The 288,358-nt window shown below is 34.8% G+C and overlaps 2 protein-coding genes and 1 long non-coding RNA gene across 3 annotated transcripts in view; all 3 read right to left on the reverse strand.

Annotated features, from left to right (window-relative positions):
• Window positions 1-12,786: 12,786 nt before the first annotated feature.
• LOC123542904 (uncharacterized) lies at window positions 12,787-208,363 on the reverse strand. Its single transcript, XM_053531345.1, has 44 exons — window positions 208,313-208,363; window positions 207,516-207,790; window positions 181,401-181,619; window positions 169,130-169,215; window positions 167,489-167,589; window positions 163,019-163,198; window positions 156,619-156,663; window positions 153,870-153,936; window positions 152,614-152,720; window positions 123,733-123,903; window positions 119,355-119,408; window positions 118,799-118,828; window positions 90,356-90,451; window positions 83,614-83,727; window positions 83,271-83,384; window positions 82,487-82,540; window positions 81,481-81,597; window positions 79,566-79,685; window positions 78,878-78,986; window positions 77,798-77,892; window positions 68,802-68,879; window positions 65,268-65,882; window positions 63,272-64,159; window positions 61,935-62,726; window positions 58,846-59,235; window positions 56,589-56,829; window positions 54,811-54,904; window positions 52,621-52,727; window positions 50,336-50,443; window positions 47,190-47,239; window positions 45,092-45,288; window positions 36,580-36,751; window positions 35,564-35,668; window positions 33,372-33,474; window positions 32,587-32,663; window positions 31,266-31,408; window positions 30,313-30,443; window positions 28,962-28,964; window positions 22,763-23,526; window positions 19,128-19,250; window positions 17,315-17,424; window positions 16,224-16,354; window positions 15,071-15,247; window positions 12,787-12,927 (listed from the first exon to the last, which is right to left on the reverse strand). The coding sequence occupies exons 1-44, from the start codon at window positions 208,361-208,363 to the stop codon at window positions 12,827-12,829; spliced, it is 7,905 nt and encodes a 2,634-aa protein (XP_053387320.1). The 3' UTR covers window positions 12,787-12,826.
• On the reverse strand, window positions 197,564-235,371 carry LOC123542498 (NAB transcription cofactor mab-10-like). The gene is made up of 8 exons (XM_045328394.2): window positions 235,332-235,371; window positions 231,724-231,837; window positions 225,382-225,537; window positions 214,928-215,050; window positions 211,217-211,353; window positions 209,629-209,731; window positions 208,396-208,483; window positions 197,564-207,273 (listed from the first exon to the last, which is right to left on the reverse strand). The coding sequence occupies exons 1-7, from the start codon at window positions 235,359-235,361 to the stop codon at window positions 208,436-208,438; spliced, it is 711 nt and encodes a 236-aa protein (XP_045184329.2). The 5' UTR covers window positions 235,362-235,371; the 3' UTR covers window positions 197,564-207,273; window positions 208,396-208,435.
• A 43,324-nt stretch (window positions 235,372-278,695) lies between these two features.
• The window catches only part of LOC128551082 (uncharacterized), a 17,748-nt gene continuing 8,085 nt past the window's right edge, over window positions 278,696-288,358 (reverse strand). The window contains exon 3 of the long non-coding RNA XR_008368606.1: window positions 278,696-278,789. This is a non-coding gene — a long non-coding RNA (uncharacterized LOC128551082). The remainder of the gene's footprint in view (window positions 278,790-288,358) is intronic.

Consider the following 288,358-nt stretch of genomic DNA (forward strand, 5'->3'; position numbering starts at 1 on the left):
GCGTAGGGTTTCTTTTTTTTTGTACTGTGCACTTTAATCGACCCGGCGCGTCTCGCGACGATCTACTGCATTATTGTGCAGGATATGTAGTATATTTGGCAACCTGATTTCTTATTCAGTGGCCTTTTAAGTTACATTTTGACCAGTGTAGCATTGAATTTTAGTAGTTGATTACCAAATGATCGCGGATTTAAACAATTATATTGTTCTACTAATCCCCAATGATAACGTGGTTTCCGCCGAAACAAGAGGACGAGTCCATTTTATGAAAACTGCTAAAAAACATTCATAATGAATGCACAATACAGTAAATTCTTGACAATTAAATGATAGTAATTGTTTCATAAGTATATTGCAACATTGCTCAGTCGGGTAAAATGCCGATTGCGGTTGGATATAAGCAAATTGTTTCATGAGTTCGAATCTTTTTTCATTTTCGTTTCTTTCTTTGATGTTTTGTTTTTGTATTCATTTTCTTATATAACATTATATATCGTACATTATTCGCATGTATTTAGAGCGTTGGTCTACGTATCGCGGGGTCGTGAGTTCGATCCTCGGGCGGGACGTATGTCCTCCGTGACTATTTGATAAACGACATTGTGTCTGAAATCATTAGTCTTCCACTTCTAATTCAAGTGGGGAAGTTCACAGTTACTTGCGGAGAACAGGTTTGTATTGGTACAGAATCCAGGAACACTAGTTAGGTTAAATGCCCGCCGTTACATGACTGAAATACTGTTGAAAAACGGCGTTAAACCCAAAACAAATTTAATTAATATCATGTTTGATATGATGCTAAACCTTTCTCATCTGCCATATCGGCTTTGGACATTTCTCCTGTCAGGTAGTAACAGAGCACATGAAGGAATCTATGAAAAATAAATAAAAATTAGATGTCGATGCTGCGTTTGAAACCAAAACGGCAACAGATCGATTTAACATGCACAGTATGCTTTACCTCTGAGCTATTTTGCAGTTGGTTCTTAAACAAGAAATATTTAGATTTTAACATGTCAGAAAAAAATCCATATGTTCCATTTTAATCTATTTATAGACATGTTTGTAAACGCAGTTATCGTTGGGGCATTGTACCTATTTAACTCAGTTTTAGCTCACCTGAGCCAAAGGCTCAGTGTAAGCTATTCTGATCGCTATTGTGTCCGGCGTCCGTCCGTCTACACATTCCTTTAAACAACATATCCTCATTAACCACAAGGCCAATTTTGATGAAACATCACAGGGATGTCTCTTGGATGGTTTCCTTTAAAAAATGTTCAAAGAATTAAATTCAGTACAGAACTCTGGTTGCCAAGGCAACCGAAATGAAAAACTTTAAAAAAAGTTTGTCCAAAAGAACAGGGCGTAGGACGTTGATATTTGGTATGTAGAATCATCTAGTGGTCTTCTACAAAGTTTCTTCAAATTATTCTTCTAGGGTAAAATATGGCCTACCCGGGGGTCACATGGTTTACAGACTTACATAAAGGAAATTTCTTGAAACTTCTTTTGTCCAAAATCATACTGCCTAGGGCTTTGATATTTGGTATGTAGCATCACGTGGTTTATTGACTTATAAAGGAAAACTAAGCTTTGATATTCAATATGTTGTGGACGTGTCCTTAACAATGAATTATGCATGGGTGACCTTGTTTTTAAGGAATCGAATGGAAGACCATGAAAGTAATACTCCTGTGAAGTTTGGTTGAAATCTGCTCAGTGGTTTAGTAGGAACTGGACTTTAAAGAAATATTGGACAGGCAGAAAACGAACGTCTTTATGATCCTAGAAGCTCAGAATGAGCCGAGCTATAAAGTGGCCATCAACTGATCACAGGTGACTATCATTTCAAATATGACAAGTGGGTGCCAAATATGTTCTCGGGGTATTGAAACTAAATTGTCTACAGGAAGAGAGATGGGATAGACCAGCTGACTGACAGCCATGCACAAACAATATACCTCTTCTTCTTCTAATGTATCGGGGTTACCAAAGTAGCTCAGACCCAATAGGCTTAAAGAACCGGGACTGTCAACTACCTACGACTTGTCCGAAACAACCAAAGTTAAAAGCTTAGCCCAAGCTGTAATAGAGCTTAATGAATTTCTTTAAGGAGACATTAAGAATTGTTTCCCATGTGGCATATAATGTTTTTGTTTCCTTTGTGGAGTGTAAACTCTCTGGTGGCATATAATGCTTAATGAATTTGTTTCCCTTGAATTCCCATCTATTTCTTAAAGAATATGTTTTTCTTGTATTCCTCTAGTTCGAAATTAAATACCTTATGAATTTATTCCCCTTAAATTTCCTTTAATTTCGCATATACTGGTGATTTGTTATGAATTTGCTTCCCGTTAATTCCCGTAAGTTCGCATATAATCGTAATGAACTTATTTCCCTTGTATTCTTTTAGTTCGGAATAAAATGCTTTATGAACTTATTTTCCTTAAATTCCTTTAATTTCGCATATGATAAGTTATGAATTTGTTTCCCCGGATTTCCTGTATGTTGGCATGTTTCCCCTGAATTCTCTCCAGTTGGCATATAATGTATTATGAACTTACTTCCCCTAAATTCCCTCAAGTTGACCTATAATGCTTTACAAATTTGATTCCTTGAATGCCCTAAGTTGGCATATAATGCTTTATGAACTTGTTTTCCTCAAGTTGGCATATAATGCTTTATGAACTTGTTTCCCTCAAGTTGAAATATAATGCTTCATTAACTTGTTTTCCTCAAGTTGGAATATAATGCTTTATGAACTTGTTTCCCTCAAGTTGGAATATAATGCTTTATGAACTTGTTTTCCTCAAGTTGGAATATAATGCTTTATGAACTTGTTTCCCTCAAGTTGGAATATAATGCTTTATGAACTTGTTTTCCTCAAGTTGGCATATAATGCTTTATGTACTTGTTTTCCTCAAGCTGGAATATAATGCTTTATGAACTTGTTTTTCTCAAGCTGGAATATAATGCTTTATGAACTTGTTTTCCTCAAGCTGGCATATAATGCTTTAACAATTTGTTTTCCTGAAGTTGGAATATAATGCTTTAAGTACTTGTTTTTCTCAAGTTGGAATATAATGCTTTATGAACTTGTTTTCCTCAAGTTGGAATATGCTTGAAGAACTTGTTTTTCTCAAGTTGGAATATAATGTTTTATGTACTTGTTTTCCTCAAGTTGGAATATAATGCTTTATGTACTTGTTTTTCTCAAGTTGGAATATAATGCTTTAAGAACTTATTTTTCTCAAGTTGGAATATAATGCTTTAAGGACTTGTTTTTCTCAAGTTGGAATATAATGCTTTATGTACTTGTTTTTCTCAAGTTGGAATATAATGCTTTAAGGACTTGTTTTTCTCAAGTTGGAATATAATGCTTTAAGAACCTGTTTTTCTCAAGTTGGAATATAATGCTTTATGAACTTGTTTTCCTCAAGCTGGAATATAATGCTTTAAGAACTTGTTTTCCTCAAGCTGGAATATAATGCTTTAAGAACCTGTTTTCCTCAAGTTGGAATATAAAGCTTTATGAACTTGTTTTCCTCAAGTTGGAATATAATGCTTTATGTACTTGTTTTTCTCAAGCTGGAATATAATGCTTTAAGAACCTGTTTTTCTCAAGTTGGAATATAAAGCTTTATGAACTTGTTTTCCTCAAGTTGGAATATAATGCTTTATGTACTTGTTTTTCTCAAGCTGGAATATAATGCTTTAAGAACCTGTTTTTCTCAAGTTGGAATATAATGCTTTATGAACTTGTTTTCTCAAGTTGGAATATAATGCTTTATGTACTTGTTTTTCTGAAGCTGGAATATAATGCTTTAAGAACTTGTTTTTCTCAAGTTTGAATATAATGCTTTAAGAACTTGTTTTTCTCAAGCTGGAATATAATGCTTTAAGAACTTGTTTTTCTCAAGCTGGAATATAATGCTTTAAGAACTTGTTTTTCTCAAGCTGGAATATAATGCTTTAAGAACTTGTTTTTCTCAAGCTGGAATATAATGCTTTAAGAACTTGTTTTCCTCAAGTTGAAATTTCTCAAGTTGGAATATAATGCTTTATGTACTTCTTTTTCTCAAGCTGGAATATAATGCTTTAAGAACTTGTTTTCCTCAAGTTGAAATTTCTCAAGTTGGAATATAATGCTTTATGTACTTGTTTTTCTCAAGCTGGAATATAATGCTTTATATAAAGCACTTGTTTTTCTCAAGTTGAAATATAATGCTTTATGTACTTGTTTTTCTCAAGCTGGAATATAATGCTTTAAGAACTTGTTTTTCTCAAGCTGGAATATAATGCTTTAAGAACTTGTTTTTCTCAAGCTGGAATATAATGCTTTAAGAACTTGTTTTCCTCAAGTTGAAATTTCTCAAGTTGGAATATAATGCTTTATGTACTTCTTTTTCTCAAGCTGGAATATAATGCTTTAAGAACTTGTTTTTCTCAAGTTGAAATATAATGCTTTAAGAACTTGTTTTTCTCAAGCTGGAATATAATGCTTTAAGAACTTGTTTTTCTCAAGCTGGAATATAATGCTTTAAGAACTTGTTTTCCTCAAGTTGAAATTTCTCAAGTTGGAATATAATGCTTTATGTACTTCTTTTTCTCAAGCTGGAATATAATGCTTAAAGAACTTGTTTTTCTCAAGCTGGAATATAATGCTTTAAGAACTTGTTTTCCTCAAGTTGAAATTTCTCAAGTTGGAATATAATGCTTTATGTACTTGTTTTCCTCAAGTTGGAATATAATGCTTTAAGAACTTGTTTTTCTCAAGCTGGAATATAATGTTTTATGTACATGTTTTTCTCAAGTTGAAATATAATGCTTTATGTACTTGTTTTTCTCAAGTTGGAATATAATGCTTTATGAACTTGTTTTTCTCAAGTTGAAATATAATGCTTTATGAACTTGTTTTCCTCAAGTTGGAATATAATGCTTTATGAACTTGTTTTTCTCAAGTTGAAATATAATGCTTTATGTACTTGTTTTTCTCAAGTTGAAATATAATGCTTTATGTACTTGTTTTTCTCAAGTTGGAATATAATGCTTTAAGAACTTGTTTTTCTCAAGCTGGAATATAATGCTTTAAGAACTTGTTTTTCTCAATTCAATTCAATTCAATTTATTACTCTCATTTCATGATACACATGATAATATGGGGCAAAATATAATATTGACATATAATATCAGCGAGGCTAAATATTATACATTTAACATGGTTATACAAAGGGAGATGTTCCTTTCAACAGAATATATATAACCAAAAACATTTCATTTGTAGTAATGACAATAATGCCTGACAAAAAGTATACATATATCACCACTAGCATAAATCACTGTATTCAAAACATCACTCAAATATTTTAATAATTTCCTTAATAAACATGCATAGCTTTCTATATTCAACATGATTGTGTAAATTGGTTGTCATTAATTTTTCAAATGATATGATATTAGGGTTCCTTATGTATTGTGGTTTAATAAAATTTTTTCTTGCAATATTTAATGCTGAACATTCTAAGAGATAATGAAACTCATCGCCAATATTTTGATTACATAATGTACATTTTCTTAATTCTAAAGGGATTCTATTCCAACAACCGGTTTCTATAGGCAGTCTGTGATTTCTCGTTCTGAATTTAACAATATACTTAAGATATTTTGTTTGTGTACTGATCAGATATTCTTCAAAACCAAATTTTGTTTTAAATATCCTATAATTTTTACAGCTACTTGAATTTTCAATATTTGAATACCATTCATTTAGAAATAATTCACGTAATTTTTGCTTTATAGTCATATAAAGCCATTTACCATTTGGGAATGTTTGTGTTTCCCATACATTTATCATTCCACTGCTTATCAATATATCTTTAACATTTCTAATCCATAAATAATGTCTTACGTTATTTACATTTGTTTCCTGGAAATGACTTAAAAGTATGGCATACATATCCCCTGTTAATTTACTTTCATTTGAGCTAACAAGTTTTGACCAGAATGATACAATCCTCGATTTGATGTCAATTGATATTGGTGTAACACCTGTTTCACCGTAAACAATATTATTTGCCGTACAATTTTTCACATTCAAAATATACTTTAAAAATTTCAACTGTACCCTTTCAATTACATCTAAGTTTCCATATCCCCATACCTCACAACCATATAAAAGTATAGGTTTTACAGTTTTTGAAAACAGTTCAATCTGCATGTCAAGCGGTAGACATAACGCTTTAGATTTTTTAATCAGACAGTACATTGCTTTCGTTGCCTGCTTGGCTATCTCTTTTTTAGCATTGTAAAATGAACCACTTCGGCTAAATAAAATACCTAAATACTTGAATTCTGAAACAGTTTCAATACTTTCACCTTTATACTTAAAATCATATGCTCTTTGTCTACCTCTTGAAAAAACAAGAACTTTTGTCTTTGACGTATTCAAAGTTAATTTGTTATCATCACAATATGATTCATAAACATTCAGTGCTGATTGCAAATCTGCTGCTGAGTCAGATATTATAACCGTATCATCAGCGTATAAAATAACAAACAGTTTAATATAATTGTTAATATCATTTTCTATACCATGTTTATGACATTTTACACCATTTACTAAATTACTGTTTTTAATGTAATTATGCAAATCATTTAGATACAAGGAGAAAAGCAAGGGCGATAAATTTTCCCCTTGTCTGACTCCGATATTACAAGGGAAATAATCAGAGTTAAAGCCATTTGAAAAAATACACGATTTTGCTTTGTCATACATATTTTTAATAACTCGTAAAAAATTTCCATTTATATTATCAACAATAAGTTTAGCCCAAAGTCCATTTCTCCATATGGTATCAAAAGCACTTTTTAAATCGACAAAAGCGCAAAATACATTCTTTTTACTGTGTTTTAACAATTCAACTAAAGTACTAAGAACAAACATGTTATCAACTGTGGAGTAACCCTTTCTAAATCCAGCTTGAAATTTGTTTATGATATCATTATCAGATGTAAACTTTTCCAGTCTTGAATTTAATATCGCTGTGAAAAGTTTTCCTAAACAGCTTAGTAAGGATATTGGTCTGTAATTTGCAGGATCTGTGATTTCTCCTTTGTTTTTATAAATTGGAACAATTTTCCCTACAGTCCAAGAATTCGGCACAACTCCAGTTTTAAAAATGATATTGAAAAGTTTAACCAGTACATGTTTAAGTTTCGGAACAGTGGCCTTAATGTATTCATTAGAGATATTGTCAACACCGCTTGATTTGTTATTCTTTAAGTTTTTTACTGTTTTCTCTAATTCCTCCATAGAAATGGATTGATTTAGATCCTGATTAATGTTATCATCAGTGACATCTATATCAACATTATTTTCATCAACATTTGCATAATTACACTGCCTGAAGTATTCATACAAGTCATTTAATGTCGCACCTGATCTATTTGTTTTTCTGCCATTCACTATCTTCCAATACTGTTTAGGTTTTGAAAATTTCATTTTCTTCAGGTTTTCGGCATTTGTCCTCTTATAACTAGCAAATGCATTTTTTAACGATGACTTGTATGATTTACTTTTACATTGCAGGTTTCTTTTGTTTTCATCATTTTTACGCAATTTGTACAAGTATTTGGCCCGATGGAAGTTCTTTCGTGCCACTTTACATTCCTTATTAAACCATTTTTTATCCTTATCATATTGTATGTCATTTACATGTAGCTTATGTTTACACTGACCAAATGTTTTACTAGCACTACCTATAAATAAATTCGAGAGATGGTTCTACAACATCATCGATTTGCTTTTCAGTAACACTATTACAGTTTTCAATGCGGCAAAGATTTGTGTATATATTTTGTACAATAGAGTCATCAATGTTATCACAATATAAGTTTGACTTAAGAGGGTCCCAGTTTTTTACCTTATTTACATATAATTCTGTATTACTTTGTTCTTCTACTTTAAAGTTTAGTGAAAGCTCTAAAGGATTGTGCACATCTGACAACAAATGACAAAAATCAGCTACCTTTAACTCACAAACATGTGAAAATAAACTAGACGTGCATAGAAAATAGTCAACTGTACTGACCCCTTTACACGTAGTTATCCCCTCTATGTCCCCATTTGTTCTACCATTAAGTAAGTACAGATTGTTATACTGCAAAAAGTCTATAAACCTGTAGCCATAATTGTTACATGAATTGTCACAATTTTTTCGTTCAAGTCTAACACTGCCTTTATCGAAATTATCTAATTCCATTTGAAAATTATAATACACCTCATCTAGGTCGATTTCGTGAAAAATGTCAAAATCAGCATTTATATAATCTTGTAAATTTTTTGTTCTAGCATTCCAATCCCCAAATAAACACACTGAAGAAAATTTATCAGAAAATGAGTTAAATTCATTTTGAATTTCAGTGAATGGATCATCGATGGAAAATTCGGAATTTTCTGGTGGCAAATAAACTACACCATACAAAATATCATTATGATTTATCAATGTCTTTGAAATAACAAACCATAATACCAGTTTACTTTCACTTTCAATCACAGTGATGTATTTGTCAATATTTTGTTTGACAGCTAAAGCTAAACCACCGGACTTTCTTTTAGAGATGACTTTTCTGTGCTTGTAATAAATGTTAAAATTTGGTAAATTGACCGTATCTAAAGAGTCCATTTTGGTTTCTTGAAAACCAACAATATCATACCTCTCAATAAATGTATTAAATTCAGAGGCAATTTGTTTGGATTTGAGGCCACATACATTTAAAGAAAGCAATTTCAGATTATAATCCGGTGTCTTATTTATACAGCGTTTGACACATTGATCAGAACTCTGACTATTCGCTAATAATACATTGTCATATAACGGTAACTCTCCCCGCCTGTCCTAGTAACCGTCATTATTAATACACGAAACCGTTGAATCAAAATGAGGCTCGTCCTCATTCTCATTAAACAAAGTTTTACTCATCGTTTCATCCCGAGGTCTCTTGAAATTGTCGTCCTCCAGTGGAGATCCAGCTTTCTGTTTATTATTGTGCACTGAAGATGGTGGCTGCTCCCCTGCGTTCAGGGCATCATATCTATTGGGCGTCCTGAAGTCGATATGTGGTGACTGACTTCTAGATGCTGGTATACGTGCATTAAAATGTTTTCTTGAACGGCTGGCGTTCGAATTTTCAGGCCGGAAATTTATGTCCATTTGACGATCGGGTGCGAGAGGCGGTTTTGCATTAATTGGTTTTTCGAAAATTTCTTTGTCTAAATTATATACCCAGCCATTTACAGTCAATTTATCTTTTACTAACGAGCATTTGTTTGATTTAACCTGTTTATATTTTCTCAAAATCGGGAACAGTTTGCGGCGATTTTCTTCTATTTCTTGTGGGTATTGTTCATTTATATAATATGTTCCCTTTTTGATGTTCAATCTAACACCCGCATCTCTAATTATTTCTTTTTGTTTAGGAAATGTAAATTTTGCAATAATTGGCCTTGGTTTTGTAGATTTTCTGTCGGGGCCTCCTTCTCAAGCTGGAATATAATGCTTTATGTACTTGTTTTCCTCAAGTTGGAATATAATGCTTTATGAACTTGTTTTTCTCAAGTTGAAATATAATGCTTTATGTACTTGTTTTTCTCAAGTTGGAATATAATGCTTTATGTACTTGTTTTTCTCAAGTCGGAATATAATGCTTTATGTACTTGTTTTTCTCAAGTCGGAATATAATGCTTTATGTACTTGTTTTCCTCAAGTTGGAATATAATGCTTTATGTACTTGTTTTTCTCAAGTTGGAATATAATGCTTTATGAACTTGTTTTCCTCAAGCTGGAATATAATGCTTTATGAACTTGTTTTCCTCAAGCTGGAATATAATGCTTTAAGAACCTGTTTTTCTCAAGTTGGAATATAATGCTTTAAGAACTTGTTTTTCTCAAGTTGGAATATAATGCTTTATGTACTTGTTTTTCTCAAGCTGGAAATAATGCTTTAAGAACTTGTTTTTCTCAAGTTGGAATAGAATGCTTTAAGAACATGTTTTTCTCAAGCTGGAATATAATGCTTTAAGAACTTGTTTTTCTCAAGTTGGAATAGAATGCTTTAAGAACTTGTTTTCCTCAAGTTGGAATATAATGCTTTATGAACTTGTTTTTCTCAAATTGGAATATAATGCTTTATGAACTTGTTTTTCTCAAGTTGGAATATAATGCTTTATGTACTTGTTTTTCTCAAGTTGGAATATAATGCTTTAAGAATTTGTTTTTCTCAAGTTGGAATATAATGCTTTAAGAACCTGTTTTTCTCAAGTTGGAATATAATGCTTTATGAACTTGGTTTCCTCAAGCTGGAATATAATGCTTTAAGAACTTGTTTTCCTCAAGTTGGAATATAATGCTTTATGAACTTGTTTTCCTCAAGTTGGAATATAATGCTTTATGTACTTGTTTTCCTCAAGTTGGCATATAATGCTTTATGAACTTGTTTTCCTCAAGTTGGCATATAATGCTTTATGAACTTGTTTTCCTCAAGTTGGCATATAATGCTTTATGAACTTGTTTTCCTCAAGTTGGCATATAATGCTTTATGAACTTGTTTTCTCAAGCTGGAATATAATTCTTTAAGAACTTGTTTTCCTAAAGTTGGAATATAATGCTTTAAGAACTGGTTTTCCTCAAGTTGGCATATAATGCTTTATGAACATGTTTTCCTCAAGTTGAAATATAATGCTTTATGTACTCGTTTCCCTTGAATGTCCCCAAGTAGAAACAAGAGACTCAGTCAAAACAAAAAAGAGAAGTTTACATGGAATGGACATGTTTACAAAACTGATATATGAAATCTAACACCTCCTTTACTTTCATTTATTTCAATTTAAAACACAAACATATTAATAAACAAGTAAATTTCCTCAAGTTGGCATATGATACTTTATGGCCTTGATTCCCTCAAGTTTGCATGTAATGCTTTATGAATTTGTTTCCCTTGGTTTCCCTCAAGTTGGCATATAGTGCTTTATAAACTTGTTTCCTTTGAATGACCTCAAGTTGAAACAAGAGACTCATCTAAATAGAGAGAAGTTTAGATTGGACATGTTTACAAAACTGATATATCAACTCTTAACACTTCTTTCACTTTCATTTATTTCAATTTAAAACACAAACATTTTACAAAACAAGTGGCAATATTAGTATAACACTAAATGTACATATATAGTTATTACATGAATTTACTGGAAAATGTTAAATTAAGTATATAATCTGTACTCATTATTTCTCTGTAAAATTTTTAGAAAATACAGATTGGCACAATTTCTTTGCCTGACAATGCTAAACGTATCATGAATATTGTTAATTGTCACTGTATTTCATACAAATATTTTATTTGCTCAACTGATATTATTGTTTCGGAAATGGTACCAAAAATGTTTCACTGTACAATACCGCAATATAGTGTATGGTCATATGGTGCAATTGCAAATCATTGATTGGGCTAGAAAGGTAAGTGTAGAAGAACATACAATTATAGATTGACTTGTCAGCTGCAATCAAATTTATTGCTCATAGTCAAGGTATGAAGGACTGATGTAAAACAGTGTTCGTAGGACCAAGGTAAAATAGTTTTCGCTACTGACTGGCAAACAATTCAATAAGTGTTTTCATTACATAATAGTAACAAGTCAAACATTCAACAAATTCTCTGCACAGAGTCAGAGTATTATCACAACCTGCTTTAACATACTACAGAGCTACAATGTATCGGTAACAATTAAAAAGTCTACTAGCCTAAACTTCATATCTTCCACAGACATATACACCAACAATAAAAAAAAAATCCCTCTAATCTATCATTTGTAATGTTTCTATAGCACTATTCATCATTCAAAGAGCCAGACCTTTTTCTAATCATTTTGGGAATGCCACCAACACCTGGTCAAGTTGAATTGGGAAAATGCTCTCAGAAATTGACTTAATTGGGAAAATGCTCTCAGAAATTGACTTAATTGGGAAAATTTGCACATTACCAAAGTCTATGTAACAACTGTATAACTGTTGTTTTAATATTCAAAATATACATACAAATTAACAAAACTATTTTAAAACAGCAAAAACCCTTAAAGGTAAGACTCATTTGGGAATTTCACTTATTAATAAAATGATATTTTGTACATCATTTCTCAGGTTATAACATGAAAATGTCTAAGGAGATAGCTGTAATTTTGTGATAAGTAATTTCACGTGTTTCAACTGTTTTAAGATTTTATTTAAACTCAACGGTTGGAAATATATCTTTATGTTTCTTACATATCTATATACTGGTACTTCTTTATCTTTACTGACGCATATTTGGAAAAAATACAACTACCAGTATCTATAATTTATATTCTTTCATATTAAAACAATCCCATTTTCAGTTTTCATAAAAAATTAGTACATGCATAATCATATATAGATATACAAGTTAATTTGCATTTTCTCAAAAAAGACCAAAAAAAAAAAACTGGTGAAATCCATGAGGCATGTAGACAATCCTTACAATTCCTGCAAAATTAATTAGTTCACGTGTATTAATTAAAAATAACATTTAGCCTGCTGTCGGCAAGTGATTTGCCTTTGCAACCAGTGCAGACCAAGATCAGCCTGCACATCCGTCCAGTCTAATCATAGTCTGCACTGTTCGCTATTCACTCAGTAAATTTCTAGTTAAATTATCTATCTAAATTAAATCTAAATTATTGACCTGAACTTTAATATTATTAGCACTGTCACTGTATATATATATACATGGAGAATTATTACAATGGGAGGTAATTGCTTCATTTAACAGGGGAAGTAACTTCTGTATCATCCATTCCTAGTGGAGAATGTCGTAGACTGGAACCCGGAGGGCTCTCTGGTAGATCATTTCCAACTGGTACTGAAAACAAAAGAGAAAACATCATGATATCTCGATTACCACTGCTAAAAACAAGCAAGACTACAAGGTGTTTTTGTCACAAAAACATGGCTCCCTCCTATGTATACTACTAGCTCTGGTGGCCATTTTCAGCAGCGAAGCAGAACATGTCGGCAATATGCACAACTAGTCTTGATCACTCCTGTGAAGTTTCATCAAGATCTTTCGAGCAGTTTATCCTTTGAAAGGCAGACAAGATTTTTCTATTCTTAGCTTTGATGGCCAGTGAAGCTAAATGTGCCAGCAATATGCACAACTAAGGTTGGTAACGATCCTGTGAAGTTTCATCAAAATCAAGCCAACAGTTTCACCTTAAAAAGCTGGACAAGATTTCCTATTTTTCGCTCTAGTAGCTATTCTGTGCAGTGAAGTGAAACATTCCAGAGATATGCACAACAAGGCTTGGTACTGATCATTCCACCCAGTGATGTTTCGTCAAAATCCAGACAGCAGTTTAAACTGTGAAAGCTGGACAAGACTTTTCTATTTTTAGCTCGTGCAGCCAAGCGAAACTGAACATGCCTGTGAGTTGCACAACCAGGCTAAATACTGATCACTTTTGTGAATTTTAGTTTTAGAAGTTTAAATCCAGCCAGCAGTTTTACCTGTGAAAGCTGGACAAGATATTTTGTGCTGTGAAGTTTCATCAAAATCCAGCCAGCAGTTTGACATGTAAAAGCCGAATAAAATAATGTAGAATTGTACGGACGGACAAGGGGGAGACAAAAATACATCAGGTTATATAAGTGCTGTTTGTTCTCTAATATTTGAAATATTACGAAGAGAGGTAACCTGCTGATTTAACAGGGGAGGTAACTATGTAACCCATGGTGAGAAAACTGCTGAATAGAATTTAAAACTTTACATGTGTTGAAACAAATGAAGATCAGAGGACCTTAATATGCCTGCTTGTGTAAGACAGAATTTAACCAAAGCCGGGTGGCAGCTTGGAAATGGAAACTTTGTTTGTTTTGGGTTTAACGCCGTTTTTCAACAGTATTTCAGTCATGTAACGGCGGGCAGTTAACCTAACCAGTGTCCCTGGATTCTGTACCAGTACAAACCTGTTCTCCGCAAGTAACTGCCAACTTCCCCACATGAATCAGAGGTGGAGGACTAATGATTTCAGACACAATGTCGTTTATCAAACAGTCACGGGAAACTGAGTGCTAGCAAGGTTGTTAACATTTCAACCATGTGTTATTAAATACCAATTATACCATGTCCAAGATATGACTGCAAATGGACAAAAAATGGACTTTTTATGTTCTACCTGTATATATAAACGTACAAAGGGTCATTAATCTTGTATTCCAACCCGCACTGGACTATCAAGCCATACTAAAACGTGATATGATACCCCACCGAATTACATTTTTTGTTTGTTCAGTTTAACGTCGCACCAAAACAAGGACAACCCCAGGTTCTCCTACATGCATCAATTTATCATGAGCTGGCACCTTGGCAAAACCGTAGGCCAGCTGGATAGCTTCCTCGCATGTCCCGTGAGTGAGACTCGAACCTACATTGGTGAGGGGTAAGCGATTCTAAGTCAGAGATCTTAACTACTTGGCCACAGAGGTCCCCTTCAGGTTATAAAGATAATGGGCTAACCAGTTCTAGAACTACCTTCCTCTTGGTAAGTCCTACATAAGGAAGCTACTAATACCATGTCTCAGGTACGATGCCAGGAAGCAAACTTACACTAGGATACTGAGGTAATGTTTGGAATTAAAATAATACTTCTACAAAAATGATTTCATCTTAAAATAGTGTCATTACTTTTTGTTCAAATGAGTATCATTATACTGCTTTAAGCAATGTCTCCCATGGTGTAATTATTTTCCATCTCTAAAGAGCAAATTTTGAGGATCAAATTATGCTCAAAGCAATGCAACTATCTAGTTTGAGAGTCATAGGGTCGATTACCGGAAATAAACATCCTTTTAGGCCTAATCTTCAAATCAAGCCCTGAGGAACATCGGTCCTTCTTAAGTTAATTAGCAAAAACAAAACTGCTAACAGACAGACAAACAACCAGCGTCTGTTTAGGTAAAAATAAAACCAATGTTTGGGATATATTATTTCTTCAATAAAAAATTACTTCTAGGAGGCGATTGTCTGCTGCTGCTACTTGGCCTATCCTGTCCACCGATTGGAGGTAACGGCTGACTCTGCGACATTACAGTAGGAATTTCTACATCTGATAGTCGTACACGTTTAGCTGTAGATGCACTGTGGTTTGTGGGTGAAGAAGAAGGACGTGTTGTTTGTCTTGAACCTATTTCGATAAAAAGTTTTATTCAAAATATATTTTAGCATTTAACATGGTATATCAAAATTACTTCTATGAAATTTCAATTTGATACAGTGCTCAAAGTCATGTTTAATTCTGAAATTATTAAAAAAATTGATTTCATGAAGTCTGGGAGATTTTTCATATATTTTGAATGTAAATGAAATGCATTTTCTCAACATAAGATGTCTCTAAAAATGAAGTGACTTGACAATAATTTTAATCTCGGCATGAGTATAACCCATTAATTGATGTCTTGATCACTCAGAAAGGTCAACCCCAGCTTTTCATACCTTTGATTTGGTATAAGTGTGTTAGCGTGTATCAACTTGTGTTTTCCCTAATTACGTTGTCAACATGGTCATGGTACTTTCTGTTAAATTCTACTGAGGAGATAAAATTTCTAACCATGTAAAGTCATGCGAACTTGAGATTATAAAATCATGTTATTTCCAAATTATGAAATCATATCAACATTAGATTATGTAATTTTTTTAGCTAATGTGATCATGCCAAAGTTAAACTATGCAATTACAAATATATATTAACACCAGATTGAGAAATCATGTCAATTCAAGATTAAGAAATCATGTTAACTCCAGATTAAGAAATTGTGTAAACTCCAGATTAAGAAATCACGTCAACTCCAGAATAAGTAATCATGTCTATTCAAGATTAAGAAATCATTTTTTAACTTCAGATTAGGAAATCATGTCAACTCCCGATTAAGAAATCATGTCAATTCAGGATTAAGAAATCATGCCCAACTCCAGATTAAGGAATCATGTCAATTCAAGATTAAGAAATCATGTCAATTCCAGATAAAGAAATCATGTCAACTCCAGATTACGAAATCATATCAACTCCAGATTAAGAAATCATGTCAATTCCAGATTAAGAAATCGTATCAATTTCAGATTATGAAATCATGTCCATTTCAGATGAAATTTTTTTTATTTACCTGAATGAGGTCTGTCAGCTCTGCCTGCAGAGTTCGGTCCTGGGCGATTGACCGTCATGTATGCCCGCAGGTTGTTATTTGCTGCATTGACCAGTCTGTCATTGCTCCAACCCTGGGAACCAATCTGGGCACTGTAAGATAATATAAAATTTCTTGATAAAGTAATTGTTGAAGACTAATTTTTTTTCAGTAGTAATAAATGAAATGGGAATACTTTTTGATCTGCATAAAATACAGAAAAATAGAATATAACAGAATTTAACCCTTATCATGCTGGACATGACTGAATCTGCCTTTTCAACCAGTACAGATCATAATCAGCCTGCACATCTGTGCAGTCTGATCTTGATCTGCACTGTTTGCCATCCAGTCAGTATCTTTTTAGTAAGCACCCCTTTTAACATTTAATGGTACTGGCCAAATTGAAAGATGGACAAGTTCATTGTAGAAATTTAGCAGGGTAATGGTTAATCTAATAGCAGCCTCCAAAGTAGTGTATGTTTTGAGTTGCAATTTAACAACTTGAAATTGAGATAAAACGGCACAATAATTATAAACCTTTGTTTTTTATGCAAGTATAAAGTTTAGAACCATCTACATTCCCTAACCAAAGAAAACACTTAACTTTGAGTTAGAACAAAGCTGATGCTCTCAGCCACAGTAGTGACTGTGATTCTTAACAGGTTAATTAAACTTACTCATGGTCACGGAAGTGACTAGTGATTCTCAGATGGGAAATTCAACCTCACAGCTCATGTAATCTGTGTTTGTTTATTTGTATAGCCCACATTAGTGACCACTTCAGTAAACTGTTTGCAATTTTAGTAGTGGGTGTGGGGATATAGTTCAAGATAGTCTGCTCTTTGCAGGTTCATCACATTTCATCTTGAATAGGCTTAGTGTTAACCAATAAAATTTTAACTTATTGTATTCTGACCAATTGTAAATCTTTTATATGAAATTCCAAGATACCCAGATGTCAATTTTAACCAATGAAATCTTACCTTATTGTATTCTGACCATACATAATTCTGTTTATATGAAGTTAAAAGATATCCAGAAGTAAAAAATTATAACAAATGAAATCTTACCTTATTGTATTCTGACCAATCATCATTCGGTTTATATCAAGTTCAAGGATTCTTGGAGTATTAACATTGCCCAGATGTGGATTATTTATTCCAAGCTGTGAATCTGCCATCTAGGTATAAAAGAATAACAAAAAATATATTTAATCTAGGTATTATGATACAGATAGGCTAGTACTGCTGAGTGATACCACAAATTTTTATCATCTAACAATTAAGAGCTGTCTGTAAGACAGCCAAATATTAAAATATTTAAAGAGTTTCAAACCAGCACCTGCATTTCTAACTGTAACCAGAAGTTTTAAGTTCAAAAGGGGACATAATTTGACCAAAATGCATGCCAAGAGTTATGGGATTTCATGCGATTAACTAGTTTTTATAACCCCGAAGGCACATGTGAAGTTTCAACTACATATCTGCAATTGTTCTGCAGGCAGTAACTTGCACGCAAACTTAAATCAGAATTTTCTAAGTCCAAAAGGGGGCATAATATGCCAAAAATACATGTCAGAGTTATGGGATTTAATCCAGTGAGGTTGGTAATTGATCAAGAAAAGAAAAAAATAAGTTTTAATCTATATGCCTTTAAGTTATAGCTGTATGTACTCGCATGCAAAACTTTAACCAAGATTTACTACGTCCAAAAGGGGGCATAATTTGGCCACAATGAAGGTCATACTTATGGGACTTGGTGCTATCAACTACTTAGTTTATAGTTTATACGTAATTTATTTCAGGTAAATTGTGAAGGAAGTTCTACAACTTATATTAATCACTCTCGACAACTCATTCCTGATGGAATCCATCGCCACGAGGGTATGAGAGAAGAGGCCAGTTTCTTTTTTTAAATGCTGAGTGCCAAGCAAGGGAGCTACTGGTACCATTTTTCATGTGTTTGGTATGAAGTGGCTGCCCCGGGATCAAATCCGCGCCATCTTGCACTCGAAGCAGATGGTCTACCACTAGGCTATCAAGGCGGCAAACTTAAGTTTTATAACCCCTAGTACACATGTCATGTGAAGTTTCAATTCAATATCTGCATTAATTTTGGAGATATTAACTTGCATGTAAAACTTTAACCAGGATTTTAAAAGGGGGCTTAATTTGCCAAAAACGCATGTCAGAGTTATGGGTACCCGAAGGATTCTGGAGATGTTATAACACGAAATTAACAAGCGCTAATGCTATTCTAGCATAAATCACGTAAAAACTGATAAATGAATACAATGTCACTCAACGTCATTAAATTTCCATGAATGCGCGGGAATGTCCGAGTTGTTTTTTCACATTGACGTAATTTCGTTTTGAATTATCCATTTTGGGGCCAAATGATGTTTAAGCTTTGCCACAGAATGTGCATATATAAAAAGGTAAGCGTTATAACAGCACGCAAGTGCAAGAATCTCTCTGTTAACACACGTTTTCTCTAATATTAAAACACCCCCGAAAAACAGTTTAATGCTAGATTGTCCAATCAAAAAAGGTGCAAAAGGAACAATTAGAGAAAAAACTTAAAATAACATGATGGTTATAAGATACATAACATTTTAAATTAAAGGTACTGTGAAATAATTAATATTCGTGGAGGACTAATTTTTTTGGTTGAGTCAATTCACGAAAGTTAATGCCAATGAACAAGTAAAATCCCATTCACTTTATGTTCAAAAGTTGAAATCAACAAATATGTATCCCGACGGAATTGCCGTTTTGACCAAAACCATGAAATTTCATGTCATATCCACGAAATTAAATGATTTTACAGTAAGCAGATTAAACTTGAACACATGAGAAAACAATTAGGGAAAGTAGGACTTACTTTCCAAGTTGATCCAGCTTGAGCTCCTATGTAGCCAACAGATGACCCCATCAAGCCGGTGCTGTCACCTTCCAGCGGGCCCTTAGCTTCATACTGAGCTTGACTAACATTCTGACTTGAGTACTGAAAAATGTGTTGTAAAGTTAGTTATGCTGTTGCAAAGCATGTAAAACAGATGTTTTCTTACATATAATTATAGGTTATTAGATATGTATTGAGAAATATGCACAAGTTCTGCAGCAGGAATACTGCGAGACTTTAGGGAAGCAATATCATTCCACGAAAGAACATGTGCATATTTCTCGGTTCAAATCTAATAATCTTTTTATTAAATACACATACTTCACTTATAATTATTATACAAATTATATAATTTGTTCTTTAGCCTGAGTAAAATTGAAAATATTGTTGTTTCAGAACTTTTCAACGCGACCACATGCCTGAAATGGACATCGCAAATGACGTCATGCACCCATATGAAATTTGAAGGTCAATATGAAAAAATATTGACATGCTAGGTTCCACTTTACCTTCAATGGATTTTATAAATGAGTATGTTATAAACCACTGACATGTTCCTATGTATCTCGGAATCTGACAAACTGTGGACCTTATTTTAATTTCAACACAGTTTAAAAATAACAAGACTGTCTCATGGCAATACACTTGACTATTCGAAGGCTTGTCAGAAAAATATACTTTGAAATTCTAAAAGAATAGGTATATTTTACAAACTCATGTAAGAGTTATGTGACTTGATGCTGTGATCTTGTTCTATTGCATCCAACATCTGTTTGAAACTTTAACCAAGCAGTTGTATGAGTTTCGGAAATTGTAATTTCTATGCAAAACCTTAACTTGCATTTTCCAAGTCCAAACAGTGGCAAAACTTGCCTTATAGTTCAACCATTGTTTTTATCCAATGACAAGTGAGGGATTTTCAAAAAAGTAACCAACTTATTTTCATATTGTTTCATAACTGAAGAATCTGATCCACTTAATCATGAAGTAGTTTAAAATTAATGAGTATTCATTGTTCCGCCTATTATGGATTTCCCACATTCTAGGAGGCGGAGCAATTACCAAAGCAGGGACTGCATACAAGTAATGTGTCTATGTAATAAACGGACCAAATAGATAAATGAGCTGTGCCATGTGAAAACCAACATAGTGGGTTTGCGACCAGCATGGATGCAGACCTGCCTGCGCATCCACACAGTCTGGTCAAGATCCATGCTGTTCGCTAACAGTTTCTCTAATTACAATAGGCTTTGAAAGCGAACAGCATGGATCCTGACCAGAGGTCTGGCGCAGCTCAAATATTTTAATGCAAGCTGTACTTTCATAGTTCAAGTTTGACCTTTCTGCACCTTTCACTACCTCTACTGGTCTAAAAATAAACCAGGGTGCACTTAAATTCTACTTTTTCTTGCTTTATTTATACATGTAGTTGCTTGAATTGTACTGTTAGATCATTACGAGTTAAACCTGCATATTATATTTCCATTGAATAAGAATATAAAATTGTGTTCCACAAACTACTCGATAAGACTGATGTATTTATGATATAAACTAAATTAAAATCCAGCACTGGATCAACCGCTGTTTTGCTAAAGGTTGGCACTAAAAAGTTGTAGTAAACATGTACTTCTCCACCATGAGTGAAGATAAGACTAGCCAATGAATTAACAGATGGCGTGGTTAGTTTACTTCAGAGAACTTTTTGCGGTTTTGACCTGTCAGTTAAATGAAATGGGGCGTTAAACTATAAGCCGGTTATAGATACACCTATTGAACTTCTAAATGCATTAAGTTTTGCCTTCACTACGCTACGCTCCGTTTCGGCAAACTTAATTGCATTAGAAGTTCAATAAATGATCTATAACCTATACATAATACCCAACAGTTATGGGACATGCACATTCCACAAAATTTTATCTATCTCAACAACTTGTATAAAGTTTCAATTCAATATCTGCACTCTGTACAGAGAAATTTGTATGCAAAATATCCCAGTCAAAGAAAGGGGGATACTTTTGTTAAAATCCATGTAAGAGTTACACGACTTGATGCCGTAAACCTTGTGTCATAAGCTGAAAGATGACAGTGAAGTTTTGATGTTCTGCAATGATTACAAAAAATATAGTATTGTACTCTTTGGAAAACTTCAGTTAGAAAGGGGCATAATTCTGGAAATATTGTAGGCAGAGTTTTGTATCTTGTCACACTAATGTATACATACAGTCACTTTGAGCAAGAACAACAAGTTTCAGCTGATTATCTTAAGTAAAGAAGACAATACTGGACTTAATAAAAAAAACTTCATCCATTGCCAATGTGGACCTAGACTCCTCAGAAAGTTCAAAACACTCTTTGTTTTTCTAACAGTCAAGCTAGAAATCCCAACTTTTACACACATGGTTGCAACTTCCTGCACTTCGCTGCAGTAAATCAATGGTAAATATGCTGCAAAATTAGAGAAGCTGGCCAACAAAAAAAACTAGGGATGGGAACGAATACTGAAATCAATATTCGAATATATTCGGTTTGTTTTAATGGAAACTTTAAATTCTTATTAAGTGATTGGCATATACACAACGTATTAATTTGTTTAAAGCATGGATCATCGTACGTAATAAGGCCAAAATATGTTTGTTTCGGGTAACCCGATCCTACCTAGCAAAACCCGCAGATCCTAGCATTTTATTTCATGATTTTGTCAGTATAATCATGAACATATTTAACTAATTCAGTGTTTTAGCTTCAAAATAATACAAAAAAAAAAAAAAATCAAAACGATTATAATTTGACCGTTGCTATTTTATCTAAAAATAGCAGGTCATCCCATTTAAACACGTGACGCGCTGTTGTATTACCGCCGCCATTTTGAAAATTTTCAATCGGCGCGTAAAAATCGTTGTGTAAAAAGCAAGTAAGGCAGACTTAAACCTCCTTCTACATGAACTTATGCATCAATCATATGTTATTTCTTGATTTTATTATAAAGTACTTCAAAATTTAATTCAAATACGGCCGATTGCGGATGAAAACCGATTCTGCTGATGGTCTGAAACGTCGTAAAATATTGTGAAAAGATCGACAATATCTACAAGTTTGGTATTGTTTTCGAAAAAAACATAATTCTACAACTTATTACATAAAACAGGTGCCAATAACGTAAATGAACAAAAGATAAAAAGATATCACTTTACGCCTAATACAAACTGTTAATCCGTAGCGATGACTCCAGGTAATTATGCATTGCAATTTTCTTGTTAATTGGACATCTTTTGACATGCATCTGACACATTTACACCTGTTGCAAACTGTTAATCCGTAACGATGGTCCCTGCCAATTATGCATTGCTATTTCCTTGTTAATTGGACATCTTTTGATACGCGATAAACAAACATGACATGGTTTTATTCTGTAGAATTAGCATGCTCATATTGCCAAAGATCAAGGATACTTATTTTTTAAAAAAGTATAGAATAATTTACGAATATTCGAATTTGATTTTCATATTTGAATATTCGACCGATTTTCGAATATTCGTTCCCATCCCTAAAAAAAACTGCAAGAAAAAAAAAGTTAAATTAGAATAAGAATTTACCAATAACAATATCTCTATTACCTGTACTGTTCCTGACTTAGGCCTTCTTAATGATGGACTACTCTTTGGTTTAGAAACATTTTTTCCTGACCTACTGGTGGGAACACTAGTTTTAGGTCTATTTCTTGAATACAGGTAACTTTTACATCTTTCAATACCAGTCTTTGGCCTAATTTTCTCATTATACTTTATTTCTCTGGTGAAAATATCACTTAGCATTGATTCAGGCCTTGCACAGGAACTCAGCCTTGAATTAGGCCTATGGTTTTCATTTGATGGCCTTTCTACACTTTCACTGAGCTTCGTTTCTAACCAAATGCTTTCATTTACTGACATGCAGTTTGGTATGTTACTTGGCTTATTTTCTGCCTCATTAGTTCCTATTTTATTATTTTCAGTAAGATTTGAACCAGTTGAATCTTTTTCATTTTGTCTGAAACCAGTCAAGTTATCACCAAGAACACCGAGACCAGTAACAGTGTGTTCAGAAATTCCTGAACCAGTCAAATCATTGTTACTTTGTCTGAAACCAGTCAAATTATCCTCACCAACACTTAAACCAGTCAAAGTGTTTTCAGAAATCCTAGAAGCAGTCAATTCATTGTCACTTGTCCTAGATTCAGACCTTAATTTTTCACTTAGCCTTGACTGAGGTCTTTGTTTATCACTTAGTCCAGATTTAGGCCGAGTTTTATAGCTTTGCGTAGATTTTGGCCTCTCAGCAAGTTCCAGCTCAAAAGCCAAAACGGTGTCCAAACCCATTACAATCATTTTGAATTGTTTTTCTCACACTTTCTTCAATATAGTAGCAAGAAATTTGATTAAAACTGCTTGTATTACTTTAAAAAGGGCTCTATTATGCTGACTTTTACTGAAATCAATTAAACCGAAACACTTAGTCTACATCTTTTTCTTATTTTGCTAAAATCTCTGAATTTCTCTATAATTCTATTTTTAATCCTGGTAGAAATCTTCTCTTTTTCTCTGTATCCATTAAGTTTTTTTCAAATCTTATCTAACTTAAATCCATACAATTTATCTATACTTCACTAAAATTCACATTTTTTTATATCTTTAAACAAACTTAGTTAATATTGCATAAATTATACTGTGTTAAAATATACCAGTAAGATACTACTAATAAAATAAATGTAAATTCTTTTAATATAATCCAACAGTAATAACACTCATAATTATGCAAAGCTGAAGCACTTTTTTTCCTCACTAAATTAATCAACACTTAATTAATAAATCCATCCTTTAATTGATCAAAATTAATCAACTTTTTGCATCATTTTTAAAATCAAACTTTCTTTCTTTCTTAGTAAAATTATCATTATTTTATTTTCCAGTCTTTTTTGTGTGTCATATCTGCTGAAAAAATACTGGAACAGATTTCCAAATTATATTTTTCCTTTTATAAATTTTTTCCATTAACAATTTTACTTTTAACCAATACTTTTCTTCAAAAGATTTCTTATGGATTAAGAATAGGTACCTAAATACTGAACCGCTTTCAGATTAAATGTATTCAAAAAATGGTGCTATTTAATTTCAATTATATCAGTATTTCTCTTTCACATTAATATTAAATATTGAATCGTCTCCATTTATAATCTGTCTCCTGCCAAATAATTTCAACAATTTGATATACACTTAAAAACGGCCATAGCTTTAACACAAAGGTTTAAACCTAACACTTGTATTCAGATTATAGAATTCCAATTAGAAACCTTTTAATCTTCTTCTAGGATGAAAACCAGTATAGAAATTGGACTGAATAAGAGATAATTCCTTTCAAGTCTATATCAATAATGTACAATGCATTATAAGCATTTTATTGAATTAGTGGTGTAATACACACTACACTACTTCTATACAGTGAATGAGGGAATTCAATTAACAATAAATTGATTATTAGCAGATATCTTAACAGTATGTATTTTTTTTTCAAAAGTTATTGATCACAGAATTAAAACATTATTGATAATTCATCTTCAATTTAAAACTTTTATGTCTGATTTATTATTTTGACCATATTATGATTCAGTGATAGATTATAGAACAGAAAATTTTACTATCTTTCAAGGGTGAACACCAGACAAGTATAGCAGTGGCAGTACAGAAGTCCCCTACTGGTGATAAAAAACAATTTTACTCGCCCTTCAATAGTGACTTTGACCGACCAACCATGGGTCACGTGCATGTCACGTTGTCTAATCATAGGGAACCTTTCTGTTTAGTACTTAAAAAAAATCCTTCAATGCAAAATTAAAAGTAACAGAGCGGAAACAAATTTACTTGACCTTGAACTTTAACTATCAAGCAAACATCATAGGCGACACACCGTCTCATGGTGGTGAACAATTGTGCCAAGTTATTTTAAAATCCCACAATCAATGACAAAGCTTTTGTCTGGACAAGGTCAATTATAGCCATATTTGACCTTTAAACTCCAAGTGTGACCTTGACCTTTAAGATATTGATGCCGTTATTGCACGCGACACACCATCTCATGGTGGTAAACAATTCTGCCTGGTTATTTTATAATTTCACATTCAATGACAAAGTTATTGTCCAGACAAGGTCAATTATCGCCATATTTGACCTTTAAACTCCAAGTGTGACCTTGACCTTAAGATATTGACATGGGTGTTGCGCGCTACACAAAGTCTCATGGTGGTGAACAACTGTGCCAAGTTATTTTAAAATCCCACAATCAATGACAAACTTATAGTCTGGACAAAGAAATCCGGCCGGACGCACTGATGCACATACACCAAACAGCCACTTAGACAACTACGTGTTCGCTCCCTTACGGGCTTGGCAAAAATAGCTGATAAAATATAGGAACATAATTATAATTTCTTAAAGTCTGAAAATAAAGCAAAATTTTAGGTTTGTTGGTGTAAGTTTTTGGGGTCCCTGTTATTAATTTATTTTTCAGTAAACCATAACTTCATACCAATATTTCAATAGTTTTGGACTGTAAGTTTTTTAGTTGGTTTCAAAGCTTAGTTTTATGTCAGACCAAAATGCAAGAGATCTGAAACTGGTTACAAAACTTAGTTTAATGTCAGACCAAGATGCTGGAGGTGTTAGACTGGTTTCAAAACTTAGTTTTATGTCAGACCCAGATGCTAAAGATTTTAGACTGGTCTCAATACCTAGTTTTATGTCAGACAAAGATGCTGGATAAGTTAGACTGGTCTCAAAACTTAGTTTTATGTCAGACCCAGATGCTGGATAAGTTAGACTGGTCTCTAACCTTAGTTTTAATATAAGTCAGAAGTCAGACTGAGATAGGTTACCAAAACTCTCTACACAAATTAAACCTTACCCAGCTAAATTTCTATAATGAACTTGTCCATCTTTAAATCTGAACAATAACATAAACTGTTAAAAGCAGTGTTCACAAAACAACTGAAAGGTGAATAGTGCAGATCATGATCAGACTGCATGGATGTGTAGGCTGATCATGATCTACAGTGGTTGCAAAGGCAGAATCAGTTGTGTTCAGCATGCTAAGGGCTAATGTTCAAATTATCTGATTAAATTCAGCTCAGAGATTTAATAAATATTATTGTTCCATCTCTTGAGATGGAACACTCAGAATGGGTAAGTCACACTTGACTGAGTAATGACCTTGAAAGCTGTTGTCATTACAAGCTGGCCAATCATACTCCGTGACCTTAGAAATAACCTCTGACGTTTAAATTATTCTTTCGTAATTGAGGCGACTCTCTGGCTGAACGCGATCTGCAGACTACACATTACTAAACCCGGGGATGGAAAAGTGGAGTTGTTGAAACAGGCCAAACATCTCATTTGTCACAAAGGTTAACATATGTCGTTACTTTCGAATGCTTGTTTAATAATGTGAAAACAAACCCCACTGCGACCCTCTCATTGTGTACAACAAATTCATGAATCGAATGCCCGGATGTTTAGGACAGAATGATACTACTAAATTACAGCCATGAATTACTTGATTAATGACCGCTAAATTTGTTGTGTGCGAGGTCAAAGACTGTTAGCGCATCAAATCACGGCAGCCCAAATCACTAGTAAATCTAAGGATCCCGTCACCAGCTATTGAAGGGATGAACATCTTTCAAAAAGTAACTGATTAAAACCAAACACTTGCGTATGATATCCATTTTACATGTTAGAAAAAAAACCACCAAGTTCCATAAAATATCCACTATTCACTTTTAATTGTCTGCTATATCATCTCTATAAACTTCTAAAAAAATCTACACGCGTGTACGATTTTCCAATAACACGTGGACATTACGAGTTTAAATCGGGTCAACATGTACAGCCAGTGTTTCTTAATTGCCGTATTTTTTCAACTAAAAGTGGTAATGGATTTACTTTGTTGTTGGATTTAACAACTTATTTTAGCATAATTACCATGGAAATAGCGGACTTGACATTTTTTTCAGGCAGTAGAAAACAACATGGATCTTTTTTCAAAATTTTAGTTTTTTTTTTGTATTTTGGTGCAGATATAAACGCCCCCTTAGTGCAAATGTAATGCCCTGGGGTGCTTAAACGGTGGTTATGGAATGCCAATAAGGTAGAATGGTCTTCTCATTGCATCCAATCCTAGTGTTCCACACACTGATGACCAATATTTAAAGAAGAAATTGCAACCAAAATTTACAAGATAATCAGTATATATTTATATAGATGTGCCCTAGAAGGAACTTTTGCTATGCTTTAATTTTTTTATTTATTTATAAACGGTTGATCATAAATAAAATCTTTGAAACCTGTCCTAGTGTTTTGACATGAAGTTCTGGAATTATTTGGTGTTTTAAGTAAGTTTGTTTTTAATTCAATAAAAAAAACATACCCTGTTACAGTCAAAGTATCCAATATAAGCCATTGAAACCAAATACAATCTATTCTTTTAACTAAAATATCAAAGACATAAATTTTCCAAAATATTACTGTCAAAATGCATTGCAATGCCAATTTTTGCAAATTAAGGTATGGGTTACCTCTGAGTCGAGGAACTGTATGACAATCTTATATAGAGGATAATACACGAGTGTCTTTTCTTATTGAATTTACAAAACAAGTTGAATAAAAATAATAAAAATACGAGGCTCTGCCGAGCATTTCATCAATTTCATTCAATGAGTTCAATAAATTCAATACGGAAAGTCACAAATGTTATATTTTTTTATCACATGTTAGCTTTTCCTGTCAAAACATCAAAACTTCTACTTTCTTTTACTATATAAACAAGTCAATTTGACCAATGTCTCCTATATTATACCGTAAACGACTCCAACGTCAAAGCTTTATTATCATTTTTTCGTTGGTTTTATTACACTCCAGCGACCTCAAACATGTGACAAATTATCTTACCGTTAGTCAATTAAATTTCTCTTGAAATAAACTTTTTAGAAGAAATTTTGCAGATAGTGTCAAGACGGTCAGGCTAAATGGATCTCCATATCCAAAGCAACCAGTTATTTACAAAAGTTCAAACGGATACACTAATTTGCAGAAACATTTTTTTTTCAATGTTTAATATCAGTAGTATACAACTACCTTAATAAAAGATGTATAATTCTGATAGAATTTATCAGATAATATTAAAAAAGGTACCATACTGATTAAAATAAATGAGCCAATTTGTTATGCACAACAAAAAAAGAAAAATAGCTGTCATGAATTACAGACAAACAGACAGAAAGACCTACAAACAAGGCTGACATTATAACTTCATATAATTTGTCCCAATCATGAGTATAAGAACTGCATAAATTATATGAAACAAAAACGGTGATTTTATTGGGGTAAGTATGCATATTTATCAACTTAAACAGTGATTTTATTGGAGTAAGTATGGTATATACTGTTCAACTTAAACAGTGATTTTATTGGAGTAAGTATGATATATTCATCAACTTAAACAGTGATTTTATTGGAGTTTAGAGTAAGTATGATATATACTGATCAATTTAAACTGTGATTCTATTGGGGTAAGTATGGTATACTGGTTAAAATAAAACAGTGATTTTATTTAGGTAAGTATGGTATATTGATCAATGTTCAATACCTTCTAATCTATTAGATGTATGAATGTGATTATAACTTTTTTTTATTTACATTCACAAATCATCAAAAATTTATAATTTGTTAAAGATGAATTGATTGCAAACTATTTTACATGTTAACATTTATCCCAAGTTGATCTTACTTGCTGAATGAATAATAAATTCAAGTACATTATTTGAACAACTGGTTAATCATTGTTTAAGAAAAAATTCAGCTAAGTGTTTCATCTACATTAGTTTATCATTACACAAAAAAACAAAGAGTGCCAGACTGTCACAAAATACGTCTGTCAACAGGTATAGCCCAAGTCAAAGGCCATAATCCAAGAGTGCCTGGGGCAATTGGGCTGGTAATCAAACTTGGCCGAGATATTATGCCCACAAACATAGTCACAAAGTTTGCTGAAGATCGGTGAAAACTGTTTGACGAAGAGCGCAAACATACTTTTGGACGCTGACCACCAGCCCGCCACAGATGTTCACATAATATGTTCCGCTCTTTCACAGACGGGCGTATCAAAATGAAGCAGTGTTATCCACTTCTGACCCTTTCTTTTCACGACTCTTTCTATTTTTCAATGTTTTTTTTATAGTTTTTGGCACACTGCTGATATAAACTAAGTCCATTTTTATGAATTCAATTCACTTAAGTACCTATGTGACTACAAGGTTTCCGTAATTGGTGTAACCTAAATATATATCCTCCATGTTTTGATTAAAAATGGAGAAAAAATTGGAATAAAAATTCTTTTACTTTCAATTGCTCATTTACATCCTTTCTGTGACCGTAACTTAATAAACGTACCAGAGTTTGATGGTCCTTTCATGCTTCCGTAGAATCAACATTTATTACATGAAATTCATTTTGAAAATATAAAATTTCTGAAATGTCTAGATCTGCAGCTCTCAAATAGGGAAATATCTTACATCTAAGGCATATCACTGACACTTTTAGACTTGAAAAATGAATCCTGAAATTGTTAGAAAGTGCTGAAAACTGACTCCCCATTAGCACACACACACACAAAAAAAGCATGCATAAGCATGCATTTAGACGTGACCCCTGACAACAGAACAATGGAAATGGGACTTTTATTTTTACATTTAGCCTGTTTACTTTCATTTTCTTTTCTTCTGGGAAGCCTAAACCCAATGCCTGGTGAGATTGCATAAAAATGTGCCGTCAGTCATAAGGATATGATTTTTTCTCAAAATTTCATGGTCCTTTATATAAAATGTTTACTAGAGACTTGTGGTAGGGGCGTCTATTCCAGCATACCAACCTAACATAAAGGGGCACTACTCTTATTTTTTGTCAAGGGATATAATTACACATATTGTTCTACCTGGTTACTCATCCTTGTAAGCCTTGTGGTTGGGGCATTTATATTAGCATACCAACCTAACATAAAGGGGCACTACTCTTATAAATATTTGTCAGGGGAGACAATTCTACAAATAATCATACCTGTTCGTCTCTCCTAGTAAAGTTTCAAGGCCGGACATTGGATGCAGGTGTTGGGGCTGGGGCGTGAGCACTGTTATTGTCCCGTAAGGGTGAGAGTGTTCTGTGTGGCCGGAATGGTCTTGTTATTTTCCCAGAGTATGGTTGTTCCTTTGGCTCTCTGAGAGAAAATAATAGACATGACATGCACGAATAACAAAGAAAAATAAAAGAATTTTTAGCACAAGGTTTTTAGCACTAGTTGTGCTCATTAATGTACATCTATAAAATCTAGCAAACATAATAATTTATTTATGAAATTTCAAATTATAAAACTAAATCTCTGTTCTTTAATGACTCCAGGTTAAAGCATATCCACTTCAAACCCTAAACTTAAACATCACCCCAAACTTTCCCTCTGTGTTGTTACCCAGCTAGCTCATTATCTGACACCAAGACACTGACACCACTCCTAAGTCACCCTCCCTAACAATAAGTTTCTCACCCCCTTCATACAATCTCTGTTTATTGATAACTAACACGTTAACTCAAACCCCACTGCCCACCATGATGTCACCCTCCCTCTATTAACTTTCCACCTCCCTCATATGATGTCAGTTAATAGCCACCTAGCTCATGGTCTCAACCCCGCCAGCCTTTCCCAACTCCCTCCCTTATACTCTGGGTCTCAATCTTGGGCAAGGTAACTCATGATCTTAACCCCTGCCCCTGTCCCTGCCCCCTCCCTACCACTAAATTCTTCATTCCCTAGTACTCAAACGATTGCTCTGAGGCAAGCTTACTCAGATCTTCACACAGCCAATACTTCTCTCATTCATTCTTTTTTTACCAAAATAAACACAACCTCCCTCCCTAATCTTCCGTTTTTTTGTCAGCTGAAATCCCTCCCCAAACACCTACTCTTGCCATGCTAGCTCACTTCATCCATATCATTTCACCTATATCTATCAATTCACTCCACCTCCTGCCTATAGATACGCACCTTCCTCTGTATGAATACATAGGTTTGATGAGGAAAAGCCCCGACTCTTGTTCAATACTGTCTAACGTCTCCATCAACATGTTAGCCAGTCTGTACCTCTCTATACCCATCTCATCCATCCTATCTGCCCATCGTTTGGCTCTCTGTGAAAGAAATTAAAATCAGTTTAAAAATTTATCTAGGAAAATAAGGTTGGTAGTTATATATTTGAAGACTAGGAAATGCATAGCCAACATCTGTACATAGTGATGGGAAACAACAGTACATAGCAGAGAAAATTATACCATTCTTGACTCTGACATCTCTGCCACTTACTGAAATAATTTTGACACCTACTGAAATGATTTTGACACCTCCAACTCTTATTAAAACAAGTATGCCCACGGGCAGAATGTTGAGCCCGCCAGCTGTCAAGTGTGACCTTGACCTTGGATCCAGGGACCTGGTTCTTACACACGACATTCTGTTTTATAATGCTGAACATTCATGCCAAGTAACATCAAAATCCCACCATGCATGAAGGAGAATATGCTCCAGACAAACTTCAAATTGACCTTTGACCCCCAACTGTGACCTTGACCTTTGAGATAGGAACATAGGGTTTGTGTATGCCACGCTTTCTCATTGGGGTAAACATTCAAGCCAAATATAAACAAGATTGGTCCATGCATGTCAAAGTTATGGTCAAGACAAAATTGGAAGGATGCACGGACGGACATACACACGCATATACACCAAACCACCGTATGTGGCGTCTATATCAAGCTCATCGCAAGCGGGCTAGACAATAAAGACTGAAATGCTAAATAACATTCCTTTTGATGCTCTTGATCCCTAAATTTTGTAAACATTTTATCTATCTGTTTTAAATCAATCAAGCAATACAAAGCATATGCTGTGAAACATGAGCATCAATATCTCAAGTGCTCAGTTTACCTCGAGCATTCAGTTTACCTCGAGCATTCAGTTTACCTCGAGCATCCAGTTTACCTCGAGCATTCAGTTTACCCCAAGCATTCGGTTTATCTCAATTATCCGGTTTATCTCATGCATCTGGTTTATCCTGAGCACCTGTTCTATCTCAGAGGACATTCTAACCACCAGATCACTTCTGTTTATACTGTCATTTTTTTTGGTTTTTTTGTTGGGTTTAAGGTCGCACCGACACAATTTTAGGTCATATGGCGACTTTCCAGCTTTAATGGTGGAGGAAGGTATACTGTCAATCTATATAATTTTGTGTAGTTGTTTAAAGCCTTCAATCTGTTGATTTCTACCATTTTACTTCTTCAGCATTTAAGGGGACAATATATACATGTACCTGGTTTTGTAAAGCTTCCATCTTATCAAACAACTCAAACACATTTTCGTTCAAACTTTGACTTTTCTGAACATTCTCTGAAAATAGAAAACACAGCATTTAGACCTGTTTACAGAAAATATCAAACATTTGATTAAAGTATCATAATGTACCATGTGTTCCTTTGTTTATAAATGAAAACTGATTTATAAATACTTAAAACATTTTTATCTAACCAGCAGAATTAACCTGCCTTAGGAGCCACCTGCATTCAGCAGACAGTCAAGTAGATCTACGAACTGGAATGTAGATCCCTTGGATCTGGAAAGTAGATCCCTTAGAATCACCAAGAACAAGGCAAACTGTGAATACTGCAGACTTGGTCTGATTGAGTCTGTTCATGAGCAGTAATGGAAAATGCAACAGTGCTCACGTCCCCATCCCCAGCTTAAGCAGTATTCCATCTTCAAATCTAAATGAGTTGAAATCGATGATCCGGAAGGACCAGAAAATACAACACTAATCTCATTTTCTAAATTCAAGTTTTAGTAAGTCCCTTTATCCTCAGTGATCCTAATCCTTTATTAGTTTGAGTCTCTGGCAAACTTTACACGTATTTGATGCAGACTTACAATAATCACTGCTACTCTGCTTTCTCAATAAAACTGTCACGTTACCTATATTCAGAGACCACCTACTGGTACCATCAAAGCCTGATTTGTTATTTTTCTAGTGTGGACTTTAAGACTGGTTTCACTGTACTTGTAATGTCACGACAGGAGTAACTGATAGAAGATTACGCTTACCTTCTATTTCTTTCATACGGCAATGGTGGACATATTTTCTGACCAGGTGGGCTAGCCGTTGTGCTGGTAAGTTAACATATTCATCCATTTGTACCATGGCTTCCTGGAAATGAATAAGATCTGTCAGTCAGATCAATATACCACTGGAGTAACATTTTCATTGGTGTGAGAATATCTTTGATATTGTCCAATATAAAACAGTGATTAAATATCCAAGTACTAGAACGATGACTTGTTGCATATCAAGAAATAAACCACAAGAAGTCATTGTATATTTTCATTTTAAGATGCTCATTTAACTACTTCATTTTATGCTCTTCAGTGAAAAACTGAAAATTATCAGTGAAATAAAATTGATATTTTTACTGGCTCAAACAGTGAAAATATCATTTTTATTTTTCACTGGTATGGAACTACACTTGAATGCAAAAGAATATGAATTATGAGTAATAGAAAATTCCTTGCAAAATATACTTCAGTAGAGATACAGATGTATAAAAATACAAGCAGGATGATAAATATATAAGTTCTGTCATAATAAAATGACTGAAAGAAATCAGGGAACGTAATAAAACTATTCACAATTGCGCGGACAAACAGGGTATAATCTGGTATAAACCATAAAAAGCACATAATAAATAGAAAATTTGTTTGCTTCAGTGTAAAATCAAAATATATTTCACTCGCAAATACCATAACTGACATTTTCACTTGTGACTGCGCCACTCAAAAATTTCACATTATAGTGTTCACTCGGTGAAATATATTTTGATCTTACAAATATCTTCTATTAAAACTTATGCTGAACTTCAATCATCCAAGAAGTAATGAACCAGGCTCCAATTTCACGAAAAAACTTAAGTAATTATTTAGTTAAGTCTGTTATTTCAAATGCCTGTTTTTGCCTTTGTTATGTCTTCAATGTTGATTTCTTTGTCTATATATCAGAAACTGAATATGACTATTTCATAGATTAAAACACAACTATTCTGAATTTTACAGAAAACGACACATAGAAATGAGTAATATACTTAAAGTTCCTTATATCATGCTTAAAAAGAAATTTCATAATAATATTGTGTGACTGAAATAAGTACCGTAGATACCCATGTATAATGTGCACCCGTGTATAATGCGCACCCCCGATTTTGGCCCAAAATCCTGGGAAAAAAACATTTTTGGTCAATTTTGAGGTGGATGGAAAACAAAAGTAGAGTTTACATCGACACTGGTAATAAATTTTATTTCCGCGGCAGAGAGCAGCATCGGTCTCGCGGTACTATCGATTTTTGTTTTCTCGAAAAAAAAAAACCCAGTAAAATATTGTTTTATTTGTTGTTTTACCTTTTTAATTAACTATTTTGAATAAATAAACAGCAGCTGATTCAATATTTCGAAATGGTATCTTTCAAAATGACATGAGCTTCTCAATTCAAACCAATAACAAAAGGTGTGATAGTCTTTTTGTCACGATCAAATAGCCAGTAATTACCGGCAATTAACGTGTCACCTCGTGTCAGTTATGTTGTTCACAGTTTGATCTCGGTTAAAGATAATTCTCGATCTTTAATTAGTATCATAATTTTTGTGATTTATTAACATTTCTTTTATCAAAATACTTTTAAATTTATATGAAATTAATTCTGTTTGAAAGAAAAATAAACCATTTGATCTTTTAAGGAAGTAACGGCAATCTTAGATTTTAGCGGTGACAGTAAGCGCGAGGAGTAGTTTCCCTTTACCAAAATGGCGAACATCGGTAACAAACTTGTTTTGAAGTTGGAAAATTGTCTATACCTGTGTATTATGCGCACCCACGATTCGGGGGTGGTCCTGGGGGTCAAAAAACTGCGCATTATACATGGGTATCTACAGTACTGCAGACAAATACTATTAATCATAGTATAATTTAGCAATAAATTAATACTTTGTTTTGGAAAAGTCGACATTGAATAAAATCAACATTGAATAATAATAACTTGAGCTATAGAATGATTTTAAAATAACACACTTAACTAAGTAATTACTAAAGTTTTTTCGTGAAGCCTGGAGTTACGCTGCTTTCTGTTATCGTAGATTATACAATGCCGCCTGACTTCCATCATCTTTTAACTTACAAATAGAAATGAGCCATGCTAGAATTTTCAAATTTATGAATGAGGTATAACATATTAAGAGATAAGTATACAAACTTTGTATCTATTGGGATCCAGTTTTCTCTCGTTAACAGCTTTCTTCATGATCTTTGCATTTCTCTCCGAGTCCAGACGTGTGAACATGATCGCTGAGTCAGCATTCTGAAAGCATAACAGGAGAAACATGTGAACATATCTGACGAGTCAGAATTCTGATTACATTTAAGGGAAAATAAAAGAATCAATAGATATTCATGAAAACTTCTTCAAACAACCATGGGCCTTTAGGAGAATGCAGATAATTTATAGAATAAATGCCCATTTGGGCTGAGACAACTGGACTGGATGGCTGCTTAAAAGAAGTGACTGTTAAATCAGGTTTTACTGTACTGCTTATCAGTTCCATGATAAGGGGTATGAGAGATGTTTTTAATTTCTTTCTTTTGTTTGTTTGTTTTGGGTTTAACACCCTTTTTTAACAGTATTTAAGTCATGTAACAGCGGGCAGTTTACCTAACCAGTGTTCCTGGAATTTGTACCAGCACAAAACTGTTCTCCACAAGTAACTCCCAACTTCCCCACATGAATCAGAGGTGGAGTACAAATGACTCAGACACAATGTCTTTTGTCAAATCATCACAGAGAACATATGCCCCACCAGGGGATCAAACTCGCGACCCTGGGATCCACAGACCAATGCTCTCCCTACTGAGCTAAGTGGGCGTTTTTTTGTGTTTTTTTCCATTTCATTACCTGTCAAAAACATACAAAATCAAACTTAATTTGCTGTTATTTTGCATAATTCTAAATGAGTGAACTCCCAAGTGTAACCAGCGAATGTAAAGAAACTTAGATAAACAAACTCTATGTATTAATTGTGCCCAAGCATTATACACTTTTTCAGACATTGGTTGTCCGGTCTGCTTTCTAAGTACAGATAATCACCAAACTTAGATACAAACTCTATAAATTACCTGTGCCCCAGCAGCAGACACACTTTCCGACATCAGTCGCCTGGTCTGCTTTCTAAGTATAGATAATCGCCAAACTTAGATACAAACTCTATAAATTACCTGTGCCCCAGCAGCAGACACACTTTCTGACATTGGTCGTCGGGTCTGCTTTCCAAGGGCAGATAATTCTCGTTGTAGCTGATTAATGGTGTCCTGCATTTCCATCATCACAACAACATTGTGTTTCTGTTGCTCCTCATACTTCTTACTATCCTCGGACATTTGGTTTTGTCTGTAAAAATGTTCACAAGAGGGTTTTAGCAAAATACTGCTGATTTTGTGCAATTTTGGGGCCCCGTCTTATAACCAACCAGGCTTATAGGCGGGTATATATGAAATTTTAAACTTTGTTTAGTTACATTGACACTTGTATATAAACTCAGTGATTTCTTTCAAGTGCAGTTTATCAAATTTTGAATCAAATTTATCTAAAGACATTCATCAAGCTTTTTTAAAGCCTAATGGTTGGAGTCAAATTTTATCACAGATCTAACTACACAGTAGAATTCATGTTCTGGCCTCCAGATCATCTAACAACAAAAAAAGATTTTTTTAGTTATCTGGAAATAAAAGTTCTATTTCTTAAGAATGCTTTTAAACTGAATACATTACAGAAACACATGAGAATTAGTTAAAAATTGAAAAGCGTTTGGTTTGTAACGATTTATAAAAAGTAAAATGCATTGGCTATATTCATCTATATTTAGCATACATGTGTTAACACTAAATCCTCCATAGCTCTATTGGTAACAAAAGCAGAAAACTTCTTTATTGCCTCCACGATCTTGGTTCGATTCCAGTTGGGGTCATCTTTTTTTCATAATTTTTTAAAATAGTTTAGAAACATAAACTCATATTCTAATATTCATAACACGACAAAACTTCAATTTGATAGAAAGGTTATCTTTGTCTGGACAAAGTTCATGGATACAAGGAACAACCATTTCATATTTGAATAAAAATTTCAAACGGCAAAAGATGTATACTTATAAATAAATACTTAAACCATATCCTTTTAAAAGACGTGCAAAAAAGAGTGAAAAATGCCATTAATCTTCCAAAAATAGGCAAAACAAAACATGCAAGTCTGTTAGTTAACATACTTTCATTTTTCATGTTTTCATGGATGACATCATCGGCTAATAGCTATTCATAGCTAATGTTATTATTGTTTACAACCCGACTATAAATAAAAATTTGTATCTTGTATCTTGTATCATCAGTTTATGTGTTCACGAGAATTGTCGTTTTGACTTTTTTTGTGGTTAATAAAAGTTTGTGTTTACTTCCGTATTTCTGATGGCAAGTGCACGCAAATGCCAAAGCTGAAGTGTGACGTCATAATTATGTGATGGGGAATCCACGAACTTACACTATCCAGAAACTTAGGCAAGACAACCACATATTTTAGCCAAAATCTGGAGGTCAGTGTCTTTAAAGTATTATCTCAAACATAGTTGAAGCAAATATAATAATCATATGTGTATAAACACCTTTCCATAACCAAAAAACCCCCACCTTACCATCACCAGAATTTATCTACAGAATGGTATAGCTTTTGAACATTAATGTTTTATTTCAAATAAATACACATAATGTAAGCTTTGCTAGTCGCCTTTGCTTGATTTTCTGACACTTAATCTTTTTTGCGTCTTAAGTTATTTGTACACAAAGTGTTTTAAACATCAATATTCAATGTAGATGCATATTAAAGAATAAGATATATGAACCGCACCATGAGAAAACCAACATAGTGGCTTTGCGACCAGCATGGATCCAGACCAGCCTGCACATCCGTGCAGTCTCGTCAGGATCTATGCTGTTCGCTTTCAAAGCCTATTGCAATTAGTGAAACTGTTAGTGAACAGCAACTGGATCCTGACCAGACTGCCCAGATGCGCAGGCTGGTCTGGATCCATGCTGGTCACAAAACCACTATGTTGGCTTTCTCGTAGCGCAGCTCCTATACTCTAATGTGTATTAAGTAGCCAGCAAAAAGCAACAGCGTCGAGTAAAACACCTGTTTGGGAAGTTAGAAAACTGGTTGCTCTAGGTAAGTGTCTGGTTAACACAGGTGGTTATTACAGCAGGTTCAATAGTAGCTGTTCAAAAGCCGTATCATTATTAGGCATATTTCTAACCAAAGTATAATTGAGCCGTTCGAAGACAAAACCTGTATTAGTGACATAAAAAAATCAAAACTGAGATAACAAAATATACTTAAAGAACATTCTCTGACCTTTCAAATTTGAACATTTAAAGAATTTTTTTGCACCATTTCAAGATATTCATTTTTTATGAAATAAGCCAATAATGGCATCTAGAGAATGTCATGAAAGCTGTGACAGAAGGATGATTTTTCCAGTATTTGTACTACTTATTATGCAATATTCATATCATGTGACTAATACAGGTTTGTCCCATACATAAATTCCTACTTTCTGTGGCCAATATAAAACATACAATATTCTTGTCAAAAGAATGAAATAAAACAAGTTCTAGCCTTTATATAATATCCACATCGCAGACATATGTATTTATTTACCCCAAAAACTGCCAATCCAACCTAGTGCAAAAAAGTTCAATTATGTTCTACTGTGAAATTATTAATATTTGTGGGGGACTTATTTTCGTGGATGTTGTGGTTGATACAATCCACGGAATTTAATCCTAATGAACATGTAAACTTCATATTAATTTAATGTTCAAAAGTTGAAATCCACAAATTCATATCCCCATGAAATTGCCTTTTTGACCAAAACTACGGAATTTCATGCCAAAGAAATTAAATAATTTTACAGTATGTTACAGAAAAAAAGTCCAGGTTTTATTATTAGTTTCTATGTTAGATGTGTAGGTGTCTTTTAGGTTGCTGACAGAATCACTTGTGGTCTGAAACCTAACAAGGGACATAATATTTTTTCATGTATAGAAGCAATCCAGCTGACTAAAAGAAAATAAGTACTTAATCTGTTAAAGTATATCTGAATTAATACCTGGACGGCCACCTGGGGTATTCCTATGCCATTTCAAGTAGAAAAGCTACCAAATTTTTGAGGTTAAAAGCCTTTTTCCTTCAGTATTTAAAACAAATTAACATTTTTAATATTCTAATGCACATTCCCCCTCCCCCTCCCCCAATATGTACCAGTGCCAGTTGTGCATGAACACTGTCTGTAATTTCAGGTAACCAACAAAAGTGTAATCTGTGCTTTCTCCAAAATTTGCATAATGTGTAATTTGTGCTTTCTCCAAAGTTTGCATGTGTGATTTGTGCTTTCTCCAAAGTTTGCATAATGTGCAATTTTTGCTTTCTCCAAAGTCTGCATAATGTGTAATTTGTGCTTTCTCCAAAGTTTGCATAATGTGTAATTTGTGCTTTCTCCGAAGTCTGCATAATGTGCAATCTTTGCTTTCTCCAAAGTCTGCATAATGTGCAATTTTTGCTTTCTCCAAAGTCTGCATAATGTGTAAATTGTGTTTTCTCCAAAGTTTGCATAATGTGTAATTTGTGCTTTCTCCAAAGTTTGCATAATGTGTGATTTGTGCTTTCTCCAAAGTTTGCATAATGTGTAAATTGTGTTTTCTCCAAAATTTGCATAATGTGTAATTTGTGCTTTCTCCAAAGTTTGCATAATGTGTGATTTGTGCTTTCTCCAAAGTTTGCATAATGTGTGATTTTTGCTTTCTCCAAAGTCTGCATAAAGTGTAATTTGTGCTTTCTCCAAAGTTTGCATAATGTGTAATTTGTGCTTTCTGCAAAGTTTGCATAATGTGTAATTTGTGCTTTCTGCAAAGTTTGCATAATGTGTAATTTGTGCTTTCTCCAAAGTCTGCATAATGTGTAATTTATCTACCTGTCAGCCTTTGGTGTAATTTTAACATGAAAGTTGCTGAAAACATAAAAAAATCTGAGTCCTTATATCAACCTTCACCCTGCTTAATTTCTACAATGGACTAGTCCATCATTCAATTTGGACAGTGCCACTGTTGTTATCTGAAGGGGTGTTCACTGAAAGTTTACTGACTGAATAGTGAACAGTGCACACCATGATCAGACTGCAGGGATAGAAAGGTAGACTCACTTGCCGCCCGCAGGCTAAAGTTTAAATTGATAAAATATTTGGCTAATCAAGTTTCTACAGGAAGAATAAATGAACATTCAACTAGAAAAAGTTACATTTAATTCAGAGTAGAATGGTTAGGTTACATAGTCAATAGATGTACAGAATATTGACTTGAACAAAGTTGTGTTTAATTTAACAAAGTTGTGTTTAATTTAAAGTAGATGGACTTGGTACCATCAATACATGATGTACATACATTAACTAGAACAAAGTTGTGTCTAATTTAGAGCAGAATTGTTAGGTACATATCAGTACATGATGTAGAGCGAAGAGCTTAATTAAGAGTAGAAAAATTTAAGGCACTTCCAAATACATGATGTACTGGCATTGATGAGAACAATGTCATGTTTACTGTTGAGTAAAATGATAAGGTACATGCCAATACATGATGTACGGTCACTGACAGAGTAACAAAATAGAAACAAGAGGACCATGATGGTCCTGAATCGCTCACCTCTTCCCACATGACCCAGTTTTGAGTATGACGTCATTTTTTCTATTATTTGACATAGTGACCTAGTTTTTCAGCTCATGTGACCCAGTTTTGAACTTGACCTAGATATTATCAAGATAAAAATTCTGACCAATTTTCATGAAGATCCATTGAAAAATATGGTTTCTAGAGAGGTCACAACGTTTTTCTATTATTTGACCTATTGACCTAGTTTTCGGAGGTACGTGACCCTGTTTTGACCTTTATCTAGATATCATCAAGGTGAACATTCTCACTAATTTTCATGAAGATCTCATGAAAAACATGGCCTCTAGAGAGGTCACAAGGTTTTTCTATTTTTATACCTACTGGCCTAGTTTTTGACCGCACGTGACCCAGTTTTGAAACTGACCTAGATATCATCAAGGTGAACATTCAGATCAATTTTCATGAAGATCCATTGAAAAATATGGCCTCTAGAGAGGTCAAAAGATTTTAATAATTTTAGACCTACTGACCTAGTTTTTGACCGCACGTGACCCAGTTTCGAACTTGACCTAGATATCATCAAGATGAATATTCAGACCAACTTTCATACAGATCCCATGAAAAGTATGGCCTCTAGAGAGGTCACAAGGTTTTTCTATTATTTGACCTACTGACCTAGTTTTTTAAGGCACGTGACCCAGTTTCAAACTTGATCTAGATATCATCAAGGTGAACATCTTGACCAATTTTTATGGAGATCCATTCACAAGTATGGCCTCTAGAGGGGTCACAAAGTTTTTCTATTTTTAGACCTACTGACCTAGTTTTTGACCGCACATGACCCTGTTTCGAACTTGACCTAGATATCATCAAGATGAACATTCAGACCAATTTTCATACAGATCCCATGAAAAATATGGCCTTTAGAGAGGTCACAAAGTTTTTCCATTATCTGACCTACTGACCTAGTTTTTGACGGCACATGACCCACTTTCGAACTTGACCTAGATATCATCAAGACGAACATTCAGACCAACTTTCATACAGATCCCATGAAAAATATGGCCTCTAGAGAGGTCACAAGGTTTTTCTATTATTTGACCTACTGACCTAGTTTTTGAAGGCACGTGACCCACTTTTGAACTTGACCTAGATATCATCAAGGTGAACATTCTGACCAACTTTCATGAAGATCTCATGAAATATATGGCCTCTAGAGAGGTCACAAAGTTTTTCTATTTTTAGACCTACTGACCTAGTTTTTGACCGGACGTGACCCAGTTTCAAACTTGACCTAGATATCATCAAGAGGAACATTCAGACCAACTTTCATACAGATCCCATAAAAAATATGGCCTCTAGAGAGGTCACAAGGTTTTTCTATTATTTGACCTACTGACCTAGTTTTTGATGGCACGTGACCCAGTTTCGAACTTGACCTAGATATCATCAAGGTGAATGTTCTGACCAATTTTCATGAAGATCCCATGAAAAATATGGCCTCTAGAGAGGTCACAAGGTTTTTCTATTTTTAGACCTACTGACCTAGTTTTTGACGGCACGTGACCCAGTTTCGAACTTGACCTAGATATCATCAAGTTGAATGTTCTGACCAATTTTCATGAAGATCTTGTGAAATATATGGCCTCTAGAGAGGTCACAAGGTTTTTCTATTTTTAGACCTACTGACCTAGTTTTTTATGGCACGTGACCCAGTTTCAAACTTGACCTAGATATCATCAAGGTGAACATTCTGACCAATTTTCATGAAGATCTTGTGAAATATATGGCCTCTAGAGAGGTCACAAGGTTTTTCTATTTTTAGACCTACTGACCTAGTTTTTGACGGCACGTGACCCAGTTTCGAACTTGACCTAGATATCATCAAGATGAACATTCTGACCAACTTTCTTAAAGATCCCATGAAAAATGTGACCTCTAGAGTGGTCACAAGCAAAAGTTTACGGACGGACGCACGGACGGACGACGGACACCGCGCGATCACAAAAGCTCACCTTGTCACTTTGTGACAGGTGAGCTAAAAAAACAACAGATTTAACAGTTTCATTTTAAAGAATTAAATAAAAATGCTTACAAGAAAAACAGAGATAAAACATATCCTGTTAGTGCCAACATTTTATGGAGCACAGGATTACACACATCTTCAACTTGCTCCTAGTTTAGGAAGAAAATTCTGAACATTTCTAGTTAACCAGGTGTTTGATTTAAAATGTACAAAAGACAAATAATTGTATTTTTTGTTAAAATCATTTAATTCTTTTCATGCACTAACTGGGTACCAATATTTTTCAAAAATTCAAATTTAAATAGTATCAAAGGTCATTTTCACATAATTTGACAGACATAAAAGAACAAAGTATGAACGAGGCACTTAAAACAATGGTTTTACCGTCAGCACTAAACAAGCTTACGTTCAGCTCTTAAAGAGCTTTAAGGAGAGGACAACCGTAAGCTGATATAGCTTTCTGTCCAATTCCTTAATTAATTGCTCTGTAAATGTTTCATGTATTACTGAAATAAAATATGTTTAAACTAAAGAGCTTTACATGACCATCTTAATTTTGGCTGTTTCCACTTTGAACAAGTATCAACATTTCAGCTCTGAACAAGCTCTGAACATCTGTTCAAAGTCAGCTCTAAAAGAGATTTGAGCAACTGTTTTAATGTCAGCTCTAAAACAGCTTTGAATAATTGTTTTAATTTGAGCTGTGAGAGAGCTTTGAACAAATATTTTAATTTCAGTTTAAAAACAGCTTAGAGCAATTGTTCTAATGTTGGCTATAAAAAAAGCTGCTTTGACTTATTGTGTTAATGTTGGCTCTATATGAAAGAGCTTTTAACAACTTGGGGAGATTTATATGACTGTTTAAGTACTTGTTCTAAAGAGGCTTAAAACAAATGTTATGATGTCAAGACAGATGGAGAAAAACTACGCAGTATTAAGGGAGTTTCTACTAGGTACAATCAGTTGGTTACTGTTAAGGGCACAAAACACAATGCTAGTAAATTAAAAAGGTTAACCAAAATATCCTTGACTTACTTCTGTTGCCTGAAAATTTGTTGTTAAAATATAAAAATTTAAATTTCAAATATTATAATAATTCTTTCTGTATTTTACTACGCCGTGGAAATGTAATTATTACATACTTATTTCTTTTCTCCGTTAAGTTATAATGGTACCAGAAACGTCAATGTCTTTCCATACACTGACGTCTGAATTTTGTATCGGGTGCATGACGTAATTCAATGTGTGCCGCTGTATTAATTCTTCATTTTGTTCAGTATTGTCAATCTTATTCAGGCTATTGAACAAATTCATAATAAATCATTCACTCATATTCAGTCAGCACTAATTCTTTAGCGAAAGAATAATGCGCTTCTAAAGTTGTGCAAGATTTCCGCTGCAGAACTTGTGCATATTTCCTGATACAAAGCTTATAACCTATATGTATCGTAGGGGACTATTTTTTGTAGATCTTGAGACCACATCAATGCATGAATATTAAATGTCATTATTAATGCAATGTATTATTAAGGTTTATTGTGTGAAACAAATTCTACAACCTGCAATAATCGTTCTAGCAATATCTCCTGGTGGTATCCATCACCAAGAGGATTATGTGAAGTCATTAATGTTCCTAGGGACTTCTTTTTGTCGAATTCTGTGGGGAACTACTTTTCATGGATTTTGTGTCACCCGCGATATTAAATCAATGAGTAAGTAAAATATCCATTCATTTTATGTTCAGAAATCAAAATCCACAACTTCATATCCTTAGGAAATAGCCATATTAATTTGGCCAAATGATATTCTATGCCAAAAGTACCAAAAGCACATCCAAGAACTGTATAAATTCTTTTCTTATACAATTATTTACTATCAACCTCCCAAAAATTCACTTAATATGAATTACAAATATTTCTACATTTTGAAAGAAAAGGACATAATCATAGACGCATGCACCAGTAACATCTCCGTTCAACAGATGTCATTAAAACTTACAATTTTTCGTACTGGGCCTGAAGTTCCTGGTATTGGGCGGCATCTGTCGATACACTACCGGCTTTCGTGGAAACGGTCCTCTGACTTCCTCTGGTCTCTGGCAGCATATCCCCTGTTGCCCCAGATTTCTCCCGCATGATCGTTCGTTGAGTCGCATCTCTAGACATTCCCATCATTAATGATGAAACCACAGGTCCCTGTGAAAAACATAAAACATTTCACATTTAATGATAAAACCACTGATCCTGTGGGAAGACCATAGAAGCATTTGATATTTAATGATAAAACCACTGATCCATGTGGGAAAACTACAAAACATTTGATATTAAATTATGAAACCTCTGGTCTCTTTGGGAATAAAATAAAATATTTGATATTATTGATGAATCCACAGGTCCCTGTGGGAAAACCCTAGATGCATTTGATATTCAATGTAAACAAGACAAGTTGTATGTACCCCAATCTGACTAAAGTACTTGATCTTCTAAACGAAGATCTGAGAATGACCCATTCACATTCTTCTTCTGTATATTTTGGATTTATATTGCTATTTTTATTTTCGCAAATCTATTTTTATTTGAACCAATCAAACAACTTGTTCAAATGTCAAAGAGTAAGAAAAATTTGCAGCCAGTCCAAGGTTCGAACCCGGGACCCCTCGCTTACAGAGCAAGAGCCCTACCGACTGAGCTAACCAGCTACGACATAAGAATTGTAGATATCAACAAGAGCTGTCGGAGGACAGCAACGCTCGACTATTCAACAGCCTTGTCAATTGAATGAATACGAGTCGGAAGTCGAAAAAGGGGCATAATTTAGTAAAAAGTAAAATAGGGTTATGGAACCTGCATAGTGCTTACCAGCTCATGACAGTGGACAAGTGTATGAAGTTTCAATCCATTCCCATTAGTGGGTACTGAGATACCAGGTTACATATAAGAATTTAACCCAAAACTCCTAAGTTGAAAAAGGGGCATAATTTTGTAAAAAAGCAAAATAAGTTATGGGACCTGCTTTGTGCATGTCAGATCATGACAGTGAACAAGTGTGTGAAGTTTCAATCCATTCCCATTAGTAAGTACTGAGATACCAGCTTACATACAAAACCTTAACCAAAAAATTCTAAGTCGAAAAAGGGGCATAATTTTGTAAAAAAGCAAAATAGAGTTATGGAACCTGTGCAGTGTAAGTCAGTTTATCACAGTAAATAAGAGTTTGAAGTTTCAATCCATTCCCACAAGTGGTTACTGAGATACCAGCTTACATACAAAACCTTAACAAAAAATTTCTAAGTAAAAAAAGGGGCATAATTTTGTAAAAAAGCAAAACAGAGTTATGAAACCTGTGCAATGTAAGTCAGTTTATCACAGTGAATAAGTGTGTGAAGTTTCAATCCATTCCCACAAGTGGTTACTGAGATACCAGCTTACATACAAAACCTTAACCAAAAATTTCTAAGTCAAAAAAGGGGCACAATTTTGTAAAAAAGCAAACAGAGTTATGAAACCTGTGCAATGTAAGTCAGTTTATCACAGTGAATAAGAGTGTGAAGTTTCACTCCATTCCCACAAGTGGTTGCTGAGATACCAGCTTACATACAAAAACTTAACCAAATCGGGACGCGGACGCCGACGCAGACGCCGACGCGGACGCCGACGCATGGGCGAGTCCAATAGCTCTACTATTCTATGAATAGTCGAGCTAAAAACCAAGGTCTTTTTAAGCTTGCAGAATGCTGTAAATTAGCTTTTGACTGGCTAGCGGAAGGGTCATCAGAACGAGGCTATCAATAGCTCGTGTTCAGATCCTAAGCGTAGTGTAATTGGATATGTACTTTAGTCAGATTGTATGTACCCTTGGCAAGGGAAGTTCTACATTGAGAAGTTACACATATTCTAAATATTAACTCGGCAAGGGAAGTTCTACATTGAGAAGTTACACATATTCTAAATATTAACTTGGCAAGGGAAGTTATACATTGAGAAGTTACACATATTCTAAATATTAACTCGGCAAGGGAAGTTCTACATTGAGAAGTTACACATATTCTAAATATTAACTCGGCAAGGGAAGTTATACATTGAGAAGTTATACATACCCTGTCATTTTGCAGGACACTGTTGACAACTTGTGATACCTCATTTAGAACTGAAAGAAAAAATAGGCAAAATATCAGAATATGTTAATTGAAATTGAAAGTGTGTGCTTCGTTCTGGCATCATTTTCAGTATTACTAATATGAAGTCATATAAACGATATATACCAAGCGGTTCACAAGAAAAAGTTGTTTAAAGGTATTTTTCAATTTTAGCTGGCTTCAAAAAGAGCTGAGCTCCCCAACCTAAAATAAAGAAATTACAGAAAAGACGTTATAACAATGCTACAGAACAAGTTTGATGAAGATCCTCAACTTGTGGTTCATGAGAAAAAATCGAGACAAGAGGGCCATGAAGGCCCTGTATCGCTCACCTGACCTATTTACCTAAAGATCATCAAGATAGTTTCATTAAGATATGGTCATAAATGTGGACTGTAAAGTGTTAACTAACTTTTTCTTTGATTTGACCCGGTGACCTAGTTTTTGACCCCACATGACCCAGATTCGAACTTGACCTAAAGATCATCAAGATTAACATTCTGACTAAGTTTCATGAAGATACAGTCATAAATGTGGCCTCTAGAGTGTTAACAAGCTTTTCTTTTGATTTGACCTGGTGACCTAGTTTTTGATTCCACCTGACCCAGATTTTAACTTGACCTATAGATCATCAAGATTAACATTCTGACCAAGTTTCATTAAGATATGGTCATAAATGTGACCCAGATTCGAACTTGACCTTAAAAGATCATCAAGATTAACATTCTGACTAAGTTTCATGAAGATACAGTCATAAATGTGGCCTCTAGAGTGTTAACAAGCTTTTCTTTTGATTTGACCTGGTGACCTAGTTTTTGATTCCACCTGTCCCAGATTTTAACTTGACCTATAGATCATCAAGATTAACATTCTGACCAAGTTTCATTAAGATATGGTCATAAATGTGGCCTCTAAAGTATTAACTAACTTTTTCTTTGATTTGATCCGGTGACCTAGTTTTTGAACTCACATGACCCAGATTCGAACTTGACCTAAAGATCATCAAAATTAACATTCTGACTAAGTTTCATGAAGATACAGTCATAAATGTGGCCTCTAGAGTGTTAACAAGCTTTTCTTTTTGATTTGACCTGGTGACCTAGTTTCTGACCCCAGATGACCAAATATTGAATTCGTCCAAGATTTTAATAAGGGTAACATTCTGACTAAGTTTCATTAAGATTGGGTCAAAACTGTGACCTCTAGAGTGTTAACAGTCAAATTGTTGATGCAGGACTGACGACGGACGACGACGGACACAGGGCGATCACAAAAGCTCACCCTGAGCACTTTGTGCTCAGGTGAGCTAAAAGAAAGGAAGCGAATAAATGATGACTGTGCTCTGATATGTAAAGCATCAATTTCTAAAAATTACCAGAAGCAATTTACGCTAATACGCATCTTATGTGGAGCCATGGAATAACCATCAAGTGGTTCAAGAGAAATTGTTCAAAGGTACTCTAACAGTCCCTTCAAGGGGCAGCATGTCCCCGTCTGAATAAATTTGGAACAAGACCTTAAAACCAATCTACAGACAGTAAGTATGACAAAGATCCAGATAGCAATTCATGAAAAGAAGGCATTTACCGGTAATGGTTTTTCTATTTTTAGCTCTATCAGGCCCTTAAAGGGGTCAGGTAGATTCATTTAAATAGATCTGAAAGAAAAATTTGCAAGAATGCTACAGACCAAGTAGGATGTTGGATCACCCACCTATGTTAATAGCTCACCCTGAACCTCCTGTTTAATTGAGACAATTGAACAAAAAAAACAACAACAAGAGCTGTCACTAATGATGACAAATGCCCCCACAGCGTCTTGACCTTTGACCTGGTGACCCCAAAGTCAATAGGGGTTGTGTACTCAATAAGTACTATTAGCATGTGAAGTTTGAAGGTCCTGTGTGCAGTGGTTCGCGAGTAAAGTGCCTTCATGCAAAAAGTTAACGTGACGAATGAACTAATGAATGATCGAATGGACAGTTGAAAACTAATATGCCTCCCTTTCAGGGCATAAAAAAAGCCTCCATAACCTCCTTTTTTTGTTTTTGCACAATTTAAGTCATATGGTGACTTTCCAGCTTTGATGGTGGAGGAAGACCCCAAGATGCCTCTCCGTGCATTATTTCATCACAGGCAGGCACCTGGTTCAAAATCAAGCGTACAGTAAACCTCACTTATAAGGAACTCGGATATAAGGAACAGTTTTCAATTCCCCGATCTATTTCCTTCTTTATTCAATGTATAAATCCTCGGTTATAAGGAACACTCGGTTATAAGGAACACCTTTTCCAGACCTAAATTACGAAATTCAAACTATAGGTGTAATTTACACTTTAAGCCGTATGTATTGTTTTGATTTTGCTATATCAATGACGGTTTCTCCTTTTGTAGATTTGAGTTCTATATGATATTCCCCTTGTACATGGACATGACAGTGTATTCAAATGAAAATTTGAACATTTATTTCATATCATATAATGTAGCGCTCTCTAAAGTGAAGATAGAAATAACCGACAAAAATAAACACAAATTAGTCATTCTCGACGTACATTTTGGCTAAGTTTAGATTAAATGCCGTGTGTCATTACTATTTCAGCCAAACACATGCAGGTTGTTTCTTTACCTTACCGTCCCTCCAGGAGAGGACAGGTACTAGACTCGCAACTTTCTCTCATAAATTTAAAGATTCATGGTCGACTAGGAGTGTCAACACATAGCTCTTTTCAAATGTCTTTAAAATAAAGTGTTCGCTATACAAATTGTGTTTATTATACAAATCTCGGTTACAAGGAACTAGTTCGCTATACGGATACAAGGAACCTCGGTTTTAAGGAACAATTTTTAAAGGTCCCAAGCTGTTCCTTATAAGCGAGGTTTACTGTACTGTGAAATACTGAATTTACCATACTAACTTGAGTTTTGACAAGAAAGATATCCCACCCACAAGTTTAAGATAATCCTGTTTGAATCTTGCACTGGTTTTGTTAGTAGAAACTCATTTTTGTTGAAAAAAAAACTTAGCCTAGGATGGAATTTTCTTATCCAAAACACATTGGCATGGTAGATTCACTTTGTCCATAAACCTAAAAACTGCTATTTACATACCATAATAGATATTTTCTGTCATATTTGAGATTTGTGGAACTACTTTGTTATCCTTGTTGAACTGTATAACATCTAAATCTGTCAAAATCTGGCTGGCTGACATCTGATCTATAAAATAAAACACATAGAGGATAATGAGTGTCTTTTCATATCAAATTATTAAATGAGAATTTTATCTATTTTATTCAACAAGTTTAATAAATTCAATGTGGAAAGTCATACATGTTATATTCTTTTTATCACGTTAGCTTTTCCTGCCGAAACATCAGAAATTTTACTTTCTTTAACTATTACAAACAAGTCAATTAGACCAACGTCTCCTATACTGTAAATGACGTCGACGGCAAAGCTTTATCACACTAGTGTATTATCATCATTTTTATGTAACGGCTTTATTTCATTCCCATGACGTCAAACATATGATAAAGTTTATTTCATATGGAAAACCCGCAGCTTTCCTTACAGGTTAAGATTATTCACAATTAGCAGATACAATAAGTGAAGAAATTGGTGAACATTTCAGCCAGTCTAAATTCCTAATTTCACCAAGACACATCATATTGTCAAGGAAAGATATACAAATTTGGTTTTGGCACTTCAGTACTTCAGTTTTTAGTGAAATCTGAATATTTCTGCATACGAAACATCTGGGATCGGCAGGTGGTGATTTTGACCTTCAAAAATATTCACTAAGTTAGAGACTTGTGAAGCAATGCAGGTCAGATTATCCCATTTCTTTTTTTAAAGTTTCATTCTTTTCTCCCAATTTGTTGCCGAGATACCAGCTTAAATGTAAGAATTTTAACTGAATCTTGAGCATGAATGAAGATGCAAATGCTGACAACAGTTGAGTGTTCTATTTTATACCTATTCTTTGGGTAGAATGTTAAAAATTTTTCGTCCCTATACATACATGTGATCTCCCGCGCGGGAGGGTCAAAATCCCGATTTTTTCACCTTGCCTCCCGTCTCCCGACCAAAACCCTATTCCTCCCGCTTTTCAAAAAAAAAAATCAAAAAAAAAAAATCGGTATTATGACTGGGTTGATAATTACCAAGGAGTGCACAATAAATCAAAGTGTCACCGACTGTTGTGTATTATACATGTTTGACACACATGTAGCTGGAGGAAAGAGTTGTTTTTCACAGGTGAATTATTAATTGTTTGTTTTGATAAGGGATTAGACAAGCAGGGCATTTCCCACCTGTCTCACGGGGCCGAATATCTGCCCATTCTCAATGCCAATTAAGCTCCATTTTTTACCAGTTTGAAGCAAAAAACTCCCAGTCATAAGAAAATAATTCCCAACTGAAATGAATTTTGATTATTCAAAGAAAAATTTTGCTCGGTAATAAAATCACATAAGTAATTGTTGGAAAAACCAACCCATTACTATTTTTAGAACAGGAGTGTTATTTCCCCTTATGGAGTTACGCCATTTTCTTCCAATGTTTACCAAATTAATTTTGCTACTAAATCGGACATATTTCATTGAAAACTGGATGACAACACACACTCATTTATTTGATAATATCAATCTACATTATTTTGGTAAGGGTAAATACATGTTGATGCATTTCTGTTTTCTATTTTTCATGTCAAAATCATCAGTATTTTTATATGAAAGTGGGTGGGGTAAAGAATTTACATAATTTATGAGTTGTGTTCAGACCAATTTAGAGCTTCGTTTTTTTTAAGTCCTCGAGTAGAATAATGTTAATGCATGTTCACTTCATTTCAGACCTAAATTGAGACTTTGTTTCTACAAATTTAATCTGTTAAGAAAGTTAGAACAAGAGGGAGCTTCTGTAAGATAGCATGCTCGACTTTTTTCAGTGATTGACTCTGAATTAAAGCTTTGCCAGTAAAAGGGGCAATTAAAGCTTTGCCAGTAAAAGGGGCATAATAGTCAATAGCTTTGAATGTAACAGAGATATTAGACTATATAAAACTTTAACAAAAAACAATGAAGTTAAAAAGTGGCATAACTCTGTCAAAATTCAAATCAAGAGTTATGAGGATTGTTTCTTCTGGTGTAGACTTATATACATTATTTTGTGGCCGAAAATGTTGGATTTTGCCTCTAAGTTATGTGTCCGCGCGCTTAATTTATGTCGATGAAAAACCTCCAGTTTTGAGACCCCAACTCCAGCTGAAAAATGGCAAACCTCCAGTTTTGGGATTCTAAACTTATCACATGTATGTCCCTATAACAACTACCCATATATTACAGTGAAGGGACACAACTCTGTAAAGTTTAACAGAGCTGAAGAGAGTAGCTTACCTTTATCGACAAGAACTCTGCTCATTGCCTCTTTGAAGTTGTGGATACCAGTGTAAGCTCGTAAATATTCATTAACAACTGGATGTTCAGCTAAATTGGTCGACTTCCTGAAAACAAAGAAAAAATTCTTAAAACCAAACTACACAAAGAAAAAACCCTTAAAACCAAAATAAAAACTGAAAAAATCTTTAAATCTTTCAAAAAAACTTTAATGAACACTAACCCTAATGCCACAAGGTAACAAGAGGGCCATGATGGCCCTATATCGCTCACCTGTTATCATTGCACTTGAGGACAAGAAAGTCCTCAGAAAAAATATCTAAGTCGAAAGGACAGGAACAACAAAGGGAAGAAATTTAACCAAAAAGAAAAAAAAATCTTACAAGGTACAGATATGTCAAAATACACCTAAAGATTGGAGGTACCATCCATGTTGTACCACAGAAAAGTGGTCTCGGTTTTTCCCTACGGCCAATAATAAAAAAGTTACTAAAAATAAGCTATTTATAGTAACGTAAAAGGGAAGTAATTAAAAAAAATAAAATATTGTAAGTGAACAAAAGAAGGATCTGCCAAATAAACCTGTTGACAAAAATGAAATTTCAGATCAGTATCTTCATTAGTTATGGAGATATACCCATTTTAATTTGAAATAAAGGGAGGTAATTTGACATAAAATCAGTCCATAGTTATCTACCCTGATTGTCTCAGTCCAACTAATAACAATAATGAAATTTCAAATAAGTCCTATAAGTACTTACTGATATAAATCCATTTTGATTACAATCAGGGGAGGTAATCAGATTTAAAATTACTCTGGAACCTACGATTGGATCTGATTTGTCATGGAATCCAAGATTTATTGTTGTTGAAGATATTTTGGAAGTTTGTATCAAATTAAAACCATAAATGAAGTCTCTATATGGCTGCAAAACCAAAATAGCCAATTTTGGACCTTTAAGGGGCCATAACTCTGGAACCCATGATGGAATCTCGCCAGTTCAAGAAAGGAAGCAAGATCTTGTGGTGATACAAGTTGTGTGCAAGTTGGCCGGTTCAAGAAAGAAACAGAGATCTTATGGTGACTCAAATTTTGTGCAGACAAGGTCAAAATAGCTAATTCTGACCGTATCAGGGGCCATAACTCTGGACCCCAATATGGAATCTCGCCAGTTCAAAAAAGGAACCAAGATCTTATGGTGATACAAGTTGTGTGCAAGTTTGGTTAAAATAAAATCATAAATGAAGTTGCTATAGTGCAGACAAGGTCAAAATAGCTAATTCCGGCAAGCCGTAACTCTGGAGCCCATAATGGAATCTGGCCAGTTCAAAAAAGGAACCAAGATCTTATAGTGATACAAGTTGTGTGCAAGTTTGGTTAAAATCAAATCATAAATAAAGCTGCTTTTGTGCAGACAAGGTCAAAATAGCTAATTTTGGCCCTTTCAGGGGCCATAACTCTGTAACCCATAATGGGATCTGGCCAGTTCAAGAAAGGAACCGAGATCTTATGGTGATACAAGTTGTATGCAAGTTTGGTTAAAATAAAATCATAAATGAAACCACTATCGCTCAGACAAGAAATTGTTGATGGATGCACGCAGGCACAGACGACGGACGACGGGTGATCACAAAAGCTCACCTTGTCACTATGAGACAGGTGAGCTAAAAATTCTCCTCTAAAACCTAAATAGTTACATAAAGCTATCAAGTAGATTCAAGTTTATCAAATATTTTGTTAAAATTTAATCCTTTTGTTTTAAAAGAAGCTTTTGCTGATAAAAAACAATCGGGCAGAAGGTGTCAAGTACACAAGAAATTAACTGTACCATAGGCATGTTGCCATAGTGATATTACAGTACCACAGTAACATTACCAAAGTTATATCACCATAGTTACATTACCATAGTTACATTTCCCAAATAATAATATCATAGTTACACCAGCATAGTTCCATTACTACAGTAATGTTACCACAGTTATGTGACTGCAATTATTTTACCTTAATAATGTTACCATTATAACATTACCATAATTACATTGCCATACTTAAATTAACATAACTTTGTTTATGTTATCGTAGTAATGTTTCCATATTAATATTACCATAGTTACATTATTGTAGTGCAGTTACCATTGTGATGTTACCATAGCAATTTTACTACTGGAATGTTGCCATAATTATGTTACCTAGAAGCCACACTTATTTTCCTGCTGATTTCCTGTTTGCTTGGAGGGGGAGAAGTGCCAGCATCTAAAGTATCTTCTCTGTATAAAACTTCCTCTAAAATATACAGATAGTAATTGTTTAATCATATAACAAACATTCATATCTTACTTTAAACCTTTCAGTAGAAACCTTTCTTTGATTTTTTCAATAAGAACTTAACTTTGAACCTTTAACTAGAGCTGTCACAGGAGTGACGAATTATACCCCCGCAATACGGCCTTGTCACAAAAGTAAGCAATTGTCAATGTCAAACTTCAAATATCAATGGGGATCATCTGTTGTCCATGATCAACCTCCCTATTAAGTTTCGTGACCCTAGACCCAAGCATTCTCAAGTTATTGTCTGGAAAGGGTTAAACTTTTCTGGGTCTCTGTGACCTTGACCTTTTACCTACTGACCTCAAAATCAATAGGTGTCATCTGCTGTTCATCACCAACCTTCCTATCAACCTAAAGCATTCTCAAGCTATCATCCAGAAATAGTTTAAATGTTCCGGGTCACTGCGACTTTGACTTTTGACCTACTGACCTCATAATCAATAAATAGGAACCTTACTTTGAACCTCTCAATGGCTCTATCTGCAGAAGTAGACAAGCATTTCAAATGATAAGGCAAAAAAGAACAACCTTGCCTTGCTAGATAATCTCAAGGAAAAGATCAAATCTCTCCTACAGGCAAAGTATTTCCTGGGTTAGTTAGACTGGTATACAAAAATGATACTTGTATAAGTTAATCTAGGTTTTATATTAAATTTGAGATGACAGAATTGTTTTGCCGTGGACACTTATAACATTGTTTTGCCATGGACACTGTTTAGTAATGGACACTTGTAACATTGTTTAGCCATGGACACTTACAACATTGTTTAGTCATGGACACTTATAACACTGTTTAGTAATGGACACTTACAACATTGTTTAGCCATGAACACTTACAACATTGTTTAGTCATGAACACTTATAACATTGTTTAGCCATGAACACTTACAACATTGTTTAGTCATGGACACTTATAACATTGTTTAGTAATGGACACTTACAACATTGTTTAGCCATGAACACTTACAACATTGTTTAGTCATGAACACTTATAACATTGTTTAGCCATGAACACTTACAACATTGTTTAGTCATGGACACTTATAACATTGTTTAGTAATGGACACTTACAACATTGTTTAGCCATGAACACTTACAACATTGTTTAGTAATGGACACTTGTAACATTGTTTAGCCATGGACACTTACAACATTGTTTAGTCATGGACACTTATAACATTGTTTAGTAATGGACACTTATAACATTGTTTAGCCATGGACACTTAAGACACTGTTTTACTGTACACATTTGAAACAGGTATATTTGATATTTTCACCAGGTCCTAACACTAAATTTAACAAAAGAAAATTTTCAGCACATGCATTATTACTACGTATAACATACTGTGTATGACCACATGTCCATGAACATGTCATATCAAAGTATTTTTGCTTACTCAACAAATTCTTCAACCTTTAGCGTGCTCCGGGCAAGTGTTTCTGCATTTGCAACCAGTGTAGACCAAGATCAGCATGCACATCTGTGTAGGCTGATCATGGTCTTCACTTCTGCTATTCAGTCAGTTAATTTTCAGTAAACACGTACCCCTTCAAATGATAAATGGTATTGCCCAAAGTGAATGATGGACCAGTCCATTTTAGAAATTTAGCAGGCTAAAGGTTTAGACAAAGTTTTCACCTTTAAGATCATCAGGAATAGGTAGATCATCATCATCTTCAATGATTAATTCATCATCGATTGACTTCTGAGCAAGCACTGCAATAACTGGAGACTTTGTACGTCTTTCCTCTACGGCTTGACGAGTTTCATCCAGGCGTGATTTAAACTGGCTGCGAAGTGAAGCGCGACTCTTAGCAGACGACTGCCTGACCTCGTCTTCAGTGTTACCAGAGACTGGCTCATGCTCAATCTGTGCCAGCTAAAAATAGAATGCGGGACTAAATAACAGCTTTTGATTGGTTAATATTTTTATAAACATAAACGTCAAATTACCATATTGTTAGTAAAAATTTGTAAAAAATATGTATATAAAATCTATGGTTATGTAAATTTCACCTAACAGCTTCATTTCAATGCTAAAACAGTAATAATGCTTGAATACAAGCATTTTTATGACAATTTTTCCACAATAATTATACATAACTTGATGAATCTCTACACTATCAAATATAACTTTAGTAAAAATGAATGGTATCTATAGATAAATTAGAGACTTCCTGTTTCATTATTTGAAAGAAAAAAATCATCACGTTAAAACTGTTTAACTGCTTCTTAATGTATATGCAGTTAATCACTTTTTACACAAACAAAATTTTATTCTTCAATGCAGTTGTTAATCAGTTACTGCGTTGAGAAAATTTGATTCAAAACTAAAACAAAAAATAATACAGGAATGCAAGGGAAGTTGAACAAAAAAGTGCATTTGATAACAAAACAGTCAGTGCTGGGGAACAGAACAGAACAGAACAAAAAAAACCCCAACCTCTACTGATACTGAAAACAAAAAGAACGGCTGACAGCAACATAGTAATCTAGCCTAACATTAATTTTGTAAACTTAATACTAACACATTAAACAGTCTTCTAATATTATTCTAGCATAAAAGATGTGTTCTTGTCACTTTTTTTTTGGGGGGGGGGGGGGGGGTTTTAAAAGGGAAGAAAACATGACTTTTTTTGTGTTAACAGAGAGATTCTCTCACTAACATGCTGTTAAAACATCTTTTTATACATGCGCGTATCCCTACATATACAAATTACTCTTTTTCCTTTTCTTTTTGTGATAGATATACGTTCTGTCTGACTGAGTATCCTCAGTATAGTTAAATCTGGTGAGGATCCATGCTGTATGCTTTCAAAGCCTATTGCGATTAGAGAAACCGTTAGCGAACAGCATGGATCCTAACCAGACTGCGCGGATGCGCAGACTGGTCTGGATCCATGCTGGTCGCAAAGCCACTATGTTGGTTTTCGCATGGCACGGCTCATACAGATAATATACCAGTAATATTCTAGACTGTTTAATGTCAATCAAGTTTCATATAAATAGCCTGTTACATGAGCTGTGTCAAGATAAAATGATACCCCAATGCAATGAGCCACACTATGAGAAAACCAACATAATGCATTTGCGACCAGCATGGATCCAGACTAGCCTGCAAATCTATACAGTCTGGTCAGGATCCATGTTGTGCTAAAGGTTTCTTTAATTGCAATAGGCTTTGAAAGCGAACAGCATGGATCCTGACCAGACTGCGTGGATGCCCAGGCGGGTCTGGATCCTTGTTGGTCACAAATTGCACAATGCTGGTTTATCCCTGGCGTGGCTCAATTATGATTATAGAACAGGAGAAATGCTAGTTTGTTTGAATACTGACTGTTTCTACCTACTTCATCAAGAAACATACAGAGACTGATTACGGACTGCACCGTTCACTATTCAGTCAGTAAATTTTCAGTGAACATCTCTTTGAACAATAAATGGTATTGCCCAAATTGAATGATGGACCAGTCCATTGTAGAAATTTGGCAGGGTAATGGCTATATCCTGACATGGCTTTTCTAACAGAAGAACAGAACAATTGAAGTTATATATATATACACAATATATGAGGAGGAATAAAAAGAACTGTTTTTTTGATGTAACAAAACCTTGAAATTTTCCACGTAATTTTAATCGAATAGAACTTCATCATAAGAAAATTTTTGTTCTTATTGCAATATGATATTCTATGCAGTTTGTTGTATACATAAAGAAATTTACATTGCTTTTATAAAAATCCACATTAAATATTTTATTTTTCTGTTAAACAATTAAAAACAGTTCTATTTAACATCAACTTAAAATACAACTAAACATAAAAGCATGAACATAACATAAAACAGCAGTATAAAACAAAGGAGGGGAGGAGCTCTGTTTGTCATCTGATAGTTACCCAATCATCTGTCTGTGTTTCTTTATGCAAATGAGGGGGCAGGGATCTATGCAAAGGTGGGGGTGGAGAATCACAAATTCTTGGTTGGACAGAAGATATTGACACAGGTCGCTGCACTTCTGACACCAAAGTGCCAGGTGTAGCAGTCGTCCTTGGAGATCTATTTATAGTAACAGGAGAAGTTCTATTTGTAGTATCTGGAGACATTCTGCCAAAAGTAGATGGAGATTTTGGCTGCAGTAGTTCAGAAGGGGCGGGGCTTTCAATGTGAGAGGCGGAGCTTTTAGATTTAGCAGACAGTCTGGATGCTTTCTGAGAAGATCGGGATGATCTGGAGTGGGGAGATTTAGCAGTTGTCTCCTCTTGGATGGATTCTGTATGTGTGTCGAGCTGAAATAACCAATTAACAAATTAATAAAGAAACACTTATCCAGTCTAATTTGTCAAAGACTACTTGTTACTGTAAAAGCAGAAAGAATCTTTGTAACATATTTGTCTTCACTTAAACAAAACAAAAGTCTATCCTGCAATAAAATAATAATAATTCATAGGCTTTTTATAATCTATTTTTAAACACTGTAAACAGAATTAAATTTGCAATGGCTTTATTTTTGCTTATATTATATGGCAGTTCAATAAAAAAACATCATACATATTTTTTTTGTATTTTATTCAAGATTGCTAACAAAGACAGGTACTTTTTGGATTTTGAAAAATGCTGAAATGTAAAATGTGTGAATGTGTCTCTTTAAAATTTAATACATAAACTTATTGTATTTTTGTTTTATTCCCTTGTGTTCTAGTCTTGTATTTAAATATATGGAGAACAATGGTGTATGAAAGGGAGGTAACAACATTAATTTCAGGGGAAAATAACTCACTACTTTTCATGAACCTTAACTTATTCATATACAACTTAGCTTTAATTGTGCTGAAAATAATAAAAGAAATATTAAATACATATTCTGTTAATCCTGACTAATTTTTGTAACTGACAACATCAAAGCTAAGAGCTATATATACAGCCTGACTCTTTTTTTTCACATTTGGCTAAACATGTTCATTGTTCAGGAACTGTTATCAAAACCCTTTACAGTCCTGCATTAAGCTTTATAAAGCACATTTGACAGATTTTAACAGGACTGGTATTAAAATATATATGCTGAGAATTAGAAATGAACCTGTCAAACAGTAAAAAGAGTCATGCTAAATATAATCAAGTTTGTTAGTATGCTAATTAAGGAATAATTTTTCCTAGCTGAGTATGTCAATTTGGAAATATTTCCCTAACCAAGTATGCCGATTTGGAGTATGCTAATTTGTGAATATTTCTCTAATTGAGTATGCTAATTTGGGAATATTTCCATGACTGAATAACAGTATGCAATTCAGGGAATATTTGACAATTTGCTGAAACAAACCATTAAGGGGAAATGGGACAGTTGTGTGGGTTTTTCATAAAGGCAAAGAAGGAAAAATTTTAACTAGCGGGGGGAATTTTCTTAAACTTTGCATGAAACATAGAGCATCATATTAGAAACAAAATTTATTGAAAAAAAATTGGGGTCCCGGTGCTACTTTTTGAGTTTTTCTGCCCCTAAATGCGAGTTTTTTGCTCTTTAGTCATTTTCAAGGGCAGATAACTCAAGGTAATGGTTAGTTACACTTTATTTGATTTTAGATTAGTGGGTTTGTTACTTTAATTTTATGCAACTGTACATAATTTGCAGGAATTCTATGAGACAGCCATATATTCAAAGTCCCCTTACACAAACAAATAGAAAATTTCTTCCCAAATTTTGCCCCTTTTTTCAAGAAAAAAAGCAGTATGTTTACTTGTTGAAACACAACAAAAATTCTGTTTGATAGAATGGTTAAAAATTGCATAAAGACTGGGAAAAGTAATTACAAAAATATTTTAAATGAAATAAGGTATCCGTACGCTAGATTTTGAGTTATCTGCCCTTGAAAATGACCTAAAATGAGCAAAAATCTCGCATTCAGGTGCAGATAACTCAAAAAGTAGCACCGGGACCCCCAGATTTTTTTGCATAAATTTGTTTCTAATAGGATGATCTATGATCATGCAAAGTTTAAGAAAATTCTCCCTGCTAGTTAAAATCTTCCTTCTTTTCCTATATAAAAAACCGACACAGCTGTGGCATTTCCCCTTAAGATGTAGAAATTTACTATTAAATTCAATTTACTTATAATTGGCAAGTTTTGAATAAAAAAACAACAATGGCATTCTATATAAACATAATACTGTCAGCTCCCAATTATGTCATTATCTACATACATAAATCAGTCTTCATATTCAATGGGTGAGATTACATATGGAGCCAGACTGGACCTTAAACCAAAGGCCTCAGAATACTATTTCAATGCTTAAAGTACAACTTCAATGCTCAAACACCATTTTCATGCTCAAATATCATTTCACTGGTATATCTACTGAGTTGCCGGGCCACTTTTTAACTCCCTTTCATATTTCATAATAAAGTTATATACCACAACATTATTATAATAAATGACTGTTTCAAATTCTTTATAAACTTCAATCTACATATTAAAAAAAATAAAGAATTGCAGTAACGTAGTGCTGCAATGTCTAAAATAAAGTTAAGCATAGTAAAAAAGCTACTGTTCACTTATAACCTTCATAAAAAATGTTGAATTTTACAAAAGTTGTTGTGTTAGTAATGTCTAACATGAATGAATATTAGTGCAGTCAAATCTGAACATAAAGACACAACTGGGTGAGCCAAAAAAAGAGCCATTACTTTCAGCTGGTCTTTATTCAAGGATTCAAACACACAATTCTTGAACAGAAAATGAAATGAGCAGAGTTTTAGGCCAGAATGGTGGTCTTTGTACCCAGGTGATCTTTTTGAACAGATCCGACTGCATATCAAACATATGGTATGGATTGGAAAATCTAAAATCAATTGTGCTTTCAACAATTGTGTAAAACCAAAATCAAGCATTTTCTAAAACACAACATGTGGTCTGTTTTCTGTAAAAATGAAAACAAAATGGTTTAACATCAGCAAAAGGGGCATGCTTTCTACCTGTAAAGTTTAAAATACCTCTTCAGATGTTATTTCCTTGACCTCTGAATTCTGAAGGTCACTTTGGCTGACTGGAGTTGCTATGGCAACAGTATCATTTCTAAATTTCCATTTTGGGGGGAATAGATTTTCTTTTGGTGACTTGACGTTACTATGGTACATTGTTTCTGTTTTATTCAAGATTGACTTGTCACCAAATTCTGAGTAACCAACATGATACTTATTTCTACTTGTAAGCAAAGATAACCTGTTGCTCAGTGACACTTTTCCCGGTAAACTTTCACCTAGTATATGTGAAGTTGACCTTGACCTGATTTTTGCAAATCCTCCAAATGACCTTGACCTAGAAGGCTTTTTTCTGCCTGAAGTTTTTTTAAACCCTTTAAATTCTTCTCCAATACTGAAACTATTTCCTGCTATTGAAAATTTATCCAAATTATAAAAATTATCCTCCTCTTTCATAAAACCAATGGGTTCAGCCTGTGCCTTAACACCTTTTGAGATGTTGGCCTTCTTAACACCTGACCTACTTTTATGCTCTGCTTCAATTTCAAAAGTCAGGACTTTTGATACACATTGAAACTTTGTAACTTTAGCTGTATCTGGTTCTGATGGCAGTTGAGCTAAATGGACCTTGAAGTTATTAACACTGTCAGAAGAACTATCTACAAATCCTTCCTGTAGATTCTGAACTGTCAAATCTGATTGGTTAGTTTGAATTTCTGATACAGAGCTAGCATTATTTTCTAAGGACATGAGAGAATTAGTTCTGCTTTCAATAACAGAATTCAGCTTGAGTGGTGATGATCGCTGTAAGAAAAAAATACAGATTAATTTATAAGGCTTAAAATATGGGTCACCTTCCTTAAAATGAAAACTATCAGAAGACTATTTCAGGTTTTCTGATCAACATCATAAAATAAAAGGCTTATTGTACGTGAAATATAGTTTAAAAAAAATATCAAAAAAAAAAAAAAAAAATTATTTTTGCCATTTTGTTTTATGTTCCTATGAAAACAAAGTGGCTGCCAATTTTATCAAATATTCCAATGCACATAACTTTTTATATTTTTCAACTAATTTTCAACTAATCTTCAAAATTCTTTCACTTCCTGAAACAAAACAATAGCTATCAGACGAAAATAATACAATAAACACTATGAAATACGGGGAAAATTCTCTCCGTAGATTAAACTGCAACAAACACATGTTAAATTGGGCAAGGAGTATTTTAAAAACAAACTAGCTCCATAGCTGGTTATAAATGTATCAGGTTTTCAACAAAATTTAGCGGTAATAACGTTAGACTTCAAACATGTGATAAGCATTCTTTGGTTGGGGAGCACAAATTCTACCTTCTGAGACAACTGCTGTTTTGCTTTAGTTGACCCTGGCCTTTTAGGTGACCTTGACCTTGGTAATGCATCCTTGTTTAGCTTTTTAATAGCAGCCTCTAGCTCTGCAGGAGCAACTTCAAGATTTTTCTTTTCACCGTAAAGCATCTGCTGCATTGTAACTGGACGGGACTTCTTTTTTGGTGATATTACTACACTGATTGCAGACATTTTTGTTTCTGCTCCGTGCAAGTCCTCTGGTGTCAAATCCTTTCTTAATTCTTTGGGTTGCTTTTGTTTCTTTTCTGCAGTTGGGGTGAAAGGATCATCGGGAGAGAACCTACGCCACTCAGATGAAGTCATAGTCCTTGGGAGGCTTGCAGAAAATGAGTCACCCCTTGAAGAAAGGAAATCTGCCATACCAGAACCACTAAAAGAATACTCTTTCACTGATTCTGCAAGTTCTTTTTCCTTCAGCTTTACTTCACTTTTTACCTCTTTGGACTTTTCAAGTTCTCTTTTCTTCAACTTTGCTTCACTTTTTACCTCTTTTGACTTTTCAAGTTCTCTTTCCTTCACCTTTACTTCATCTTTAACCTCTTTGGACTTTTCAAGTTCTCTTTCCTTAAACTCTGCTTCACTTTTTACCTCTTTGGACTTTCCAAGTTCTCTTTCCTTCTCCTTTGTCACACTTTTAACCTCATTGGACTTTTCAAGTTCTGTTTCCTTCAATTTTCTTTTAGTTTTTACCTGTTTGGATTGTTCGTCTTCACTTTCCTTCAACTTTCCTTCATTTTTCACTCCTTTGGATTGATCTTCATTTTCTTTGGAAGATATTTTTGAACCAGTCTTTGAAGATTCTGATTTTTGTGGCTTCACCAAATTGAATTCAATTTCTTCTTTGTCTGGCTGTTTACAAGAAAATATTTCAAACAAAATTTAATATATAAGGAGGAATAGATATATTCAGATTTTACTCATTCTAGAGATAATCTGACAATTAATCTCATATTCTGTGTGACTTTCAAAATCTCTAGTAAAAAATAAAGTCATTTTATAAGAAATCATCTAAAGTGCATGACTATCATGAAGTTTTCAAAAGTGACAACTATTTCAAACAACAATGGATCCATAATATCATCATCATTTCTTGTTTTCTTTATTCTAAATTTATTGATGTCTTAAGATAGAAGAACATTAAAAAAAAAGTTAAGTTAACAAATCTAAAACATTTTAGTACTTTAAAATGTATGAGAGAAGTGTTAAGAACAAAAAAGGCCAGTCAACCAAACAGATTGACATGTATACATTATAAGACTAACCAATCAGAAAGTGTACATTATTTGACTGACCAATCTGAATGTATACATTATTTGACTGACCAATCTGAATGTATACATTATTTGACTGACCAATCAGAATGTGTACATTATCTGACTGACCAATCAGATAAGACAAACCCCAAAATACATGATATTCTCTCTAAACTTTGAAAGTACTTAATTCTAAAATGACTGTTAACTTGGTCTTATTCAAATAACCAAGATCGAGATTTATGTTAAAAATAAGGTGCAGCATTTTTCTGTGAAAATAACAGATTTTGACATGTTAGTGGCTGAAAAACTGTTAAAGTATTTAAATAGGACAATTAATTTATTCAGATTTTTTCTCTCAAAATTTTGAGGATTTAGAAATAAGTAAAAAATGTCTTTTCAAACTGTCAGGATATTAAGCTGTTTCTAAATTATTCAATTCTGTTGAAGTATTCAAAAAAGGGCAAAAATATATTATAAACTATTTGCAACATAATTGTTATAAAAAGTACACTTCTGAAAGAATGTCCTTTAATATGTAGATCTGATAAGAAAACTTGTAAATTTGCTTCCTTGATTTAGATATTATTACTGATATTAATTTTCTTTCAGAAGTTCTTAAAGCTTCTAAAATTATCAGTTTATTCATAAGTGACATGGGAAATTGTTGTTCCAACAAAGTGTGGTAAGTCTTGTCAACACGCTGTGTGGAAATTATAAAGGTTACAGACCTTGACAACTGAGATTTCTTCTTCCACTTTCTCTGATTTGATATTTAATCTCGAAACTGCTGATCCTTTAACTGACCGTTGACCTGACACTGCTGATATGGCTCTGGAGCCAACTTTTGATAAGCTGTCAAAAACACTGTCAGGCAAAACTCCCAGTTCGACAGATTCTTGTGCTATCTGGCTCGCAAGAGAAAGAATTGTTACTGTTCGCTCCAGCTGAATGTCCCGGAGTGCTTGTTCTGCAGATAAGCTTCTAATGACTGATCTGAGTGACTCAAGGGTTTTCTGCTGTTCTAAATTCAAATTATCTTCTGCCATCATTGATTTTAAATTATTTAAAGCCTCTGACTGACACGGAGACAATTCTGTGGCAACACCTTCATCAGGGTCAGTATCAATGTTCATGGAGTCATTACTCTGAATGCTTCTGCTTCTAACTGATCTAGGTGTCCTAAATGCTTCTTTTGGAGGAGAAACAGGCTTCTCGTCATCCAGATTTATTCCAGACTGACTTACTGACTTTTTCTCCCTTGAAGTGACTGGTTTACTTTCAAAATCCTCTTCAAGAATTTCAAACTGCTGTTGCAACTGGATTTGAATTCATATAAATTCTTAATAAAATATGCACTTGATAAAGGAAATACATAATTACAACTTACATTAAAAGACTACTGTCAACATTTAAAAATATAATACACTTACCAAATAGACTTTCAGACATTTTTCATAAAAATACAATGTGTTATCTAAAGAAATGATAATTTTGAAACAAGATAGTAAACATCAAACACCTACACACTTGTTAGGTAAAAAAAGACCAAGAAAGCGTCTTCATAGATAAACAAGATCTCATTTGATTCCCATGAGATTCTTATGAAAGTTTAAAATCAGTACTATTTTGCCTAGGTCTTCAGTATGTCTAAACTCTAAAAACAGGGACATGTTTGATTACCCGGGAACATTGTGATTTTCCAGTTTTCATTTCAAAATGTAGCGCAGCCCCTATTACTTTCCTAAATTTAAGACTTTAATATGAATCAGATCACTGAGTAGGGATTTGACTGATTCGGTATCATGTTTCACTGCCATTAAAATAAACTGCTGGCACATGATTTGGAATTTGGATTTTTGTTTCAAATATATCCAACACACCCCAGTAACAATATTCCAATACTGCAATCAAAAGAACTAATTCCAATATTCTAATCAAACACATCCCAGTAATATTCCAACTTTATAAAATCATATATTTTTTTACTTCCTGAAAAAACAAAACAAATTTAAATACACATTGCAGCTACAAAACTTTAAACATTGGGTTCAATGAATGACAGATTGGTATATAGATAAACAATGATCAAAAACGATGAATGTTTTTCACAGTTACAGTCTTACAACAGGAAAATTATTTCATACAAAGTTAAAGGCTATTGTCTGCTATGCAGTACAGCTGTAAATATCTACCATGATAAATAATTTGGTTGCAAAATTATGTAGCTTTAAAGATATTTAAATAAGTAACTATTTTACAATGACAAACATACAGACTCCAATGTAACAATAAAAATTGTATGTAAGTTTTTTATACTGAAAATATATAATTATATACTATATAACCAAAATATATTGTTGCTCAACAATATAGATAATAAAGCAGGAAAAACAAAGGAAATGCCTTTTTGGTATTTCATAGTTTAATTGTGTAAAATTGCAACTTAAAAATCTCAACCGGCTTCACCATTAATATGGATCTTAAGAAGAATGTTAATAGCAATGTCGTTTAAACTATGTAATACAAAAAAGGCATTTTTCCCAATATATATATTTTATAGATTTTTTACAGCGAAAAAAAAAACATATATACCCGTTTTACAGTGAATGACTAACTGATACCCTTAAATAAGAGAAAAACATACCAATACCAATTTAACTGTGAAAATTACACAGTCATGTGCACTACTGATATCAGTTTTACAGTGAAAATTATACCAATAACCTTTTAGCACTGAAAAATGTACCACTACCCATTTAACAGTGAAAAATGTACCATTACACATTTAACAGTGAAAACTAGTTGTCACAGCAGTGACAAATTATACCCCCACAATATGGCCTTGTCACAGAACTAAGCCAATATCAAAGCCGTACTTGCTTGACCTTTGACCTACTGACCTCATAATCAATACAGGTCATCTGCTAGTAATGATCAACATCCCTATGAAGATAAATGATCCTTGGCCTAAGCTTTCTCAATTTATTGTCCGGAAAAGGTTTCAATGTTCAGAGTCACTCTGACCTTTGACCTTTGGAACTCCAAATCAATATGGGTCATCTGCTGTTCATAACCAACCTCCCTATTCAGTTTCGTTATCCTAGTCCAAAGTGTTTTGAAGTAATTGTCTGAAAACTGTTTTAAATGTTCCGGGTCACTGTGACCTTGACCAGTGACCTACTGACCTCAAAATCATAAAGGGCCATTTGCTGGTCATAACCAACCTCCCTATCAATTTTCATGATCCTATGCCAAAGCATTCTCAAGTTATTGTCCAGAAACCATTTAAGTGTTTTGTGTCATTGTGACCTTGACCTTAGACCTACTAACCTAAAAGTCAAACTTGACCTGTAATTTATCATGATACAACCTGTGTACAAAAAAATTATGATCCTAGACCCTAGCGTTCTCAAGTTATCATCCGGAAACCATCTAACTGTTCAGGGTCACTGTGACCGTGACCTTTGACCTACTGACCCCAAAGTCAAACTCGACCTGTATTTTCTGATGTTACACCTGTGTACTAAAAACAGGGTTTTCCCTTGGAAATTTTGATAGGGGGTCATAAGGACCCCTTCATGTTTGACTTTGATGGTCATTTTAAATTTCAAGGGGTCATTTTTTGTAACTTGTTAAAAAAACAAAACAAATAGATAATGAAATAAAAAACCCAGGAGAAACACTGTAATAGTGTTACATGACGCTGAGTTTTTAAGGCTACTCTTATTCAACTAGTCTTTATAATTTCAGCTTTTTTTCTTCACATTTTTCTTAAAATGGGACTCAAGATTCAACCATTTGGTTGCATCTGCATGACAGAACACAGTCTACCTTACTACTTCGTACCTATGCGTGAATCAGTACTTACAATATTGAGTATGAAAATTTATCATTTTGACCGATGATTAAGTTTCGCCATCAGTGATGCATTCAATATTATTTTAAGGGTCATTTTGAAAATCAGTGTGCTAAAACACACAAAACTGTGTGTCAAGGAAAACCCTGTAAAAAAAATTATTTAAATCGGTCAAGCCTTTATGAGTTATCATCCGGAAACCATGAAAACCAATAGACCAACCGACAGACCAACCAACAAGCTCACTCCTATATACCCCCTACTAAACTTCATTTTGTGGGGGTATGATTATACCAATAACCTGTTAACTGTGAAAAATGTACCAGTATTGATTTGTACCACTACCCATTTAACGGTGAAAAATGCACCACTACCGTACCTTTTGTGCCTGTGCATCATCTGGCTCAACAGCTGGAGGGGCTGAAATAGCACCTGTCTGTCGTGCATTCTTCTGTGCCTGCAAAGGGAGACAAATACCCTGATTAAAAGTCATTATAATAGTAAAGGAAATAGATTATTTCACCTGCTAAGGGAGATAAATCTTTTCATACATTAAGGTGAGGTCATTCATGCAAAATACTATTGCAGAGGGAGAAAAACCATTCTAGAAATAATTTAAAATAGTTCGGGAGAAAAATTTGTATCTCTAGACTGATAACAGAATTTTGAAATATAGTAAAATGCTGCTGGAAAGGGCACAAATGGCTCATGCACCAGCGCTGACAGCAAGTAACTTTAAATTCAAAATTTGAACAACACTTCAGTAATATAAATTTGTTTCCACAAATTTTAAAGTAATATTTTTCTGAATTTTAGTCTTTAAACATTGATGAATGCAAAACCTGAGGTCAAAGCAAACATGCTATAATTTTGGTCCTAAAGATACAAAATAAATACTGAAAAATATAAATTTGCAAATAATTCACAGTATTAAAGGGAGGTAATTCATAACAAAATAAAAAGTATACATTATTTTACTCAATATAACACATGGAGCTGAAAGAAATGCATTACGGATATGATAACAAAACTAGAATTGTATATTTTGGAAACATAATTAAATTGCCTGTACTTCTAATATCTATCTGTACAAGCCAAAGTTTCAAATTTCATTATACTCAAAGTCAACTTGACCCGCAAAAATATTTCAGGTAAAAATAGCAAAAGCATTTTTTTTTTCTTTACAAAAAACATAGCATAATCTGCAAGTTTTCATTTCATTTTTTTTTTCTGATCAATTTACCTGACAGTCCTACCCTGAAAGCTACATTATTAATAACAGATCTATTACATCATTATACCATAAATATTCACATAATCAATTTTTACAGAAGAGAAAACAATCTTATCAAATATATTGAATGTTCTAACATTAGAAATAGTCTCAACCATCTGTGTGAGAAAACACAAAAATATTATTTGTACAGTTTGATTCACCTTTTCCATAACAAGGTTTCTTTCTGGTTTCTCTTTAAATATAAGACATTATCATTGATATTGTTCACCACTCTGAAGAATTCCAAGGGAGGTAATAAGAACCTTTTAAATTTTCAAAATATCTTGAATAGTTTTTAATATATCATCAAAAATTTTAATTTTTGATATTTCAATTGTAGCTTTCAGCCAGTTTTGGCATTTTTTAAGAACAATTTTTACTTAATTTATGAGCAGATTATAATTAAACTTCAACATATCTTAGTAAGCAGTCCATTTTACAAATCTAGCAGGGTAAAGGTTAAGGCCATTTATGAAAAACCCTGTTACAGATAAGGCAGATCAAACACTAAGAGGAGTTTCATGTTAAAAGAAATCACCAGCCTGAGGCTGACATTTTTTTCAAATACATTTTTCTTCAGATATTATTGTAATTCATTAATCAAAATTCAATACTTTTTTTATAAAACTGCATAATTATCTATGTTTGCTTGATGGTACTAAAATGAAGAAAATGGACTCCCCCACACCAACAAAAACTAGTGTGGGATCAGTTCAAAATATCTAATTTCCAGTTTCATCCTGCCATATTGTCCCTTTTAACATGATCACATATCAATCTGAAAGGTTCACACTTATATGTTATACAATCAAACAAGAGGGATGTAGGGAGATGGGATTTTCGCAGAAAACTATCAGTGATACATAAAAAAGTACATACATTTTAAAAGACAGTAAAATGACGTGAGTTTCAAATCAAAACATCCAATGAATCACTCAAAGTGAGCTGAGTTATATACTAACTCCAGTGGTCATCATTCTTTAATCCACACTCCTGACTTTAGGCATAAAAACTGAATTTGGAGACCAGTCTGAAAATGCCACATTACCATTGGTCAATTTCAAAACAGTATTCAAAATCGACCAATCAGAGACTTGAATTGCTAGACTGGTCTTCAAACTCATAAAATTCAGCTGCAAAGTCTGTAGTGTGATTTTCAAATATTTAGTGTTTGGTGTAGGGGTACAGAGCAACTCCGCAGAAGACACAATGGTTAACACCGAAACTTGTAGATGAGTACACAATCAAACCTGTGCTAAAGACCATCTCCACATAATGACCACCTCCAAATACAAGCCACAATTATATGCCTGCTTATGAAGGCCACTATTCTCTTGTCCTTTTTAATAATAAATAGTAGAAATTTTTCTGTCTTAAGTGGCCACCTGTCAACAATAACTACTTTGTTTTCATTTCCAAAGGGTGGTCTTCACACACAGGTTCCACTGTATAATCATTCAAAAAAATTTCAATCCAATAATCCTTTATTGGTTATTAGGTGATTTATAATTCACGGTCTAGTGATCAGTTTTCGTGGACATTCAAAATGTGCATGGAGCAAATCGAAATCATGCTTTTGGTGAACTCCTCTTCCATTTTAGTTTTTAAGTGATGACATGCAATGGTGAATTTTAACTCATTTTGTGCTTTTGGGAGAAAATCTTTCAATATATTCCAAGACTAGTTCTTTCAGTGGTCAAGGTATGGTGAATAATCAATGACATCTTGTGCTTCAATCCATACTGTTGGGTGAACTATTATTACAATCAGTGACATCTATTCCAGTGAATTATAATTTTGTTAGATTCAGTGAAATTATTTCCTTTTGCTGAAATCCTATCTCGGTTAATTATCATTTTAGTCTTGTGCTCCAGTCTGAACTACTTGGTTAATCATTGTTTTGTTACATTCAGTGAAATTTAAATCCTTGAGGTGAATTCATGCCTTGGTTAATTATCATTCCATCCTGTGCTCAAATCCATGCTCTTTGGTGAGTCTGTAATCTTTTACATTCAGAGAAAACTCATTCCTTTTGGTGAAGTCATGCCTTGGTGAATTAGTATTCAACCATGTGCTCCATTTTCATTTTGTTGAATTAATCAAACATATTTTTCTGTTATATTCTGTGAAACAGAACTGATTTCTGTGACGTCATGTTGTACACCGCATCATGATAATAATACTGTGCTGAAAACCCACACTTTGGGTGAATTATCATTTAGTTAAAATAAGTAGAAGTGATTTAAATTAGAATAAATCAAATACAATCAGTGATATTATAATTAATAAGTGAGATTTCAATCTTGTGCCCGATTTCAAACTGTTAGGTGAATCATTTCATTCAGTGCATTTTTTTTCCATATGTGAAGTCATTCCTTGGTGAAGTATCATTCAGTTGTGGTCCAATCTATACTGTGGGGGATTACCATTCTGATACACTCAGTGAAATAAAAAAAACTGTGTTTTAATCATATTTCATTCCATATGTGAAGTCATGCCTTGGTGAATTATCATTCAGTTGTGGTCCAAACTATAGTGGGGGGGGGAGGTGGGGGGGGGGGGAATTATCAGTGGAATTACAGACCCTTTTTTTTCATTTCTGTTACAATCAGTGAAATAAACTCCTTATTTCATGCAGTGATGTCACATTTGTGAAGTATTACTGACAATTTTGTTTTTCCACTCAATTTGTACTGTCCAGTGAATTATTCTTTCACTCATTCCAGTGAAAAAGGGGTAAAACTTGTTTAAGATATCCAAACAATTGTATACCTGGGACTCAGTTGGTGTAACAAAAAGACTTTCTTCTCCAGGTGTATGCAAAACATCTACAGACGTTGTATACATTGGGGTCTCTATGTGAAAATATATTTATTGTCAACACGTTGAAAGATCAATTTATTTTTAAATTGATTATTTAACTTAAAAATACCTCCAATATTAACTACAAATATCTTAAATATTTGTATTTGAAAAGAAAAATAGATAAAAATACAGTTAAGCATCAAATTGGGTCTCGTTTTTTTCAGTTTAATGACATATTCGATATACCTGTTATTACTAATTATTACATTACCGGTACTTACATATCTTGAAAGTGCTCTCTGACTAATCTTCAAAACAAACATATTCTTTACAAGATAACACACATGTAGATTACTAATAACATGATATATTGTGTACTTGGCCAAACTGTCATGTAGATTACTAATGACATGATATATTGTGTACTCGGCCAAACTGTCATGTAGATTACTAAATGACATGATATATTGTGTACTCGGCCAAACTGTCATGTAGATTACTAATGACATGATATATTGTGTACTTGGCCAAACTGTCATGTAGATTACTAATGACATGATATATTGTGTACTTGGCCAAACTGTCATGAAAAACATAATCATCACCCAAAGAACCCAAACCTAACCTTCAGATTTGTTGTATAGTGTTAATGCTCTAAACAAAATGCATGAATGACTGAACATAACTGCAGTTTTTTTTGGTAAGAAACTGTTATATTTCCCTTATTTAAAAAATCAAGAATTTGAAACTGCTCCTGTCATATAGCATTACCTTTCACAGTGGACTTTCTAGAGTAATTAGCTTTCTCCTCATCAGTCAGGATACCTCTATTGGATTCTAACATCAGATCTCTAATATCCTGATGTTCTACTACTGGAGCTCTAAGCTCACTTTCAACTTCTATCCCCTCTTCTTTCTGATGCTGACCAGTAACTGGATAACCCTGACCCATATCTTTGTCACTTTCATGGTGACCTTTATTGCCAAGTCCTTCAACTCTATCCCTTTCATTGTGGTGTCTGATATCAAGAACATCAGATTCATTACCCTGCACTTCAAAGTCTAGAATGTTCCTTTGCTCTGAAGCAGAATCAATTAATTCACCCTCATTAACTTTAACCTCAGACCTCTCACCTTGGTCTTCAATATTATGTTCTTTTGATCCAAGCTTACTCTTCTGAACTTCAAGCAAACTGGCATGACCTGTTTCAAAAACCTCATCATCATTACCAGCATCATCATCTAGATCTAAATCTAGCTCCATTGCCAATGAAACAGACTTGAAAGACTGTCGAGTCATACGGCTTGTGTGTATACTTGGACTCTGCATGCTTTGCTGTACTGTCATTCTACTTATCAATTCTGGGACATTCTCAACTTCTTGATCCATCTGAATATCATCAAGAGGAATATCCCTCCCTGTTTCAAGGTCAATGTCATTATATTGTGTTTCCATCATTTCACCTTCGCTATCATCATCTGACATTACAGGAGATTCCATTTCATCAACATGTCCAAAGGAGGATTTTATTTTTCTCATTTTTTCCATTTCTATGTTCAACTTTTCCTGTAGTTCTTTAGGAACCTTTGCAGAAGATGTCCGCCTTGCTATCTCCACTTTTTTGACATCCTTTGGTTTTTCCTCTCGATTCCGGTTTCGATCCTCAGCCTTCTTCTTTTTGTAAGCTTCATACAGCTTTTTTTTGTCTGCATCATTATCTATTTCCTTCTTAGACTTGGCTCCAGTTTTCTTCTTTCTTTGTAGTTCTCGCTTTTCTTCATTAAATTTAGCTTGTTCAACAAAAGCATTTTCATTATCAGAAATTTTGTTATTAGGGTGGCCTCTAGTTTGGGCCTCATCATTCCCCTGAGACTTCTGATTTACTTTCATTTTTACCTTTTCTTTAGTTTTTACATCTTGTTCTCCAACATCATCATCTTCTTTTATGCTTGACTTCCTTCTTTCTGTCATCTCTGCCCTTTGGTTTCTCTGGGATGGAAGTTCCAATGACCTCTGTGATCTGACATCAAATGATCCTGGTCTTGAATCTTCCCTCCTGTCTATTTCAGACTCATTTCTCAACTCATTTAAGTCATCATGCCCTTCTTTCAAGGAAACTGAAGGTCTGTCTGTCTGTTTTGAATCAGGAGTCCTTGGCATCTCTTGACGTTGACCTTTAGACTTTCCAAGTTTATGAAACCATGGAGTAGCATTTTTTTCTTTTTCATTTGCCTGTGACCTCTGACTTCTCTGGGATACTGATGTCCTATCTATATCAACTGATTCCCTTTTTCCTTCTTCTGTTGCATGAGAAATTTCACTCTTCTGGAATGCTGATTCTCTATCTATTTCCCTTGATTCTATTTCTTTTCTTACCTCTCTTGACATCTCTTCGTCTTCTTCCAGCGACCTGGTCCCTTTACTCATCTCACTCGATCCTTCTTTCTGACTGTCAAGTGAGCTTAACTCGGATGACCTTGACCCTGAAGGAACCTGAATTTTAGGCTTTCCAAAATCTTTCAACCATGGTGCAATATCTTCGTCATCAGATTCTTCTTCTTCCTGTTCAGTCAAGTGTGACGATGACCTAATTTTCGGCTTTCTTGACCCTTTTGAAGATGTCCTTGACATTAATTTTTCTCTTTCACCTTTGACCCCACCAATTTGAAGTTGACCTTCACCTTTGACCTTTGGAAATTCCTGAATTGTTACTGAAGACATTTTTGTATCTGCACCATCTATGGGTAAAATCATTTGGATTTCAGCGTCCGCTACTGAAGTGAGTCTACTTGTAAGGTCGTCAATGCGTGACTCAGAATTCTGATTACTAGGCACTGGTTCTCTCCTTTTGGTCTCCCCTTTAGGGTTAGCAGGAGTCATCCATGGTGCCACAGGGGAACCAGCACCAACTGACTGACTTAAAGAGGATCCTGCCCGAGACTTCAAAAAAAACAAAATGAAAACAAAAAATTCATAAAAATACAAATACATTTAGATAAGACTATGAGAAAATAAAGTTCAATAGTTAGAAAGTAAAAGACTGAAGAGAAGGTTTCTCAGTCTATAAATAAACTTAAAACAGTTTGCAAATATCATAAACTGTGAAACCATTAATATTCATGGTGGAATCATTCTAGATGACTTGGGAGTTGTGTCAATCAACAATATTTATTCCCGATGATGCATTTAACTTCCCTTATAGTTTGTGAATAAATGTCAAAACCAGAAATTTATATACACTTGTATATAAATCAGCAACCCCATAACTGTGGGTGGATTCTTTTGTTTATAGTACCCTTAGTCTGCCCATATATATGGGTAGCATCTGCCCATATTTACGGTACTTATGGAATGAATCTATAGAGCAAACATATATCTGCCCACTTCTATGGTATAGTAAAAAATATTTATAAATGTATATAAATGTATATAAATATGATTTCACAGTTACTGTATTACATAAACAGGAATAAGCCATAGCTGCAGTTATATAAAAGCAAAGCCAAAACCTTGCATTTCAATATACTGTAAATCACTTTCTAATCATTCTGGCAGAAATTTTATTTCTTTACAATTTTTGTCTTTTTTTCAAATTGAAGTCTTTTGTGTATTTATTTCAAAAGATAAAAAGATCTGCTAAAAACTTGTAATAGCAGTAAACCTTGTTTGCCAATGAAACATTCATTCATTTAGAAATGTGTTGTACAGTATATAGGAAATAATAAAACATGCTATCAAGCTTATATTATGAATAAAGAAAGTATGAAATATTACAAAGTATAGACAGATTCTGCAGTGTTTCTGAGAAAATGCCAAGATAATAAGGCAACTTTATCAATAAAATTTAGTGATTTCCTAGCAATTTATGCTATATGTCAATTAATTGTTACCATTTTATTATACACTGACTGCACTATCGGTTCAGAAAATATCGTCCTCCCAATAAATTTGCCTATCACCCTTGTTGGAATGGTAACTTTGAATGTGAATATACCACATGTAACTCACATAATGTCACCCTTCAATAAATCTGCCTATTACCTGTTGGAATGGCAACTCTGAGTCTGACTATACCTCATGTAAGTCATATGATATCACCTTTCAATTAATTTGCCTATTACCCTTGTTGGAATGGTAACAATGAACCCACTATACCTAATGTAACTAATATAATATCACCCTTCAAAGAATTTGCCTATTACCCTTGTTGGAATGGTAACTCTGAATCTGACTATACCTCATGTAACTCATATAATATCATCCTTCAATAAATATGCCTATTACCCTTGTTAGGATCCGACTAAACTAAATTTTTAGCTGAAACTTTGTAAAAATTCCATTGCTGTGGTATATACTATATTCATGCAAAGTTTCATGAAATTTAACGAATGATTAACAAATCTGTAAGGTGACAATACAATAATTTTGTACTAAACACATTACAGTCGAACTTTGATTACTCAAACTAACAGTATGTGCACCACCCATGCTTGAAGTCATAATCAGGTCCTGGGAAAATTCCTAAATAAAGTGCAATCTTTGATTGTCCAACTACTGGTAAACCCTAACAACTTTTGCCGGTCCCATCAAGGGAACGAAGTTTGACTGTATTACAGTTACGTCATTGAACTTCTGTATTCAAAATACTTCTCCCATTCAATATGTATACCAACAAAAAGTCTGTATTCAAACTAAATGCACATTTCTGGTACAGCAGCAGTGATTTTGCATCTTTTTAAAAATCTTTAATATAGCGCGTTCAATTTCTTTGTAAAAAAATCTGTTCAACTTTAAGGCATAACATTTCGTGGCTACAGTTAAAACAGGTAGATTTCTCTACGTCTAAGGGACATGAACTTTCAGAATTTAACCCTTAGCCAGCTGGCAACAAGTGATTCTGCCACTGCGACCAGTGCTGACCAAAATCAGCTTGCACATCCTTGCAGTCTGATCTTGGTCTGCACTGTTTGCTATTCAGTCAGTAAATTTTCAGAAACCACCCCGTCAAATGACAAATGGTACTGTCCAAATTGAAAGATGGACAAGTCCATTATAGAAATTAAGCATGGTAAGGGTAAAATTTTAAATCTTTGTCAGGATCTAATTTCTTGGATCTGGCACAACCAAGATATCCATAAACATTTGTTAGCTATGAAGTAATAATAATGAATTTAGAAAATATAAGAAAATATAAGGACACTTATTCTTACAACAGTATGATTACACAATATATTCATACACCTTCTACTGGACTACTTATTGCAGTTATTAGGAGAAAAGGGAAGTAACTCACTTTGGCATCATCAGTCTGCTGCATCAAGTTCTTTAACTCTTGTTCTGAATTTTCCGTCTGCAGACGATCACCTTGACCTTGTTCCTCTGCTTTTACTAAATAAACAAGAGAAGAAATTCAAATGAAAATTAAGAATTAAAGTATATTTCCATTTAGGTTCTATTAGGAAAGGAAGTGTCTAGTTGTCTGGTTACGGCTTAAGGTATAATTCAGGAATGGAATGTCACTTGGGTAAAACTATCAACCTTCGACACACCAACCTGAATGCTTCTTCTCATGAAAGACTTCTTCACCTTAAGTGAGGTTTCTAAACCTACATCACCGAGTGGCTAATGATGCAACATCGGCATCCTTAACCACGCTGCCTTTGTGATTTAGTTGTTTTGATTTGGCCATGGAATACATTATGATGATTTAAATTGTGTGGAAAGTGGAATCAGGGATTTCCCAGAAGCAGGTTTTATGCGCCTCTGATGCTATTTTAGGGCCAGGGACCCATTCTTATAACGTACATAGCATCCTAGGGACCCGTTCTTATAACGTACATAGCATCCTAGGGACCCGTTCTTATAACGTACATAACATTCTAGGGACCCGTTCTTATAACGTACATAGCATCCTAGGGACCCGTTCTTATAATGTACATAGCATCCTAGGGACCCGCACAAACTGAAGCTCCATTGCGATGTTTACCGCACTTTCCAGGCTTTCAATTACTTGTTGCTAAATAAAACAGTGATTCAAAATCATTCAGGCACTTGCATGCACTCTTACAAAGGAATTAGTAGGTGTGTAAAGCATTTAAATTTCATGATTAGTCAGTATGGCCGACAGTGAAATATTCTCTCTGAAGAATATGCAAGTCAGATATGGAACAGCACACTATAACAGACATGTTTGGCTGGACATTGATGCAAGCCTCAACTGAAACACAGAAGAGTATTGTGCACAAGAGTCACTGTCAGATAACAAAAAGCAATAAAAATCTGCAAATTTCTGGCTAATTTTCTTAGATATGGTACGATATTTCTGCAAACGACATGTTTTGTTCCATGTAGCAAATACAACCGGGACCCTTACCGTCTTGAGTAGATTTTGGTTCAGCTGGAGCAGGTGTGGTACGTTTGACAGTGCCAGGTCGAGACATCGTCTTGATGATTTCCTGTCGTTTCTGTTCTTCCTCATCTTCCTATTAAAACAAATAATCAGAAATTGTCAAATCATTTCATTTCACAGACATAAAATTTCATAGTTATGATTAAAACAATTTTTTTTTGTGGGCATACCAATTAAATTTTGGTGACTTCAAACTTTAAAAGATAAAATAAATGGGAATGAATACTGGAGGCTCTCCAGAGTGTATATATCTGGACATCTAAGATATGGCTTATTTGCACCGATTCAAAAAACATTTTAAGTATTTTTCAGAATACTTTCTATGGTATAAACTAGTATAGACTATTGATAATGACCTTAGAATGTGTCTTTTTTTTTATTTGGATAATTTATTTTCACAAATAGAGAACAGTGCTACTTGCAAATTTATAACACCCACGATTAATAACAAATGCTGTGTCTAAGAGAATGCAACAGACTTCCAATAAAACAACACTAATAAGGTTAAAGAAAGAAGACAACTCAAGTTTGCAATATGTTTCACCAATAAAGCTATTAACCTACAAAATGGGGAAAAAATGAAAAAAATACTGGTAGCACAGCAATACTTGTACTTTTCAAAAGAATAACACAAACTTCTAGATTCATTTACTAGTTTTTCTTGTTCGTTGATGAATTCCTCAAGTTGTGTCATGGCTGCATCAGCTTCCTTCTCAGCGTCCGTCTGCAACTTCTGTGCCTGCTCTACCTGCTCAATCAGAATCTTTCTCTCCTAAAATGGAAAAAGTTTGTTTTGTAGGATCAAATGTCAAACACACTATTTTATATCATATGGAAATATGGCCAAAACCAAACACAGAATTTTATAGGAAAAGTCTTGACTATTCTGGTCCTAAAATATGGAATGAATTACCTGTTGAAGTTCGAAATGCAGAAACCTTATATTCTTTCAAACAAAAATATCTAGCATACTGGAAAGTGTCACAGGTGTAAACATTGTCTATACTTTTAGATTACATCTTCACTTTCTTCCTATATACTGTATATATAATGTCATTAATTTGTTAACAATGTAATGATCTTTGCAGTGTACCATGACTTTTTTCATATTTTTTTTTTTTTTTTTTTTTTTTTTTTTTTTTTTTTTTTTTTTTTTGTAAAAAATGTATATATTATGAAAAGGCTCGTTTGGAAGATCGGGTTTTACCTGAATTCGTTACCTCTTAAAATAAAGTCTTTATTATTATTATTATTATATATATATATCATGCATTTGAAGCTAAGGTAACACATTCTGCACCAAATATTTTAACTCATATTATCTTGAAGTGAAATCTTTCGTCATCTAGAATTCAATACAACAAGTTTCGACTGTGTCTTGTAACCAAAATGTAATATACTTTTATGAAAATCAATAACAAATTTCTGATATTTTATATGATGCATACATTATTCAAACTTACACAGTTTCTCTTTATTTTAAGTGTCCCAATCAATAGGACAGAGATGTATCAATTTTGTCCTGATTTTACTATCAACATGGATGATTAATTTCTCATATAAAACAAATGCAGAATCATTAAAAATATTGATCTTCCAGAGAGTAAAAGCTTTTTCTAATACAATGCAGCGATTATCTATTTTACGTTAGCATTTTATTGCATCAGTCCAACTATTTCTATAAACTTGTTTTAATGTAGTGGATAAAAAATATACTTATTTTGTGGCTTGGTTTCTATATCATGCAATAAGACAGTTTGAACTGATGATTTTAATTAGTTAAATCTAAATCTATTTCAAACATTGTTCCAGGAAATAACTTCTGAACATAAAAAAGTATTTTTTTTTTCACTCAATTTCAAAACAAATCTAATAGCCGATCCTGTATTTCTAATTTCACTGGAACTTTTTTGGGGTCTTCTCTACCTTTGTAAATTAAACATTATTTGTTAGTTCACTTTTTACCAAGAAATCAAACATACTGCTTTTCAAAATAATAATTTAAGCTTTAAACTTGTGTATGCTATTTAATTCTCTAGTAAAGGTTTTCAGTTGAATGCGACACATTTTTGAGATTAACTACTGGTCCTTTGAATTCTTCAGACTATCTCAGCAGCTTTATTTGGTTTCTGACTGACTTACTGGGGTATTGATAAGGGCATGTAATCTTGACTATAAATTGACTCATGCCTAGGTCTGGGTCAAGGTCACTGTTAAAAACATTCCCCTAAGGGGAGGCAATTACAATAAAAAAAATACCCTGTATTCACAGCCTTTCATTTACTCTTAAGTTAACAAAATTGAATTTTCAATGAGTTGACTTTTCTGTAGGTTTAAGTCAATGTAACTTTTGCCATGGTCAAGGTCATCCATATAATATTCCCCCAAGGGGAGGTAATCACGATAAATAATCTTAAATTTTATACTCACTGCCTCCCATTAACTCTGGTATTCAATGAACTGTCTTTTCAATGACTTGATCTTCCTGTAGGTCATGGTCAAGGTCACCTTTTAAAACATTCCCCTAATGTGAGGTTATTACAACAAATAATCATAAATATACTCACTGCCTCCCATTTACTCTTGTGTTCATTGAACTGACTTTTCAAGGAGTTGACCTTCCTGTGTGTTTTAGTTAAGGTCACTTGTAACTGTTCCTCCAGCTCTTTGATCTTTCCTCTTCCCTGAAACAAAGGCATAAAAGGTTAATTACAGACTGACCTTACTAAATTTCTATAATGAACTTGTCCATCTTCCAATCTGATAAGTACCATTAACTGTTAAAAGGGGTGAATATCAAACAGTGCAGATCATGATGCACGGATGTGCAGGCTGATCATGATCTACACTGGTCGCGAAGGCAAAACCAATTATTTCCAGCATGGTTAGGGTTAATTATAGACTGACCTTACTGGTTGTCAACTTAGAATTTGTTAAGTTTTCGAAATTTAGTTGAAACTTTTTTATCCCAAATTCCAAGGGATCGAGCGTTTTACTTGGGACGTAACAAAATTTAACTTAAAATGGTATTTTGTGAATGTATTTTTGGGATGGGATTTGAAAAGGTCTTAAAAATAGCCAGAATTTTGAGATAGGCAAGTTTGAGTTATGGAGTTGAAATTCTGCAGAGTTGTCGGTAGCAATAAAATGAAAATTCATGCAAGCTTAAAAGTCTCTGTGCTTCTATATTAATGACAGAGCAAAAACGAAATGTGAGCATTTTAAAGTCTACCTTGATGAACAGGTTCTGGGTCAGATATATATTTTATATCTTTATTTTGGGTAAATGAAAAAAAAAAAGAAGATTTTTCACTTAATCAGTAATGAAGCAGTTTTAACCTTTAGCCTGCTGACTTTCTAAAGTGGACTGGTCCACCTTTCAAATTGGATTGTGTCATTAACTGTTTAAAGCGGTGATTACCAAAAAGGTACTAACTGAATAGCGAACAGTGCAGACCATGATCAGACTGCACGGATGTGCAGGCTGATTTTAGTCTTCACTGGACAAAAAGGCAAAATTACTTGCGGCCAGCAGGCTAAAGGTTAGATGTGTTTTTCTCCTGTTATACTTACAAGTTGTCTATACTGTAGGAATCTACCTTGTACATGCTGAGGTGGAACACTTGCCTGTAAATACAAGGAAGATAATCACTGTACAAGTAAGGGAGATAATCATTAAACACAAAGGTCAGACAATTACTTTGAATGTAAAGAAGATAATCAGAGTGCACGAAAGGGAGATAATAATTAAACAAGTAAAAATTAAGAGATAATCACCGAGCATGACAGGGAGAAAATAAGGCAGAAAATCATTTTGCATGGAAGGGAGATAACTGATGTGACAGTAGTGGGAAAATAACTGTTCATAAAAGGAATATAAGAGGAAAGGGTTTTCAGAGTGGACACACACATAAAAGGCAGATAATTACTGTAGCAAGAAAGTGGTAAAAGGAGATAATATTAACCATATTGAAATACTCCAGATAATTACTTTTCTTAATTAAAAGGGAGATAAACAAACAATTATAGTTAATATCTGGAAATATTAGGAGATATCCTAGAAAATGTGCAAAATGTGAAAATCAAAGTGAATATTTGCAATATAATTATACTAAATTAAAATAGCTTAGCGCAAGACTATCATAACTGTATATAAATAAATAACAAGATACGATAGTCTTGCGCTAAGCCCTCGTAATAAATAAAATAAATGATTCACAGTTACATCCCAAAATATTATTTTGTTTCAACATTTTGCATCTCCGAACTAGCAATATGTCCAAAAGAAATAACTTTCTCTAAATCATAACGTTTATTTGAAGGGCAACAGCTTCATGCAATATATGTAACATATTACCCAGGACTCCTCATCATCAAGGTCGAAAGCGTTCGGAAAATTCCGTTCCAACAATCTAATGACGTCTCTAGATTTTTCGGACGTCTTGTTTGCCTGGCGACGTTCATTAGTTCTCTATTCTTAGATTTTTTCACTCTATATTCGAGCCTTGGCAAAATCGCTCCCTCCTACTTGTATAGACGCTCAGCAAATTCTACCAATATCAAACCAGTTTAATCAAACACATCGCAATGCAGCCCAGCCACTTTTAACACAGCCTTGCATTTTATTATTACATTCAACTCATATATTCTTTATGGAAAAAACATTAAACTGACATGTAATATACTACTGTATATCTTACTTTTTTTTCTAAGTTTACAAAGTTTTTTATAGGAAATATGAGTGCAACAGTCAAGTGTAACTTTAACACATAGAACATAATTATTGTAAACATACCTTTACTTCTTCCTGCCTTCTGAAAAAATAAAAAAGATATCTTATTGAGGGTTAATACTGTTACAGAATCACTGGACAATGGTTATATTTCACCTTTATTTAAATGAAACATTCCAAACATGGAAATGTAACATTCCAGACATGGAAATGGAACACTCCAGACATGAAAATGGAACATACCAGACATGGAAATGAAACATTCAAGACATGTAAATGGAACATCCCAACCATAGAAATGAAACACACCAGACATGGAAATGGAACACTCCAGACATGGAAATGAAACATTCCAGACATGGAAATGAAACACTCCAGACATGAAAATGGAACACTGAAGACATGGAAATGAAACATTCCAGACATGGAAATGAAACACTCCAGACATGGAAATGGAACACTGAAGACATGGAAATGAAACATTCCAGACATGGAAATGGAACACTCCAGACATGAAAATGAAACACTGAAGACATGGAAATGGAACACTCCAGACATGGAAATGGAACATACCAGACATGGAAATGAAACATTCAAGACATGGAATGGAACATCCCAACCATAGAAATGAAACACACCAGACATGGAAATGGAACACTCCAGACATGGAAATGAAACATTCCAGACATGGAAATGAAACACTCCAGACATGGAAATGGAACACTGAAGACATGGAAATGAAACATTCCAGACATGGAAATGGAACACTCCAGACATGAAAATGAAACATTCCAGACATCACGGAAATGAAAAAATCATACATGTTAAATAGAACAATCTTACAATAGCAGAATCCTTAGCAGATGTATATTTTCAGAAGGTGTTTTAACTACAACATTTCTATGTTTTGCATGACAATCTGATTAGTCAATTAAACAGGCTACTGTTGCTGATCTCACAAGCTTTAAGTTACAGATCCAACATATTCCATTTTCAGGCAAAGAACACACTTTATATCTATACATAGTAAATACACCAGCTGATCTATATACATTTGGTGTTAACTATCAAATACATCTATAATGGTCAAATATATTTCAGGTGCAAACTTTTTCATATTAACTTCTATCTATAGACTTGACGTTAAATCACTTGAAATTCTATTTGCCATAATTCTTATTAATACTGAGACTATACACTTAAAACTTTAAAAGACAAAATATGAGAAACGATCTATGAGCAAAGTAACATTAAACAAGAGGGCCATGAAGGCCCTGTATCACTCACCTGACCTATTGACCCAAAGATCATCAAGATTAACATTCTGACCAAGTTTCATAAAGATATGGTCATAAATGTGATCTCTAAAGTGTTAACTTGCTTTTCCTTTGATTTGACCTGGTGCCCTAGTTTTTGACCACACATGGCCCAGATTCGAACTTGACCTAAAGATCATCAAGATTAACATTCTGACCATGTTTCATGAAGATACAGTCATAAATGTGGCCTCTAGAGTGTTAACAAGCTTTTTCTTTGATTTGACCTGGTGCCCTAGTTTTTTACCCCACCTGATCCAGATTTGAACTTGACCTAAAGATCATCAAGATCAACATTCTGACCAAGTTTCATTAAGATATGGTCATAAATGTGGCCTCTACAGTGTTAAAAAGCTTTTCCTTTGATTTGACCTGGTGACCTAGTTTTTGACCCCAGATGACCCAATATCAAAATCGTCCAAGATTTTATTGAGAGTATATTCTGACCAAGTTTCATGAAGATACAGTCATAAATGTGACCTCTAGAGTGTTAACAAGCTTTTCCTTTGATTTGACCTGATGACCTAGTTTTTGACCCCAGATAACCCAATATCGAACTCGTCCAAGATTTTATCGAGGGTAACATTCTGACAAAGTTTCATTAAGATTGGGCCAAAATTGTGACCTCTAGAGTGTTAACAAGCTTTCCCTTTGATTTGACCTGGTGACCTAGTTTTTGACCCCAGATGACCCAATATCAAACTCGTCCAAGATTTTATTGAGGGTAACATTCTGACCAAGTTTCATTAAGATTGGGCCAAAATTGTGACCTCTAGAGTGTTAACAGTCAAATTGTTGACAACGGACGGACGGACGACAACGGACGACGGACACATGGCAATCACAAAAGCTCAGGTGCTTTGTGCTCAGGTGAGCTAAAAATGTTAATATTTGATAAAAATGGTGCTAATCAAGAATTTAGATTTCTAAATCTAAATCTGTATTTCGACTAACAGTTGATGAATAATGACTTTACGTATAACAACTTTACTGCCAATTAGGTATAATAACTTTATTGCCAATTAGGTATAATAACTTTACTGCCAATTAGGTATAATCAAAGGCCTGAAGGGCCTGAGAGTCGGCTAATGATTATAGTCTACCAGTTTCAGTTTGGTTTTAGATTTTTTCCGCAACTGAACAGAGATTTTGTTACAATAGATGAAATGGACATTCAATCGATGCCTAGTAAAACTTTGATTGACATTATACAAGTATTTAAACCCAATATATTTCTCTAAAATTGAAGAGTGGTTCGCAAAAATAAAAATGTTGAAAGTACAAACTACAATTTGACAGGTGACACTAAGATACTGTCCATGACTATAAATATTTTTCCAGTAAACATTTGCCTCCGGCATTACCAAAACTGGCAATTATCGGCTGGTATATATTCGCACAGGATAAAATTTGAATATGAAAATTTATATATTGAACTTTTATAGCGCGGACTGCCACATACAATTTGTAACGGATGGACAAAAGAACTGTTCAGATATTTTACAGATAAGGGGCCTGGCAATAACCGTGTCACACGCTAGGTATTGTTCAATCATATTATAAGGGATGTGAATTTAAAGTATACTTACTTTTGCGTTTAAAGATATGTAAATGTTGCTGAGTGTCAATATATAGTGTCATGAATGTTTACACTGACAGGAAAATTGCGCATTCGAAAGTAAGAGAAGTTACTCGGACTAGCTACCAATTTCGGAAAAGATAACCAATATTAATAAATGCAGTTCTTTTTTAGTTAAAACCATCATTTATTCTATTTCAGACCTGTTAACCCCTTCAAAACCATGTCAGTAGTTCCCAAGTCTATGTACTTTCAATTATCCGTTTTGATTCATGTAGACAGACAGGCCCAGACTGGGCTGAAAAAATGTTTGAGCCATTTTTACGTGGTCGGTAGCAGGGTGGGTGTGGGGAGGGGTGTTCCTTCCCGCTTTGAACTGCAGTCAGATTTTGAAATGGGCATTGTGGCAGGTGGTAAAAGGGCAAATGTATCAAACTGTAAAGTGGCAATATGGGGGGAGGGTGTGGGAGGATACCCCCTCCTGCAAGTAGGGTTTGGGGTATCACCACAAGGAAATTTTGAAAATGTAGACCCTTGATACAGCCTTTGGTGCAATTTCTAATTGAAAATTTTATGTTTCAATTTCTAAATATTACCTAGATTCTTTTTAGTATTACAATATTCAAAGTATGAATGACTGTCACTTCATATTTTTACTTTCAGGTCATGCCTCAGCACTAGAATATAAGACTGATATTGATTCTATGTATGTATTATAAAAATAAATTCTAGAATCATTTCTCTTACAATAATATCTATCATGTCTGTTACTTTAATGTTTAAATTTCATAACACAGCTCGATATTTACCCAAAATATTATATCCGGGTATGATTACACTTTCTTTTATACTGCCAAAATCTCCAGTTTCAACAATATGTTTTACAAATTGTGATGATATGAAGACAGTTTAGCAGCAATTGGCAGTATCTGACATTGAAGTTTACGGTGAAATTATTTAAATCATTTCATAAAAAAAATTGTTTCGTTTCGTCAAAGCACTCTAACATAGACGATCTACTTTCGATTTCAAAAACTACAAGAAAATACAATTTAATGTTTCGCCGATTTGTTTATTTCTCGAAAAATAAGAAATAAAATCATTTTTAAAATCAGTAGTAATTAAACAAATCAGTAAGAGCTCTTTCTCGGGATAATTTATCCGCTTACTGACTGCAAAAATCAAGCCATGTGTCATCATCAAAAGCAGAATGGGTGACGGTTTCATTTTTTTTGCAAACCTGAATCGTAAGCAAATTATCCAAACCAGTCAAAATTCCAGAAAGGTTACGATCTAGATTCTTTCTAGTATTACAATATCCAAAGTATGACTGTCACTTCATCTTTTTACTTTCAGATCATGCCTCAGGACTAGAATACGAGTCTGACATAGATTATATGTAGGTGTAATAAAAATAAATTCTAGAATCATTTCTGTTACAATAATATCTATCATGTATGTTACTTGAATGTTAAAATTTCATAACACAGCTCGATATTTACCCAAAATATTAAATCCGGATACGATTACACTTTTCTCCAGTTTCAACAATATATTTTACAAATTGTGATGATACGAAGACATTTAGCAGCAATTGGCAGTATCTGACATTGAAGTTTACGGTTAAATTACCTCTTAATTAAATCTTTTCATAAAAAATTGTTTCGTTTCATCAAAGCAGCCAAACATAGACGATCTACTTTCGATTTCAAAAACTACAAGAAAATACAATTTAATGTTTCGCCGATTTGTTTATTTCTCGAAAAATAAGAATTAATATCATTTTTAATATCAGTAGTAACTAAACAAACCAGTAAGAGCTTCTTCTTCCGATAATTTATCCGTTTACTGACTACAAAATTCAACCCACGCAAAGTCGTAGAAGCATTGTTATAAACAGGTCACGCGTGTTCGCCGAGAAGTGTCCAGAATGTAGTTAGGATTCATCCGCGAAGTCTCGCGGAAGAATTAACGTACTGCACATATCTTATTCGGGTCACTGAAAATGAAGCTGTCATAATTTAATTTCATCGATGTGATAAACTCTTTGATAAGAGACATTCCAATGCTTTCAGAGGTACCCACTCAATAAAATACTAGCAGTATGTTCTGGAACTATATTTTGTCTTTCGCTGGATGTTACGCAAGCTTTGTAAGTCTGCGCAATTCATAAAATGCACAGCACAATAAATTTGTTATTTGCGCAATGATTTTAAAGATTATTTTTTGAAACGGACAGGGTAACAAATGGATAATTTGGCTAATAAGTTAATATGCAGTTTTTATTTGAATTTGTGAACATCATATTTGCTATTTTGTGACAAAAGGGCATAAAATTCGTCACCATAATCATATGCGCAAATGTATTACCAAATCCCGCAGAATCGTTATGCGTGTTTATGCTTATTGAGTTACCGCGGAAGAAAATACGTGGCTTTATTCGAGTACTGCACAATTACAAGTCATAAATATGACAGATTACATCGTATATTCGTCATAGCAAATAGGATTGACATAAATGAACTTCATTCGATCAATCAACTCTTTGAAATTAGAGACAATCCAATGGAACTACATCACTTCGCTGTGTTGTGAGGCCATTTAAGAATGAGAAATCGTGCGATAGCAAGGACTCGTCAAACGCTTGACAGCGTTTAGCCAACTCAATAACTTTACTGCCAATTAGGTATTTACTGCCAATTAGGTATAATAACTTTACTGCCAATTAACAAATCTTTAAGACACAAAAGGAAGATAACCACTGGAAATACGAGGGTTGTCCCAGAAAATCGTAGACTTTTTTATTATTTCGAAAATAAGCGACGCATAAAATAATTATTTTAACTGATGTTATTTCATTGTATACTCTACAGAACTATAGAGTTTAAAATTAAATATCTGTCATACCATATGAGTATTTTTTAAATAATGGACAGTAATCAGTGCTAATCGGCGCACGCTCAATTTTCCCACTACAAAAAGAAGTGGTTTCCTTTTAAATTCGTGTAACTTATCCGATATACATCTCACAGGATTAAAATTTACATCGTCATTAAGGGCAATGTGTGGCGCGTAATTATCTTGCATTTCAAGTCTATGGCATCACTAACATTAAAACAATGACGTAATTTTGAAAGAAATGATTGCACACCATTTCAGAAATTGCGACGTCAGATAATTTCGCGGCGCAGAAAATATTAATAAAACTTTGCGTAGATCGCGGTATGACCCCTTCACTAGTAAAACGAGGAATGGAAAATTCGGGAAGTTTGGCAAATGTTAGCAGGACACTTGTCTTTACGTGACAAAATTGTTTTAAGAAAGGTTAGGCGAGTGATTCAAAGAGAGAGCAACATAAAACTTTAATATTTTCTGCGCCACAAACTTATCTGACGTCGCCATTTCTGAAATGGCATGCAATCATTACTTTAAAATTTACGTCACTATTTTAACATAAGTGATGTCAAAGTCTTGAAACACAATATAATTACACACCACACATTGCTCTTAACGATGATATAAATTTTAATCTTGTGAGATGTATATCGGGTAAGTTACATTAATTTAAAATGAAGCTATTTAATGTTGGAGTGGGAAAATTGAATGTGCGCCGACTAGCACTGACTGCTGTCCATTATTCAAGAAGTATTCAAATAATATGACAGCTATTTAATTTTAAACTCTATAGCCCTGTAGAGTATAAAATGAAATAACATCAGTTAAAATAATTATTTTATGCGTCGCTTATTTTCGAAATGATAAAAAAAGTCTACGATTTTCTGGGACAACCCTCATAAATATATATATATACATACCTCTTTTATGTTCCTGTTAGGAGATTTGGAAGGAGCTTTTGTTGGTTTGAGAGTCTCGGCCTTTTTTTTGGTGTCCTTAGTACTCTGTCGGCTATCCTGAAATATTCATATAAATGATATTAATAGTGTTCAAGCATGACTGTTACCTTAGTGTAATATTTCATAGAATTTCAACAATTTGACATACTTCTAGACCTTTAATTAAGCACATATATGAGCTTTAAAAGGTTGTATCTCCAGGTGAACCCAGAAATTCTAATGATTTTTTTTTAAATACAGTTGAACCTCAGAATCTTGAAGTTGCTGATCTCGTACTCTGGCTGTCTTGAATAAATTTTCAAGTCATTAAAGGCGTATGCTAGAATTCCCTGTATATGAGATGGGCGAAAATTTTCCCAATAACAGAATTTCTTTAAACTTTGGATATTGAAGGACAATCATCTAAGAAACAAAAATATGCAATAAAAATCATAGGTCACCGGTATGGAAAAAGAGTTATCTGCCCTTGAAAACGTCATTTTTGGGGGAAATGCCGTTTTCAAGGGCAGATAACTCTTTTTTGATACCGGTGACCTATGATTTTTTTTGCATTTTTTTTGTTTCTTAGATGATTGTCCTTCAATATCCAAAGTTTGAAGAAATTCTGTTATTGGGAAAATTTTCGCACCAAATTCTAGCATATGTCCTTAAATACGTATTTTCACTATTTTTAAATCAAATTCTATCAACTGTGACTCTGATTGTGTCTCAAAGTGAATCTGATCTTCTTTCTGTCAGAGTTTTGTGTATATTTATTAATAAAATACTGTTTTGATCTGACAAAATTACTTCATATTTATTTCGTATTTACAAACATTATCCATTCTGATCACTTTCTGAATTTTGAATTTTTTTTTTAAAAAATTGACAAGTCTAGTGACATGCTGGATAAAATCTAGAAAGCCCTGATGATGATAATGATAGCGGCACAGAAAAAGTTGTTAACTTGTACAGTTAACAGATGTATTAAAAGTTTTCTTCCCAACATTTTATAAGCTGGAATCAGGGGTGAGTATTACACATAGGTACACATTATACATGGGTAATAATATAGTCTGTGTTCAGATCCTTTTGTTTTGTTCAGAGGAGATAACTCCTGAGGCTATTTAAATTTTGTATAATTATGTCCCTTTTCTTCTCAAAACACTAGGTAATCAGAGCCAAGACTGATGAAGTTAGAAAATATAGCAGAATTATTTTTCTTTAAAAATAAATATTATCTAGTAAGTAGCCAGACTAGGAATAACAGTATGTTTCCCTTACAAAAGCCACAATTTTGTACATTGACAGACAGTTTCTTTAAACTCTAGAAAGATTTTCAAATTCAGGATGTTGTTGGAACTACTTCTAAGTCTCTAGCTCTTATTCTCTCAGGTTATCCAGTCATTAATACAAAAGCTGTATTTTTCTAATCAAAGTAATGTTTAGAAATAATGATCCTGGGTCGACAGAACAATAGAAAGTTTCTATGGCAAATCAATATAGATAACGGTAAAAACAGCCTGTCAACAGCAATTTGTTACCCAATAACTGCTCCCATTATGATAAATAAATCCATGTGATATAATAACTTCTCCTGCACAGAAACCAGGAAAATGGTGTCATAAACTAAAATGCAATGGTCCAAGAAAAGAAAAGATTTAATGAGATGTAGACAGATAATGTTTTTTGTTTCCATTTCAGGAAAAAATTATCTGACAGGCTGCTATTATAAAACGTTAATAGCGTAAATTGAGATATCAACAATCAATGTATGGAACTTTTTAATTAACCCTTACCCTGCTCAATTTCTATAATGAGCTTGTCCAACTTCTAATTTGGACAGTACCATTAACTGTTAAAAGGAGTGCTTAGCAAAAAGATACTGACTGAATGGTGAACACTGAACAGTGCAGATCATGATCAGACTGCACAGATGTGCAGCCTGATCATCATCTAAACTGTTCGCAAAGGCAAAATTAATTGTGTCCGGCATGGTAAGGTACCACAGTATTCACTTTCAGCATCGTTTCTATTTTGTTCTCAATGGACTAAAATTTCACTCTATGACTTGGTTTGTTTATTATTTATTTCAATAAACGTCTGAGGTGCCCTGATTTATATTTACAATTTTTTCATTGTTTTGTTCAGTTACTGTCGGACGTGTCAAGATTTATGTCTGGGAAATAGATTTTTAATTTAGTTTTGCATGCTTTGCTGGCAAATAAAACATGGTTTTGCATTCAGATGTGTAGTAATCTTATCACGAAGACCAAAACTAAAATCAGTATTTCCGAATTACACCAGGAAGGGATACTAACTCGTAATAAAATGCGGTTTTAAATATGAGGGAGTAAACCAGTAGAGCCAAAAGTAGGTCTTTTAGCGGAACGTGTTCTAATCAACAACATAATACACAGCAAAAACCTTCTTTGTTTATATAAAAGAAAATCTTAGAAGTGTCATAACTATGGTCTTTTATTGTTTAGTTAACATTCTGATTTGTCTGAACTCAGAGCATTGTCCTTTTAAAGGAATCAAAACAGTTAGATTATATTTAAGTATAGCAAGACAATTGTGCAATTTTTAGGGGACTAAAGTTGTTAAGTTCCAGACATATCATGCATGAAGGAGTATTTTTGAAATTTACTCAACTTCTAGAACTACTTCAACATATATTAAGTCATGAAACAAAAACTTGAATACTTAAATCATTGCAATCAGCTATAGGATCATAAACAGCTTTAAGCATCAAGAGTTACCTACCTTTTTCTAAGTGTCTATTTTAACACAAAATATAAATCAATTTTCGGTGTAGTCGGAAATTCAACGCTTCTATAACAGAAAAGCACATGAAGGAGCAGGGGGCAAATCTTTATATATTTACATATTACACATTTTCAGGCTGGAAGCACAACTTAACAAAGCAACAATCAGATATAGTTCTGTCTAATACAAAACAAGGATAAATATTCAATGGGAAAAGTCATGTTCCATGAACGAAGCCCCATACAACCACAGACCTGTAGCAGTGTATGTATGAATGCATAAAAATGCATAGACATACAAAAACATGTAGACAATTCAAACTAGAACTGTCACAGGAGTGACTCATACCCCCACCATACGGTCTTGTCACAGAAGAATGGCAACCATAAGGAATCTTAAAAATACTTTGGAGTACTTCATCCTGGGCTTCCACATATAAGTAATACTAGTATAATACTAGTATAGTAATACTAGTAAATATATTAAATCTCTAATATTAGAGATACACTAAAAGTGAATACAAAAAAGTGTCTTACCGACCCATGTTATCACGGAAAAATGTTTTTACTTTTTACATAGGACTTATAATAAAAAAGTTAGAAAAATACCTAAAATATTGAAAATCTAAAAATAGGATTTCTAAAAATAGACTTATTCCTGGAATTTAAGGGGAAGAAACTCAGTACAAAGGTTAAAAAAGGTTACTTCCCTTTGGCTCTAAGCCAATCAGAATGAGATATAGTGAAAATACATCAAAATTAACCTTAAATTCTAGGTAAAAGGGGACACAATTCAAGAAAAATAGTGTCAGAGTTATGCACCTTGTTTCACATGATGTGGGTGATGAGGTGGAACATCTGTTTTAGGTCTGAATCAAATCCATTCAGTAGTAATTGAGATATAGTGAAAATACATCAAAATTAACCTTAAATTCTAAGTAAAAAGGGGAATAATTCATGAAAAATTGGTGTCAGAGTTATGCACCTTGTGTCACATGATGTGGGTGATGAGGTGGAACATCTATTTTAAGTTTGAATCAAATCCATTTTGTAATAATTGAGATATAGTGAAAATACATCAAAATCAACCTTAAATTTAAAGTAAAAGGGGACATAATTCATAAAAAATTTATGTCAGAGTTATGCACCTTGTGTTACATGATGTGGGTGATGAGGTGGAACATCTATTTTAAGTTTGAATCAAATCCATTTTGTAATCATTGAGATATAGTGAAAATACATCAAAATCAACTTAAATTTAAAGTAAAAGGGGACATAATTCATAAAAAATTTATGTCAGAGTTAATGCACCTTATGTCACATCATCTGGGTGATGAGGTGGAACAACTATTTTAAGTTTGAATCAAATCCATTTAGTAATAACTGAGATATAGTGAAAATACAACAAAATTAACCTTAAATTCTAAGTAAAAGGGACATAATTCATGAAAACTTGGAGTCAGAGTTATGCACCTTGTGTCACATGATGTGGGCACATGATGTGGGTGATGAGTGGAACATCTATTTTAAGTCTGAATCAAATCCATTCAGTAGTAACTGAGATAAAGTGAAAATACATCAAAATCAACCTTAAATTCTAAGTAAAAAGGGGCATAATTCATAAAAAAAATGGTGTCAGAGTTATGCACCTTATGTCACATGATGTGGGTGATGAGGTGGAACATCTATTTTAAGTTTGAATCAAATCCATTTAGTAATAACTGAGATATAGTGAAAATACAACAAAATTAACCTTAAATTCTAAGTAAAAGGGACATAATTCATGAAAACTTGGTGTCAAGAGTTATGCACCTTGTGTCACATGATGTGGGTGATAAGGTGGAACATGTATTTTAAGTTTGAATCAAATCCATTTGGTAATAACTGAGATAATAGATTTCGGGACGGGACGGGACGGGACGCGACAAAACTGACTCCTATATACCCCCCTCAAACATGTTTGGTGGGGGTATAAACATACAAATACAGGAACACAATCACAGAATGCTTCATGAAAAAAAAAAAAAAAAAAAAAGTTCCTTAGAATTAGCTCATTATAACAGTACGTAAAATATTTCCTAAAACATTACTAGTAAATTTCCTCAACATAACTTTTCATCTTGTTTTGGCAAGTTAAAAACAAACCCTTACTTTCCCAAATTTCTATCACAGTTTTCATTTAAAAGCCAACAAGGAACTGGAGGAAATACTATATTGTCTGAGCTAAAAATAGTTTATCGTCCAATATCACTCATGAAGCCAACATAGGGGATGTACAAACTGCTCAATTGACAAGGGAGGTAAAATTACCTTACAAGACATGAAAAAGTAGTCTCCCTTGTTACATTTCAAGGGAAGTCATAGCCTAAAAAGGGTTCACACTGTGAAGTTACAAAGGTATTGTTTTATACAGGAAAGAAAATCACTGTGACTTTGCACATTAACAACTGTTAATCTGGTGGCAGGCAAAACAATATTTTTTACACCGTTTGTGTATGGGGTCGGAATTTTTAATTTTCAGTAACTTTTTCGCTTAAGGTGGGTAAAACAGCAATGCACGTATAAGCCAGCTGAGGTTAAATATAGCGGACAAAGGAAACATGTAGTTCATAATACAAGGCACCAGTCTTACAGAAGAAAAAGTAGTTCCTTTTTTTGCACTATAAGATGAGAGGGGTTTTATACTCTCATCTGGTGACAGAGTGTATAATCCAATCTGAAATATGAATGAAATAAATGTACTGTGAAATCATCAATTTTCGTGGGGGCTTAATTTTTGTGGGGGACTAATTTTCATGGATTTTGTGGTTGCGTCAATCCATGAAATTAAGTCCCTATGAACAAATAAAATTCCCATTCATCTGATGTTCAAAAGATGATATTCATGAATTCATATCCCGATGAAATTGCCGTTTTGGTTAAAATCAAGAAAATTCATCCCACAAAATTAAATGATTTCACAGTATGTACTAAAATATGAATGAAATATTAATTATGAATGAAATAAACTTATTAACTAAGATATGAATTAAATGAATTATGACTAAATAAACTTAAATACTAAAATATAAGTAGAATTTTGAATGAAATAAACTTAATGAACTAAGATATAAATAATATGCAATCTGAATGAAATAATCTCAAACTTCTTTATTTCAATCCTTCAATCCCCCCCCACCCACCATTACCTTGCTTTTAAACTGTTAAAAGAGGTAAATTTCAAAAAAAAGAGGGCCAAATGGCCCCAGGTCTTCACCTGAGAAACACAAAACCCTAACAGTGTAAAAATTTTTAAACCCAATGATTTCATGGGAAAAAAATATTTGACCAAATTATCATTAAAAATTGGAGCAAAAAAAACTTGAAAAAATAAGTATTTTCTTTTTTTGATAGTGACCCAGTTTTTGACCCCCAACTACCCATATTTGAACTTTACCTAGATTTCACAACCCCCCCTTCGACCAAATTTTATAAACCCAGTGTAAAAAAGCTCCCTATTGCAACAAAAGGGTTTTTCTTGAGACTTTATACCTAGTTTTTTTAAACCCAGATGACCCTTTTTAAACCCCACCTAGATTTCATCAATTCTGACAAAATTTATGAAGATCTTTGAAAAATACAGCTCTATCGCATAACAAGGTTTTTTTTTGATTTAACCTAGTGCCTACTTTTTGACCCAGATGACCCATAAATGAACTTTACCTAGATTACATCAAGGCAATCATTCTGACCAAATTTCATGAAGATTAATTTTAAAAAAAAACAGCCTCTATCTCATCAGAAGGGTTTTCTTTGATTTGACCTAGGGGGACCTATTTTTGAGTCCAATGACCCAAACAACTCAACGTAGATTTATAAAGGCAATCATTCGGGGAAATTTCAGAAATCAATTGAAAAATACAGCCTCTAAAATACATAAGGTTTTTTCTTTAATTGACCTATGACCTAGTTTTTGAACTCAGATGCCCCAAATTTTCAAATCGACCTAGACTTATCAAGGAAATCATTCTGACTTAATTTCGGGAAGTCAATTGAAAAATATAGCTCTTCGCATACACAAGGTTTTTTTTTGTTTTGCCTTGTGCCTAGTTTTTGACCCAAGATGACCCACTTCTACTTGGGCCTATTTTTTCACAAGGCTTTTATTCTGACCAAAATTCATGAAGATTAATTGAAAAATACAGCCTCTATCGCATACACAAGGTTTTTTTTTGATTTGACTAGTGCCTAGTTTTTGACCCAATGCCCCCTTTTCGAATTTTGGCCTGATTTCATCAAGTTTATCATTTAACCAAAAAATTCTGAAGAAAATTGAAAAATACAGCCTCTTGATCAAAAGGGTTTTTCTTTGATTTGCCCATGACCTAGTTTTTGACCCAGAAAACCCCCTTTTTCAAACTCGCCAAATTTTCTAAAGGTTATCATTTGCCCAAAATTCATAAAGTTTAATTAAAAAATACACCCTCTATCGTACCAAGGTTTTTTTTGATATGCCCTGTGACCTAGTTTTTGACCCCAGATGACCCTTTTTGAACTGGGCCCTAGATTTCATAAGGTAATCATTCTGACCAAATTTCAAAAGATCGTTAAAAAAATACAGCCTCTTTTGCATACACAAGCAAAATGTTGAGGGCAGACGCAGACGACAGACAGCGCCGGACATCGAGTGATCGGAAAAACTCACCTGAGCATTGCTCAGGTGAGCTAAAAAAATCTGACTTAACAGCTAACAGTGCAGATAATGATCAGTCTGCATGGATGTAGTGTACATATCAAGTGATGATAATAATGATGGCATTCATATTGATGATGATAAAGATGATAATACACAACAAGTGGTAATAATGATACACAAATTTAGTGATGATTTTGATGATGTACGTATGGATGCTAATGATTATGATGCACATAAGTGATGATGTTTAGATTAACGATAATGCTGATGATGCTTATGTACATATAAAGTGATGAATGTAATACAATGATGATAAGAAGGACACCTTTTCACTCACTGCCATTTTTTTCTATTCAAAAACAAACATTCCAGTTAAACTGCGAAAAGGAAGAAACACTAAAAACAACAACAACAAGACGATAAACTGAGCCCCGTATTCATCATTCCGAGACTGAAAGCTACAAACAGGCTTTAAATGATACATTACACTTTAATACAATAAACTTTTTCTTGTAGAAACAGACTTAAAAATGTCACATTTTCCTTGTAGAAACAGACTTTAAAATGACACATTTTCTTTGTAGAAACAGACTTTATATGACACAGTTCCTTTGTAGAAACAGACTTTAAAATGACATACATTTTTGTATTTTCTTTGTAGAAACAAACTTTCAAATGAAACATCTTTGTAAATGGACTTTCAAATGATACAATCTTTTTGAAGAAATGGTGGTTAGAGTGTCTTTGCAGAAACCCACTTTAACCTTTAGCCTGCTGGTGCCAAGTGATTCTGCCTTTGCAACCAGTGCAGACTGATCTATTCAGTCAGTTAATTTTCAGTGAAGACCCATTCAAATGATAACTTAACCTGACCAAATTGAAGAGGCCCCTTTTTAAAATTTACCCTGGGGAAAGGTTTAAAAAAAACATTTTCTTTTAAAAAGAATTTAGAAAGATCAGACTAAAAAATTTGAGAATACTGGATACACAGAAATACCTTTTTTTCCCTTTGACATAGTTGCTTTCATTGAAATATCCATATTATTTCCGAAATCATGTCTGAATATTTCTGAATTTATGTCTGAACATTTCTGAATTTATGTCAGAACATTTCTGAATTTATGTCTGAATATTTCTGAATCATGTTTGTCTGAACATTTCTTCTGAATTTTTCTGGATCGTGCCAATTTAAGCAAGAATTTAAGGGATTTTCAGAAATTTTCAAAATGTTCAGAAATATTCGGAAAAAAATTTTGGATCTTTTTTTCATGGGGTTATATATAATTGGCTATTCTTGCAGAAAAAGACCTAAAACAGATGCAGACTAAACAGTTGATGAAATACCTTTTTCTTTCCTTTTGACATAGTTGCTTTCATTGTAATATCCGTATCACCATATCTGGTAAAAAGTCTTTGTTTCTTTATATGTCTCCACAATGTTAAATATTTCCCAAAAATATCTAAATTAACAATATCCAGGCTCCATTATGAACATTTTGGCTAAATCTTAAATTTTTGCTTTTCAAAATCTACTTTTCACTTCTACTTGAAATATCAAATCATTTCAGTCAGTCAAAAGTCCTCTTTTCTATCATTACACTGAAACAAAAGGCCCTTTGTGGCGTAAATTCTCACTTACTGTCTTTTTTTCAAAAATATTTATTTAAGTCCACATAATACACATTTTTATAGTTCTCTTTAAATGTATAAATTCTGAAATTTCAACAAAATGTAAATAACATTACAAGTTCAACAGTTCTATATACAGTATAAATTCTATTTCTATATACATGTTTTTAAAATTCTATAAATTATATACATGATAAGTTCTATATTTTATATACAGATAAGTTCTATAGTTCTAATACATGTATAAGTTTTTTAAATTCTATTCATTATAATCAGATAGGCCCACACACAGGTAAAGTTCTTTTTTTTATAAACTTCTCCCAAAGACAGTGAAAGTTAAAAAAAGTTTTTACATTACATTTTATTCTATGTTTTTTATTCTGCTTTAAAAATCTTTCTTACTGAAATGATAACGAAGAATCAAATTAAGCGAGAGGATTTAGAACTTATTCTTACAAAAAATAAAACACCTTTTAACACCAAGACAGGTTTATAAACTTTTCGCATCCTATTTCTTTTCACTTAACTAAAGTTTTCATTTAATTTAAGTTTTTTTTTTAAATCCAACTTTTTCTATAATATAGCCAGTTGAATTTTCGAATAAAGTCCGATAAATTAACAAAAGTTTCCCTTATATTTTTAGAAATAAATGTAACCCGGAAAAAAAAAAGTTGTGAAAGCTTTCCCCCTTTTAATAGTGAATCAATTTTCAGCCTCATTCTGTCAACAAAGCCGGGTGTAATCTCATTGATAATATTGACTAGATTATTGACACAAAATTTCTCTGATGACTTCTGTTACTGGGAGGACAAAGGTAGCTAACTCTGGTCTCACTGTGAACAAAGGGAGGCAACCATTGATAATATTGACTATCTTATTGACAGAATTTTTTTGGTAGCTCTCACTGTGAAAAAAGGAAGGCAACCCTTGTAAAACGCAGGACTATTTCAGATTTTTTTTGACTTCTGTTACGGGGGGACAAAGGTAGCAACTCTGTTTTTACTGGAACAAGGGAATCAACTATTATAAAATTGACGATTATTGACACAAAAATTTTTTTGAGACTTCTGTTACTGGAAGGACAAAGGTAGCTAACTCTGGTCTCACTATGAACAAAGGGAGGCAAGCATTGATGATATTGACTAGATTATTGACACAAAATTTCTCTGATGACTTCTGTTACTGGAAGGACAAAGGTAGCTAACTCTGGTCTCACTATGAACAAAGGGAGGCAAGCATTGATGATATTGACTAGATTTTTGACACAAAATTTTTCTGAGACTTCTGTTCTGGGGGGACAAAGGTAGCTAACTCTGGGCAACTAGAACAAAGGGAGGCAAACATTCTAATATTGATATTTATTTACAGAAATTTTTTTTTTAGCTTCCCCGTGAAAAAAGGAAGGCAACCCTTGATAATACGACAGGAAAAATTGACAAATTGTTTTAGACTTCTGTTAATGGGGGGACAAAAGGGACTAACCCGGTTTCACTTAACAAAGGGAAGCAACATTGATAAAAATGATAGAATTGACACAAAAATTTTTCTGATGCTTCTTTACTGGAAGGACAAAGGAGCTAACCTTGGGCCCCCTAGAACAAAGGGGGGCAAGCATTGATGATATTGACTAGATTTTTGACACAAAATTTCTCTGATGACTTCTGTTACTGGAAGGACAAAGGTAGCTAACTCTGGTCTCACTATGAACAAAGGGAGGCAAGCATGAAATATTTACTGATTATTGACACAAAATTTTTTGATGATTCGTTCGGAGGACAAAGGGAGCTAATCTGGCACACTATGAACAAAAGGGGGGCAAAATTTATAAAATTTGACTCTTTTTGACAAATTTTTTGGTCGCTCTCACTGTGAAAAAAAAAGGGAAAGGGAACCATTGTATACTGACAGTATTGAAGTTTTTTTTTGACTTTTTGTTACCGGGGAAAAGTACTAACTCTGGTCTCACTGTGAACAAAAGGAAGCAACCCTTGTAAAATTTACTAACTATTTACACCCAAAATTTTTCCCGATGACTTTTGTTACGGGGGGGGGCAAAGGTAGAAAACCGGTTCCCCTATGAACAAAGGGAGGGGGGAAAAAAATTGATGTATTGACTAGATTATTGACACAAAAAATTTTCTGATGACTTCTGTTACTGGGAGGACAAAGGTAGCTAACTCTGGTCTCACTGAACAAAGGGAGGCAACCATTGATAATACTGACTAGATTATTGACACAAAATTTCTCTGATGACTTCTGTTACTGGGAGGACAAAGGTAGCTAACTCTGGTCTCACTGAACAAAGGGAGGCAACCATTGATAAAACTGACTAATTTTTACCAAAATTTTTGATGACTTCTGTTACTGGGAGGCAAAGGGGCTAACTCTGGTTCACTGAACAAAGGGAAACCATTGAAATATTGACTAGATTATTGACACAAAATTTCTCTGATGACTTCTGTTACTGGGAGGACAAAGGTAGCTAACTCTGGTCTCACTGTGAACAAAGGGAGGCAACCATTGATAATATTGACCAGATTATTGACACAAAATTTTTCGTGACTTCTGTTACGGGAGGAAAAGGAACTAACCCGGCTCCCGTGAACAAAGGGAGGGAACCCCCTTTATAAAATTTTATAATTTTTTTACACAAAATTTCTCTGATGAATTCTGTTACTGGAAGCACAAAAGGGAGCAAAAACGGGCTGTAACAAAGGAAACAACATTGATAATATTGACTAAGTTTTTGACATAAATTTTTTGGGAGCTAAAATCGCCTCACTGTGAACAAAGGGAGACAACCTTAATATTTAATAAATTTTTACAAATTTTTTTTTTATAACTTCTATATGGGAGGGCAAAAGGGACCGTAGTTAACTCTGGTATCAATTTTGAACGTTGGGGGGGCAAACCCTTGATCAAATATTTGATTTTTGCAGATTTTTATTTTTTTTTGATGACCCTTTTGTAACTTTGGGGGAAAAAAGGGGCTGACTCTGGCCCCTTGAACAAAGGAGGTAACCCTTGATATATGACTAATTACTGACATAATTTTTTCTGATAACCTCTATTACTGGGTGGACAAAGGTAGTTAACTCTGGTTACACTGAAAACAGAGGGAGTCAACCATTGGTAATATTGATTAGATGATTGACAGAATGTTTTCCTGGTGATTTTCCTTATGGGGAGGACAAAGGGAACTAATGGTTCAGGGACAAAGGAGGCAACCCCTGACAAAAAGACCAGATTATAGACAAGATTTTTCATGATTTTGTTACTGGGGGGGACAAAAGGGAACAACTGGTTAAATGTGGCAAAGGGAGGCAAACCCTTGCCCAAATTTACCAAATTTTTGACAAATTATTTCGATGACTTTTTCCGTTTTCTAGGGAGGGGAAAGGTAACTAATGTTTTGGACAAAAGGGGGCAACCATTGCCAAAATTTACCAGATTATTGACAAGATTTTTTCTGAGACTTCCGTTACAGGGAGGGCAAAGGTAACAAATGTCTGTGGGCAAAAGGGGGGCAAACCCTTGCAATATGCCAGATTTTTGACAAATTTTTTTCTGATTTCTTTGTCACCAATGTTAAGTTTGTAACTCTGGCTTCACTGTGAACAAAGGAAAATTGCCTCTGATGATACTTAGAAAATTTTAATGGTGACAGGTTGACAAAGGTAGCTAACTCTAATCTGACTGCAAATCAAAAGGAAACTATTACATTTTAAAAGTCATATCAAAATCAATTGATTGTGTTAATTGGTGGAAAAGGGTAACTTACTATGGCCTGACAAAGGAAGATAATTATGTCCCTTTGAATATATTGATTAGACTGACAGGAAATTTATCATTTCATTATAGACTCAATTTAAAAAAAAACAAAACATTTTGTCAACAACTATGTGTGAAATCTTACTGATCATATACAATAGGCTAACAGATTTTTTTCCTGTGACTCCTTTTATGGTAGTTCTGCACATCTGATAAACTAGAAGTAATACAGAAAACATAGAATAAACACTGGACTCTGCATACAGAAATGAAAATCTTTTTATGAGTAAATGGCAACATACAAGAAAATTTATTGAAACAGCAACTTTACTCTTCCTAAAGCTAAACAAAAGCACCACGATGCGGAGCAATATATATGCTCGAAGGTATGACCTTTGACCCCTAAGTGTGACCTTGACCTTGAAGCAAGTCATTCAAAACGTGCACTCTACACGTCCTCTGGATGTAGTGAACATTTGTGCCAAGTTTCTTTAAAATCCTTCAAGCAGTTCAAGAGTTACAGAGCAGACAAAAAACAAAGCCATATGACCTTACAGGGAAGAAATTCTGTTTTTAAACATCTGTTAAAGAGACATGCCGCCTGATATAAGATACCAAAAATGAGTCAACCTGGTAAGAATATATACAGAGCTGATATTACTTACTGCTTATTTGACCTTTCAACTCACTACATAACCTTGACCTTGAACGAACATGAACAGCAAGAGCACCTCCAACAGGTGCAATCGCTCGTCTGCAATGCTGGTCAGTATATCAGAAAAGTGTTATAGTTCAGAATTTTTAAGTACAAGAGCTGTCACTAATGGTGACAAATGCCCCCGCAGCACCTTGACCTTTGAACTGGTGACCTTGAACTTTGACCTAGTGACCTCAAAGTCAATAGGGGTCGTGTACTCCAATAAGTACTATCAGCATGTGAAGTTTGAAGGACATGGGTGTAGTGGTTCACGAGTAAAGTGCCTTCATGCAAAAAGTTAATGTTGTGACGAACGAACTAACGAACTACTAACAAACAGACGGACAGTTGAAAACTAATATGCCTCCCTTCGGGGGCATAAAAACGGTCATAATTCTGACAAAATGCAGGTAAGAGTTATGGTTCTTAGCCTGCATAGTCACCTAATTATGATAAACAAGTGTGCAAAGTTTCAAAGCAGTAGCTCTTATAGTGTTTGAGAAAAGGGTAGACGTAAACAAAAATTTTAACAAAGAAACTAAAATTTTCTAAGTACAAACAGGACTCATTGAGGAATGTGTAATCTTTTCCTTTTCCTTTTCTGATCAGAATGATCAAAGACTTTTGTCAATTAATGAACGCAAAATGTTTTTTATCAGTTCTTTTAATTGAATTCATTTGTGACAAAGCTTCCTTGACAGTGGCACTAAAACCTTGGCATCAAACAGCACCCGTGCTTTGTTAAACAAGTGTTTCAAATGGATAAACTTATTTATCGCTTAAATCGATATAATTGAACATTCTCGATCAATTCAATGTAAGACATAAAACAGAATATAAAATAAGCCACCTTCTACAAGAACAGCATGTTATATCATTTAATTTAATCTTGAACAATCCATTGAATTAAAAGAATTTCTGTCATGAAATTTCTACATTAAACTCAAAACAGAATCAATACAAATTCTTGACTAAGCCTTACCCTGCTAAATTTCTGTAATGAACTTGTCTGTCTTCGAATTTGGACAGTACCAGTAATTGTTAAAAGGGGTGCTTACCAAAAGGACTGACTTGCAAACAGTGCAGATCTTGATCAGACTGCACATTTAATGTGCAGGCTGATCATGATCTACACTGGTCATAAAGGCAACATCAAATGTGTCCAGCATGGTTAGGTCTAAGGTACAATAACAACTTATTATTGGTTTTATTATATATTCTACACAGCTGCCTTATATTACCATAGATTACCTCTGTATAGTTGCTCCCCCGTCCTACCCCCACAAAAAACTCTGCCCCTCCTCCCCCTTACATTTCTTTTTTATCTTATTTACTGTGAAATCAATTAAATTCGATGGCATGAAACTTTGCGCAAATGTGAAAAAGGACTGTTTCTCGCGGGCTTTAATTCGCGCATTTTCAATTTTAGAAATGAAAAATAAGATTAGAATTAATAATAGCGCGGTCTTTAATTCGCGCATCGGTCCTAGCGCGAAATACGTGAAAATTCGTCCTACGTGATTAAAAATGATTTCACAGTATATCATAAGTGAATGTGGGTAGTGTCAGGATTTCTGAATAGCATTCTTAAGTATCAAGTAGTTTATATATTAACTTAAAATGACAGAAAGAAAGATAGGAGAACTAGGAAAATAAACTACTGAAATAACTCAGCCACAAACATTCTATGTGAAATCTTTATGTTAAAACTTTTCAGCTTGTGGGTATACTGACTTAGCGTGTATACCGACTTAAAACAACAGCATGTGATTTTCACAAAGATTAGGTACAACTTGTTACATGCAAATTTTACTCCGAATAAAGTGTGCATATTTCAGTAAATTGTGACACTTTGTATGTACACAGTGTTTAATATAGATGTACCGATAACTTATACAATGTATGGACACAGTGATATAACTTACTTGTTTTATGGACACAATGACAACTTAAACATAGGGATATTACTTACACATTGAACTGATACAATCATGTGACAATTGATACTATACTTTCAAAGTTACCGAGAACACATCATCAGGTTTGCATTCACCAGTCAATCAAATATTTATTTTTGTTTACAACAATTCTCCCTTACCTTTGAAAGCACTACTCTATCTTTTCTAAAATATTTACTATCCAATGAAACTATCACAGACACTTATGTAAAATCTCCTCTAAAAATTGTAAATCATTGTAGTTTTATGTGAAATTGTGAGTGAAATGTGACGTATTGAATTAATGTTTAAAAACATGGTGCTACACTTAGAGTGTTCTAACATCTCCACATTTCAACAAAACCGAGACTTACTCGATTTTTGAGTGTTCTGAACCATGTTGGATGGTAGGCTCGGAGATCAAACCTGGGTTTAAGAAGGGATTTTCTCTCTTCTACGTTCTGCGGCACCAGTGCCAAGACTACCGGGTTGTGTAGCCACTGAACTGCCACCTGGTGGCCAATATTACTGGACCACAGACTGAATCTAAGCTTGGGCATTTTTTGCCTTTCTTCTAATTTAAAACATCAATTTTGATAAACTGACATTAATTTATATTATTCTGCACTGATATTTAAAGTGTTTGTTTTGCCACATCTGCAATTTTACATTATTTGTTACCTTCAAAAATTCATATTAGAACTGTAGGTTACCACATCAATATTTGAAACCATCAAAATTAAAGCACTGCCTACCAACTATTGTTACAGTAGTTTTCACATAATATTTTACAGCAATAGTTCCCACATCATTTAAAATGAATGTCATAAATTTCCATACTAATGCTTGTCTATGTCACTCTTGTTCAAAATATCATGTAGTTTTAGCAAGCTTGGTGATTCAGGTCCTTACAAGGAAGCTGTAGAATTGTTACCAAAATTGCCTGTCAAACAAAACAAGAGCACAGTAAGCAAATATTTACAATAAAATGATAGAGGCAGAAGCAAGCCATTGCCAAAATGTCATTACAGGCTTGATGATTATTAGCATGAAACAGCAGTGAATTGCTGGCTTTGTATGATGACATATACACTAGAATAAAATGTTCCAATAAATTTCCATTTAAAGCAGAATAAAATATTCCAATAAAATGCCATTTTAAGCAGAATAAAATATCCCAATTAACAGCCATTTAAAGCAGAATAAAATATTCTAATTAATTGCCATATTGTGCAGAATAAAATGTTCCAATTAATTTTCATTTACAGTAGAATAAAATGTTCCAATTAACTACCATATAAAATGAAATAAAATGTTTGCAGGCTATTCTTCATGATCATCAACATCGGATCAAAGTGCAGTGTGTGAACTGCTGGCTGTGTATGATATTATAATAAAATATCCAACTAAATGCAATATAAAGGAAAAAATAATTTTGAAACAAAATATTACAATAAATTTCCAAAATGAAACGAAATAAAATGTTCCAATTAACTGCCATATAAAATGAAACATAATATTCAAATAAACTGCCACAAAAAATTGAACAAAATATTTTTATAAATTAATTGCCATACAATAATAATAATAATATGAAAAATAAAATGCTCAACTCATACAAATAAAATAAAATATTTCAATTAATTTTTAATTTAATATAATTGTCTTAATCCTTATGCAGATATTTTTTTTTAACTTTGGCACAGATTTTGAAAAAAAAAATCAAACAGATTCTTAATAACATAATTATATAAATAACAAATTTAATTTAAAAACAAATTGTCCACAAAACTGCTCAAAGCAAGCATATAACCAATGACAACAAACAGGTTACCATGGTGATTCTTACTTTAAATTGCTTCCTTCTTGTGACCTCTGGTATCTCAGCAACCATATTTTCTCTTGAATTCACTGGATCTTTTTTACTGAATACTCCAAGAACTGCTCTTACAATTTTTGGGTTTCTGACCCACTGAAGTCTAACTTTAGGAGTGACTTTGACACTTTCAGTGTCTATGTTAAAACTATAAGTTCTATTTTTAGACTGCTTCACTGATGTCATTTTCATTTACATGGTTGCATTCAATCTTTAAGTGCAATTTTATCTTCTCATGATAATTTCTATTCATGATAATATTTCTTTCATTTGTCTACATCTTTTTAATATCACAGGTTTGCTTTCTAAAGTAGGTCAAAAAGTCACAGTTACCTTTTTTGAAGACAAAAAAAATACCAATACCAATAAAGCAACAGCACTGGAGCATTGGAATGGTCGCATAAACAAAATATAAAAAAAACTTGAAATGTTTAACTCGGAATTGTTTCAATAATTTACATAGTTTTTAAAATAGATATCTAAGATACAAGTCCCTTATATGTTTATAATTGTCGCTTTTGTTTTTTTTTTATCTGAAGTCAAATTGATAATTAAGATTCCTCTTTAAACACTGGAGTAAAATCCAACATATCATCTTTATATTATTTCATTCACAGACAGGCACTTGTATATGTATATAAAACTAGAAATACATTCTGCATGCCCATTTTATTTAGATATTTTTAGAATAAGTATCTAACATACATGTCCCATGCATGTTTTACCATTGTTTTTATTTATTTACTTTTTTTTTACCTGAAGTCAAACTAAGGCCATTATTTTTTTATTTTTTGGTTTACGAACCGCCAGGATGACACATGGTCGTAGGAGGAGGGAAAAAAAAAAAATTAAAAAACAGAATTAGAATCTTTTTTCTCCGTAGGAACTGGACCTTTGAAAGGAATATGGGTAAATTCTACATAACATCACACAGGCTGTATGTTATAATCTTCTTTCCCACTTTTGATGCTTTCTCCAGCAAATATACTTGTGACCTTGGTTATATTTGATTAAAAATGAGCCTTGGGGCTTGTCATAGCAGCTTGAGAAAAAAATTTTGTCTTGGTATTTCTGTGAAATTACATTAATATACAGCTGGGCAGGTAGCTGTAACATTTTTCTTGAAAGGACTGTACTATACATAAAAACTGCATATATTCTCACAAACTAAATGATTGGAAACATAGAAGTCATATGTTAAACACTGACTGAAATTAATACCTAATTCTGTTAAAACAACAGATGGAAGAATCTAATATTCCCCACATTTGAACAACACTGTCAGATTTTAAACCCATGGATATATGATTTTACACTCAGCAGCTTTCAAGCATCTTGGCTGTTTATGGACCCAGACTGAAACTTAGGGGTACAGCTATATGACAACATACACTGCACTGTGCCTAATAAGCAATTATCTTTTTAAGTGTTAGGAATAGGAAGTGTCTAGCCATCTGGTAAACAGACACCTAGCCTATGTCTGTTAACTGGAAGCCTTGCCTTTCCTCATATGGTTTTTTTGGTATTTGTTAATTTATTTTATGAATAGGCCTAATGTAACACAACAGTTCATGCATCTTTGCAATGATCTTTGAAAATTCTGTTAGTCAATATTTGTCTTGCCACATCTACTGCACAGCTACATTGGAAAAAGACAGTAATTACATCTATAATCAACATTAATCTGATGTTAATATATAACGTACAATGATTTCATTAAAAATATGTAATTCATAACTTATAAACAAATAGGTTACCGGACACCAAAAAGCTGTACAGGCTAAACGTTTGCTTACCGGGCCTTACAATTACACAGTTTTAATGTCCCCTGTACCAGTTTATATCATCAAACAAAAGTACTGTCATCATTGTGTATTTAAATGATATTTTTCGGGAAAAAATGCTTTCAAGTTCGCGTAATAAGCGGTGCATAGAATCACCGTAATAAGCATTGCGCTATTGGAACGACAGTTACCATAAACATAGTTGTATACTAAATACAGACTGCATATCACCGACAATTGGCCATTTTTTCAGGAAAGCACTACGCCGCAACTTTGAATGTTCTTGCATTTTCATTAAAATTACTTCAAAACTTTGGAAATAATACAGCCTGGGTGCAGCCATTTTTAAACGTTTCGTAAATTGCGTAACAAGCATGCTGATAGGGCACAGTATATATCGGAAATTTTAATTGGACGTTTACGTCATGCATAAGATATGAAGTTTAAAAATAGAATTATAGGAATTCCTAATGTTGATTTTGACTCATTCGCCATGACGGATATTCGAAGAACGAGATTTTTTTTTTCTTTTTGGAATACACGATGCATTTTTTCTTCTGCAAGCTTTCATGTCATGGCGGAGGAAATAAAAAAATCCCGTTTTTTCAATTTTTTTTTCTGAAAACACGTTTTTTGAGCGGCGGTTCCGTAAACCGAAAGATCAAAAATAAAAGGCCTAAGATTCCTGTTTTTTTACATTGTAGTAAGATCCAACATGCCATCTTCATATTATTTCAGTCACAGACAGGTACACTAATGATATATAAAAATAAAAACAGCAAAATCGCTGGTTTATATAAAAAAAAAATTGGACAATTTGAAGCAAGAAAGTTCTAAACATGAGAGCGGTTGCTATTAGCGACAAATGCTACTGAGCATTAAATTTTATGCCAAGTAAGTTTGAAATCTCTTCATTGACAGATTGGACAAGAAACAAACCATGCTAAACTTTAACCTCTAAGTGTGACCTTGACCTTAGAGCTTGGGGTCTGGGTCTGGGTCTTGGGCATTACATGCCATCTCATTATGGGGAACATTTATGCCTAGTTATTTCAAAACCCCTTGATGAATAGCAGAGTTATGAACCAGACATGAAACAGACACTGTAAACCTTTTACTTCTAAGTCTGACCTTGTCCTTGGGTACAATGCATGACAGGTTGTCTCATTATGGTAAACATTTATACCTGGTTATTTCAAAATCCCTTCATGGGTGGCAGAGTTATGGACCGGACAAGAAACAGATCCTGTTTTAACCTTTGACCTCTAAGTGTGATCTTGACCACGTCTCATTATGATGAACATTTATGCAAAGTTCTTTCCAAATCCCTTAATGGATTGCAGAGTTACAGCCCGAACAAGAATTTACACTGACACACAGACGGTCTGTGTGATTTTAATATGCCACCTTCTGGAGCATACAAACTTAGCAGCATGCCAAACACTCCGTCACGAGGACTGTTGATGCTATACTAAAACAGCCTTTGACCATTTTCAGCATTTCAAGTGCTGAATGAAGATTCGATTCAAAGAATGAATCCCATAGCAACGTAGTTTTACCTTACTGTGTCAATGCCTTCAATATTTTCTGGATATTTAGATATCCAGTTAACTCATCGTACTTCATAACAGTGGCAGAGTGGTGATAATCATTTCCGGAACAGCCATAGAACCTAAAGATATTAATTAAACCAAAATCACATAACAACAAACTTAATGCAGAGAAAAGAACCCAATCAATAGAAATGAACCCAAATCAATCAATTTCCATTATTATTCTGTATTGATTATCATCTCTCATTATGCTTTCCCTGTATAATTACAGATGTAGGATTTATCCGTAAATCAAAGAGAATTTGAATGAACAATAGTGAAATGATATTCCTGACGCTGTTGCTTATGTTAATTTGATACATGTGCTTGTTGTGGCCTTCTTTAAATCAATCCGCGATACTTATAAAGTATTTATTCTTTCCAATTCACATTAAAGATTTTCACTGCATTTTAAAATCTTTTTTCATTTAATTATGGCTTGAACATCCATGAGGCAGGGGTTCCATGAGGCAGGGGTTCCATGGGGCAGGGGTTCCATGGGTGAGTGGCTAAGATTGCTGACTTCCCTTACAGAATGTGGGTTTTTGTTTGAGAAAATGAATTCTTCATGTGAGGCAGCCATCCAGCTTGCTTAAGGAAGATAGGTGGTTCTACCCAGGTGCCTAATGAAATAATGCATCATCGAGGGGCATCTGGGGTCCTCCTTCACCATCAAAAGCTGGGAAGTTGCCGTATGATATATAAATGTGTCAGTGTGATATTTAACTCTACAACAACCACAAGATAGTCTTAAATAGCATGCTGACCAACTTGCCCACTAAAGTAGCCAGCTTAAGATGGTGAAGGAAGGCTCTTGTAATGCTTTACATAGGATATTTCAGATACAGAACCGTAACTGTTAGAACTGCCAATCTTTTACAAGCAAATTAGATGGCTTCCTGGTCTGAAAGCTCCTAACATGGCTTGAACTGACAATCACGAGGGACAAGTGCTTCAAGCATGGTTCTCACCCAAAACCATGCAGGACATGTGCTCCAAACATGGCTCTAACCTAAAACCATGAGGGACAAGTGCTCCAAGTATGGCTCTAACCCACAACCATGAGGGACAAGTGCTCCAAGCATGACTCTAACCCACAACCATGAGGGACAAGTGATCCAAGCATGACTCTAACCCAAAACCATGAGGGACAAGTGCTCCAAGCATGGCTCTAACCCACAAACATGAGGGACAAGTGCTCCAAGCATGGCTCTAACCCACAACCATGAGGGACAAGTGCTCCAAGCATGACTCTAACCCACAACCATGAGGGACAAGTGCTCCAAGCATGACTCTAACCCAAAACCATGAGGGACAAGTGCTTCAAGCATGGCTCTAACCCACAACCATGAGGGACAAGTGCTCCAAGCATGGCTCTAACCCACAACCATGAGGGACAAGTGCTCCAAGCATGACTCTAACCCAAAACCATGAGGGACAAGTGCTCCAAGTATGGCTCTAACCCACAACCATGAGGGACAAGTGCTCCAAGCATGACTCTAACCCACAACCATGAGGGGAAAGTGCTCCAAGAATGGCTCTAACCCACAAACATGAGGGGGAAGTGCTTCAAGCATGGCTCTAACCCATAACTATGAGGGACAAGTGCTCTAAGAATGGCTCTTACCCACAAACATGAGGGACAACTGCTCCAAGAATTACTCTTACCAACAACCATGAGGGGAAAGTGCTCAAAGAATTACTCTAACCCACAACCAAGAGGGACAAGTGCTCCAAGCATGGCTCTAACCCACAACCATGAGGGACAAGTGCTCCAAGCATGGCTCTAACCCAAAACCATGAGGGACAAGTGCTCCAAGCATGGCTCTAACCCACAACCATGAGGGACAAGTGCTCCAAGCATGGCTCTAACCCAAAACCATGAGAGACAAGTGCTCCAAGCATGGCTCTAACCCAAAACCATGAGGGACAAGTGCTCCAAGCATGGCTCTAACCCAAAACCATGAGGGACAAGTGCTCCAAGCATGGCACTAACCCAAAACCATGAGGGACAAGTGCTCCAAGCATGGCTCTAACCCACAACCATGAGGGTCAAGCGCTCCAAGCATGGCTCTAACCCAGAAGACTCAATGGGCAACTGATCCAAGCATGGCTCGAACCTACAACAGTGAGGGGCAATTATTTCAAGCTTAACCATTTCGTCATAGAGTCAACATAAATAAACATGAATAAGCATTAAATACCTACAATTTTACAAACTGATCAATTAGGTAACTGTACATGCCAATTACGTAATTGGACATATAGCTTTCTCATGATTAATTAATTTAAGAGCTATTATTCAAGATTTATTACAGTTTAAATATTGATTAAAAGTAAACTGAACAATTGCTCAATGTAATAGACATAATAAAGTATTTTTATGTAATAAAAAAAATTAATATATCTACATGAACTTCTGGTAAAAGATGTGGCTTTTTTATTATTACATAAAAAACTGATTTTGTTCTGTAACCTTAAAGCATATCACTTCCAGAATTATAAAGATTTTATCAACAAGCAGAAGCTGTAAATATGATGTGCAATGAAAACACTTAATTTGCATGTATAATACTGTAGAACAAGAGCTGTCGGACGACAGCGCGCTCGACTATTCGAAGAACTGATTGAAGAATGGGCTCAAAATATTTCTATAGATTTTCAGACAAAAAAAAACAAGAGCTGTCCGTAAGACAGCCAAGCTCGACTATTCGAAATATTGTCCCAGAAGCAGGAAAATATTACCCCAAAAGGTTAAATATCAAAAAAGTTCTAAGTCCAAAAGGGGGAATAATTTGACCAAAATGCATATCAGTTATGGGACTTGCTGCTATCAACTAGTTTTATAACCCCGAAGGCACATGTGAAGTTTCAATTCAATATCTGCATTAGTTTTGGAGTTAGAAACTTGCATGTAAAACTTTAACCAGAATTTTCAATATCCAAAAGGGGGCATAATTTGCCCAAAATACATGTCAGAGTTATAGGACTTGATCCAGTGAGGTTAGTAATTGATCTAGAAAAAGAAAAAATAAGTTTCAAATCTATATGCCTTTTAGTAATAGCTGTATGTACTTGCACGCAAAACTTTAACCAGAATTTGCTAAGTCCAAAAGGGGACATAATTTGGCCAAAATGAAGGTCAGAGTTATGGACTTGCTGCTATCAACTAGTTTTATAACCCCGAAGACACATGTGAAGTTTCAAATCAATATCTGCATTAGTTTTGGAGATAATAACTTGCATGTAAAACTTTAACCAAAATTTTCTGTCTAAAAGGGGGCATAATTTGCTCAAAAAACATGTCAGAGTTATGGGACTTGACCCAGTGAGGTTGGTAATTGATCTAGAAAAAGAAAAAATAAGTTTCAAATCTATATGCCTTTTAGAAATAGCTGTATGTACTTGCACGCAAAACTTTAACCAGAATTTTCTAAGTCCAAAAGGGGGCATAATTTGGCCAAAATGAAGGTCAGAGTTATGGGACCTGCTGCTATCAACTAGATTTATAACCCCGAAGACACATAATGAAGTTTCAAATCAATATCTGCATTAGTTTTGGAGATAGTAACTTGCATGTAAAACTTTAACCAAAATTTCTAAGTCTAAAAGGGGGCATAATTTGCTCAAAATACATGTCAGAGTTATGGGTCTTGACCCAGTGAGGTTGGTAATTGATCTAGAAAAAGAAAAAATAAGTTTCAAATCTACATGCCTTTTAGAAATAGCTGTATGTACTTGCACGCAAAACTTTAACCAGAATTTTCTAAGTCCAAAAGGGGGCATAATTTGGCCAAAATGAAAGTCAGAGTTATGGGACTTGCTGCTATCAACTAGTTTTATAACCCCGAAGACACATGTGAAGTTTCAAATCAATATCTGCATTAGTTTTGGAGATAGTAACTTGCATGTAAAACTTTAACCAAAATTTTCTAAGTCCAAAAGGGGGCATAATTTGCTCAAAATACATGTCAGAGTTATGGGACTTGACCCAGAGAGGTTGGTAATTGACCTAGAAAAAGAAAAAATAAGTTTCAAAGCTATATGCCTTTAATTGATGGCTGTATGTACTTGCATGCAAAAACTTAACCAAGGTGTGACGCCGACGCCGACGCCAGGGTGAGTAGAATAGCTAGACTATTCTTCGAATAGTCGAGCTAAAAAATGGTTTAAACAAAAAAATGTTCCTGTATTTGTTGATTTCAATTAGTCTTGCACTAAATGGCAATGTGTGACCATGATGGCAAATATGTTATGTTATATGTTAGGCAAAATTTGGACTTGTATGAAAAATCTAACTAATTTCAAAGTCCAAAAAGGGCCATAATTAAGTCAAAACAGTTGACAGAGTTATTTACTCTTGCCTACAGATGGAAATCATGTTGATAAACTAGTGTTAAAAGTTTCAAAGCCACAGTTCAAATAGTTTTGACAAAACGCCGACTTGTAAGAAAAACTGAACAAATTTTCACTGTGTGTAACCACAGACAGAGTACTGGACACTTTCACTGTATGTAACCATGGATACAGTACAGTATTGGGCACTTCCACTGTGTGTAACCCTGGATACAGTATTGGGCACTTTCACTGTGTAACCCTGGATAAAGCTTTGGGCATTTTCACTGTGTAACCCTGGATAAAGCTTTGGGTATTTTCACTGTGTAACCCTGGATAAAGTTTTGGGCATTTTCACTGTGTGTAACCACAGATAGAATATTGGAAATTTTCACTGTATGTAACCATGGATACAGTATTGGGCACTTTCACTGTGTGTAACCAGGGATACAGTATTGGGCAATATCACTGTGTGTAACCATGGATACAGTATTGGGCACTTTCACTGTGTGTAACCAGGGATACAGTATTGGGCAATATCACTGTGTGTAACCATGGATACAGTATTGGACACTTTCACTGTGTGTAACCAGGGATACAGTATTGGGCAATATCACTGTGTGTAACCATGGATACAGTATTGGGCACTTTCACTGTGTGTAACCAGGGATACAGTATTGGGCAATATCACTGTGGGTAACCATGGATACAGTATTGGGCACTTTCACTGTATGTAACCATGGATACAGTATTGGGCAATATCACTGTGTGTAACCAGGGATACAGTATTGGGCACTTTCACTTTGTGTATCCAAGGAAACGGTACTGGGAACTTTCACCTGGTCTGGAATTATAGTGCATCAAGAGAAGTTAGATGGGAAGGAAAGTGCATTATAAAAAAAAACAAGCAAGGTATCCAATCAAATCCTGTGATACATATTAACTGTTTTCCCTAACTTCCTGCTCTCCATTGAAATTGAAATATTAATAACCACTGTTGGGTCCAAGCAACAGTTTGGCACAATAGTTATTAGTTATATCCAGTTCATTGAATCTGATTTTGTCACTGAAGGCACCAAAGTCCTATTTCTATCTAAGGTGCTTTCAAGATAGGAATATTTACTGTATTTAACAGCTTATATCAAATATCCTTCATTTTCTTTTCTTTTTTTTTGTTTAGCAATGAAAATAAATTTATTAATATTTCAGAAATGAAATTTCTGTATGACTCAAGTCTAAAGACATCCTCATTTGAACATTTGAGCAATTTGGTATTCAATATTTAAACACAATAATTTATCAAATGGTAGAATATTAATAACAGAATGACAGATATATAAGTTTGAGTGAGGCTCGAACCCACATTGGTAAAGGGCAATTAATTCAAAGTCAGCTAACCTCGGCCACTGGGTCAACCCCGGGGCCCCCACTCCCCCATCCCCTAAAAATTTTGACTTACTGTCCTCATACAATATCAAGGTCTCTAAACAAAAACTATTTCAGTGCAAAAAGGTTTCTAAAACTACAATGTTATAGTCCTTAAATTTTACATTCTAATATGCTTGTCTCTGTTAAAACACTCTTACGCTAGAATGACGTCACATTAACGTGCGGTGATGTCAAAGTTTTTGTTGCGACCAAGAAAGAGTACTTCTATATTTCATCTACTGTTTAGATTAAGAGCATATTAGAATCGAAATAATTCATAGCAAAAGGGTGTTTTAACACTATTTATACACTCGGGCGGTAATACGTCATACAAATAGCCCTCGTGCAATTATTACGCCCGACGTATAACTGCCTTCGTGCATAAATAGTGTTAAAGCACTCTTTTGCTATAAATTATTTCTTAATTTTATTATGAGGTATGAAATCAATTTTTATAATATTGTATAATTTCACTTGTCTTAATTGCTCATGAATAAAAACAATTTTTTAGTTATTATGAAAAAAGCACACAAAAAAAAAAAAACAACAGAAAACCATTCCAACAATGTCTCCTTTGCTTACATCACAAAAGCTTCATTTTTTCACAGTCATCTCAAAAACTCCTTAAATTTTGTATCTACTTCCTCTAATGTGCACACATTGTTTTAAAAATATCATCAATTAGAATTTAAATAAATATAATCCATAACAAAATTTAAATTTGTCCTAACAACCAAGAATTTGTAACACTGTTCACAACAAGAAAATGTTTGTCTCTTGTCTCTTTAGATTCCAATCATGAAAATTAAAATTTCATGAGAATTGAAAGCAGTACAGACTGTTAAAAGGCCGTTAAACTGCAATCCTATTTGATGCTAATCTACTGGAATAATCTGTATCCTTCAAAAGATTGCATTTTCCCTGTAACATGGTACCAGTCTATTGAAAATTTTCAATAAGCATCAAAATGACATTGATTGATTGAAAAAACAGACCACAGGGGTTTATTATACATTGTCATAAAACCATTCTTGGAAAAGGAGAAAAACAATTAACAAAATGGCCATTTCTGTAACAGAGAATATGGGGTTTTTGAGTGTTTTAATGGCCATTCAATAAAATGTTTCTTTTGAAGACAAATAATGCAAACAAACCCCAATATAATGTGCATATAAAGTATCCTTTAATTTCCTTTGCCCAGTAATACTTTTATTGAGTTCATAATAAATTGGCCATGAAAGTTTTCAAAAAAAAAACAACCCAGAAAAATATGCAAAAACAAGATAACTTTTCTACAAGAAACTCATCAAGTCAGGGAACAGACCCCTGTGAACCCAAGGAAATGAAATGACTTGACAAAAACAACAACAACAATAAAAACAAAGTAACTCATTAAAACTAATAAAGCTAAAAAATACAAGCAATTTATTACATACTCATTTTTAAATTCTGTTAAGATACAACGGAATTTCAAATGTCAGTATTTTTCCATACTACCGAGGTTCAAATTTGACATATCAGGGGAGCTGACATCAATTTTGACGTCATATCAGGCGTGTGACATCATTTTTGACGTCAGTTTCATATGTGTTGTTTTAAAATTTTCATTAACAACAATATTTTCACTTAACAAATTTATGATATTTATATAATAATTATCAAGTGAAGTTTTGTATGTAATAAAAATATTAAGACTTGCATCCAGAATTTAACATGCACAGAATAATTAATAGTATAATAATAATGTTCCATTCCTTAAGTCATGACGTATCTCAGCTGTAGAACACGTGCATATTTCTGGATGCAAATCTAACAATCTACAAATACGTCATCAAACTCTGTACAATTACTAAAATTACGTTACAACAACAACTGGTGGTATGTAACCACGGTTACAGTGTAAGACCTAATATGGAGGGAACATGCATCTCACCTTGTTAACAACTAAGAATTTTTTAGCCTTCTGAATGCCGTAAAAAAGAGAAAGACATTCTGGACTTAAACAGCATGATAATTTTGTTCTTTTCCTTTACCATATTTGTCCTTTTCAACAAACCAGCACAACTTAATTTACCCCTGGTAAGTTTTTACACAAGTTTGGACAACACCTTTTGCACTGAGGCATTAATAAGGACAAGAACTGTATATTTTTGCTTATAAGATGCATTTACAGGAGTGATATTTCCGGTCCAGAGAGTGAGGGAGTGTCTTAAAAGTGTGTTTGCAGTACAAGGAAATTAAAAAGAAAAGGAAACCCCAAATGACCTGTCCGATTTTGGGGTGCATCTTATAAGTGAATGCGTATTATAAGCGAAAATATATGGTATGGTATTTCAAGCCATATGAATGCACAAGACAGCTGGTCTGTGTTACCATAATCTTTGTTAAAGAAAAATTTGCAATTTTTAAGAGAAAGTCTATTAGTATATTGTTTAAAGCGAAAAAATGATTATGATTTTTCCTAACAAATTACTAAGGTTACTGCCTACCTGTCTGGATGGATGCTCATCTTCACTAGCAGATAATTCACCTATAGACTTGCCCTGTCAAAAATACAACAAAAAAATGTGTAAGTAATTTGACTATATATTAATCATTTCCATTCCTCAACTCTAATTATATCTCCTTTTTGTTTCCATGGTAACAATAACTGATGTATGAAGGATTTAAGGTAGTGGTCCTATAATGATATTTGACAATTTCTGTCTGACTGTGTTCACCTATTCTGCTTCACTAATAAGAGCATGATTGTGGGTTTCCATGACAACAGAGAAATTCCAAAAATGCATAGAGAGAACATAATGGAACAGAAATTGCGGAGCATTTTTTCTGCATATCTTCTACACAGACTTTACCTTAAATTAACCTACCTGACTGTCATTAATGTTTAGCAAAAACATAAATAAAAGCCTGCGTAAAAGTCAATCTTTACAAATTTGTCAGAACAGAAGTATCTTTTTTTTCTTTTCTGACCACATGCATTTTTTGATAATATTGTAGTGCTGCTAAATGTAGTGTACATGCAAACAATACTGACACATCTAACTTAATAAATTTAGTAAAGAGCAATGACTTTATACTATTTTTAACAATAATCCTCAGGTTAAGGTTAAACTGAACTAAATAGTATTATCGTCTCTATAGTTACATTTTTTTAATTACATCACTATAATTATTTACCATCTGTTAATTAAATCACTCTAGTTACTGTTTTCTAATTATATCACTATAGTTACCACATTTTACAACAGTGCAAACTTAATTATATGATAGTCTACATTTGTGGTAATTATTAGACTTAATTAATGTTACTGTTAAATTATTAATTTCTGTGGAGGACAAATTTTCTTGGATGAGCTAATCCGTGAATTTTAATCTTGAGAACAAACGTGCAAAATTCCCCTTCATTCTATCTCTGTAAATACATATCTCCACGAAATAGCGGTTTTGGCAAAAACCATGAAATTTCATGTCCACGAAATTCTTTGACTTTACAGTAGTAACTTCAAATCCGCAAAAGTCACTGATTTTACAGTAGAAATTTCATGTCCAGGAAATTCACTGATTTTACTGTAGAAATCAAGAAAATAATATCTGACAGTGACATAAGTCAGTAAGTTTGATCATCTATCAATGTACTTGGCTCAACCTCCATATATCTCAACACAACCATAATATTGTGCGTTTTATTCGACCTGTCAGGGGCGGAGTTAATCTCTGACTTATGCAAAATGGTAATCTAAAAAAAAAACAAGCAAAATAGGTAAAGCATTATAATTGTTTAATTCCCCAATCTTTCAGTAACCAATGACTACAATGGTTATAATGTAAAGTAGATCGCCACTGAATAAGAAATCAGGTTGCTGAATATACTACATACCCTACACTTAATGCAGTTGACCATCGCGAAACCCCTGCCAGGTCTATTAAAACGCATGATACTAAAGAGATTAGAAATTGGGTTGAATGACACAAAATAACTTATGGGACGTGCTGATTTTAACATGACAGAAATTTTGCAATTTTATACTCATGTACAGGTAAGTCTATGTGTAGGACTAAATATTTAAATCTGCATCTGAGGTGTCCAAATCCAGAACATTACAGTTTTGACACAGTACTAAGAGAAATACACATATGAAATGTACTTGTAAAATCTTATCCTGATTTTTAACACCATTTTTTTTTTTTACAGTATTTCAGTTATGTAACGGCAGGCACTTAACCTAACCAGTGTTCCTGGATTCTGTACCTGTAAAAACCTAATCTCCATAAATAACTGCCAACTTCCCCCATGTTTATGAGTCAGAGGTGGAGGATGAATGATTTCAGGCAAAATGTCTTTTATCAAAATTAATTATCACATAGAATATACGGCCTGCCCAAAGATCGAACTCACAGCCCCACAATGCATAGATCGGCTCTCTCCTTATTGAGCTAAGCGGACAGGTGAAGTCTGAATGTGCAAGCAGCATTGTATTTCATTTCATCATATGCTTATACTATCAGGTATAAATATATGAACAAACATATTATGTATAAAATTGCAACCTTTCAAATATGTGAGTTCAAAATTATATCTGGTTTAATTGTTTAAGGTACATGGTCAGGTCTTAGAGATAGGAATGGGCTTACAGCTTGCATAGAACTGACTTGAACATAAATTCTGTTGGGTTTAACATCACACCGACACAATTACTGGTCATATGGTGTCACTTTCCAGCTTTGATGGTGGATGAAGACTAGACGTGCCCTTCCTTGCATTATTTCATCACTGGCCGGTACCTTGGTAGAACCAATGACCGTCCTTAAGCCAGCTGGATGGCTTTCTCACATGTAGAATTAAATGCCCCGAGTGAGGCTCGAACCCACACTGGTGAGGGGCAAGTGATTTGAAGTCAGTGACCTTAACCATTCGGCCACGGAGGCCGCCTGAAATGAATATAAAACTTTTGTATCGACTCGTAAGAATTTCCTATCACTATCCATGTGAACCTAAAATCTGACATGTCATTGTGCACCTTCTTAACAATAGAATCATGCGTGCCTTAAACAAACTGCAAACTGGTGACATTTCTGTGAAAAGAAAATCTAGCAACCCCTCAAACAATGAACAAATTCTTCTGTTGATTAATATTGGAATAATTTGTACTCAGTATATTTAGTTCTTGATAATTTTAGTTAACTAGACAACTGTTTGCTCTATTCATTCTGATTATTCTAAGATATTTATTAAATGCACAAGCTTTAAATGCAATGTACTTCTTTTTTAACACTACCTGGAAAAAAATATACTTTATATAGTGTTCAAATATTCTTAGTAATTCAGATCTTATAAATAGATTAAACAAGAGCTGTCAGATGACAGCGCGCTCGACTATTCGAAGAATTGATTGAAGAATGGGGTCAAAATATTTCCAAAGATTTTCAGACAAAAGAAAAAAATGGATTAAACAAAAAATGTTTCTGTATTTGTGGATTTCGATTAGTCTTGCACTAAATGGCAATGTGTGACCATGATGGCAAATATGTTAAGTTATATGTTAGGCAAAATATGGACTTGTATAAAAAATTTAACTAATTTCCAAGTCCAAAAAGGGTCATAATTCAGTCAAAATAGTTGACAGAGTTATGTACACTTGCCTACAGATGGAAATCATGTTGATATACTAGTGTTAAAAGTTTCAAAGCCACAGTTCAAATAGTTTTGACAAAAATTTCAAAGTCCAACAAAGGGCCATAATTCAGCCAGAATAGTTGTCAGAGTTATATACTCAGATGGAAATCATAATGATAAACAAGTGTTTAAAGTTTAAAAGCCATATGTCAAATAGTCTTGACAAAACATGGGCATATACGAAAACAGAACCAATTTCCAAGTTCAAAAAGGGCCATAATTCAGCCAAAAAAGATGACAGAGTTATGTACTCTTGCCTATTGATAGAGACTATAATACTGAACAAGATATAAAAGTTTCAAAGACATATGTCAAACACTTTACACAAAATATAAACTGGTACGAAAAACTTATGAGTTACGTACTCTTGTCTACAACTGGACATGGTGATGGTAAACAAGTGTTGAAGGTTTCAAAGCTTTATCTCAAAAGACTTTGTCAAAATATGAACTGGTATGAAAAACTTAACCAAGATTTCTAAGTCAAAAGGGGCCATAATTCAGTCAAAATGCTTGACAGAGTTATGTACTCTTGCCTATAACTGGACATGGTGATGGTAAACAAGTGTTGAAAGTTTCAAAGCTTTATCTCAAAAGACTTTGTCAAAATGTGGACTGGTACGAAAAAATTAACCAGTGTGTGACGCAGACGCCAACACCGTGGTGAGTAGGATAGCTCTACTTATTCTTCGAATAGTTGAGCTAAAGATGTTTTAAAATTTGTAAACATTTTACAAGAATTTCCAAAGAAGCAGATGATCAAGATTAAGAGTTACAGAAGATTTAGAGAAAGCCAAAGCTGGACTAAGTTTAGCTGTACACAACAGTATTTAAAGATTTACATCATTCTGTTTTGTGTGGAGGATGAATATGATGTCTTGAGTGGCTGCCTATGTTTGAACTTTTTGATCAATATTTCAACTGTATTGGTTAGATTTACTCTATATAAAACGACTAATGCAAATACACAGTGATGCTAAATAATGAAATGATCATGATGAATGAAAACAGAGGCATCTTTGGATGCATGTACCATTTCACCCTTGTAAAACTGTGATGGGACAATCAACATATACCAAGGACCATTCCATTTTGAGTTGGGAGAGGTGTTAGGATTACTAAAACGTTAGATAACAACAATTGTTAATCAATGCAAAACTGTCATTCATTCAATCTTTGTGCATGACATACAGATAATGTTGCCGATGATTCGCGGGAAAGTGGCGCTTCAATATTTTCCTTAGTGGGTTCCCGCAGTTGTAGTTCAATTAATTTTGCTCGTAATTCATCTGAATGGCTATTGGCTTCAAGAGCCTGCTGTTCCACAAGTGTGATCTGCTCCCTAACACTCAGAAGCTCTTCCTGTGAAGGTTGTTAAAAAAGTTCAAGCAAATTGTCAGATAAAGCAAGATGAAAAACACTTTAACTTCACAACATAAATATGTTATATTCTAACATCACATCATACATATATTATATTCTAACTTCACAACATTAAACTGTTACATTCCAACATAGCAGAAAACTAAAATAAGCAGCCCTCTCTTTCTGAAACAAAACCAAACAAAAAATAGATGTTAGTCTCATACAATAAATATCAAATAAGGTATCAAGTACATGCTCCTTAACGTTTTTTTTTTTTTTTTTGCATGATAACTTGTATTCCTCATCTTGTGATTTTACAGTGGCAATCAAAGAACACTTGACAGAGTCAAGCTTTGAGTGTCAGAACACTTTAAATACTGAAGCTGCAAAAGCAAGCTAATAGAATTTAACTGGATGGTATAAATTGTTATAAATAGTGATTATTTTTTCTGCCTTTCTTTATCTTTTATTGTTACAAAACCTGTTCAAATTATACTATAGATCTGACAGCAAGGTAGATTACAGACTATTGGATCTATCCTGATAATCAAACAGGTTTTTTGGCAGCCTGAACAAAACAGGCTGACAACGGCCCGAACACAACAGACTGACAACAGCCCACACAAAACAGACTGATAAAAGCCTGAAGGTAGCAGGCTGACAAGAGCCTGAACATGAAGCTGACAACAGCTTGAACATAACAGGCTGACATTAGCCTGAAGGTAGAGGATGACAACAGTCCTAACATGACAGATTGACAACAACCTGAACATAAGAGGCTGACAATAGCCTGAATATATAAGATAGACTGACAACATCCTGAATGTTGCAGGCTGACAACAGTCCTTACACCAGCCTGAAGATAGCAGGCTGACAACAGACAGAATATAAAAGACTGACTGACAACAGTCCTGACATAACAGGCTGACAACAGTCCTAACATGACAGGCTGACAACACCCTGACTATACAACACTGGCTGAATTGACAGCCTGACTACACAACACAAGCTGTTGTCAGTCTGAATATAATAGGTCAATATAAAAGGCTAATGCAGCCCGAATTAAAATATATAACTGATGACTGATGACAGGCTGTATCTACTGTTAAACAACCTTCACAAATTTATGAGTAACTTTCAGACAAATTACTACAGACTAGCAAGTGAAACATTTGTTAGTGAAAAACTGACATATAATTCTATCGCTTACCTTATATGGAATATAATGATACGACGGTGGATTTACATCAATGGTGTGACGCAAGTCAATATACTGAACTACTTGAACAGACATTCTGATTGGTTACTGCTATTTCACAATCATCCAATCAAACGCAAGAATTCATATCACAAGCTATACATGTCAAGTGATTTGGTAATCCTCTCATCCAATCAATTTCTTTCTTTACGAAAAAAAGTAATCCACATTGGAACTAATAATTTCATATTTTCAAACTTTTTTCAGTGCTATTAGAAATATCCAGTTGGACAGTGTCAAATAACTATATTTTAGAAAAATCTGTGTAGATGCAACCAATATCTAGAAGGAAGAATTTTTCAGTAATGCACTGATTTACTGGTTGACTACTTAATATCATAAAGAAAAAGCATAAATACTGACTGGATTCTATTTCTATTATGTAAGTAAGATAAAATTCATTTTAAAAATCTGCATGCCATAACTTTCAAATTAACATAAAGAAATATATTTAGAAATAATTTCCTATTCACACTGACGAAGGACAAATTGAGCCGCTCTATGAGAAAACCAACGTAGTGCATTTGCGACCAGCATGGATCCAGACCAGCCTGCGCATCTGCGCAGTCTGGTCAGGATCAATGCTGTTTGCTAACAGTTTCTCTAATTGCAACAGGCCTTGAAAGCAAACATTGTGGATCCTGCGCAGGCTGGTCTGGATCCATGCTGGTCGCAAATGCACTATGTTGGTTTTCTCATGGTGCAGCTCATTAATAATCATCATACATTCTTCATCAATTCCTTTTACTTCTTTTATGTTACCGTAAATTTCAAAATATTTTATTTCAAATATTTTCTGTATAATAGTAATGTAGAAAATTTTAAAACAGAATATGGCATTGAGGAGAAGTTATGTAAGCAAAGGCTTTCCTCTCTTTTATTTTATGTTTTTACATTACAAGTACCTCTTAGCAACTAGCTTGAAAAACTGTTAAAATATTAGTGTCGTTCAAAAGTATCTTGTTTACGGTAACTCTTCTAAACTCCATCTGTCTTGATTAATTGATTTCCTATCAGTCTTGTAACTAAGTGTTTTAGAAATAAACTCCAATGGAATTATTTAGTCAATAAATTGAGCATAAACCTGCACACCTTATCTATACAGTATTTAAATTAAATGCCAGAACAGACTAACTATAGGATCAAAGGGCAGGCTTAAACACATATTTCAAGTTTTTTTTATCAGTATCAATTGAAACATTATAAAGTACCATAAATATTTTTCATTTACAACACTTAAGAACTTTTCATATCTCTGGGAATAGAAGAACATCATTGTTTTGACAGTAAACAGAAAACCAATCTGTTTTAAAATTAGAGACCCAAAATTGACTTAACCTTCATCCTGCTGGCGGTGAGTGATTTTGCCATTGCGACCAGTGCAGGCTAAGATCTGCCTGCATATCCTGCACTGTTCACTATTCAGTCAGTAACTTTTCAGTGAACACCCCTTTTGAATAACAAATGGTACTGCCCAAATTGAAAGATGGACAAGTTCATTTTAGAAATTTAGAAGGGTAAGGGTTAAGAGAACTGACCTGAACAGCTTCCGTATAATGTAATTAAATGATTGTTTGATTAAAATATTTTGTAACAAGGTTTTATCTTGATTCCTCATTAAACATATAGATGGGGAATTCCCCTATTGTAAATTTCAGTCAATTTTGACACAATTTTTTTTTTTAAATCACTTCCAATTTTATTTGTGAATGGATTGCTTTAAAAACCTTAAGCTTTCTGAGTTAGCATAATAATACATAATTTCCAGGTTATTTTTTTGTGTGTGTAAAATTTCTAATATCGGGGCAAATAAATTTTCATAAAATTGATATTATTTATCCCATGTTTGTCACTATGGGAGTGAAATAAAACCATTACATAGTTTTGGCATCATCAATGTAAATTAACATCTTTATGCTTTGGGACAGACTATCCTGGGGTAGTCAACATTCTAACAACTATAAAAAAAAAACTTAAAATTTATAAATTTACCACAAAGCAACCATGACAACATACAGTTTACCCATCTCTTCTATTATAACCATGGAAACTTTAAATCCTACAATATCTATCTGATTCAGCATTGCAATTAATGCAATGTAATACTATACTATATACAGACAAGACACTGACTTTATATATTGTGTGCTAAAATTACATTCGGGTTTTACAGACAATGTGTAATGTTGTGCAATTTACCACAATCTTTGCAATTTACCACAATCTTAAACAGTTTACCACATTTACAACAAGACCATTTTTACATTTACCACAAGACCATTTCTACATTTACCACAAAACCATTTCTATACTGTTGTGCTGTTACCATTATGATATACCTTCTTAATTTTTTTAGATTTCCTTTTAGGTATTTTCAATCCAATAAAGTGCACCTTATGTCTTTTTCTTTTACCCTAGATACAGAAAAAAATTATGCATAGAAATGAAAGCTACCTAACTACAACAGCATGTAATAACCTAACTACAACAGCATGTAATAACATAACTACCTAACTACAACAGCATGCAATAACATAATTAACTTACAACAGGAGCGTGCAATAACATAACTACCAGAACATGTCATAACATAACTACCTAACTACAACAGCATGTAATAACATAACTACCTGACTACAACAGCATGTAATAACATAACTACCTAACTACAACAGCATGTAATAACATAACTACCTAACTACAACAGCATGTAATAACATAACTATCTAACTACAACAGCATGTAATAACATAACTACCTAACTACAACAGCATGTAATAAATAACTATAACTACAACAGCATAACATAACTACCTAACTGTAACAGCATGTAATAATATGACTACCTAACTGTAACAGCATGTAATAATGTACTACACCACAGCATGTAATAACATAACTACCTAACTATAACAGCATGTAATAATATACTATACCACAGCATGTAATAACATAACTACCTACTTGCTTACCAAGAAGATACTGACTGAATAGCTAACAGTGCAGATCATGATCAGACTGCATGGATGTGCAGGTTGACCATGATCTACACTAGTCGCAAAGGCAGAATCAATAGTGTCCAGCATGGTAAGGGTTAGAGGCTTAAAATTACTTATAAAAGGTTTTAAGTATTTAAGAAAAATAACTATACAGCCTGGGAGCCAGGCTATATCCTACCCTTAAACTAATTTGAAGTATAATGTCTAATAGCCTACCCTAACTTAAGTATTGTCCCCTATATCACAACTTAATAATACTCTAATAGACAATTTAACCCTAAAACATGACTTATTAATACGCTAATCTTGAAATTATTTTAGGTCAACTGGTGACTTTTCAGCCCTTGATGACAGAGGAAGACCCCAGGTGCCCCTTAGGGCATTATTTCATCACGGGCGGGCACCTGGATAGAACAACCGACCTTTCATTAGATGGATGGAAGAATTCTACAACTAAGCAACACTCAAACCCACAACGGTGAGGGGGGAAGTAATTTAAATTCAATCAGTTTTTGAAAAATACCGCAATCTCACTGGACAAAAAACAATTTCAAACACTGAATAATATTATGACACTACATTCCATTGTGGTAATCTGTTCACCTAATAAATGCAATGTAAACTGTCATTATAGACTCTGCAGGGGTAAAAACAAAACACAACCAAATAAAAATATGCCAAAACAGAAGCTAATAATCCCTGTTCAATAACAGCGAAATAAAGGATATTTGACAACAGTAGATCAGTGGCTAATACAGGTAAATATCTCCTAAGACTGGTTAATTCTTTCAGAGATAATTTAAAAGATAAACCGGTCTGTTTTATCTGGTTGATTATTCAATGGATTTATTTTGTCAAGAATTTTTTTATACTTCTCACTCATTTCAAAATGATACATTGACAGTGTAATTACGTAACGACAGCTTAAATTAACCGAAAACTCATTACTAGGTGATTCTGCATATTTTCGACTTCAGTTTCAAAGTTTGAAAAATCACGAAAATTTCTTGATCTGAATGTATGGATTCAAAAATGAATAGACAGGACAGGACGGAATGGGATGGCATGGGATTAAATGGGATGGGATGGGATGGGATGAGATGACTGATTGACTGACTGACTGACTGACTGACTGACTGATCGGTCAATCGAACGGACAAATGAACTGACCAACTGATTGAACTGAATTGAATGAATGTAGAATGAAAAATGAATAGATGAATGATTGAGTGATCAAATGAATGAATGAATGAATGAATGAGGTAAAATTCAGAAACCTCTATTCAGAAAATAGCTTTCAATAAAAGATAATTCATTAGGTAAATTATTCTCTTTAACGCATTTATTAAATATCAGCAATAAAATACCTGATTGTAATGTACATTAACAACATTTGACAGTATGTTGAAGTGTGTGTACATAATTGCAGAAAAACACCCTTATCTTTTAAATTGCATGTATTAAATACTTAATTGAATTCTGTATGAATATAATCTAAACATAATCAAAATGGCTGCCTGCTCAAATTTCAAATTACCAACTAAAATCAGGGCCATTCCAATATCAGTGTATGTACACAAATTATCTATACATGATAACAAAAGCAGAGATTGAAAAATGAATGCTAGTTATAGCAGAGAAAGATATTAAGAATTTGATTATAAAGAATAAATTTTTTCTCTGTTACTTTAAGTGAGATAAGACAGCATATAATAGTGTTGTGTTGATGTTATAGGTAATAAACACACTTTCAACAATAGCATTTACTGGACAAAAATATGTTTAAATATGAAATTATGTTACGATCAATTACAAAAATATAAGAAAAGAAAAGTAGGTGAAATCTTTGACTTTGTATACATAACAAATATTACTAGATCTTTTCTGCAAACAGAATGTATACCATAGACTGTATCCTTTTCAAAAGGTACACCTAAGTTTGAAAAAAAGGTTTAAATTTTATTAAAGAAACTATTAATGTCTTTCATACAACTTGTATCAAAATAGAACTGCAAACTAAAAACAAGCCCATTCAAACAATTGACCCACCTTAACTTGCTTAACATAATTTCACAATGAAGAATCTGGAAGCCAAAACTTTAAAGGTACCCAATGCCCAAGAATCTGGAAGCCAAAACTTTAAAGGGACCCAATGCCCAAGAATCTGGAAGCCAAAACTTTAAAGGGACCCAATGCCCAAGAATCTGGAAGCCAAAACTTTAAAGGGACCCAATGCCCAAGAATCTGGACCAAAATTTATGACCATTGCCAGAATCTGAACCAAACTTTAAAGCGACCAATGCCCTAGAAATCTGAAGCCAAACTTTAAGGTATCAATGCCCAATAATTGGAAGCCAAATTAAAGGTAAACCATGCCAAGACTGGAAGACCAAAATTTAAAGTCCCATTGCCCAAGATCTGGAGCCAAACTTAAAGACCAATGCCCAGAATCTGGAAGCCAAACTTAGATCCATGCCAAGATCTGAGCAAACTTTAAGGACCAATGCCAGATCTGGAGCCATAATTTTAAGGTACCATGCCCAAGATTTGAACCAAACGTTAATGGGATCCAATGCCAAAATCTGAAGCCAAACTTAAGGACCATGCCAAGAATCTGAGCAAAACTTATAGGATCAATGCTCAAGATCTGGAAGCCAACTTAAGGACCCGATGCCATTTCACTGAAATATTTTATCTTAGATATACTTAAATGTAAAAAACCTAACAATTCTAACTATAGTCCAATTATTGTGTATCAGATATATTATAGTTAATATCATGCAGTTACAGTCCTTTATACAGAAAAAAACTTCCAGTGTTTTTCAATAACTACACATTTATACTGTGTTTAGCTATGTACATGTATTACATGTGTACTAATTCAAGCTTTATGCATAGCACTGATGATACATATTAACATTTTAATTACATGTTTACATAAACTTTAAATCACCATTGCTTAGATTTTTAATAAAATATGAAATTTAGGTCTAGTATACCTTTAATATGTTTGTATTTCTCATTGTACCTTACTTTATTTGATGAAATAAAAGCCCAATCTAATTTTTTAAACATCTAGAAATGGAATGGGGGCCCAGTCTGACTGCTTATAAATATGCAGAAATGGAATGGGGGCCAGTCTGACTGCTTGTAAACATGCAGAAATGGAATGGGGCCCAGTCTGACTGCTTGTAAACATGCAGAAATGGAATGGGGGCCAGTCTGACTGCTTGTAAACATGCAGAAATGGAATGGGGGCCCAGTCTGAATGCTTGTAAACATGCAGAAATGGAATGGGGGCCCAGTCTGACTGCTTGTAAACATGCAGAAATGGAATGGGGCCCAGTCTGACTGCTTGTAAACATCTGATGAGAGCCCTGAGAGTAGACATCTTTGCAGTCTGATCATGATCTGCACTGTTCGCCATTCAGTCAGTATCTTTCTAGTAAGCACCCCTTCTAACAGTTAATGGTACTGTCCAAATTGAAAGATGGACAAGTTCATTATAGAAATTTAGCAGTGAAAGGGTTAAGAAAAGTACAACCACAAAACTATAAATTATCAGTGATACTTTAACAAATTTTCTTTAAAAAAATAAATAAATCTACAAAGTTATTAAAATCTTTTGTGCTCAAGATTATTTTCAGAATTTTATCACAAGTTATATAAGATTATTGCTATGTATTTATCCTAACAATCCAGTCAGAACTTATCATAAACTTTTTCTTGCATTCAAATAATTTAACATTAAAGTTCCAACAATTTAAAACTCTTAAAACAAATAAATATATAAATTATGTTTCAAATTTTTCTTTCAAAATTACTCCTTTCAGCTATTTTCCAGAAGTTAAAATTCAGTTAATCCTCAAAGTATATGAATATAAATCACATCGTCTTGGATACAATAATTCCAAATATTGAATGCTTGTATAAGTTCATAAACTAATAAATTATAACAGCGACACTTTTTTTCATTTGCATTCACAGACTTATAAAAAGTTTTCTTTAAATTCCATGCCTTATTATCCAAAGTCATGTAAAATGTTTGTACAAAATGTTGGAGCAAAATGAACCCTTCTCTTTTCTTCTATTAATTTTGGTTAAGTCACTTCTGCATTGAGCCCTGACATATTGTACAGCAGTACTCGGTTCTTCAGAATTAAATAAATTGACAAATTTTAAATTACCAATTCATGATAGTGGGGTTTATTTAAACAAATTTACGACTATCACAATACGGGTCTATTTAAAGCTTATAAGGAATTATGTATCTTTACATTATCGTACAGTCGCGATAAAAAAATTCTGTAAGCTGAGAACCGTTGTATCGTTAAAAAGAACTTGTTCAATGGTTTTAAAAGACGATCTTTTATCAAAACTTGATCTTATTATCAGATGTTTCCTGATCAATTTTGGTTATCGCTACCCGCTAAACCTCGCACAATACATTTAATTACCATGAAATCATTCATATTCCTAAGGGACTATTTTTGGTGGGGAACTGCTTTTTGTGGATTTCATGATTGTAGCTATCCATGAAATTAAATTTCAAAATTAGCAATCAAAAATCCTACTCTTCTATCTTAGTAAGTGGAAATCTACAGATTTATACACCAACAAAACAGTGAGCCATTTTGGATAAAGACATGACTTTATACCCCAACAATTCAGCCATTTTAGACAATTTAGCCATAAAATTTCATACCCACAAAATTGTATGATTTCACTTTGGTTGAAATGTCCAGCGGAATATCAGATAAGAAATCAAATATCTCAAAAGATTTCATGATATTTCAAAAACTTAATTCTTGAATAATTAATAACCTGTACTAGAATGAACTTTCTGTATAATGTAGTATCTAGAAGAAAGATAATGTCTGGTGTGTTTTGCAGCCAGTTCAAGTTTCTGTGTAAGAAATACCACATATATAATTATGTTCACGTGAGCTGAAAACGCGAGATCTGGTGTTCACATGTAGAAAATATTTTGATATTACAATAACTTCACTCTAATGTTGCAATATTTTCACTGAAAAAAAAATGTAATAATTTTCATTTATTCTATTACAACCATCTTATAAACATGTACACCTACAATTGCCATGTATTGTCTGACAGTGTATTAAATTGACTTTGGAATTTAAGTACTGTAAAAGATATAACAATATGATTGGCTATCAAAATGTCATTGGTTACTGATAATGTCACGGAAAGTCCAAAATGGATATCGCGTTCTAAAGGTAGACGTATTAAATACTAATCATGACTGCCGTATTAGGAAACCTAATATGAATAAACATCAAGAAACGTACATTTCATTAAATTTGATGAATGTTTAAAGTTAAACATTTTACATGGTTTATTCAAAGAAAATGTCTTCTTTACATACGCTATTTTGGCATTCCTCTTTTGGTACTGAAAGCTATAATTATGTAACGTACATTAACAGTCCAAACATGCTGAAACAGCTGTGGAAGTAATTCTTATTTAGTCATGTCAGTTTAGAGAGAAGAAATACCAGTTAAAAAGTAATGTCAAATACAGAAGTAACGTCAAATACAGAAGTAATGTCAATTATTGAAGTTATATCAGTTATAGATCATCCATGTAACCAGATAGTAGACAATGTGGTAATTTACGTATGTGAGAAGTTTCATTACAATCTACTTAGTAGAAAATTTATTGTTCACAAAAATTTCATCAGATTTGTGATTTATAATGAAAGCTTGCTTGAGGTCGTTTTAAAAAAAATCCAGCAAAAAATCAAGCACTTGATCGTTTACACCTTTTTTCTTGGTAGAGTTTAAGCACTCAGTATATATTGAAATTTTGAAACAAATCAAGGTGAAATTAAATTCTTTACTACAAAATAAAACTGACCCAAACATACCAAGACCTAGAACTTAGTGTTTCACATTTTAAATAGCTACTTGACTAACTTTTTTGATGTCAGACTACTAAATTACTGTGCAAAACTGGGCATTTTACTTAAAGATGGAACTAGGGCATACATTACACAGATCAAATTGACATTACTTCTGTAACTGATGTTACTTCCATAACCAACATGACTTTGTTTTCTCGTTTGGGGCAAACCCTTTACTTTATCTGGGGACCAAACGCCGCTCTTCATGGAATTACACGCCTCAACACGTGTATCATTGAAGGTTCCATGTTCACCACCGTTTGAATACATCTGCTGATGTCTCTAAATTGCTTTTTGTACTTTTAGCATATGTAAATGTTGAGTTCTGCTCAACCCGGGGCTAGAGGGCGTGGACAGTAGCATGCATTTTCGCTACCGTCCATGAACAGGCTCAATCAAACTGAGCCTGCAACATTTTTGTTTCTGTTGTGTTGAGCGACCTGTGAAGTTTCCATTTTTCTCTATTTTGGTAACTGACAAAACTTGTCTGACTGACATCACTTTTGTAACTGACATTACTTCTGTAATTTACAATGCTTCTGTATCTACATATGACATTAATCCTTAACTGGCATTAATTCTGTAACTGACTTTACTTGTGTAAATACCATTACTTCTGTGATTGACATTACTTCTGTAACTGACATTACTTCTGTGATTGACATTACTTCTGTAACTGACATGACTCATAATTACTTCCATAGTTGACATTACTGCCATAATGGAAATTATTGACGTTGCTTAAATTCTGTATAAGACATTATTTTTTTAACTGACATTTCTTCTGTAATTGACTTAACGTATGTATATGCACCTATTCTTCAGATATTTGCAAATAATATTAGAATTCTGCAAATTTCACACATATTTATTTCAGTTTTATCATGATGGAAAGTTGTAGTTCATTTGTATCACCCTGAAAAAACCAGTACAGATGTCATAGTTATGTGACAGCATGACCAAGCTACAAGACATTATTTAGAAATAATTCATGCTGCTTCAGTTTTGTTTATCTTTAGAAATATAATTACTGTTGCTATTTTTATAACTTTACTCAAGACTAGCAATTAACTTGTTGGACAATTTTTATTTTATTCTATGTAATCAAGATAAATAATTATGCTACGACTTCCAGTTCATTGAAACTGCAGAACTACTTTAACGCAGGTCACATATTGTTTTTTCAATCAACTGATACTAGTATATAGTCATTCAAAATTAAATTGGAACCATATCGTCCCACATGCAGAAGAATCAAAAGGGTAACTGAATATTGTCAAGCAAATAAAATTGATAACTTTATCTGAAGGAACACTGCCAACTAGGTCATTTCAAAATGTATATTTAAAAGAATACATCACAATTATTATGGTACAGTCAAACTTAGTTAACTTGAACTCAATGGGGACCAGACAAACTTAGTTAACTTGAACTCAATGGGGACCAGCCAAAGTTTTAGTGATTTGTTGTTGTGAGTTATCAAACAAAATTCATTATAAAGGTAAGAGAAGGTTGGTGTACCAATTATCCAAGTTTGAGGTAATGAATTTTGACTGTATATTCATTTTGGAACCCTGGAAACCCTTTCCACTTTTATACAGTGTAGTCTAACATACAGTCAAACCTCTCCTGCTACAGAGCGTCTCTGAATTAAGGCCACTATTATAAGACCTACCTATAAAGGCCATTATTACCATTTTTATTTTCAAGGTAAATATCTATAGTATAGCGAGACCAATGACGTTCCTTGCCCCAGAGCTAAACAGATTACCGATGTCAATGTAAACTTTTACTTACAATTTCAGTTTACCAAAAACTGTCTAAAACGTTTTTTTTCCCAGGGTTTCGGGCTTTAACCAGGGATGCGTTTTATACATGGGTGTGCATTGTACATGCATTTCTATGGTATCTCTCATCCTGTTTTACCATAAACAATGAAAAATGACCTGTGTTGAGCGACTACCTGTGAACAAAGACCACTTTTATCGTTCTCCAAAGGTGGTCTACACAGACAGGTTTGACTGTATTACAGAGGTCAGTGTGGCACTTGGGTTGGTACAGGCAGCTTATGTTTATTGACCTAATCACCAGCCATGAAATTACATCAGATCTACAAAATCTTTATCACTTCAAAGAATCAAAATAATAAATTAAATACAAAATAATTCTGAAACAGATGACATTTTAGGAAGAATTAACCTTCATCATGCTTGACATGATTGATTCTGCTTTTGTGATCAGAGCTGATCATGATCAGCTTGCACATCCATGCAGTCTGATCAAGATCTGCACTGTTCATCATTCTGTCAGTATCTGTTTGGTAAGCACCCCTTTTACCAGTTAATGGTGTTGTACAAACTGAAAGATGGACAAGTTCATTGTAGAAAAAAATAGCAGGGTAAGGATTAAGTTATAACCTGTGCATTTTTCATGACTTGAAAAAAACTTAAGATACATTTTTATTCATCTCTAGGCAACCCTGAAGAAGCGGTCCATTTTTTTATAGGCCTTAGTTCAGTTTCTGCCATTATCAAAGAATACGCCTGTCATACACTATAAAAGTACATTATAATGATATATCATTTAGAACTTTTACAATCTGTAATATTCATTAATTTTCTGAAGAAATAAAGAAATCTTTTCAATCTGCCTTGATATCATTATCAGTGACAAGATTAAACTTTTACAGTGTCTCTCAAAAGTTGCTACACCTTTTTCTTTTTTTCAACAAACAGGTCATTATGTCTATGGTTATAATGTGGGTGTCACTTTTTTGTTATCATAAATATATATTAATTTCTTGTTATTTCTTTTTTATCCCATATGGCCATAGTTGCTATATCATATATATATATATCTGTCATAGGTTTTGAATTCTTGAATAACGTAGTACAAACAAAGTTTTACTGAATCCATTCTTTTTTATGACTTCACCATTTATGCCTAATATAATGTCTGTTTAAGTTCGCATGCAACCTAACCCTAACCATTGAAATATGCTTTTCTAACTATGTAATTATCTATATTCTTTACATGAAATTAGATTCTGACGAACTTTGGACCTTTACAAAATTATAGGTGTTCAAATATTTTTGAAAAGAAGTATACCTTTGCATGGGGGCAGAATTACGTCATATCTGGTTTATCTTTTTACTTCTGTAATTGAATGTCTGCGAACCAACAAAAAGTAAATAAATTGGCACATAAAAATGGCATTATTGAAAAGAGCAAAATCTTATGAGGTTAAAAGATTGAAGTATTACTTCACACACTGCCATTTTGTGGATCTTAAAACACGGAAGAAAGAAATAGTGCTCTGGAAGTCTACATTGTGGGTATGAATATATGGGCGTTTTTAATCAAATATTAAACGGTCTTTGAAAAGTTTGTGAGTTCAAGCCCTAGGTGAATGTTTTCTGTGACAACCTGACAAACTGCGACGTTACCGGACAGAAACTGTGACAACCTGACAAACTGCGACGTTACCGGACAGAAACTGTGACAACCTGACAGAAACTGTGACATTACCGGACAGAAACTGCGACGTTACCGGACAGAAACTGCGACGTTCCCACAGAAACTGTGGCGTTACCGGACAGAAACTGCGACGTTACCACAGAAACTGCGACGTTCCCACAGAAACTGTGACGTTACCGGACAGAAACTGCGACGTTCCCACAGAAACTGCAATGTTCCCACAGAAACTGCGACATTCATACAGAAACTGTGACATTACCGGACAGAAACTGCGACGTTTCCACAGAAACTGCGACGTTCCCACAGAAACTGCGATGTTACCGGACAGAAACTGCGACGTTACAGGACAGAAACTGCGACGTTCCCACAGAAACTGCGACATTCCCACAGAAACTGTGACGTTACCGGACAGAAACTGCGACGTTACCGGACAGAAACTGCGACGTTCCGACAGAAAACAATTTTGTCTGTACTCTATGCCTAAACCATGCAGAGTACAGTACTGGTACAGAATCCAGGGACACAGATTACATCAACAGGCTGCCATTAATTTAAAGGACCCGTAATGAAACCCGGCAATTTCTGTATGATAACATACTCTCGTTACGCAATTCTGCATTCTTCAGACATACATGTAGCTCAAAGCTCACACGGCTTTGTGTAAAAAACTGAAAATGCAGATATTGCATAATTATGGAGAAATTACGTATTTTGCCGATTGACATAATGGGTCCACTACATTAATAAACAGAAACAGAAAAATGATTACAAAAATTCAGTATTAAACTCAAAGCAAATGAAAACACAACAGGACACTGCAGTAATTAGAGACTGACAGTTTCTCAAATACTTTGACTTTGTTGCTATGGTAATAAAGATCAATGTCAACAAAAAATCAAGCCTCACTTTTAGTTGTGTTTTAAATCAGATAAAAATTTTAGGTCATAAGGTACCCGAGTTTCCAAGTAAATGGTTATGAAGGAAAACTCAGGAAAGTCATCTCCCAGCACAATTTCTGGCACTATTTCTGGTATCTTGGTGATAACCACCCACTTTCTATCCCACCCCAATGACTTCCTCAAAGTCTTCTGGCACTTTTTTGGCACAGGCAGGTACCTGGGTAATAACTGCCCACTTTCTATGCCACCCCATTGACTTCCTCAAAGTCTTCTGGCACTATTTTTGGCACAGGCAGGTACCTGGGTAATAACTGCCCACTTTCTATGCCACCCCATTGACTTCCTCAAAGTCTTCTGGCACAGGCAGGTACCTGGGTAATAACTGCCCACTTTCTATGCCACCCCATTGACTTCCTCAAAGTCTTCTGGCACTATTTTTGGCACAGGCAGGTACCTGGGTAATAACTGCCCACTTTCTATGACACTCCATAGACTTCCTCAAAGTCTTCTGGCACTATTTTTGGCACAGGCAGGTACCTGGGTAATAACTGCCCACTTTCTATGCCACCCCATTGACTTCCTCAAAGTCTTCTGGCACTATTTTTGGCACAGGCAGGTACCTGGGTAATAACTGCCCACTTTCTGTATGCGACTTCCTCATATGAAAGAATTTTACATCCCAAGAAAAGTGATGAACCAGCACACACCTTTAAACTACTTGGACAAGAAAGCCAAAGTTGACAGTGACCTTAATTACCATAGCAACAAAAAAATATATGGGACAGTACAATACTTTCCTGTTGAACTATAACCATCACATACTGTCCTAATGACCTTCGGAGCTTTTTTTTCTGTTTCCACAGCAACAAAATAAACAACACTCACCCATGCAATAATTTCCTGCTGAACTTGATCCAAATTCCTAGTTTCCATGGTAACACCATCAGTGGGACCATTGTATTCCACAAAACTTGCTTTATTCATAGTCACATTTCATTTCACTTTCAGTGTGATAATGTATAACTTGTATAATTTATATCCAGCAATGTCAGGTAAGAAACATAACAAACAAGAGGACCATACTGAACCTAGTTTGCTTACATGAGTTTCAAAATAAGGTAACAATTTTCAGAGCGTCATCTTAGAATATTGTTCAAAATTACTTAGTCAACAATTTCAATGTTTTGCAAGATATCGCAAGGCCAGGTATGTTCATAAATCAAGATAGTTTAAACAGTTTTGTTAACCAAAGGAAAAAATATCTGTGAGTCTGACTTGAAATAGGGCAGCAGGTTCTGAAAAGACTTTATTTAAATTTCTGTTATATGCATCTATTGGAAAAAGAGAACAATTGTAGAAGGTCAATCAAGGTACATTTTGGAGATAATAGTTTGCAACTGGGCCAGCAGTTCCTGAAAATTTCCTTTGTATGGCTATATGAAGAAAACCCCTGCCGATGTACTGGTGACCTGTTAGAAATCTCGAAGAGAGTCAGGAGTATTTCTGTGAAAGTATTTTGCAATCGGCTTTAAGTCCTAAGGAGATGATATTAAAAGTTTTTCCTCTATTGCCATGGCAACTAAAATTCTGCAAGGATGACCTAGATTTTGTATCTGAAAGGGGACCACCGAACGACTACTGAAGTGAAGTTTGGCTGAAATTTCCATAGTGGTTTAGGAAATTTAACAACATGTGAAAGACAGAAAAATGGACAACTTTAAACTTCCCTGCAACAATCATAGAAGCTCATCATGAGCACAGCTAAAATAAAAGCTGTCAGGAACCAGTGCACTTGACCATTTCTGAGGAAGCTTGAGCTATCACTGGAGTGATTAATACCCCACGCAATTCTGATTTGGCAGAGGAAACAAAGCATTACTTGTGTGAAGTGTCAGAATTGGCAAGATTGATTTAAGTAGCTGAGGAAAATTCTGGGCTGTGGGTGCCCCCTACCTTTGTCCATCCCAGAAAAAAATTTTACACACATCTATATTACACTGACCTTGCCATATATGATGCAGTTGATATTAAAGGGGGATGTTGGTAGCGGTAGGTGGTCATAGCATGTAGCTAATTGTCAGGTTATTAAGAATCATCGTTTCATTTGTGTTATTACCCAGTGATTACTGGAAGCAAACATGACCATCCATTTCCAGCTTGACCATCTGGCCTGCTGTGATTATCTCTCAGTCAGGAATATGTACTATACATGTATACAATATATTTGCAATGAACAACAAAAGTGCATTGATATAATAACTGGTAATTGTCAAAGTAGCCAGTATGTACCCAGCCAGAACGCATGTGATCAAGGACCAAACTGTTCACTAACATGTGAGATATTTCCATTTTATTTTATGGATTTCAAGAACAATTTCTACAGAGATGAATATTTAGGTTTTTATCGGAAATAGTTTGTTCTCATTATTGTTTATTTGATAGTTTATTCATTTCTTTTTCAATTAATACCCGGTTTTGAAAATTCAAAATTGACCTACGGAGTTGTCATTAATAATCTAGTACATGTAATCCTGTAATTAATACAGCTACAAGAATAAAATGTGAAATGACCTCTTTTGAGGTGCATAATGACACTATTTTGAGAGCATGAATATGTGACTGTTACACTGTTCTTTTACATTTTTAAGTATAGTTCAGTACATGGTAATTGTATAGTATAACTTTAATATACCAGAGTCTGAGTTTGTATATTTGAACTTTGAGTATTGAGTGAGAGTAATTTTTGTTGTAATCCCAGGCCAGGTTTCATACCAACACATTACATGGTGTCCACTTAGAGTGTACAATGTATTGAATTCATTCTATGGATTTTATACTGCAAATTTATTCTGAAATAAAATTCATAAGAACTCATTTAATTATAAAGATACAAAATTTGCCATCACAATATTGAAAAAATGGAATTTGCAGACAGCGCACATAACATTTACGATTTGATATTGACCAGCGTATACATACAGTAATCTCATAATTATTTGATATAATTAATCACTGATTACATCATGCTATTTTTTATTAAATGCATCCATAATAAATTAAACTTTAATCAACTTGGTACTTGCATTTTGTTTCAGTAGTTATATACTATTGACGAATTAAAGTTTACTAACTGTGACTACACGACCTCAAAGAATATTAATAGCGAGAATGGCATTGCAAAGAAAATAATACTACAGCAGCAAAAATCATCGTTTCCTTAATCTCTTTTCATCTTGAAAAAAGAAAGTACTGATAACATCAAGCCAAACCATAAAACACATGTGATGGTAATTAATATGCAAGATAAATATATCTGGCTGACCACTAACTGAGTATCCAATTTGCAGATGACTATTAATTATTGACATGCTGGAGTGCTAATATGTTTCCCTGGGAAATGAACATCCCCCTTTAAGGATCACCTAGTTTATGTCTGAATCAAAATATTTCAGTAATAACAGAGACATAATGAAAGTGCATACCCTATCATTAAAATAATCTAAGTATAACGGGGATATAATTCATAAATATTTGTGTCAGAGTTATAGCCCTTGATATGATTTGTAACAGCACCAAATCTTATAGTAATAACAAAGATAAAAAGCATCAAAACTTAAATTCAGTTCTGGTCTGTGTGACAGGGTGATGTTTATGATGTAATTTTTATATTATATATAATGTTTAAAATAAATTGTCAAGATACATTTAACATTTAGACAATGAGATTTATGTAAAAGTAATTAGTTATAAAGCATTAGCTTCAGGCTGATAGTAATTGATAAGTCTTTGAATGTGGGTTCCATACAGGTGTTACAAATTGATGCATATAATCTATGTCTACAATACTGGACCAACTATTGAGGATAGTTATGCCTGATTAAGGTTCAAAGAAAGTAACACCTACTTATCAAGTTCTTTGAGTCTGGGAATTCTAGGTAGCAGAAACCATACTGGGATGAGAATAATTAATTATGATTGATATGGGAATCTACATATCTATTGGATAATATTTGTAAAAGGGTGTGTTCATACATGAAAATCTTAGGGGCTGAGGAATGAATGAAAAAAGGGAGTTGAAGAGTTAGAGAAAAGAGGTAGTGATAGAAGGAAGTAGAGTTAGAAGTTTGACGGAAAAATATTAGTAAATAAATGCAAAGTTACAAGTGATGGACATGGATATTGGAATTAAATATTGAAAATAAATATAGTAGAACACAGAAAGCGAGTTGTATGTGTTAATTCCCCAAAATGAGTAAGAACAGTCATAGCATTAAAGACACGAATATGAGCCGGTTATATCACTGACATAGACATATACTTGGTATAGTTGTGCGAAAAAACTATATTTTTTATCTAGAAAAGTTTTTTTTTGATAAATGATAAATCAAAACCAAAGAGGTTTCAACTCTAAAAAAAATTATTTTTATTAGGTTTTCTCTTATTAACTCATCTTCAGCCTGGGCTTGTTCCCCATTTTTTACGGTAATTAAGATTTTATCTTTATTATTCCACCATCATAAAACTCTCAGTTCCAAAGTGTTGAACAAATATAAACATATCTATTATATTTATTCAAAGCTTTCTTTTCAAATATCATGAAAAATTAAGAATAATTTATCAAAAAATCTCTCACTGAACTGATCAGATTGTCAACACTTCAAAAAGTTTGAAATTTAATGATTTTGGCATTGCTTACACTAAATTTATTTGTGTTCTAATTTTATAAGGTGGATAAAAAACACAAACTGATGTTAATTTACATTGTTGATCATTTCAATTTTATTTTCTGGTCACTACCACCTCTATAAAGCTTAACTTCTCTAACATAAAAAATGGAACAAGATGGGTCTTTTCTAATGAAAAAAAAAACAAACACACATAAAAAATGCATGTTTTGCCTTGTGTCTAAATCTTTATTTAAAACAGAACACAGAAGGAAAAAACAAACATTTTAATACTAAAAATTATCAATGACGTATGTATAAGAGCTAAAGGGGCATAACTCAGTGAAAAATAATCATTCACTGTAGAACTCGTACTTCATGCTTAACCTGACTTGCTATTAAGTTTTATTCAAATCCCGCCATAAGCATAGTCCTCACAAATTTTTACACAAAAAAACACCTTTAAAGGGCTATAACTCTGGAAACAACAATCTGAGTAGGAAACACAGATGATATCCACCAGAGGGCTTCATACAAATCACTCCTGTAAACTTCAAACTGGCAACGTCAGTTACTGTAATTCTATATTCCAATCAAAATTAAACAATCACAGAAAAAAAATACTGATAAAAAAATTAATAAACTGTTAATTAAGTGTAGAAAATATTTAAAACTCATTTTATCCAAATAATTCAAAATTCCAACATTTAGAAAAATGTCTCCATTTTCTTGCAAGTACAGTTACTAACAGTTATTCAGAGACATTTGTACATTTTATTTCCTGACGTTAATTCTGTAGAGCAAACCTTTTTTGTCCTAAAAGTTTTGATAAATTACTAATTATTCAGGATAATGTGTCAGCTGCATGAAAACAAACCTTTTTCATTTTTCTACATTTGATACGGGCGGACATGGCTTTTGTTCTGACAATGAAACATTTTCTTGATAAATTTGTACACATATTGCGCATTTTAATCAACCTGGCAGGGCAGGGCAACAGTCCGCAGATATGTAGTATATTTGGCAACCTGATTTCTTATTCAGTGGCCATCTACCTTACAGTGTTATAAATGTAGCAGTGAATTTTATTTGTTGGTTATCAAAAGATTAGGGAAATAAACAATTATATTGCTGTTTTAGATTTACCATTATTTGCATAAGTCAGAGATTAACTCCGCCCTGCCAAGTCGAATAAAACGCACAATAAAAAAAAAAAAACCTGTTCATAGGGATCATCTCAAGACTTAGACTAAATTGACATATTACCCTAAATTATTAGTAACCCTGTCAGGACAACAACCATTTTACAGTAAACAAACAGATTTTCTGTCTTCTAAGTAAGGTTTACACTATATAAAGGTGATATAACATGCTCCAAAGAGGCCACCTGTTGGTACAGCTGTCTCAGAAAGTCTGCAAGTATCTGTACAAAATCAATCTATTATTATTGCCTTAAATGGTCAACAGAACAAAAGCTACCTGACCACTAAATGCCAACTACATGCTTCCATAAAAATGACCAGTCTCCTGTATTAATTACTGTAAGCTTGAACAGAAACTATCAATGATATTTTAAATACAGTCTGTAGTGAAAAATACTGGGTGAACTTTTTACCAAGGCCTGCCATTTATAGTCCCAAGTTCATTTTGTATTTTTTTTTTACTACACTTTGCCTATTTAACAACAGTATTTTGCATATACGTATTATTTAAGTGACAGTAAGAGATTTTCAGCAGGAGAAAGGATTCAAGTAACTATATACTAGTAGTTATACAATCCAACCAAACTTCCTCAATTCTGTACCAGCACGTACTTGCATTACTGACAACTTCCTTCACAAGTAATTGACGACTTCCTTAGTAAGTAGCTGTCAACTTCCATTGCTAGTAATTCTCAACTTCCTTAGGAAGTAACCAATAGCTTCCCTAGCAAGTATTCAACAACTTTCCTAGAAAGTATTGTACAACTTTCCGACAGCTTTCCTATTATTAAGTATTTGACAACTTTCCTAGCATATATTTGACAACGACAATTAAAATAAACTGTTTTTGTTCTGTAGATTGCTTCAGTAAGTATGCTGTCTCGTTAAATAAAGTCCTTATTATTAGTAGTATTATTACTATATATATCTTCCCTAGCAAGTATTTGACAACTTCCCCAGAATATAATTGACAACTTCCCTAGCAAGTATTTGACAACTTCCCCAGAATATAATTGACAACTTCCCTAGCAAGTATTTGACAACTTTCCCAGAATATAATTGACAACTTCCCTAGCAAGTATTTGACAACTTCCCCAGAATATAATTGACAACTTCCCTAGCAAGTATTTGACAACTTCCCCAGAATATAACTGATAACTTCCCTAGCAAGTATTTGATACCTTTTCTAGCACGTTTTAGACAACTTCCCTAACTTTCCTGGAAAGCTTTTCAGACATGCTGCCTTCTGTCATATAGCAACAACGAACATTTGTCATTTCTCCACTGTATTTTTTTTTTCAAACACACATAAAGAAAACACATACTCTGCCATATTTGTGAATGTATGTTGTTATACAAGGGGAGGAACTATACAAGTTTTCCTTCATTCTAATACTTTCTGTACATGTGTAGTATTTGTATATTTGTGAAACTTTGTTTTGATATAAATGTTTAAACCACTGGATGGTCTGATAGTTATAATGGTGAATTCAGTGTACAGTTTTTCTTGAAATCAAAGAAATAATTGCTGAAACTTTGCATGCAGGTGCACAAAGAAGTAAAGTCCTGCTGAAATAAATTAATACCAGAATAAGGTCATATCAGAGCATATCAAATTAAAGTCGTAACAAAGTAGCCCTATGAGCCTTTAAAATAAAACCCGACATTAAAATTTCTCACACACAAATTAGGCAAGCTGTACAGTAGTTCTATCATTAGGTTCATTACTTACTTTCAATAAATTGTAAAATTACAAAGTAAACATTATTTTTACTTAATGAATGACCAAATCAATATAACACTTCATTTCATGCATATTGATAAAAGTGCCAAATGTTTTGTTATGAAAATATCTGTATTCATGCCCTGTGAGGTTACCAGGCAGCCAGGGGTGAGGGGGGTTTTAAAATCAAACTGTTGTTTACACTGCCATAAACCGTAAGACAAATGTTTCTTTGTTTATGGGTCTGGCTCCACTATTTGTTTACAAGGTCTGGCTCCACTATACAAAGATGATTTTGTACCACTTGACAGTCTTCTGTTTTATTTGAAGATATTTGAAGCAAAAGCTCTTAAAGAAACCAGAATTTTTTGCTAAAGATTGCCTAATCCAAAACACACAAAAAGTGCGAAAAGAATTGAAGTTTATGAGGCCAGATTTCTAAATTCAAACTCTAATGAATCTGCAACTATTTACAAAAATGCTATAATATGAAATGTTGCTGCTGACGATGCTGTTGCTGATGATGATGATGCTGATGATGATGTATCTGATGATGCATTCAATGATGTTGATGATGGTTGTAGTGATGATGAAGATGGCTGTGATGATGATGATGATGATGAGCGTATGTAATGATGTAGATGTTATCGAAGATACCAACAGTGGTGTTTACCTTTGATGGTGGTGATAATAATGTTAATGTTGATGATGATGATGATGATGGTGATGATGATGAAACAGAAGGATATGATGATTATATTTCTGAAGATGATGACAATGATGATGTGTAGGATGACACAGATTATGACATTACTTCTACTGCTGCTGCTATTGATAATGAGGATGAGGATAATGATGATGATGATAATGATGATGAAGATGATAATGATGATGTGACTGTTAAAATTAACAATCATTCTGATAACACTGGTATTAGAATTGAAAATAAAGAAAAAATATACTTCTGTAAAATTTTGCAAATAAATGTAAGTCACACCTGATATCATAAATTATTTATGCCTTCTTTAAACTATGTAAATTTATTCTTTTAAAAAAATTCAATTATATTGATGTGTTTATTCAAGCATTTCAACACAAACGTCCACCTTTATATATCACTTGAACAAGTACCTGATCTTTTCTTCTCTAAAAATTCAAATAAATTTAGTAATAATTGTTGAAATTCAAATCAGCAGAATTTTAAAAATTTATATTTACAACAATAGAGGGCTTATATCTTGATCTTTCACCAATGTTGATAAGAAGGCAATAAGCAAGGTTTATGTATGATTTATTTAAATTACAAACATTTTAACTGTCAAGAAATTATTCAACAGGGCATTATTTGATTAAATTTATTGTGGTAATTTCCTACAAAATGTGGTAATATAGCTCTCTTATCCATCTCTTTTTTGTATTTGTAGGAAAAATGAGCCCTAAGAAAGGCATATTTCACTTGTGTATAATCTTTGTATTTTGTTCTGCTTGAATCCACACTGATAAAATTGTATAGTGACTTCTCAGCTTCAGCTATGTAAGGAGACGTCTGGAACCCATTCTGGAGCTTCAGCTAAGTTAAACAAGACCACGGAAGCCCATACTGGAGCTTCAGCTAAGTTTAACGAGACCCCGGAAGCCCATACTGGAGCTTCAGCTAAGTTAAACGAGACCCCGAAAGCCCATTCTGGAGCTTCAGCAAGTTAAACAAGACCTCAGAAGCCCATACTGGAGCTTCAGCAAAGTTAAACGAGACCCCAGAAGCCCATACTGGAGCTTCAGCTAAGTTAAATGAGACCCCAGAAGCCCATACTGGAGCTTCAGCTAAGTTAAACGAGACCCCGGAAGCCCATACTGGAGCTTCAGCAAAGTTAAACGAGACCCCAGAAGCCCATACTGGAGCTTCAGCTAAGTTAAACGAGACCCCGGAAGCCCATACTGGAGCTTCAGCTAAGTTAAACGAGACCCCAGAAACCCATACTGGAGCTTCAGCTAAGTTTAACGAGACCACAGAAGCCCATACTGGAGCTTCAGCTAAGTTTAACGAGACCACAGAAGCCTATACTGGAGCTTCAGCTAAGTTTAACAAGACCGCAGAAGCCCATACTGGAGCTTTAGCTAAGTTTAACGAGATCGCAGAAGCCCATACTGGAGCTATTTCAGATACAGTAAGTTGTATAACACCTGAGCAGAACCACCATCTCTTCAGTAAGGGAGATAGATAACTTCCTCACATGATGACTAAAGTGGGCTTGAACCAAGACTAATCTACCTCTGGTCAATATCAGTGTTCATAGTAATTTGTAGATATATCATATAACAGTTATTCACTGTAATGCTTCTATATATTTCAATGGATTTTTTTTTATCTGACCGAGAATGCTTCCACTCAAGATTTTTGAAATTCAACACCTGTCATTTTTGTCAAAAACATTGTTGCCTTAGCATGTCTGTATTAATACTTCTTATTAGACATTTCATTTTCTCTTAAATCAAACACAAATAACTGGCATTACTCAGCAAATTGAATAGAAATAAGGGAGATAATATAAACAGAAAAGAATTCAAGTTTACAGAAGTCATGCCAGTTATCTCCCCATTCCCATTCAATGTCTAACTTTATAGAGAAATAAATATCTATAGATATTTTCCTAGAAACTTCAGTTAAGATAACAGCCTAAAAATAGTTTACAGTAATAACTTATTGAGCAAATTGAATGGAAATAACTTCTTAAAAAAATATGGAAAAAACTGCAACAAAAATTCAGAATTAGATTTAAGACGAAGCTACTGCAGCAGCAACTGTCATACATAGAGCACATGACTGCATAAACCATGATTATAACACTGAAATAAGAAACAGCTGATTGTTAGGTGAAACTCATTTATTAGTGAAACAAAAAATATAACATGAACTAAACTAGAACATAAAGAACTGAAATAAATATTTGAATATCTCATGTACTCAAATTTCATGTACACAACTTCATGTACACCAATTTCTACAGTTTAAATCTTGGTCGTCTTTGCCAATGTAGTAAAAGCAGTAAACCAGTCCCATGTTTCAAATCTACAACATCTGATTGGTTAATTCTGATTTCAAATTTCAAATTGACCAATGGCAGGATAACATTCTGAGACTGGTTTCAAATCACAGTTTTATAATCTTGAACCCAAAGTTTAGCAATATGAGATAAACAAGAGCTGTCACTATAAGTGACAAATGCCCCCACCTCCACCCCAAGCACACACAGACCTGAGTTTAAAAACTCAAAGAGGTGATAGGTAAGGGTCTTGAAATCAATAACTTTAACTAAAGCTCCAAAATCCTGTATAGGAAATGTTGTCTCTCTTGTAAAAAAGGTTGTCATAGTTACTATTCAAATTTATATTTCAGCTCTAAACTGAAAAACAACAAATAGTTATAAACAAAATTAGAAGAACATGAAAATTTGTCCTCATGACGCATTTTATATCTGACATTTTAAGCCTGCTCCAATCTTGTAAAGAAGGGAGAAAACTGCAGTGACAAACTTTTGTATTACTACTAGATTTGTCTGTTCTTGCAAAACTACTATGGTTTTCTTTGCTTTCTACCATTAAAATGCTTCAGAAAGGACAAACTTTTAAAAACAAATTCAACATAAAAATAAGTCTTTTTCTTGCAAGCTTGTTCTTAACTCTTTTTTTCCCCTGAAGTTTAGTGTGATAAATGTCAAAGAATATTATAGTACTGTCTCTATGACAGCAAGACTTTGTCTCTCTGTACAATAAATTAAGTTACGATTTGTTACAATTAAGAAATAAAGTACGAAGTTTGCACAATAAACATTTAGTACATGGACTGACTAATAGAAATTTATAGAATCAGCTGTTCAATTGCAAATAGTTCAAAATTACAATTTACATACACAAATTATTAGAGTACTAACGTCATCACAGTTTGACGCAAAGCATGTGACTTCGTACACAGTTTACCACGAAAAATGACCAGATATTTGTATCTAATGTTTATACTTATAAGTAGGCTGTATTTAATAATAAAACAATTGTTGCCTTTTAAGTTTGGTTCATATGTGGATTTATTGACCTGATAAATTCACATATCGCCCTCACCAAAAGGCAATAATTGTATATTGTAAATGTGTATGTAATAAAAACATAACAGCATGCACATCTAGAAAAGTGCACTCGCTCCTCTGTGATATAATAATGAACTCCTAAAGTCCCACAATATCTCCCCTACAAACATAAGTGGTGCATATTTCTTGACACAAGCCTAATAAACTGTGAAGTTTTGTCAGACTTTAGGTGTTTTTTTTTACAAGTTAAGAACAAGGAAGCAACAAGAGTGCACAATATTACATTATATACATGGACTAGGACTAACTAAACTTCACAGAAATACAGCTGAACTTCCAAAGTTTTGTTCTAACTATTTTAAAATTACAATTTTCATACACAAATTAATTTCACAGACTTTGAACCAGTCCGATTAAAAATGACTTTTCTGGTACAGGCAACAAACCAATAAATTCTGGTAATTTTTATTAGGAAACAAACCAATAAACTCTGTGACTTTAAAGTGTGTTTCAGAATCAATATGTGACATTAACCGCTTACCCTATATCTGTAAGCAGAAATTTTTATTGTATAATTTTAGGTGAATATTTTGCACAATCTTTGCTCAAAGAAATATTCTGAAACTAACTATAACAAAATATTAAGTGACAAAAGACTAACATCCCTTTGATTGCATTAATACTATTTTGAAACCGACTATAACAGAATATAAAGTAACAAAAGAGTAACATCCCCTTGATTGTGTAAATACAGTTTTGAAACTGACTATAACTAACCAGAAAGTAACCAAAGAGTCACATACCCATTGATTACAAACAAATACAAGCTAATCTATCTTAAATAAAATATAACAAAAGAGTATCATCCCCTCGATTGTGTAAACAGTTTTGAAACTGACTCTAATTGAATAGAAAGTAAAAGAATAGAAAGTAATCTAGAAACATCCCCTTGAATGCAAACAAATACAAGCTAATATATCTCAATTCAATAAAATACTTTGAAGTTCAACTGTATTCCATGATATTTAACATTTAAACAAAAAATCCAACCAAAAAAAATCAACAGTTTTCTATTTACCTTCTCTAACTATCATAGCTAAATTTGGGGGATAGAAAAGCAAAATAAATGAGCCATGCCATGAGAAAATCAACATAGCGCGTTTGCGACCAGCATGGATCCAGACCAGCCTGCGCATCCGCATAGTCTGGTCAGTATCCATGCTGTTCGCTAACAGTTTCTCTAACTGCAATAGGCTTTGAAAGCGAACAGCATGGATCCTGACCAGACTGCACGGATGCATAGGCTGGTCTGGATCCATGCTGGTCACAAAACCACTATGTTGGTTTTCTCATGGCCCGGCTCAAATGGAAAATGAATATGTATAATATATTGTGTATCACATCAACAAACTGTAAATAAAACATCATTAAGCAAAACTTCACACACCACACAAAATATTCTATATGATATCAACAATGGTATTAACAAGCAATAAATATTTTCAGGCCAAATATAGATATGTTTTGGCCAAATATAATGTGCTCGGCCCATATATAGACATGTTCTGGCCAAATATAGACATATTCAGGTTAAATACCAAATAAAGACATGTTCAGGCCAAATATAGACATATTTAGTCCAAATACTAAATATAACGTGCTTCTGCCAAATATAGACATGTTCAGGTAAATACCAAATATAATATTTTCAGGCAAATATGGCCATGTTCAGGCCAACTACAAATGAGCTTCCCAGTCCTTACCATTCTCTCAGTCCCAAAAAATCTATAGGACATAAACAGGTAAATAAATGTTAGTGTATCAAAAACTTACTGGTAAACTACATGTATATGTTGTATGAATTTTCTAGCCTTACATAATATATCATAATTCTGGTCTTACTGCTGGCAGCAAGTGATTCAGCTTTCGCAACCAGTGCAGACCAAGATCAGACTGTACATCTGTGCAGTCTGAACATGGTCTGCACTGTTCCCTATTCAGTCAGTAAATTTTCAGAAAATACCCCTTTAAATAATAAATGGTTTTGCCCAAATTGAATGACGGACCAGTTCATTTTAGAAATCTAAGGTAAGGTTAACTTTGAAGGCACTGGGAAACACATCTTACTTAATTGTGTGGTCTTAACCTTCCAAAATCATAATTTTTACAGCTGTATGTACTGTATTCTAAATGTAGGTATTTCTGTTATTTTATTAACACAATAAAATCAACTTCACTCCTCACAAAATCACCTTTTTTTTAATAAAATGACAATATCTTCACATAATATAATTATACAACTTCTTAGATGGTATTCACATCACTTAGAAAAAACAAAATATTATTAATATATTTGAAAGAAAACATGCTAGCAAATTGTAAGAATTAACAAGTCCAAATTCAGGATCACATCAAGGTGCTAAAAATAGAATAAAATACTATTTATATCAATAATTTGCTAAAAATAGAAATAAACTTACAGTGAGCTTTGCTACTTCTTCTTCATGTTCTTTTTTAAGCTCTGTAATTTCAAGCTGGTGTGATTTGTGAAGGCTGGCCAGTTGTTCCCTGTGGAGTTTTTCCATTTCTATAAATGAAATTATGAAACATTTATTGTTCTGCCATATTTACCCATCTATAAGATTATCCATTTATAAGACGGGGTCCTTTAATTACTTCAAAGCCAACAGTATTATACAGACTCTCTTATAAATACTTCAGAACAATGACACTGGCTTGCTAATTACATGATAAAACACAACAGGTCTGAAGGTCAGAACCTTGTGCTATAGGCGAGTCAATTCAGTACTTTGTTGCTCACAACCTGCTCTTACCAAATGAATCTAGTTTTTGCAGTCTTATTCCATATTACTCATCACTGGCTCGTGCCCTTACTGACATGATTATGTTTAGAGGCACTAGTTTCCTACTACACTTGGCAGGAGTGGTTAAGGTTGTCACTTACACTGTGCTTGGTACTTTCACGTGAGAAAGCCATGCAGCTAACTAGCAGGTCAGTTAAAGCATACCTCAAAAATTTAAGTTTGCTTCATTATGGGGTGATGTCTTCTAAACATGAACTTATTCAAGTATCTAGTGGGGCTTGAACCTAGTGATAATTGGCACTGACCTTAACCTCTGGCTCACAGAAGTCCACAGGTTAACCTCTAAGTCATAGAGGTCCACATGTTAACCTCTGGCTCACAGAAGTCCACAGGTTAACCTCTAAGTCATAGAGGTCTACAGGTTAACCTCTGGGTCACAGAGGTCCACATGTTAACCTCTGGGTCACAGAGGTCCACAAGTTAACCTCTGGGTCACAAGAGGTCCACATGTTAACCTCTGGGTCACAAGAGGTCCACAAGTTAACCTCTGGGTCACAAGAGGTCCACAGGTTAACCTCTGGGTCACAAGAGGTCCACCCGTTAACCTCTGGGTCACAAGAGGTCCACAGGTTAACCTCTAAGTCATAGAGGTCCACAGGTTAACCTCTAAGTCATAATCCACAGGTTAACCTCTGGGTCACAGAGGTCCACAGGTTAACCTCTAAGTCATAATCCACAGGTTAACCTCTAAGTCATAGAGGTCCACAGGTTAACCTCTAAGTCATAATCCACAGGTTAACCTCTGGGTCATAGAGGTTCATAGGTTAACCTCTGGGTCATAGAGGTCCACAGGTTAACCTCTGGGTCATAGAGGTCCACAAATTGAACTGATGTATAAAAAGAAAGATTACCTCTTTCTGCATCACCAACAGCCATTTTCTTATGCTCCACTTCCTCTTGTAGCTTAGCAAGTTTTTCCTGCAATACATGTACAGAATACCATCAATTTCAATTTTTTTTTCAAGTATTTTATGTGATGAAAAACACCTTTTCAAGTTTTCCTGCAATATATTATGTACATAACATTACCAATTTCATTTTTTTTTTTCAGACAAATATAAATTTCAAGTTTTTTTCTGCTAATTATCCTAAGAAACCTATAAATTTCATTTTTTTTTTTTTTTCAAATTTTTTCTTACAATATCTGTAGATATTGCGATGGAAACTGTAAATTTTTAGTTTTTTCTTGCAATATATGTACAGAAAACTACCAATTTCAAGTTTTTTCTTGCAATATATGTAAAAAAATATAAATGTCAAGATTTTTGCTGCAATATATGTTAAGAAAACTACAAATTTCAATTTTTTCTCACAAAATCTGTACAAATATTGCAAAGAAAACTATAAATTTTAAGTTTTTCCTTGCAAATATATGTGAACACAACTGTAAATTTTAAGTTTTTTCCTGCAATATATGTTAAGGAAACTATATATTTCAAATTTTGTTCTTGTAAAGCTGTATTAGAAACAGTGCAGATCTTGATCAGACTGCAAGGATGTACAGGATGATCATGATCTACATTGGTCACAAAGGCAAAACCAATTGTTTCCAGCATAGTATGGCTTTAATGCAAGATTTACTGAGTAACTTAAAGCTGAATGACTGTAAATGTAACAAGAGCTGTCCATAAGACAGCCAAGCTCGACTATTCAAAAGTATAATGTCCCAAAAGCAGGAAAATATTACCCAAAATGTTAAAATATCAAAAAAGTTTTTAAGTTCAAAAGGGGACATAATCTGGCCAAAATGCAGGTCAGAATTATGGGACTTGATGCTATCAACTAGTTTTATAACCCCAAAGACACAGGTGAAGTTTCAATTCAATATCTGCTTTAGTTTTGGAGATAGTAACTGGCATGTAAAACTTTAACCAGGATTTTCTAAGTCCAAAAGGGGGCATAATTTGCTCAAAAAACATGTCAGAGTTATGGGACTTGACCCAGCAAGGTTGGTAATTGATCTAGAAAAAATAAGTTTCAAATCTATATGCCTTTTAGTAATAGCTGTATGTACTTGCACACAAAACTTTAACCAGAATTTTCTAAGTCCAAAAGGGGGCAAAATTTGAACAAAATGCAGGTCAGAGTTATGGGACTTGATGCTATCAACTAGTTTTATAACCCCAAAGACACATGTGAAGTTTCAATTCAGTATCTGCATTCGTTTTGAAAATAGTAACTTGCATGTAAAACTTTAACCAGGATTTTCTAAGTCCAAAAGGGGGCATAATTCTCAAAATACATGTCAGAGTTATGGGACTTGACCCAGCAAGGTTGGTAATTGATCTAGAAAAAATAAGTTTCAAATCTATATGCCTTTTAGTAATAGCTGTATGTACTTGCACACAAAACTTTAACCAGAATTTTCTAAGTCCAAAAGGGGGCAAAATTTGAACAAAATGCAGGTCAGAGTTATGGGACTTGATGCTATCAACTAGTTTTATAACCCCAAAGACACATGTGAAGTTTCAATTCAGTATCTGCATTCGTTTTGAAAATAGTAACTTGCATGTAAAACTTTAACCAGGATTTTCTAAGTCCAAAAGGGGGCATAATTCTCAAAATACATGTCAGAGTTACGGAACTTGACCCAATGAGGTTGGTAACTGACCTAGAAAAAGAAAAAAATAAGTTTCAAAGCTATATGCCTTTAAATGATAGCTGTATGTACTTGCATGCAAAACTTTAATCAAGGTGTGACGCCGAAGCCGACGCCAGGGTGAGTAGAATAGAATAGTTGAGCTAATAAAAATATCTACAATTTTAATTTGCAATTTAAACAGAAAAACAAGGGCAAATCAAACATCTCCCGTCACCAAAAACAATACAATACACTCAATCAAACATCCCGCTAAAATACTGCAAGCAAGTATAATGAAAATATTTTGTTTCTCATATTCATAGAGAGAAATATAAAATTTTACGAAATGAGCTTCATTGATTTTTTAATAGTAATTTCTCTGCATTTTCATACAGGGTGTGTCACACAAAAACCAATTACCAGTAATTTCTCTTCATTATCATACAGGGTGTGTCATACTAAAACCCATGACCAGTAATTTCTCTGCATTTTCATACAGGGTGTGTCACACAAAAATCCATGACCAGTAATTTCTCTGCATTATTATACAGGGTGTGTCACACTAAAATCCATGACCAGTAATTTCTCTGCATTATCATACAGGGTGTGTCACACTAAAACCCATGACCAGTAATTTCTCTGCATTTTCATACAGGGTGTGTCACACAAAAATCCATGACTGGTAATTTCTCTGCATTATCATACATGGTGTGTCACACTAAAATCCATGACCGGTAATTTCTCTGCATTATCATACAGGGTGTGTCACACAAATTTCCATGACCAGTAATTTTTCTGCATTTTCATACAGGGTGTGTCACACAAAAACCCAATGACCAGTAATTTCTCTGCATTATCATACAGGGTGTGTCACACTAAAACCCATGACCAGTAATTTCTCTTCATTATCATACAGGGTGTGTCACACAAAAACACATGACAAGTAATTCTTTGCATTATCATACAAGGTGTGTCACACAAAAATCCATGGCCAGTAATTAATCAATTAAGACTCTTACAGGTTCCTCATCCTCCATAGAATATTCCTCTATAATTTCAAACATCTGAAATGTGATACCTTACTGTCAGTACAGATACAAGAAAATGAAAAAAATCATCACATCACTATTAAGGAAGTCGATCTGTGTTGTCGAGTCGACTATTTAAGGTTGTTTTGGTGCATTGTTTCCTAGGAGTGATTTAGTTAGTGCTAACCAGCCGCGTTGCGCATGCGTAGTGTGCAGGGTACGCCATTTGTAAAATGCTCGAGAAGATTTCTATCCAGTTTTATACACTTTCTAGCTCTTATTTAATAGCAGGTTAAGTGATAATCTCTGCCCTAGGATTCTTTACATTAATGGCCACAACACAATAATGGCGTTGTCAGCAATTCGTCCTTAATTTTTTCACAAAGCTTGTCTAAAGGTGGAGTGTCCGGCGTCGTTGAGTGTTAGTTTCCAAAAAATTTTGGATGAACTGAACATGTAATAATGTAAAGACAAATGATATAGTTTAAAAGCCTAGGATTTTGATTATCTCATAATTGGAAAATGTCTGACTGGCCAGGAATATAGGGGTCGAAACAAGGTACAGATGAATGAGATCTAAAATTGAGAATCCTCTTTCGGTGCGTATCGTGCCAATGTTTTGGTCTGTTTCAGACTGAAATAGGTCGGTCGATGTGAAGAAAGACTGTGATGGAGCTTGAGGATTTTGTATGAATAAAACACGAAAGAGGACATTCAGATTACCTAAGTTATGAAGATTAATTTTGAAACCAGTATAAAATCCCATTATTCTGATTGGTTGATTCTAAATACAATTCTAAAATTGACAAATGGTAATGCAGTATTTGGAGATCAGTCCACTTTTTATAAAAATAAGGTTTTTTATGATAGAAATAGATTTCTAACTGCACATGTTCCAAAGTGTTCTATGTTGAGCTATAAATAGAATTATATCACTTAAAATGTATTGCATTAAATATTGCTATTCTTAACAGTCTTTAGTAACTAAAAGAATTTGCTCTACTTATTTGAATTTCTTGATTTTATAGCATTGTTTCTCTTAACAGAAACTATCATTCAATCTATAATTTTGTTCATATATAAGTTAAACTTTTCACTGTCCAAATAAGTGTTCTATGTTATCTTGTGTAACAAAATATAAGCCTTATTCACTAAGCAAAACATTTATTAAATATCAATGAAACACTAATATTAGTAAAGCCATACAAGACAAAAGCTGTTTTTGAATTTTTGGGTTACAGTCAAACAAGCAAGTTTTAAAAACAAGTGATTTTCGAGACTTAGTGATGAAGAAATACCCCAGGTAATTTATTCATATCAAATATGGATAAGTCTCAGGATGACCTTTCACGAAGCAACTGAACAACATTTCTTCAACTTTTTTTATTCTTTTCTAAAATTTTGCAGAACAAATGAGAATTAAATTAAATCAAATTAAATTAAAACTATCTGTATTTTCTAAATGATATCATTTTATTAAGTTTTACAAGACACAGAGAGTATTAATTGTTAAAGACAATGAAAAAATGACAAATACATCTTACTTTGAATAAATGGCTACATTAGATAAAATGGAGGTAACTATTGTAACAATTCCTACTGCTATCCATTCCACAATCTCCAAGTCAGTATTAGCATATTAAGCATGTTTTATTATCTACATATATCTATAATCTTCTAGTTGTCTACTTGCCTGCTCCTGTAACTGCAAGCCCTAGAAAATGTTTACATCAACTTGAAACAAATGATTATTCTATGGAATGTTTACATGAACTTGGAACAACTGATCGCTCTATAAACTGTTTACATGAACTAGACACAACTGCATGCTTGATAAAAATGTTTACATCAGCTTGAAACAAGAGCTCTTAGAAAATGAATGCATTCAGTAACTGCACAAGGAAAGACATTTTCAGGTCATTGTGGCCTTGACTTTTGACCTACTGACCTCAAAATCAATAGGGGTCATCTGGTGGTCATAATCAACCTTCCTAATAAGTTTTGTGATCCTAGGTCCAAGCATTCTCAAGTTATCATCTAGAAATGGTTAAACTGTTCTGGGCCACTGTGAGCTTGACCTTTGACCTATTGACCTCAAAATCAATAGGGGTCATCTGCTGGTCATGATCAACTTCAGTATTAAGTTTTGTGATCTTACGCCCAAGCATTAAAGTTATTTTCTGGAAACCGTTTAACTGTTCTGGATAACTGTGACCTTGACCTCTGACCTACTGACCACACAATAGGGGTCATCTGCAGGTCATGATCAACCTCCCTACCAATTTTCAAGATCCTAGGCCCAAACGTTCTTAAATTATCATCCAGAAACCGTTTAACTGTTCTGCGTCACTGTGACCTTGACCTTTGACCTATTAATCTCAAAATAAATTGGGGTCATCTGCTGGTCATGACCAACTTCCCTATTAAGTTTCATAATCCTAGGACCAAGCATTCTTAAGTTATTGTTCAGAAACAGTTTAACTGTTTTGTGTAATCGAGACCTTGACCTTTGACTACTCATCAACTGGTCATGATCAACCTCCCTACCAACTTCCATGATCATAGGCCCAAGCGTTCTCGAGTTATTATCCAGAAATCGTTTAACTTAACTGTTCTGCGTCACTGTGACCTTGACCTTTGACCTACTGACCTCAAAATCAAAAGGGGTCATTTGCTGGTCATGATCAACCTCTCTATCAACTTTCATGACCCTAGGCCCAAGCATTCTTGAGTTACCATCCGGAAACCAATTGGTCTACATAGCAACCGACATGCTGAACGACCGACCTACAGACTGGCAACATCTGCAAAACAATATACCCCTCCTTCTTCGAAGGGGGCATAACAACTGCATGCCCTATAAAATGTTTATATCATCTTGAAACAAAAACTGTTAAATATCATCAGTAAACAAACCATCATGGGAAAATACATTAATGCAATAGAAAAACAAAAACTGCTTCAAAGTTTAACTCAATTTAAATTTTAAAAGCTGAACTTTTTCTTAGTAAGAATGTATCTAGCTTTCAAAACAAAGTAAAAAAATCATTTTTGTGTTCAATATTCATATCTGAATGTTTGTTTAAACAAGAGCTGTCTGATGACAGCGCGCTCGACTATTCGAAGAATTGATTGAAGAATGGGGTCAAAATATTTCCACGGAGATTCAGACAAAAGAAATAAATAGATTAGACAAACAATGTTCCTGTATTACTTTGATTTCGATAAGTCTTGCACTAAATGGCAATATATGAGCCAATTTCAAAGTCCAAAAAGGGCCATAATTCAGTCAAAATAGTTATGTACTCTTGCCTACAGATGGAAATCATAATGATAAACAAGTGTTCAAAGTTTAAAAGCCATATGTCAAATAGTTATGAAAACAGAACCAATTTCAAAGTCCAAAAAAGGGCCATAATTCAGCCAAAATAGATGACAGAGTTATGTTCTCTTTCCTACGAAAAACTTAACCAAGATTTCTAAGTCAAAAGGGGCCATAATTCAGCCAAAATCCTTGATGGAGTTATGTACTCTTGCCTATAACTGGACATGGTGATGGTAAACAAGTGTTGAAAGTTTCAAAGCTTTATCTCAAAAGACTTTGTCAAAATATGAACTGGTACGAAATATTAACCCAGATTTCTAAGTCAAAAGGGGCCATAATTCAGCCAAAATCCTTGATGGAGTTATGTGCTCTTGCCTATAACTGGACATGGTGATGGTAAACAAGTGTTGAAAGTTTCAAAGCTTTATCTCAAAAGACTTTGTCTGAATATGAACTGGTACGAAAAAATTTAACCAAGATTTCTATGTCGAAAGGGGCCATAATTCAGCCAAAATCCTTGATGGATATATGTGCTCTTGCCTATAACTGGCCATGATGATGGCAAACAAGTGTTGAAAATTTCAAAGCTTTATCTCAAAAGACTTTGTCAAAATGTGGACTGGTACGAAAAACTTAACCAAGGTGTGACGCCGACGCCGACGCCGTGGTGAGTAGGATAGCTCTACTTATTCTTCGAATAGTCGAGCTAAAAATTCAACAGGCCATGTATTTTTCCTTTATGTTCCTAGAACATAAGAGCTGTTGCCTCAAATTAGCTGAAACAAAATGTTGTCTCAAATTAGCTGAAACAAAATGTTGTCTCAAATTAGCTGAAACAAAAACAAATCAAACCAATACTGTATAATCATTTCATTTCGTGGTTAGAATACCCAAAAGGGTTATTTTATTGGGATATGAATTTTTAGATTTCCACATTATCATGATATATGAATGAGAATGAGAATTTTCTTGTAAAATAAGATTTTATTTTGCAGACTGACACAACCACAAAATCCACAAAAAGTAGTCCTCCACAAAAATTAGTTCTCTACAAAAAGTAGTCCCCCACGAAAATTGGTGATTCCACAGTAAGCTGGAAAAAAAAAACAACAACAAACAGCTGAAAAACAACAAATTAAATTAGCTACAAAACAACATCCATATTAAATTAACTGAAACAAAACAAAACTCAAATCAGATAAGCTTTCCAAAGATGACCAATATTAAATACACTGAATTCAACTCCCAACAATTTTATACTGTACCTTAATTCCTACCCTGATTTGAAATCTAATCTGCAACATGTAACATTCTTTAAGTTGTTGTGTAGTTCGCACTATACAAATAAGAGGGCCATGTGGGCTTGGTATCACTTAACTGACCAAAGACAAGGCTGCAATTTCAGTTTTAAAACCATGCAGCCAGAATACTAAGCAAATGATCAGGACACTGACCACAAGCAACGGCCCTTTAATCTTGAGACAGAAAATGGTGTACATAAATAGATTACTACTTAAATATAGAAGAAATAAAGTTATATTGTTTTATTAGTATCATTATTAATCCGTGTAAGAGTCTTCTAGTGGTTGTAGGTGCATACTGAAATATCTGGCTTGAAGCAGTAACGAGGCTTTGCTGAGTTACTGCTAAATCAGTTACATGGAGAGCCCGATATTCTCATTTGCACATACAAATAGTGAATCTTTTTCTTGCATGCCATATAAATCAATGCACAAATCCACTAAAAATATGCAGTAGTTTGTTACAAATCCCTTACAGCAGAACAGCCAAGGAGTGTAAAATGGAGTTTTACAATACAAGTAGATACACTGGAAACTACTGTCTGGCATGCAAGAAATATGCCTTCAAATATCAGAATTGAAAAGTGAAGGACATTAAGAAAAGGTGAATATCTAGAAATGAATCTAATTAAATCTAATATTAAAAAAGTTCAAAGTTGATTAAAGGATAAGTGTATAAATAAAGTGGCACAAAATGTTAGTATTGTTTTAACCATCCTGAAATGAGACATCAATAACAACCATGAATGTCTGTCACAAGCTGGAGTTTTGAAAATCAATATTAGTCAATATCATTCAGTTATCACCCCTCTTCTCTACTTGGTTGTGTTGTGACCCCTTATTTGACAACTGAATGGACAGGAGGTGTATGTTCAGGCTACAAATCACATTGAGCCATATGGTTCTAGGGCGGAAGGTTTTAAAAATCTAGACCGGACACCAGTCTCACAGCTCCAGCAGGTTTCAGGATCTAGGTCTTGAACTAATCTCAAATCTCTAGCATCTGATTGGCTGCTTCTTTGCTGATATTTTAACCTGACTAATGACAAGACTGCATTCCAAAGCTCTTAAAAACCATGACAAAAAGGAAACACCCCTTTCTGGTTCAAACTGGGACATTCAGGCAAGTCATGTGCACTCTAGTTTCTTAGTGGGTTTATTTGCATTTAACACTATTTTCCTACATACAGCAGTGAGTTAACCATGATATTAACCTTGTTGCTGTAAATAGCTTGCATTGTCCCAACATAACATGTAATTAAAGCTGTAGTACATGACTTTAGACATACTGTCTTCTGGTAATTTTTACAAGGAGCTTATATCATAATGGTTATGAACTTGTGACTTATCAGTTTGAAGTATTATGTTTCCTTGAGCAACAAAGTGAGATAGGTGCTATCTGGATTAGTCTAAAAACCAGGTGGGATAGGTGAAACCTAGACCAGCTGGGAAACCAGATGGCATAGGTGCAATCTAAACTGGCTGGAAAACCAGGTAGGATAGGTGCAACCTAGACTGGCTGGAAAACCAAGTGTGATGGGTGCATTCTAGACTGGCTGGCTGGAAAACTAGGTGGGATAGGAGCAATCTAGACTGGCTGGAAACTAGGTGGGATAGGAGCAATCTAGACTGTCTGGAAAACCAGGTCTAGACAAAGGACCTTATCTATCAAACACTTTTCTGTCTTACAGGAATATTGAAAAGATACACAATTATTTCCTTATCAGTCACAGTAAATTCACCTCAACATAACACCATAACCAACCTTTGTCTGAGCTTGAGCATTATCTAATCTCTTTGTTGACATTTCCTTATCAAACTGGGTTTCCGTGAGATTAATCTCCAAGCGAGATAATTTTGTGCGCAATTCCACAATTTTCTCATCTCGTCTTGTTATTTCATCCTGCAAAACACTTGTGTGGGCCTCGTTGTCTTGTGCACTTTTCTATTGGTTAGTAAAAATAGAAAATCTATAAATAGATACAAAATCTAAGCTATAAATAGAAACAAAATCTAAGCTATATATAGATACAGAATTAAAGTGTTAGTTAATACTGAATATTTGTGACTTCTCTAAATTAGTACTTTAAACAGGCAATAGAAAAGTCCTACTCTATGGCAACAAAATTTGACATTCACTGATAAGATGTACATGATTTGTGTCTCTTAAAGATTGTATAAAAATAATTAGTTTTGACTGTATGACTACTGTAATCCAAAGAAGTATAAAATACACAAAATCGCAACAGGAGATAATCTCACATAGTCTTGAATCACCACATTAACTGACTGAAGCGTTTGCTGACTTGGATCACTTGTGATCAAATCAACAGACGCTTAATCAAAGTATGACCGGCACGTAAAACTAAACCAGAATCAGGTCCAATTTTCAAACAAGCACTGTTGATTTCTCAGACTTTCAATCATAAATTCATTCCTTCCCCATGTAGAAAATACTAACAGCATTAAAAATAAACACCATTAACATTTTACAACACAAATTTTAATCAGTTCCCATGTGATGTTGGCAAGATTTGCTCTATATGCCTTTCAAGTTGCTAATTTATTTATTTTTATAGCTCTTTGGTAATAGTCTCTTAAAGACTGGATAAAAATAAACAGTATTCTGTGTATACTTGTGCATGACTACTGTAAACCTAGAGATGATTTCACACTTTTTAAGTTAGCAAAATTTGCAGGGACAGTATAATCGCAAACTGAAATAGTCGCAAAATCATTATTAGCTATATAATTATACAGCTGTAATATCACTGTTTAAATGCAAATATCAGTACCTGCAAAACTGAAAATTTGTGGGAAAACATGAAATATTGCCATCACAAACTTTTCTAAGAAAAAAATGTCTATAAAATAAATGAACTTAATTCAGGGCTTTTGCTTATCTAATTAAAAAAAAATTGCTCTGAATTGATATAAATGACTTAAAATTTATACATGCTTATTTCATGATGAGTAAGACTGCACAGATGCATATTAATTAGGAATTTACATAGAAGATATAACACAAGTGTCTTTCCATACTGAGTTTTAGTTTAATAACAAGTTAAATAAAACAATAAAATGCTAGGCTCTATCAAGCATTTTATCAATTTTATTCAACTCGTTTAATAAATTCAATTTGGGAAGTCAGAAATGTAACATTCTTTCAATCACATGATAGCTTTTCATGCCAAAACATTAAAAATCTACTTTCTTCAACTATTTTAAACAAGTCAATTTGACCAACGTCTCAGATACTTTAAATGATGTTGACGTCAAGGCTTTATTACCCTAGTGTATTATATAAATTTATGTAAAAGCTTTATTTCACTCCAGTGACATCAAACATGTGATAAATATGTTTATTTTAAGACTAGTAAGATTTTACATATATATATTTCTCAATTATAAAGAAAGTTATTCAGCATTAATTGGTGCAAAACAGAAATATAGTCAAAAATTGTTGAAATATAGAAAAAAAGGCATTCTTAGACATTCAAGATAACTGATGGCATTTGCAATAATAGCGAATAAAACTTACAGACATTAAGGAGATAAAGAACGTTATATAGCAATAAACTTTAAGGAGGATTATTAGAATTAAGAAATGTAGCATTTTAAGGATAAACAGAAATCAAAAAAATAATTTCAAAAATAAGAAACTAGAATACAAATAACTTTAGAGGAGATAATATTGGACAGTAGCATTAGAGTAACAGAGAAAAAAGGACCAATAATCAAAATGGACTTTGCAACAAAACACAATGCAAAAAGGACCATAAAGCAACAGAGAACCCAGTTAGCAATAAAGGACCCAATAAGCAACAATGGACCTTGTAGGCAACAAAGGACTCAATGGCCAACAAAGGACCCTATTAACAGCAACAAAGGACCCAACAAAGGACCTAATTAACAGCAACAAAGAACCCAATTAACAGCAACAAAGGACTCAATTAACAGCGACAAAGGACCCAATTTACAGCGACAAAGGACCCAATTAACAGCGACAAAGGACCCAACAAAGGACCCAATTAACAGCAACAAAGGACCCAATTAACAGCAACAAAGGACCCAATTAAAAGCAACAAAGGACCCAACAAAGGACCCAATTTAACAGCAAGCAACAAAGGATTGGACAAAGGACCCAATTTAACAGAAACAAAGGACCCAGTTAGTGATAAAAGTGAACCAATTAACTACAAACTGCTAACAACAGAAAGCAGTAAAACACACCAAGAAAATGAGAGAGCTGAGAAAAGAAATATTTTACAAAATTATGATTAAATTGATATTTGTGAAGTATAAGATTACTTTCCTCGGAAAAAACAACAACGTAAAATATAACAATGACATTAATGTAAAATTCGAAAGAATCTGGTTGGTAGTTAATTAAAATGTTAGATAAAAATATTAAGATTCAGTTTATAACATAATGCTGTATCAACTGAAAAAAAATGCACACAAAAATAGATATTTGAAACTTTTGAGAGAGAAAAATGTCTATCAAGATCAAACCTGTATAAAATTCAGAAATACAGCTGGATCCAAGGAAGCAGTCTTAATATAAATTTGAAATTTACTGTAATTTCATATATTTCCTTATCAAGTTTACTGATATAATTAGTACATAGCCAAACTCCTATGCAGTGATCACCCTTGCCACTACACTCTCATTGATCACTTTTTTTCTAAAATTCAGCAATGCTCTCATTGATCACAGCCAACACTAATATTTTATCTAAAATTCAGCTAAACGGATATTTTTTATTTATCTAATTATTTCTTTCTTTTTCCCCCTGTTTGTTATAAAGTTTACCTTAACTATAAATTCTGGCGCATTTTTCCCCACCTTAAATTATAGTACCTCTTTCTATCAAAAAGAAAACAATTAAGGGGAACCCGTTTCTTCGGAGTTTCGTCCGCCATGTTTACCGATCATCACGTGATGAATAATGGTCATGTGAATGTTGTGTTGGCAGTGTTCAATGAGAGCGTAGTGGCAAAGGAGATCACTGCATAGCAGTTTTGTACATAGCATTCCATATTTCAAAGTTACCTGCCATAACTGACACCAAAGCTATAGAACTTATGTTGGAAACCAGTCTCAATTTTGTAGCATATGATTGGCTGTCTCTGAGCCCAATCTTTGAATTGACCAATGGTAAGGTAATATTCCTAAATTGGTCTCCATACTAGTAATTATAACAAAACAGAGAGACACCTAATCTTATCACTTCTTTTATTCACAGAACTTTTCTAATTCTGGAGTCCTGACCATGAAAGAGTCCCTATAACTTTCAGAACATAAATTCTAATATTCTTGTTTCTGTTAAAACACGCTTACACTAAAATGACGTCACATTAACGTGCGATGATGTTAATGTTTTTGTTGAAACCAAATAATGTTTAGCAAAATACTAATAATAAATACACTCAAACACTCAAAATTGGTTATACTTTGCCAAAATAATTCACTCCGGCTACGCCCTCGTGAAATTATTCCGCAGACATAACTATAACCTCTTTCCGTGTATCAATACCGTTAAAACATGGTTTTTATATGCATTATTTCTTAAATCAGTGTCCAATATCAACTATACAGAAACTTAAACCAAAACGTTATCATATTACTGCATGTATAGTCATGCTGCATTAAACTTAGATTTTTTCATAGAAGCAATACGAGTGCTTTCAAATATTGCGATATTGTGTACATATGGATATTATATTGCATTGTGTGAAAACTAAACTGGGTCTTTTCTGACTGCTGTTTTAGCTGATTCACAAAGATACTGAAAACTAGGAAACCTGCCTATATTACACTCTCATTTATAAACTTCGATAAGTTTCTGTGGAATCTAACACGTCAATATTTTTCCTGGAATTTTCAAATCGGCTGTGTGACATCATTTTTGACATCAGTTTTATGTATCTCGTTGCGTTTAAAAGATCTTTAATGACAGAACTGTCAGTTTCACTTAGGCTTAAGAAAAATTTATTTCACTTATATAGTAAGTTTAAGCATAAATGCATATGTAATAAAAAGATCATTAGATCTGCATCGAGAAATATGCATTTGTTCTATTGTGGAAAAATATTTTGCTCCTAAAGTCAGGCAATATTTCAGCTGCAGAACTCATGCATATTTCTCAATACCAATCTAATAACCTATAAAATCAATATTGATCTCACATAAATAATTTTGATTCTACAAATTACTATATCATATTGTTACCTTGGCAACTTCAGCTGCAGTCTTGTATCTAACAGCTTCTTGTGTTTTAGTCTCAAGTTGCTTCGCAACCTGCTGGAATTTTTCATCTTTTTCTTCAAGTTCTGGAAACCAGAATAAAATTTGAAAAATCTGTTACAGTTTAACAATACCCATAAATAGAGAATAACAGGTTAGTGCCATAGATGTGAAAGTTTATCTGGCAAGGTGGTGGAGGTTACCGGGTGAGCCGAAGGCGAACCTGATAACGTTCGGAGCCGAGCCAGATAAACTTTCTCCATCTTAGGCACTAACCTATTATTCTATTTATCTTGTCATTACTTCATTTTCCGATATTTGGCAATTTATTTTACAAAAATAAGTGTGCGACAACTGTTTTAATGACGTCATATTCGTAATGACGTCACTTATATAATGACGTAATCACCGACAAAATCGCAATAACTTCTTCGTTTTTGAATAAAAAATCATTATTTGACCACTCTTCTTAGTTCAGACATTTCCAACACAATGGTGATGGTTTAAATGCAAAATTTCTTATGACAACAATATCGATCATAAGGTCACATGATCAACTGACCGTATATCACTGGTCACGTGTCAACTGACAGTATATCAAGAAAGATATACGGCACCCTGATATCTGGTCAAAAATACTGCAAGTGACAGGATAAAGAATGTTCTGGTGCTTTCTTCTTTTAAATGACATGCATTATCTCCAATGGTTGTTGCTTAATTTCCTGGAAATATTATGTTGCTTTGGATGGTATTCTAAGTAGTCTGAATAATTTTTCAGACTATAGAGTTCAGTTGTGTCTACAGGACATGGATGTTCCCACATACTGTGCAATCATCTTTATAGCAAAAACTATCCAAGTTGTTTCCCTTTGAAAATGAATGCTATTTGTAAAGAAATAAGGATAAACAATTGCTGAAAACTGTGTTCCACCTTGTTATGTGAAATTTCACCACTCGCACACTATTGCAAATGCATAAAAACGAACATGTGTAACAGTTCTTTTAAAATGGTGTTTTTAAAGGCATTTGACTGTCCGGAAGTGGAGGCCCCTTTAGGCAGTCCTTTTCCAGAGTTCAATGTTTATATCAGTATACTGACACTTCCTTCATAAGTAATATACATGTTTTACATGCTGTCTAATTTTCATGTTAAACAACTCTTTCTTTCTATGATTTGGTGTTGTTTGATTTTTGTTTCTCAAAGCATAATTCTAAGCCTTAACAGGTATCTGGTAGGCAGTACCTGATCACATAGAAGGTATCTAACAGGTCATTTTCAGATCATATAACCAGTACTGTAAAATCATTAATATTCTTGGGGTCTGATTTTCATTGATTTTACGGTTGAGTCAATCCATGAAATTTAATCCCAAAGAACAAGTAAAATTCCCATTCATTTTATGTTCTAAAGTTGAAATCCACATATTCATATCCCATGAAATTGCCATTTTGACCTAAACCATGAAATTTCATGCCCACAAAATTAAATGATTTTACAGTATCTAATATCCCATTTATGACATCTATTCTTGCTTGAGACAGGGTAATGAGAATCTGAGAAACTTTCTGGCTTTCTATTATATTTACCTGTTTGCTAAGAGTGGGTGACGTCTATTATATATTTACCTGTCTGAAGCTTGAGCAATTTTTCACTCAAATCTGATAATTCATTCTTCGCAGAATCCAAACTCTTCTCAAGCCTCTTCTTGCCTCTGCAAAAGTGATAAAAATTTCAATTAAAAATTAATTTACTGTTTGTTTCACTACCGGTAATCATTTAAAAACAGGTGTTTTTTCACACTTAGAGTTACAGTGTTTGAGCAGTGGATAAGAACATAATATATATTGTCAAAATTTATTCATCGACCTTTAAGGTTCTCTTATGCACTTAGTGTATGATTAGCGAACGCTTCCTAATTCTTATATAATATATATAATTATAGGTTATTAGCTTTGTATCGGGAAATATGCACGAGTTCTTCAGCGAAAATATTGCGTGACTTTAGGAGCGCAATATTCTTCCGCTGAAGAACTAGTGCATATTTCCCGATGCAAAGATAATAACCTTTTTATTACATACTCATCTACACGTATAACTATAATGTAAATACCATAAATATGTTCTAGCCTGAATAGGATTGACAATACTGAACTAAATAGAAGAAAATAGTGCAACAGCACACACTGAATTACGTCATGCACCCAATATGAAATTCAGGCGTCAGTATATGGAAAAATATTGACGTTTCCGGTACCAGTGTAACTTAACGGGGAATAAAAACAAGTATGTAATAATGTACTAAATTGCAAGTGGAATATAAAAACTTGCTGTATGAAATATTCTTGTATAAAGTCACATGTAACTAGTACTAGAGTGGCCATTTATATTATATTTTATGTGCTATATTTTATATGTTTATATAGATTGATACATGTAAATGGATGAGACTAAAAGTAAAATAAACAAACAAAAAATATATACATAAATGGAGCTTATAAAGCTCCTGTTTATAAAGACTTCTTAAAATGTAAAAAAAGAATCAATAATTCTTTTTAATCTGGTATGGACATGAAAAAAATCATCAAGAATTGTCTACCCTGTGAAAGTTAATTGTCTTACACAAGCTTTCAGCAATATTCAAATTGTTTGGCATATGCAAGCTTTCCAACATGTATCTTACAAAAACATGACAAAAAAAATTCTGTTAAATACACCAAAAAACCTCAAGAGTAAAAAAATCAACAAGGTTAGGAATGGGAAAAAAACTAAACAATAAACTACACTGTTAAATTAAATCACAAATAACAAAGAAAATAATCATAAAACAAGAGATCACAGAGTGATCTTGGCGCCCACCAATGTGCCATTTTTGAGTGTTCCAAATTTCAAGACTTACTGACTAGCTCAAGGTCAAATTTCATTTCCATACACAACACTGTGCATGTGGTCCAATTTCCAAAGCTGTAGCTTGAGAAATGTGAAAGTAGGTCACTAGATCAATCTTAAGGTTAAAGTTTAATTTGGTATACAAAACTATGCAAGTGGTCCAAATTTGAAGGCTTAGCTTGAGAAATGTGTAAGTAGGTCACTAGGTCAAAATCAAGGGTCAAATTTCACTTCAGAACACAAATCTATGCATGTGGTCCAAATCTGAAGCCTGTACCTTCAAAAATGTGAAAGTAGGTCACTAGGTCAATGTCAAGGTCAAAGTTTGTTTCGGTACACAATCCTATGCATGTGGTCTAAATTTGAAGCCTGTAGCTACAGAAATGTGAAAGTAGGTCACTAGGTCAATCTTAAGGTCAAAGTTCATTTCGGTACACAAAACTATGCATGTGGTCCAAATTTGAAGGCTGTAGCTTGAGAAATGTGAAAGTAGGTCACTAGGTCAAAATCAAGGTCAAATTTTATTTCAGAATACAGAACTATGCATGTGGTCCAAATTTGAAGCTTGTACCTTCAAAAATGTGAAAGTAGGTCACTAGGTCAATGTAAAGGTCAAAGTTTGTTTCGGTACATAAAACCATGCATGTGGTCCAAATTTGAAGGCTGTAGCTTGAGAAATGAGAAAGTAGGTCACTGGGTCAAAATCAAGGTCAAATTTCATTTCGGAACACAAAACTATGCATGTGGTCCAAATTTGAAGACTGTACCTTCAAAAATGTGAAAGTAGGTCACTAGGTCAAAATCAATGTCAAATTTCATTTAGAAACACGGAACTATGCATATGGTCCAAATTTGATACCTGTACCTTCAAAAATGTGGAAGTAGGTCACTAGGTCAAAATCAAGGTCAAAGTTTTTTCAAGTGCACAAAACTATGCATGTGGTCCAAATTTGAAGGCTGTAGCTACAGAAATGTGAAAGTAGGTCACTAGGTCAAAATCAAGGTTAACTCATGTCAAGGTTCATCTTGCCACTCAAAAATATACATGTGGTCCAAATTTGAATGTTGTAGTTATTGACAAGAAGATTTTAAAAGCTTTTCCCTATATAAGTCTATATGAACCATGTGACCCCCGGGGCGGGGCCATATTTGACCCTAGGGGGATAATTTGAACAAACTTGGTAGAGAACCACTAGATGATGCTACATTACAATTATCAAAGCCCTAGGCTTTGTGGTTTGGACAAAAAGATTTTCAAAGTTTTTCCCTATATAAGTCTATGTAAACCATATGACCCCCAGGGTGGGGCCATATTTGACCCTAGGGGTATAATTTGAACAATCTTAGTTGAAGACCACTAGATGATGTCACATACAAAATATCAAAGCCCTAGGCCCTGTGGTTTTTGACAAGAGGTTTTTCAAAGTTTTTCCCTATATAAGTCTATATAAACCATGTGACCCCCAGGGCGGGGCCATATTTGACCCCAGAGAAATAATTTGAATCATCTTGGTAGAGGACCACTAGATAATGCTTCATACCAAACATCAAAGCCCTAGGCTCTGTGGTTTTGGACAAGAAGGTTTTCAAAGTTTTTCCCTATATAAATCTATGTTAATTATAGAAATAAACAAAGGGCCATAACTCACTCATAAATTGTTGAACCAGTCTGATTTTCAGAGGGACACAACTAGGGTACCAATACATCATTCTGACAAAGTTTGGTCAAAATCCCCCCCAGTAGTTTCTGAGGAGATGCGATAACGAGAAATTGTTAACGGACGGACGGACGGACGGACCACGGACGCAGAGTGATTTTAATAGCCCACCATCTGATGATGGTGGGCTAATAAGTAAAAGTAATCACACACAAAAAAAATTATTAAACCACTGTTACAGTAGTTAATATAACCTTGATTCATTTTGAATTATCACTGGGTGTGGATTTGACTGATTCGGTATCACTGGGTGTGGATTTGACTGATTCGGTATCATGTTTCAGTTCCATTAAAACTAGAGCTCTGCTTTTGAGAACAGTGCATGTCTCCCATAACTGCCTAATCATCTGAATAGTAGTATATGAGTCAACCATGCACCAAGACCTCAATTGCCTTATCAGACTTTGTGTGCTTTGATTATCAAACAAGAGGACCATGATGGTCCTGAATCGCTCACCTCTTCCCACATGACCCAGTTTTGAGTATGACGTCGTTTTTTCTATTATTTGACATAGTGACCTAGTTTTTGAGCTCATGTGACCCAGTTTTAAACTTGACCTAGATATTATCAAGATAAAAATGCTGACCAATTTTCATGAAGATCCATTGAAAAATATGGTCTCTAGAGAGGTCACAAGGTTTTTCTATTATTTGACCTATTGACCTAGTTTTCGAAGGTACATGACCCTGTTTTGAACTTTACCTAGATATCATCAAGGTGAACATTCTCACTAATTTTCATGAAGATCTCATGAAAAATATGGCCTCTAGAGAGGTCACAAGGTTTTTCTATTTTTATACCTACTGGCCTAGTTTTTGACTGCACGTGACCCAGTTTCTAAATTGACCTAGATATCATCAAGGTGAACATTCAGATCAATTTTTATAAAGATCCATTGAAAAATATGGCCTCTAGAGAGGTCAAAAGATTTTTCTAATTTTAGACCTACTGACCTAGTTTTTGACCGCAGTTGACCAAATTTCAAACTTGACCTAGATATCATCAAGATGAACATTCAGACCAACTTTCATACAGATCCCATGAAAAGTATGGCCTCTAGAGAGGTCACAAGGTTTTTTATTATCTGACCTACTGACCTAGTTTTTTAAGGCACGTGACCCATTTCAAACTTGACCTAGATATCATCAAGGTGAACATTCTGACCAATTTTCATGAAGATCCATTCAAGGGTATGGCCTCTAGAGAGGTCACAAGGTTTTTCTATTTCAAGACCTACTGACCTAGTTTTTGATCGCAGTTGACCCAGAAACCTGACCTATATATCATCAAGATCAACATTCAGACCGACTTTCATACAGATCCCATGAAAAATATGGCCTCTAGAGAGGTCACAACGTTTTTTCATTATTTGACCTACTGACCTATTTTTTGAGGGCACGTAACCCACTTTCAAACTTGACCTAGATATCATCAAGATGAACATTCTGACCAATTTTTATGGAGATCCATTCACAAGTATGGCCTCTAGAGAGGTCACAAGGTTTTTCTATTTTTAGACCTACTGACCTGGTTTTTGACCGCACATGACCCTGTTTCGAACTTGACCTAGATATCATCAAGATGAACATTCAGGCCAACTTTCATACAGATCCCATGAAAAATATGGCCTTTAGAGAGGTCATAAGGTTTTTCTATTATTTGACCTACTGACCTAGTTTTTGAAGGCACGTGAACCACTTTCGAACCTGACCTAGATATCATCAAGATGAACATTCAGACCAACTTTCATATAGATCCAATGAAAAATATGGCCTCTAGAGAGGTCACAAGGTTTTTCTATTATTTGACCTACTGACCTAGTTTTTGAAGGCACGTGACCCACTTTCGAACTTGAACTAGATATCATCAAGGTGAACATTCTGACCAATTTTCATGAAGATCTCATGAAATATATGGCCTCTAGAGAGGTCACAAGGTTTTTCTATTTTTAGACCTACTGACCTAGTTTTTGAACGCACGTGACCCAGGATCGAACTTGACCTAGATATCATCAAGATGAACATTCAGACCAACTTTCATACAGATCCCATGAAAAATATGGCCTTTAGAGAGGTCACAAGGTTTTTCTATTATTTGACCTACTGACCTAGTTTTTTGAAGGCACGTGTTCCAGTTTCGAAATTGACCTAGATATCATCAAGGTGAACGTTCTGACCAATTTTCATGAAGATCTTGTGAAATATATGGCCTCTAGAGAGGTCACAAGGTTTTTCTATTTTTAGACCTACTGACCTAGTTTTTGACGGCACGTGACCCAGTTTCAAACTTGACCTAGATATCATCAAGGTGAACATTCTGACCAATTTTCATGAAGATCTTGTGAAATATATGACCTCTAGAGAGGTCACAAGGTTTTTCTATTTTTAGACCTACTGACCTAGTTTTTGAAGGGACGTGACCCAGTTTCAAACTTGACCTAGATATCATCAAGATGAACATTCTGACCAACTTTCATAAAGATCCCACAAAAAATGTGACCTCTAGAGTGGTCACAAGCAAAAGTTTACGGACGCACGGACGGACGACGGACGACGGACACCGCACGATCACAAAAGCTCACCTTGTCACTTTGTGACAGGTGAGCTAAAAACAAGTTTCGAGGGCCATAATTCCGAAATGCCTGGGCCGATTTGATTAGTTATTGAACCTGGCAGAGGACTTATTTGCAAACACATTTTGTTGAAGTTTGGTGAAGATCGGATGAGAAATGTTTGAGTGTGGACAAGCTTTGTGCCAGATGGACAGACACACAGACAGGAGTATATCAGTATGTCTCCCACACCACTAGAAGGTGCGAGACATAATACAAGTAATCAAACACCAAAACAAGAGGGCCAAGATGGCCCTAGGTCGCTCACCTGAGAAACACACCATAACAGTGTAAACATGTCTGACCTAGTGATTTCATGGAAATAAATACTCTGACCAATTATCATTAAAATTGGAGCAAAATCCAGAGTATAAACAAGTGTTTTCTTTGATTTGACCTAGTGACTTAGTTTTTGACCCCAGACTACCCATATTCATACTTGACCTAGATTTCATAAAGGCAACCAACCTGACCAATTTTTTGAAAATCAAGTGTAAAATGCAGCCCCTATTGCATACACAATGTTTTTCCTTGATTTGACCTAGTGACCTAGTTTTTGAACCCAGGTGACCCATATTTGAACTTGACCTAGATTTCATCATGGCTATCATTCTGACAAAATTTCATGAAGATCAGTTGAAAAATACAGCCTCTATCGCATACAGTAGTTTGGTTTAACCTAGTGAACTACTTTTTTACCCTAGATGACCCATATTCCAATTCTGTCTAGATTTCATAAAGGCAATCATTCTGACTTAATTTCATGAAGATTAAGTGAAAAATACAGCCTCTATCACATACACAAGGTTTTTCTTTAATTTGACCTAGTGACCTACTTTTTGACCTCAGATGACCCATTTTCAAACTCGGCCTAGATTTCATTGAGGTTATCATTCTGACTTAATTTCATGAAGATCAATTGAAAAATACAGCCTCTATCGCATACAAAAGGTTTGTCTTTGATTTGAGCTAGTGTCCTACTTTTTGACACCAGGTGACTCAAATTCAAACTTGACCTAAATTTTATCAAGACATTCATTCTGAACAAAATTCATGAAGATTAATTGAAAAATACAGCCTCTATCACATACACAAGGTTTTTCTTTGATTTGACTTAGTGACCTAGTTTTTGATCCCAGATGACCCATTTTCGAACTCAGCCTAGATTTCATCAAGATAATCATTCTGATCGAATTTCATAAAGATCAGTTGAAAAATACAGCCTCTATTGCATACACAAGCTAAATGTTGACAGACGACAGACAGACGACAGATGCCAGACATCGAGCGATCACAAAAACTCACCTGAGCATGCTCAGGTGAGCTAAAAATAGACCAGCGTTACTGCAGTTAATTTAACTTTGACTAATCTGTATTCAACTTTCATTGAACAAGCTTAGGACTAAAAATCTATCAAATCCCCAAAATTGTATCCTTGAGCCAGCATTGGCATCCTGGAATCTAGGTATTAAATTTAATACCATTTGTTAACTGAAGAAAACAACTGAGCACGTATCTTTCTTATAAAAAGTTTTTCAAGTGAAATGTTTGTAAGCATTATGTATCATCCTACATGCAAGTTTCAAGGTTACAAAACTGAAACTTGAGACCAGTCAGACAATACTGCCCTGCCATTGGCCAATTTCAAATCTCAGCTCAGTATTAACCAATCAAAATTTATGCTGGAGATTTTAGACTGGTTACTAATTTCAGTTTTATGACCTTCAGCCCAGATCAAAACCAAATCATGTCACAAAACATATACATACTGCAATAACCTATATTCATAATATAAAACAATGTGTTCATATCTTCTTTCCAAATGCATTGTTTTTATTAAGAACTGTTAGTTAATTAGTATAGCTAGGTCGGACAGCAATACCGGCAATTATTTTTAAAAATGCCCTATTACCATAAAAAAGACATGAGAAGTAAGAAAGAAAATTAAAAACCTGGCTACCCTTCTATTTGTTTCAATAACCTGAATTCAAAATATACAAATATAAACACACTAGGCTCGTATTACACTATTTGTATCAGTTATCCCTCTTCAATGAAGGAAAGGGGCATAAAAACATGAAATAAAATTTTAACGTTTTAAATTCACCAAAAACAAAATGTCTATATGGGTAAAATAAACACATCTATCACAATACAGTTTTTGCTGTTATGAATAGTTAAGGGACCAAATACAGCCTGTAAACACTGAAGACATGATAACAAAGTTGTTTCTGGTCTATGCATGTCCACTTCAATATTTGCAAACTCCTCACTTTTAAGAAACCCATCTTATTACTTCTTCCTTAGGTAAAAAATTTTATGCTTTAAAAAATTTGGTTTTCATTTTGTTGGCAATAAAACTTATGATGCTTTTAAAGGCAATTTTTAACCCTTTAATTTGTAATCATTTTTCCCCCAAAAAAAATTTTCCCAAAAAAACCCCCAATTTAAAAAAAAAAATTTTAAAAAAAATAAAAATCTATGCCCTACAACCCTAATTTTTTTTTGATTTTAAAGGGGAAAAAAAAAAAATTTTTTACCCCTTCTAAAAATCTATTTGCCCCCCCCCCCCTTTTTTTCCCCCCCGCGCATTTAAAACAAACATGCATGACTGCTGAGAAAATATATTATAAGACTTTGGTACTCAGTTAGGGAAAAAAATGGGTTTAAACCCGATTTCTAAAAACTTTTTTTTTAAAAATTTTTTATTTTTTTTTTTTTTTTGTCCCTTTTCTGTTTTTTTTATTTTTTTGTTTTGGGTTTACTGCCATGTACCCAAGTAATGTATCTGCGGGGCGTTAATCTAACCAGGGGCCCTGGATTCTTTTCCCAATAAAAAAACTTTTTCCCACAAGTAACTGCCAACTTCCCCACATGAATCGGGAGGGGGGGGCAAATGATTTCGGGCCCCACAGTGTCTTTTATCAATCGTTTTCATATAACCTTTTCTGTAACCCCAATTTTTCCCCCCCAAAAGTAAAAATTTCATAATTATTTTAACATATAGAAAATATCACCGGATTTAGGTAGTAAACTGATTACAAAAAAAATTTTAAATCTGAACCTTAAGTTGTGTTCTAAAAGGGAATTCATAGAATAATGATAAAAATAATTATTTGTGGTCAGTAAAGAAAAAATTTACTTTTAGACAAAAGCGGGTGATTTTAATTCTCACCAGCTGGCTTTTGGGAAAATGTGAAAAAAGTGGCTGTGACTGGACATGTTGTATCTATTCATACAGCAATTCTACTGTTCTATCCACCTTTTTCAGTAACAAGATTTTTCTAAATAGAAAACATCATTGCTGATACTATGTATAAGTATCATCACAAAAAGAAAACAAGGGAGGTAATGAGAACTTTGACAATGTTCAAAAAAACAGTAGATTTTGATTTTTCAAATTTTCAAATTGTTTGGATGTTTGAATTTTTAAAATTTTTAAATTTTTTGTTAAGGAAAAATGTTGAAAAAAATTATTAATTTTTGCTGAAAAAAAAAAAATTCTCTGTGTTTTAAATTTTTTTAAAAAAAATAAAAAATATAAAAAAGAAAAAAAAAATTAAAATTTTTTCCCAAATTCGCCAGAAGGTATGATTTTGTCAGACAACTGGTATTATTAAAGAAATCTTAAAAAATTAAGAAAGTTGTTGACCATCCCTAAAAACCGTGCAACAATGTAAAATTTAAATTTAAAAATTTTTCCCAAAAGGGTTTTTGGGGATGCGGTTTATCAGCGAGGGACCCTTTTAAAAGCAAAAATTTAAGTAGAATTTTTTTATCCCAGAGGGCATTATACCCAGTCTTTGTCATAAAAAAAACTTCACTGTGAAAAAAATTTAATTTTGCCCTTTATACCTTTTTTTAAATTTAAAAAATATTCACTATAAAAAATTTAAAAATATTCCCCAATCCCTCCCCAAAAATTTTTTTCGATTTTTTCATTTTGTTAAAGATCTGGGGGAAATAAAAAAGTAGACAGTGACTAAAAAAAAACAAAGGTCAAAAAACCATGGGGACCCTACATTATAAAAAATTTCACAATGTGTTTGGACGATTAAACCATGTGACTGGTATGTGCCCATTACTTTTCTTTACGCAAATCCCCCGCTTCCCCCTCTGTGTTTGAAAAATTTAATGTGAAATTTAAAAATTACTGTAAGATACTGAAAAATTCAAAAATTTTTTGCAAAAAATTTTTTTTTGCTTTATTACCTTTTGCCAGTTTTTACAAAACCAAACACTTGTGTGATTTTCTTTTAAAATTTTTTTATTTTGGGGGAAAAAAAAATTCGTGTTCGTGGTTTGGGAAAAAAATTTCCCAGGGGTTAGGGGAAAAATTGTTATTATTTTTACATGAAAGGCTTGTACATTAGCCCCCAAAAAAATTTTAAAATTTTGTTATTTTTATCATAGTTTATGTTTTGAATTTTCTTGCAAACAAACCCTGTCTCTTTTTTTAAGGAAACAGTGAATTGGGTTTACTTAGAAAAAAATTTTGGGATATTGGGGTTTTTTCAGTTCAACAAAGGCAAATTATACATTTTTTTCTTAATTTTAATAGCTATAGGCAATGCAAAAAAAATCATCAAAAACTATATTATTTTGATGTAACGTCTTTCTTTGATTTTTTGTCCCATGAACCCATCAAAAATTTTTGGTGCTTTCAAATTTAAATAAATGTATTTTATTTTAAAACCACAAAAAAATTACATGTACAACCCTTAAATTAATTTACACCACACTGAACTGGTAATTGCTGTGAAAAAATAATTCCCCATATTTGTGCCCTAATTGAACTTTCATAGAATGATCTTAATCTAAAAAATTTAACATAAAAAGAATCCATGTTAAATTTCCCATTAAAACAGCAATATGGGTTTTATGTAAATTATATCATCTGGAAAACTTATGCCCAATATTCTTTCTGGGGGACATTTTTTTCAATATATCTTTTTGGAAACTTTTATGTAAATTTTTTCCATTGGCGACTTTAAATGTCAATTTTTATCATCTGGGAATTATGCCCCCCCCCCCAAAAAATTTTAATCTGGCGACTTTATGTCAATATATAATCGGGGGACATGAAAATTTATTCATTTGGAAAATTTTTTGGTTCAATATACCTTTTGGGCAACATTATAAAAATTTATATCATTTGGAAACAAAATGTGTTTAAGAAAAAGTGCTACCACCAAACCCCTCCCGATAATATATGATTTCAAAAGTATGCATTGAAACAAGTGCTTGTACGATTTGGTGCACCTGTCCCAGTGTGTATATAAACATCACTAAAAAACAAAATTTTCTCTAGTATCGATGAAAAGCTCATTATTTAAGAAATTTAAAATATTAAAATGATTTCGTATTATTTACAAGGTAAAAAAAAATCCTTCACTTGTTTTATCATTCCTTTAGCCACTTTTTTTTTCATGTTTTTTTTTAGAAAATTATTTAGATTTTTTTGATGTTTCCCTATTTTGTTTTTTTTTATCACAATCAATTTTACGACCCCAAAACTTTACAGTTTATTTAATTGAAACCCTTTTCCCTTTTCCCCTTTTTTCCTAAATTTAAATAATAAAAAAATTTTTGGTTCTTTTTTTTTAAATTTTTGGACTGAAACCAAAAAAACTGTCCAATGGGGGTAATACTGAAAAGATACGGGGCTGAATGGTGAACAGTATTTTGGGTTCAGATTTAACAAATGGGGCAGGCTGTTTCATGATTTTACATTGGCCGCAAAGGCAGATTAATTGGGGCCAGCATGATAAGGGCTAAGTTTGTGGGGAAATTTTGGTGTTTTCAAAAATAATCTTCCTTTTTTTAAAGTTTGAAAATTTAGAATTTTTATTTATAACGCCTACAATGCTTGGTTGAAATGTTCGCTTTTTCTTTCAGAAAATTTTTTAAATTGAAAACCCCTTTCAAAATAAATGGTACTGCCCAGTCAATGGGGGACCAGCCCCTTTTTAGAAATTTAGCAGGAAAAAGGGTCAAATTGTTTTGGAAAGATTATTTCGTCATTCCATTGGGGAACAAAAGTAAAAATTTTTTTTTTAGTACAAAGGAATACTTTTTCCAAATCATCATTTTTAAATTCTTTGCCTTACAAGCAAACATGCCGGACACGATTGGTTTCGCCTTGCGACCAGAGCAGACTAAGATCAGCTTGCACATCCATGCAGTCTGATCATGATCTGCACTGTTCACTACTCAATATCTTTTTGGAAATCACCCTATTAAAACAGTTAATGGTGCAGCCCAAATTAAAAAGATGGAAAGTTAATTATAAAAAATTTAGAAAAGGGTTGGGGTTTAAAAAGAATTTGGGCTTTGATGTATTGTAACTGTCTTCATATAAATTCAAAAATCAAACTTTAAATTTTTGTTATGCTGCATTTTTTGTTTATTTTTATAAAGCAATGGCCCCCCTTAGTTTGTTAATATGTTAAAAAGATTGTCTATTTTTTTTAATCAAAAATTAAATTAAATCACTAATGTTTGACACTGTCACAGACAAAATGGTGCTATTATCTTTGAGAAATTTAGCAAAATTTTTCAGGGCCTAACTTGTTTCAGACGATCTTTAAAAAAATCAGACTAACATCATCTTTACTTTTGAGGACATATCAGCAGACATTAATGAACAAAATTCTATAGACATTTCCACATAAACTTACTTGTTGCTTGCTTTCGTGTTGGCATAGTTAACAAGCCATTCAATAATATCTTGGTTCAAATCGCTCAACTTTTTTGCAAGTTCCTCTGCCGTTGTCAAAGACTCGTTGACCTTGTTCGCGGCTTCTTCAAGGTCAATTTCTGGTTTATCTTCCACTAGTTCATCCTCATCTAGCTTTGAGTTGTCTAAGAAAAAGGGAAAAGTTTTTTGGAAAATTTTACTTCATATTTTTAAAAAGTTTTAAAAAAATAAATTTGATTTACTAACAAAATCCAAAGGGACACGGACTGTTTTTCAGTAAATAAAACGAGTTATATCCCAGTAAAAAAATTTTCCATTTCCTTGTGAATTAACCAGTCAGATAAATTTGGCAGACTAGCTGTCAGAAAAATTTGGGGCAGACTTTTTGGGTATATAGGGTTTGGAAGTTTTAAATTTTGGCCCGACTTGTTTTTCGGGATAGGGTTTGTCAGTTTAAATTTGGCAGACTGGTTTTTTAGAAAAACCCAGACTGGTTGTAGATAAATGGATGGATCCGTAAACGGATCAATAAACTCCGCCCCTTAGTTACTTTTGTGCTTCTTTCAAAAGGGGCGGTTTAAATTGCTACATTAGGGGATTGCTCGCAAAAAAGTATTTCGGGGGGATTTCTGGGGTGAAATATTTTCCAAAATGTGACCCAAAAATTGCACAAAATCCCAGTAAAAAAATTTACAATCTTGTAAATTTAACCAGTCAGAAAAATTTTGGCAGATTTTTTGGGTAGATAAGTTTGGCAGTTAGTTGTCAGATTTTTTTGGGGCAGATGCTTGTCTTATAGGGTTTGGGTCAGAAAAATTTTGGGCCCGGGATGGTTGTCAGATAGGGAAAGTCAGAAAAATTTTTGGAGCCCGTTGTTTGATAAAAGGCACACTTTTGTCTGAAAAAAATTTGGCGGGATTGGTTGTAGTTTAAATTTGGAAGACTGTTTGTCTGATACATTAGGCAGACTGGTTGTCAAGTAAATTTGGCAGACTGGTTGTCAGATAAATTTGGCAGATTGGTTGTCAGATTAATTTGGCACACTGGTTGTCAGATAAATTTAGCAGGCTGGTTGTCAGATAAATTTGGCGGACTGACTGTCAAATTAATTTGGGAGACTGGTTGTCGTTTTAATTTGGAATAAAAAGTTGTCAGATATATTTGGCAGACTGGTTGTCGGGTTTAAATTTGGCAAAACTGGTTGCCCAATTTCATTAGGCGGGGCTAAATGTCAAAAAAAAATTTTGGCGGGAGGGGGAGTCCGATACAAAAGGCGCAGGTTGCCCAGATAAATTTGGCACATGGTTGTCAAAATTAATTTGGCAAAATGGTTGAAGATTAAATTTGGCATACGGGGTTGCCCGGGATAAAAAAGGCGGGACGGGTTTGTCAGATAAATTTGGCAGAATGGTTGGTCCAAAACTTTGGCAGATGGAATTTCAGGAAAATTTACCCAAAAATGGTTGTCCGTTTAAATTTTGCAGACTGGTTGTCGGAAAATTTTGGCACCTGGTTGTCAGAAAAAAATTTGGCACACTGGTTGTCTGATACTTTTAAAAACAGATGGTTGTCAGATAAAATTTGGCAGAGGTTGTCCAATACATTAGGCGGGGACGGGTTTTCCAAAAATTAGGCGGGACTGGTATTCGGTAAATTTGGCAGACTGGTTGTCTGTTTAAATTTTGGGGCAAAAGGGTTTTAGTTTAAATTTTGGGCAAAACTAGTTGTCAGTATTTTTGGGCCCAGACTGGTTGTCAGTTTAATTTGGCAGACTGGTTTTTAAATACATTAGGGAGACGGGTTTGTCAGGAAAAATTTTGGCGACGGGTTGCCCGTTTACAAAAGGCAGAAAGGTTGTCAGAAAAATTTTGGGGCCACAGGGTTGTCAAAATTTTTGGGCCCCCTGGTTGTCTGTTTAAAAAAAGGCAAAATTGGTTGCCCAGAAAAAAATTTGGAAAACTGGTTGTCCAATACATTAGGCAGACTGGTATTCAGGTAAATTTGGCAGACTGGTTGTCTGATTAATTTGGCAGACTGGTTGTCAGATAAATCTGACAGACTGGTTGTCCGATAAAAAAGGCGGGAGGGGTTGTCAGAAAAATTTTGGCACATGGTTGTCAGAAAAATTTGGAAAGCCCTGGTTGCCCCAAACAAAAGGCAAAAGGGTTTGGGTCAGAAAAAATTTTTGGCAGATGGTTGTCCAATTTTTTGGGGCCCGGGCTGGTTTCGGAAAAAATTTGGGCGACTGGTTTTTTGTTTAATTTGGCAGACAGGTTGTCAGATAAATCTGACAGACTGGTTGTCCGATACATTAGGCAGACTGACTGTCAGATTAATTTGGCAGACTGGTTGTTAGATAAATTTGGCAGACTGTTTGTCCGATACATTAGGCAGACTGGTTGTCTGGTAAGTTTGGCAGACTGCTTGTCAGATAAATCTGAAAGACTTGCTGCATAAAACAAATGAAATTGGCAGACTGGTTGCATAAAACACAGACCAATAAAGGCAGGGAGGTGATGAACAAAATGCTCAAATTATCCAGTTTTGAAATGTAGAACATATAAAGAAAACTGAAAAGGTTCACATGAAAGTCAAATCCGAAAGTTTGAGTTATAAATTGTGAAGAAAAACTTTTATTTCATTTAAAACTATGTTTTCAAATTAAAAGGTAGGGGGGAGACTTTGTATATAGGAATCATGCCCCCAATTCTTTAAAAATTTTTTTAAGAATTTGAACATTTAATTTTTTTAAAGCTATTGTTAAATCATTTACGAGTAAAAAAAAAATCATCCCTTTGTTTGACTTGCTGGAGAAACGGGCATTTTTTTTGTGAGCAGACATCAAAAAAAACCGAGGGAAAAACACTGAAAACCTGTTGCTGGTATTTTTTCTTTTTACTGTGTCGTCAAAAATCTTTCTAGCTTTTTTCTTTTAAAGAAAAATTTTTAAATGTGTTTTTTCTCTTTTAAAAAACATCTTACGTTTAAAATTACGTCATTTAACGTCAATGTTTTTGTTGCGTCCAAAAAAGGGAACCCTTTACCTTTTTTTTTTATGTTTTGTTTTGGGATATTAGAATCAAAAAAATTTTAAATTCCCCAAAACTGCTTTTTAAAACCCTATTTAAAACACTCGGGCGAAAATACATCTCTTTCTGTAAAATAAAAAAAAAATCTTTTTGCAGGATCCTCAATCACTTTATGGGATCAGGGCTAGAGCATAAGGTTAGGGAATTCTTTTGCAAAAAAAAAGGGGGTTTTAAAAAAAAAGGGGAAATTTTTGGGTGTTGTTACTTTGGGGGAATGTATTCAAAAAGGGAGGGTTGTTTTCAATTAAAAATACCCCTTACTATTTTTTACATCGGGGGAAATGAAAAATGGTGACCAGTTGAAACAAAGGGAAAAAAGCATAACCCAAAACTAACAATGCCTAAAACCAAATACAAATTTTTTTCAACATTGGAGTTACCCAAAATAAAGGTTTTCATTGACTAAAAACCGGGTTTGGGAAACCATTTAAAAAAATTGTCTCCCGGTATTATTCCCGGACGTGTTTCCGTGTTTTTCCCTAACAAGAGTTGTTTATAGTGTTGTAACCTTTGGTTTTTGGGGGGAAAAAAATTACACCATCATCGAACGGGGTTTAAAGGGTTCCCAAAAACCAAATGAAAGGATGTTTGCTAGGGACCTGCTTTTGTTTTTGATTTCTTTTCTTCAAGTTAATTCCCTTTTAGCAATTTCAATATAATGAGTAGATTGGAAATTTGTTCGAAAAAAGGTTTTTTAAAATTTTCTTTAAATTTTTTTTAATCTATTTTAATAAATTTTCACCCTTGACTTGGTATATTAAAATTTCAGTTTAGTTTATACCAATTTATTTCAAGGCATCTTATCTATGTTTAGTATCCTTTTCAGTTTTGGAAACCAATCTAAAATTTATCAGAATTACAATATAGCTTTATACACAAGACAATTCCATCTCAAGATTTTGCCCAAAAATTTAATTTTTAAACTTTAAAGTAAAAATTTTTGGGACATTTGTATTTATTTAAATGGAATACTTAACTTGTGTTGCCATTGCCCTATGTTTATACATCCCTTTTGGTTTGTAGTTGGTAGTACTGGCCTTATTGTTTTCTATTTTCATATTCAAATGTCTTGTTCAGTTAACAAGCGTTTGTGTTCTAGAATATGATGTGGATATATATTCACAATTCTAACAATCTATCTTGGGTTATTCTGCAATAAACCAGCCTTGAACTATCCTGCATGTGCACTGTGTTTTGGTATTTTTTGGGGGTTTTTTGCGGTGTAGACGGGGTTTTTAATTACGTTTGATGGGAAAATTTCTCCCACGATTCTGTCAACATTATTTGAAATAAGTCATGTTTTGGGAAACAAAATGGTTAAATATTTAAGTAAGGGTTTTTGGGAAAAAACCCCCATTTGTTGTTTTTATGCGTTGGAAAAAATATCCCCTCAGGGGCCCTTTGTGATTTATTTTTGCATAAAAACTCCAAACTCAAGTTATTTTATGTTTAAAATAAATTTTTAAAAATTCGGGACTTTAAATCTGTAAGCCAATAGGTTTTACAGCTCATAATCATTTAATTGTTTTCTGATTTACTCGTCAAAAGTTTGAATATTTAATTCAATTAATATGGAAGAATTACTGAATTTATTGTTTTCAAAATTAACCAAACCCCTTTAAGACCTGCCTTTTTTGTTTTCAAGATAAAATTTTAAAAAACCTTGGGGGAAAAATTCCCCAAATAAATTACAATTTTTCTTCAATGTATTTTCCCCATTAGGTGCCCCCCTTGGAAATTTTTAAAAATTGTCGGGGTTGACATCTCATAAAAACAAAATAGATTGAAAAGTGAAAAAAATTTTTTCTAAGGCCCCAATATGTGGAAGGAGGGCTTGCTGTAAATCATTTTATTTTGTGGGGATGAAATTTTTGTGGTGTTGGTTTAAAACGGCAATTTTGTGGGGTTTCGAATTGCGGGGGTTTCAACTTTTTGAAGATTAAAAAGGGTTGTGAAATTTTTCTAGTTTTGTTTTTGGGTTTTAAAATTTTTTGGATTGATTCAATCCGAACCCCCCCCCCCCAAAAAAAAAAAAAGTCCACCCCGAAAATTAATGGGTTTCAAGGGTTTTTGGGTTTTTCAAAAAACAAACAGTCTAAAAATGGCTAATCAGGGCTTTGGTTCAAGTTAGGGGTATGTTCAAAACTTGGGAAAAAAATTGGGTTTATTTTCTAAAAGCCCCTATTCAATACTGTAAAAGCAGGGAAAATTTCCCCAAGGGTTTTTTTTTTGTTATATTCACAAGGCCCCACATTTTGGGGAAAATTAATTCCCCGCCTAAGTATTGACCCTTAGTATGAATTTTTAAAATTTAAAATAAAGGGTACCATTTTTTTAAAAATTTTTCAAATGTTTTAAAAAAATCGCAAACATACACCCCCAAAATTTTAAATTTACGAAATTTTGTTGGGGAGCGGGGAAAAAGTGTGCTTTACAGTAAGTGTTGTAAATGTTAAAATTTTTTACCCGGGAATTTCTAAAAATTTTAATTTAAAAAATTTTTGGGTTTTCCATAGGGGTTACTTTAGTATAAATATAAATTTCACAATCATAATTTGCCCAAGAAAAAGATATTTTACAAAAAAAACTATTGTAATTCAAATTTTTCAAAGATTTGCATCCATAGTGATGCATTAGTATCTCCTGGAAGTCACCAATCAAAATCATGTTAGAAATGAAATTTTAAACTGACTTTCTCTAGAAAAATCATTTGTTATTTAAAAGGTTTTATTTTTTTTGACTCCAATGGTAAAATTTTTCCTTTGCTCTGAAAAATCCAAAAAATGTTTTTTTTCAACAATAAAACGTCTGGGGTACTTTTCTGGTTGGGGGGCATTGTGAAATTTTGCCCCTTTTCGACCCGGGTAGACCAAGATCAACCTGCCCCATCCCTGCAGGCAGTTTAATTTTTTTGTAAAATCCCTTCCAAAAGAAAAAAGGGTTAAATGCCAATTTGAATGTTGGGCAAATCCATTATAGAAAAAAGAAAATTGGTTGGGTTTTTTAACAGCTTACCAATTTCAACTCTGGCCATGCTTTTTCCGGTTTCCCCTTTGTTCCCTCCCGGGCCCCCTGTGCAAAGGGGACGTGTTTTCGGGGGAATTTATTTCCTTGGGGCCGGGGGATCTCCCCGGTCAAAGTTTGAAATACTTCCAACATTTCCTTTTGTTTCCTTATAAATTTACAAAAGGTAGTCCCCTTTAAATTTTGAAAAAAAAAAAAGAAATTTTGGGAATGGATTTTTAAACCCCATCATGCTTTGGCCCCGATTGATTATGCCTTTGCGGCCGTGTAGATCAGGTTTAGCCGGGACTCCTTTCAGTCTGATCATGATTGCACTGGTTTTCTATTCGTCAGAAAAAATTTTTTTGGTAAGCACCCCCCTTTTAAAATTTTAATGGTTTTTTTTCCAAAAGAATGATGGAAAGTGTATTACAGAAATGTTGCGGGTAAGGGTAATGCAGTTTTAGACCCTTTGGGGGTTTCCCCTTTCAAAAAAAAACGCTTTATTTTTAAATTTTTTAACCCAAAAAATTTCTAAACTTTCTAAAGAAAACCGACCCAAAGGGCTTTTTGGGCTTTTTTTTCTGGGGTTTTTTGTAACATATTAATCCCCAAAAAATTTCCCCTATCCCAAAGTTCCCCTACTTTAAATTTTTATAAAAAACAAATTTTCCCCTTTGCCCGACCCCCCCATCATACATATGGAATGAAAGGTTTAAAATCCCCCCCCTTTTTAAAAAATGGTTTTTAAATGAATTTATGTCTTTGTATTTCTTTTAAAAAAAAAAAAAAATAATTTATATTTAGCAATGGCAACAAAAAAGCCCAAATTTTGTACTCGAATTTTTTGGGGCAACCTTCCGGGGGGAATATTCGCATAAACTGCGATTTAACAAATCAGCTCAAAAATTGTGTGTCTATCATTTCCCAATCAGCGCATGCAAATTTAAATTCCCCTTTCGCTTATTTCTGAAAAATTTTTTCGGACACTCAGTATTAAGATTTAAATTAAACGTTTTTCAAACGCTTGTTCATCTTTTGGAAAAATAAAAAAATTCATTTTGCCTTCGAATTTATTTATATATATTGAATTATATAGGGTTTTTTTTAAATTTTTCAGAGATGTAGCCCTCAAATAAGTTTAAGGGTTTTCTCCCCACATATTACATGTTGTGGACTTCCCATCGGATGATTTGCGTGGGTATTTAAAACTTCAAAATGGCAGGAGGCATTGCTTGCATTTTACATTGCTTGCCCGTAATAGCATGAACAATATTTTCAATCAAATACGGTGATTTAGACTTTGGATGTGAGGAGAGTCTAAAAAGAGTAAGAAAAAGAAATATTCGTATAAACTTCATTCTTGTCTGAATAATGAGTACTAATTCTTAAAACAAGAGCTGTCAGAGGACAGCAACACTTGCTATTTAAAAAGTCCCGTCAAATTTAAGAAATTTTTAAAATTTGGAAAAAAAGGGGAAAAAATTTGGGAAAAATTTCAAAAAACAGGGGTTATAAACCGGGACAATGCAATTATCAGCTCGTGACAATTTGGGCAAAAAATGTGAAGTTTCAATCAAATTTCCAGTTTCCAGTATTGAAGCTGTGGGAAAACATAGGGCTAGTAAGCTGTTTCTTAAAACTTTTCTGTTGTTTGTTTTTTCATTTCTTTTTGATGAATCTAAAGGGTTTTCTTTCCTTTGATGTGATGGTTTTCAAAATTTTTTTTTACCAACTTTGATCTTTAATTTCTTAGTGTGGGGGCCCAGGGATTTAGCGTTCTGTAGTTTTTAGTGCTATATTTTGCTGTGTAAATTGTAGTGATAGGTTTTTTTTTTTCAAATAATCCCCAATACCCCCCTTTCCAGTTAAACCCACTGACCCAAAACCCTTTTTCCCCGGCTTCTAGGGAATGGAGCCCTTTTTTAAAGGGGTCCCGAATCAAGGGAGGATTTAACCATCAGCAGGGGCAATAGTTCATTTGCAAAAAGTGTGACTTTTCTTTTGGGGAAATTTTGGGAAGTCATTTTATGTAGGTAGGAAGAGACAGGGGGCCCAAAGAATGATCCTTGTGGAACCCAGGCAGGAAAAGGAAGTTCTTTAAGGTGAAGCCCATTAACAATACTCTTTTTGGAAATTTGGGCATGAGAATTGACCTTTATCCGCTTGGCTATAATTGGTGGAACCCCCCTGGGGGTAGCGAGCTTTTGATTTGTTTTTTGAAGTCAACCTTTTCAAAAAGGGTTTTTTGAAGTCCTTCGTTTGGTTTTTAGGGAATACATGTTTTGGGATTTTGGGCCTATAGTTTCTACCCTTGGGTTTTGGGCCTTTCTTGAAAACTGGGGCCAAAGATTGCTTTTTTCCCGGGTTTTTGGGAAATTAACCTTTTTCAAGAAAAAAATTTGGGAAAATCCCAAACTGTCCCAAAGGCCCCTAAAAAGGCCACCAGTGTGATCGGGTTTTTAAAAGGGGGAGTTGGGCCCCCGGGGAGGGGGCTGAGGGGGTGGAGCCCCCCAGAGGGGCCGGGGGAAGCCTTTACAAAAAAATTTAGTTTTTAAAGCTGTTTATAATGTTTAAAAAAAAAACCATGTCAAAGTAAAAGGGCGAAGTTTGATCCAATGATTTTTATTTTTAAAATGTAAAGGGCCTGGGGGTAGTGGCAGGTTTGGCGTTTATCCCAGGACCGAAATTTAGAGTGGGCATGCGCATTGCGTGTGTTTTTGAAGGTATGTTTTTCTTTGTTAAAGGGTTTTGGGGTATCTCCCCGGTGAAAATCTTTTAGGGAATCTTTGTGAAATTTAAGCAGGGGCTTGTGGGGTTTTTTTTTGGGTTTTGCCCCCCCCATTGTAGTAACTGTCCACGCCCTAAAAAATGAGGACATTGGCCCTCTCGGTTTCTGACTTTGGGGTTTTTTGCTTTTTTGCCCAGTTGTTTCAGGCTATTTTTTAAGGGGTGGGGAGTTTTGAAAAAACGTTTTTAACTGTTTTTTTGAGGTGTGGCCCTTTTTGGAAAAACCCGGGTTTGGGGTTGGAGTTTAGACCCTCCCTACTTTTAAGGGTACACCAAAAACTTTTTGTTTTGGGAAAAGTTTAAAAAAAGAGTAGAACACTTTACGGGAAGGGCCTTTTAGTTTCCAAAAATTTTTGTACTCGAGAGTTTAAAATGTTTTATTATTTTGACTTTTCCCATATCCGCCTCCCGGGGTACAAACAGAAAAAGGGAAAGAAAGTGGTAGCACTGTCCTCTTCTTTGCGTAAGTAAACCCAATGGAATCCGTTGGGCAGGAATTATGTTATAATAATGCAACGGATAAAAAAAAGAAATACATACATAGAAAGCCTGTAATTTTTCCTTTTCAATGATGTATATATTACCGAGATTTCTTGAGAAAAATTCAAATTATGGCAGTTAAAAAAATGCCAAGGTTTAACACGAGTGTACTACATATTGGAAAATGGCCGATCACCGGTAAACACATTACTACACGAAGCATTTTCATTGGTCACGCCTCTGACCGCCATTACATGAAGACGATTGAAACGTTAGAGGTTTAAATTTTTTACAACAGAAATTCTTGATAAATTTGTCCTGTTCTTGTTTTTTATTTACTATTTATGATTTAAAACAACAGGTAAGCAGTTAGGGCTAAAGAAAAATCGTGACTACTGATAAATCGTAATTTCAATTGACCACAGTTTCCACCACAGTTTTGATTGTTTCTGGTTGAGACCTCTAGGTAGACAACGTAAAATATCAAAATGTAAAATCGGTCTGCCCGAGGTCTCATTATTTAGACTAGGGCACTTTGAAATCAGTCAGTTCTGAAGATTAGTCAAATAATTTGATGTTGAGATTGTTTTATATATTTGTGACGTGCAATCTAAACATCAAAACTTCAAGTACCAAAATAATTGTATCCCCTTTTGATACATGAACATGTAGGATTAAGTTTTATTTGATTTTGTGTACAATTCGTGACATAGTCGGCATTTAAACCTATAGCATGTAAAGCATCGCCAGCTATGAAAATTTCACCAGAAATTTCCCCCACTATTTCGATCTTTCGAGTGATTGACACGAGTCGAGATATTGCCCAATTGCCCATAAGAAAAATAAATCGATATATATCCTAGAACCACGTCAATATTGTTTGACTATTTTGAAAATATACCAGCCCTATACATCGTGCTTCATCACAGTTTGAAAGGGCTTTGTATTTCAATTCTAATAACCATCTATCGCATCTTAGTTCACAGGATCGAGGAAATTCCAAATGGCAGCTTTTTTAGCTCAGACTGGCTCAGTCAATTTGTGGCAACCCTGATTGATGGTGTTGGTTTAAACGTTTAAAATAGGCTTTAATTGATCTGTATCAATAACAAATATGCATTATACAAACAAAAAACAGTAAAAGGTCGAGTGACATTAATTGTTCAAAGTTTTGTGTCAATATTTACTCAAATATCGCAGAAATCAATGGTCATCGCCATTTTGGATTAAACGGGCACCTGATTGGTTCACGTGACTTGTTGCCATACAACATCACGCGCAGGATATGGCTAATATAATCTTGCTGTTATCGTCACCATCTCTAATAATCGAGATAATCTACACTCGGAATCATTTGTACTGGAGAGTTTAGAAGGAAAATGCCACAAACAAAGCGAATAGTTATATAATTATCGACAATTAATAAAAATTGATTTGAAAATAGTGACACATGAATGACATGGCTAGGACTAGGGTAACAGTAGGCTACTCTACCAGATTTTTTTTCAAGACAAATTTTATGAAAATGCATTAGAGCTACTAATTCCTTCCTCCTCCTCATTCTTCTTCTTATTATTATTTAGCATCTTGTGCATCATCATCAGCAGCAGCAGCATCAGTCTCATCATAAGTAACAATTATTTTAATATTCAACAGTAGGCCTAATAATACATTTCATCATCATCATCATCATCATCATCATCACCACCATCATCATCATCATCACCATCATGATGAAACAAAGCTTAATTATAGCGATTAACATTTCTTATTAGTTTCATATGTAATACATTCTACGAAACATTATTTATCTAAAACATTTATAATTGTATGTAATCTGTTACATTTTCACATTTTATAAATAAGAAAAAAAAAATAAGAAAAATATCAAATTAAAAAGAATTGATATAGATACTTTTTCAAAAGAAATTTGGTGTATACCACGAGATACACCTAGTGTAAACACATTCCAAAATAAAATGAATTTTTTAAAAAAATCTTTAATTGTAAACTTCTTCTGAATAATGTGGTATGTTCTGATTTACCTTGAGTATGCCTGGTTTACCTTTTCCGAACCATCTGTTATACATTTTCTGAAGTTTATCAATGACACATATAATTAGATCCTTTGGAAACAAAGACCGCATTCATGTTAAATATTTTAATTAATAATATCAGTCTCATTTTAATTGATTCTATTCATGAAAGGTAGGGGAGCGGTGGTCTAGTGGTTAACGTGTCGGTCGCTCAACCTGGGGGTCATGGGTTCGAGCCCCACTGGGGTCATGACCATGACTTCTCATACGCTACCACCGTCTCGGTAGCCTAGTGGTAGAGCGTCCGCTTCGAGTGCGGGAGGTCGTGGGTTCGATCCCCGACCGCGTCATACCAAAGATGTAAGAAAATGGTACTAGTAGCTTCCTCGCTTGGCGCTAAGCATTAAGAGGATAGTGCTAGGACTGGTCAGTCCGGTGTCAGTATAATGTGACTGGGTGGGTATCATGCCACGTGTCTGCGGCGTGATATTCCAGTGAGGCAGCACTTTAAAGTTGGGTATTGTGCTCACTGCTACAAGTAGACACCGTCGTTTATATGACTGAAAAATTGTTGAAAAAGACGTTAAACCCGAACACACACACACACTCATACGATACCAAATCTGTTGTTTTTTTTCCAGGAAGCAGACCCGAGAGTGGTTCAAATAAGCTTTACGAATTAGTAAAAACTAAAGGTAGTGAAATGTGCACACTTCCCACGCTCACTACTATTCAGCGAAGTTACATCGCAACAAACTCAAAGTTTAAATGAATCTTAAATGATCAGAAAATGTTAAAACAAGCATGGGGAGGCATTACAGCCTCGCATCTCAGTGGGTTGATAAAAAAATCCACATCAAATTCCATACAGCAACCACAAAATGTCTTCTCCGAATTTGCAAATTTTTTACTTTCGAAATAGTGTTTCAATGATACAAGAAAAGTAATTCAGCAATCTGAAATTTTCTTTTGTAATACTGTTTTAAATGAAGTGCGACAGAAGACATTGCAGGCCTAAACACATTTTGATGATTAGTAAGTCTAACATCAACTAAAGATAGTTTTATGAAAAGTCAATGACGTAATGGTTAGCAGGCTGGACAACAACGTCAGCGGTCCGGGTTTGATTCCCAGTCGCGGCTTATATCCCAACAAGTGTTAGGGTTATTTACTTAAATTGCTACTGTTTTCAGCAGTGTTGGCCTAGACTGGATGCAGGGGAGGTAGATACGACACCTACCGTGGGCTCGGCTGGAAATAAGTTGTTCCATCCATTCCAGGTTGGGATTTTCGTCGACTATCCACGTTAAATAAGAAATTTTACCTTTTTTATGATATTTTATCGTACTGCAGCATTTCAGCTTAAACTTCGCCTGTAATTTCTCGAAACTTCACAAAAAGGTCATTTTCTCAGAGTGATTACTTCACAACCAGAACTATTAACATAAAAATGATTATTTCAACAAAAGTGACATATGATACAATAGTACAATATAAAAGTATTTAACATATTTTTGTTTCATTTACAGAATGTTGAAAAGGCACTGATCAATGCCAATCAGAAACGTTCAGTATTGAAAACCTGAAATGAAATTAATAATTAACTTGACGCTCTTGACAGGTCATGAACCAAGCTGAAAATATATGTTAGAAGATGCATGTAAGTTAAGAAATAATGTACCTAATTTAGTTATTTGTCGTTGAATAAAATCAATTGTTTGGAGTTCAGAATCACGAGGGTGCGGCCCGTCTGAACTCCAAACAGTGATTTTGTGCAAGAGTGAATCACTGTTTGAGATATTATTTCAATTCTAACAGTTATTAAGGATTATTTTGTACATCCTTTACATCATCCAACAAATATTTTAGTTTCTTTTCCAGCGCGCGGCTATGCCGTTTGATGTTTTTACGTAGTAATTGTGACGTCAGAAGAGTTTTTGTGCAACAACACACAATTTTCAGCTTCTTTGTTCAATAAGAATACAAATCGGGTGATTTAGAATATTTTGTAATACATATACCTAGAAACTGATAGGCACGGGTCAATATAGAATCACTTTGCTGGTGTCCATGTATGTTAAAGCCTGCAAAATAAAGGAGCCATATCGAGCTTTAATGTAGAAAAAAAAACACACAAGGACAATTGTCAAGCATGGCTTCCAGATTTGACAGCAGAAGTAAAGGCGCCAAAAGTAAAAATAACAGCTTATTGGTAACGGGCCGCTGATTTGACGACATCCGCGTATAGTCAAAGAATGTTTCTTAGATGACGTCGTATTCTTCCGTCTCGTGCTCTATTTCGCATGAACACCGAAAAAAGTCATTACGCAGTTATCTTTATAGTAAGGGGCTTTATAATGCATAGATCGGCTCAGAATTGTCGTGTTAAAATGATTTTGCTCTTGGCATCAAAACTTTTTAACAAAACTTTCCATCAAATTTTGAATCTCAGCATGCTTTGAAAAATCGAATTGTAAGGTCTATTAAATAAAATTAAAAAATTGGGCGTTTTTATGTTTTGAAGATATCGTTCATTTAAAACATTAAATATTTCATGTCTACGGGCAAACTCACCATTGAAGTCCCTAAAATGCACAGGTCATTTATCGTTTTGACGACAAGCTTGTCAGTATAACATTTTTGCCCCAACTATTCGGGTCAGTCTCATCTCTGAAGCACTTGTAATGGATATCTAGCAATGCGAGCCAGTTTGATTTTCACCTATGGAACTACGCTGTCACATTTTTTACTGCTGCATTGCCAGAAATTCTGGATCTTTCATGCACAAGCACCCCCCCCCCCCCCCCCCCCACAACACCGTACTTATGACACACACACACACTTGTCATGGTAACAGCAATTAATTTATTCCTGCCGCCCGTGACCTTGACTGCACCACAGATGTTGCCATGTGATGCAAACTGTACCCAAATATAAAACATTCTGAGCAAACTTCGTGTAGGAAAAGTTTCTATTCTACAATTTGACTTAGTTACCTCGATGACCAATTTCAAGCTTGAACTAGATTTCAAAAAGACATGTCCAAACGATGTGTCATGTAGACAGGTAAAATGTTGTTTGTAAATATGTCGATTAGAATTTTTTTCTACAAGACTCAGTTTCGTGCGTGACATACATGTATTTCTAAAAGGCCAACCATAATGAATAAGCGAAATGTAAATCAGAAGTAAGACATTAAAACAATCCGGAATGGTTTTCTACGGTACCTTAATAAAACTTGCGATGTTTATTTATTTTTGAAAACCAACAAAAATTGTTCGCATCTCTTTTTTCTAAAATATCACGAGATGACCAAAAGTTGGTCATCCGATTTATTTACTTTACGTGTTCACTACTCAATTGCGAAAGAGCATTAGTGCCAGGTGCTTTTTTATTGATGCTATATTCTAACAGGTTTTTTTTTTTGTAAATCTAGGTCAAGCTCTTTACGATTTGATCGACATACTGACTTCAAATGACCCAGCTTCAATCGACAGTGGTCAAATGTTCCTTCGTTATTGCACAGAAACACTTCAGTCTCTTATAAGATCACCGTGACCTTTGATCTACTGACTAACATCAGGACCAATGCCACTGCAACCATTGATCTATTGACCACCATAACGACAGAGGTCCCCTGAAAATAGGCAATCATCCTTGGATGCTTTATTTGTTTGGGCCAAAACATGCGTTAGAAGCTTACATTCTCAAGGTCATTGTGTACTTTTTTTTGGTTTAACGTCATTAAATTTTTTCGACAGTATTTCAGTTATGTAAGGGTGGACAGTTAACCTAACCAGTGTTCTTGGATTCTATACCAGTACAAACTTGTTCTCTGCAAGTAACTGCCAATTTCTCCACATAAATCAGTGGTGGACAAATGATTTGAGACACAATGTCTTTTATCAAATCGTTACGGAGAGCATACGCCTCGCTCAGGCTCGACTCACGACCCCCGAGATCTATAGATCTGCGTTCTCCCTGGAGCTCGAACTCGTGACCCCACGATTCGTAGATCCGCGCTCTCCGTTGTTTCTTTTGGGTTTAACTCCGTTTTTGTTATGTTACGGCGGGCAGTTAACCGATTCTGTACCAGTATAAACATGTTCTCCGCAAGTAACTGACAACTTCCCCATATGAATCAGAGGTTGAGGACGAATAATTTCAGACACAATGTCAAATCGTCACAGAGAACATACGCCTAGCCCAGGGCTCGAACTCACGACCCACGAGATCTGTAGATCTCCCCACTGAGCTAAGCGGGCGGGCTTCTCTTCCTATTGAGCTAAGCGGGCGGGCTCGAGGTCATTGTGATCTTGACCTTTGACCTACTACCAAAAACAAGTTAGGTTCATTTACTGACTACATACAATCATCCTTTGAAGTTACATCTTATCTATTTATTTTTTTAAGGTAGGTCACAGCATTCTTTAGCTGAAGTACAGAAACCGATTAAAGCCTCTATGTCGTTGTGACTTTGACCTTACGGCCCCAGAAACAGTAGGAGCCATGTACTGACACTGGCAACCGAAAAATGTACACCCGAGCTTTCTCTAGTTATCGATCAGAAACTAAATAGTCTCCTGACAAACAGATGAACGGACATTGAGTAAACCAACATACAATCATCTCTTTAAAGGTGAGGGGGATAAAATGAAACAATTACTCCCCATCCACCTTAATCTCGAAAGGTAGCATGCACATGTTCTGTGTAACACAGGATAAATTCAGAAAACAAATATGCGTGAATGTTTTACATTTATTATAAACTATATAAAACTATAACGAAAACAAATACCAAGTTTCATTTAAGTATACAAAAAATAAGAACAGATGCACCCGTAATATTGTCAAGTTAAACAAGCAAATTCGATGAATTGGTATCCCCTGCTGATCTCTATACAATGCTATATGCCAAATATCTAAACTGTAGGCCTTAGGGTCTTAAAACAAGGACTGTAAAAGATGTTCTTATAAAAGTCTGTGTAAAAGAGGTGAACCACGGGGCAGGACCAATTTTGATCCTCAGGGCATGACATGAACAAACTTGGCTGATGACAACTGCACAGTGCTACTTGCATGCAAAATATCTATGCGCAGAAAAACAAACTTTTTCCTAAAAATAAGTCTATATAAACAAGAGGGCCATAATGGCCCTATATCGCTCACCTGTTGTCATTGCACTTAAGGACAAGAAGGTCAAAAAATCTTAATCAAGATCAATCAAAAGAATTATGAGAAAATATAGTTGAAATTTTCTTAAAGTTACTTCAAATAAAATTATTTTCAAATCAGGCAAATAGTTTCATACAAGAAGTTTTCTGTATAGCCATATGGGAAAACGAGCCCCTCCCCCAGGCGACCACTTTTTCAGTGAATTAAAATTATTTGAAAGAAATTTGGTAGAGGGTCACCCAAGAAACATTTGTGTAAAATTGTTTTGAAAACGGACCAGCAGTTTGTGACAAAAAGATTTTCAAAGTTCTATATAGGCAAATAGGGAAAATAAGCAAAACCCCTTAGGGGCCATGTTTTTCGCTGAATCAAAATTATTTGAAGGAATATAGTAGAGGGGTCACCAAAGGAACACTAGTCTTGTGTAAAATTGTTTTGAAATCAGTCTTCTATATAGCAAAGGACAGGAACAACAAAGGGAAACAATTTAACCAAAAAGAAAAAAAAATCTTACAAGGTACAGGTATGTCAAAATACACCTAAAAATTGGAGGTACCATCCATGTTGTACCACAGAAAGGTGGTCTAAGTTTTTCCCTACGGGCAATAATACAAAAGTTACTAAATAAGCTATTTATATTAACATAAAAGGGAAGTAATTAAAAAAATTATTGTAAGTGGACAAAAGAATGATCTGCCAAATAAAAACAAGAGCACTGCAATGCAACGTAAATGCAGAACAATATACACACAAAACAAAGTCATATGAACTTTGACCCCTAAGTGTGACCTTGACCTTGAAGTAAGCAATCCGAAACATGCACTCTGCACGTCGTTTCGATGAAGTGAATATTTGTGTCAGGTTTCTTTGAAATCCTTCAAGGGGTTCAAGAGACAGAGCGCAAAGGAATTGCTAGCCAACAGACAGACAGACAGACGGACACCGAGGCGATGACATAATATGTCCTTTCGGGCGTATAAAAAGGAATTGAGATCTTATAATGATACAAGTTGTGTGCAAGTCTGGTTAAAATCAAATTATAAATGAAGCTGCTATTGACAAGGTCAAAATAATTTTGCAAGTCTAGTTAAAATCAAATCATAAATGAAGCTACTATTGAGCAGACACGGTCAAAATAGCTAATTTTGGCCCTTTCAGGGGCCATAACTCTGGAACCCATAATGGAATCTGGTCAGTTCAAGTAAAGGAACCGAGATCTTATGGTGATACAAGTGGTGTGCTAGTTTGGTAAAAATAAGATCATAAATGAAACCACTATCATGCAGACAAGAAATTGCTGACGGACGCACGCTCGGACGTATAGACGACGGACGAAATGTGATCACAAAAGCTCACCTTGTCACTATGTGACAGGTGAGCTAAAAAGGAAGGTACACCAAGATATAAAAAGACCCTACTACTCAGAGGGGTTACAAGTCAAGTATGGAAGGGGTAATGCTAATGATGGTAAAGATATAGTTTGAGTTTCAAGTCATTATCTTATATAGTATCAAAGTTATAACCAGAAAACGGTGTTTGACAAAAAATTCAAATAAGAAAGGGGCATAATTTGGTCAAAAATACCAATCAGAGTTATGGGGATTAGGGATTGTTACCACACATGCAGATGATGAAAATAAAGATATATTTTAAGTTTTAAGTCATTAACTTATATTGTGCTGAAGTTATTCCAGAGGGCGAAGATTGCCAAAAAACTTTAATTATGAATGGGACATAATTCTGTCAAAAATACAATAAGAGTTATGGGATTGTAACCACAAATGCAGATGATGATTATAAAAAAATATTTTTAATTTCAAGGCATTACCTTTTAAATAACTAAAGATATATCTATAAATGAAGCTTTCAGAAAATTAACATGAAAATAATTTCAAGTATAACACCTTGGTGACCTTGACCTTAGTTATAATGGGCCCAGCCCCTGCACATATTTTGTTTGAATGCTGGACAATGTTTACATGAAGTAACAGTAAGATATAAGCAATAGTAACAAAGATATCGCAGAAAAACAAAAGTTGCTGAAAAACTTTTACCTTAAAAATAACGTAAGTATAACAACTTGATTGACCTTGACTTGGGTCCAGCCCCTGCACATACTTTATTTGTATGCTGGACAATGTTTACGTGAAGTTACAGTAAGATTTATGCAATAATAACAAAGATATGACAGAAAAACAAAGGTTGCCGAAAAACTTTTACCTTACAAATAACCAAAGTATAACACCTTGGTGATCTTGACCTTAGTTATAATGGGTCCAGCCCCTGCACATACTTTGTTTGTATGCTGGACAATGTTTACAAGAAGTAACAGTAAGATATAAGCAATAGTAACAAAGATATCACAGAAAAACAAAAGTTGCTGAAAAACATTTACCTTAAAAATAACGCAAGTATAACAACTTGATTGACCTTGACTTGGGTCCAGCCCCTGCACATACTTTATTTGTACGCTGGACAATGTTTACGTGAAGTTACAGTAAGATTTAAGCAATAGTAACAAAGATATGACAGAAAAACTTTTACCTTACAAATAACCAAAGTATAACACCTTGGTGATCTTGGCCTTGGGTATAATGGGCCCAGCATACTTTGACCTTAAAAATAACCTAAGTATAACAACTTGGTGACCTTGACCTTCAGTCCAGCCCCTGCACATACTTTGTTTGTATGCTGGACAATGTTTATGTGAAGTTACAGTCAGATATAAGCAATAGTAACAAAGATATCACAGAAAAACAAAGGTTGCTGAAAAACTAACCTTAAAAATAACCTAAATATAACAACTTGGTGAACTTGACCTTGGGTCCAGCCCCTGCACATACTTTGTTTGTATGCTGGACAATGTTTATGTGAAGTTACAGTAACTTGGTGACCTTGACCTTGGGTCCAGCCCCCTGCACATACTTTGTTTGTATGCTGGACAATGTTTATGTGAAGTTACAGTAAGATATAGGCAATAGTAACAAAGATATGACGGAAAAATAAAGGTTGCTGAAAAACTTTAACCTTAAAAATAACCTGGTGACCTTGACCTTTGGCACAGCCTCTGTCCATACTTTGTTTGTACGCTGGACAATGTTTATGTGAAGTTACAGTAAAATATAGCAATAGTAACAAAGAAAAACAAAGGTTGCCATAAAACTTGAACCAAGAAAGCCCACGCCGACACCGGGGCGAGTAGAATAGCCTGGTACCCACCCCTCCCCACTATTCTCAAAATAGTGGAGATAAAGATGACAAAGATGTAATTAAACTTTTTCAGTAAACGGTTAACTGAGAAAGAATTTAGAAATATATTTAAACTTATCAAAACTACATTATAACGAATACTAGAATATAAGATATTTCAATGTAAAATACAAGAGCTGTCCATAAGACAGCCAATGCTCGACTATTGGAATTATTGTCCCTGAAACAGGAAAATGTTACCCTAAATGTTAAAATATCTGTAGAGTTTCAATCCAGTATCTGCATTAGTTCTGGAGATAGTACTTGAATGCAAAACTTTGACCAGAAAGTTTTATGTTAAAAAGGGGACATAATGCATGACAGAGTTATGGGACTTGATGCCATCAAATAGTTTTATAACCCAGAAGGCACATGTGAAGTTTCAATTTAATATCTGCATTTGTTCTGCAGATAGTACTTGCACATAAAACTTCAACCAGAATTTTTTAAGTCTAAAAGGGGGCATAATTTGCCCAAAATACATGTCAGAGTTATGGGACTTGACCTAGTGAGGTTGGTAATTGATCTAGACAAAGACAATAGGGCAAAGATGGCCCTAGTTTGCTCACCGGAGAAACACATCATAAAAGAGTAAACATGTTTCCCCCAGATGACCCATATTTGAACTTGGCCTAGATTCATCAAGGCAATCATTCTGATTAAATTTTATGAATATCCAGTGTAAAATGCAGCCCCTATTTCTTACACAAGGTTTTTCTTTAATTTGACCGGGTGACCTACTTTTTGACCCTAGATGACCAATAATCAAACTCGACCTTGATTTCATCCAAACAGACATTCTGATTAAATTTCATGAAGACCCAGTGTAAAATACTGCCCCTATTGCATACACAAGGTTTTTCTTTGATTTGACCTTGTGACCTAGTTTTTGATCCCATTTTCGAACATGGCCTAGTTTTCATCAAGGCAATCATTCTGACAAAATTTCATGAAGATCAGTTGAAAGATACAGCCAATATCATATACATAATCTTTTTCTTTGATATGACCTAGTTTTTAATCCCAGATGACCCATATTCAAACTCATCCTGGATTTCATCAAGGCAATCATTCTGACTAAATTTTATGGATATCCAACGTAGAGTGCAGCCCATATTGCATACATAAGGATTTTTTTTATTTGACCGGGTGACCTAGTTTTTGACCCCTGATAACCAACATTTAACCTTAACCTGCATTTCATCGAGACAAACATTCTGATCAAATTTCATGAAGATTTTGTGTCAAATGCAGTCCCTAATGCATACACAAGCTTTTTCTTTGATATGAAGTTTTTATTCCCAGATGACCCATATTCAAACTTGGCCTAGATTTCATCAAGGTAACCATTTTGACAAAATTTCATGATGATGAATTGAAAAATACAACCACTATCACATACACAAGTTTTTTTTTAGATTTGACCTTGTGACCTAGTTTTTAACCCTGGATGACCTATTTTCCAACTTGGCCTAGATTTCATCAAGGTTATCATTCTGACAAAATTTCATGAAGATCAGTTGAAAAATACAGCCTCTATCGCATACACAAGCTAAATGTTGACAGACAGATGCCGGACATCGAGTGATCACAAAAACTCACATTGCTCAGGTGAGCTATAAAAAAACAACTTTTAAATCTATGTGCCTTTAAGTAATAACTGTATGTACTTGCACGCAAAACTTTAACCAGCATTTTCTAAGTCCAAATGGGGCTTAATTTGGCAAAAATGCAGGTCAGAGTTATGGGACTTGGTGCTATCAACTAGTTTTATAACCTAGAAAACACATGTGAAGTTTAAATTCAATACCTTCATTAGTTTTGGAGATAGTAACATGCATGTACAACTTTAACCAGGATTTTTTAAGTCCAAAAGGGGGCATAATTTGCCCAAAATACATGTTAGAGTTATGGGACTTGACCCAGTGAGGTTGGTTATTGATCTAGAAAAAGAAAAAAACAAGAGGACCATGATGGTCCTGAATCGCTCACCTCTTCCCACATGACCCAGTTTTGAGTATGACGTCGTTTTTTCTATTATCTGACAAAGTGACCTAGTTCTTGAGCTCATGTGACCCAGTTTTGAACTTGACCTAGATATTATCAAGATAAAAATTCTGACCAATTTTCATGAAGATCCATTGAAAAATATAGTCTCTAGAGAGGTCACAAGGTTTTTCTATTTTTATACCTACTGGCCTAGTTTTTGACCGCACGTGACCCAGTTTCAAAACTGACCTAGATATCATCAAGGTGAACATTCAGATCAATTTTCATGAAGATCCATTGAAAAATATGGCCTCTAGAGAAGTCAAAAGATTTTAATAATTTTAGACCTACTGACCTAGTTTTTGACCACAGTTGACCCAGTTTCAAACCTGACCTAGATATCATCAAGATGAACATTCAGACCAACTTTCATACAGATCCCATGAAAAGTATGGCCTCCAGAGAGGTCACAAGGTTTTTTTATTATTTGACCTACTGACCTAGTTTTTTAAGGCACGTGACCCAGTCTCAAATTTGACCTAGATATCATCAAGATGAACATTCTGACCAATTTTTATGGAGATCCATTCACAAGTATGGCCTCTAGAGAGGTCACAAGGTTTTTCTATTTTTAGACCTACTGACCTAGTTTTTGACCGCACATGACCCTGTTTCGAACTTGACCTAGATATCATCAAGATGAACATTCAGACCAATTTTCATACAGATCCCATGAAAAATATGGCCTTTAGAGAGATCACAAGGTTTTTCTATTATTTGACCTACTGACCTAGTTTTTGAAGGCACGTGACCCACTTTCGAATTTGACCTAGATATCATCAAGATGAACATTCTGACCAAATTTCATACAGATCCCATAAAAAATATGGCCTCTAGAGAGGTCACAAGGTTTTTCTATTATCTGACCTACTGACCTAGTTTTTGATGGCACGTGACCCACTTTCAAACTTGACCTAGATATCATCAAGGTGAACATTCTGACCAATTTTCATGAAGATCTCATAAAATATATGGCCTCTAGAGAGGTCACAAGATTTTTCTATTTTTAGACCTACTGACCTAGTTTTTGACCGCACGTGACCCAGTTTCGAACTTGACCTAGATATCATCAGGACGAACATTCAGACCAACTTTCATACAGATCCCATGAAAAATATGGCCTTTAGAGAGGTCACAAGGTTTTTCTATTATTTGACCTACTGACCTAGTTTTTGACAGCACGTGACCCAGTTTCGAACTTGACCTAGATATCATCAAGGTGAACGTTCTGACCATTTTTCATGAAGATCTTGTGAAATATATGGCCTCTAGAGAGGTCAAAAGGTTTTTCTATTTTTAGACCTACGGACCTAGTTTTTGAATGCACGTGACCCAGTTTCGAATTTGACCTAGATATCATCAAGGTGAACATTTTGACCACTTTTCATGAAGATCTTGTGAAATATATGGCCTCTAGAGAGGTCACAAGGTTTTTCTATTTTTAGACCTACTGACCTAGTTTTTGATGGCACGTGACCCAGTTTCGATCTTGACCTAGATATCATCAAGAAGAACATTCTGACCAACTTTCATAAAGATCCCATGAAAAATGGGACCTCTAGAGTGGTCACAAGCAAAAGTTTACGGACGCACGCACGCACGGACGACAGACGACGGACACCGCGCGATCACAAAAGCTCACCTTGTCACTTTGTGACAGGTGAGCTAAAAAGTTTCAAATCTATATGCCTTTTAGTAATAGCTGTATGTACTTGCATGCAAAACTTTAACCAGGATTTTCTAAGTTCAACAGGGGGCGTAATTTGGCCAAAATGCAGGTCAGAGTTATGGGACTTAATGCAATCAACTAGTGTTATGACCCCGAAGACACATGTGAAGTTTCAATTCAATATCTGCATCAGTTTTGGAGGTAGTAACATGCAAGAAAACTTTAACCAGGATTTTCTAAGTCCAAAAGGGGGCATAATTTGCTCAAAATACACACCAGAGTTACGAAACTTGACCCAGCGAGGTTGGTAATTGACCTAGAAAAAGCAAAAACAAGTTTGAAAGTTGTATGCCTTTAAATGATAGCTGTATGTACTTGCATGCAAAACTTTAACCAGTGTGAAACCGACACCAGATCGAGTGAGTAGAATAGCTGAACTATTCTTCAAATAGTCGAGCTAAAAACAACAACACTAGTCTATGAACTTTAACAAGAATTACAATATGTAAATAATTTGTCACAAAAATATATACTAGAATATAAGATATTTTGACATCTAAAATATAAAAAAACTAATCTATCAACTTTAACATGAATTACAATATGTAAATGATTTGGCACAAAAATAAATACTAGAATATAAGCTATTTTTACATCTAAAATAGAACAAGAGGGCCTTCATGAGGGTCCTGTTTGCTCACCTGACCTACTGATCTAAAGATCATTAAGATTAACATTCTGACCAAGTTTCATTAAGATATGGTCATTAATGCCTCTAAAGTGTTAACTAGCTTTTAATTTGATTTGACATGGTGACCTAGTTCTTGACCCCACATGACCCAGATTCAAACTTGACCTAAAGATCATCAAAATTAATATTCTGACTAAGTTTCATGAAGATAAGTTATAAATGGTGTTAACAAGCTTTTCCTTCAATTTGACCTAGTGACCTAGTTTTTGACCCCACCTGACCCAGATTTAAACTTGACCTATAGATCATCAAGATTTACATTCTGACCAAGTTTCATGAAGATATGGTCATAAGTGTAGCCTCTACAGTGTTAACTAGCTTTTCCTTTTATTTAACCTGGTGACCTAGTTTTTGATCCTACATAACCCAGATTCAAATTGGACCTCGAGATCATCAAGATTATCATTCTGACCAAGTTTCATGAAGATATAGTCATAACTGTGGCCTCTACAGTGTTAACAAGCTTTTCATTTGATTTGACCTGGTGACCTAGTTTTTGAACCCAGATCATCCAATAACGAACTTATTTATTTATTTGGGTTTTATGGCGCACCAACACAGTATAGGTTATATGGTGCCAGATTTTATCAAGGGTAACATTCTGACAAAGTTTCATTAAGATTAGGCCAAAATTGTGACCTCTATAGAGGATATTACGTAAGTGTCTTTTCATATTGAATTTATTAAACAAGTTGAATAAAATGATAAAATGCGAGGCTCTGCCGAGCATTTTATCAGTTGTATTCAATGCGTTTAATAAATTCAATGTGGAATGTCACAAATGTAATATTCTTTTTATCACATGCTAGCCTTTCCTGTCGAAACATCAAAAATTCTACTTTCTTTTACTATATAAACAAGTCAATCTAACCAACGTCTCATGTACTACAAATGACGTCGTCGTCAAAGCTTCATTACAGTAGTGTATTATCATTTTTATTTAATGTCTTTATTACACTCCCGCGAAATCAAACGTGATAAAGAGTGTTAACAAGCTTTTCCTTTGATTCTGACTAGGTTTCATAAAGATTGGGCTAAAATTGTGACCTCTAGAGTGTTAACAAGCTTTTCCTTTGACTTGACCTGGTGACCTAGCTTTTGAACCCAGATGACTCAATATCAAACTGGTCCAAGATTTTATTAAGGGTAACATTCTGACAAAGTTTCATTCATATTGGGCCAAAATTGTGACCTCTAGAGTGTTAACAGTCAAACTGTTGACGACGACGGACACAGGGCGATCACAGAAGGTCAGGTGATCTAAAAAAAACTAATCTATCGACTTTTAACAAGAATTACAATATGTAAATGATTTGGCACAAAAATATATACTAGAATATAAGATATTTTGACATCTAAAATAGAAAAAAAACTAATCTATCAACTTTAACAAGAATTACAATATGTAAATGATTTGGCACAAAATATGTACTAGAATATAAGGTATTATGACATCTAAACTATAAAAAACTAATGTATAAACTTTAACAACCGGAAAACTTGCATCAAACTGACAGAGAACCTTACAAGCCTACTTCAGATCCCTGTAGCTCTGGCTGGTCCTGAAATAAGTTATGCAAAAGCATTTGAATGAAACTGAGAGAGGATAATACAAGGATGCTACAAATAATGATGATCATCATCAAGCTATTCATGAGAATGATCATCAAGCTGTTCATGAGAATGATCATCAAGCTGTTTAGGAGAATGATCATCAAGCTATTCATGAGATTGATCATCAAGCTGTTCATGAGACTGATCATCAAGCTGTTTAGGAGAATGATCATCAAGCTATTCATGAAACTGATCATCAAGCTGTTCATGAGAATGATCATCAAGCTGTTTAGGAGGATAATCATCAAGCTGTTCATGAGACTGATCATCAAGCTGTTCATGAGAATGATCATCAAGCTCTTCATGAGAATGATCATCAAGCTGTTCACGAGAATGATCATCAAGCTGTTCACGAGAATGATCATCAAGCTCTTCACGAGATTGATCATCAAGCTGTTCACGAGAATGATCATCAAGCTGTTCACGAGAATGATCATCAAGCTGTTCACGAGAATGATCATCAAGCTGTTTAGGAGAATGATCATCAAGCTATTCATGAGAACTGTTTAGGAGAATGATCATCAAGCTATTCATGAGAATGATCATCAAGCTATTCATGAGACTGATCATCAAGCTGTTCATGAGACTGATCATCAAGCTGTAGATGAGAATGATCATCAAGTTGTTCATGAGAAGAAATTGTTTCAAGATTATACTACTTTTAGTTCTGGCGGCCACCTAAAATCAGTCAAGGGGAATAATATGTACAAATTTGAGAGACAAACTTACTTTGCAATAGTTCACCCTGAACCTATGGTTCCTGTTTGAAACTGTGAAGGAGGATCTTTAAAGAACCGATGACCCATGTTTAACCTTTAGCCTGCTAAATTTCTAAAATGGACTGGACCATCATTCAATTTGGATAATACCATTTATGACTGGAAGGGGTGTTAATTGAAAATGTACTGACTGGACAGGTTAATGAAGCTCCACTAAACAGTTCAAGAGAAAAGGTCATTTAAACATATCTCTATTTTGGCTATAGACCTTTATGGGTTCTGGGGGTCTAGTGTCCCCGGCTCCCACAATTAACAACATTTAACAGTGAACGTTATAAAAATGCTACTGACCATGTTTGATGTAGTTCACAAACTCTTCATAAGTAGTAGTTCAAAGATTCAAAATTATCAGCTCCACCACATAGACAAACGTCTTTGTCTGTAAAAACATAACAGATGATGTGAAAAGTAACATACAAATATTCTGTTCTTGCATATCAGATTGTTGTTTCTGTTGATTTTACTCATGCAGGCAAAACCCATCTTGCATTTACCATGCCAAGTGACTTTTATGCTGTTAATAACAACTAATGGTTTGAGAACAAGCTGCAGTGGCCTAATGGGTAAGGCACATGCCCTGTAATCAGGAGGTCGAAGGTTCGAGCCCTGACAGGGGCGAGTCTTGTCACTGAAGAGACCGGTTGGTGAGCCGCCAGCTAGTTTAGTAATGATTACCGATTGCCTATCTGCCTGGTGCCTGGCATTAAACAAGTAGCTGCGTTCAATAAACGCTTGATGCTCGGGTGGCATCCTTGTCGATACAAAGCAACCCATGTCCAAAATGAGGTCAAGTTCAAGGTCAAACTGAGGTCAGGTGATTCCTGAAGATGAGGAATGGTCACAGGTTACATCTGCATTAGTATCAAGTCATTCTAGTAAAGGGTATTGATGCTAGACGAAACGGTCCCATTTGGTTAACCAAGAGATGGCCCATATAAAGCAACCCAAGTCCAAAATTAGGTCAAGGTCAAGGTCAAACTGAGGTCAGGTGATGTTTGAAGATGAGGAATGGTCACAGGTTACATCTGCATTAGTTTAGTTGCCAGCTGTGATGATGGACTGATCACTCTTGTGTCTGTACTGATTCTGACCAGATCCTGGGCGGAGTCTCTCGGTGCATCCATATCACCTTGTCTGGCATTCAACTCCTCCTGTTGTTTTCTCAACCTGTCCAGCTGGTTCTGTGGCAGAGTTACATGTATAGACAAAAACAGCTTCAGCATTGCCGTTCTATCGATTTAAAAAAAGGCAAAAGGGCAATTTGATCTGCAAACAGTAGTAAATGAAGCTTAAACTTATTCCAGATGTCAGATGTAAAATCAGCATGTGATTCCTCAAAGATGATTTTGTGGATCTAAAAAGCATGAAAAGTGCCGATATTTACAACACACAGTTGCTTACTATGTACAGTCTTTAGATAAATTATGTGGTCCTGATGGAAAATATTACTATTTGTATGACTCTATCATGGATTTCTTTTTCAAACAGCCTTCTAAATGTTCAAAAACAAGAGCTATCACCTACACCCCTCTTGGCCTTCTCAACAGTTTGGTTCCCTTTACACTCTGGTATCAAAGCCTTCAACTTCTGCCGCTTGCTTGGATTTTCTGGGTTTATGTTTGTTGCTCTGTAACAAGTAAGGCAATATATTAATCTCTTCATAGTTTGAACAATATGACTTCTTAAAACACCTGTTCTGTTTACATATGAATACAGGGATTTACTAATACACACTATTTAATTCATATTCAGAGGTTATAAAACTTATATTTGAATGCAAGGATTTACTGGAACACAACTTTTTTGAGACTAGTCTTTAAAATGCTGAACTGCAACTGGTCTATCAGAGGCTTAACTTAGCACCGGTCTACTTTTAGTATCAGTCAGTGTCATCAGCTAATTATGTACTCTTGGATTTACAATAATGCATAATGTTATGGTGTCAAGGTGATGAGGAAAGGTGGTGTGCACAAGGTTGTGTCTATGTATATAGTATAGTAACAAAAAGACAAAGTCCCGTAACTCTGCAAATTTTTTTTCTGAAAGAACCTAACACATCCCATGCACAATTACAGTTGTTACTGATCACTTGTGTGAAGTTTCATTAAATTGTGTCAAGGGGATTAGAAGAGATGGTGCGCACAAGATTGTGTCTATTAATATAGTATAGTAACAAAAAACCAAGTCCCGTAACTCTGCAGTTTTTTTTCCTAAAAGAACCTAACATGTCCCATGCACAACTACTGCTGTTACTAATCACTTGTGTGAAGTTTCATTAAATTGTGTCAAGGGGATGAGGAGTGATGGTGCGCACAAGATTGTGTCTACGGACAGACAGACAGACAACCTGAAACCAGTATACTCCCCTTACAACTTTGTCGTCGGGGGGTACAACAAGTTTCTATATAGACATTATATCCAGTGAGAAATAATAAGAGGCAGGTACAATAATCTTGTGACAATCAATGTTAGCAAGTCAGGCTGAAACTTATTATGTAAAGGACAGCAACTTAACAGAATATCATTTACCATTCAACAAAAGACATAAATTAGCCAAAAGTCCAAAAATTCCTAAATTTAGAGAAGTATCGACCTGAATTTGATATGAGGAGGCATACTTTCAACTTCCAGGCTGAGTGGCCGAGATCACTCCCCTTAGTAGAAAGCTTGCGAATCAAGATGTTTTTCTTATTTTGCTTCAATAAAGTATATATACAGATGCTACCGACATTAAGTCATCACAATTTTTGAACAACCCCAGTATCTACCAAAGAAATGATTGCAGTCAAACCTGTATCTAAATACCATGCTTGACAGTGCTAAATGTTGTGTTGTCTCAATCTGGAAATGTCTTAATATACTTCAAATGCTTTATCCTAAAGTTGAAATGTCTATAGAAACAGGTAGTCTATGATCACAAAACTAATGGTCCTTAACACAGAATTAACTAGGTACTTCTTACTTCAACAGCACAACGTAATCTTATCATAAAGGGAGAGTACCCAGCTACCCGTAGAAACCACAAAGTGTCTGACTTATATACACAACCTGCCTACAAGGGACAGGACTATTGTGAGCAGGCTGCTGTAAGACTTATGCATTTTTTTCAAACCTGGAATGTCCTTTGGAATACTGGTAGCCACTGTCCTTGACCACCTCTCTTGCAAGGGGCAATAATAGTTCTGCACGTCTGGTCAGCAATGTCGGCCTTAAGAAACAGAGCTGTGCTGAAGCCTCGTTTACATATACCTGTAAAATTTCCAACATAAGTAATCTTCATAATGAACAAGAGCTGTCGGAGGACAGCAACGCTTGACTATTAAACAGCATTGTCATTTGAATGAATATAAAAGTAAAAAAAGAAGCATAATTTTGTAAAATTGCAACACAGGGTTAAGGAACCTGTACAATGCATAATCAGCTTATGACAATTGACAATTGTGTGAAGTTTCAATCCATTCCCATTAGTGGGTACTGAGATACCAGCTTATATATAAAATCTCAACCAAAAATTTCTAAGTCCAAAAGGGGGCATAATTTTGTAAAAAATGCAAAGTAGAGTTATGGAACCTGTGCAATGAATGTTAGATCATCACAGTGAAAAAGTGTGTGAAGTTTCAATACATTCCCATTAGTGGGTACTGCGATACTAGCTTATATACAAAACCTTAACCATACAAAACCTTAACCAACAAGAGGGTCATGATGACCCTGAATCGCTCACCTGAGTAATACGAGCTACATGTTTCAAATGACAAACTGATGCCAAGAAAGTAGGTCACATTCATGGTCACCGAAAGACAGTTTTTAGATTGGTGTGCAAAACTGTACAAGTCATCCAAATTTCAAGTCTGTATTTTAAAAAAACAAGAAATTAGGTCAGTAGGTCAAGGTCACAGTCAAGTGATCCCTAATTGCTTTGGTCATCCGATAATATAACTAAACAGTCTAGGAAATATGACCTGATAAGTTCTGAAGTATTTTTTCTTATGTAACTTATAATTATAACAAGTTACCCCCCGGGCGGGGCTCTTTTCACCCCAGGGGCACAATCTGAAAAAACTTGTTAGAGATCCACCAGGCAATGTTACACACCAAATATCAAAAGCCTAGGCCTTAACTTTCAGACAAGAAGATCTTTAATTTATTTCCTATATAAGTCTATGTTAATCTTGGTACCACCTGGGCAGGGCCTCTTTTAACCCTAGGGAAATAATTTGAACAATTTTGGTAGAGAAACACTAGGAAAGCCTAACTCTTGCAGTTTCAGGCAAGAAGCTTTTTAAATTTCTGATATAAGTCCATGCAAAACATGAAAAACCCCAGGGATAGGGCTTCTTTTTACCCAAGGGGCATATTTTGAACAAACTTAATAGAGAAGGCAATGCTACATACAAAATATCAAAGGCCTGGATCATGTGGTTTTAGACAAGAAGATTTTTAAAGTTTTTTTACAATATAAGCCTATGTTAAAACTTGTGACCCCCTGGGCAGGGACTCTTTTCACCCAAGAGGTATAATTTGAACGATTTGGTAGAGGACAACAAGGCAATGCTACATTTAAAATATCAAAGGCCGAGGTCATGTGGTTTTAGACAAGAAGATTTTTAAAGTTTTTTACTATATAAGTCTATGTAAAACTTGTGACCCCCGGGGCACAATTTGAACAATCTTGATAGAGGACCATAAGATCATTTCACATGTTATATATCAAGGCTCTACGCCTTGCGGTTTTGGACAAGAAGATTTTTAAAGTTTTTCGAGTTCTGCATGGAATTAAATTCTTTAAACAATTTTGAAAGGGGACCACCCAAGGATCATCCCTGTGAAGTTTGGTGTAATTCTGCACAGTGGTTTTCAAAAAGTGGATTTTTTTAGAAAATGTTGACGGACGACAGACAATGAGCAGTCACAAAAGCTCACCATGCGCCTTTGGCTCAGGTGAGCTAAAAATGTCAAAGTCGAAAAAGGGGCATAATTTTGTAAAAAAGCAAAACAGAGTTAAGGAACCTGTGCAATGCATGTCAGATCATCACAGTAAACATGTGTGTAAAGTTTCAATCCATTCCCAATAGTGGGTACTGAGACACCAGTTTACATACAAAAACTTAACCAACAAGAGCTGCCTCCATAGGATGACACATGCCCCCGATGGCACTTTGAATGAATAGTTATGGCCGATGTTAGAGTTTAGGACCTTTGACCTATGGAGCTGGGTCTTGCGCGCGACACGTCGTCTTACTGTGTCACGCATTCATGCATAGTTATTTTAAAATCCATGCATGAATGACTAAGCTATGGACCGGACACGCCCATCAATGCACTATCATGAAAAATGACCTTTAACGTCTAAGTGTGACCTTGACCTTTGAGCTACAGTCCTGGGTCTTGCGTGTGACACGTCGGCTTACTGTGGTACACATTCATGCTAAGTTATTTGAAAATCCATCCATCGATGACAAAGATATGGACCGGACACGCCCATCAATGCACTATCCTTTAACGTCTAAGTGTGACCTTGACCTTTAAGCTACGGACCTGGGTCTTGCGCGCGACACGTCATCTTACTGTGGTACACATTCATGCCAAGTTATTTGAAAATCCATCCATCGATGACAAAGATATGGACCGGACAAGAAAATTGCGGACAGACCGACAGACAGACAGACGATTCAAAAACTATATGCCTCCCTTCGGGGGCATAAAAACTGCCAAGTCGAAACAGGGGCATAATTTTGTAAAAAAGCAAAACAGAAATAAGGAACCTGTGTAATGCATATCAGATCATCACAGTAAACATGTGTGTGAACTTTCAATCCATTCCCATAAGTTGATACTGAGATACCAGCTTACATATAAAACCTTTACCAAAAATTTTCGAAAACTCGAAAAAGGGCCATAATTTTGTAAAACAGCAAAAGAGAGTTATAGAACCTGTGCAATGTAAGTCAGGTTATGACAGTGAATAAGTGTGTCAAGTTTCAATCCATTTCCACAAGTGGTTACTGAGATACCAGCTTACAACTTAACCAAATAGGGATGGGACGCTGACGCCAGTGGGGACGCCGACTCATGGGTGACAATGGAAGTTTGACAAAGTTATTTCCCTTACATAAACAAAATCCACCAAAGAATGTCTTCCATTGTGTTTTCATGGTGACAGTCATACATGTATGATTTGCATTGAGAAATACTGTTATGTACTTTGTTCTTTACAGTTACAAAATAAAATTTGTAAAAAGATTATACAAATTGACTGTAACATTCAAAGAGTCCAAAACTTAGGTGTCATTACTGTAACCCTAGAAACGTTTGCAAACACTATATTTTGCAGTTTTATGAAGACAGGTGATTCAGCGGCTACAAAGACTTGTGGAATACATCGGACGTGAAAACTTAAAAGCTTCAGCACATAATAAACAGTCAAAGGTAAAATCAGTTATCTTTACATTTTGGATTGCACTTAAATCCTTACCGTAACAAATTTTTCAATCTACAATGCTTTGTGATCGTGAGCCAAATTCAAGTTCCACAATACACATCTGGCAATCAGAAATCACTTTAAACTATGACATGAAAGCAGTCAAATATGTCTATGCAGAATTTTGTTATGCCAACAAAAAGCATGACAATATGTGTTGTGCTTAGAATGACTATACTGATATAATAAATGACACTAATGTACGATCCTTGATGCAAATAAAGCATTGAACGAAGTAATTACATCAGGTGTTAAATGATAAAGAGAATCATATGTACATTACAATAATGAAACAAGAGCTAACATTGAACAAGAGGGCCATGTTTGTTTTTCAAAACTTACCTCATACTTTGAAACTGGCTTTGAGTACAGTCTTTTTGAATCAAACCGTCTATAAATGGCAGCATACTTCCTTATCTGCTCCAGTCTTTCCTCTGAGAAATCTTTTGGCAATGCTATAATATCCTAGAAAATTTACAATTTATTATCAGTAATACAGACAAGGCAGTCTGACAGACAGTTATATCCCCCACCGCTGTGGGTTGATTGTATTGGGTGGAAGCACTGATGTTAATTATATTTTATAGTCCATGTATGTCAACATAAATGAATTTGAAAATTCTTCAAGGGGTTTAGGAGACACAGAGCGGTAAAAAAATGAAAGGCTCAAACCTTTGACCTTGAGTTGTGACCTTGCCCTTGAGCCAACATGGCCGACTCATGAGTTCTGCACATCATCTAGATGAGGTGATCATTTGACTCAAGTATCATGAAAATCCTTCAAGGGGTTTAGGAGATACAAAACAGACACAAAATGTTACCGACTACCGAAGGTTGGACAGAGACCATTCCTATAACCCCCATCACTTGTGGTGGGGGATTAAAAACTGATAAATGCTGTTACAACAAACCGTTACAGGACAATATTTGAACAGCTTCACTGCGTATCTTTTATAGAAAATTCATAATGATTTTTGTTTGTTTAGGGTTTAACGCTGTTTTTCAACAGTACATTGTATTTTAGGCATGTAACAACAGGCAGTTAACCTAACCAGTATTCCAGAATTCTGTTCCAGTACAAACCTGTTCTCCACAAGTAACTGCAAACTTCCCCACATGAATCAGAGGTGGAGTACAAATGATTTCAGACATAATGTCTTTTATCAAATCGTCACGGAGAACATACACCCTGCCCGGGGATTGAACTCGCGACACTGCGATCCATAGATCTGCGCTCTTCCTATTGAGCTAAGTGGGCACAAGAATAATTAAGGTTGTTACCTCTGACTATTTCAAAATTGTACAACACCACGTGAATAAATTGTTTTACAACTACATGTATGCCATGCATTGAATGTACTACTAAATTTTTTAAAATTATACTGAACATTTCATATGAAACTAAAGCTATCACTAAAGGTGATAAATGTACCCCCCACACCCCACCACCACCCCGCATGCACTGACACAGTACATTGCAATTTGATGCAATGTAACAAAAAAACAAAGTCCCATAACTCTGCAAATTTTTTTTCTGAAAGAACCTAACATGCCCCATGCACAACTACTGTTGTTACTGATCACTTGTGTGAAGTTTCATTAAATTGTGTCAAAGGACTGTGTTAACTAGCTTTTCCTTTAATTTGACCTGGTGACCTAGTTTTTGATCCTACATGACCCAGATTCAAACTAGACCTTGAGACTATTAAGATTGACACTCTGACCAAGATTCATGAAGATACAGTCATAAATGTGGCCACTACAGTTTTAACAAGCTTTTCCTTTGATTTTACTGGGAGACCTAGTTTTTGGCCCCAGATAACCCAATATCTAATTCATCCATTATTTTATTCAGGGTAACATTCTGACCAAGTTTCATGAAGATTGGGCCAAAACTGTGACCTCTAGAGTGTTAACAAGCTTTTCCTTTGATTTGACCTGGTGACCTAGTTTTTGACCTCAGATGACCCAATATCAAACTCGTCCAAGATTTTATTAAGAGTAACTTTCTGACCAAGTTTCATTAAATGAGATTGGGCCAAAATTGTGACCCCTAGAGTTCTAACAAGCTTTTCTTTTGATTTTACCTGGTGACATGGTTTTTGACTCAGATGACCCAATATCGAACTCGTCGAAGATTTTATTGAGGCTAACATTCTGACTAAGTTTCATTAAGATTGGGCCAAAATTGTGACCTCTAGAGTGTCAACAGTCAAATTGTTGACAACCGACGGACACAGGGTGATCACAAAAGCACAACTTTGAGCACTTTGTGCTCAGGAGAGCTAAAAATGCAATAAAATGGTCCACTGCATTATTGTGCAGAATATGTAGTATATTGGGCAAATTCATTTCTTATTCAGTGGCCATCTACCTTTTACATTGTAACCAATGTAGCATTGAATTTTAGTGGTTGGTTACTGAAAGATAACAAAATTAAATATTTGCTCATTGTTTGAGATTACCTTTATTTGCATATTATAGTGCATATTTTCTGACCTGGCAGAGATATTTTTAGTACAGGATGTACCATTAAAATCAATAGGTAACTTGGTGCATATCGGATTTATTTGTAAGAAATCGATACTTTGCGTATCGGCTATTCTGGCTGATAATACAAAATATAAGACGCTGATTTATAAATGCAGTTGAAGCGTAATGGTTTACACAGAGGATTTTTCTTTTAAGTTGTGGAAAGTGATTCGTGTGGGTTCGGTCCTCGATGACTTCTAGTTATATATTTCAAATATAATTCACCTTTATCTTCAATTTCTTTTATATACTTTTTATATTTTCGGTCTTGTTTTTTTTCTTTTAATTTTGTATATAATCTTTTTTATTTTTCTTTATATCAACAATTCAATTTTACGATGACAATAGAACCATTAAAATCTAATCTTCTTCCTTGCTATGCTGGTCAACTGACAGCGACAATGGAAAGATTAAATCAGTGTGCATTCATTTACTTAACATAAAGAAATGTTTTCAATTTGGTCGTGAATATTGTGCAATTCTCGATAGTTTAAATACCAACCCTTAAACTATTTGAAGGTCATTAATAAAGGAATTGAAAACCAATTACATAAAATACCAGATAATTAATATGTTATCTAAGCCGTTGCAGATTTTGAAGAAAACAGGTTGTTTTGGTTAAACGAAAAAGAAAAAACTTGAGCTATATCAAGATATATATTTTAATGAAATCTAAACAAATAGTAATCCTATCACGGGATCGAACCTGCGTCCTTTTCAATGCCAGGTAATATATAACATCTCTATTCCCATTTACGGAAAATTCGACGGAATGAAACAAAATCTAACGATGTAGCCGATTATCCTAAACTCAATGACAGAATGGCCCATTTATGACCTTTCTATAAATATCTCAGCGAGGTCAGAAAATATGCACTATAACTCCGCCAGGCCAGGTCGAATAAAATGCACAATAGACAGAAAGTTCCCCATATATAATATTTTCTGTAGTAGCTCGATCATTTCAAAATCTGAATGAAAGGGGTGAGCCTTTAAAACGCTCTTCTTTTTTTTTTTTCAACTAGAATTGTGTCTGTAGGACACAGTTTGTGCCCCCACTGGTACATATGTCAATAATAAGGGGCAATAATTCAAATGTTTGCAGTCTGAAGGGGTATAGCCTCAATAAACATTTAATAAAAAGGATTCATTATTCTAGGCCATAGACTTATTGAGCTAAGAGCATCACAAAAAAATCCACTATTTTGGCTATTCCATGGGCCATAACTCTGTAATAAATGCTAAGATTCTCAAGAAGAAAACCAAGTGTGCAAGTCACATCATGTTAAAGACTCATGCAAGGTTTCATGAATTTATATTAAATACTTTTTGAGCTAAGCACGTCATTAGGTGAAAATGTGCATTTCTGCTATTCCAGGGGCCATAATTTACCTAAATATAGGTGGTGGAGCCAGCCAAAAAAAAAAGGTGCGCAAGTTATATCATGATTAGGACTCATGCAAGTTTTCATCAATTTATATCAAATACTTTTTGCGCAAGGCGCATCACAAGGTGAAAGTGTGCATTTTTGACTGTTTCAGGGGCCACATCTCTGGAATTGGGGGGCAGAGGCAGACTTTAGATAAAAGGTGCACAAGTTCATATCATGATAAAGACTCATGCAAGGGTTCAGCGATATAAAATACTTTTTGAGCTAGGTGCCTCACAAGGTGAAAATGTGCAGTCTTGACTATTCCAGGGGCCACAACTCTGGAAATGAGCCGGAGCCAGATGAAGATAAGGAGGTGCACAAGTTCATTTCATGATTACGACTCATGCAAGGTTTCATGAATCTATATCAGATACTTTTTGAGCTAGGCGTGTCACATTGTGAAAATGTGCATTTTTTGTACTATTTCAGGGACCATTATCTCTGGAAATTTGGGGAAGGGAGCCTGATGGAGTTGGCTAGTGATTGATGTACTGGTAGTAACGTCTAAAATTGGTAAGGTTATAATATCTAACAACAGGAAATGAATACAGGATACACATAAATGACTGGTTTTGTGTAACAAGAGGGCCATGATGGCCCTATATCGCTCACCTGTTATCATTGCACTTGAGGACAAGAAGTAAAAAAATGTCTAAGTCCAAAGGACAGGAACAACAAAGCTAAGAAATTTAACCAAAAAGAGAAAAAAATCTTACAAGGTATAGATATGTCAAAATACACCTAAATATTGGAGGTACCATTCATGTTGTACCACAGAAAAGTGGTCTCGGTTTTTCTCTATGGCCAATAATAAAAAAGTTACTAAAAATAAGTTATTTATAGTAACGTAAAAGGGAAGTAATTAAAAAAGTAAATATTGTAAGTGAACAAAAGAAGGATCTGCCAAATAAATCTGTTGACATAAATGAAATTTCAGATCAGTATCTTCATTAGTTATGGAGATATACCCATTTTAATTTGAAATAAAGGGAGGTAATTTGCCATAAAATCAGTTCATAGTTATCTACCCTGATTGTCTCAGTCCAACTAATAACAATAATGAAATTTCAAATAAGTCCTATAAGTACTTACTGATATAAATCCATTTTGATTACAATCAGGGGAGGTAATCAGATATAAAATAACTCTGGAACCTACGATGGGATCTGATTTGTCATGGAATCCAAGATTTATTGTTGTTGAAGATATTTTGGAAGTTTGTATCAAATCAAAGCCATAAATGAAGTCTCTATATGGCTGCAAAAGCCAAAATAGCCAATTTTGGACCTTTAAGGGGCCATAACTCTGAAACCCATGACGGAATCTGGCCAGTTGAAGAAAGGAAGCAAGATCTTGTAGTGATACAAGTTGTGTGCAACTTTGGTTAAAATCAAATCATAAAAGAAGCTGCTATTGTGCAGTCAAGGTCAAAATAGCCAATTTTGGCCCTTTCAGGGGCCATAACTCTGGAACCCATTATGGGATCTGGCAGGTTCATCAAAGGAACCAAGATCTTATGGTGACACAAGTTTTGTGCAAGTTTGGGCCCTTTCAGGGGCCATAACTCTGGAACCCATTATGGGATCTGGCCGGTTCAAGAAAGGAACCGAGATCTTATGGTGACACAAGTTTTGTGCAAGTTTGATTAAATTCAAATCATAAATGAAGCTGCTATTGTGCAGACAAGGTCAAATTAGCTTATTCTGGCCCTTTCAGGGTCCATCACTCTGGAACCCATAACGGGCTCTGGCCAGTTCAAGAACGGAACCAAGATCTTATGGTGATACAAGTTGTGTGCAAGTTTGGTTAAAATAAAATCATAAAAGAAGCTGCTATTGCGCAGACAAGGTCAAAATAGCTAATTCTGGCCCTTTTAGGGGCCATCACTCTGAAACCTATGATGGAATCTGGCCAGCTGAAGAAAGGAACCAAGATCTTATGGTGATACAAGTTGTGTGCAAGTTTGGTAAAAATCAAATCATAAATAAAGCTGCTATTGTGCAGGCAAGGTCAAAATAGCATATTTTGGCCCTTTCAGGGCCCATAACTCTGGAACCCATAATGGGATCTGGCCAGTTTAAGAAAGGAACCGAGATCTTATGGTGATACAAATTGTGTGCAAGTTTGGTTAAAATAAAATCATAAATGAAACCACTATCGTGCAGACAAGAAATTGTTGACGGACGGATGGACGCACGCACAGACGAAGGGTGATCACAAAAGCTCACCTTGTCACTATGCGACAGGTGAACTAAAAAGGGGGGTCGGTATGTAGGAATTTTTTTTTTTAGTAGTTGTCAGAACATTTCAGTGTTTTTTCTGCTTTTTTAATATACAAGGTAATAGGGGTTGAAGTCCTGGCAATAATAGTTAACAAACTGTGCTAGATGTGACTTGAGATAGTTGATACTTGTAACTGAGTGAAAATGTGAATCAGATAACATTTAGACAATTTATTTTTAATTACTGAACATGACAAGAATTGTGACAGAACCATAAAAAGTATCTAAAATGGCATATGACTAGAACTGAAACACATCATACAGTTTGATTTTGATCGACTGGCACATTCACCTTCTTTTATTTGTTGTCCATCTTTGTTATTTATCTACTATTTAATCATTATACAGGGCATTTGGTAGGTTCTGTAACTCAAGTCATAAACTCTTCTGCCTAAATTTTCAACGGTCAAAATCAGATTTTCAAGAGTCAAGATCAGCTATTCAGGGGTGAAGCTATTCTGTTATAAACTTTATCTAAGACAAATACATTAGTCTCCATGCAAGTCTACAAGAAAACAAAGCCATCCAGTTCTGATCAAACTTTTGTTTTATTTTAGACTTTGGTGTTTCAGCATCACTAACACCATCATTCTTTAATAGAATGTTTGGTTAGCGTACCACACACACTGTCATTATAACTGTCATTAGAACGTTTCTGACCACCCATAAATCCTAAATCAAATAGTATTTTATGCCCAGTGCCATAAAATACTCAAGAACAGTTCATAAAAGCACAAAGTTACCAGTAACAGTTGTCACATTTTTCTTAAAAGCAGGCTTTTTATTGGCTTAATATTAAGATTTGCACTAGAAAATCTCGTTGGAAATCACAGAAATGTCCGAAAATCACGGTCGCGAAAACGGGTGACAAATCAGGGTTCGAATTTAGCCAGATTTTCTACTTGCATTTTTTCGCAAGTGGTATTTTTTTTAACTTGCTAAATGAAAAAACAACTTGTCACTTTATTACAACATTAACACAAACATCCATGTGACGAGTCAAGCCAATCGTATCTGCGCTATGTAAATAGTAACTTATTATAGATTACCAAAACACCCACCGGATGCGGTAAACGTCATCAAAATTAGCGCAGGTACTTGTCAGCAGTTGAAAAGACATGTGCACGGGACATGTATCGAGTGTAAACTTCCGTTTACGACGAAAGATGAAAAAGTGCTCCGAAATTCGTTCTGCAAATGACAATGCGCTGCAATGACCGCGAGTTGTTAAAGAAAGAACAGTGTAAGATCGAGACGACCGTTAGAAATGCACATTATTCAGCCAAAAATTTTCACTCGCAAAAAAATGCTGGTGTCTGAAATCTCACCTCGCAGTTTGAAATTTGCACTCGCATTTCGCGAGTATGCGAGCTTAAATTCGAACCCTGCAAATACGGAAAACGAAAGTTCGAGTTTAATTCTTGAAAAAAAATGCATCTGCTTAATTTATTTTCTACCATCATAGCTATTCACTACTTAAAATTTCTGCTTATTAAAATATTTTTTTATTTGTTTCTGCCCAAACTAAGCCTCGACAATACTAGAAAATTTGCTATACATCGTAATGTTCGATTATAATTATCCAATTTGTTATTTAGTAACCTTATTATCGCCAATTAACTGCCTAACCAAACAAAATTGTTGGAAATTTGCTCCCGCCTATCAATAACGGATGTTGTTCATACAAGATTTGTCTACACAGGTTCCTTTTGGTCAGTAAACATAATGTGTAACAGGCAAAGTTCTTAGACAGACATAGCTTCAGGCCATTTTCGCCAATTAGAGACTTTCTGGGCCACAATTAATCTTTTGTCGCAAATGGCTCAAGTGGCAACCGACAGCGTGACCACTGACCAAGTGGTACAAACATGATAATAGGCTGCTCTTCTACGCATTGTTTATCAATTAACTTTTACACATTGATCAATAAACACCTTTAATAATAACGGACATTATTGTACTAAATACAAACCGTGAGATAACCACGTGTCAGTTGGTGCATGGCGTGATTGACATCTGTCAGTAGCTAATTAGTATACGACGCTCCGCCTACTGCCATACTTCCGCTTGTGGCGGCGAACAGTATTGAAATTCACTGAGATTTTGATTGACAAGGGGCAGAACTTTTGAACTCGATACGCATCAAAGAAGACTTCTCGATTTTCGCGGGTGAAAACCTGAACCTCGGGTCTATCGACAAACAGGCTTTTCGTCGTGTTGTTTCATGTCGACGGCACCGGGAACGTTCGTTACTATGCGCGACGAGGTCGGATACAACTAAATTATCCTTTTAATCAATAAAGATATGAGAATCTCGAATTTCGTCCCATAAAAAACAAGAGGGCCGAGATGGCCCTAGGTCGCTCACCTAAGAAACACACCATAACAGTGTAAAACATGTTTGACCTAGTGATTTCATGGAAACAAATATTCTGACCAATTTTCATTAAGATTGGACCAAAAAATTGGTCTCTTGCGATAAAACAAGCATTTTCTTAGATATGACCTAGTTTTTGACCCTAGATGACCCATGTTCAAACTCGACCTAGATTTTATCAACGCAATCATTCTGACCAAAATTCATGAAGATCAATTGAAAAATACAGCCTCTATCACATCCGCAAGTTTTTTCTTTGATTTGACCAAGTGACCTAGTTTTTGACCTCAGATGACCCATATTCAACTTCGACCTAGATTTCATTAAGGCAATCATCCTGACCAAATTTCATAAAAATTAACTGAAAAAAACAGTCTATCGCATACACAAGATTTTTCCTTGATTTGACCTAGTGACCTAGTTTTTGACCTCAGATAACCCATATTCAAAGTCGACCTAGATTTCATCAAGGCAATCACTCTGACTAAATTTCATGAAGATCAATTGAAAAATACCGCCTCTATCGCATACACAAGGTTTTTCTTTGATTTGACCTAGGTACCTAGTTTTTGACCCGAGATGACCGATTTTCGAAGTCGGCCTAGATTTTATCAAGGTAATCATTCTGGCTAAATTTCATGAAGATCAGTTGAAAAATACAGCCTCTATTGCATACACAAGGTTTTTCTTTGATTTGACCTAGTGACCTAGTTTTTGACCCCAGATGACCCATTTTCGAACTCGATCTAAATTTCATCAAGATAATAATTCTGACCAAAATTCATGAAGATCAATTGAAAAATACAGCCTCTATCGCATACACAAGGTTTTTCCTTGATTTGACCTAGTGACCTAGTTTTTAATCCCAGATGACCCACTTTTAAACTCGACCTAGATTTCATCAAGGTAATCATTCTGACCAAAATTCATGAAGATCAATTGAAAAATACCGCCTCTATCGCATACACAAGGTTTTTCTTTGATTTGACCTAGTGACCTAGTTTTTGACCAGAGATGACCGATTTTCGAATTCGGCCTAGATTTCATCAAGGCAATCATTCTGAACAATATTCATGAAGATCAATTGAAAAATACAGCCTCTATCGCATACACAAGGTTTTTCTTTGATTTGACCTACTGACCTAGTTTTTGATCCGAGATGACCCATTTTCAAACTCGGCCTAGATTTCATCAAGGTTATCATTCTGACCAAAAATCATGAAGATTAATTGGAAAATACAGTCTCTATCGCATACACAAGGTTTTTCTTTGATTTGACCTAGTGACCTAGTTTTTGACCCCAAATGACCCTTTTTCGAACTCGGCCTAGATTTCATCAAGGTTATCATTCTGACCAAAATTCATGAAGATTAATTGAAAAATACAGCCTCTATCGCATACACAAGGTTTTTCTTTGATTTGACCTAGTGACCTAGTTTTTGACCCCAGATGACTCATTTTCGAACTCGGCCTAGATTTCATCAAGGTAATCATTCTGACCAAGTTTCATGAAAATCAGTTGAAAAAATTCAGCCTCTATCGCATACACAAGCTAAATGTTGACAGACAGACGACAGACGCCGGACATCGAGCGATCAGAAAAACTCACCTAACCCTTACCCTAACCCTAACCTAACCCTAAAAATGCCGTCGGCGGTAAAAACTTACAGTCAGTCGGGTTACAGGAAACAGACAATTTTTTTTAGGCCTAAAATTCTTAGTAAAAAAGGGGCATAATTATGACAAATTGGTGCCGGAGTTATGGACCTTGTGTCATATTATGTGTATTAACAAAGATAAAGAGAAAGTGCATCAAAACTTTAACCAAAGTGCGGATGCGGAAGGACCCCGACGACGGGGTCTAGTAGGATAGCTCTCTATACTTCGTATATAGCCAAGCTAAAAATAGGAAGTGTGCAAGTTCATATCATGATAAAGATTCATGCAAGGTTTCATCAATTTATATCAAATACTTTTTGAGCTAGGCATGTCATGAACTTCGGACGGATGGACACATGGACATGACCAAATCTATATGCCCCCACCACTCATGGGGGGCACAAAAAGAAAATACTTCCATTCATTAGACCCATGGGGGGCACATTAGACAATGTGAACTCAAAATAAAATCAACACAATTCCAATATGAAGATATGCTCCTTGTACGACTTACATTGATCTGTTTGTTGATTTTTTTCTTGGTCTTTAAAGGTTTGGCTTCAAACAATGGTAAACTTTCAACTCGTTTTGCGGCGCAATTGGCGATCTCACTGATCTGATCGTTGTCAAGATAAGGGACTGGAGGCGGCAACAGTCCTTGCTTCTTCACCTGCAAAAACACAACATGTACATAGATGTACAGATTTTGCAACTTTCTACAATTTTTAACACTTTTTACTTAGTCATAACTCATAAGCAAGATAGATACTAAACCTTAACAGATATGATTTGGGTGCCGTAGACACAAAATAAGCTTGTGGAGAGCTTGTTAGAAGAAAGTTTTTGTTACAAAACTGCACATATGATTCAAATATCATGACAGAAGCTTAAAAAAAAACAGCAACAAGGACTATTGTTAACAACGATGGATGCTGCCCGAATTGCATACTTGTCAGTGGATGTATAGCTAAGAATTTTAGTCTAAGTAGGTCTCTAGTCCAGGTACCCACACAACAAGTTTTAAGATCATAGGCCAAAGCATAAGTGAGTTTTGAGGAAAAGTTGAAAAATATTTAATTGTGACCTTGACCTTCACCCAAGTGACACCAAACCAAAGCAGCTGGTAGGACTCCATGCCAGTTAAACACACAAGACCAGTTAAACACACCTGACCTTGACCTTAGACCTAGGGACCTGGTTCTTGCGCATGACACTTCGTCTCATGATGGTGAACATTTGAGCCAAGTTACATCAAAATCCCTCCATGCATGAAGGAGAAATGCTGCGACATTATAAATTTGTGGTTTGGAAGAGGAACACCCAAGGAACATCCAGGCCAAGAGATGCCGTTTGAGCTTAAAAGTGACCATGCCCTCTTGGAGGCCATGTTTTTTAACTTACCAAAATAATTTGAACACTCTTGGCAAAGGGTCACACAAGGACCATTTATATGAAATTATTTCAATATTGGGACAGCAGGTTCATACTAGAAGACTTTTAAAGTTTCCATTATATATACAGGGTAACTGACCATGCCCTTTGGCTGCCATGTTTTTCAAGGAATCATAATAATTTGAACAATCTTGGTAGAGGGCAGGGATCACTTTTGGCTGCGATTCCGCAATATTCTTATGTTTTTTTTGGTGAAAATCGCATAAATTTTGCTCAAATGCGATTAAAAATTGCATCCGCGCGGCCGTGGATCTTTTGCAGATACTGCGACTTTTTGCTGCAGAGTCCAGTGATAATGAATACCAGGCAAAAATCACACGTTTTCACAAATGTCAAAATGCCACTGAAGAAGAAACTGAAGTGTATGAAAGGCAAAACTTTGCTTCCATTCACAAGGACGAGTAGGGATGAGAGAAACAATATAAGGTGGGAAAACCCCTGGTGAAGTCCCTAAATGAAAAATATGCTGAACGCCCGAAATTCCAAACGAAATTATCAATAAGGCCTTGGGTAGGGTAATTATGAGTTTGACTTCAAAGCTGTTCTGGCGTACTAGAAGTGTATCAGATCCAGAAAGATTAAAGTATAAATCAGCTTCCACTTGGACAGAGCAGCTTTGAAGTAAAAGCTCAAAGTTAACTCCTTACTGAAAGGAAATAACTGAAAGGAACTGTTTTATTTATTTATAAAGATTAATTATGCTTCCAAATAAACAGATGTTTCCATTTCAGTGTAATAAAGGTTGCTGGTCGATGTAAAATCTCATTTTAAAAAGAAACAAGAGTGCCAGAGTGTCACAATATACGCCCGTCACAGCAAATTTCATTACACTAGCACCTGTATTTGCAAATGGAATTTTTATTTTGTGGTAGTAATTATTGTAATTCTTTTGTTTTTCTAAATCCATATAAAAACTCCTTACCAGGTAGAGATACCTTAAAATACACTGAAAATTTGAAAGTAGCATCTATGTTGTACCACAGAAAAGTGGTCATGGTTTTTCCCTACGGTCAGTTATAAAAAAGTTACAATATAAGTTATTTATAGTAACAACTAAGGGAAGTTACCGTATTTTAGTGTGTATAGGTCGCACTTTTTCTACCCATTTTGCTGCCTGAAAAAGTTCCTGCGACCTATACGACAGAACATTGCCAGCAGTTTTTTTTTTCGGGCCAATTTTCTGACCGTAGCTCTCGCAAAATTACGTGCATCTGTTACGAACGAACAAAATGGATAAAAAATATCAATATCGGCGGCTTTTCAACCAATAGCGGTTACTTTCAATAAAATATATCGTAAATAACCCATACAGACTATTAAAATTACGAATGACTTTAATTCAAAGATGTTTTTGCAGTCTGAATTACGTTTGTTTCTACTTTCGTTTTACTGGACGCCATTGACATGTACTCCGGGTTGGATAAAATCCGGACAGATCCGTCCTCCATTCCAAACATTGTTTATACTAATTCTTAGTGTATTAAAAAGCTTGAATGATTATTTTTTACTTTTGATTTTTAAACAAAAGAAAAAAATCCAAAAAGAGATATTTTGTTAATCTTTTTACTCAGAATCAAAAGAACGCGGTTAATTACATGACACGGAAAGGTGTTATAATTGCTGTGCAAACAATTCACACTTAAACTTGCATGATAACAGACGTCTGCTGCCAATTAGTGTCAAAAAGCCGCTTTTCTTTGATGTAGTCTGTTACCGATACTACTGTTGGTACGAAACGGTTGGGAACGAAAATAACACAGTCCGATTTCCACCAATCAGGTTCTGATAATAATTCAGTCCGCGGCATCAATATGGCCGCCGCCATAACTTTTTTGCCGGTAAATATTAAATATTGCTGGGGAAAAAATCCGAAATTTAACTGCGACTAATACGCTAGAAGTTAAATTTCGACCATTTCCAGAGCAAAAATTAGATGCGGACTGTACATTACCGCGACCTATACACACCAAAATACGGTAATCTTAAAAAAAAAAAAAATCCCCCCCAACACAAAAATCCTTACAAGGTAGAGATAGGTCAAAATACACTTCAGAATTGGATGTAACATGCATGTTGTACTACAGAAAAGTGGTCTTGATTTTTCCCTACGACTAGTAATGAAAAAGTTACAATACAAGCTATTTATAGTAACAACAAAGGGAAGTAATTCTAAAGAAGGGACCTGCGCATGACACTACGTCTCATGATGGTGTACAATTGTGCCAAGTTACATCAAAATCCCTCCATGCATGAAGAAGAAATGCTTCAGACAAAAACTATCTGACCTTTGGCCTCTAAGTGTGACCTTGACCTTAGACCTAGGGACCTGGTTCTTGCGCAAGACACTCCATCTTGTGGTGGTGAACATTTGTGCCAAGTTATATCAAAATCCCTCCATGCATGAAGAAAAAGCTCCGGACAAAAGTTTTCATTCTTGTATCCTTTGACCTCTAAGTGTGACCTTGACCTTAGACCTAGGGACCTGGTTCTTGCGCATGACACTCCGTCTCATGATGGTGAACAATTGTGCCAAGTTAAATCAAAATCCCTTCACGCATGAAGAAGATATGATCCGGACAGTCATTCTTGAATTTGACCTTTGATCTCTAAGTGTGACCTTAACCTTAGACCTAGGGACCTGGTTCTTGCGCAAGACACTCCGTCTTATGATGGTGAACAACTGTGCCTAGTTTCATCAAAATCCCTCCATGCATGAAGAAGGTATGCTCCAGAAAAAGTCATTCTTGAATTTGACCTTTGACCTCAGTGACCTTGACCTTAGACCTAGGGACCTGGTTCTTGAGCATGACACTCCGTCTCATGATGGTGAACAACTGTGCCAAGTTTCATTAAAATCCCTCCATGCATGAAGAAGATATGCTCCGGACAAAGTCTATGGACGCCGCCCGCCTGCCCGCCAGGGGCGTTCCCATAATACGTCCCGTTTTTCAAACGGGCGTATAAAAATCCCATTTATTTTGTCAAAATCCCATTGATTCAAGGCAAATAGGATTTAATCTCATAAAAAATATGCATCTGCCAAAAGTGATCCGTGAGAGGGTCATACAAGGACCATAAATTTTATGTGAATTTATTTCAAAATCGGACCAGCAGTTACAAGATTTTTAAAGTTTCCACTATGTTATATTGCACTATATATATCATTATATATATATATATATATATATATATATATATATATATAGGAAAACAAGACCACACCCTCTGGTGGCCATGTTTTTTTACGAATCATAATAACTTGAAAAATCTTGGCAGATGGTTACACAAGGACCGTTTTGTGTGGTATATTATTTCAAAATCAGGCCAACAGTTTCATACAAGAAGATTTTTAAAGTTTCCACTTAGTCACAATGACATTCTGCCTTCCACTTAGTCACCATGACATTCTGCTTTACTATATATAATCTGTAAATTCCATTTAACAAGTAAATGAAAAGTCAACATTACCATAAACAACAGGATACTTTATGAACAAATCATGTTAAAATGTATAATCTTGCATCCTGACACATAGACTGACAGACTTTCTCTTAAATAGAAAAACAAGTTTTATTAACTAGAAATATTGTCAATATTTCCTTAACATTTCAACAAGGCATTCCTTTCTAAAGCTTAAAAATCTTTTAAGTAATCCAAGAATACTGTGAGGAACATGAATACAGCCATGGTGTGATGCCGATATACAAATACCGTATAAGTACTTATTTCTGCGGGCTTAATATTCTGCGATTTTTCAAAAATGAGGTGGTATTAAATTTCTGCGTACCTTATTTCTGCAGTGTCTTAAAAGGGATTTATTTCTGCGGTTCTTTATTCTACGGTTGTTTCATTAATTTCAAATAGACAGGTATATACGCATTTTGTTGTTATTTTGACAGTTATTTTGGCTTCTGGTTTGAAAATAGAAGTTGACGGATACTGATGTAACATCGACATCATCACATAATGTTAATTATTAAATGCAAGTGGAAACAGTCATATTATAAATACTATCATGCCAAACAGACATGAAAAATGTCTGAATCTATATATTGCAAACATTTTCATCAGTGCATTTTAACGGTATGATATGTTTTGTTAATCACGCCTTTTTCAAGTCCCATACAATTAGCGGTAAACATGACCATCGCCAGACGGATCGGTTGACAATAGAAACAAAGGGTACAAGGTATTGTGTTTGTCACATAATTAAAGAAAATTGAAACTGACGACTGACTGTTAAATGGTGAACGAAAATCAAAACAAATTTGTTGTTTTTTATTATGCAAAACAATAATAAAACGGTTCTATTATAGTACTGTTACTACTAAATTTTCAACTTGCTTCATCAGCATTCGCCTACATGTGGGACAAAAGCCGATAACGCTAACAGACATTGTCTTATACTTAACCAGATTATAATGGCGGCTTGTATCGTCGTATCACGGCATGTCAGGACAAAATTTTCTGCAGATTTTAAATCTGCAGTCTTATTGTCTTCTGCAGAAAACGCAGAAATAAAGTTCCCGCAGAAAAAAGTACTTGTACGGTATACTGATTAAATTGCTAGAATATTATATATAGCCACTGAGGTTAAGAGAGTTTTCTTTGTCTATAAAAGCTGAGTCTGAGGACCAGTCTAAGAAATCCAACATCTGATTGGTTATATTATTATTACTATCATAATTATTATAATACCAGATTTATACAGTGCCCTTTATGAGAAACACGTTCATAGGCGCTTTACATATCGAGGGTTCAACGCAATAAGGGCGTATCTACATATAATAATTATATGAAGATAAGCCCTTATTGCGTTGAACCCTCGATATAGCAAACGTAGTCATACAGGGCGCGAAATTCATCCTCTACTAGTAGAGACACAGAGTGATCTGACCAGAGGGACAGAGTGAGATAAAGCCCCAAGAACAGATAGAGAGAAATCCTTTTTAGATATAAGCCTGTCCAGCTAACTTAGCCTAGCTCTTTGCGAAAAGACAGTCTGGTTCTTTAATGAGCCTGGTGTATAGCACCTTACATGCGAAGCCGGCTTTCCTGGAAAGAACCAGTACAGGCCTCCTAGTTAGGTGGGAGACACTCATAAGCATCTCAGGAATTTCCAGTGCCTAGACTTCTGGACTGAAAGTCAAGCGTGTTGCTACTAGACCACCAGCCCATCGTTGAGTCCGTGTTCAAATTTAAAATCGACCAATAGCAAGTAAGCAACCTCAGACTAGTGTCTAATCAATTGTAAAACTTCTAAAGTTCTAATGTTAATTAATCTTATTAATTAGCATTCATATTTTAACATTTTAAATCCATACTGGACGGTGTATGAGTACTGCAGACAATAAGCAGAATACAAGCTATAGGCAGGAGAAGGTTCATACATATACGGTCTTACCTTAATTTTATCATTCCCATTTGGTAACGAGTTGGAACATGTTGAAAGATTACACAAAAATGTGAGTCTTATATTGGCACTTTGACAACAGAACACGTAATCCGAACTTACAGACTGAAAAAAGAATAAAATTCAATTATTGTAAACATTTATTTCATCATCCATTGTTATGGTGAAAATTTGTACTAAGTTATTTGAATATTCTATGTATGTTAAAGTTACTGGCTAACAGGCTAAAAACTTTAACCTTCGAGCTAGGGATCTGAAAGTGTTAGATCTGACCTAAAGTGAAAATAATAGTCTAGTGAACAAGTTCACCAACCTAAAAACCCAATGTGTAGCCTCTAGAAATAAAGTCTTTACTTATTTACTTACTTACTTACTTATTTACCACTGTTTCCTATTTCATCGTTACATAATGACATGTATTTAGTGATGCAGTTCTTTTACAGCTGAAACCATAATTTACTGTGTTTATGCCACCATGTTTAATATTGTTAGAACAAAGAAGTGCCCAGAATGACATCATGATATAGGGAAATACCACAATCTGATCAAGATTCACTGACTTTTGCAAAAGGGTAGAGTAGAAGAAATATTTGGTTTTATTCATATATGGCACAATTATACTTTGTAAATTCCACAAAACACATCTGGTTATATCAAATGAAACTGACATGATTTAATTTCATTGATGCTGTAAACTCCTTGATGTTTGAGACACATCACTGAACCATGTTGTTTGGTCCAGTTAAGGAGGTAGGTTACCTTGTTACAAGGGTAAATTCAAATTAGTTGAACCGCAGCATCTTTTTGTATTTCGTGTAATATGAAGTTTTAACTGCTAAAATCTCAGTTTCGTTTGTCTCTGTCCCTTCAAGTTCAATTTTTATCCAGGTTTGAAGAACATGACCCTCCAAGGGTATTTCATATTGAAAGAAGAAGGAAAATACGGATATTTAACATTTTTCAGTGTATTTTAGTTTCATTGATATCCGTAGAAGTCGGCATAATCTATAATTTTACTAGTATGCACGTTAGCTTTCTGATATAAGCTTAAAATGTATATGTCGCGGGGCTCGTGTTTCCATGGTAACGCATTTTCTCTCATTTTTAAACAACTATGTATAAAAATAGGGGTTTTCGACGGCTTCAGTGCCATTCTGTTAATGACCAACATGGAATATTTGGGTAATATGATTAGCAAAAAACCAAGCACTATACATGGTACCCTATTTTTCTTAAAGTTTAAAGTAACCATGGCAACAGAGATGTTTAAAATGGCTTATATCTTGCTTTTTGTCGTAATTTCTTATAAAATAATATTGAATAAGATTATCTTTCTAGCTGATGTAGCTTTAAACATATTATTTCTAACGTAAGTTATATTTTCGTGTTATCTGCATTTATTCAAACAAATTTCTAAGCTTAGAATACTTACAGCAGTACCCCTCGCCTGGCATTTTTCATGGAAAAATCGTTCAGCATGCTACTATTATTCTCATGGATATTGTTGAAATGAAAATAAAAAGCCGAAGCTGTGTTTCTTAAATAGACTAGTGTCAACGCTTTTGAATTTTACATTTAGATACATAGGTCACGGGCTTCGTTTCCATGGTAACATCAATTCAATTCAAGAAACCACAATTTTCTACTGAAATTTGAACAATTTACGATCTTAGTTTTAGTATATAAGTAAAAAATTATCAACGGAACCTGAAAAATAGGTATTATAAATCAAACTGCTAGATTTTTTATTTGAAAATGGCCGTAACAAGTAACCTCTAACCCAGCTATATTCCAAATAACATTGGTTACCATCATCCATTTTCTTACATTCCGCATTACATTTCAATATAACTACATAAAAGTAGCAAAATATTGATTATTATTCAGAGCAAAAGACTCATAAAAAATATTTCAGCAAATAATGGTTATTTGAAAATAGTTTGAATAAAGAAAATGCACAGAATTACGTACTTTCAAGATAAAAGCTAATAATTTTGCGCGGTAACTGACACGTAACGTCATGACGTCAGTGACGTCATTTTAAGGCAACATTGTTTTGAAGTGTTTCTGCGGCAATTTATTCATTATTTCTGCATTATTAAACCATAAAGCGTCAGATCGAAGACAGGTCTATGATTTGTTTTCAGAAGAATGAATAATTTAACACATTTAGTTTGTCGTAAACGTCGTCGTAAATCGTCACGTTAGCTTCCGGTTGGACATGCGCACATACAAATATAAAGGTAACCTACCTCCTTAATGAGATTTCAGGCAACAGCAAGGAATCACTGGAAGCTTTCAGCATTAGCTCACTAATAACAAGAACTGTCTGTAAGACAGCCAATACTCAATTAACCAACTATTCGAATCGTTATCCCAGGAATGTTACGCTAAATGTTTCAATATCTATAGAATTTCTATCCAGTATATGCATTAGTTTTGGCGATAGTTATTTGCATGCAAAACTTTAACCAGAAGTTTTAAGTTCAAAAGGGGACATAATTTTGTAAAATATAGGTCAGAGTTGTGGGACTTGATGCAATGACCAAGTTTTATAAACCCGAAGAAACGTGTGACGTTTCAATTCAATATTTGTATGAGTTTTGGAGATAATACCTTGCATGCAAAACTTTAACCAGGATTTTCTAAGTCCAAAAGGGGCATAATTTGGTCAAAATACATGTCAGACTTATGGGACTTGACCCAGTGAGGTCTGAAATTGACCTAGAAAAAGACAAAGTAAGTTTCAAAGCTATAAATGCCTTTAAGTAATAGCTATATGTACTTGCATGCGAAACTTAAACAAGGATTTTCTAAGTCCAAAAGGGGGCATAATTTGGCCAAAATACATGTCAGAGTCAGAGTTATGGGACTTGACCCAGTGAGGTTTGAAATTGACCTAGAAAAAGACAAAGTAAGTTTCAAAGCTATAAATGCCTTTAAGTAATAGCTATATGTACTTGCATGCGAAACTTAAACAAGGATTTTCTAAGTCCAAAAGGGGCCATAATTTGGCCAAAATACATGTCAGAGTTATGGGACTTGATGCTATCACCTAGTTTAATAGCCTGGAAGACACAAGGGAAGTTTCAATTCAGTATTTGCATTAGTTTCGGAGATAGTACCCAGTGAGATTGGTAAATGACCCAGGAAAAGAAAAAATAAGTTCCAAAGCAGTATGCCTTTAAATGATATATGTACTTGCATGCAAAACTTTAACCAAGGTGTGACAGCAACGCCGGGTGAGCAGAATGATTTTTAGGACAACTTTACCGACAATGATGACTCTATCAGAAACAAGGTTAACGTAATAGGTAGTCCTAAATATAAGACCTGACATAACTCATATCACTTTATAAGTTCATTTTAATTGATATTTTACATTTTTTATTTTCTATGTTATTAGACATTAAAAAAGGCTTTGATAGTAAAAATGTAAAATATCAGAATATTGAATGTTGAACATCAAATAACAACTTTTTCACCTCTAATTATTTGGACTATGTAATAGGTTGGTCAGACTTAGGTTCACCTTCCTAATCAGCAGGGAAACAGTTTATAACAGTAAAGCATGATTATAGACATCAGTAGATTCTTACCTTGATCCTTACCAATTTCATCAACATCATCCTGAAAATATATATAGACCTTTTAATTTATTATGCAAGTTCTTTGTCTTCAAGCTTCTTGAAAAACCATTGACCAATAACTGAGCAGGGAAATCAAATGTTGCATTCTAAAATAAACAAGAGGACCATGATGGTCCTGAATCGCTCACCTCTTCCCACATGATCCAGTTTTGAGTATGACGTCGTTTTTTCTATTATTTGACATAGTGACCTAGTTTTTGAGCTCATGTGACCCAGTTTTGAACTTGACCTAGATATTATCAAGATAAAATTCTGACCAATTTTCATGAAGATCCATTGAAAAATATGGTCTCTAGAGAGGTCACAAGGTTTTTCTATTATTTGACCTATTGACCTAGTTTTTTAAGGCACGTGATCCAGTTTCAAACTTGACCTAGATATCATTAAGGTGAACATTCTGACCAATTTTCATGAAGATCCATTCAAGGGTATGGCCTCTAGAAAGGTCACAAGGTTTTTCTATTTCAAGACCTACTGACCTAGTTTTTGATTGCAGTTGACCCAGTTTCAAACTTGACCTAGATATCATCAAGATAAACATTCAGACCAACTTTCATACAGATCCCATGAAAAGTATGGCCTCTAGAGAGGTCACAATGTTTTTTCATTATTTGACCTACTGACCTACTTTTTGATGACACGTGACCCACTTTCGAACTTGATCTAGATATCATCAAGATGAACATTCTGACCAATTTTTATGGAGATCCATTCACAAGTATGGCCTATTACTCTATTTTTAGACCTACTGACCTAGTTTTTGACCGCACATGACCCTGTTTCGAACTTGACCTAGATATCATCAAGATGAACATTCAGACCAACTTTCATGAAGATCCATTGAAAAATATGGCCTTTAGAGAGGTCACAAGGTTTTTCTATTATTTGACCTACTGACCTAGTTTTTGACGGCACGAGACCCACTTTCGAACTTGATCTAGATATCATCAAGATGAACATTCAGACAACTTTCATACAGATCCCATGGAAAATATGGCCTCTAGAGAGGTCACAAGGTTTTTCTATTATTTGACCTACTGACCTAGTTTTTGATGGCACGTGGCCCACTTTCGAACTTAACTTAGATATCATCAAGGTAAACATTTTGGCCAATTTTCATGAAGATTTCATGAAATATATGGCCTCTAGAGAGGTCACAAGGTTTTTCTATTTTTAGACCTACTGACCTAGTTTTCGACCGCACATGACCCAGTTTCGAATTTGACCTAGATATCATCAAGATGAACATTCAGACCAACTTTCATACAGATCCCATGAAAAATATGGCCTTTAGAGAGGTCACAAGGTTTTTCTATTATTTGACCTACTGACCTAGTTTTTGATGGCACGTGACCCAGTTTCGAACTTGACCTAGATATCATCAAGATGAACGTTCTGACCAATTTTCATGAAGATTTTGTGAAATATATGGCCTCTAGAAAGGTCACAAGGTTTTTCTATTTTTAGACCTACTGACCTAGTTTTTGACCGCAGTGACCCAGTTTCGAACCTGACCTAGATATCATCAAGATGAACATTCAGACCAACTTTTATACAGATCCCATGAAAAATATGGCCTTTAGAGAGGTCACAAGGTTTTTCTATTATTTGACCTACTGACCTAGTTTTTGAAGGCACGTGACCCAGTTTCAAACTTGACCTAGATATCATCAAGGTGAACGTTCTGACCAATTTTCATGAAGATCTTGTGAAATATATGGCCTCTAGAGAGGTCACAAGGTTTTTCTATTTTTAGACCTACTGACCTAGTTTTTGAATACATGTAACCCAGTTTCGAACTTGACCTAGATATCATTAAGGTGAACATTCTGACCAATTTTCATGTAGATCCATTGAAAATTATGGCCTCTAGAGAGGTCACAACGTTTTTCTATTTTTAGACCTACTGACCTAGTTTTTGAAGGCACTTGACCCAGTTTCGAACGTGACCTAGAATTTACCAAGATGAACATTCTGACCCATTTTCATAAAGATCCCATGAAAAATGTGACCTCTAGAGATGTCACAAGGAAAAGTTTATGCACGCACGGATGGACGCTGCGCGATCACAAAAGCTCACTTTGTCACTTCGTGACAGGTGAGCTAAAAATAAAAGCATTGGTGAAGCAATTTATGAAAGAAATTGGTATACTGAGGAGCCACAGGTATACAGAAGAAATATATTGTACAACAAGAGGGCCATTGTGGCCTGTAGTTGCCCACCTGACCTTGACTTTTTGACCTTGAACATATGTACAACTCACTGTATCATACATGCCATATTTTCAGACGGTCAATAAGGGAGATTTGCCTCAACAGGGCTTTTTTTAAGGGAGGTTTGGGTAAAAATAAGGGAGACTTTTATTTGCTCATTTTTTACGTGCTAAATAGCCGTTTTCATGAAAAAGTCATCAAGTTTTCTACATTTAATTGATGAGGGGAGCCAACAGTTGTGTAAAGAATGCATGATTATTACTTACAGCACTTTAATTAATCCAAGGAAATTCAGAATTTAACCAGGAACTCTGTTTTTGCTTTATGTGTTGATGCTTCTGCATCTGGAGAGAGTGATCTTTTTGACATGTTTAAGCATACAATACTCAAAAGATTGCGGACATATCATGTCCAAACAGTCTTTTAAGGGCAGTCATTTCTTTTCTGAAATGAAGTTGTTAAAACAAAATTGAAAGTCTTTCTATTGCTGGATTGTCCATATTTAGATAAAAACTACATGTATTTAAACTGGAAATTTTTCTCCCGTTAATTATTGCAACATGACAATATCACAAAGGAATGGCAGTCAATTCTTTGGGCAGTATTAATTGCAATTTATTTCACTTATCCGAATTCATGTTTGTCCGAAATTCTGTGTAGTCTGACATTAACTCGCCAATTTTTGTTAAATCATGGTTGATTTTTTGCATGTTGTGCAAGTATTTAAATTGAGAAGCATGAACTCGGTGTTAGCACTAACCTGTCTCATCTTCTGATGGCTCGATAAATATTGTGGTCAGCAAAAACGAAAGTACACTTTGGCAGGTGACGGTAAAATGACGTAATTTTAAGACTGGTTTACATATTGTTTTGAAAACTACAGATCAGCGATTTTGATGTTATTGAATCAGTCTAAAATCTCGAATGCACATGTTTACAACTGCCTACGGGTAAGATTAAATGGTTAATTGTTTGCAGATGGTGACAGGAAAGATAATTAATGCCTCAGGCATGTATCTCTCGATAAACAAGCTAGGGATTATAGAAAACTATCAAAATTATGTTTGAAGAGTATTTCCGGGCTACTCAATACTGAATTTCAAGTTTTTTCTAAAGGTCTACATTGGGTCCGATCAAAGAACTAAAAATACAATTTTATTACAATTTTATTTTTATAGCTCTTTGGTCCGAGATACGATTTTTCGACAGAGAACTTTTTTTCTGAATTTATTTTTTTACGGGAGGTTTTCATGTCCCGGCAGGAGACCGGGAGATATACTGAAAATACGGGAGAAAAAGGCTCCCGGCTGGAGATATGGCATGTATGCTGTATCATGAATATTCACATAATTATGTGTTTAGTATAACCAGTCGGGCCCCTGAACTGGCCAATTAGAACCATTACAATGGAACTTAAGTCCAAATTTGACAGGAGATTCATCAAGCAGTTCATGAGAAATGTCAATAAAAAGCTTTTCTACATTAGCTCTAGCTGCCCCTAAAAGGCATCTAGAGCACCCATTTGAACAAACTTGAAAGAAGACCTTACAATGATGCTATAGACCAAATATGACGAAGATCCATCAAGCAATCCCAAGAAGTTGTTAAAAAAGTATCTTTATTTGTAGCTCTAGCAGCCAGTAAAAGTGGCCAAAAGAGCCCTTTTACCGGTATGTGCAATTTGGAGAGGACTTTCTATTGGTGCTGAAAATCAAATCAGATGCAGATGCATTAAGCGTTTCACAGGAGTCACTTAAAGGCAGTTTTATGTTTAGCTCTAGCGGCTGCTTAAAGGGGCCAATCACCCCATTTGTTAAATTGAAAATGACCTTATAATGATGCTCAAGACCCAATTTGGTGAAAATGCATCTAGTGATTAAAGAAAAGAAGTAATTTAAAATTATTGATGATGATTAAGGGTATAACGATGTATCGAAATTCACTGCATCATGATACATGTATCATAGGCCTGTTTTCATGATACTGGAACAATACAGTTTCTTTACCTTTAAAGCAATTTGCAATTTTTCAAGTACTTTCCATGTGCACGAACATTTGATTTTTTTCATTTTGTCACATGAATGCTTACTTATGGTACTCAATTTGTATACCGGGTGCCAACCAATCACCGAACAGAAATCGGGGTTTTTCAATTGCCGTTTTATAACAAATGAACACAAACGTGAAATTTGCCCCGATAAAACTTCAGCTCATTTGTCTTCTGAAAATGTAAAAAACTGAAACAATCAGACGTAAAACATCTAATATTTTGAGGCTCAACAGAGGTAATGAAATGCAATACATCAAACAACAAGGTGGAATTGTCACCAGACAAATATTTCAAAGACTTATTATTTTTATTTGATGATGGTAATTGTACCGAAAAACTGATTATGTCCATCATTCTGTCTTCTACGCCTTCTAGAAACATGTTTTCCTGCACATTCGAAGTGTTAAACTATCCTCGGGATCGAACTACATAACAGTAGTGATTTACCCATGTTACCATTTTAAACGAAATACTATCTGCAGAAAATATCTCGGTGCTTATGCCACCATAAGGAGCCAACAATCAAATCTATTTCCGTTTTTATTATTTTCGTAAACCCAAGCAATCTATAAATATATTTTATACAAATGAGGCTCGGAATGGATGTAAAATAAATAATTATCACATACAAGGGCATTCACTCGTGCGATATTAACACATGACCTAGCAAATGATGCAGACGTTCATATCATTTGCAGAAACAGTATTGTGTTGATAAAATCGAAACAAAGCCGTAATTACGTTTGTCCGGTATATATTCCTGTCCGGTGACTAGTAGGTACCCAGTAGCGGTATGTACCGTATCCATCCTTGCATCTGTATCCCAATATGTATTTATCATGAGACTAGCGTATTGTTACACCCCTGATGATGATCTACAGATTTGTTAATTAGAAGTAAAAATTTTTTTTTAATCGTTAATGGTTCCGCAGGCCTTTTTTTCATCAATTTGGGAATGCCACCGATACCGGTGGAATTGGAAAATGCTCTCAGAAATTGTCTTAATTGGACAATTTGCAAATGACCAAAAGTACATTAATGTGTTTTTGTGTGAAATATTAATGAACTTCATTTCAGTAATTGTTCACAGTATTATAATTTACCTAAATATACATACAAAATAGCAAAACTCTTTAAATAGCAAAATCCCTAAAAGGTATATCATTTGGGAATTTTAAATTCAACTTTGGAAAAAAAACATACTTTTTTGCATTTGGATTACGGTACCTCCGTTTACCGGAGGTAGATTTATAGGGGAAAAAAGCCCTGTTCCGACAAGGGTCCAAGCCCACTCATTTGAAGAAAATTGAGAGACGACCTTACAGTGACTCAACAGACCAGTGATGCTACCGACCAAGGCTGACGATGATCCATGAGAATAAGTCACTTAATGAGCTGTACTTTAAGCTCACTGCCACCCATACAAAAACTTCTGCCCATAAAAATCTGACAAAAACACCTAAGGCAGATAATTCAGCTTAATATAACACAGCTTCCGCCTATAAGCAAGAATATGCAGCGAAATATGCAAATTTTCTAATGCAGATATTTAGCAGGAAAAAATACACCTTATATTTCCCTCTAGAGAATTCGTAAGAAGAAAAACAAGAGGGTCACTGACCCTAAAGCTCTCACCTGTGTACAAGGCTTCAAGTGTGTTTGTATTACATAATGGTACAAGTACAGAGCAAGGATTCTTCTATGTTAGCCTGTATTATGCCACACGCATTTTTGAACCTGGGCCAATAAATTGAACAATTATGGTAGACAATACAACTCTGATATATTATTGATTCAGAGATTATCAAAGTTTCTTATAATTAAGCTTATAGTAAGTACATGCCACACACAGGGGCGTGGCCATTTCTGACCATAGAATAATAATTTTGACAAGTATAGAGTCAAACCCCTAGAGAAAAAGATTTATAAAGTCTGATAGCTAAAAACCTTTTTTTAACCAAAAAGACCCATATCATGTTCAATAAACTATTTGAACAACTTTGAGAGAGGGCTACCCATAGATCATATGTGTAAAGTTTCATCAAAATCCATTCAGTGGTTTTGGAGATGTTGTTTAAAGAAACTGTTGATGAATTTTAGTTACCAAGACCTCTGGGGGCCATGTTTTTTGACGAATCAGAAAAGTTTGAAGAATATTTGTAGAAGGTCACACAAGGACAATTTGTGTGAAATAATTTCAAAATCGGGCTTACAGTATACAAATATGAGATTTACTAAGTTTCTACTATATACATAAATAGGGAATATGACCACGCCCTATGGCAGCCATGTTTTTTGACGAATCAGAATAATTAGAACAATCTAACAAGAACCATAATTTTGTGTAAAATTATTTTAAAATTGGGCTAGCAGTTTCCCACAAGAAGATTTCTTTAAAGTTTCCAATATATACATATAGGGAAAAGTGACCACAAGGGGCCAACTGCCCCCATCTGAATTTTTTTTAGAGAGGACCGTATAATGATCTTACAAACCCAAGTCTGATGAAAATCCATCTAGCCATTCTCTAGGGACCTGGTTCTTGCGCATGACACTCCGTCTAATGATGGTGAACATTTATGCCAAGTTACATCAAAATCCCTCCATGCATGAAGAAGATATGCTCCGTACAAAGTTTGTGGATGTTGCCCGCCTGCCAGGGGCATTCCCATAATACGTTCCATCTTTCAGAAGTACAAAAAGTACAGTTACCTTTTCTTCCTTTAGCCACCTTAAGTATGCAAACATAAACACGGAAGGATGCAGCCTATTAAGAACATGCCTTTCTTTAAGTATTTTAGATTTTGATTGTACTCATATATTGTTCAATTAGTTTTACTGCTTGTGTAAGTAACGGTGACTAACGTACGGAAATTGCAGTTATATTTTTATATTATTCATATCTCCATCCCCTAATGAGAGCTATTTGAAAAATATTTACAAACAAGAGCTGTCACTATTATAGTGACAAATGCCCCTGAAGCGTGCCAAGAATGCTACAGTTGTCTGCATTACAGTTGTCTGCCAGAATTAAGTTTAGATATGAATTTTAAGCCATACTTGAAAATTTTGCTCCATGTGATATATCTAAACAAGAGCTGTCACTAATGGTGACAAATGCCCCCCCCCCCCCGCAGCGTCTTGACATTTGACGTGGTGACCTTTGACCTGGTGACCCCAATGTCAGTAGGGGTCGTGTACTCATTAAGATGGAACCAACCTCTAAGAGCAGAGAGAGAGGCAATGTGGAATTAAAGTGTCTTGTCTAAGGACACTACCACCAAGGCAGTGGTCGGGATCGAACCCGGGACCCTTCAATCTCAAGGCAGTTGAAAACTAATATGCCTCCCTTCGGGGGCATAAAAAGATATGGACCAGACACAACAAAATGCAGGCCTCGACCTTAGCGGTGGACCGTTGGACCGACGCAACCAAAATATTGGCAGGTCCACTAACTATCAAAAGTTGGGTAGACCGACGGTCAACCAATTTTCAGTCAAGGTCTGCAAATAAAATAAAACCCTTAAAAGTGAAAAATAAGAGGAAAAAATCGTACCCATATCGGCGAATTCACAAAACGAAAGTTAGTTGATTTTGCATTAAGTACGGCATTTTACAGTTATAAGCATTGGCGAATTAAAGTCAGGATAGCACGAATGGACTACTCCACCGATCGGGCGAGTGGTTTTTACGTGGTAACTTTACCAAATTGAGAAATTACATCAGGCAAAATTACCTGGGTTGACTGGAATTTACCCGCGAATCGTAAAAATATCAAAACCTCATGCTGGTAATTTTCCATTCCACAAGCACGTGCGCCCTATCGTAATATCTAATTTACATCGCGGTTACTTTTGACACAAAAAAATGCGCGTAGTGCATTCATTTTTTAATATAATCGCTTCAAATTTTCAACACCGCTTGAGAACTAATACAGTTTGAATTCTATAACAATTTTAATAAGATATCGACAGGAATGTAGGCAAAATTCTTTAAAAACGATCAAATTTTCATATAATGTTTTGTAAAATTTCAAACAGCGCGATCTTGATTATTTATTTATTTCTTAAAGTAAATAAACGGTACATACTATCGCCTCAGTCACAATCAAATGCATACTTTTTAGGTGCTCTATGTTAAACACCCAAATTTAAAAGTGCATGTTTATATATTCTGTCTTCAGCACTTCAGGAGTTACATATCACTACCCAGTTGCAGGTAAAACTACTATCAGGTAGCTGATGTACATATAAAACGAACGCCATGCTGTCCAATAACAGAAAAAAGGCCAAAATTCAGCGTTATATTGTTTCACCTTAAAAAATGTGCTTTTTGTCTTTTCATTTTAATTAAAACCTGAACCAGCAAGACCTTTTTGTGCTGTTTGGTTTACAGAAAAATTCGTCTTCTTTCAGCTGCAAGTTATTTCAACTGTCTATGTTACCCACAACAGAAGTTACGTACTGAAGACTGACATGACCGTTTTGTTATATATTTTGCCTTTTTGCTCTTCCTCATATCAGATAATGTGATTTCATTATAAAATAATTCTTTTTTTACTGTCTTATTTGTCTCTGTGTGAACTTCAGTCTACCGTCTTCTGAAAATAATAGCATTCTTTCAGGTGGAAGTTTCTTATCTCCTCAAATTTGACTCTTAACAGACAATGATAAATGCACCAATTTTTTTGTCCTGTCCGTAGACACCTATTTTCTTTGTGAAGGATGCAATATTAGAGTTTAATCACTGTTGGTATGAAAGCTGCTAGGATAGAGTCTAAGTTGATAAACATTAGACGGAATTAAGCTGGGTTATATAGATATAAATAGTTGTTGAATTGCAAAATGTCTTGTCCGTAGACACATGTCTTGTCCGTAGACACTAAAGAAATGAAGTTTTTTTGACAAATTTCATTTATAAAATCATACTGGAGCTATTTATCAAGTTTCAATGATACACCACACTTAATGTTTATACAAAATATAGAATAAATATATTTCTAATGAAACTTACTTCTTCCAAATGCAAAATGTTACCCATTTATTCTTGTGTGTACAATCTGAATCTGAGAAGTACAATGGATATAGAATATGTTTTAATCTTATACATGACTTATATAAATGTTAAAAGCTATCAAAAAAGGAATAATACATTTCTTTCTAACCCTCCCTTTGTTATGGCAAAAACAAGGCATGCAATGGAAGTGTCTACGGACAAGACATTGCACAAATACTCTTCAATATATTTTCTGTTTTCAATAAAAACCAGCACTGGACCTTAGAAATATAACAAGAGTTCTTTGAAATAAATGAAGAGACTCTGAAATGCAAAAAAAACAATCTTTTACAAGTTAGTAGTAAAACAGAAAGAATGAGAAGATAGAAGCAAAATCATTTGACATTTGGTCATATTCTAGTGGAGTATGGATCTATTGTTAGACATGGTGTGGGCTGTCCACTTTCAACTTAAACATTTTGTTATAATCCACTCAAGATGGCATATTTCTGTGCTCTTCAGGGCCAAGATATAATGGTGATTGGTTTTCAAGATTTCATTCTATTCATCTGCCTATCAACTTTTATTCTGTAACTGACTGAAATCACATAAAATTGAAGCAGTTTAAATCATCTTAAAAAAGAAATTACAAGCAATTTACTACGTGATTACCGTAGTCTCCTTGCAGCTTTCTCCCTTTCAAAAATGAGAGCTATTTAGATTTGTTTGTTTTTGGGGGGTTTAATGCCCTTTTTCAACAGAATTTCAGTTATGTAACTTAACAATTGTTAATTGATTCTGTACAGTACAAACATGTTCTCTGCAAGTAACTGCCAACTTCCCCACATGCATCAGAGGCAGAGGTCTAGAATTTTGAAATCATAGTTTGATTTACGATTTGAGTTACTAACATTTGTTCCAGTATTTTTCCAAGAAAATAATATTAATATAGGTGATAACACGAAAAAAAGAAGTAAATGTGATAAAAAGATAGTTAAAAAACTTTGTCTCCGGTCGTACTATCTTATATAATGGAAAAAGGTCAATATTAATCAAAAATATTACTGGCTAGAAAAAGAGAATGTATCTTGGGAATTTTAAGAAAAAAGCATAATATGTAAGTCATTAGCTGACTCAAAACTAAGTGATAAAAACTTATCACAGTGAACATTTAATTATTCTGTAAACAGGTTAAAATTCACAGGAATTTTATTTTGCTGGACTACTTAAAATATTAGTATGAGTTATGGATCTCACAGAATAAATGTCATATGAGTATTTTACAACATACAGCTATTTAAGCAGTCAGCAAGGGAGTTTGTTTCATTAGTTTTCCATTTAAGACACAGTTGTAATCTTTTTAAGATGTTGTTCTGAGCTATAAGTTTAACAAGTTCTTCCTACTTTTTTAATGTTTCTACTTTAATGAACATGTTTAGATGAACTCATAGAGGTCATCATGTTAAACTTTTTGTTTATACTTTTTTACCATTTCTTGATTGATATGGTTGATAACAGCATGTAAATATATTTGCCTCAACAAAGTCTAGTCAGGTGGTTTCTTCCACCATCCAATTTCAGGAAGATTGTGGTTTATTTTGTTTAGTTGAGGTTAAAAGTTATTACAGATAAATAAACATAGTCTAAATGGTGTACATAACAGGCTGCAAGGTCAGTTCTTAAGCCCATTAAATGCATGAGCATTGATCAGAAACATTATTACTCTATCTGTCTTTTAGACAGAAATTATGGTCAAATGTCTTGTCCGTAGAGGCACCAAGCTGAAGGAGAATTTTAACAGCCTATTTCAGTGAGGATCCTTCCAAGTATCATTGTTTTTAGTATATAGTGAAATATGAAAACAATTAGTCCTAATTTATGTAAGCAATAGCACAGAACTTGTCACATAATGACATTTTGATTTAGTCACAGTTGTTCAAATCCTTCAATTATTCGAAGACACATTCCGAAGACCGTCAATTATACTTCTTTTCATAAATTTGTTTGTTATTTACTTGTTCTTGATCATTTTAAACATAAAAAGTTCAACAGAACTAAAAGACTGTCTTCTAAAACCTATGTAGAAAGCACTTGGCGATGATGTCTTGTCCGTAGACTTTTTGGGTAAATTTCGGCTTTCATTTTAAAATTGTGATATCTCTGCCAAACATAGTCGTAATCACAAAAATGAGACCATTATTTAAAGAGAAATGACTGAATTTTTAGAAAATAACATACTTGAGTTGAATAAATGCATTTCAAAAGGTATGCAAAAACTGAAAGCAAGTAGTAAACAAAAATTTCTAGAATTTTGAACTTCAAAAGAAGATAATAACTACAAATCTTTGTGTAATTTATTAGTTTTTGGGGTTTCCTACATTACTTTTATGTACCTTATCATGTGGTAACAATTTTGTTGGGTCTTAAAGAGTTATTTGAATAAAACAGTCCTTTAAAAATGGTCATGTCTGTTTTATTTTTTCCCTGAAGATTCATCTTTATATCGAAAAAAAAAAATTGTCGAACTATCAGACAGCGACAACTACCATTGTTTTTGTAGAACCAAGGTATATGGTAAATTAACATTTCAAAATAAAAGAGTTTTACAAACTTTTATTTTTGACCCCAAGTGAAACAAAAAAATGCATTTGATTGTGACTGAGGCGTATGGTAATAAAATAAACTTTTGACCAGAAAGTACAAAAAACACAATTAAAAAATCTTAAATAATGAAAAAGCGGCAGCAATTTAAATACATGGAGTAAAACGATTTTTGGAAAACAGATTTCTGTTAGCGCGGCAGAATAGGTTACGTGACCTCGTGAACGTAAATAGAAATGTGGTTTTAAAATAAAGCAGTATGATGTCGTTGCAGTTTTTAGTAAGTTTTAAATGATTCTTTGTACATGTATATTTTGACACAACACTTTGTTAGATATTCTTCTCAAACAATAATGTAAATTCCTTGAGGGCAAATAGGTCACAGAGGTAGGATATACACTATCATCGTTCACGGTTTAACACATTTACGTCAGTTTATTCGGGATATTGCACATTCGCTTTTAAAAAATTAAAGAAAAAACTTTTTTATTGATTTCTTCTCAACAATTTAAGGAATCGAGAAAGTACGATCAGACAGTGATGTGTCACATGGCGCGAAAACATGACGTAATGCCATGACAATCTCGGGCAACTATACCGCTTTGATCTCCACTTCAGATGCCATAATATTACCAACACACTTCATTTAGCTCTTTGCGAAATGAAAATAAGGCCAATTACTTAGTTTATCAACAGAATAATTACCGATAATTGTTAATGTTTTTTTTTTGTTTTGTTTTTTTTTTCATTTTCAACACGGGTCGGGTGGATGATGATTGTTGTGTCCATATTTTGGGACACTTTTCAAAATAATTATTTTCGGGATAACAGATTGCTACAGTCTTCATTTTTAATTATTTTAGAAATAAGTCCCGTTTCTTTGAGTCATATGAAGTTATGACGTCTACAACATCACAATTTATGTGATAGAATTGGAGGTCCACTAAAGTCTGAGCAGGTCTACTAGATTTTAGCAGTTGGTGGACCTGCTGGCAACTGCTGAAACAAGAGGACCATGATGGTCCTGAATTGCTCACCTGTCCCCACATGACCCAGTTTTGAACTGATTATGACGTCGTTTTTTTCTATTATTTGACATAGTGACCTAGTATTTGAGCTCATGTGACCCGTTTTGAACTTGACCTAGATATCAAGATAAAAATTCTGACCAAGTTTCATGAAGACCCATTGAAAAATATGGCCTCTATAGAGGTCACAAGGTTTTTCTATTATCTGACCTAATGACCTAGTTTTTGAAGGCACCTGACCCAGTTTTGAACTTGACCTAGATACCATCAAGGTGAACATTCTCACCAATTTTCATAAAGATCTCATGAAAAGTACGGCCTCTAGAGAGGTCACAAGGTTTTTCTTTTAATTGACCTAAGGACCTAGTTTTTAAAGGCACGTGACCCAGTTTCGAACTTGACCTAGATATCATCAAGGTGAACATTCTGACCAATTTTCATGAAGATCTCATGAAAAGTATGGCCTCTAGAGAGGACACAAGGTTTTTCTATTTTTAGACCTAATGACCTAGTTTTTGACCACACGTCATCCACTTTCGAACTTGACCAAGATATCATCAAGGTGAACATTCTGACTAATTTTCATGAAGATCCATTGAAAAATAAGGCCTCTAGAGAGGTCACAAGGTTTTTCTATTTTTAAACCTAATGACCTAGTTTATGACCGCATGTGACCCACTTTCGAACTTGACCAAGATATCATCAAAGTGAACATTCAGACCAACTTTCATGAAGATCCATTGAAAAATATGGCCTCTAGGGAGGTCACAAGGTTTTTCTATTTTTAGACCTACTGACCTAGTTTTTGACCGCACTTGACCCACTTTCGAATACGGCCTAGATATCATCAAGATGAACATTCTGACCAATTTTCATGAAGATCCATTGAAAAATATGGCCTCTAGGGAGGTCACAAGGTTTTTCTATTTTTAGACCTAATGACCTAGTTTTGGACCGCACATGACCCAGTTTCGAACTTGATCTAGATATCATCAAGATGAACATTCAGACCAATTTTCATGAAGATCCATTGAAAAATATGGCCTCTAGAGAGGTCAAAAGGTTTTTCTATTTTTAGACCTACTGACCTAGTTTTGGATAGCACGTGACCCAGTTTCAAACTTGACCTAGATATCATCAAGATGAACATTCAGACCAACTTTCATACAGATCCCATGTAAAATATGACCTCTAGAGAGGTCACAAAGTTTTTCTATTATTTGACCTACTGACCTAGTTTTTGATGGCACGTGACCCAGTTTCGAACTTGACCTAGATATCATCAAGATGAACATTCTGACTAATTTTCATGAAGATCCATTGAAAAATATGGCCTCTAGAGAGGTCACAAGGTTTTTCTATTTTTAGACCTACTGACCTAGTTTTTGACCGCAGTTGACCCAGTTTCGAACTTGACCTAGATATCATCAAGATGAACATTCTGACCAACTTTCATACAGATCCCATGAAAAATGTGACCTCTAGAGTGGTCACAAGCAAAAGTTTACGCACGGACGGACGCACGGACGGACGGACGGACGCACGGACGGACGACGGACGACGGACGCTGCGTGATCACAAAAGCTCACACTGTCACTTTGTGACATGTGAGCTAAAAAGTTAAGGTAGAGGCCTGAAATGCAGACATCAAATTGTAACCTTGACCTGACAGATCAGCGTAACAGACACTACCGCCTTTGGGCTTAGACAAACATTAAAAAAGTCATTTCAAAATCATTCTATGGTTGAAAGAGTTAAGAAGCAGAAAGGAAATTGGATAAAAATTTAAATAATGACCTTGACCTTGACTCGAGAGACCCGGATCATGCACATACAGAATTTTCTCAGGCTAAAATAATTATTTGCCGTATTGACTTCTAAATCCATATATATAAACAACAAAAACAAGAATAATGACGGCATACAGAAAATCAATATATGTCAAATTGTGACCTTGACCCTTGGGGTTAGATGAACATTTGTGCAAACTTATTTCAAAATCCCTTAATGTGCAATAAATATTTTGACCAGACATGAAAAAAATTCACAAGACCAATTTGTCAAATTGTTACCTTGACCTTGATCGAAGAAACCTGGTCATTGGCAAGATTCACCCTTTGGATTAAAAGAACATTTTGTGCAAACTCATTTCAAGATCCCTCCATGTGCCAGAAACGGACATGAAAAAAAATCAGGTGTATCATTTTGTGACCTTGACCTTGACCTAAGAGACCCAGGTCATAAGCGCTACACACCTTCTCAATATGGTTAAAATTGGTGTCAAATTATTTTTAAATCCCCCTATGAATGTTGAATACAGCCCAGTTAGGAATTTACACAGAAGCAAAGCTCACATGGACCACAGTCACTTGAAGCTCTATCAATAAATACATAATAATTATGCATTTTATCCCACCTACCTAATATACTATGATATATCTAGAGCTTCAAATAGCTGTGCACGGACAAACAGTGTGATTTTAATATGCAACCTACAGGGTGCATAAAAATATCGGCAAAAATAGTTGATCATATATTCTAACACGATCCGATTCATTTTCCTATTAAACAAAGAAGGCTGAAAACAGTGAATTATTATACAACAATTCACTGTTCTGACGTCACAATAATTACAATGTACGTCATAGGGTCAAACCGCATAGCGGCGCGCTGGAAAAGAAACCTATGTGATATAATTCCTTCGCATCTGAACTCCAAACAATGATTTATTCAGCGACAAATCACTAAATGAGATATATTATTTCTTAAACAATTACGGTATACACCTGCAATACAGCTCAAAACAGTACAATCATGTACATTGATGATTATGCTTCTTTCTCGTAATTCCAAGCCTTCTCATTGATCAGAGCCTTTGGAAAATTTGCCCTTGCAGCTATTTCCTGTTTCTAAGTTTTATGCATGTTGTGGCAAATCATATGACAGTTAAACAAGAAAAAGAAATTAGTGTTACTCATATTAAAATAGAAATATACACAACAGAAAATTTTGGCACAAAATTTGCTTTCCTAAAATCACTGAGGTAATATATAACCTTCTTATAGGAAACAGAAACCACTCATTGTAAAAAAAAAAGAAAATTCTGCAAACACAATTATATATCTGTTCTTAATTTTAAAAAAGAACTTTAAAAAAAAAAGCCTTAGTTTTTGAGAGCCAGTACAAATGATCACAAGTCTCGGTTCAACGAGAAAGATTCTGGCTGTTTCAGTGGGTAAGGGTCATCATGTGAAAGCCTGGATTATTCATTGACAACTTCCTTAGAATTTTTCTTCATGGGTATTTTTTAAGTTCAGATGTTGGAGTATCAAACTATAGCAACTTAAATCTGTTACTGAGAAGGACTGAAATACCGGTTAAGGCACAGGTACACGACACATACCGAAAAATCCACCAATAGTATATATACTATAGGTGGATTTTTCGGTAGGCAGTGGCTACGTAGCCGGTTCCGGCTACCTATACCAAAATTCTATGTAGTAGACTAAAGGTCTAGGTAGCCGGCTCTATCAGGGCCCTCTCTACATTTTGGGGGATAGGGGCCGGGGCCCTTCGAGGGGGGAATTTCGCGTCGTTTTCAAGGGAGGGGGTAATTCATTCTGGAGATATGACATCTGATCATAACCCCTTAAATTAAGGTCAATTGAGTATTACAGATATCAAACTAATGTGAATATATCTGAAGTATTGTACAGAACATAATCTATTGAAAACAGGCAACTTTTATTTTCTTTTATAAAATCAATTATGTGACATCCAATCGAGGTTCACATGTCGATCTTTCGGTCTTTTAGGCTTTTGAAGTGGTAGCCAGAGCAGGGCTTCCCTTCGTCGTATCTACCTGATCGTGCATGTCTGGCCCTGGTGAAACAGCGGTGTCCGTGACAGTAGTTTGTTTTTTGAGGGCATGCTGCTTAAAAAGCAAATCTATCTTTGCGTATTTCGCCCCTGTTGCATCCGTGATCTTTTTACGGTATGATTTTGCATTAGGTTATGCGACATTTTTTTCAAAGGGAAGTAACTTTGCATACACGCATCCGGGAAACTGAAAAACGCGCGTATTATACGGATCAGTAAAACTTTATCAGGCCCATTAAGTTACAAGACGCTCCTAAGACTATCTGGTATCGATTTTTTTCTTGAATTTTTTTTCTTTCGAGGGGGAATTTTTCTATACTTGGGGGGAAAAAAACATACTATTTCGAGGGGGGAATGGGGCCAAATTTCGGCCCCAAAAATTGGCAAATGAGGGCCCTGTCTATATATAGAGGGTATTACATGAGTGTCTTTCCATACTGAATTTATTAAACAAGTTGAATAAAATAATAAAATGCGTGGCTCTGCCGAGCACTTTATTAATTTTATTCAACGAGTTTAATAAATTCAATGTGGAAAGTCACAAAATTAATGTAATATTCTGTTTATCACATGTTAGCCTTTCCTGTCCAAACATCAAAACTTCTACTTCCTTTCACTATATAAACAAGCCAATCTGACCTACGTCTCCTATACTATAAATGACGTCGACGTCAAAGCTTTATTACACTAGTGTATTATCATTTTTATTTAATGGCTTTATTACATTCCGCGACATCAAAAACATGTGATAAATATACATATCGTATATGAACATGTAAGTCAATGTAGCCTGCTCTTTAATAAACTGTATTACAAAGGATCATTATATCAGTTAAAAATAAATTACATTTCTTGTGATTTATTTACTATTTGTGATTTATCTATTTATTTCGCCATATTTACGCACTCGTATCATATCGGCCGACATTTTGTTATGTTATCAACAAATGATCAGAGTGCCGTTATCGTCATCAGCGTGTTTAATGGCATGTTTATATTGTTATTGTTTATAAATTCTTAAAATGAATTTTTATTGAAGGTTATATATTGAAAAACATTTTTGATAGATGATGTCAGTTGTCGGCGATCCTTTAGATTTAGGTCTTTTGATATGTAATTATTTTTCACATATAGTATACGCTGCCAGTGTTTTTTCCCACCAATTTGGGAATGGGGCCAGGGCCTTTACAATTGGGAAAAATGCGTCGGAAAATGCGTAATTTGTTAAAACTAATATCTTGTTAAAATGTCACATTTAAGAGAGAAAATGGCCATAATTTATCATTATGCATTAATTTAGTAAATTGTCTGTGTTTCAAATGTTTATAGTTTTAGTCTTGTTTGAAAAAGTTGGAAAAAAAGAAAATATAAGTAACTTTGGGAATTTTAGCCTTGAAATTGGGAAAAAACATACTATTTTCCATTGGGATTGGGGCCTTATTTCGGCCCCAAATTGGCTAGGAAAACAAGAGGACCATGATGGTCCTGAATCGCTCACCTTTCCCCACATGAACTGAGTATGACGTCGTTTTTTCTATTATCTGATCTAATGACCTAGTTTTGGACCTCACGTGACCCAGTTTCAAACCTGACTTAGATATCATCAAGGTGAACATTCTGACCAATTTTCATGAAGATCCATTGAAAAATATGGCCTCTAGGGAGGTCACAAGGATTTTCTATTTTTAGACCTACTGACCTAGTTTTGGACCGCAGTTGACCCAGTTTCGAACCTGACCTAGATATCATCAAGATGAACATTCTGACCAATTTTCATGCAGATCCCATGAAAAGTATGGCCTCTACAGAGGTCACAAGGTTTTTCTATTATTTGACCTACTGACCTAGTTTTGGATTGGACGTGACCCAGTTTCAAACTTGAACTAGATATTATCAAGATGAACATTCTGACCAATTTTCATGCAGATCCCATGAAAAATATGACCTCTAAAGAGGTCACAAGGTTTTTCTATTATTTGACCTACTGACCTAATTTTGGACCGGACATGACCCAGTTTCAAACTTGACCTAGATATCATAAAGATAAAAATTCTGACAAATTTCCATGCAGATCCCATCAAAAATATGACCTCTAGAGAGGTCACAAGGATTTTCTATTATTTGACCTACTGACCTAGTTTTTGACCGCAGTTGACCCAGTTTCTAACTTGATCTAGATATTATCAAGGTGAACATTCTGACCAATTTTCATGAAGATCCATTGAAAAATATGGCCTCTAGAGAGGTCACAAGGATTTTCTATTATTCGACCTACTGACCTAGTTTTTGACCGCATGTGACCCAGTTTCGAACTTGACCTAGATATCATCAAGATGAACATTCTCACCAACTTTCATAAAGATCCCATGAAAAATGTGACCTCTAGAGTGGTCACAAGCAAAAGTTTACGCACGCACGGACGGACGCTGGATGCTGCGCGATCACAAAAGCTCACCTTGTCACTATGTGACAGGTGAGCTAAAAACACTGGCTGCCTTAGAATAAAGAGCTCCCCAGAAAACAAAAGACATCTGGAAGACGTCTTTATTTGGTTGTTTCGTGGTCGCGACGTCTGTGACCAGAAAAAGACGTCTTTATTTGGTTGTTAGACTTGGTCGCGACATCTGTGACCAAAAAACGACGTGCTTTTCACATCGTTCTGCATGCAAAAAAAGACGTCTTTTAAAAGACGTTTTTATTCCCTCATAAAGACGTTTTTGCAAAAATAGAATTCAACTTTTATTCTTCTTAGGTGCAATGATAATACAGCAAAATTTGTTTGAAAAAAATAACGAAAATCTGTTATCAGAAATGAAATGCGATCGTTGTAAACATTTTCAAAGAGAGGCAACTATACACAAGCCCTGTACATAACGATTTACCTCCCATGCCTTAAATAAATTCCAACTAGGTGCGGGCCAATCAAAATCCGGCATACCACGTGTTTACATGTAGACCGCCATTTTAAACGGAAAACGTGGAAATGTAAATAGCAATAGTTACTTCTTGGATTTAATGCTTCAAAGTTTCAGTTGTTTTAGAAAATATAACAGAGGTGTGTTTTTACAGTATAAACATGAGTGGGTATAATGTATCATGTGGATCATCAGTTGTCAAGTATATAATATGTATCCAGTGTTCCCACTCAGATTTTTTTCAGGGGTAAACTTACCCCCTGGGTACAAAAACTGGGGGTAAAACACAAATTTTGGGGGTATGAAATTTGCTGTGAACGCCGAAAGCTTCGACTGCGACATTCTTGCAGACGAGACAGTTCCCGGGGACCCGGATGTAGATCGGTAACCATTTAATAAGTGTACATTCATTTACCAATGCGTTAAAAGATACAACCCGTCTACATTTTTTGACGTCTGAGAGCTGTAAGCCAATCGATTCGCAGATGTCGCACTGCGGCAGTAATTCCAAGGTTTATTTTTGTACACATAGCGTGGGATTCCAGCTTAGCGGATTCGTCCCCGGCAGTTTTGTACGCGCGCGATCTCGCACCGGGTAAAAAATACTTGCGTGAATTTTATTTTTATTACGTGATTTACGTAGTATTTTACGTGAGTGGGAACTCTGTGTATCATAATATCATGTTTCTTGGCTAACACTTGTTTGATTTTGAAAATGTAAATATTAAAACAAACATGTGTTTTATCTTTCTGCTGTGCTAGTTTTAATTTTTAAGTGTTTATGGGGAGTTTCTGAAGTCGTCACATAAAGACGTGAAAAAGACGTCTCTAAAAGACGTGAACGCACCTTTCAAAAACAACCGGAAAAAGACGTCACCAAAAGATGTGAAAAAGACGTCTCTAAAAGACGTGAACGCACCTTTCAAAAACAACCAAAAAAAGATGTCTCGGAAAGACGTCATAACAACCAAAAAAAGACGTCTTTTGTTTGCTGGGTCATATGTTCAAACAAACAATTAGAACCAATCACGATTACTGACTAATAAACAAATTTGCGGAAAAATTATGTAGTAATTAATTAATTAATTAAAGACACACATAGAGGTGCGAAAGTGATGATCACTTAAAATTATCACTTAAAAAGGGCATACGAAAGGATCAAACACCGGTATGTTCAGTAGAGCCGCATCATTTAATGTACTTTGATGTTCTTTGTTTTGCCCTTTTGTTTTTTAACTGTTTGTTTTGTTTTAAGAATGAATTGATACGGTCTCTCAAATATGTATCAAGTACTTTTTAGAAGGTATAAAACTCACGTTAACAGTTCACATGTGTCAAATAAAACAAATCAAGAAAACTTTAACTGCCAAACTTTGATAAAACACGTCTGCATTGATCATGCCCGCAAGTGTAAAATTTACAGTTAATTATTTAGGGCCAATTATTTAGGATAAGATACAATGTCATGTCCGTTTCTTTCTGTCCATTTGTCCGTCCGTCCGTGTGTCAACACAAAACAAGAAACCTTTAATCAAGCACGTCTGCATAATGACTGCATTGATCACGCTCGCAAGAGTAAAATCATTTAGGGCCCTTTTTTAAGATACAATGTTATGTCTATCTGCTCTGATCATTCGTTGATAACATAACAAAATGTCAGCCAATATGATATGAGTGCGTAAATACGGCGAAATAAACAGGTAAATAAACAAGAGGACCATGATGGTCCTGAATCGCTCACCTCTTCCCACATGACCCAGTTTTGAGTATGACATCGTTTTTTCTATTATTTGAAATAGTGACCTAGTTTTTGAGCTCATGTGACCCAGTTTTGAACTTGATCTAGATATTACGACATACTGACTTCAAATGACCCAGCTTCAAGTTTGATAGAAATTCCATAAAACGATAGTTAACATCATCTATATTATGATATGATTATTGGAGTCTACTGGAAATCTTCCTACGGACCTCAAAGGTCAAGACAAAAGCGTTCTCCAGAAATCGACAGTGGTCAAATGTTCCTTCGTTATTGCACAGAAACACTTTTCAGTCTCTTATAAGGTCACCGTGACCTTTGATCTACTGACTAACATCAGGACCAATGCCACTGCAACCATTGACCACCATAACGACAGAGGTCCCCTGAAAATAGACAATCATCCTTGGATGCTTCATTTGTTTGGGCCAAAACATGCGTTAGAAGCTTACATTCTCAAGGTCATTGTGTATTTTTTTTGGTTTAACGTCATTAAATCTTTTCGACAGTATTTCAGTTATGTAACGGCGGACAGTTAACCTAACCATTCTATACCAGTACAAACTTGTTCTCTGCAAGCAACTGCCAATTTCTCCACATAAATCGGTGGTGGACAAATGATTTGAGACACAATGTCTTATCAAATCGTCACGGAGAGCATACGCCTCGCTCAGGCTCGACTCACGACCCCCGAGATCTATAGATCTGTGTTCTCCCTGGAGCTCGAACTCGTGACCCCACGATTCGTAGATCCGCGCTCTCCGTTGTTTCTTTTGGGTTTAACTCCGTTTTTGTTATGTTACGGCGGGCAGTTAACCGATTCTGTACCAGTATAAACATGTTCTCCGCAAGTAACTGACAACTTCCCCATATGAATCAGAGGTTGAGGACGAATAATTTCAGACACAATGTCAAATCGCCACGGAGAACATACGCCTAGCCAAGGGCTCGAACTCACGACCCACGAGTTCTGTAGATCTCCCCCACTGAGCTAAGCGGGCGGGCTTCTCTTCCTATTGAGCTAAGCGGGCGGTCTCGAGGTCATTGTGATCTTGACCTTTGACCTACTGACCAAAAACAAGTTGGGTTCATTTACTGACTACATACAATCATCCTTTGAAGTTATATCTTATCTATTTATTTTTTTAAGGTAGGTCACATCATTCTTTAGCTGAAGTACAGAAATCGATTAGTCTCTATGTCGTTGTGACTTTGACCTTACGACCCCAGAAACAGTAGGAGCCATGTACTGACACTGGCAACCGAAAAATGTACACCCGAGCTTTCTCTAGTTATCGATCAGAAACTAAATAGTCTCCTGACAAACAGATGAACGGACATTGAGTAAACCAACATACAATCATCTCTTTAAAGGTGAGGGAGATAAAATGAAACAATTACTCCCCATCCACCTTAATCTCGAAAGGTAGCATGCACATGTTCTGTGTAACACAGGATAAATTCAGAAAACAAATATGCGTGAATGTTTAACATTTATTATAAACTATATAAAACTATAACGAAAACACATACCAAGTTTCATTTAAGTATACAAAAAATAAAAACAGATGCACCCGTAATATTGTCAAGTTAAACAAGCAAATTCGATGAATTGGTATCCCCTGCTGATCTCTATACAATGCTATATGCGAAATATCTAAACTGTAGGCCTTAGGGTCTTAAAACAAGGACTGTAAAAGATGTTCTTATAAAAGTCTGTGTAAAAGAGTTGAACCACGGGGCAGGACCAATTTTGATCCTCAGGGCATGACATGAACAAACTTGGCTGATGACAACTGCACAGTGCTACTTGCATGCAAAATATCTATGCGCAGAAAAACAAACTTTTTCCTAAAAATAAGTCTATATAAACAAGAGGGCCATAATGGCCCTATATCGCTCACCTGTTATCATTGCACTTAAGGACAAGAAGGTCAAAAAATCTTAATCAAGATCAATCAAAAGAATTATGAGAAAATATAGTTGAAATTTTCTTAAAGTTACTTCAAATAAAATTATTTTCAAATCAGGCAAATAGTTTCATACAAGAAGTTTTCTGTATAGCCATATGGGAAAACGAGCCCCTCCCCCTGGCGACCACTTTTTCAGTGAATTAAAATTATTTGAAAGAAATTTGTTAGAGGGTCACCCAAGAAACATTTGTGTAAAATTGTTTTGAAAACGGACCAGCAGTTTGTGACAAAAAGATTTTCAAAGTTCTATATAGGCAAATAGGGAAAATAAGCAAAACCCCTTAGGGGCCATGTTTTTCGCTGAATCAAAATTATTTGAAGGAATATAGTAGAGGGTCACCAAAGGAACACTAGTCTTGTGTAAAATTGTTTTGAAATCAGTCTTCTATATAGCAAAGGAACAACAAAGGGAAAAAATTTAACCAACAAGAGGGCCATGATGGCCCTATATCGCTCACCTGTTATCACTGCACTTGAGGACAAGAAGGTCCTCGGTAAAATATCAAAGTCCAAAGGACAGGAACAACAAAGGGAAGAAATTTAACCAAAAAGAACACTAGTCTTGTGTAAAATTGTTTTGAAATCAGTCTTCTATATAGCAAAGGAACAACAAAGGGAAAAAATTTAACCAACAAGAGGGCCATGATGGCCCTATATCGCTCACCTGTTATCATTGCACTTGAGGACAAGAAGGTCCTCGGTAAAATATCAAAGTCCAAAGGACAGGAACAACAAAGGGAAGAAATTTAACCAAAAAGAAAAACAATTCTTACAAGGTATAGATATGTCAAAATACACCTAAAAATTGGAGGTACCATCCATGTTGTACCACAGAAAAGTGGTCTCGGTTTTTCCCTACGGCCAATAATAAAAAAGTTACTAAAAATAAGCTATTTATAGTAACGTAAAAGGGAAGTAATTAAAAAAATAAATATTGTAAGTGAACAAAAGAAGGATCTGCCAAATAAATCTGTTGACATAAATGAAATTTCAGATCAGTATCTTCATTAGTTATGGAGATATACCCATTTTAATTTGAAATAAAGGGAGGTAATTTGACATAAAATCAGTCCATAGTTATCTACCCTGATTGTCTCTGTCCAACTAATAACAATAATGAAATTTCAAATAAGTCCTATAAGTACTTACTGATATAAATCCATTTTGATTACAATCAGGGGAGGTAATCAGATATAAAATAACTCTGGAACCTACGATTGGATCTGATTTATCATGGAATCCAAGATTTACTGTTGCTGAAGATAGTTTGGAAGTTTGTATCAACTAAACCCATAAATGAAGTCTCTATATGGCTGCAAAAGCCAAAATAGCCAATTTTGGACCTTTAAAGGGCCATAACTCTGGAACCCATGAAGGAATCTGGCCAGTTGAAGAAAGGAAGCAAGATCTCGTGGTGATACAAGTTGTGTGCAAGTTTGGTTAAAATCAAATCAAAAATGAAGCTGCTATTGTGCAGACAAGGTCAAAATAGCTCATTTTGGCCCTTTCAGGGGCCATAACTCTGGAACCCATTGTGGGATCTGGCCGGATCAAGAAAGGAACCGAGATCTTATGGTGACACAAGTTTTGTGCAAGTCTGATTAAATTCAAATCATAAATGAAGCTGCTATTGTGCAGACAAGGTCAAAATAGCTAATTTTGGCCCTTTCAGGGGCCATCACTCTGGAACCCATAACGGAATCTCTCCAGTTCAAGAAAGGAACCAAGATTTTATGGTGATACAAGTTGTGTGCAAGTTTGGTTAAATTCAAATCATAAATGTAGCTGCTATTGTGCAGACAAGGTCAAAATAGCTAATTCTGGCCCTTTAAGGGGCCATAACTCTGGAACCCATAATGGAATCTGGCCAGTTCAAGAAAAGAACCAAGATCTCGTGGTGATACAAGTTGTGTGCCAGTTTGGTAAAAATCAAATCATAAATAAAGCTGCTATTGTGCAGACAAGGTCAAAATAGCTAATTTTGGCCCTTTCAGGGGCCATAACTCTGGAACCCATAATGGGATCTGGCCAGTTCAAGAAAGGAACCGTGACCTTATGGTGATACAAGTTGTGTGCAAGTTTGGTTAAAATAAAATCATAAATGAAACCACTATCGTGCAGACAAGGAATTGTTGACGCACGGACAGGCGGACTGACGACGGACGAAGGGTGATCACAAAAGCTCACCTTGTCACTATGTGACAGGTGAGCTAAAAAGAAAAAAAAATCTTACAAGGTACAGGTATGTCAAAATACACCTAAAAATTGGAGGTACCATCCATGTTGTACCACAGAAAGGTGGTCTAGGTTTTTCCCTACGGCCAATAATACAAAAGTTACTAAATAAGCTATTTATATTAACATAAAAGGGAAGTAATTAAAAAAATTTATTGTAAGTGGACAAAAGAAGGATCTGCCAAATAAAAACAAGAGCACTACAATGCAACGTAAATGCAGAGCAATATACACACAAAACAAAGTCATATGAACTTTGACCCCTAAGTGTGACCTTGACCTTGAAGTAAGCAATCCGAAACATGCACTCTGCACGTCGTTTCGATGAGGTGAATATTTGTGTCAGGTTTCTTTGAAATCCTTCAAGGGGTTCAAGAGACAGAGCGGAAGGGAATTTCTAGCCAACAGACAGACAGACAAACGGACACCGAGGCGATGACATAATATGTCCTTTCGGGCGTATAAAAAGGAATTGAGATCTTATATTGATACAAGTTGTGTGCAAGTCTGGTTAAAATCAAATCATAAATGAAGCTGCTATTGTGCAGACAAGGTCAAAATAGCTCATTTTGCAAGTCTGGTTAAAATCAAATCATAAATGAAGCTGCTATTGAGCAGACAAGGTCAAAATAGCTAATTTTGGCCCTTTCAGGGGCCATAACTCTGGAACCCATAATTGAATCTGGTCAGTTCAAGTAAAGGAACTGAGATCTTATGGTGATACAAGTTGTGTGCTAGTTTGGTAAAAATAAGATCATAAATAAAACCACTATCATGCAGACAAGCAATTGTTGACGGACGCACGCTCGGACGAAATGTGATCACAAAAGCTCACCTTGTCACTATGTGACAGGTGAGCTAAAAAGGAAGATACACCAAGATATAAAAAGACCCTACTACTCAGAGGGGTTACAAGTCAAGTATGGAAGGGGTAATGCTAATGATAGTAAAGATATACTTTGAGTTTCAAGTCATTATCTTATATAGTATCAAAGTTATAACCAGAAAACGACGTTTGACAAAAAATTCAAATAAGAAAGGGGCATAATTTGGTCAAAAATACCAATCAGAGTTATGGGGATTAGGGATTGTTACCACACATGCAGATGATGAAAATAAAGATATATTTTAAGTTTTAAGTCATTAACTTATATTGTGCTAAAGTTATTCCAGAGAGCGAAGATTGCCAAAAAACTTTAATTATGAATGGGACATAATTCTGTCAAAAATACAATAAGAGTTATGGGATTGTAACCACAAATGCAGATGATGATTATAAAAAAATATTTTTAATTTCAAGGCATTACCTTTTAAATAACTAAAGATATATCTATAAATGAAGCTTTCAGAAAATTAACATGAAAATAATTTCAAGTATAACACCTTGGTCGCCTTGACCTTAGTTATAATGGGCCCAGCCCCTGCACATATTTTGTTTGAATGCTGGACAATGTTTACATGAAGTAACAGTAAGATATAAGCAATAGTAACAAAGATATCACAGAAAAACAAAAGTTGCTGAAAAACTTTTACCTTAAAAATAACGTAAGTATAACAACTTGATTGACCTTGACCTTGGGTCCAGCCCCTGCACATACTTTGTTTGTATGCTGGACAATGTTTATGTGAAGTTACAGTAAGATTTATGCAATAGTAACAAAGATATGACAGAAAAACAAAGGTTGCCGAAAAACTTTTACCTTACAAATAACCAAAGTATAACACCTTGGTGATCTTGACCTTAGTTATAATGGGCCCAGCCCCTGCACATACTTTGTTTGTATGCTGGACAATGTTTACATGAAGTAACAGTAAGATATAAGCAATACTAACAAAGATATCACAGAAAAACAAAAGTTGTTGAAAAACTTTTACCTTAAAAATAACATAAGTATAACAACTTGATTGACCTTGACTTTGGTCCAGCCCCTGCACATACTTTGTTTGTATGCTGGACAATGTTTACGTGAAGTTACATTAAGATTTAAGCAATAGTAACAAAGATATGACAGAAAAACAAAGGTTGCCGAAAAACTTTTACCTTACAAATAACCAAAGTATAACACCTTGGTGATCTTGGCCTTGGGTATAATGGGCCCAGCATACTTTGACCTTAAAAATAACCGAAGTATAACAACTTGGTGACCTTGACCTTGAGTCCAGCCCCTGCACATACTTTGTTTGTATGCTGGACAATGTTTATGTGAAGTTACAGTAAGATATAAGCAATAGTAACAAAGATATCACAGAAAAACAAAGGTTGCTGAAAAACTTTAACCTTAAAAATAACCTAAATATAACAACTTGGTGAACTTGACCTTGGGTCCAGCCCCTGTACATACTTTGTTTGTATGCTGGACAATGTTTATGTGAAGTTACAGTAACTTGGTGACCTTGACCTTGGGTCCAGCCCCCTGCACATACTTGTTTGTATGCTGGACAATGTTTATGTGAAGTTACAGTAAGATATAGGCAATAGTAACAAAGATATGACGGAAAAATAAAGGTTGCTGAAAAACTTTAACCTTAAAAATAACCTGGTGACCTTGACCTTTGGCACAGCCTCTGTCCATACTTTGTTTGTACGCTGGACAATGTTTATGTGAAGTTACAGTAAAATATAGCAATAGTAACAAAGAAAAACAAAGGTTGCCATAAAACTTGAACCAAGAAAGCCCACGCTGACACCGGGGCGAGTAGAATAGCCTGGTACCCACCCCTCCCCACTATTCTTAAAATAGTGGAGATAAAAATGACAAAGATGTAATTAAACTTTTTCAGTAAACGGTTAACTGAGAAAGAATTTAGAAATATATTTAAACTTATCAAAACTACATTATAACGAATACTAGAATATAAGATATTTCAATGTAAAATACAAGAGCTGTCCATAAGACAGCCAATGCTCGACTATTGGAATTATTGTCCCTGAAACAGGAAAATGTTACCCTAAATGTTAAAATATCTGTAGAGTTTCAATCCAGTATCTGCATTAGTTCTGGAGATAGTACTTGAATGCAAAACTTTGACCAGAAAGTTTTATGTTAAAAAGGGGACATAATGCATGACAGAGTTATGGGACTTGATGCAATCAAATAGTTTTATAACCCAGAAGGCACATGTGAAGTTTCAATTTAATATCTGCATTTGTTCTGCAGATAGTACTTGCACATAAAACTTCAACCAGAATTTTCTAAGTCTAAAAGGGGGCATAATTTGCCCAAAATACATGTCAGAGTTATGGGACTTGACCTAGTGAGGTTGGTAATTGATCTAGACAAAGACAATAGGGCAAAGATGGCCCTAGTTTGCTCACCTGAGAAACACATCATAAAAGAGTAAACATGTTTCCCCCAGATGACCCATATTTGAACTTGGCCTAGATTTCATCAAGGCAATCTTCGACTAAATTTTATGAATATCCAGTGTAAAATGCAGCCCCTATTTCTTACACAAGGTTTTTCTTTAATTTGACCGGGTGACCTACTTTTTGACCCTAGATGACCAGTAATCAAACTCGACCTTGATTTCATCCAAACAGACATTCTGATTAAATTTCATGAAGATCCAGTGTAAAATACTGCCCCTATTGCATACACAAGGTTTTTCTTTTACTTGACCTTGTGACCTAGTTTCTGATCCCATTTTCGAACATGGCCTAGTTTTCATCAAGGCAATCATTCTGACAAAATTTCATGAAGATCAGTTGAAAGATACAGCCAATATCATATACATAATCTTTTTCTTTGATATGACCTAGTTTTTAATCCCAGATGACCCATATTCAAACTCATCCTGGATTTCATCAAGGCAATCATTCTGACTAAATTTTATGGATATCCAACGTAGAGTGCAGCCCATATTGCATACATAAGGATTTTTTTTATTTGACCGGGTGACCTAGTTTTTGACCCCAGATAACCAACATTTAACCTTAACCTGCATTTCATTGAGACAAACATTCTGATCAAATTTCATGAAGATTTGGTGTAAAATGCAGTCCCTAATGCATACACAAGCTTTTTCTTTGATATGAAGTTTTTATTCCCAGATGACCCATATTCAAACTTGGCCTAGATTTCATCAAGGTAACCATTTTGACAAAATTTCATGATGATCAATTGAAAAATACAACCACTATCACATACACAAGTTTTTTCTTAGATTTGACCTTGTGACCTAGTTTATAACCCTGGATGACCTATTTTCCAACTTGGCCTAGATTTCATCAAGGTTATCATTCTGACAAAATTTCATGAAGATCAGTTGAAAAATACAGCCTCTATCGCATACACAAGCTAAATGTTGACAGACGCCGGACATCGAGTGATCACAAAAACTCACATTGCTCAGGTGAGCTATAAAAAAACGACTTTCAAATCTATGTGCCTTTAAGTAATAACTGTATGTACTTGCACGCAAAACTTTAACCAGCATTTTCTAAGTTCAAAAGAGGGCGTAATTTGGCCAAAATGCAGGTCAGAGTTATGGGACTTGATGCAATCAACTAGTGTTATGACCCCGAAGACACATGTGAAGTTTCAATTCAATATCTGCATCAGTTTTGGAGGTAGTAACATGCAAGCAAAACTTTAACCAGGATTTTCTAAGTCCAAAAGGGGGCATAATTTGCTCAAAATACACATCAGAGTTACGGAACTTGACCCAGCAAGGTTGGTAATTGACCTAGAAAAAGCAACAATAAGTTTGAAAGTTGTATGCCTTTAAATGATAGCTGTATGTATGTACTTGCATGCAAAACTTTAACCAGTGTGACACCGACGCCGACACCAGAGTGAGTAGAATAGCTGAACTATTCTTCAAATAGTCGAGCTAAAAACAACAACACTAGTCTATGAACTTTAACAAGAATTACAATATGTAAATAATTTGTCACAAAATATATACTAGAATATAAGATATTTTGACATCTAAAATATAAAAAAACTAATCTATCAACTTTAACATGAATTACAATATGTAAATGATTTGGCACAAAATAAATACTAGAATATAAGCTATTTTTACATCTAAAATAGAACAAGAGGGCCTTCATAAGGGCCCTGTTTGCTCACCTGACCTATAGATCTAAAGATCATTAAGATTAACATTCTGACCAAGTTTCATTAAGATATGGTCATTAATGCCTGTAAAGTGTTAACTAGCTTTTAATTTGATTTGACACGGTGACCTAGTTCTTGACCCCACATCACCCAGATTCAAACTTGACCTAAAGATCATCAAAATTAATATTCTGACTAAGTTTCATGAAGATAAGTTATAAATGGTGTTAACAAGCTTTTCCTTTAATTTGACCTAGTGACCTAGTTTTTGACCCCACCTGACCCAGATTTAAACTTGACCTGTAGATCATCAAGATTTACATTCTAACCAAGTTTCATGAAGATATGGTCATAAGTGTAGCCTCTAAAGTGTTAACTAGCTTTTCCTTTTATTTAACCTGGTGACCTAGTTTTTGATCATACATAACCCAGATTCAAATTGGACCTCGAGATCATCAAGATTACCATTCTGACCAAGTTTCATGAAGATATAGTCATAACTGTGGCCTCTACAGTGTTAACAAGCTTTTCATTTGATTTGACCTGGTGACCTAGTTTTTGAACCCAGATCATCCAATAACGAACTTATTTGTTTATTTATTTATTTATTTGGGTTTTATGGCGCACCAACATAGTATAGGTTATATGGTGCCAGATTTTATCAAAGGTAACATTCTGACAAAGTTTCATTAAGATTATGGAAAAAATTGTGACCTCTATAGAGGATATTACATAAGTGTCTTTTCATATTGAATTTATTAAACAAGTTGAATAAAATGATAAAATGCGAGGCTCTGCCGAGCATTTTATCAATTGTATTCAATGCGTTTAATAAATTCAATGTGGAATGTCACAAATGTAATATTCTTTTTATCACATGCTAGCCTTTCCTGTTGAAACATCAAAAATTCTACTTTCTTTTACTATATAAACAAGTCAATTTGACCAACGCCTCATGTACTACAAATGACGTCGTCGTCAAAGCTTCATTACAGTAGTGTATTATCATTTTTATTTAATGTCTTTATTACACTCCCGCGAAATCAAAACTGTGATAAAGAGTGTTAACAAGCTTTTCCTTTGATTCTAACTAGGTTTCATAAAGTTTGGGCTAAAATTGTGACCTCTAGAGTGTTAACAAGCTTTTCCTTTGACTTGACCTGGTGACCTAGCTTTTGAACCCAGATGACTCAATATTAAACTCGTCCAAGATTTTATTAAGGGTAACATTCTGACAAAGTTTCATTCATATTGGGCCAAAATTGTGACCTCTAGAGTGTTAACAGTCAAACTGTTGACGACGACGGATGACTGACGACGGACACAGGGCGATCACAAAAGGTCAGGTGATCTAAAAAAACTAATCTATCGACTTTTAACAAGAATTACAATATGTAAATGATTTGGCACAAAAATATATACTAGAATATAAGATATTTTGACATCTAAAATAGAAAAAAAACTAATCTATCAACTTTAACAAGAATTACAATATGTAAATGATTTGGCACAAAAATATGTACTAGAATATAAGATATTTTGACATCTAAAATGTAAAAAACTAATGTATAAACTTTAACAACTGGAAAACTTGCATCAAACTGACAGAGAACCTTACAAGCCTACTTCAGATCCCTGTAGCTCTGGCTGGTCCTGAAATAAGTTATGCAAAAGCATTTTAATGAAACTGAGAGAGGATAATACAAAGATGCTACAAATATTGATGATCATCATCAAGCTATTCATGAGAATGATCATCAAGCTGTTCATGAGAATGATCATCAAGCTGTTTAGGAGAATGATCATCAAGCTGTTTAGGAGAATGATCATCAAGCTATTCATGAGATTGATCATCAAGCTATTCATGAGACTGATCATCAAGCTGTTCATGAGAATGATCATCAAGCTGTTCATGAGAATGATCATCAAGCTATTCATGAGACTGATCATCAAGCTATTCATGAGATTGATCATCAAGCTATTCATGAGACTGATCATCAAGCTGTTTAGGAGAATGATCATCAAGCTATTCATGAGAATGATCATCAAGCTATTCATGAGAATGATCATCAAGTTGTTTAGGAGAATGATCATCAAGCTGTTTAGGAGAATGATCATCAAGCTATTCATGAGAATGATCATCAAGCTATTCATGAGAATGATCATCAAGCTGTTTAGGAGAATGATCATCAAGCTGTTTAGGAGAATGATCATCAAGCTATTCATGAGAATGATCATCAAGCTATTTAGGAGAATGATCATCAAGCTGTTTAGGAGAATGATCATCAAGCTATTCATGAGAATGATCATCAAGCTGTTCATGAGAATGATCATCAAGCTATTCATGAGACTGATCATCAAGCTGTTCATGAGACTGATCATCAAGCTATTCATGAGAATGATCATCAAGCTGTTTAGGAGAATGATCATCAAGCTATTCATGAGAATGATCATCAAGCTGTTCATGAGACTGATCATCAAGCTGTTCATGAGACTGATCATCAAGCTGTTCATGGGAATGATCATCAAGCTGTTCATGAGACTGATCATCAAGCTGTTCATGAGAATGATCATCAAGCTGTTTATGAGACTGATCATCAAGCTGTTCATGAGACTGATCATCAAGCTGTTCATGAGACTGATCATCAAGCTGTAGGTGAGAATGATCATCAAGTTGTTCATGAGAAGAAATAGTTTCAAGATTATACTACTTTTAGTTCTGGCGGCCACCTAAAATCAGTCAAGGGGAATAATATGTACAAATTTGAGAGACAAACTTACTTTGCAATAGTTCACCCTGAACCTATGGTTCCCGTTTGAAACTGTGAAGGAGGATCTTTAAAGAACCGATGACCCATGTTTAACCTGCTAAATTTCTAAAATGGACTGGACCATCATTCAATTTGGATAATACCATTTATGACTGGAAGGGGTGTTAATTGAAAATGTACTGACTGGACAGGTTAATGAAGCTCCAATAAACAGTTCAAGAGAAAAGGTCATTTAAACATATCTCTATTTTGGCTATAGACCTTTATGGGTTCTGGAGGTCTAGTGTCCCCGGCTCCCACAATTAACAACATTTAACAGTGAACGTTATAAAAATGCTACTGACCATGTTTGATGTAGTTCACAAACTCTTCATAAGTAGTAGTTCAAAGATTCAAAATTATCAGCTCCACCACATAGACAAACGTCTTTGTCTGTAAAAACATAACAACATAACAGATAATGTGAAAAGTAACATACAAATATTCTATTCTTGCATATCAGATTGTTGTTTCTGTTGATTTTACTCATGCAGGCAAAACCCATCTTGCATTTACCATGCCAAGTGACTTTTATGCTGTTAATAACAACTAATGATTTGAGAACAAGCTGCAGTGGCCTAATGGGTAAGGCACCTGCCCTGTAATCAGGAGGTCGAAGGTTCGAGCCCTGTCAGAGGCGAGTCTTGTTACTGAAGAGACCGGTTGGTGAGATGCCAGCTAGTTTAGAAATGATTACCGACTGCCTACCTGCCTGGTGCCTGGCATTAAACAAGAAGCTGCGTTCAATAAACGCTTGATGCCCCGGTGGCATCCTTGTCGATACAAAGCAGCACAAGTCCAAAACGAGGTCATGTTCAAGGTCAAACTGAGGTCAGGTGATGTCTGAAGATGAGGAATGGCCACAGGTTACATCTGCATTAGTATCAAGTCCTTCTAGTAAAGGGTATTGATGCTAGACGAAACGGTCCCATTTGGTTAACCAAGAGATGGCCCATATAAAGCAACCTAAGTCCAAAATGAGGTCAAGGTCAAACTGAGGTCAGGTGATGTTTGAAGATGAGGAATGGTCACAGGTTACATCTGCATTAGTATCAAAGCATTCTAGTAAGGGGTATTGACGCTAGACAAAACGGTCCCATTTGGTTAACCTCGTACGTACGGACGGACGAACGAATGGACGGACAGGACAATCACTACATGCCTCCCGCATCAGCAGATGCCGGTGGCATAAAAATAAGACTCTGGAAGTAATGCTGTTCAATATATGTAGGTGTCTGATAAGCCAAATCGGCTGGCCCTTTCAGTAGGATGACACTATAATAGACAAACACTTTACTTTTAATGTATAGATATATTGTGCAACTCAATAGTCCATTCCTTAGACATTATTCCAGATTGTCTACCAGTATCTTTAATTTATAACTGTAATCTTTAAAAATGTACAACTGGGAATTACAGAGATATAACAATTACCGGTAGTTCTTTGCAAGCTTGTAAAGTTTCTGAGTAAAACATTTATATCTAGAATACTAACACTGACACTCTGCTGTTTAGTTGCCAGCTGTGATGATGGACTGATCACTCTTGTGTCTACTGATTCTGACCAGATCCTGGGTGGAGTCTCTCGGTGCATCCATATCACCTTGTCTGGCATTCAACTCCTCCTGTTGTTTTCTCAACCTGTCCAGCTGGTTCTGTGGTAGAGTTACATGTATAGACAACAAGAGCTGTCTCCATAGGATGACACATGCCCCCGATGGCACTTTGAATGAATAGTTATGGCTGATGTTAGAGTTTAGGACCTTTGACCTACGGACCTGGGTCTTGCGCGCGATACGTCTTCTTACTGTGGTACACATTCATGCCCAATAATTTTAAAATCCATGCATGAATGACAAAGATATGGACCGGACACGCCCATCAATGCACTATCATGAAATATGACCTTTAACGTCTAAGTGTGACCTTGACCTTTGAGCTACGGACCTGGGTCTTACGTGCGACACTTCGTCTTACTGTGGTACACATTCATGCTAAGTTATTTGAAAATCCATCCATGGATGACAAAGATATGGACCAAACACGAATGCACTATCATGAAAAATGACCTTAAACGTCTAAGTGTGACCTTGACCTTTGAGCTACGGACCTGGGTCTTGCGCGCGACATGTTGTCTTACTGTGGTACACATTCATGCCAAGTTATTTGAAAATCCATCCATCGATGACAAAGATATGGACCGGACACGAATGCACTATCATGAAAAATGACCTTTAACGTCTAAGTGTGACCTTGACCTTTGAGCTACGGACCTGGGTCTTGCGCGCGACATGTCGTCTTACTGTGGTACACATTCATGCCAAGTTATTTGAAAATCCATCCATCGATGACAAAGATATGGACCGGACACGAAAATTGCGGACAGACCGACAGACGGTTCAAAAACTATATGCCTCCCTTCGGGGGCATAAAAATAGCTTCAGCATTGCCGTTCTATCAATTTAAACAAGAGTGCCAGAATATCACAATATACGCCGGTCACAGCAAATTTCTTTACTCTAGCACCTGTATTTGCAAATGGAATTTTAATTTTGTAGTTGTTTAGTAATCATTGTAAGTCATTTGTTTTTCTAAGACCGCAAAAAAACTCCTTACCAGGTAGAGATACATTAAAATACACCTAAAATTTGAAAGTAACATCTATGTTGTACCACAGAAAAGTGGTCTTGTTTTTTCCCTACGGTCCATTATAAAAAAGTTACAATATAAGTTATTTATAGTAACAACTAAGGGAAGATAATCTTAAAAAAAAAAAAAAAAATCAAAAAAAAAATCCAAAAAAAAAATGTAAGTCCACACAAAAATCTTTACCAGGTAGAGATTGGTCAAAATACACCTCATAATTGGATGTAGCATGCATGTTGTACTACAGAAAAGTGGTCTCGATTTTTCCCTACGACCAGTAATGAAAAAGTTACAATATAAGCTATTAATAGTAACAACAAAGGGAAGTAATTCTAAAGAAGGGAACTGCGCATGACACTTCGTCTCATGATGGTGTATAATTGTGCCAAGTTACATCAAAATCCCTCCATGCATGAAGAAGAAATGCTTCGGACAAAGTCATTCTTGTATCTGACCTTTGGCCTCTAAGTGTGACCTTGACCTTTGACCTAGGGACCTGGTTCTTGCGCATGACACTCCGCCTCATGGTGGTGAACATTTGTGCAAAGTTATATCAAAATCCCTCTATGCATGAAGAAGAAATGCTCCAGACAAGGTTTTCATTCTTGTATCCGTTGACCTCTAAGTGTGACCTTGACCTTAGACCTAGGGACCTGGTTCTTGCGCATGACACTCCGCCTCGTGGTGGTGAACATTTGTGCCAAGTTATATCAAAATCCCTCCATGCATGAAGAAGATATGCTCCGGACAAAGTTTTCTTTCTTGTATCCTTTGACCTCTAAGTGTGACCTTGACCTTAGACCTAGGGACCTGGTTCTTGCGCACGACACTCCGTCTCATGATGATGAACAATTGTGCCAACTTTCATCAAAATCCCTCCATGTATGAAGAAGATATGCTCCGGACAAAGTCATTCTTGAATTTGACCTTTGACCTCTAAGTGTGACCTTGACCTTAGACCTAGGGACCTGGTTTTTGTGCATGACACTCCGTCTCATGATGGTGAACAACTGTGCCAAGTTTCATCAAAATCCCTTCATGCATGTAGAAGATATGCTCCGGACAAAGTCTGTGGACGCTGCCCGCCCGCCCGCCCGCCAGGGGCGTTCCCTTAATACGTCCCGTTTTTCAAACGGGCGTATAAAAAGGGCAAAAGGGCAATTTGATCTGCAAACAGTAGTAAATGAAGCTTAAACTTATTCCAGATGTCAGATGTAAAATCAGCATGTGATTCCTCAAAGATGATTTTGTGGATCTAAAAAGCATGAAAAGTGCCGATATTTACAACACACATTTGCTTACTATGTACAGTCTTTAGATAAATTATGTGGTCCTGATGGAAAATATTACTATTTGTATGACTCTATCATGGATTTCTTTTTCAAACAGCCTTCTAAATGTTCAAAAACAAGAGCTATCACTTACACCCCTCTTGGCCTTCTCAACAGTTTGGTTCCCTTTACACTCTGGTATCAAAGCCTTCAACTTCTGCCGCTTGCTTGGATTTTCTGGGTGTATGTTTGTTGCTCTGTAACAAGTAAGGCAATATATTAATCTCTTCATAGTTTGAACAATATGACTTCTTAAAACACCCGTTCTGTTTACATATGAATGCAGGGATTTACTAATACACACTGCAACTGGTCTATCAGAGGCTTAACTTAGCACCGGTCTACTTTTAGTATCAGTCAGTGTCATCAGCTAATTATGTACTTTTGGATTTACAATAATGCATAATGTTATGAAATGGCGGAAGAAGCTTAGAGACTCAAACTTTGTTTGGCATGGTCTAGTCGGCAATTTTAGGTTGATCCAAGTGTAACTAGAGCTAAAGGTGATGAATGTACCCCCCACATGCAGTGACACAGTAAATTGCAATCTGACGCACACAAGATTGCGTAAAGATGTGGACTATATGTATATAGACTGTATGTATACGGTACAGTAACAAAAAACAAAGTCCCATAACTATGCAGAATATTTATCTTAAAGAACATAACATGCACCATGCACAACTAGGGTTGGTACTGATCACTTGTGTGAAGTTTCATTAAATTGTGTGCACGGGTTCGGAAGATTAGGCGCGCACAAGATTGCATATGCAGACTGTATGTACATAGTATGTTAACAAGTAAAAAAGTCCCATAACTCTGCAATTTTTGTTGTTGAAAGAACCTAACATGCCCCATGCACAACTACTGTTGTTACTGTTCATTTGTGTGAAGTTTCATTAAATTGTGTCAAGGTGATGAGGAAAGATGGTGTGCACAAGGTTGTGTCTATGTATATAGTATAGTAACAAAAAGACAAAGTCCCGTAACTCTGCAAATTTTTTTTCTGAAAGAACCTAACACGTCCCATGCACAATTACAGTTGTTACTGATCACTTGTGTGAAGTTTCATTAAATTGTGTCAAGGGGATTAGGAGAGATGGTGCGCACAAGATTGTGTCTATTAATATAGTATAGTAACAAAAAACCAAGTCCCATAACTCTGCAATTTTTTTTCCTGAAAGAACCTAACATGTCCCATGCACAACTACTGCTGTTACTAATCACTTGTGTGAAGTTTCATTAAATTTTGTCAAGGGGATGAGGAGAGATGGTGCGCACAAGATTGTGTCTACGGACAGACAGACAACCTGAAACCAGTCTACTCCCCTTACAACTTTGTCGTCGGGGGGTACAACAAGTTTCTATATTAACATTATATCCAGTGAGAAATAATAAGAGGCAGGTACAATAATCTTGTGACAATCAATGTTAGCAAGTCAGGCTGAAACTTATTATGTAAAGGACAACAACTTAACAGAATATCATTTACCATTCAACAAAAGACATAAATTAGCCAAAAGTCCAAAAATTCCTAAATTTAGAGAAGTATCGACCTGAATTTGATATGAGGAGGCATACTTTCAACTTCCAGGCTGAGTGGCCGAGATCACTCCCCTTAGTAGAAAGCTTGTGAATCAAGATGTTTTTCTTATTTTGCTTCAATAAAGTATACATACAGATGCTACCGACATTAAGTCATCACAATTTTTGAACAGCCCCAGTATCTACCAAAGAAATGACTACAGTCAAACCTGTACCTAAATACCATGCGTGACAGCGCTAAATGTTGAGTTGTCTCAATCTAGAAATGTCTTAATATACTTCAAATGCTTTATCCTAAAGTTGAAATGTCTATAGAAACAGGTAGTCTATGATCACAAAACTAAATGGTCCTTAACACAGAATTAACTAGGTACTTCTTACTTCAACAGCACGACGTAATCTTATCATAAAGGGAGAGTACCCAGCTACCCGTAGAAACCACAAAGTGTCTGACTTATATACACAATCTGCCTACAAGGGACAGGACTATTGTGAGCAGGCTGTTGTAAGACTTATGCATTTTTTTCAAACCTGGAATGTCCTTTGGAATACTGGTAGCCACTGTCCTTGACCACCTCTCTTGCAAGGGGCAATAATAGTTCTGCACGTCTGGTCAGCAATGTCGGCCTTAAGAAACAGAGCTGTGCTGAAGCCTCGTTTACATATACCTGTAAAATTTCCAACATAAGTAATCTTCATAATGAACAAGAGCCGTCGGAGGACAGCAACGCTCGACTATTCAACAGCCTTGTCATTTGAATGAATATAAAAGTCAAAAAAGGAGCATAATTTTGTAAAATTGCAACACAGGGTTAAGGAACCTGTACAATGCATAATCAGCTTATGACAATTGACAATTGTGTGAAGTTTCAATTCATTCCCATTAGTGGGTACCGAGATACCAGCTTATATACAAAATCTCAACCAAAAATTTCTAAGTCCAAAAGGGGGCATAATTTTGTAAAAAATGCAAAGTAGAGTTATGGAACCTGTGCAATGCATGTTAGATCATCACAGTGAAAAAGTGTGTGAAGTTTCAATACATTTCCATTAGTGGGTACTGCGATACTAGCTTATATACAAAACCTTAACCAACAAGAGGGTCATGATGACCCTGAATCGCTCACCTGAGTAATATGAGCTACATGTTTCAAATGACAAACTGATGCCAAGAAAGTAGGTCAAATTCATGGTCACCGAAAGACAGTTTTTAGATTGGTGTGCAAAACTGTACAAGTCATCCAAATTTCAAGTCTGTATTTTAAAAAAACAAGAAATTAGGTCAGTAGGTCAAGGTCACAGTCAAGTGATCCCTAATTGCTTTGGTCATCCGATAATATAACTAAACAGTCTAGGAAATATGACCTGATAAGTTCTGAAGTATTTTTTCTTATGTAACTCATAATTATAACAAGTTACCCCCCGGGCGGGGCCTCTTTTCACCCCAGGGGCACAATTTGAAAAAACTTGTTAGAGATCCACCAGGCAATGTTACACACCAAATATCAAAAGCCTAGGCCTTAACTTTCAGACAAGAAGATCTTTAATTTTTTTCCTATATAAGTCTATGTTAATCTTAGTACCACCAGGGCAGGGCCTCTTTTAACCCTAGGGAAATAATTTGAACAATTTTGGTAGAGAAACACTAGGAAAGGCAACATACTTAATATCAAAAGCCTAACTCTTGCAGTTTCAGGCAAGAAGCTTTTTAAATTTCTGATATAAGTCCATGCAAAACATGAAAACCCCCCGGGATAGGGCTTCTTTTCACCCAAGGGGCATATTTTGATTAAATTTAATAGAGAAGGCAATGCTACATACAAAATATCAAAGGCCTGGATCATGTGGTTTTAGACAAGAAGATTTTTAAAGTTTTTTTACAGTCTATGTTAAAACTTGTGACCCCCTGAGCAGGGCCTCTTTTCACCCAAGAGGTATAATTTGAACGATTTTGGTAGAGGACAACAAGGCAATGCTACATTCAAAATATCAAAGGCCGAGGTCATGTGGTTTTAGACAAGAAGATTTTTAAAGTTTTTTACTATATAAGTCTATGTAAAACTTGTGACCCCCGGGGCACAATTTGAACAATCTTGATAGAGGACCATAAGATCATTTCACATGCTACATATCAAGGCTCTACGCCTTGCGGTTTTGGACAAGAAGATTTTTAAAGTTTTTCCTTTTGGTTGCCATGGCAACCAGAGTTCTGCATGGAATTAAATTCTTTAAACAATTTTGAAAGGGGACCACCCAAGGATCATCCCTGTGAAGTTTGGTGTAATTCTGCCCAGTGGTTTTCAAGAAGTGGATTTTTTTAGAAAATGTTGACGGACAACAGACAATGAGCAGTCACAAAAGCTCACCATGCGCCTTTGGCTCAGGTGAGCTAAAAATGTCAAAGTCGAAAAAGGGGCATAATTTTGTAAAAAAGCAAAACAGAGTTAAGGAATCATCACAGTAAACATGTGTGTAAAGTTTCAATCCATTCCCAATAGTGGGTACTGAGACACCAGTTTACATACAAAAACTTAACCAACAAGAGCTGCCTCAAAATGATGACACATGCCCCCGATGGCACTTTGAATAAATAGTTATGGCCGATGTTAGAGTTTAGGACCTTTGACCTATGGAGCTGGGTCTTGCGCGCGACACGTCGTCTTACTGTGTCACGCATTCATGCACAGTTATTTTAAAATCCATGCATGAATGACAAAGATATGGACCGGACACGCCCATCAATGCACTATCATGAAAAATGACCTTTAACGTCTAAGTGTAACCTTGACCTTTGAGCTACGGTCCTGGGTCTTGCGTGTGACACGTCGGCTTACTGTGGTACACATTCATGCTAAGTTATTTGAAAATCCATCCATCGATGACAAAGATATGGACCGGACACGCCCATCAATGCACTATCCTTTAACGTCTAAGTGTGACCTTGACCTTTAAGCTACGGACCTGGGTCTTGCGCGCGACACGTCGTCTTACTGTGGTACACATTCATGCCAAGTTATTTGAAAATCCATCCATCGATGACAAAGATATGGACCGGACACGAAAATTGCGGACAGACCGACAGACGGTTCAAAAACTATATGCCTCCCTTCGGAGGCATAAAAACTGCCGAGTCGAAACAGGGGCATAATTTTGTAAGAAAGCAAAACAGAGTTAAGGAACCTGTGTAATGCATATCAGATCATCACAGTAAACATGTGTGTGAACTTTCAATCCATTCCCATAAGTAGATACTGAGATACCAGCTTACATATAAAACCTTCACCAAAAATTTTCGAAAACTCGAAAAAGGGCCATAGTTTTGTAAAACAGCAAAACAGAGTTATAGAACCTGTGCAATGTAAGTCAGGTTATGACAGTGAATAAGTGTGTCAAGTTTCAATCCATTTCCACAAGGGGTTACTGAGATACCAGCTTACAACTTAACCAAATCGGGATGGGACGCTGACGCCAGTGGGGACGCCCACTCATGGGTGACAATGGAAGTTTGACAAAGTTATTTCCCTTACATAAACAAAATCCACCAAAGAATGTCTTCCATTGTGTTTTCATGGTGACAGTCATACATGTATGATTTGCATTGAGAAATACTGTTATGTACTTTGTTCTTTACAGTTACAAAATAAAATTTGTAAAAAGATTATACAAATTGACTGTAACATTCAAAGAGTCCAAAACTTAGGTGTTATTACTGTAACCCTAGAAACGTTTGCAAACACTATATTTCGCAGTTTTATGAAGACAGGTGATTCAGCAGCTACAAAGACTTGTGGAATACATCAGACGTGAAAACTTAAAACCTTCAGCACATAATAAACAGTCAAAGGTAAAATCACAGTTATCTTTACATTTTGGATTGCACTTAAATCCTTACCGTAACCAATTTTTCAATCTACAATGCTTTGTGATCGTGAGCGAAATTCAAGTTCCACAATACACATCTGGCAATCAGAAATCACTTTAAACTATGACATGAAAGCAGTCAAATATGTCTATGCAGAATTTTGTTATGCCAACAAAAAGCATGACAATATGTGTTGTGCTTAGAATGACTATATTGATATAATAAATGACACTAATGTACAATCCTTGATGCAAATAAAGCATTGAACGAAGTAATTACATCAGGTGTTAAATGATAAAGAGAATCATATGTACATTACAATAATGAAACAAGAGCTAACATTGAACAAGAGGGCCATGTTTGTTTTTCAAAACTTACCTCATACTTTGAAACTGGCTTTGAGTAGAGTCTTTTTGAATCAAACCGTCTATAAATGGCAGCATACTTCCTTATCTGCTCCAGTCTTTCCTCTGAGAAATCTTTTGGCAATGCTATAATATCCTAGAAAATTTACAATTTATTATCAGTAATACAGACAAGGCAGTCTGACAGACAGTTATATCCCCCACCGCTGTGGGTTGATTGTATTGGGTGGAAGCACTGACGTAAGTTATATTTTATAGTCCATGTATGTCAACATAAATGAATTTGAAAATTCTTCAAGGGGTTTAGGAGACACAGAGCGGTAAAAAAATGAAAGGCTCAAACCTTTGACCTTGAGTTGTGACCTTGCCCTTGAGCCAACATGGCCGACTCATGAGTTCTGCACATCATCTAGATGAGGTGATCATTTGACTAAAGTATCATGAAAATCCTTCAAGGGGTTTAGGAGATACAAAGCAGACACAAAATGTTACCGACTACCGAAGGTCGGACAGAGACCATTCCTATAACCCCCATCACTTGTGGTGGGGGATTAAAAACTGATAAATGCTGTTACAACAAACCGTTACAGGACAATATTTGAACAGCTTCACTGCGTATCTTTTATAGAAAATTCATAATGATTTTTGTATGTTTAGGGTTTAACCTTTCAACTGTACATTGTATTTTAGGCATGTAACAACAGGCAGTTAACCTAACCAGTATTCCAGAATTCTGTTCCAGTACAAACCTGTTCTCCACAAGTAACTGCAAACTTCCCCACATGAATCAGAGGTGGAGTACAAATGATTTCAGACATAATGTCTTTTATCAAATCGTCACGGAGAACATACACTCTGCCCGGGGATTGAACTCGCGACACTGCGATCCATAGATCTGCGCTCTTCCTATTGAGCTAAGTGGGCACAAGAATAATTAAGGTTGTTACCTCTGACTATTTCAAAATTGTACAACACCAGGTGAATAAATTGTTTTACAACTACATGTATGCCATGCATTGAATGTACTACTAAATTTTTTAAAATTATACTGAACATTTCATATGAAACTAAAGCTATCACTAAAGGTGATAAATGTACCCCCCACACCCCACCACCACCCCGCATGCACTGACACAGTACACTGCAATTTGATGTACACAAGATTGCATAATTATGTGGACTGTATGTATATAGACTGTATGTAAACAGTAGTATAGTAACAAAAAATAAAGTCCCATAACTCTGCAATTTTTGTTGTTGAAAGAACCTTACATGCCCCATGCACAACTACTGTTGTTACTGATCACTTGTGTGAAGTTTCATTAACTTGTGTCAAGGGGATGAGGAGAGATGGTGCGCACAAGGTTGTGTCTATGTATATAGTAAAGTAACAAAAAAACAAAGTCCCATAACTCTGCAAATTGTTTTTCTGAAAGAACCTAACATGCCCCATGCACAACTACTGTTGTTACTGATCACTTGTGTGAAGTTTCATTAAACTGTGTCAAAGGACTGTGTTAACTAGCTTTTCCTTTAATTTGACCTGGTGACCTAGTTTTTGATCCTACATGACCCAGATTCAAACTAGACCTTGAGACTATTAAGATTGACACTCTGACCAAGATTCATGAAGATACAGTCATAAATGTGGCCACTACAGTTTTAACAAGCTTTTCCTTTGATTTTACTGGGTGACCTAGTTTTTGGCCCCAGATAACCCAATATCTAATTCATCTATTATTTTATTCAGGGTAACATTCTGACCAAGTTTCATGAAGATTGGGCCAAAACTGTGACCTCTAGAGTGTTAACAAGCTTTTCCTTTGATTTGACCTGGTGACCTAGTTTTTGACCTCAGATGACCCAATATCAAACTCGTCCAAGATTTTATTAAGAGTAACTTTCTGACCAAGTTTCATTAAATGAGATTGGGCCAAAATTGTGACCCCTAGAGTTCTAACAAGCTTTTCTTTTGATTTTACCTGGTGACATGGTTTTTGACTCAGATGACCCAATATCGAACTCGTCGAAGATTTTATTGAGGCTAACATTCTAAGTTTCATTAAGATTGGGCCAAAATTGTGACCTCTAGAGTGTCAACAGTCCAATTGTTGACAACCGACGGACACAGGGTGATCACAAAAGCTCAACTTTGAGCACTTTGTGCTCAGGAGAGCTAAAAATGCAATAAAATGGTCCACTGCATTATTGTGCAGAATATGTAGTATATTGGGCAAATTCATTTCTTATTCAGTGGCCATCTACCTTTTACATTGTAACCAATGTAGCATTGAATTTTAGTGGTTGGTTACTGAAAGATAACAAAATTAAATATTTGCTCATTGTTTGAGATTACCTTTATTTGCATATTATAGTGCATATTTTCTGACCTGGCAGAGATATTTTTAGTACAGGATGTACCATTAAAATCAATAGGTAACTTGGTGCATATCGGATTTATTTTTAAGAAATCGATACTTTCCGTATCGGCTATTCTGTCTGATAATACAAAATATAAGACGCTGATTTATAAATGCAGATGAAGCGTAATGGTTTACACAGAGGATTTTTCTTTTAAGTTGTGGAAAGTGATTCGTGTGGGTTCGGTCCTCGATGACTTCTAATTATATATTTCAAATATAATTCACCTTTATCTTCAATTTCTTTTATATATTTTTTATATTTTCGGTCTTGTTTTTTTTCTTTTAATTTTGTATATAATCTTTTTTATTTTTCTTTATATCAACAATTAAATTTTACGATGACAATAGAACCATTAAAATCTAATCTTCTTCCTTGCTATGCTGGTCAACTGACAGCGACAATGGAAAGATTAGATCAGTGTGCATTCATTTACATAACATAAAGAAATGTTTTCAATTTGGTCGTGAATATTGTGCAATTCTCCATAGTTTAAATACCAACCCTTAAACTATTTGAAGGTCATTAATAAAGGAATTGAAAACCAATTACATAAAATACCAGATAATTAATACGTTATCTAAGCCGTTGCAGATTTTGAAGAAAACAGGTTGTTTTGGTTAAAAGAAAAAGAAAAAACTTGAGCTATATCAAGATATATATTTTAATGAAATCTAAACAAATAGTAATCCTATCACGGGATCGAACCTGCGTCCTTTTCAATGCCAGGTAATATATAACATCTCTATTCCCATTTACGGAGAATTCGACGGAATGAAACAAAATCTAACGATGTAGCCGATTACCCTAAACTCAATGACAGAATGGCCCATTTATGACCTTTCTATAAATATCTCTGCGAGGTCAGAAAATATGCACTATAACTCCGCCAGGCCAGGTCGAATAAAATGCACAATAGACAGAAAGTTCCCCATATATAATATTTTCTGTAGTAGCTCGATCATTTCAAAATCTGAATGAAAGGGGTGAGCCTTTAAAACGCTCTTCTTTTTTTTCAACTAGAATTGTGTCTGTAGGACACAGTTTGTGCCCCCACTGGTACATATGTCAATAATAAGGGGCAATAATTCAAATGTTTGCAGTCTGAAGGGGTATAGCCTCAATAAACATTTAATAAAAAGGATTCATTATTCTAGGCCATAGACTTATTGAGCTAAGAGCATCACAAAAAAATCCACTATTTTGGCTATTCCATGGGCCATAACTCTGTAATAAATGCTAAGATTCTCAAGAAGAAAACCAAGTGTGCAAGTCACATCATGTTAAAGACTCATGCAAGATTTCATGAATTTATATTAAATACTTTTTGAGCTAAGCACGTCATTAGGTAAAAATGTGCATTTCTGGCTATTTCAGGGGCCATAATTTACCTAAATATAGGTGGTGGAGCCAGCCAAAAAATAAAAGGTGCGCAAGTTATATCATGATTAGGACTCATGCAAGTTTTCATCAATTTATATCAAATACTTTTTGCGCACGGCGCATCACAAGGTGAAAGTGTGCATTTTTGACTGTTTCAGGGGCCATATCTCTGGAATTGGGGGGCAGAGGCAGACTTTAGATAAAAGGTGCACAAGTTCATATCATGATAAAGACTCATGCAAGGGTTCAGCGATATAAAATACTTTTTGAGCTAGGTGCATCACAAGGTGAAAATGTGCAGTCTTGACTATTCCAGGGGCCACAACTCTGGAAATGAGCCGGAGCCAGATGAAGATAAGGAGGTGCACAAGTTCATTTCATGATTACGACTCATGCAAGGTTTCATGAATCTATATCAGATACTTTTTGAGCTAGGCGTGTCACATTGTGAAAATGTGCATTTTTTGTACTATTTCAGGGACCATTATCTCTGGAAATTTGGGGAAGGGAGCCTGATGAACAAGAGCTGTCACAGGAGACAGTGTGCTTGACTATTTCAATGCTGGATGGTGAAATTGGGTACATCTGAGGAAGCTGGAACTGTCACTGGAGTGTTTAATGACTCAAATGTGGATGAAGATAATGGACAATAGCTCAAGTCTCCAAAAATTAAATCAGTACAAAAGGAACATAATTCATGGAAAACTTCTGCAAAAGTAACGCACCAAGTGTCATACCATGCGGCTAATACTTCGGAACAGCTATTTCAAGTTTTAATCAAATCTATTTAGTAATACTGGAGATACAGCAGAAGTGCATCACAACTTGAACCGGAAATTCTATTAGTAAAAAGAGGGCATAACTCAGAACATACTGGTGCTGGCATTATCAAACCTGTGTTGTATGATGTGAGTGATGATGTGGAACAACCATTTTAAGTTTGAATTAACCCATTTAGTAACAGCAGAGATATAAAAAGCATCAAAATTAAACTAATTCTAAGTAAAAAGGGGATATAACTCATAAAACATTTTGCCCGAGTGACTGGCCTTGTGCTATATGCTGAGGATGATGATCTGGAATCAAAGGCCTGAAGGGCCTGATAGTCGGCTAGTGATTGATGTACTGGTAGTAACGTCTAAAATTGGTAAAGTTATAATATCTAACAACAGGAAATGAATACAGGATACACATAAATGACTGGTTTTGTGTAACAAGAGGGCCATGATGGCCCTATATCGCTCACCTGTTATCATTGCACTTGAGGACAAGAAGTAAAAAAATGTCTAAGTCCAAAGGACAGGAACAACAAAGCTAAGAAATTTAACCAAAAAGAAAAAAAAATCTTACAAGGTATAGATATGTCAAAATACACCTAAATATTGGAGGTACCATTCATGTTGTACCACAGAAAAGTGGTCTCGGTTTTTCCCTATGGCCAATAATAAAAAAGTTACTAAAAATAAGCTATTTATAGTAACGTAAAAGGGAAGTAATTAAAAAAATAAATATTGTAAGTGAACAAAAGAAGGATCTGCCAAATAAATCTGTTGACTAAATGAAATTTCAGATCAGTATCTTCATTAGTTATGGAGATATACCCATTTTAATTTGAAATAAAGGGAGGTAATTTGCCATAAAATCAGTTCATAGTTATCTACCCTGATTGTCTCAGTCCAACTAATAACAATAATGAAATTTCAAATAAGTCCTATAAGTACTTACTGATATAAATCCATTTTGATTACAATCAGGGGAGGTAATCAGATATAAAATAACTCTGGAACCTACGATGGGATCTGATTTGTCATGGAATCCAAGATTTATTGTTGTTGAAGATATTTTGGAAGTTTGTATCAAATCAAAGCCATAAATGAAGTCTCTATATGGCTGCAAAAGCCAAAATAGCCAATTTTGGACCTTTAAGGGGCCATAACTCTGAAACCCATGATGGAATCTGGCCAGTTGAAGAAAGGAAGCAAGATCTTGTGGTGATACAAGTTGTGTGCAACTTTGGTTAAAATCAAATCATAAATGAAGCTGCTAATGTGCAGTCAAGGTCAAAATAGCCAATTTTGGCCCTTTCAGGGGCCATAACTCTGGAACCCATTATGGGATCTGGCAGGTTCATCAAAGGAACCAAGATCTTATGGTGACACAAGTTTAGTGCAAGTTTGGGCCCTTTCAGGGGCCATAACTCTGGAACCCATTATGGGATCTGGCCGGTTCAAGAAAGGAACCGAGATCTTATGGTGACACAAGTTTTGTGCAAGTTTGATTAAATTCAAATCATAAATGAAGCTGCTATTGTGCAGACAAGTTTAAATAGCTTATTCTGGCCCTTTCAGGGTCCATCACTCTGGAACCCATAACGGGCTCTGGCCAGTTCAAGAACGGAACCAAGATCTGACGGTGATACAAGTTGTGTGCAAGTTTGGTTAAAATAAAATCATAAATGAAGCTGCTATTGCGCAGACAAGGTCAAAATAGCTAATTCTGGCCCTTTTAGGGGCCATCACTCTGAAACCTATGATGGAATCTGGCCAGTTGAAGAAAGGAACCAAGATCTTATAGTGATACAAGTTGTGTGCAAGTTTGGTAAAAATCAAATCATAAATAAAGCTGCTATTGTGCAGGCAAGGTCAAAATAGCATATTTTGGCCCTTTCAGGGCCCGTAACTCTGGAACCCATAATGGGATCTGGCCAGTTTAAGAAAGGAACCGAGATCTTATGGTGATACAAATTGTGTGCAAGTTTGGTTAAAATAAAATCATAAATGAAACCACTATCGTGCAGACAAGAAATTGTTGACGGACGGACGGACGGACGCACAGACGAAGGGTGATCACAAAAGCTCACCTTGTCACTAAGGGGGGTCGGTATGTAGCAATTTTTTTTTTAGTAGGTGTCAGAACATTTCAGTGTTTTTTCTGCTTTTTTAATATACAAGGTAATAGGGGTTGAAGTCCTGGCAATAATAGTTAACAAATTGTGCTAGATGTGACTTGAGATAGTTGATACTTGTAACTGAGTGAAAATGTGAATCAGATAACATTTAGACAATTTATTTTTAATTACTGAACATGACAAGAATTGTGACAGAACCACAAAAAATATCTAAAATGGCATATGACTAGAACTGAAACACATCATACAGTTTGATTGTGATCGACTGGCACAATCACCTTCTTTTATTTGTTGTCCATCTTTGTTATTTATCTACTATTTAATCATTATACAGGGCTTTTGGTAGGTTCTGTAACTCAAGTCATAAACTCTTCTGCCTAAATTTTCAACGGTCAAAATCAGATTTTCAAGAGTCAAGATCAGCTATTCAGGGGTGAAGCTATTCTGTTATAAACTTTATCTAAGACAAATACATTAGTCTCCATGCAAGTCTACAAGAAAACAAAGCCATCCAGTTCTGATCAAACTTTTGTTTTATTTTAGACTTGGGTGTTTCAGCATCACTAACACCATCATTCTTTAACAGAATGTTTGGTTAGCATACCACACACACTGTCATTATAACTGTCATTAGAACGTTTCTGACCACCCATAAATCCTAAATCAAATAGTATTCTTTGAGCCATAGTGCCATAAAATACTCAAGAACAGTTCATAAAAGCACAAAGTTACCAGTAACAGTTGTCACATTTTTCTTAAAAGCAGACTTTTTATTGGCTTAATATTAAGATTTGCACTAGAAAATCTCGTTGGAAATCACAGAAATGTCCGAAAATCATGGTCGCGAAAACGGGTGACAAATACGGAAAACGAAAGTTCGAGTTTAATTCTTGAAAAAAAAATGCATCTGCTTAATTTATTTTCTACCATCATAGCTATTCACTTCTTAAAATTTCTGCTTATTAAAATATTTTTTTATTTGTTTCTGCCCAAACTAAGCCTCAACAATACTAGAAAATTTGCTATACATCGTAATGTTCGATTATAATTATCCAATTTGTTATTTAGTAACCTTATTATCGCCAATTAACTGCCTAACCAAACAAAATTGTTGGAAATTTGCTCCCGCCTTTCAATAACGGATGTTGTTCATACAAGATTTGTCTACACAGGTTCCTTTTGTATGTGTAACAGGCAAAGTTCGTAGACAGACATAGCTTCAGGCCATTTTCGCCAATTAGAGACTTTTGGGGCCACAATTAATCTTTTGTCGCAAATGGCTCAAGTGGCAACCGACAGCGTGACCACTGAACAGTGGTACAAACATGATTAATAGGCTGCTCTTCTACGCATTGTTTATCAATTAACTTTTACACATTGATCAATAAACACCTTTAATAATAACGGACATTATTGTACTAAATACAAACCACGAGATAACAACGTGTCAGTTGGTGATTGGCGTGATTGACATCTGTCAGTAGCTAATTAGTATACGACGCTCCGCCTACTGCCATACTTCCGCTTGTGGCGGCGAACAGTATTGAAATTCACTGAGATTTTGATTGACAAGGGGCAGAACTTTTGAACTCGATACGCATCAAAGAAAACTTCTCGATTTTCGTGGGTGAAAACCTGAACCTCGGGTCTATCGACAAACAGGCTTTTCGTCGTGTTCTTTCATGTCGACGGAACCGGGAACGTTCGTTACTATACGCGACGAGGTCGGATACAACTAAATTATCCTTTTAATCAATATATGAGAATCTCGAATTTTGTCCCATAAAAAACAAGAGGGCCAAGATGGCCCTAGGTCGCTCACCTAAGAAACACACCATAACAGTGTAAAACATGTTTGACCTAGTGATTTCATGGAAACAAATATTCTGACCAATTTTCATTAAGATTGGACCAAAAAATTGGTCTCTTGCGATAAAACAAGCATTTTCTTAGATATGACCTAGTTTTTGACCCTAGATGACCCATGTTCAAACTCGACCTAGATTTTATCAAGGCAATCATTCTGACCAAAATTCATGAAGATCAATTGAAAAATACAGCCTCTATCACATACACAAGTTTTTTCTTTGATTTGACCAAGTGACCTAGCTTTTGACCTCAGATGACCCATATTCAAATTCGACCTAGATTTCATTAAGGCAATCAAATTTCATAAAAATCAATTGAAAAAAAACAGTCTATCGCATACACAAGATTTTTCTTTAATTTGACCTAGTGACCTAGATTTTGACCTCAGATAACCCATATTCAAAGTCGACCTAGATTTCATCAAGGCAATCACTATGACCAAATTTCATGAAGATCAATTGAAAAATACCGCCTCTATCGCATACACAAGGTTTTTCTTTGATTTGACCTAGTGACCTAGTTTTTGATCCGAGATGACCGATTTTCGAAGTCGGCCTAGATTTTATCAAGGTAATCATTCTGTCTAAATTTCATGAAGATCAGTTGAAAAATACAGCCTCTATTGCATACACAAGGTTTTTCTTTGATTTGACCTAGTGACCTAGTTTTTGACCCCAGATGACCCATTTTCGAACTTGATCTAAATTTCATCAAGATAATAATTCTGACCAAAATTCATGAAGATCAATTGAAAAATACAGCCTCTATCGCATACACAAGGTCTTTCCTTGATTTGACCTAGTGACCTAGTTTTTGATCCCAGATGACCCATTTTCAAACTCGGCCTAGATTTCATCAAGGTAATCATTCTGACCAAAATTCATGAAGATCAATTGAAAAATACCGCCTCTATCGCATACACAAGGTTTTTCTTTGATTTGACCTAGTGACCTAGTTTTTGACCCGAGATGACCGATTTTCGAACTCAGCCTAGATTTCATCAAGGCAATCATTCTGAACAATATTCATGAAGATCAATTGAAAAATACAGCCTCTATCGCATACACAAGGTTTTTCTTTGATTTGACCTACTGACCTAGTTTTTGAGCCGAGATGACCCATTT

The sequence above is a fragment of the Mercenaria mercenaria genome, chromosome 19 (genome assembly GCF_021730395.1).
Source record: "Mercenaria mercenaria strain notata chromosome 19, MADL_Memer_1, whole genome shotgun sequence".
NCBI classification, from domain to species: Eukaryota; Metazoa; Mollusca; class Bivalvia; order Venerida; family Veneridae; genus Mercenaria; species Mercenaria mercenaria.

Bases quoted from the DNA above. Each gene is read 5' to 3' on its own strand.
- LOC123542498 (XM_045328394.2), bottom strand. From the start codon at position 235,361: ATGATGTTGATGAAATTGGTAAGGATCAAG. The intron at 225,538-231,723 runs GTAAGACCGTAT...GTGTTTTTGCAG, and splicing joins ATGGGAATGATAAAATTAAG to GTGAAGAAGCAAGGACTGTT. The intron at 211,354-214,927 runs GTAAGTTTTGAA...GAAATTTTACAG, and splicing joins AGCCAGTTTCAAAGTATGAG to GTATATGTAAACGAGGCTTC.
- LOC123542904 (XM_053531345.1), bottom strand. From the start codon at position 208,363: ATGTTGTTAATTGTGGGAGCCGGGGACACTAGACCCCCAGAACCCATA. The intron at 169,216-181,400 runs GTAAGTTTATGT...TCACTTTTGCAG, and splicing joins AACACGAAAGCAAGCAACAA to AGGCAAGAAGAGGCTTGAGA. The intron at 33,475-35,563 runs GTTTGTATACTT...ATTCATTTCCAG, and splicing joins TGGATCCCAATAGATACAAA to GAAGCCATGGTACAAATGGA.